This window comes from Musca autumnalis, unplaced genomic scaffold, assembly GCF_047663935.1.
Source record: "Musca autumnalis isolate F117 unplaced genomic scaffold, ASM4766393v1 scaffold_1, whole genome shotgun sequence".
NCBI lineage: Eukaryota > Metazoa > Arthropoda > Insecta > Diptera > Muscidae > Musca > Musca autumnalis.
Window position 1 is genome coordinate 214005189 of NW_027411644.1, and position 288358 is coordinate 214293546.

A 288358-nucleotide genomic window follows, 5' to 3' on the forward strand; every position below is an offset into this window, starting at 1 on the left:
GTCCAAAACTGAGCTTTGACCGTCCAGATCTGGGCTTTGACTTCAAAATTCCGATTTGTTTATAGTTAATTATCACTCTATGTATAGACTAATATGTTCTACTTACAGTTTCGCCAATATTTCGATAGCTTTTTCCATTATTTACCTAGAATTTTCCTTTTATCGATACCAATTTCTTTGCCCTTGTTTTCCATTCTTGAAATACTTTACTTTTTCAAGTTAAGGGTGCAAACGACCTCAAAGAAAGACCAGTTGTGACAATATTGATTAAAAATGGATGAAAACTGCAAAAAATTTCAAAAAAACTAACGGTATTATTGCAGCATACAAAGTGAACGCAGACTTTTTGGGGCTCTAATTTAGCAGTTGTAACACTTTTTTACCGTTATCTTCGTAATAATTATATATTTTCTGTAATTTTTCTATTTATTCTGGTAAAAAAGAGTGCCAATAACATATTTATGAAAGAAAAACTGATCTCATTTACCTATTTATTAAAGTTTTAGCATCGTTTTTGAAAAATAGTAAGGTGAACGCAGACTTTCTGGGCTATGTGTATGTCTGGATGACATATTGCGATGTGCAAAAGTTAGGCCGAATCGATTACTCTGAGATTATCTTGCGCACAATTTTAATGAAAAATTTTTAACTTTTCTGGAGAAGGAGTGAACCGATATGACCCATCTTCGAACTTAAACTAAGTTTGGACCAAATCAGTTAATTTGTTCGAGAGTTATCGACCGCTCCATGTAGCCAGACAGACAAACCGTCGGAGGAACATTCTATGGGGGCTATTTTAAGGCATGGACCTATACCGACATATTCAGAGGGGAAAGCTGAATACCCCCCACGAAGACTAAATACCAAATCGGTGGATTATTGTGGCCACAATCTTCAAAATACCGAAAATTGGGATGTACCGTTCTATGCGGGCTATATGAAGGCGTGGACCTATACCGATTAATTTCCGGGGAAAGTTATATCCCTCACCGAAGACTAAGTACAAAATTTCAGCCATTTCGGTGTGATAATGAGGCTTAAACCTTCTAAATACCGAAAATCGGGAGGTACCATTCTATGGGGACTATATCAAACCGTGGACAGATGTAGACCATTTGCAATACCAAACATCCTAGGAGTAATAGAAACTTCAGTACCAAATTACAAAGCTCTATCTTAAAAATTGCGAGCTGAATATTGATTTCAACAGACGGACGGACATGGTTACATCAACTTAGAATTTTACCTTGATCAAGAATATATATACTTTATAGGGTCTCCGATGAACACAAATGGAATGACAAATTTAATTATACCCTCCATATGGAGTGGATGGAGAGTATAAAAACAACTCAGTGGGATCGCTGAGTATACTGCCTTTGCAAAGAAGAGCATCCCTGGTCTAAAGCCACAAATATTTCTTCTCTCTTTGGTCAGTTATGACGGCTACTTTCTTCACTATGGTTAGTTCTGCGTTATCTTACATTGTTTATGGTAAGCCGAAAGGATAAAGGTGAGGGCATTCACTACAAGATGTTGTTTCTAATCGATAATGTTTATAATTGGCTTTATAACTTTGGGTTCTCAAACTTTTTATGATCCCTTATATAGCCTTAACCAGACACATAGGGACTCCAATATTCTGGGCTATACTTATCAAGATTAAAAGTAGAGTATTGAAATCTGATAGAGAGCTCTGGATTATTTCTAGAATCATTGGAATAACAAAATGGGTCATGTCACATTATAAGTATTTCTTACGTTTTAGCCATATTTTCCAACTAATTTCACAAATTTTTGATATTTTTTAATTTCAATTTAAATTGAATTCTTAGTAAAGGTAAGAACACATTAGGCAAATATTTGCTCCAGCGACCGGCAGTGTGCACTTACTGAGAGCAATTGAGCGTAAGAAATGCATTGAAATTTATGGTTACTTGCTCTCAGTAAGCGCAAATATTTGGCTAATTAGATCTTACCTTTAATAGATTATTAGAACACACCTATAAAGGTTGGCCTGAGAACGCAAAACCCTTCTGAAGTTTTGATCTACTAAGCGAATATTATTAAATCCACTTGTAATTTACCCGAAAATTGTATTTTCCTGTTCAACTACCCCCATTGCATGTTTCCCTATATTAAATAAAAATACAATTATCGTTTTCTTCTTTTACTTATTTCACGAAACAAGTATGCATTGTTTTTATTATTGTTAAGGTTGTTCTTGTTTATACATTAAAATAAAACAAACGATGGAAAAAATGAAATAATAGGAAGTTGTTGTTAATAAATATTTTGTCACTCGTATATTAGATGGTTCATAGTTATTCTGTTATTGTTGTAATGTTTCTTTTTGGATAAAAAGGGAAGAATTTTCCTGCTTTTGTTGCTATTTTACAATGATAAATGCTTATTATCTGCAGCACCTCTCTTAGGGGATTAATTTTACGAATTGAGGGAAATGTCGTTAAAAAAAAAAAACAATTTAAAATTTAAATAGAGTTTCGTTGCAACTGAAATATAATACAAAACAAAAAGAAAACCTACACTAATTATTTGTTTAATTCTACACAAAACAGATATACAAAGAGTTGAAAAAAGTTTAAAAATAAACATAATAAAAAATAGACTCTACAAAATAATAAGAATGTTTATTATTCTTTTACTAAGTTAATCACTAATTAATATGTATGCATATAGCGCTATATCATTCTGACTGACTACATCATTGTAAAAACAAGTGAAAAAACAGTTTGGTAATTTATTTTTTTGTTAATAAATTTTCTATTCTACTATTTCACTAAGTAAAATTATGTATATGAAGTTAAAATAATTTAAAAAAATATATTTGTTTTGTATGTATGTTATGTAGAAAAGTTTTGAAATACACATGTTGCTAATTCAAAGTGACCGCCGCCCCATTCGTAGCGGCCCACATTGAATTCTCCAAACAATTTTGATGAGTTTATGTCATCTTATTAAAGGCTCCTTTTAAAGTAAACAAAACTTTGGTATTTGCAACATAACCTCATACTGGCCCTTAAGGAATAAACACTGAATTATCCACTTTTTTGTAATTGTATTCCAGTTGATTGGTATTCGTTTGAATGTAATACAACATTTTGTGTGTGTTTATTTTTGCTTTTGCAAATATAAAAAACGAGTTCTAGTTTTAATCGACTTTTTTCTTTAGACCATAAGATATTGTTTGATTGATTGTGCGTGCACACTTCAATTTTAGTTTTTTTATTGTTTTTGTTTTTAAATAAAAATAAAAATAGTTATTTTTCGTAATGTCAATGAAATGGTTTTTAAAACCGTTGTTTTTGTAGCTTAAATTGAGTAATTAACTTTTTATTTGTTGTTTTTTTCTTACTGTTGTTGTTGTTTTATAATTTTTTAATAAATATTTTAGTTAGGGGGTTTTTGTTTGTAATATTACATGGATTTAACAAATTACACAGTGCTGCAAATTCAAAAGAATAAATATTACGAAAGTTTCAAACATTTGTTTATAGAAGTGAGGTTATATTACACCGAAGTTATTGACGAAACTGTCAGAAAAGAAGAAGAAAAAAGAAGAAGTAATTGAACATAACAATTTGAGGGTTCCTTATAAAGTGAGGTTAGGCTTGAATATATATTTTTCGCACATAATGAAAATAAGTGAATTTAAAACCTAAAACAAAAACCTTCACGTGAGTTATTAATAAAAACGTGAGTACTTTTAATAAACCAATATAAATATTAATTTGTGAATTTTCAAAATTCACTAAGTTATTGTTAAAAAAGGTTAGTATTTTCTATAAATCAACCCAAAAGAAATATTTGACATAATTTGAGCATTAATAAACATTAAGAGTATATCAATATTTCCAATATAACCTCTCTTCTAAAATATTATTAAGACCTATTAAAAGTACTGAAGGGTATTTATTGTTAATACTCAAATTATATTTTACTTTAAAGATGTGATTTTCTATTGAACTTTCAAGTTTGTTACAAACTGATAAGTTTTTTTTTGCAGCACTGTGTGATTTTTTTAATAAATATTTCTATTTATTTTCATTTAATACCACATGTGTAATTGCATTGTTGTGGAAAACATACATACGATAGAGATTTAACGTTTCTTGTTATTATTATTTTTGTTGTTGTTGAAGTTTCTTTTTATTTCTTGTTTGCTTTTTGTTAACACACAAAAACATTATTATGTTTTCTCTTTTGGAATGAAAAAAGAAACCAAGAAAAAACATCAGGAGGTAGTAGTAAAAAGCATTCTGTTAAACTCCTTAGATTTTATTAATAATAAATTTTAGCTTATTTTACTACAACTGGATACTGTAACATTTAAGGGATTTGTGGCTTTACCGCTTACAGCTATTGAGGATCTGTGAAATAAATGAAAGAAGAAGAAGAAAAAACTCAAAATTGGCATTCCATTTCTCACACATTTCTTGTTAACTCACCTATTATGTCTCATATGACTTTTGACTAGATCACTATTGACCAATGCGGCCATAAGACTTAATTCACCAGCCATTACAGTGGCGCAAACAATTTGTGCCAATTTCTTGGCATTTTCACCGGGTTGTGCATTATTTGCACCTCTTACACCCAACATTTCCAGGCAGGTACTTTGTCCAGGCAAACCAGTACCACCACCAACAGTACCCACCTCCAGTGACGGCATTGTACATGTCATATACAAATCATCACCATTTTCACCACAACATTCCATACCCGTCGAACAATTACTTGAGGTAACATTTTGTGCAGGATCTTGTCCGGTAGCCAAGAAGACAGCTGTTACCATATTGGCGGCATGGGCATTATTACCTGGTTGAAGAAAAAAAAAGAGAAGAACATAAATGGAGATTAGTGGTGACTAGATTTATTTAAACAAATAAAATTAACAAAAAATGAGGTTATGTTACTTCGGGCCCTACAATCAAAACTTTAAAAAAATATGGGGGTTATTCTGAGCGAATATTTCCCGTGAGTTTTGTCATTCCTCCGTTTGAAATTATGGGAGAAAATAAAAAAAACTCACGGGGAACTTTCAGAATAACCCATATCAAATTGAGAGATATTGTGTGTGTTCGTTTACTCAAAATTTGTACAAATTGTTACTGGATGTTGTTTGTTTACTCTACAGTACTATGCAAAAGATTAGTCGATTACAAGAAGTTACTGGACTTGTACAAATTTGTATAAATTGTTGAGTAAACGAACACACCTATTATTACATGAGGAATGCCTTTGAGGAAAATAAGTATTTTATTCTCTAAAAATGCCTTTTTGTTTACTGAAGACCTTAAATACGGAAATGCAGTCTAATTTCTCTTTAAGGAATTTCTTTAAAAAGTTAAAACTCTCACACAAAATAGTCTCTGTATAACGTAGAGAAGTTCGACTCTAATCCTATTATACATATAGTTCTTTGTACTACTACTAAACTTACCTCCTATGCTGCCGGCCATAGCACTGCCACCCATATTTTTCAATTTATTACATTCGACTAGCGTTTTGGCATCGGTCTTCAAGACACTGCGCAGCGTGGCAGCGGGTACAATACATTCAGCCACAACCCGTTTACCTCTACCCTTGATCCAATTGATGGCTGCCGGTTTTTTGTCACAACAGAAATTACCACTAAGCGAAATAATTTGCATATCAGGGAATTCACGTTTAATACATTTCAATGCCATTTCAGCACCCTTCGAAACCATGTTCATGCCCATAGCATCACCGGTTAAAGCTACAAAACGTATATACAATTGGGGACCATCCATGGCAATGTGGCATTCCTTCAAGCGACCAAAACGGGAAGTTGAATCAAATTCAGCTTTAATACGTTGATAATTTTTTTCTTCCGATATCCAAAGTTTTGCTTCGGCGGCACGAGTAACACTGGCAAAACGTACACAGGGGGCACGAGTCATACCAACATCTTCAACATATGAGGTGACACCACGCACGGATAAAGCTTTACAACCACGATTTGTTGATGCAACCAGAGCACCCTCTGTTGTGGCCATGGGTACAAAATATTTTGCCCCATCGAGCAGTAGGGGACCAGCATAACCAACTGGTATGGGAACATAACCTAAGACATTTTCACAGCATGCATTCATAACACGTTTATAATCAAAATGTTTATATGGAAGACATTCAAGGCGTTCGGCAGATAATTTGGCACGGGCACTAATAATTTGTCGGCGTATCTTAACACCACGCTCGGGATCATCAATAATTGTTTCGATTTTGTGTAATGGGCAATATTGACCACCGGCATTAACAATATTTATGATTTCTTCATCACTCAAATTAGCTGCACCCGATATGCCATCTTCACTGGCATTTAAAATTTCCAGACATTCTTCTATGGAACGAGGTGGACGCATTTTTGACAATTGATTGCATTCACTTAAAGGCAACAACATAGCACCATCACAATTATCCATTAGATTTTCGGTTTGTGTAGAGGCATTTGCTGTATTCTGTTCTTCAATGGTGAATAGGGGTATACGTGGTCGGGATGTGGCTACCGTCGTAGTAGTTGTTGTATTATTCTTATTCGAATGTTCTTCGCGACACACAACCAAGGAATTGCTGTGATTTTCATTGCATTCAAGTGCTGCTGTTGCTGCGACTGTGCTATTTGGCGCTTCAAGTAGTTGCGGTGGTGTCTGGGACGATTTGGCAGCAATTGTAACAGTCGATTGGCGTATTTGATCATGCAAATCTTCACGATTTTCGAAAAATATAAATTTAATTACCAATGCTATAAGTAGGATAAGTATCACAATTTGATCGGCACTCATAGTCAGCCATCTGTAAAAACAAAGAAAAGCAAATGTGGAGATTGAAGAAAATGCATTAAGGAAAGATTTTTGAATATATTTTTGGGTTTGTTCTAAAATTAATGTAAATGGTTTTTATTGATTTTTTTTTTGAAAAGTTAATTGGTTCAATATTATTTATGCATGTAGATTTGTGTGATATTCTAATTGGCGATAATGTTTTCAAAATTTATAACAAAATACAAAACATATTTTGCTCTACTTTATGGACGATATGAGCCGAAGGAAGTCTTTATAAACGGTCTGAAGGGAATCTTTATGGGCGAGCTTAAGGGAGTCTCTATAGAAGAGCTTAAGGGAATGTTTATAGAAGAACTGAAGGGAGTCTTTATAGACGAGCTTAAATGAGTATTTATAGGCGAGCTAAAGGGATTCTTGGTAGACGAGCTTAAAGGAGTATTTATAGGCGAGCTGAAGGGATTCTTGGTAGACGAGCTGAAGGGAGTCTCTCTAGATGAGCTGAAGGGAGTCTCTCTAGATGAGCTGAAGGCAGTCTTTGTAGAGGAACTGAAATGAGTCTTTCAAAATAGACGATCTTAAGGGAGTCCATATAGACGAGCTGAAGGGAGTCTTTATAGACGAGCTGAAGCGAGTCTTTATAGACGAGCTGAAGGGAATCTTTATAGACGAACTGAAGGGAGTCTTTATAGACGAGCTGAAGGGAGTCTTTATAGACGAGCTGAAGGGAGTCTTTATAGACGGTCTGAAGGAAGTCTTTATAGACGAGCTGAAGGGAATCTTTATAGACGAGCTGAAGGAAGTCTTTATAGACGAGCTGAAGGGAGTCTTTATAGACCAGCTGAAGGAAGTCTTTATAGACGAGCTGAAGGGAGTCTTTATAGACGAGCTGAAGGGAGTCTTTATAGACGAGCTGAAGGGAGTCTCTATTGACGAGCTGAAGGGAGTCTCTATAGACGAGCTGAAGGGAGTCTCTATAGACGAGCTGAAGGGAGTCTCTTTAGACGAGCTGAAGGGAGTCTTTATAGACGAGCTGAAGGGAGTCTTTATAGACGGTCTGAAGGAAGTCTTTATAGACGAGCTGAAGGGAGTCTTTATAGACGAGCTGAAGGAAGTCTTTATAGACGAGCTGAAGGGAGTCTTTATAGACCAGCTGAAGGAAGTCTTTATAGACGAGCTGAAGGGAGTCTTTATAGACGAGCTGAAGGGAGTCTTTATAGACGAGCTGAAGGGAGTCTCTATAGACGAGCTGAAGGGAGTCTCTATAGACGAGCTGAAGGGAGTCTCTTTAGACGAGCTGAAGGGAGTCTCTTTAGACGAGCTGAAGGGAGTCTCTATAGACGAGCTGAAGGGAGTCTCTATAGACGAGCTGAAGGGAGTCTCTATATACGAGCTGAAGGGAGTCTTTATATACCAGTTGAAGGGAGTCTTTATAGAAGGGGTGAAGAGATTCTTTACAGGCGAGAAGAAGGGAGTTTTTGTAGACAAGCAGATGGGAGACTTTATAGTCGAGCTGAAGGTAGACTTAATAGACGAGCTGAAGGAAGTCTTTATAGACGGCCAGAAGGGATCTTTATAGACGAGCAGGAGGTAGTATTTATAGACGAACGAATTAAAGGCGAATTAAACTGATGACTTCGGTGCAGGTACATTATAATGTGTATACAGTATTCTATGCCCCCATTTACAAAGAGGTGACAAAGCAGTTTGTTCCAATTACAGCTGCTTAGGTTATGAAATCGTATTCAGCTGCTATTGTCTATGGGCAATAAAATAATTAGACCACATAAATGCGACCCCTAAAGTTAAACTTGTTATTCTTTTTGGTCGCCATTTTCAATACTCATATAGTTTAAAGTCATTCATTTATATGCTAAATATTTAAAAAGAAAAAAAGTACATTTTTCTACTTACTTTATTATTAAATCGCTTAGCTCTCCGGATTCCGTACGATTATTGTTAACATTCATATTCAATTGCGGTGTTAAAGTTTTATCGACACTTTCATATTCACCATTGGAGAATACCATACGACTATAGATGTGAACAATCATTAGACCAGTTGTCATAATAATTTTAACACGTTGCACTACTGGATTGGCTTTTTGTTCCTCTTCATTGAGAGCTTTCAGCAGAATCGAGTCACGTGCTCTAGCTCTTACCATTGACATATCCATACCACTGCGAGATAAATCCAATATCAAGGACAAGCATGCCGGATAGAATGTCATAAAGACAACATAATTGACAATCACGGACATAACGGCAAATGTACACAGGACTTCAAGACGTTGAACACCCGACAAGGTACCAACACCAATTACTAAAGTCTCTACAATGGTATCTAATGATATGGCTGGGCCCAATAGTTCAAGGCCACGTGCTATATTATGTGTTACTTCAGCTTGATTTGTACCCGCCAAAGCTAGTTGCGCCAAGGTACCCGAATTTGAGAGATCAATCAGTAGTAAGAGGAAAAATAGGGCATCTCTGTAAGAGGAAGAATAAGGATAAATATTAAAATATTTAAAGCGATTTGGTGTGGAGGTTGTTACTTACTTTAAGTCTGTAATGTCACTGCCTAGGAACTTGATTATTGTCGTTGTAAATATAAAACTGGAAAAGACGGTAAATAAACCGGCAATACCTAAAAAAGAGAAGAGTAAATACAATAATTAATAAGATGTCTGAATTAGCAATGAGGATTTATGTATTTTTTGCAGATTTCTTTGCGAATTTCTTTAGGATGAAGTTGTACTACGAAAGATTCTTTTCGAAGCAGTCGTGACCCTCTGTCCATTATAGACGAGCTGGAAAGAAGTCCTTATAAACCAGCTAAAGGTTTATATAGACGAGCTGAAGGGAGTCCTTATAGACCGACTTAAGGGGGAGTTTTAGATGAACTGATGGAAGTCTTTATAGACGAGCTTGAAAAAGTCTTTATAGTCGAATTGAAAGGAGTCTTTATAAGCCGAGCTGATGAGCAGAACAGAGTCTTTTAGACGACTTGTAGGGAGTCTTTGTAGACGAGCTGAAGGGAGTCTTTATAGACGAGCCGAAGAGAGTTTTCATATGCGAGTCGAAGGGAGTCTTCATATAACATTCTCAAGGGAATCTTTATGGTAGTAGTTGACAAAATTAAACGTCATTGTTGTTGTGGCAACGAAAATATGTCCATTCGTGTATCGTGTTCAGTTATCCGGTTCCTCTGTGTTCAGATTCAAAAAATTGGCATTTATAAAGAATCGGGAGACAGTTGAGTTGGTTTAGCTGAGCATTTAACAGATGCATGTCGTACTGTTAATTTGGGCACAATACGAATTGCGGCGCATGGGTGCGCCAAGTTCACAAGATTGTGACAGTGATGCTCACTGCGAGCAGGTACTACCACGGCAACATATTGTTGTGCTGATGCACGGGTTAAATCCCCACACTGGTGTTTAGAGTAGGCACCCTGTCGCCGTCCTCGGGGTGGCATTATGACAGCTTTGATTATTCTTCCACTGCGTAAAGCTAACATGTTCATACTACAAAGGCGACTTAAAAAAACACACTACTATGAGAAAGCGAATGTTGTCGATCTACGTACATGTTTCAAGTGCCATAATCTGTGAATCCGCCATTAGATAACCCTAAGGGTTTTCTCCTGTAGAGAATATGACCCTTAAAGTCGTCTACTGTGGAGTAGATGGCACTTAGGGTCTTCTACTGTCGAGTAGATGGCCCTTAGGGTTGTCTATTTTAGAGTATATGGCCCTTGGGGTCTTCCATTGTAGATTAGATGGCCCTTAGGGTATTTTACTGTAGAGTAAATGGCCCTTGGGGTCGTATACTGTAGAGTATATGGCCCTTAGGGTAGTCTACTGTAGAGTAGATGGCCCTTAGGGTAGTCTACTGTAGAGTAGATGGCCCTTAGGGTCGTCTACTGTAGAGTAGATGGCCCTTGGGGTCTTCCATTGTAGGTTAGATGGCCCTTAGGGTCTTTGATTGTAGAGTAAATGGCCCTTGGGGTCGTATACTGTAGAGTAGATAGCCCTTAGGGTCGTCTACTGTAGAGTATATGGCCCTTAGGGTAGTCTACTGTAGAGTATATGGAATTTAGGGTCGTCGACTGTAGAGTATATGGCCCTTAGGGTCGTCTACTGTAGAGTAAATGGCCCTTAGGGTAGTCTACTGTAGAGTAGATGGCCCTTAGGGTCGTCTACTGTAGAGTAGATGGAATTTAGGGTCGTCTACTGTAGAGTATATGGCCCTTAGGGTAGTCTACTGTAGAGTATATGGCCCTTAGGGTAGTCTACTGTAGAGTAGATGGCCCTTAGGGTAGTCTACTGTAGAGTAGATGGCCCTTAGGGTCGTCTACTGTAAAGTAGATGGCCCTTGGGGTCTTCCATTGTAGGTTATATGGCCCTTAGGGTCTTTGATTGTAGAGTAAATGGCCCTTGGGGTCGTATACTGTAGAGTAGATAGCCCTTAGGGTCGTCTACTGTAGAGTAGATGGCCTTTAGGGTCGTCTACTGTAGAGTAGATGGAATTTAGGGTCGTCTGCTGTAGAGTATATGGCCCTTAGGGTCGTCTACTGTAGAGTAAATGGCCCTTAGGGAAGTCTACTGTAGAGTAGATGGCCCTTAGGGTCGTCTACTGTAGAGTAGATGGCCCTTAGGGTCGTCTACTGTAGAGTAGATGGCCCTTAGGGTCGTCTACTGTAGAGTAGATGGCCCTTAGGGTCGTCTACTGTAGAGTAGTTGGCCCTTAGGGTCGTCTACTGTAGAGTAGATGGCCCTTAGGGTCGTCTACTGTAGGATATATGGCCCTTAGGGTCGTCCACTGTAAAGTAGATAGCCCTTAGGGTCGTCTACTGTAGAGTAGGTGACCCTTAGGGTCGTCTACTGTAGAGTAGGTGGCCCTTAGGGCCGTCTACTGTAGAGTATATGGCCGTTAGGGTCGTCTACTGTAGAGTAGATGACCCTTAGCATCCTCTACTGTAGAGTAAATGGCCCTTAGGGTTGTTCACTGTAGAGTAGATGACCCTTAGGGTTGTTTACTGTGGAGAATAGGACCCATAGCGTCGTCTACAGTAGAGTAGACGACCCTTAGGATCGTCTACTGTAGGGTAGATGACCCTTAGAGTAGAGAAGATGACCGTTAGGGTCGTTTACTGTAGAGTAGATGGCCCTTAGGGTCGTCTACTGTAGAGTAGATGACCCTTAGGGTCGTCTACTGTAGAGTAGATGACCCTTAGGGTCGTCTACTGTAGAGTATATGGCCCTTAGGGTCTTCTATTGTAGATTATATGACCCTTAGGGTCTTTTACTGTAGAGTAAATCGCCCTTGGGGTCGTATACTATTAAGTAGTTGGCCCTTAGGATCTCCTACTGTAGAGTAGATGGCCCTTAGGGTATTCTACTGCACAGTAGATGGTCTTAGGGTCGTCTACTGTAGAGCAGATGGCCCTTACGGTCGTCTACTGTAGAGTAGAGGTCTCTTTGCGTTTCAACATAAACGGTAGAGTCGGAAAACTCAAGGAGAATTTACGTTCGTATACTATTAAGTAGTTGGCCCTTAGGATCTCCTACTGTAGAGTAGATGGCCCTTAGGGTCTTCTACTGTACAGTAGATGGCCTTAGGGTCGTCTACTGTGGAGCAGATGGCCCTTACGGTCGTCTACTGTAGAGTAGAGGTCTCTTTGCGTTTCAACATAAACGGGAGAGTCAGAAAACTCAAGGAGAATTTACGTTCAGAAGGAGGCTAAAAATAATGGTACATGGTAGGGGTTGAAAATAAATTCTTCTTTCGGCATATGGGACACCATATTATGTAAGGACGGTCTAGGTAAGTCGTTGAGGCTCTTTGTCATGGATTTTCAAAATTTTACAATATATTCCATTTTACTGTTTAACAATTTTGAAGCAGAACTAAAGTAGATGCTACGAAATGCTAGGTCGAATGAGTTACGATACAAATCATACGCCCCATGGCTAATTCAAATAAAATAATATGAAAATGAGAAAAAAATTTACTTTATTGTAACTGTCTAAAAAGTTATTTAAATCTCTAGAGGTTATCCAGCCATTTATCCCAATTATTCCCGCCATATACCAAACATAACATATTTCTTATTGGAAATCAAATTAATATAATCCATTGAGATTACATATTGCCTTGGTTCTTATCAAATATATATGGAAATACATAATTTGCAATAATCTGTCCTTCTAAACGACGACTTCATGTGTTTAGTTTAGATCGTTTTTTTTTTTTTTTTTTTTGGTTTATCGAAATATATTACAGGTATAACTCAAGCGATTAATGGTGGTTGATATGAGATTAATGCAGGAGACAACTAAAACTGCTATCAACACATTATCTTCAAGTACTTGCTGCAGGCTTATATGTATGTAATGAACCAGATGTTTGTGTGAATAAGTAAGTAAATCACACAAAAACATGACTTCTGGATTAATGACATCTAAAATGCTTGTCACCTTGACATCATTTTATCACCACTAATATGACAGATATGAACGATTTTTGAAGGTTGTTTTTTTTTACTTTTTGGCATAATAAAATTGCAGTTTTACTTAACAAATTTGCGTTAAGTCAAGGCTCAAAAACGTTGGTCTTTAAAGTACTTAGCAAGAAACTAAGTGTTCCATTTTAATGGCCATACAAAAGGGCAGAAACAAAAATAAAGTTGTTTTTATATTCAAATTCATTTTGAAAATTTGTAGAGTTAAATTATTCAATTTAAGGGGAGGATAGATACGAAAAAATGGAAGTTAGATCTAATTGTTTTCTCTCGTTTTGGTCACTAGGGAGTTATATCTAACATCAGTGAGATAACATGTGCGGACAACACATTCAGGCACAAAAACTTGTCTAAAGTTACATCATGTATATTATTTTGTTTTATGTACCCTACAATAGTGATGATTACTTTACAAAATTGTTGGCGACAATAGTAGGAGAAAAGGACGTACCCTGCAAAACTTCATTGAAATGGTTTATGGAATTGCTGAATATTTTAACGACATACGGCGTGTATCTTTGATAAAGTGACCATTTATTATCCACTGAAGGTTGGTGTCGATGCTAACGAAGTGGCTATGGCGGCAATTGCTAAATATTTTACCGACATAATTTTACAGACATTCGGCTTGTGTCTGTGATAAGGTGAGCCATTATTACCGACTAAAGATTTGTGCCTATGCTAACGAAGTGGCGGCAATTCCAAAAACTGAAAGACCTCAACTAAAAAACTCAAATGTCAACTTGTAGTTGAAAAAATAATAATCTCAAAATATCGGTCGTGAAATTGTAAATTGAGTTCCATTATTTTTTCGACATTCCTTAGTCCCGGGCCACACTAGAGTAATTTCAATGAAATTTGGACATGAAACTTGGCATTTTTTGGGAAAAATTAATAATTTCAAGAAACTAGTGTACACGGTTTCGTGTGTTATGCAATTTTGCTTTGTTGCAATATTCGTATGAAACAAACATACCGTTTTTTTTACATTTTCTTTTACTTTCATGTCAAAATTTCAGTGAAATTACTCTTAGTGTGTCCCGGGACTTATGGAGCAATATATCAACATATTCTTTGAGTACAAAAAAAGTACAAAAAATCGATTTTAATTTGAAGCCATTGAAGCAACCTAAATATGGAATTATTATTAACTAAGTTCTCGACAGGACAATGTATTCATTACAATACGTGCTCCCTTCCATCGTTCCTTCGTTCGATTGTTCTTTGGGTCATTACTGTGTCTCCTCAAATCCTTTATTAACTAGATATTTTATTTCCAATGGCAATGCAGCAACAACGATACTGGGTCATTGCAAATACTACATACATAGATAATTGTTTTCTCTTTTAGTTTATTTTTTTTGTATGAATGTCGTTCCCATTTCTTCTTTATGTAGAGAAGGAAGACATCTGAACTCGCCTAACATTTGCTATTGGCATTGTTGGTTGGTTAGTGCTATTGTATCCGTTTGTTGTTTCTTTTTGTTTTGTTAAACTTGTCTAACATTATATCATATTTCTTATTCGTTTTTTTCTTGTTATGTAGCCTACATTAGGCATGATGGTTGATCATGTTTCGTCAGTACGCGGGAAAAAAATCAATCGTATTATGAAGGATTCAGATGAAAACGGATGCTCCAGAGAGAGAGAAACAGATCAGAAGAAGCACTTTCAAGTGTTGCTCTACGTACAAAGCAGCCGGACCAAGCAATATCTTTACAGCCTAACCAAAGGGTCAAGAGTAGTCCCATTTCGGGTCTATAGAAACCCCATTTCTTTCAGAACGGGTCTATAGAAGTCCAATTTCTATAGAAGTTCCAATTTCCCTTTCATACAGAACGGGTCTACAGCACCCTTTCATACAGAACGGGTCTATAAAAGCACCCTCTCATTCAGAATGGGCCTATAGAAGCACCCTTTCATACAGAACGGGTCTATAGAAGCACCCTTTCATACAGAACGGGTCTATAGAAGCACCCTTTCTATAGAAGCACCCTTCCATACAGAACGGGTTTATAGAAGCACCCTTTCATACAGAACGGGTCTATAGAAGCACCCTTTCATACAGAACGGGTCTATAGAAGCACCCTTTCATACAGAACGGGTCTATAGAAGCACCCTTTCATACAGAACGGGTCTATAAAAGCCCCATTTCTTTCAGAAGGATTCTATAGAAGCACCTGTTCTTTCAGAAAGGCTCCCTTTCATTCAAAAAGGGGGTTATGGAAGCACCCTTTCTTTCAAAAAGGGGGTTATGGAAGCACTATTTCTTTCAGAACGGGTCTATAGAAGCCCAATTTCATTCAGAACGGGTCTATAGAAGCCCTAATTCTTTCAGAGCGGGCCTTTAGAAGCCCCATTTCTTTCAGAAGGAGTCTATAGAAGCACCTGTTCTTTCAGAAAGGGTCTATAGAAGCACCCTTTCTTTCAGAAAGGATCCATAGAAGCACCATTTCTTTCAAAAAGGGGGTTATGGAAGCAACCTTTCTTTCAGAAAGGGGGTTATGGAAGCACCCTTTCTTTCACAAAGGGGGCTATGGAAGCACCCTTTCTTTCAGAACTGGTCTATAGAAGCCCAATTTCTTTCACAAAGGGGGTTATGGAAGCACCCTTTCTTTCAGAACGGGTCTATAAAAGCCCAATTTCTTTCAGAACGGGTCTATAGAAGCCCCATTTCTTTCAGAACGGGTATACAGAAGCCCCATTTTTTTCAAAACGGGTCTATAGAAGCCCCATTTCTTTCAGAAAGAGTTTGTAGAAGCACCCTTTCTTTCAGAAAGGATCCATAGAAGCTCCCTTTCATTCAAAAAGGGTGTAAGGGAAGCACTATTTCCTTCAGAAAGGGTCTATAGAAGCCCAATTTGTCAGAAAGGGTCTATAGAAGCCAAATTTTTTCCAGAACGGGTCTATAGAAGCAGCCTTTCTTTCAGAAAGGATCCATAGAAGCACCATTTCTTTCAAAAAGGGGGTTATGGAAGCAACCTTTCTTTCAGAAAGGGGGTTATGGAAGCACCCTTTCTTACAAAAAGGATCTATAGAAGCCCCATTTATTTCAGAAGGAGTCTATAGAAGCACCCGTTCTTTCAGAAAGGAGTCTATAGAAGCAAAATTCTTTCAGAAGGAGTCTATAGAAGCACCCGTTCTTTCAGAAAGGATCCATAGAAGTACCATTTGTTTCAAAAAGGGGGTTATGGAAGCACCCGTTCTTTCAGAAAGGATCCATAGAAGTACCATTTGTTTCAAAAAGGGGGTTATGGAAACACCCTTTCTTTCAAAAAGGGGGTTATGGAAGCAACCTTTCTTTCAAGAAGGGGGTTATGGAAGCAACCTTTCTTTCAGAAAGGGGGTTATGGAAGCACCCTTTCTTTCAAAAAGGGTCTATACAAGCACCCTCCCTTTCAGAAAGGGTCTACAGAAGCAACCCTTTCTTTTAGAAAGGCTCGTCGCCTCTGCTGGTGAATTTGGTCTCACTTCGTGTGTTCGACCAGCAGGTATATGGCGAACAGCAGCAGCTGTACTGATGTCTCCGAAAGTGATCTCTGCTACCCCAACATCAGAAGGGTTAGGCAGATCTCTGAAGCGGTTGAACTCGGGAGGTCTGCTGAAGAAGACAATTATGGGGAGATGGTCTGTTTGCATGGAAACGACGGGTTTCCAGGTAATGCCATGTCATCAGACCAGATGAGACGCTAATTTTGGTAGGGACGTCCTCATTGAGCGTGCAAAACGTAACGGGCTATCAATGTGCTCAGCCAGGACTATACCCCTCTGATCATTTCCGAGGACCGAATTCCACAACCCATAATGAGCGTTAAAGTTGCCCAAGACCTGACGGTTATGACTTTCCGAAAGCTGGCTATTTAAGCAACTCTAACTCGGCAATTCCACACATGACTACTTCATACCCTCGTACATTCCATGACAATAGAAACGGTTCAAGCGAGATAGGTATGTATTGTACAGATTGGCGCAATTGGAAAGCTAATTCCCCACTTCCGATGTGATCCTTCCTCAGTATGTTGTAACCATCACAACGCCGTAAGCTGCAGTTCTTGTTGAGCTATAAATCCACTATTTCCTCGATCTTTCCTCGGAGTCCATTGCAATTAAATGGGGAAAAAAGGATGCATTTTCAGGAATTGGAGCAGCAACGGAGGATTTAAAGTGCTGTGTGTAAGGCTGCTGTTTAGAGGATTGCGGAGGAGTCTTGAGATGTACCCACTCGGGGCATCTGTTGCATCTCATCGGGTTTTTAACGCTGTGGATGCGGATGTGCCAAACTGAGCTCATCCGTATTGTTTCTGGTTTTCCTCTGCTGGCCGAAACACGGGTGTTGTGTGGTCCCGGATCAAGCCGGTATTGAAGAACCTGTCGCCGTGGGATTGCTGCTGACGTTGAATACCGGCGTTCCAGCCAATCGACATCGACAAAGTAAAAGGTATCGAGCTATAACGTTGGCTGGTTCATGTCAATAGAATGGAAAAATATGCCCTCACCAGAAAGTCATTTGAGTCATTTGACGTTGGACGGTTGAAAGAACAAGATGAAGATGATCGAATATTGACTCGTTTGGAAGTATATTCCTAGTTCGGCTTATAGCATAAAATATTCTGCTTAGAATATAAGGCCATATAAGCATGTACGATAGCTGAGTGTGTCCCCTTTCAATACTACAAAATGAGCTTACAGTTTGGATAGGGTACATTGGATTCGTTCAACGCAAACTATACCCCCTTCTTTATTTTGTTGTGCTTTTATTTCCATTTCTTTTTATTTGTTATTATTTTTCTTCTTTTGTTCGGAATTTCCTTTTGTTCATTTTTTTATTTGAATTTATCTTGTTGAACAGAAAAAAAAAACAGAGAAAAGTTTTACAGTGGCGGCAGGAAATGTTTGACCTAGGTTCACCGAGGTGCTAGCTTAATAAACAAAACAAAAACAACAACATGCTAAAAATTTAAAATCGGAGTATAAAATTAGCCAAAGTGTTTATCTTGTGTTTAGGACTTTTAAAAGTTGCATTTTTAAATTAATACTCCGTGATTTAAAACCTGCAAAATTTTCTAAATATTTATCTACTTTTGGAAGTATTTTTTTAGTTTTTGTTGTTATTTAATTATTTTCCCAAAATAATAAGGTCAATATATGCACATTGCAAGCGACAATCCAACGAACGAACCGCGCTTCGAAATCAATCATGTGCAACGACCTCTTGTTAAATGTGTGTCGTATTAGAGCTAATATTGAATTAATATTTACTTTATGAGTACCGTGCCACCACTTGTGTAATTAAATTCAAACACGGGCAACAAAAATCAATTTACATTCGGCAATGAGCCATTATGCCGGTTAAATTAATACCCCCTAAGCCAATGTAAACACATATGTATTTTGTTAATATTTTATTGTCCTCATTATTATTGTTTTTTTTTTTGCATTCTTATAACATGGTCGTCATAATTATTGAAAATAGAAAAACCAAAAATTAATTTACAAAGGTAAACACCATTCACATGGAAAACATCTGGAACTTCAAATTAAGATATGAAATATTCCCAAATCTATCTTTCTAGAATATTCTCTGTCGGTCTGGCTGGTGCGCACGATAATTCTCGAACGTATGAAGCGATCTGGTCCAAAATTTGGCCTTCGTAATATTTTGTCCAAACTTAGTTTAAGATGGAAGATGGGCCATATCGGTCGACTCCTTCAGGTGCCTCCCCCACAAAAGTTAGACAAAGTTGGGAAAATTTGTGCGCACGATAACTCTTGAAGGCAGTAACCGATTTGGTCCATACATTACACATCCTAATATATCAACCTGATATATGTAGATCAGGTTCGAATATGGACAACATTTGTCCACTTCTTCGGGTGACTACCACACAAAATTTCGGATAAGTTCACTTTAAGATCGGATCACTTTGATTTTTGTTGAAGCAACTTGCATTCGCTGTTTCAAATACGTCACCCTATATAGTGGCTGGAGAGCTTGAAAACTCTCGAACTGATCAACCGATTTGGTTCAAAATTTGACCTTAGTCATATTTTGTCCAAACTTAAATATTAAAAAAAAAAAAATATTAACTATTAAATATTAAATATTAAATATTAAATATTAAATATTAAATATTAAATATTAAATATTAAATATTAAATATTAAATATTAAATATTAAATATTAAATATTAAATATTAAATATTAAATATTAAATATTAAATATTAAATATTAAATATTAAATATTAAATATTAAATATTAAATATTAAATATTAAATATTAAATATTAAATATTAAATATTAAATATTAAATATTAAATATTAAATATTAAATATTAAATATTAAATATTAAATATTAAATATTAAATATTAAATATTAAATATTAAATATTAAATATTAAATATTAAATATTAAATATTAAATATTAAATATTAAATATTAAATATTAAATATTAAATATTAAATATTAAATATTAAATATTAAATATTAAATATTAAATATTAAATATTAAATATTAAATATTAAATATTAAATATTAAATATTAAATATTAAATATTAAATATTAAATATTAAATATTAAATATTAAATATTAAATATTAAATATTAAATATTAAATATTAAATATTAAATATTAAATATTAAATATTAAATATTAAATATTATATATTAAATATTAAATATTAAATATTAAATATTAAATATTAAATATTAAATATTAAATATTAAATATTAAATATTAAATATTAAATATTAAATATTAAATATTAAATATTAAATATTAAATATTAAATATTAAATATTAAATATTAAATATTAAATATTAAATATTAAATATTAAATATTAAATATTAAATATTAAATATTAAATATTAAATATTAAATATTAAATATTAAATATTAAATATTAAATATTAAATATTAAATATTAAATATTAAATATTAAATATTAAATATTAAATATTAAATATTAAATATTAAATATTAAATATTAAATATTAAATATTAAATATTAAATATTAAATATTAAATATTAAATATTAAATATTAAATATTAAATATTAAATATTAAATATTAAATATTAAATATTAAATATTAAATATTAAATATTAAATATTAAATATTAAATATTAAATATTAAATATTAAATATTAAATATTAAATATTAAATATTAAATATTAAATATTAAATATTAAATATTAAATATTAAATATTAAATATTAAATATTAAATATTAAATATTAAATATTAAATATTAAATATTAAATATTAAATATTAAATATTAAATATTAAATATTAAATATTAAATATTAAATATTAAATATTAAATATTAAATATTAAATATTAAATATTAAATATTAAATATTAAATATTAAATATTAAAGATTAAATATTAAATATTAAATATTAAATATTAAATATTAAATATTAAATATTAAATATTAAATATTAAATATTAAATATTATATATTAAATATTAAATATTAAAGATTAAATATTAAAGATTAAATATTAAATATTAAATATTAAATATTAAATATTAAATATTAAATATTAAATATTAAATATTAAATATTAAATATTAAATATTAAATATTAAATATTAAATATTAAATATTAAATATTAAATATTAAATATTAAATATTAAATATTAAATATTAAATATTAAATATTAAATATTAAATATTAAATATTAAATATTAAATATTAAATATTAAATATTAAATATTAAATATTAAATATTAAATATTAAATATTAAATATTAAATATTAAATATTAAATATTAAATATTAAATATTAAATATTAAATATTAAATATTAAATATTAAATATTAAATATTAAATATTAAATATTAAATATTAAATATTAAATATTAAATATTAAATATTAAATATTAAATATTAAATATTAAATATTAAATATTAAATATTAAATATTAAATATTAAATATTAAATATTAAATATTAAATATTAAATATTAAATATTAAATATTAAATATTAAATATTAAATATTAAATATTAAATATTAAATATTAAATATTAAATATTAAATATTAAATATTAAATATTAAATATTAAATATTAAATATTAAATATTAAATATTTAATAATGATATTAAATGTTAAATGAATTAAATATAAATTATTAAATGTTAAATATTAAATTAATTTCCGAGTACCTTTGACACTGTATGAACGGAGCATCTAAGAAGAACGAAGCATCTTTCTCCTTTCAAATTCCTTTTTATAATTTTTTTTTTTTCAATTTTTGTTTTACTATGCCTCAATAACATGTATTGCAGAGTGGAATGACATGTCACCCCAGAAAATTTAACAACATGACACTTCATCCTGCCACCCAACTAAATTATTATTTGAAATGGATACAAGACAATTTATGTGCATGTATGTATGTGTGTGTCCAAGTTTGTGCATCATGACACATGTGTGTGACCTACTTACCCAGAATATATTTGGAACCCAATTTGTGTAGACTGCAAAATTGATAGTAACAATAGAGGACAGCGGCACAGCGAACAATTGTCATGACAATGACATCGGCAGCATTGTATTCAGCCTCTAGGCCATCACAGGATTGTGACCAACCGTGGCATGGTCTATAACGACTTGATGTGGCCGATGATGAGGTGGGTAAACCGCTCCCACTCCCACCGCCACCACCATCAGTGGCAGCGGAACCTGTCGTTGAGGCACTTGTAAAATATTGCTGTTTATCAACTGTCAGCATACAGGCGGTCACTGTTAGCAATGCCACAATAACCTCCCACGGATGGGAGGCACAAAATTCCCCATGGGCCCGAAATAAACGTCCAATCATGATGTTGACAAATCGTTGATTCCAAAAAACCTGTGTTGTATGGTGAAAATTTTGTAGAATTTTGATTGAACGGCGTTCGTTGTCGTTACGAAAAAGAACAAGATTGCCAATATAGTTGTGGTATGTTGGGGATAATGCTGATGATGCTGGCGTTGGTAGTAAAGGGGTGTCAGTCGATGGAATTTGAAACGTAAAATGTTGAAAAAATACGTTTACTTTTAAGCCGGATGACCGATAATGACTCAATACTAGCTGTAGTTGCCTCTGATGCTGTTGTGTTTAAACTTTAAAAAATAAGCTTCTTTGTTGCTTTCGATTTTGTTTTCAATCCAATGAATAAATGGTCATTTATATATTTTGTGGTTGTTGTTGTTATTTTGATTTTTCCACTCTGTTTAATGTTCAGCAACAACAAACAAACACAATAATGAGAGCAAATATTTATTTTCTTGTCAATCAATTGTATCCGTTCGTTGTTTTGTTTCTGACGTTAGATGGCGCTGACAACTTTAACAACATTTATATCCTCTCAGCAGCAGAATGAAATAGTGTAAGTGACGACCAGGTGAAATTATCAACTGCCAATTGTGTTTTTGATAGTTTTGGGAAGTGGTTACCGTTATTCTGCTACTGTTTTATGTCACTTCAATTGCAGGTGTTGCCGCTCGCGTTGAATGACAGTTTAGGATTTTTCACGTTGCTGGTGGTGCGGTTGAGGTAAATTGAAAATTGGTTGGTTGTTTGTTTGACTGTTTGTGACAGCAGCTTGATTTCCTTGTGTCACGTTTTGTGTTTTATTAATCGCTGTTGTTGCTACTGTTTTGTGTGTGTCGGTCGACGAAACAGCGTTGCAATGTTATTGATCTGAAAGGGAAAGAGAAAACAGTGGGGGTATTTATTAAAATTGTTGTTTTAGGAAAATATAAATTTATATAAAAAATAAATTAAAAAATAAAACAAAATTAATATAAAAAATAAATAGAAATATTTAAAAAATATTGAATTTTATTATTGTTTTCCAATCACAATTGCGCTTCTTGAGGCTGAACCAAACCAAAGCAAGCATATCAATTGCTAGAATAAAAAATACAATAAATACAGCCTTCGGAGTCAGTCCATTATCTATTAAAGAAGGTCATTTTGACGGAATAATCCAACTTCGGGGAAGCATAAATGATTGCTGAAGGATGCGATCACTTATTGAGAATAGCGCAATGCCCATTTAGAATACTGGGTAGCTCCTAATCAAATAAATAGTAGTGGATAGTTTAGCGGGCATGGGGAAGAGTCTCGCAGTTATGGCCCCGGCACATACGGTCCGTTGTTCGTTGCGTCACGCGTTATAAACAACAACCACATGAAAAAAGTGTAAGTGATGCCAATTTTGTTCTTGAAGTTGTCATATGGTTGTAGTAACACGACGTTCAGCGGACCGTATGTGCCGCGGCCTTAAGAGTTCTTGTGTTTGTGACCCTTAGACAGACGAGGCGAGTGCTTGGAGCCCCCATGGTATCAAATATCACCTTAAAAACTACTAACGTCTAGGTTTTAGGTATAACTCATGCTGATAAATGCCAGGAAAATGAAGCTTAAATCCTCAAAATACCCAAAATTGAGCGGTGCAGTGTGGGGGTATTATTGTTGGAGAAGATGTTTGACCACCGAGAACCTCTAATGTCTAAATACAGCTAATTTGGTCTGTTAATGAGAATAAAATCCTTAAAATACTGAATATTGGAAGGTATCGTTATATGAGGGGCAATACCAAAACATTGACCTGTGCCCACAATTTTTGGTGGAGATTTTTTTTTGACTACTGGGAACCACAAATACTAAAAAATTTTGTGAGGGATGTACCGTAAGGTGTTGTTCGATACAGACCTCCTTGGAAATTAGTGTAGGTTTAGACAGAAATTACAAGGTGCGAAGGCCAAACTGGACACTTATCAGACATTTTTGTTGCTGCCGTAAGATGTATTTAATGGCTGTTGGCCCCTTTTCTCAGGAAGTATGAATTTGGCCCGAAAAAAAAAATATACCATTATAAGAGGCGCCGCAAGGACATCCTGCTGCTTGAGGTTTCCTATGGGCATAAAACCTCTTGAGGTCTTCTACATGCAGAAGAATCGTTAAAGCTCTTCTATAATCAAAAGACCTGGTGAGGCTTTCTATAGGCCGAAGAAGGATTTCTATCAGCACCTTTTAAGGTGAACTATAGGCAGAAGGTCTCTTTAGGCCTTCTATAAGACAAACGATATCTTGAAGTTTTCTATAGACAGAAGACTTTTTGAGGTCTTCTGGAAACAGGAGACTTCGTGAGGTCTTCCATAAACAGAAGACCAATTGACAGTAGACCTCTTTAGGCATTCTATATTCAGAAGTCCTCTTAATGTGCTCCGTAGAAAAAAGATCATGAGGTTTTCTATAGACAGTAGGCCTTAAGGTTTTCCATGAAGACCTCTTGAGATCTTCCAAAGGAGGAAGTGTTCTGGAGGTCTTGTATAGATAGAAACCTCTTTAGGTCTTCTATGGGCAGAAGAAATATTGATGTTTCCTATAGACAGAAAATTTTTTGAGGTCTTCTAGAAACAGAAGACATCTTGAAGTTTTCTATCGCCGGAAGATTTTTGAGGTCGTCTGGAGACAGGAGACGTAGTGAGCAGAGCTCCGATTCACTCGCGAGTGAAAATTTGGGGGGAGGTGGTAATTTGTTTTGGGTGCAATATTTTTGGTGGTTGTGGGGCAAGTTTATTTCGGGGTGGGATAAGTTCTTGTTTAGTGTCGGGGAGGGGCAAATTTCGCCCCTCAACTTGCTCGAATTCGAGAAGAGTTTCACTCGCAAGTGGAATTCTAGCGAGTATTCGGAGCTCTGGTAGTGAGGTCTTTCAAAGGCGGAATACTTTCGGGGTCTTCCATAGGAAGAAGACTGAGGTGTAATGTAGGCAGAAGACTTCTTGAGGACTTCTATAGGCAGAAGAGCTCATAAGGTATTCTACAAGCAGAAGAGCTCTTGAGGACCTCTATATATAGGGGACTTCTTGAGTATATCATTAGCACAAGACCTGTTGAGGTGTTCTATAGACAGAAGACCTCCTGGGAGGTCTTCTCAAGACTGAAAACCTCCTGGGGGTCTTCTATAGACAGAAGTCCCTGTGAGGTCTTCTATAAAAAGTAAATCTCGTGAGGTCTTCTGTAGACTGAAATATCTCAAAGTCATCCGCATCCGCAGCATAAGGTCATCAATAGACAGACGTCTTGAGGTTCCCTTTGGACAGGATAACACTTGAAGTCTTCTATAGACTGGGGGTTTCTTGAATACATTTTTAGATAGAAGACCTCTTGAGGTCATCTTTAGCCAGAATACAAATTGGGTATCTTATAGAAACCTCATTTGGCTCTCTATAGACAGAAGACATCTTGAGGTATTTTATAGACAGAAGATATTTTTAGGCGTTCTATAAACAAAATTCGTCTTGTGGTATTTTAAGGGCAGAATAGCTCTTGACGTTCTCTATAGGCAGAGGATCTCATTTTATACCCTCAGCATTTATGCTAACGAGGGTATATACACTTTCATACGGGCAAAATGTGCCTCACCGAAATAATGGTTTTAGACTTCAAGTATGTTTGGACGAAATTTGGAGTAGATTATGTCCAAAATTTGGCTTTCGTAATATTTTGTCCAAACTTAGTTTAAGTTCGAAGATGGGTTATATCGGTCCACTTCTTCCGGTACCTCCCCCACAAAAGTTCGTAAATGTTCGGAAATTTTGTGCGCACGATAACTCCTAAAGGAAGTAACCGATTTGGTCCATACTTTGCACATTGTGAAATTTCTACCAGACTTAGATGAGGTTTCAATATGGACTCAATCGGTGCACTCCTTCGGGTACCTCCCACACAAAATTTCGAACAAATTCAGTTTAGGACTTGCTTTCGAATCGCTTTGATTTTTGTTGTAGCAACTTTTAGTCCCTGGCCGCCATACGACGCTATAAGTTTCATCGGGGGCAAGTCCATACTTCCTGAGACAATAGCCTGAAAGTTACAAAAAATCCCTTGACACAGTGTGTAGTGGTTGGAGCGCAAGATAACTCCAGAACGGATCTTCCGATTCGGTCCAAAATTTGGCTTTCGTAATATTTCGTCCAAACTTAGTTAAAGTTCGAAGATGGATTATACCGGCCCACTCCTTCCGGTACCTCACCCACAAAAGTTCGAAAATGTTCGGAAGATTTGTGCCCACGATAACTCTTGAAGGGAGTAACCGATTTGGTCCATACTTTGCACATCATAAAACTTCTACCAGACTTAGATGAGTTTCCAATATGGACTCAATCGCTAAACTCCTTCGGGTACCTCCCACACAAAATTTCGGAAATGTTCAGTTTAGGACCTGCTCTCGAATCGCCTTGGTTTTTGTTGTAGCAACTTGTATTCACTGTCCCCCATACGAAGGTACAAGTTTCATCAGGGGCAAGTCCATACTTCCTGAGAAAATAGCCTGAAAGTTCAAAAAACCCCACACAAAATTTCGGATAAGTTCACTTTAAGACCTGCTGTCGAATCACTTTTTTTATTTTTGTTGAAGCAACTTACGTTCGCTGCCTCAATTACGATGGTAAACGTTTTTTCAGAGGGCAAGTCCATACTTCTTGAGAAAACAGCCCGAAGGTTGTAAAAACCCCCTATGGCACCCCCATGGTCTATGTAGGTCCATTCCTTTAAGTACCTCCTACGCAAAACTTTTGAACTTTAATCCTAATCAACATTTTTCTCTGTTCATACGCCTTTTTTTTTGGGAAAAAACTGTTTCAATTTACACAGGCTGAGGGTATATCTCTGTCGGCAAAGCCGACTGATACTTTTTTACTTGTTCTAAATGCAGAAAACCTCTTGAGGTCTTCCATGTACAGAAGAGCTCTGTAAGTCTTCAATACACAGAAGAGTACCTGGGGTCTTCTATAGAATTAAATACCTCAATGTCTTGAAGTCTTCTACAGACAGAAGACCTCTAAAGAAAAAAGACCTCTTGAGGTCCTCCATAGGCTGGTGATTTCTTGAGGTCTGATATAGACATATGAACTCCTAAGATTTTCTATAGATAGAAATATCCTAAGTTGTTCCATAGACGCTAAAACTCATAAGACCTTATCGGCACAATTTTTTTCCGGAGTAAGTCCATACATCCTGAGATAATGGCCCAGAATATCCAAAAACCCTGCCGACACATACTAAATGAGTAGTGTGCAAGATAACTTTAAAACTTTTTCAAAAATTTCTTCCAAACTTAGTTTAACGTAATTTAATATTTCGTGTTCTCTATGAATCAGTAGTGCGATTCTCTAACTCATTTTTGTAGTTACCGACAATTGTCGGTAAAATTAAAATGCTTATAATTTCGGTAATTACCGATGTTTTTCGGTAAGTTAGCAACGAATAAAAAGCAGTCGTAGAGTTCTACCGATAGCAAGAGTGTTGTCAATTTTTATTTGAACTGTTCATTCATAATTTTGCGTTTTAATTTTACCGATTTTTGTCGGTAACTCAAAAAATGAGTTAGAGAATCGCACTACAGAAGTTTGGTTATTAACAAGTAAAAAAGTATCAGTATGCTTTGCCGACAGATATGTATATACCCTCAGCCTGTGTAAATTGAAAAGTCCATCTATTGACAATATCGAATCTACGAATTACGGATTTTGTAGCCCTTTTTGAAATTTGTCGACAATTTAGCAAGTGGATCTTATTTTGGTATTCATTTCTTTTGATAGATTTTGTGCCCACCAGTCATTTCAGTTGGTCACCGTATAACTTAGAGGTTTTGGGCCACGATGTCAGGGAGCATGGACTTGCCCACAAAAGACAGAAAATCGCTTAAACAGGACCACAAAGAATTGCATCGGTATAATATTCCAAAGGTTCTTTGAACAGATCCTAAACTGCGCTTAAATAAAAATTTTGAACTTTTGTGGGGGAGGTATCCTAAGGAGGAGACCGCTTTCCTTGTCCCTTCAGGGATGTGGTGGTATGTTCAACATCTTTTCCAAATTTTAAAGCTCTACCTTCATCCTTTTCTCGAAAAATGATTTTTGTCACAAATTATTCATTTTGGCAACACTGTGTCAAGGGAAGGAGCTATGCACCTGTATTCAAACGTACTCTTGTATATTCTTTTTTCATGGTGGACTGGACATTGAATCTCTTCCCGTGACGCATATAGTATCAAATCAAAAATAAAAAAAATGTTATTTGTTTATTTGAAAATAATTTGTTTATGCACAAATTTGTTCATGTTCGTACATTTTTTTATTTATTCCAAGAAATAACAACTTCATTAATATGACTTTAAGTCTTCATAGGGGGTGGTGGTGGTGGGGGATACTTCAATAAAACAATAACAAATAAAACTACTCAACCTTTTTTCATTTTATGGCACTTATAGGATTTAAGTGTTCAACTTGAGGCTATCAACCAAAAATGGCCATAATGGGTTAATTCATTAGATGCACGTTTTGTTCCATTTTTTTTTGTTCGGACCTCCCTCCTTCTTTCTCCTCCTTACAAAGGCCAAGCAAAAATAGCTTTATTTATAAAAAAAACTTTGATTTCTTTATGGCCTCTGAGTGCGGGATATTTTGTTAATTAAATTTTTGTTTCGAACAGTAAAATTTTCTTATAAACATTCGAACATTTATGTTTAAAATTTTCTTGCCGATTTTGTGCATGTGTGGGTGTGTGTGTTGAGTGTTGATTTCTTGTTTAGTGGTTCAAGATCTTTATTTTTTTGTTCTTCCTCTTCCATCGCTGTCTGTTTCCTGCCATTTTGGCTTGTTTCTTTTGTTACTCCGGTGTTGTTTGTAAACAAAATTGTTGTAAGCAAATACAATATTCGTATAAACATGCTCAACAAATGCAAACATTCGGCTTAAGTGATTATTATGATACCCTAGCCCACCGATCTTCTTCAATTAGCTTCAAAGAGACTGTAAGAGAAATTCCCAAAAAAAGAAAAGTATTTCACACTTCTGATCTTGTCGCAAATATGTAGTTGTGGCTTTCTCGAACGATTTAAACATACTGTCGTACGTTACATCCAATATCTTGGGGTAGTTAGTGATCGGAATCAGTGCAGCAATACATCGAACAGAGGTTCAGAATCGTTTTTTTCTTTCTTCTTTTTTTTCGACAGATACATTTTCAGCTTTCGGACACATTCATAAATTCAAGGTCAATGTTAAAAATTTGTGTTTTTTCATATTTTGCATCAAAATATTAGCGTTTTTGAATTTTTCATATGTTCTAACTATTTGAAAAAGTTCAAACCCCAATAAACAAATCACAAAAAGTACAAAAAATTAAAAAAATGGAAACTATTTTTAATTTTTTTTTTTCAAAAAATTTAATTTTTTCCAAAATTGAAAATATTCACATTGGGTTTTCATACAACTCTTTTAACTCTTATAAAAACTCACATATTAAAAAATGTCTATTTGTGTAAAAAAGCTATTGAAGTATTAAACGGACGGAACGGGAAGGGTACAAAAGTATATATGGGTATATAAAATAACTCACTTCGTGTAAACGCTAAAGGCAACAATCCTACCTACTTAACAAAAAAAAAAATGAACCTAATATCTCTTATAGTTTCTGAGAAATAGCTACTTCTTTCTCACGAAATTTGCAAAAATTACGTAGTTTCCAAAATTGGGAAAAATGTTTCTTCTTTAGGAGCACGGCACGCCCACACCTTTCAATATTTTGATCTAATTTTTTGTTTTCCTTAGTTTCAATATGTTTACTATCGAATCCCATAAAGAAATTAACAATCGCGGACAACAAAAAATGGAGGTTTTGGCCAGGAAAATAGATTTCTGAACCACTGTGCGGCGTAATACGCTCCTCTTCGCCCTATCAATCACGGGATGCTCTTTAAACTGCAGATTAAAATAACAAGCCACCTCTACGGATCAGTTACTGACACGCCGTTGGAAGTAACGATCGTTCTATCATCCTTCTTTCCCGAATTCGAGAGTAGTCTAACCGTTGCCTTCAATTTACTAAAATCCTGTACTAATGTTGAATTGCTTCGTTCGTTGTGTTCAACTACTAGCCTGTTGACTTCAAGAATAAGTTCTCATCACGTTCATTTGCTAGTCGCATCACCTCTGCTGAGAAATTTGGCCTGATTTCGGATATTCGACCAGCAGGTGTGTAGTGAGCGGTTGCAAAGGTGATGATGTCCCGGAAAATTCTCTCAGCTGAGGGAATGGACAGCTCTCTGAAACGGTGATTGGCAAATACACTGAACCCTTGCCAATCAGTTTTTCCATGGTTCAAAAAAGTACGGTGGTTAGAGGTTATGCAGTTGGGTGGTCTTTTTACGGAGACGATGATCGGAAAATGGTCTGAGCCAAGGGAAATTACGGGTTTGCAGGGTACATTATTTATCCTCTTATCCTCGTTGCAGCGTCTTCGTTCACCGTGCAAACGTGCTCTGCCAGAACTGTAACCCTCAGGTCATTACTTAGAACGGAATACCAAAGCGAGATAAGTCTGTACTGGACTTCCTGCGATCCTTTCGCAAAACGTTATAATCATAACAACTTTGCAAGCTACAGGTGACGGCGAGCTTTGTTTCCTGGATCGCGGTGACCGTCATGTTTTCCGACTCATAAAATCCACAATTTCGTTGACATTTGATGATCGCGGTGACCATCATAAAATCCACAATTTCGTTGACATTTGATGATGCATTTCAGGGGCGGTGAACAACAATTTGTGGTGTAAGATGCTGCGTTTGTTGTTTTTTAGGGAGACTGTGGACGTGTCTCGTATTCTGACGACCAAGTTGGATACACGCTGGGAGATGTTCTGGTGCAGCAACATATCTATCGCAGTAATCCAGAGTTTGACTAAGGCCAGAGCACCCGAGCCCTACATCTGAGTGATGTTCACATGTGGTGGATGCGTATCTGGCAAATGGAAGGGATATATAGCCCGGGGTTCCTCTCTATCCCGCCACGGCCTAAAAGAGCTCGGAGCAGGCATTCCGGGTAAAGTACCCCTTTCACGGTGAAAAAATAAACGACCATAAACACATAAGTGTTGAGGTGACGGCCACTAGTCGAAGGTTTCTCCGAGTCAATCCGGAACATAGAACCGGCCGCCGTCAGAGTTTGATTGATTTAGCTGCTATTAACGTTTGTTATATAGGCAACAATCATCACAATTGATCTCTACAGGTTCTTCTGCGATTATTTGAGTTTTCCCATTTTTCAGTATGAGCGCAGCCAACATAATTTCTCTAGATTCATTCTTGAGCACCACGGTCTGAAAGCTTGGAGGACAATCGGAAGAGTGAAGCGAATAAGAATAATATATTTGTTTGCATAGCTAATCCTCCACTTGTGACTTGGTGTCCTCTGTTCCAGGCAAACGAGGCTCTGACGACCGGTCATGGGCTGGTAACCCTAATCCACTACATGGAAGAAATACCTGTATGCAGCAAACCCAAAATATGTGTAATAGGCAATCAATAAGGAATAGGGTCAACAGCTATGTGCATTGTTATGGTGGACAACGCAGTATTGATGGCAGGGTATAAGCCAATATAGGTCAACGGTGCGCTGTGTTCGAGCTTGTATGGGAAGAGGGGCCAAAAATACTTTCTGACCAGATATCAATACGAACATTTCAGTAAAGGCTAGTTTAGCAACACAAATAAAAAGAAGCAAAGAAAATCAACATAGGTCCAACATTAGGTATGATCCCCATAGAACAGTACCACCTGATTTCTGGCATTTTGGGGGTCTTAAAAACATCCTTCAATGAAATTGGCTACACTTTGGCTATTGGTATTCCCTAGTTTTAGAAAACCTTCTTGCAAAAAATTTGTGAATGGGGGTCCACGTTTTGATAGGGTCCCCATTTTCGGAATTTTGAAGGTTTTATGTAATTAATTAATTCAAAATGGCCGAAATGCCCCCCCCCCCCTTTTTATATTGTCCTCATAATTCTTTTCCGCCCAATATTATTTTCACGGTTCTAGCCGTAATAATCAATCAAATTTTACATTGAGGACCACATTTTGACGTATCCTTCATATAACTTAACCGCACAATGTCTCTTCTATATATTTAAAAAGCTGAAATGTATCACATGCACATTTGAAAAAATTATAAAAGCACCCTGAAAGGTGCCCTCAGTATTTTGGGTACCATTTCCAAAGACGCAGCTGAAAACTTGAAAATAGAGTCTTTAGACTACCACTGATCTTTAAAAAAAAATGTCGTTGGGGGGAAAGAGGGGGAACATAACTAAAACTTTACTTGAAATTTAATTATACTGAAGAAATGACATTACAAAAGTTCTTCAGCCAACGAATTCAATAAAGAATCCCAAGAACTAACAAACCCAAAACCGCATAAAAATTAAGTTAATACATTGTTTTTAAATATTTGAATTAAATTTGGTCAATATAGAGTTCGTTTAGTTTGATATTAATATTTTACTTTCACCTAACTTTTGCACTAAATTCACCTCGAAATCCAACCTTTTAACATTTTTCTTTTTTGCTGCTATTCTTAAAGAGTGCAGTAAGAAGTAATCCAAAACAAATTTATTTTAGAGAAATTTAGAATGTTAGGATTAGATATGAACACATTTGGTACCAAAAATTAGACTTTCATTTCTTTAATTTTGGCCAATGACAGCGACCACTGTGCGGTGGTTCCTACAGGCCTCCAAAAGGTTTCGCTCGTGCTTAGGCGTTCTTGGAGTGACAGGCTCTCTAGGCTCTTGTGCTCACAAGCAATGAAGAAAACCTGACGAATTTTGTCACCAAAAACATGAAAAAGAACCAAAAGAAGTTTTAATCTCCCAAGAGGTCACGTGGAGTCTGGGAAGGAGCATTTCATGTTTTGACAGTGTTTCTGAAATCTCTAGTGGCGCAAAGCTTCTCAAGAAGTTAAACGGAAAAGAAGAAGACGGCCTGAAAGCTCTCAAGGTGTTTGCCGTCTCCAGGTTGAGTACTTACCAAATACAAAAAACTCTTTTTCTACTTTTAACAGACCTTTCATTCTATATTTTCTTTTCTACTTACAAGATGAACACAATGGACCATTGGTCTCCGAGTGGAGCGACTGCATACATTGCAGTCGCGCGTCTTAAAACCTAAACCTAAATACCACCGCTTCCCAGGTAATTGCCCATAAGTTCCAAAAGCTGTGCCCAATAGATTCTAGTAAAATATAAGGATTGGGGATCTTCGAGTAGACTTTGTTGATTAGATCTGTCAGTCCGTTAGAATAATACCTCAATCACAAACGCCTGCATTTAAACACATAGGAGGTTATTGTGAACGTTGAAAAGACCGGGAATTTTCGTTCAGATCAGTATCGTTTTGAAAATTATAAAAAAATAATATTTATAAAATTAGTGGCATCTTCATAGGACAGTTAGGTCCTCTACATCTGTAATTCTTTTTTACAGTCTTGCGCTGCAGGTATATAGCTTTCAGTAAATCTAATTGTTTCTGTTTTATGTACTTGTTTATTAGCTATTTCTTCGATAAACAACTTTGATTTTGAATTTATCTCATACTGAAAGGCTGTACCAATCAATTTTTCTCAGTGCATTTCCCCCCAGTTTCCTCCTTCTCACATACTTTTTAACTATTTGAAGACATGGGAAAATTATGAACCGTTTTCGTTGTATTGTTTATTTATTTGTTATCGTTTTTGTGTTGTTGGGACAAACTTCTAAGAACAATGAATGGCTGGCTATGAAAAAAAATAAATTTTTTATTTATTTAAGACTACTAAGAATCCACTTAAATATCAAATTGATTTTTCTTCTATTTTTTATTCTAAATAAATTATTAGAAATGTTTCATTTTACTTTTCTGTTCCCTTTATAATTGAACTGCAGTCTCTCTCTCTCTACTTGCAGGGTATTTTGTTCGACAAGAAATTTTGATTGAACCACTTGAAAATGTCAAAATGCGTGTGTGTTGTACAATGTACACAACCAATTGGTCGGCTGGCTGATCAATGACTTATATTGATCACTTATCCATCTCAGCCATAAAGTATAAGGGGGGGGGGAAACAAGAAATGCTCCAGAGGAGGACACCAACCCAATATGTATGATTTATTATGGAAATTAAGTCAAGTATTTAGTTGGGTATTTTGTTTTTTTTTTTTTTTTTGGTCTTCTCTTGTTGCATTATAATGATTTATGTGGCAAATTATCTAAAGGTAGCCGAACTATGTTGGGAATTTCCATTTCTCCCAAATAGTTGCATTAAGTAAGATTCAATTGTGTGGAAGTCATTTTTATCTAAAATCTAAAAGAGCCTATTATGGATTTTAGTCACGTTTTCTTTAAATTCGTAGGGGATTTCTTTTTTTGTTTGGCGCAGATATGCATCTTAATGGAGAGGGAAACAACAGACTTTTTTATGTCGCTTCAGTCATATGGCAAAAGCGGGTATAAACACTTGGATACAATAAAAAATGTTCCTCATTGAAATAATGGATTTACATTTCACATATGATAAGACCTATCCATTAAGGACAATTTGTGGTCGATCTAGCTTTGTACGTCGGTACATCTATCTGTTTGTCGTGTGCCCGTAATAACTTTTGAAGGAATAACCGATTTCGACCAAACTTTGCCCATTGTGACGTTTTTCCCAAATTACGCCATTTTCGTTGAAGGACTTATAGTCCTGCTTTGACTATCTTCCTCACAAAAGTTCAACATGTTCTTCTTGTTTGGGGTCCTAAGCCACAATATCACTATTTTATAAATAATTTTACAAAACTAAACAAAACTCTGTCTCACACAGTAATACCCTTTCTTTTCCACTCTTTTTCTTTTCTTCTCTATCTTCACTTTGCCCAACTTCAATAATAAGGGATAATTCTGAGAAAATTCCAAAAAAAGGATGCCATCAACTATATGTTGATGATGGGATGCTAGGGACACATTAAACACAATGTGCCATGACAGTCGTGGGAGTAAACCATGGGGACCATGTCAAAGTAATAAATTTTATTTAAGTGTTGACAAATGTGTGTAACGTCGGTTAAATAAAAAAAAAAAAACAAAAGAAGGCAAATAATAATTCACCACATCTGATAAAAAGAAAAAAAGGAAAACGTCAACGATATCTTATTTGTTCAAATAGCAGCTCATAAATAAATCAATAAAGACATAACTATTAACTAATTTGGGGGAGATGGGCAGAGGACGCTTAGCAGAGCTGGCAAACGCGCAACAATCGTTCGGTACAAACATGTCATTGGTTTAATCTGTTATGAAATTTTTATAACTTCAGTTTTTAGGTATAAACAACTTAATCTGATGGTAAATGTGCCTCATCAAAATAATGGTTTTAGACCCCAAGTATGTACGAAATCAGTTTCAGACAATTTAAAGTTGATTTAGCCATGTCTGTCCGTCTGTCTTGCTGGCTGGAGCAAGATAGCAAGATAACTCTCGAACGGATCAACCGATTTGGTCCAAAGTTTGGCTTTCGTAATATGTATTTTGTCTAAACTTAGTTTAAGTTCGAAGATGGGTTATATCGGTCCACTCCTTCCGGTACCTCCCCCACAAAAGATCGAAAATGTTCGGAAAATTTGTGCGCACGATAACTTTTGAAGAGAGTAACCGATTTTGTCCATACTTTGCACATCGTGATTTTTCTACCAAACATAGATGAGGTTTCAATATGGACTCAATCGGTCCACCACTTCGGGTAGCCCCCACACAAAATTTCGGAAAAGTTCAGTTTAGGACCTGCTCTCGAATCCCTTTGATTTTTATTGTAACAACTTGTATTCACTGTCCCCCCATACGACGGCACAAGTTTCATCATGGGCAAGCCCATACTTTCTGAGAAAATACCCTGAAAAGTGCAAAAAAAAAAAACCTATGACACCGTGTGTAGTGGTTGGAGCGCAAGATAACTCTCGAACGGATCTGCCGATTCGGCATTCGTAATATTTTGTCTAAACTTATTATAAGTTCCAAGATAAGCCATATCGGCCCACTCTTCCAGGTGCCTCCCCCACAAAAGGTACAAAATGTTCGGAAAAATTGTGTACACGATAACTCTTGAAGGGAGTGACCGATTTGGTCCATACTTTACACATCCTAATATATCTACCAGATATAGATCAGGTTCGAATATAGACTATATTTGTCCACTCCTTCGGGTACCACCCACACAAAGTTTCATAAGGATAAGTTCACTTTAAGACCTACTCTCGAATCACTTTGATTTTTGTTGAAGCAACTTGCATTAGTTGCCTCAATTACGACGGTAAAAGCTTTTTTCAGGGGCAAGTCCCTACTTCTTGAGAAATCGGCCCGAAAGTTGTAAAAAACCCCTATGGTACTATATGTTGGGGCTGGAGAGCACGAGAACTCTCGAACTTATCAATTTCCATTATTTGGTCCAAAATTTAGCCTTTGTCATATTTTGTCCAAACTTAGTTTCAAGTTCGAAGATGGGCAATACCGGTCCAAAACTTCCGGTGCTTCCCCCCAATATCACTAAAATATAATATCACAAAAATGGTATGTAATCAATTTGGTCCAAACGTTGGATCTCCTAATATTTTGTCCAAAATTAGTTTAAACAAACAACATTGTTCCACAACATCCCATACGGGACAAGGGAGACTTCTCTCATATGAATGAGTGCACCCCGATTCATATTTTAGCTCAATGATATGGGACCTACTGTTTATCGCCGAGTCCGAACGGCGTGTCCTAAGACACTACTTGTGGAGAAGTTTTTCAAGGCTGAAATACTCAGGAAATGTCGCCAACATTACTGAGGGGTATTTTGCCACCATTGAAAAATGTTTGATTTTGCCTGGTCGGGGAATCGAACCCCGACCTTCTGCGTGCAAGGCGGGCGTGCATACCATTGCACCACGGTGGCACCTAAAAATTAGTTTAAATTCTAAAATTACCCACATCGGTCCTCTCCTTAGGGTACCTCCCCCACAAAAGTTCAACATTTGTGTCTAAAAGATATCTAAAAGATATGACTCCCAAAATAAGATCCACTTCCATTATTGACTATGTCGGTCATTCCTTTAAGTACCTACTCCGCAAAACTTTTGACTTTAATCTTAATCCACATATTTTTCGGCAAGTTCAAATGTCCAAAAAGGGCCACAAAATTCTGAAAAGACCCTAAATACATTTGATTTGTCTGTAGATGAAAGTTTTAATTAACATAGGCTGAGGGTATATCTCTGTCGGCAAAGCCAACTGATACCTTTTTACTTGTTGAACCCCAAATACGTCTCAGACAATTAAGCCTTGTCCGTCTGACTGGCACGATAACTATCGACCGAATCAGCCGATATGGTCCACTCACGTAAAATTTTGTCCAAACTTAAATCAAGTTCAAAGATGGGCCAAATCAGTCTTTTTCGGGTACTTCCTTTACAAAATTTCAAAATCTTCCGCTAAAATTGTGCTCATGATAACCTCTGATAGGAGTAATCATTTTTCCCAAGCGAACCTATTACAACGGTATATTTTTTTCGGGGACAAGCCCATACTTCTTGAGATAATATCCTAAAGATGTAATACACCTCAGGCCACCATTTAAAATGACTAGTGTGCAGAGTAACTCCCGATTTGTTCAAATCTTTGCACGACCCAGCAAAAAACCACTTACTAACCCACATTTCAACAAAGGCATATCGCGTCGCCAGGGATGTACGCAGGGTGTTTTTAGGGGGGCTAAGTCCCCTCCGAAATGAACATTATTCATACATTTCTTAAGACTTTTGCTTTTAAAAAGTCATATTGGGTCTTGTGGTGTTGGTGGTCTTTACTAATTTCATTATTGGCATTTTATCCTACAGACGGCCTTTCTTTGGATCAATTAAATCTGGTAAACTCACATAACGTGGTTAATTCTGTCTATAATATCGTTGTCATTCCTTCAGTTACTCCTCAATTGTACGTGACAGTGCAATATACCGTCGTATGGCATCGACGCTTGCAATGGTGAGGATCTTTCTGAAAACAATCGGATTCACCAAAAGCTTTCCCGATTACTTTTCTCATATCAATGATAATAGTTCAAACATATTTGGGACTTCTTTTTTATCGGCGAACACCTTTTCGGACGTAGTACATAAAAAGAAGTTAGGAATACAGATGCCTTACCAACATTGGAAATGTGAAGTTGTCTTGCCTGGGACCAACCAATCATTGAGTATTGCGGCCTTCTAATGGAACCATCTGAAACCCAACTAATTTTTTTACACATGGTTAAGGTTCAGTTATTTTCTGAAGGCGATGTTGGCCTTTACTAATTTAATTACTGTAATTTTACCCTATAGGTGGCGTTTCTTTGGATCATTTAAATCGAATAAATTGTTTAATTCTACCCATGATATCGTTGTCATTCTTTCCGCCATCCCCCAATTAAATATGACAGTACCAACTACCACCGTATGGCATCGACGGGGATGGTGAGGATCTTTGCTAAATTCAGTGATGTCTTTTCCCCAGTAGTTGGGATTTCAACTTCTCCTTTGGATTTTGCATTGATTGGTGGATTTCACCAAAACACCCTCGAATGAGAATAGTTCGAACTTATTTGGCATTTAATTTTGTTATCAGCGAACACATTTTCGGACATAGTACATGAAGAGAAGTAGAAAATACACTCCTTAAATGCTTAACCACAATTGAAAATGTGAAGTTGTCTTACCTGAGAGCAGTAGCGGCCTTGCTATTGGACTCACGGAAACCTTCAGTTATTCACTTCAGTTATGTTGTGAAGATGGTGTCGATCTTTACTAATTTAATTATTTTCATTTTACCCTATAGGTTCCGTTTCTTTGAATCATGCCATCTACCACCGTATGACATCGACATTTGCCATGGTGAGGATCTTTGCTAAATTGAGTGTTGTCATTTCCCCAGTAGGTGGGTTATGCACTCCACCTTTGGATTTGTTGCTTAATTTAATTATTTTCATTTTGCTCTATAGGTTCCGTTTGTTTGGATAATTTAAATCGGGTAAATTCTGTCTATGATATCGTTGCAGTGCCAACTACCACAGCATGGCATCGACACATACAATGGTGAGGGTCTTTGCTAAATTGAGTGTTGTTTGTCATTTCCCTCGTAGTGATTCATTGTGCAAGGTGGCTTTGATATTGGAACCACCAGAAAGCTAATTTATTTACACATGGTTAAGGTTCAGTTATTTTGTGAATGTGTTGTTGCTGGTCTTAACTAAGTTGATAATTGTCATTTAGTAGATGGGATTTCAATTCCTCAATGTATCGGGTTTTAATGCTGTTGGCAGCGTAACTTTAGAATGTCTGCCTGGAAGTTATTTTAGTTAGGCTTTATAATTGCTTACCCACGAACTGACACCTGCTAGCCGAAATTCTTAATACAGCAGAGCTCTTTAAATCTGTCCAGTGATGAAAAAATATACCTCCTGATATTCCGAAACGACATTAACGATGGGTGCAATTAAAAAGTTGTGGATGGGAATTACTACGGAAAGCTCAGGCATGGTAGACCCAAATTCTGGTGGGTTAAATAAATAGAAGACGATTTGAAAGTAATTTTTATAACCAAAGACCTTGGCACACCCAGGCCGACTCTTACTATTTTCCGTTTACATTATACAGTAGAATCGCGATAATTCGTACCTCGATAAATCGAAATTCTCGATAATTCGAATAAGCTGTCGGTACCTTGAAGCTATTCCTTATTCCCTATTTCCTTGGCATTTTAACGTCGCTAAATCGAAAACCTCGATAATTCTTATAAAATTACCGGTACCTTGGTACGCTTTCTGTGTGGCGAGGATTGTTGTGTTTAACATCACATTTCGACTGATAACAAACCTGATATGGTCACCTAATTTTATTTATAGCTTTTCCTCGGCTAATTTGCAATGGTGCTGGTCTTTGCTAATTTAATTGTTATCAAATTCCTCTTAGATGGGAATTCTAATTTGCGACAACTTACATCATCTTCTAAATTAAGTTTTTTTTCGCAGGAAAATGGAACAAGCTTAAAGCCTCTGCTGCATTAAGCTTAAACCAAACCAGCTAAAGGTTTTTGCATTTGAGAACAGTTTTTTTGTAAACTCGTATCCCTGTATCATACTTTGATGAACTTTTACCTAAGAATAATTATAAGGTGATTCGATAAAAAAAAATCTCACGCACAAAAAGCTTTTAAAGTTTTTATATATGAGCTTTTTTGAAATTTTTTGGAGTCACTTTAAGCACATGGACACCTCTTTAAAAAATGCATCCGAATTAATTCAAAATCACCACGAATTGTCATTAAATTTTGGGCAGACGAAATCTTGCAACACCAATAATCGTGGGACATTTTTCTTCATTAAATTCAAGTAGAAAAATTAACACCCTAACATAATTAATGCGTATGCATGCTAGACACCATAAGGAACGAGAACGCATCAGACGATTACGCATCTTGTTTTCCTCCAACTTTACCATCTGTTGGCCCAAATAGACCTTGCTATGGTAAATAATGGTGGGGCGCAACCGAAATAGAGGGGGAGGAAGATGAAGATGAAGATGAAATTGGAAATAAAAAATAATATTAATTAAATGAGTTGTTTGTGTTTATTTGCTGTTGTATTTATTATTATACATTATGACGACAGCAATGTTTGTTGTTTGTTTTATATCTTAAGGTTGCGGCTGACCAGCCAGTCATGGTATATAGTGGAAATGCCGCCGAGGATGCAATAGAATACAGACAAGCAAAACAAAATTGACTACAGCATTAAGAGATGATGATGGTGATTGTTTTTCTTATGAAGGTGCTGATGGTGATAGGCCACATTATAAACGAGCCATGAATGAAAGGAAGATGTTGGCTGGAAAGTAATGCGTGTGTGTGGGATATTCAAAAGTAATATGCAAATAAAAATTTAGTGTTTATTACTTTTGCATTGATATTGGCAATATTAATAGACTCGATTTTATTGAAATGTGGTGATATGTTCTAGGAATCGATAATTTTCAAGAAAAACAATATGAAAAGGATTAAAGTAGATGGACTTGTTAATGAATAGATTTACAAGTTGTATGAGATTTAGAATCGTGCATTTCAAAGAAGTTTTTTTTTGTAAATGGATTTTTTAAGAAAATCGTACAGGGCTGTATGGGTCATAATTGTATTATTTTTTATTTTTAATCGATGATGTTTTAAAGAAACTCTTTATGAAACACTTTTGAAAGGACCATCTGACAAATTATTTTTGCAAAAGTAGATTTGTGTAGAATATTTTGACCTTTCTTATTTATTAACCCACTCAAAGACACTGGTCGTTTAAACGCCACAAAAATAGTTCAAAAAATGATGTAAAACTCGGGTATTTTTGCATAGTTTTGTGTGGTTTTTTGTATTTTTTAATAATATTGTCTGTTATCTACCATTCCACGCTTATAAAGCTTCATTTGGTCCATGCATTTCCACGCAATTGGCCTAAAAGGCAAGCAATTCAGAAAAATCGACTTTTGATGAAAAATTTAAATATTATTAATGTTATTATTATTATTTATTAATAGATATTTTTAATATAATATATAACATAGTATTTTATAATATAAATTTCAATCTATATTTGGCTAGCATAATGCTGTGAGCCATTTTAAATTACATTGACATGTAAGAATATACATTTAAAATTACTTATTAATTAAATTCGTTTATAACACTATGCATCATTTTTGAGTCAATCGCGTGCAAACAACTTCTGTCCAAAATTTTATGAAAGTAGAGGACCAATAGGCAAAAATCATATTTGGGTTTTGTTTTCTTAGATCGGGTTCGATTTTTATGGCCTCATCTAAACATGGTTAAAGATCGAATTTTTAAAACAAATCGGGGCCGTATCTCTGAAACCAATACGAATCTTGTTTTGACATCTGCAGCAAACTTGTAGATAAGAGCAAGAAGAAAATATTTAGAGGAATAGTGAACTCGAAAAACTGTATTTATTGCCTCAAATTTTATAATATATCTAAAAATTCTATAATTTGTGTATATTTCGCAGCGTATCTTCCAAAATGTTAAATTCTTCTTAATGTTACTTTTCGGGAAAATATTCTCTATCGCCTTGTTTATAGCAAATTTTTCAACAACAATTTGCTAAATATTTCAATAATTCATCGAAATCCCCAACATGAGAATAAACAGCCTGAAGTTTTGTAAAAGGTATGTTATGAAATACCCCTTAAACATCGTGAAATAACCATTTTAGAGTTTCAGAATGTTCTGATGAATTGATGGTCACATTATTTGGAAAATTTTTAGAATTGTTACTTGTATCAACTCCCAACATTTTAGTTGTTACTGACCAGAATTTCAGAAATTATGTAAACTTTTCTATATTTTAACGATTTTGATGCGCTAGATGCAGCTTTTCCTAGTTCACTGTTTGACACATAAGTTCTACTACTTTAGGGCTACAATATTGCTGAAGACTGCAAAGCAAAATTCTTAAAAGTTTCGGAGATAAAGGTCCGATCATGTGGTAAATTATGGTCCACCACAAACATTTCAACCCCCAAACTAATAACGTTACTAAAAAAAATTTCACTGGGTTACAATGTGGAATGTATCTCCCAGTATTTTTTATTACCCTTTCAATTATACGCAATTCCTAAGGAAGTAAACAAAGTGAGTCATCCAGGTCATCCAAAACATATTTGCAATTAGCCAAGCCACACATTCCTCATGACGTAGCCCAGCGGTAAAGCGCCTGGTTACCAGTCGTAAGGTTGTGTGTTCGAATCTCGGACAGGTCGGGGAAAATTTTTTTTTGATTTTTTCGTATTTTTTGGCGCACATTTCAAGTACCGTTGGTTTTTGGGGAGACTTGATCTGGTGATCTTGGTTTGCCATAGTATTGGTGAGAGACTTAACTTATTTATTATAGTTTTCTAGCAGTTTTTACTTATTTATTTAATAACTAGTGGTGAAAAAAATAGCCAAACCAGCATTTGAGCTCTCATATTTCTGATCAAATTGATGAACATTCTTTTGTTTCTGGAAGTTGAAGAGCCCACACAGAATCTAAGGAAACTAAAACAACTTGTGTTTAATTTTTTTTGCTAACACAATAAGAGCTTGTGATATAAAAGTGCTAAAGATTTAATTAATCGGAAAATATCATAAAGATCGTTACCTTTTCAACTGAAGTTTTCATACCAAATAAGTCCGCATATCCCAAAGAACCTCGTAGAAAGGTAATATTATTTAAAATATTCGGGTTTTTTGTGAATAATTTTTAACCTAATGGGATAAACTTCTCTAAATAGATCCCGAAGGAAATTCTGTGAAACTCACTGTCTAATCTACTTTTTTACTAAACGGAAACTGTGTTTGACGATAAATAACATAATTGTATGGAGGTAAGAACCGCCATTCCCAAAGTAAAGAAAAACGGATAGAACATGTTTCATTAATTTTTCTTTTGCTTAGATCAACCCCAAATACTCATTTGCGGCATCATCGTTCTATTGCCGTAAATGAGGACCCTATTTGGAACGAGTAAAATAGCTTCCCTTCCGATATTCCGAAGAGTATTGGGTTTTCAACACCACTCCAGAACTTTCTTGGATAAAACTTCTATTACATCACCCGGAAAAATTTACGTCGCTAGTAATTGGGAGACTATATTTATGAGTGACGCTTGTATTACCTTCACACGCCATATTCAGGGTAAAAAGGCAAAATTATATTTGGTGAATTTATCCATTGTGTCAATATCGGAGACTGTGGAAAACCCCCAATGTTACAATCACAATTGCCACTGAACAGTCAGAGATATTGAGTGGGCTAAAAATAGAATACTTCCTCCGGCCAGCACTCACAACACACGTCACTCAACAGCTTGTTACTATAACTAACCACATATCACTATAAGGTAGCAGTAGCCCAGAGGGCAAGTGGGCGCTGCAGTACCAGTAGCAACCTGGGTTCAAATCCCCGCTCCGCGAAACATTTTGTAGTTATAAAAAAATTTCGGCAAAAGGGTAAACTAAGTATCGAACATTAATAAATTTGTAAATCTGAATTCATATGCAACAATTTTATAATTACTAACATATTCCTAAAAGCTTTACAGCGCCGTCATTGATCAACAATTATAAAACATCATCATTGTCATCATTGCAAAGAAAACTCTTTACAATCCATCTCATATCGTTAACACACAGACGTACATGACCAACGAGGCCTCCGAGGAATCATCATCGTCACTGTGAAATCCTTAAAAAAAAAGGATAACTGAAAGACCAGCTTAACAAAAGAGTGAGTAAAAAAAAAAGAAAACCAAAAAAATTAATTATAAAAGATATTGCATATGAACAAAGGTATAGAACGTAGAAATTTTGAAATACCCACTTACCCATCCAAGAATCGAAGGATATAGGCCAACAAGAAAAAAAAACTCCATGGGGCTCGCCCAAGGGTTAAAACTTTTATGCTAATACCAACCTTGTATCTATAAAAACCCCCTAACTGTTTGCGATATCCTGATTCTTTGGTGGTAATATTCTAAATATCAGTGTACCCAATTTAGTCTCCTGAATGTCCTTGAGGAACAGGTATACCCAACTGCCTATGATTTCTATAGAGATTACATACATGTTAGGTACAGTTGATTAATATTTTTTCCCCTTTGTCAATTCAAGTGAAATTATCTATATACTTTCTGTACGAAATCATGGAACCAATATCCATAATATAAATGTTCGGAATTTGGCATTGTCAATCGTTCAAAATAATTAGTTAAAGAGCTGAATTATCGTGAACTTATGAATGCAGGATATTACGTATTTAAGTCTTAGAATCCTAGTATCATTACATCAGAGTCTTCTAAAATTAAATATTTGATTTTACCTATACTATCTCTTACTTGAAATGTATAATAAACTGAATTATTATGCCTGAAATACACTTTTAATGACCAAAATGGCTAGCTAATTAACTCATATTCCTTAAGGTGGTGAGGTAATCTAATGGGGTAAATTCCGGATTTGGGGTCTCGACAACAGTTGAAGCCATCGAGACCATGGTAGGGCAGGGTGAAGAGGCTGGACTCCAACCAACATCAGGAGTTCCTTCAGTCTACTCTTGGATTGATCCTTCGATTTTTTTATTTCTCTTGCTATCTGAATCAATGAGGGTGCAGGCGTTGATCAGAGTACTAGTCCATCCAATTTTAGTTTCTTTTTTTTTTTTGTCTTGTAACCGGGAGTCTATAATAATTTTTTGTTTGTGTTCAGGAAGCGATATAATCGGAGACCAATGAAGACCCGAATCCCCCCCCTCACGACTGTTAGCTAGACACATCAATGGCTCCCTTTGTCTTTATTGAGTTCACAATACATATCCAACTTTCCATCGTAATATTCTTCCTGGTTCAATTTTAAAGGAGTGTATCCTTCTGGAGGACACTTAACATTAGAACAGTATATTTTTGAATTGAACATTACAGAAATAAAATGGCGCCCATCGTGGGGCATTAGGATCAAAACCTTCAGAACGAATTCCTTATTATTCTTTATATTTTAAACTTTAAACCAAAGAGTTACTGGTTTGTCAGTATTATACAACTACCTTCCTTATCGTTTCCGTTTTTGATAAGAGAAAGGTATATGATCCGTTGATAGTACGAGAAGAAATCTATTCAATAGGTAAACTTTATAAACTCGCATTGTGTACCATATTATTTTGAGCAGGACCTGGAAGTTAGAATACTTGATAGAACTCTTAAGATTTCAATTTTTCTGATTTTTTTCGGAAAGTTGACTTAGATGCTTCTAGCAATATTTTCGTCCTCCATAAATCACTGGTCAGGTAGTTTGGTATTCTAAATGCTCGGTCTCTTAATTTCTCATAAATCCATTTGGTTTTGGCTTAGTCATCATTATCCTGTTAATTTTCTGGAGTTAATTACTTTTCAGTGATCGACGCTGTATAAAGTCCGAAAATTACAGTTCTCAGATATAAATGTTAGAAGTATAATGGTTTGTAATTCCATATTGATTTCATTGATGAAGTGATATTTTCTAATATAGATTTCGTACCTTCTACTGACAAATAAGTCCTCTTGGCGAAGAAGTATACTTGGTTCACTTGCAGCATATAATTGTAAATTCTTTTGGAGTAAAATCCATGTATTGTTACCCTTGGGATTTACCATTATGTGACTGTAATGTCCGAAAGGATTTGACTGCTCCAACTATTTGTTCCTTATTCTGATTATTAAGTAAATTTCAAAACGTTGTATTTGTACTCAGGAGTATTATCGATAATGAAAACATTGGCGCAGAATACTTTTTGTAAACGATCTGGACTTTCAGTTTTCTGATGTGATCGGAATTCTGACCGATTGGACTGCAAGAATATTTTCTTCCTCAGTGAATAGTTACATAACATTTTTGATACAAATACGGTAAGAAGTTTTGGCTTATGAATTAGTATGTCTGGGTTGTACTGAGTTATCGTCAGTCTGAATTTCTTGGATTCACCTTATTGTTGCTGGGTTGCGAAATAGGGTCCAGAAATCTCAGTATATGATATAGGAAGCTTGACGGTTTGTCAACAGAACCACTTTTTCATAAGCTAACTACTTATCCCATAGACCATTTATTGTATACCCTGATCAATCCCAGAATCTAGACAAATTTATCTTCAATTTACCCTAAATTACCTCATCCACAGAAGGAAAGTCTAATATATAAATTTGAAGTAAAATATTACAACACTTTAACGTCACGAATACCCACCTTAGTAGTGTTTGGCATAACCTTTGTATATGTATGCCATTGTACATGCAATTATATTATTCTCTATAAAACATATTTTCGATTTTTTTCCGAATGAATAAATTAAAATACATTTCACAAATAACGACTTTCTTTTGGAAGCAGATTATTCTATTACGATGTCTGTAACTCATAGTCCATCCAGCAAAGCTGCTAAGAACCCTGCTAGTGCAGGAGAAGAGTTCATAAAGTGTGCTACTTGTAACGAAGACACAGACCCCCAAGTTCAAGACTGCTGTATCTTGGAAACGTGCCAACACGTATTCCACAAGTCTTGCATCGAGGAAGAATTGTCGAACTCTTCCACATGCCCTTGTTGTAAAACACATTGTGATCTCTCGAACGTGAAGAAATACCCTATTTTGAGTATAAAATCGGCAGAAATGTCAACTCAAACAGGGGCAGTTAAGAAAACACGCACAGCCTATCGTGGTAAGGGTCGTGGTTCGGTTTCGAATCGGCCAAATACCCGCAGTTTCAGTTTATTCAACGAAAATCCAAATGCCAGTATGGAACTTGAATTCCTTCCAAACAATCTTCTGGATTTAAGAGCAAACACTCCAACTCAGTCCAATAATTCCAACTCATTTTTTAACTTTCCACCGCCGGTTCACAACACTCAATCTCAAAATACCCAATTTCAGAGTAACAACCCCAATACATTCTTGAACTTCCCACCGCCTGTTCACAAAACTCAATCTCAAAATGCCGAAGTTCAGAGTAATAACCCCAGTGCATACTTGGATACTACCCTCCATAGTCAAAACCAACCGGTTCCCAATACTAATAACCAAAACCCATCCTCACAAAAACCCAATCCCCAGAATGAAATTGATTATGACAAGATTAATCAAATGATTGAAGCAAATATTGCAAAAATGCTACAAAATTTGAATTTAGGAGCACATATCAACGCTTCTCAAAACCTGCCACAATCGAGTTTGACTGGTAGTAGCGTAAACTCTTCGAATAGAACTCCAGAAATTTCGTCTAACATATTGCGACCAGATAGAGTTACGACGATAATTCAAAATTGGAACTTGCAATTTGACGGGTCAGCCAATGGACTCTCAGTTGACGAGTTTGTATATCGCATAAAAACGTTAACAAAGGTGCATTTAAATGATAACTTTGATCATATTTGCAAAAATCTCCCTTTAATTTTGAGTGGAAAGGCTAAAGCGTGGTACTGGAGGCATCACAAGACTGTGGACTCCATCCAGTGGCACGATTTCTGTGGTGCTTTACGCGCCCAATTTAAAGATCTAAGAACAGACTATGACTTAATGGAAGCCATTCGTGGAAGAAAAATGAGGGCAAACGAATCATTTGATTCATTTTATGATTCCATATGCGCCATTGCAGATAGACTACGCCATCCAATCCCAGAGGAGGAGATGGTGGAAATTCTAATCCGTAATTTACGAACGGATATAAGGCATGAATTGCTTTATGTACCTATATTCACCTTGGCACATCTTCGGAAGCTAGTGCAAATGAGGGAAAATTTGGTAAACGATGAATCGTATAAAAAGAATACGAACCAAAAACCTCAATATTCCCCAGCTTCTCATAATCGAAAGAATGTGGCAGACTTACAATATGATGAATCGAATGATTTACCCTCTGAGGTATGCGTAGATGCCATCAAAAAAGATCCAGCCTTAGTTAAATGTTGGAACTGTGACGAGGTTGGTCATTTCTGGGATGACTGCCTCCAAAATCGAACAGTTTTCTGTTACGGATGTGGAAGCAAGAACGTATATAAGCCGCAGTGCTTAAAATGCTGCAATCGCAAACCGTCCACCCAGTCAAAAAACTGCTTGCCCCAGAACTCAAACCAGCGACAACCATAGGTGAGGAAAACATTCCAAAATCCTTACCAAATTCTAAAAACATTCCAAAAATAACCATACTCAAACATCAAGTCAATTCTAATAAAAACCCCAATAAAGTTCTATATCCTATAAGACCTTATCATGAAAGGTATAAGGCTTATATGGAAAAACGGAATCAGATTTTTTCTGTGTGTGAAATAACCAATAAACCATGTAGTAAACCTAAACGGTCCACTCTTAGGCTAAGATGTTACTACCGAAATCGAAAACGAGCATCAAAATATATAATTTCTACAATTGTAAATAGTCCCACTGATAAAAGATTTTATGCTAAAGTGAAATTTTTAGATTTCACTGAATATGGCTTATTAGACACCGGGGCGAATATATCTTGCATCGGTTCTGATTTGGCCAGCAGAGATTTTTCACTATACCCCGGATTTTCTCCAGTGAAAACTGGTGTAAAGACAGCTGATGGCACATTTCAAAAGACGTTGGGGTCCTTAAGAGCGGACATACATTTCCGTGGTGAAATCCACTCAATAACCTTGCTGGTCGTTCCAACTATTACCCAGAGAGTCATTCTAGGCTTAGATTTTTGGAAATCGTTCTCTTTGGCCCCTGAAGTTTTTGATGATTCGATAATATTGAACCCTACTAATAGTCCGTCTTTAGTATCCGCTGTAGACTCGACTAGCTGGTTCGTTGAGGAAACTCTAAATCCGCCCGACGGTAGACCCAGTCCACATACCGATAGTCCAGATAAAGACCTTTTTCTATATCCATTGACCGATAGTCAAAAAAGCCAATTAAAATCTATAGTTGAACTTTTCCCCAATTTTTCTAAACAAGGTCTAGGTAGGACCTCTTTGCTGAAACACCATATTGACATCGGGGACGCGAAGCCAGTGAAGCAGCGATTCTATCCGGTATCTCCCGCGGTGGAAAACCTAATGTACCAAGAGATAGATCGCATGCTCTCACTCGGTGTTATTGAACCTTCGGTTTCAGCCTGGTCCTCCCCAATGAGACTAGTAGTTAAACCTAATAAGGTACGCCTATGTTTAGACGCCAGAAAATTAAACTTGGTGACCCGAAAAGACGCGTACCCGTTGCCAAGTATAGAAGGCATCTTTGCGAGACTACCTAAAGCTAATCTCATTACAAAGCTTGACTTAAAAGATGCCTATTGGCAAATTGGGTTGTCAGACGAGTCGAAGGCCCTCACAGCCTTTACAGTGCCCGGAAGGCCACTGTACCAGTTTGTGGTGATGCCTTTCGGGCTCTGCACAGCACCACAAACGATGTGTCGCCTAGTTGACATGATAATCCCACCAGATTTACGCTATTGTGTATTCGGGTACCTAGACGACATTGTCATTGTCTCGGAAGACTTTAACAGTCACTTGTCTGTTTTGGTACGAATCGCACAAGAACTCCGCAAAGCCAATTTGACACTCAATGTTGAAAAGAGCCAGTTTTGTGTCACTCAAACCAAGTATCTTGGTTACGTTATTGGTAATGGCGGCATCCAAACAGACCCAGAAAAAATCGACTCCATTGTCAACTGGCCAGTCCCAAAAAGTGTTCGTCAAGTTAGGGGTTTCCTAGGTCTCGCGGGTTGGTATAGGCGATTTATAGAAAACTTTTCGTCGATTACCTTCCCTATTTCCGAGACCCTATCCACCAAGCAGAAGTTTAAATGGACCGCTGAGGCTCAAAGATCCTTTGAGGCTATTAAGGTCCTACTGACCACCGCACCCGTTCTTTCAAACCCGGACTTCTCGAAAAAATTCTACCTGCACTGCGATGCCTCAGACTATGGCATAGGTGCAGTGCTAGTGCAGCTAGATGACGAAGGGAATGAAAAACCTATAGCTTTCATGTCAAAAAAATTAAATACCGCTCAAAGAAACTATAGCGTGACGGAGCGGGAGTGCCTAGCTGCTATAGAGGCCATCAGGAAGTTTAGATGTTACCTGGAGTTACAGGATTTTGAAGTCGTGACGGATCATTCGTCTCTGCTTTGGTTGATGAAACAACCTGACTTGACAGGTCGGTTGGCCCGTTGGGTCTTCAAGTTACAGCCCTTTAAATTTTCGATTAGTCACCGAAAGGGCAAGGACCATATCGTCCCGGACTCTTTATCCAGAATTCCATGTGAGGACATTTCCGCACTGGAGGAAATCGGTCCCGAGATAGACCTCAACTCAACTTGTTTCGACGACATTGATTATCAAAACTTGAAGGATAAAATCAGGAGCAATTCTTCCAAATATCCCGATATCAAAATTTGTGAAAAATATGTTTATATTCGCACAGAACACTATACTGGTGATCCAGCCCAAGAGTGTTCTGCGTGGAAACTTTGGATACCTGAGAAGTTGCGACAGTCAGTCATAATACGATTTCATGATTCCCCTGAAGCAGCCCATGGAGGCATGGGAAAAACCTTGGACCTAATTCGTAGAAATTTCTTCTGGCCAGGGATGGTAACAGATATTCGAGATTATGTACGCAATTGCGAAACATGCAAGACCACTAAGTACCCTAATGTTATCCTTAAACCGGAAATGGGTAAACCTGTTGCCATATCTAGACCGTTTCAAAGGTTATATGTGGACCTTTTAGGTCCATATCCTCGCTCCAAAACCGGTTTTATAGGCATCCTCATTGTACTAGATCACTTGACAAAATACCACTGGTTATGCCCTTTAAGAAAATTCACAACGGCTCCGATCCAAGAGTTTCTTTTAAAAAACATATTCCATGCTTTCGGGGTGCCTGAGCAAATCATAAGCGATAACGGTAGCCAGTTCCGGTCGAATGATTTCAACTCTTTCTTAACCAAATTTGGAATTAACCATATTTACACGGCGCTCTACTCGCCGCAATCGAACGCGTCGGAACGTGTTAATCGTTCCATCATTGCGGGTATAAGAGCCTATCTAAAGAACGACCAACGTCGGTGGGATGAAAATTTATCGTACATTAGTTGCGCATTACGAAACACGGTACATCAGTCTCTCAAATGCTCACCGTATTACGCTACCTTTGGTTTTAATATGGTGACACATGGCGACTCTTACGCCCTTTTGAAGAATCTCGAGATGTTAGATGAACCCGTAAGCATAATTAATAGGGAGGATCAGTTGCAGCTGATTCGGAAAGACCTAACCCGAAATATAGCAAACGCGTATAACACCAACCGAGATCAATATAATCTCCGCACTAGGCCAATCTCGTACAATGAAGGTCAGAAGGTTTACCGTCGCAATTTTGCACAAAGTAGTGCGGAAAAGCACTTTAATGCAAAACTTGCTCCAGTTTTCCTTCCGGCCAAAGTACGAAAGAAGGTTGGAAGCGTATATTATGAATTAGAAGATTTAGATGGTAAATTTCTTGGGACCTACCATGCTAAAGATTTAAAACCATAATTTAAATACCCATTCCGATTAATATCTTTATCAAAAGAGAGATATTACTCGGTTTTGTGGTAAATTATGGTCCACCACAAACATTTCAACCCCCAAACTAATAACGTTACTAAAAAAAATTTCACTGGGTTACAATGTGGAATGTATCTCCCAGTATTTTTTATTACCCTTTCAATTATACGCAATTCCTAAGGAAGTAAACAAAGTGAGTCATCCAGGTCATCCAAAACATATTTGCAATTAGCCAAGCCACACATTCCTCATGACGTAGCCCAGCGGTAAAGCGCCTGGTTACCAGTCGTAAGGTTGTGTGTTCGAATCTCGGACAGGTCGGGGAAAATTTTTTTTTGATTTTTTCGTATTTTTTGGCGCACATTTCAAGTACCGTTGGTTTTTGGGGAGACTTGATCTGGTGATCTTGGTTTGCCATAGTATTGGTGAGAGACTTAACTTATTTATTATAGTTTTCTAGCAGTTTTTACTTATTTATTTAATAACTAGTGGTGAAAAAAATAGCCAAACCAGCATTTGAGCTCTCATATTTCTGATCAAATTGATGAACATTCTTTTGTTTCTGGAAGTTGAAGAGCCCACACAGAATCTAAGGAAACTAAAACAACTTGTGTTTAATTTTTTTTGCTAACACAATAAGAGCTTGTGATATAAAAGTGCTAAAGATTTAATTAATCGGAAAATATCATAAAGATCGTTACCTTTTCAACTGAAGTTTTCATACCAAATAAGTCCGCATATCCCAAAGAACCTCGTAGAAAGGTAATATTATTTAAAATATTCGGGTTTTTTGTGAATAATTTTTAACCTAATGGGATAAACTTCTCTAAATAGATCCCGAAGGAAATTCTGTGAAACTCACTGTCTAATCTACTTTTTTACTAAACGGAAACTGTGTTTGACGATAAATAACATAATTGTATGGAGGTAAGAACCGCCATTCCCAAAGTAAAGAAAAACGGATAGAACATGTTTCATTAATTTTTCTTTTGCTTAGATCAACCCCAAATACTCATTTGCGGCATCATCGTTCTATTGCCGTAAATGAGGACCCTATTTGGAACGAGTAAAATAGCTTCCCTTCCGATATTCCGAAGAGTATTGGGTTTTCAACACCACTCCAGAACTTTCTTGGATAAAACTTCTATTACATCACCCGGAAAAATTTACGTCGCTAGTAATTGGGAGACTATATTTATGAGTGACGCTTGTATTACCTTCACACGCCATATTCAGGGTAAAAAGGCAAAATTATATTTGGTGAATTTATCCATTGTGTCAATATCGGAGACTGTGGAAAACCCCCAATGTTACAATCACAATTGCCACTGAACAGTCAGAGATATTGAGTGGGCTAAAAATAGAATACTTCCTCCGGCCAGCACTCACAACACACGTCACTCAACAGCTTGTTACTATAACTAACCACATATCACTATAAGGTAGCAGTAGCCCAGAGGGCAAGTGGGCGCTGCAGTACCAGTAGCAACCTGGGTTCAAATCCCCGCTCCGCGAAACATTTTGTAGTTATAAAAAAATTTCGGCAAAAGGGTAAACTAAGTATCGAACATTAATAAATTTGTAAATCTGAATTCATATGCAACAATTTTATAATTACTAACATATTCCTAAAAGCTTTACAGCGCCGTCATTGATCAACAATTATAAAACATCATCATTGTCATCATTGCAAAGAAAACTCTTTACAATCCATCTCATATCGTTAACACACAGACGTACATGACCAACGAGGCCTCCGAGGAATCATCATCGTCACTGTGAAATCCTTAAAAAAAAAGGATAACTGAAAGACCAGCTTAACAAAAGAGTGAGTAAAAAAAAAAGAAAACCAAAAAAATTAATTATAAAAGATATTGCATATGAACAAAGGTATAGAACGTAGAAATTTTGAAATACCCACTTACCCATCCAAGAATCGAAGGATATAGGCCAACAAGAAAAAAAAACTCCATGGGGCTCGCCCAAGGGTTAAAACTTTTATGCTAATACCAACCTTGTATCTATAAAAACCCCCTAACTGTTTGCGATATCCTGATTCTTTGGTGGTAATATTCTAAATATCAGTGTACCCAATTTAGTCTCCTGAATGTCCTTGAGGAACAGGTATACCCAACTGCCTATGATTTCTATAGAGATTACATACATGTTAGGTACAGTTGATTAATATTTTTTCCCCTTTGTCAATTCAAGTGAAATTATCTATATACTTTCTGTACGAAATCATGGAACCAATATCCATAATATAAATGTTCGGAATTTGGCATTGTCAATCGTTCAAAATAATTAGTTAAAGAGCTGAATTATCGTGAACTTATGAATGCAGGATATTACGTATTTAAGTCTTAGAATCCTAGTATCATTACATCAGAGTCTTCTAAAATTAAATATTTGATTTTACCTATACTATCTCTTACTTGAAATGTATAATAAACTGAATTATTATGCCTGAAATACACTTTTAATGACCAAAATGGCTAGCTAATTAACTCATATTCCTTAAGGTGGTGAGGTAATCTAATGGGGTAAATTCCGGATTTGGGGTCTCGACAACAGTTGAAGCCATCGAGACCATGGTAGGGCAGGGTGAAGAGGCTGGACTCCAACCAACATCAGGAGTTCCTTCAGTCTACTCTTGGATTGATCCTTCGATTTTTTTTATTTCTCTTGCTATCTGAATCAATGAGGGTGCAGGCGTTGATCAGAGTACTAGTCCATCCAATTTTAGTTTCTTTTTTTTTTTTTGTCTTGTAACCGGGAGTCTATAATAATTTTTTGTTTGTGTTCAGGAAGCGATATAATCGGAGACCAATGAAGACCCGAATCCCCCCCCTCACGACTGTTAGCTAGACACATCAATGGCTCCCTTTGTCTTTATTGAGTTCACAATACATATCCAACTTTCCATCGTAATATTCTTCCTGGTTCAATTTTAAAGGAGTGTATCCTTCTGGAGGACACTTAACATTAGAACAGTATATTTTTGAATTGAACATTACAATCACTGGAAAAAAGGCTCATTTTAGGTCGGTTTAGATGAGGCCATAAAATCTAAACCCGATCTACGAACACAAAACCCAATTAAGGTTTTTGTAGACTCAATATGTACTTTCACAAAATGCCCATTAGAAGTTGTTTGCATTTCCAGTATTGTACAGTGTAAGTAAACTTCTATATTTAATACAAGTTTCTAGAAATTTGAATAACAAATTATAATTTGAGCCATTTAGGATACCACAAACATCAGTTAAATTAAGTGTACTTTTACCAAAATAAGCAGACTTAAATTCTCTATACACTGGGAAAATGCCAATGAAATGTAAAGTATTTTCTGGTTCGTTTAAGTTGCACAGAGAGCATAAAATATTTCTATCATTTCTAAAGTTTCTAGCATTCAAATTTAGCAAGCCACACCTTGCTTTTATTATCAAACTGGTCGCTCTTGGTGATAAGTGGTCTGTGTATAATGACGATACGTTGTAACTTAGTTCACTGTACAAGTCATGATGCTGAGAGTTAGAAGCATTTCTGTGGAATTCTTCCCACTCCTTAAAAATCAGCAACTCTAAAATCTCTTTTGCATAGTAACAGATTGGATTGTTAGATGGAGGAGAATACTGTAGAGTAGAACATAGATTTGACCATTCACTTGCTCAACTAATATTTTTCTCTATAACTTCCTTCGCCAATATTCTCGGCAACCTGTGCGGACTAAGCCTTAATACTTCACAGGATCATTTCTGTAGTCAGTCTTCAATTACTTTCATTGCAAAATAAAAAAATTTAAATATGCATTAAAAATTCAATCATAAATGTTATATATAATTGTTCCACAAACATCCCAATGAGTGCACCCCGATTCATATTAGCTCAATGATAAGGGACCTACTGCTTATTGCCGAGTCCGAACGGCGTATCCTAAGACACCACTTGTGGAGAAGTTTTACATGGCTGAAATACTCAGGAAATGTCGCCAACATTACTGAGGGGTATTTTGCCACCGTTGAAATTTTTGATGTTGCCTTGCCGGGGAATCGAACCCACGACCTTTAGTGTGCAAGGCGGGTGTGCATACATTTGCACCACGGTGGCACCCAATCATAAATGTTACATTCATATAAAGTCAGGAATTTGTTAGGAATATAGTAAGAGTATTTTCTTCATTAAAAATAAATAAATAATAATAAATAAATAAAATAAATATAAAGATAATACCCTTCCAAATTTTCTGCATTTTTAAAAGAAGGCCCAATTACAGGAAATCTATACGTTTTAGCGAAAAAAAATATTTATTAAAAAATACTTAGAAAGCCCAGACAAGAATATCATTCTTGTGTGGGTTAAAGAAACTACCAAAATTTTTTTAAACTTATCTTTCAAAAAACCGCATAAGAAAAACTCCATCTAAGGCATCAAAATCTATAAAATATAGAAAATTTTACATAATTGCTGAAATTCTGATCAGTATCGGCTAAACTGTTGGGAGTTGAACCAAGAAACCTTTTGCAAAAATCTTCCAAATGAAGTTCTCAACAATTCTTTAGAACATTCCGAAACTCTAAACTGCTTACTTCATGTTGTTTCAGCGGTATTTTGCATCATATCTTTTACAACACGTATTTCAAACACAGTTCACACCAACAGTTTATTCTCGCATTTCGGATTTCACTACATTATAGACATTTTTATTAAATCGTCGTTAAAAAATGTACTGAAAACAACGGCATAGAGGCATTTTACAACAATGACATGTTCTGAAGAGTTCTGTATTACATTTCAGGGAATATTTTCCCGAAAGAAAATATTCAGAAGGAATTAACGGGTTTGGAGATACGGTGCGAAATGTATAAAAATTGTGGAATTTTTGCATATATTTTGAAATTTGAAGCAATAAATGTAGTTTTTCGAGTTCATTATTTTCCCAAATATGTTATTCTTGACCTTATCTACAAAGTTGCTTCAGAGGTCAGAAGAAGATTCGCATTGGTTTCAGAGATATAGCCACGAATTTCTTTAAAAACTCAATATTTAACCATGTTTAGATGGGGCCATAAAATCCTAGCTGGATCTGACACAACAAAACCCAACTAGGGTTTCTTGTCGTTTGGGTCTGTACTTTCAAAAAATCCTCAGTTCGAATTGTTTGCACAAGATCACCTTAAAAATGTTGCACAGTGTAATATATATTTTTTTTTTTTATTTCAATTTTTTGCATTTTTTAACTACCTTTAAATGGCTAGCTTTAAACAATAACTGCACACTAGAATGCCAAATTGAAACATTTTTCAAATGTTTGAATTTCACTCTAAATTCCTCAGGAACCATTGTCCCGATTTTGGTGGAATTTTATTTGAAGGAAAACTTGGAATGTTTTCCATCGAACAACGAATATCTCTATCCGTTCCAAAGTTATAGTATTTTGACCATGAAACACTATTCTGTCCCTTTTGTTAGACGCATCAAGATTTAGTGATAACAATTTTGACATTCCCGAATGCACAGGGAAATATCTTTCTCATATCAATGAGAACAATACGAAATTATTTGGGTAGGAAATGCAGTCCTACATGCTTAACCGCCATTGAAAATGTGATTGTTGTCCTGCCTGAGACTAGCCATTCATTGTGCGAGGCGGCCTTGCTATTTATTTGCACATGGTTAAGTTTCATTTATTTTGTGAAGGTGGTGTTGGTCTTTACTAATTCAATTATTGACATTTTATCCTATAGGTGGCGTTTCTTTGGATCATTTAAATCGGAAAAACTCATATTTGCATTAACTGCCTTAATTCAAATTAATTCGTGCATTATCAACATTCTTAATGCACAAAATCAAACTGAATATAATGTGCATTAAGGTATTTCAATATGGCAATCAGCTGTTTCGTAAATGCAGAAACTTTCGTCTGTCAGGAACAAATTAAATGCAGACCTTAATACAAATTAAAGCTGCCGTCTGTCTAGGGTATAATCTGCTTAATGTGGTCTATAATATCATTGCCATTCCTTCAGTCATTCCTCAATTATATGTGACAGTGCCATTTCCACCGTATAGCATCGACACTTGAAATGGTGATGATCTTAGCTAAATTTAGTGTTGTCATTTCCTTTTGATTTGCATTGATTGGTAAATTCTTTGAAATCGAATTTTTTCCCCAAAAACATCCCCGAATGCACAGGAAAATACTGCTCTCATATCACTTATAATAGTTCGAGCTTATTTGGGACTTCTTTTTTATCGACGAACACCTTTGCATATATAGTCATTGTCCAGTGGATGGAGCCAAGCCATTATCTGTATCCTGATTAATGTCCGTGTAGTTAGTGAATGGTATAGCCAGGTGGATAAAGGGAGAACAATGACCACCCGAACAAGTACGCGATGAGAAAATCTATAAATAGCCTAAACAGGGCAAAAAGCTTTGTGTGGAAATCCAGACTGATTTCCATGATTTTTCTAATATTAAATGACAGCACCATCTATCACCGTATGGCAACGATGTCTGTAATGGTGAGGATCTTTGTTAAATATAGTGTCATTTCCCCAATAGGTGGAGGAGGTTCAAGCTTTGATGTATTATTGGAATTGTAAAGAAAAAGAAAAAGAACCCTTTATCTAAATGGTTCTTTCATCAGCTAGTCAAAGTTTCTTCCTACAAAGCATGTGGATAAAGATATGGAAGTAGTTTTTATAACAAAATGGTAAAAAAAAGTCAGAAGCCCGAATAGCTTTACTTTTCACTTTTTTACTTAGTGAAGCAGATCCAGGGCGATCCAAACTGTTCCCAGTTTTTATACCACAATGTTATCAATCATAATATGGTGATTTCCTAAGGACCTAATTTAGTTAAGAAACTGGCCATTAAATGTCTGATTGGATATTTCTTAACGAAAGTTTTACAATCTTTTAATAGCTGACGGAAGCCTAAGTTTTTTTATAGCGCAGAGACTGGTGTGTCTTCAAAATTTATTGGATATTTTAGAGATAACCATTCTTGGAATATAATATGGCCATATTTGCATTAACGAAGAGTACAGTTAATGTGCAAACGACCGTTGCAGTGGTGAGGATCTTTGCTTAATTTAGTTTTGTTATTTCTCCAGTAGGTGGGGGTGCCAATTACTACATAATACTGGCAATTGATGCTACTGTTCCAGGGAGACTCAAGTATGACTGCCATGAAATTGTGGGATATTTTCTAAATCTATTGTCAGTTTTTTTTTTAGGAAAGGGCCATATGTCAGTGCTAATAAAGAGTAATTCCCAATTCAAGTGAGAGAAAACATAATATGGATGACAAATACAAACGGAGACATAGAAATTCGGTTCGATGGAAGTCTATATGGGGGTTGGTAAAACGAACCAAAGTCCGAAGAAGCTGGTCGAAGCTTTTTGTGCAAAGACTGGTGTATTTTCTAAATCTAGTGGGAGTTTTAAGCCATGTGAAACAAAAAACAAAATATGGATGAGAAATACTGCGAAAAGCGGAAAGGCCGTTGGTTGGACCTAGTGGATGGAGATGAAAGTGTATATGGGGTTGGTACAACGAACTGGAGAGATAATATCAAAGTCTAACGAGTTTTAAGTTTATTTATAAATCAGGCCCTCACCAGTCTACGTATAAAATTAGAATTTGCAATCTCTATGGCCTCTATACCTATCCATGTGTCTGACTGTAGACGTTTTTATGCAAAAATATTTCTTTCAAAGGTCTTCCAAGGAATTATACATTTTTAAATATTGCAATCTGTTGTGAGCTGTTATTAAAAGAATCTAAAAATAACTGAGAAAAGTGTAACAATAGAAAATATTTTCTCAAACGAAACGGATGTTATATTTGACCTTAGCCAATAGAAGAAATTCTAGTACAATGTACGTATGTGAATATAATAATGTACATACATATATATGTGAGAAATAGAACATGAACAATAGATTCGGATTGTTCCATATTATATTTGAATGCTTCATTTCACTTTTAAATATTGTTGTCGCAAAAATATGCATAAATTTGCTTCAACAACTTAAACTCATTACGAAATAAACTAGACATATGAAGGAGCGAGAAAGGAAGGGAGGATTGGTGGCTATTAAAGTGCAAACACTTTTAGGCATGTACCCTTTAACGAGTAGATAAATATATTTTGGTTTAGGTCCTTTTGCTGGTGTTTTTTCTTCAAGTTGAACTCAAAATAGTAATTGTTATTATGTACCCAAGTAAATCCGCCAGTGTGTAAACTGCATCCTATGCATTCCACCTGCAGATTCACAAAGTACTAGTACAATATCTTTAGGATACAATTTCCTTTCTTGTTTTTGTTTTTAGCAGAATTACATTTTACTCATTTTAATAATAACAGATCTTAGTTAGGTTTTGTGTTTCTCGTATTGAACTTTGTCAAGGACGTTTCTATATATAAAATGTATATCCTCATAAGCACCTCGTTCACCTCGTGTATGCTCACATACATACATGCATATAATAATGCATTACCAACCCGAACATCCACAGCAATTAGTGTCATATCGATTTCGTTCGTATTATAAATAAAAATGGATTTGGACAAGTTTTACAAGGTTGGAAAAAAGCAAAAAGTTACAACAGTGAAAAACATAACCATTGGCGTGGAGCAGGCTATATATAAAAAATTGAATTTGAGAATTTAACAATAATCGTATATTTTTTATTAATGAATATTTTTATGGTTCTTGATTTTTTAAAGAATATTTTTGCTACTCGTGGATTTTTTAAAGAATATTATTGCTACTAGTGGATTGTTTAACGAATATTGTTGCTACTCGTTGATTTTTTTAAAGAATATTTTTGCAACTCGTGGATATTTTAAAAAATATTTTTGTTACTGGTGAATACTTTACAGATTATTTTTGCTACACGCGAAATTTTCTAAAGAATATTTTTGGCACTCGTGGATTTTTCAAACAATATTTTTGCCACTCGTGGATTTTTCAAACAATATTTTTGCCACTCGTGGATTTTTCAAAAAATATTTTTGCCACTCGTGGATTTTTCAAACAATATTTTTTCCACTCGTGGATTTTTCAAACAATATTTTTGTTAATCGTGGATTTTTTAAACAGTATTTTTGTTAATCGTGGATTTTTTAAACAGTATTTTTGTTAATCGGGGGGCCACCGTGGTGCAATGGTTAGCACGTCCGCCTTGCACTCAGAAGGTCTGCGGTTCGAATCCCAGGCCAAGCAACATCAAATTTTCAACGGTGGCAAAATTCCCCCTCAGTAATGCTGGCGACATTTCCTGAGTATTTAAGCCATGAAAAACTTCTCTACAAGTGGTGTCGTAAGGCACGCCGTTCGGACTCGGCAATAAAAAGTAGGTCCCATATCATTGAGCCAATATGAATCGGCGTGCACTCATTGATATGAAAGAAGTCTCCCTTGTCCCATCTGGGATGTTTGTGGAACAATTATATATATATATATATATATATATATATATATATATATATTATATATTATATATATATATATATATATATATTTGTTAATCGTGGATTTTTTAAACAGTATTTTTGTTAATCGTGGATTTTTTAAACAGTATTTTTGCTACTCGTGAAGGTTTTGAAGAATATTTATTTTTTAAACAATATTTTTGCTGTTCGTGAATTTTTTAAGGAATATTTTTACGGCACGTGGAACACCAAAAATAAATTTTTAAAAATACACGAAGGTCAAAACTAACTTTTAAAAAAATCCAAAGAGCTCAAAAATAATTTTTAAAAAAATCCAAAGAGCTCAAAAATAATTTTTAAAAAATCCACGAAGGTCAAAACTAACTTTTAAAAAATCCAAAAAGCTCAAAAATAATTTTTAAAAAATCCACGAACGTCAAAAATAATTTTTAAAAAATCCACGAACGTCAAAAATAATTTTTAAAAAATCCACGAACGTCAAAAATAATTTTTAAAAAATCCACGAACGTCAAAAATAATTTTTAAAAAATCCACGAACGTCAAACATAATTTTTAAAAAATCCACGAACGTCAAAAATAATTTTTAAAAAATCCACGAACGTCAAAAATAATTTTTAAAAAAATCCACGAACGTCAAAAATAATTTTTAAAAAATCCACGAACGTCAAAAATAATTTTTAAAAAATCCACGAACGTCAAAAATAATTTTTAAAAAATCCACGAACGCCAAAAATAATTTTTAAAAAATCCACGAACGTCAAAAATAATTTTTAAAAAATCCACGAACGTCAAAAATAATTTTTAAAAAATCCACGAACGTCAACAATAATTTTTAAAAAATCCACGAACGTCAAAAATAATTTTTAAAAAATCCACGAACGTCAAAAATAATTTTTAAAAAATCCACGAACGTCAAAAATAATTTTTAAAAAATCCACGAACGCCAAAAATAATTTTTAAAAAATCCACGAACGTCAAAACTTATTTTTAAAAAATCCACGAACGTCAACAATAATTTTTAAAAAATCCACGAACGTCAAAAATAATTTTTAAAAAATCCACGAACGTCAAAAATAATGTTTAAAAAATCCACGAACGTCAAAAATAATGTTTAAAAAATCCACGAACGTCAAAAATAATGTTTAAAAAATCCACGAACGTCAAAAATAATTTTTAAAATATCCACGAACGTCAAAAATAATTTTTAAAAAATCCACGAACCTCAAAAAAAAATTTTTGAAAAATCCAAGAACCTAAAAAATAATTTTTAAGAAATCCACGAGCCTCAAAAGTAATAATAAATCAAAAATAATTTTAAAGAAATCCACGAACCTCAAAAATAATTTTTAAAAAATCCACGAACCTCAAAAATAGTTTTTAAAAATCCACGAACCTAAAAAAATAAGTTTTAAAAAATCCACGAACCTCAAAAATATTTGTTTTTTTTTTTAAATTCACGAACCTCAAAAATAATTTTTATAATTTTTAAAAAATCCACGAACCTCAAAAATAATTTTTATAATTTTTAAAAAATCCACGAACCTCAAAAATAATTTTTAAAAAATCCACGAACGTCAAACATAATTTTTAAAAAAATCTACGAACCTCAAAAAAAAATTTTTTTTTTTTTTTAAATTAACGAACCTTGAAAATAATTTTTAAAAAATTAATTAACCTTGAAAATAATTTTTAAAAAATCCACGAATTTAAAAAATAGTTTTTACAAAATCCACTAACCCCAAGAATAATTTTGAAAAAATCCATGAACTTCAGAAAATAATTAAAAAAACGCAAACCTCAAAAATAATTTTTAAAAAATCCACGAATCTCAAAAAAAATTTAAAAACTTCACGAAGCTCAAAAATAATTTTTAAAAAATCCACAAACCTCCAAAATAATTTAAAAATCCATGAATTCAAAAATAATTTTTAAAAATCCACGGACTTTTTTAGAATATTTTTAAGACTCGTGGATTTTTCAAAGAATAATTTTGAGGCTCGTGGATTTTGCTAAGAATATTTTTGAGGCTCGTGGATTTTTCAAAGAATATTTTTGAGGCTCGTAGATTTTTCAAAGAATAATTTTGAGGCTCGTAGATTTTTCAAAGAATATTTTTAAGGCTTGTGGATTTTTCAAAGAATATTTTTAAGGCTCGTGGATTTTTCAAAGAATATTTTTAAGGCTTGTGGATTTTTCAAAGAATATTTTTAAGGCTCATGGATTTTTCAAAGAATATTTTTAAGGCTCGTGGATTTTTCAAAGAATATTTTTGAGGCCCGTGGTTTTTTCATAGAATATATTTGAGGCTCTTCGATTTCTCAAAGAATATTTTTGAGGCCCGTGGTTTTTTCATAGAATATATTTGAGGCTCTTCGATTTCTCAAAGAATATTTTTGAGGCTCGTGGATTTTTCAAAGAATATTTTTGAGGCTCGTGGATTTTTCAAAGAATATTTTTGAGGCTCGTGGATTTTTCAAAGAATAATTTTGAGGCTCGTGGATTTTGCAAAGAATATTTTGGAGGCACGTGAATTTTTCAAAGACTATTGTTGAGGCTCGTGTATTTTCCAAAGAACAGTTTTAAGGCTCGTGGATTTTTCGAAATATATTTTTGGGGCTCGTGGATTTTTCAAAGAATATTTTTTAGGCTCGTAGATTTTTCAAAAAATATTTATGAGGCTCGTGGATTTTTCAAAGAATATTTTTGAGGCTTGTGGATTTTTCAAAGAATATTTTTGAGGCTCGTGGATTTGTCAAAGAATAATTTTGAGGCTCGTGGATTTTGCAAAAATATTTTTGAGGCTTGTGGATTTTTCAAAGAATATTTTTGAGGCTCGTGGATTTGTCAAAGAATAATTTTGAGGCTCGTGGATTTTGCAAAAATATTTTTGAGGCTTGTGGATTTTTCAAAGAATATTTTTGAGGCTCGTGGATTTTTCGAAATATATTTTTGGGGCTCGTGGATTTTTCAAAGAATATTTTTGAGGCTCGTAGATTTTTCAAGGAATATTTTTGAGGCTTGTGGATTTTTCAAAGAATATTTTTGGTTCTCTTTGATTTTTCAAAGCATATTTTTAAGGCTCGTGTACTTTTCAAAGAATATTTTTGACAAAAATTATGGATCCTTGAAGAAATAGGTTAGCTACGCCAATGCTCAATTGAATGAAATTGATTAAAACTAGTAAAAACTAGTTAAGTACAAGACGCTCATGGGGGACTTGTTTCATATTTAATCCATTGTTTTTTTAAAGACTTGTGAGAGGAGCAACTATGGAAGATTGTTTAACTGTGGGCGTGGCATTATAAATAATCAATAGTATCCATTTACACCTATTGTGTAAAATGAACATCCTGTTAAAGTCATATTTCATGCAAACAAAAAAGCCCCGCGACTGTCATATTCAATTTTTATCCTGCGCTTTATTGTCGACATTGCTGCTGCTGTCAAGTAAAAATGAATATGTGATTGTGTTTCACTTTTCATTTTCATCGTCTGTTCTTTTTTTTTGCATGCATCCTCAGACCTGAAGTGCGTGCAGCACTTAAGCAACCAACCCGACCAACATTTGTGCGGTATTCATTGTTTGAAGAACAAATAAAATTCAAGATTTTAGTAGTGTTGCCCTGCAAGCAAACAAACAAACAACTTGAGAACATGTTTCGCATTTCAAGAGCATCTTCGACTGAAAACAAAATGCAACACATGAACATATGTACATACTTATTTATTTTGCATACCCTGTGCAAAAGTCACATTTCGAATTGTTGTTCTTGAAATCCTTAGCAACGAATATCAAGTGTTAAACGAGTCAATGATTTAGATGGATTTACATTTCGATTGTTGAAATAAATTTTGAAATTTACATACATATCATAGTGAAAAATGAGGGATAAAATGGATACAAACAAAGTTTAATTTAGATTGCAACATTGTTGATTCGCAATTGTGGGATTTTTAAAGAATAATCGAATCTATAAAATAAGATTCCATAATATGAACAAACAACAATTGCAACAGTTTTAGATCCTATCAACCTAAAACATATATAAACTAAAAATACATAAATAAATAAACTTCTAATTATCCAATTAACCTCTGAAGTAATTTGACTATATCCATATTTTCTTCAGATCGCCTGGCTCTTTAATGTCTCATGATTCTCCCTGATTAGTGCGACACATGGCAATAATATAACCATTAAGTAAATACGTTCCGTATTACGTCCAAAATCGCTTCCACACATTCTTTATTATCAAGAACTGACAAAAAAAATTTCCCCAAAAGAAGAATTTATGTTAAATTCGTAGAAATGTTTCTTTTGAAAACCGTACCGATCGTCCCCAGCGATAATTAAATTCTGAGCTTACATTACAATTGTCTCTTACTCTCTCAGTAGCGCAAGTTATGGTGCGGAATATTTAATTGAATCGGTTTACTTGGAAAACAAACGACACAAACAGAAACACACAACTATGTAATTGAAATATCCATTGAATATTTTTTTCTTTATTCTCAGTAAAATAAAACGTTTTGTTGCTACAATTGCCGATAATTATGATGCGACAACAATGATAATGATAATCGTTATTATGATAATAATAATGTGACTTTCTACCACAAATCGTATAAAAAATAATTTAAAACTTATTGTACTCATTACAAAAACAATTCACGAAGACAAAACACAAAAAAAAAAGAAAAAGGAAAATGAACCAACAAAAATACTATGTAGACCTTTTAAATTATTTATGTAAAATTAAATGCACTTTTGTGTACAAATTTATATTATGATATGCTCTCCATCGGAGGCCCGACCGGCCGGCAACACACATAAGTAAATTAAGTTGCTACTGAAAGAGTGTGTCGTCACTGGTTGGGTGCGTGTATTTTTGAAAATTATTTGCCCCATGCGCCATGTGAAAAAGAATATATCACACGATGAATGAGTCATCATCCAATGTTAAAGCGATGAAGAAATGAAAGAATCAACATTACATATTGCTGAATTACGTAGAAAGGGTCTTAACTGAAAAAAAAAATTTGTCAACTATTTCTATTTTTTCTATGCATTCATTCCACTTTATCCATATCTATAAAAGAGGAAAATGTTTGTACGTTTGTTTGTAATTTATGGACTCGAAATGCACTGGACAGATCTTCCAGAAAATTTGAGAGTATATTGCAACATCTTCTGAAAGTAAAATAGGCTATATTAAATTTTGAAATTCCGCGCCGATCCGAAGATATAGCCTCAGGATCGGAGGTACCTCCAAGAAATTTAGATTTTGTATGCAGATATCTGATGAACGGTTACAGATACAGTCTCCAAATTTGGAATGTGTGACGGAATTTGGCCTAGAAAAAAATTTGCCAAACTATACTGAAATCGGTTCAGATTTGGATATAGCTCCCATATATATTTTCGGCCGATTTTATTTATTTGATGCACCGAACACGATATGTATGTCCGATTTCAATGAAATTTGTAATGTGCGACGGAATTGGGTCTAGAAATAAATTTTCCAAATTATATTGTAATCGGTTCAGATTTGGATATAGCTCCCATATACATATGTCCGAATTCAATGAAATTTGGAATGTGTGACGGAATTTGGCTTATAACTAAATGTGCCAAAATATATCGATGATGCACCAAAAACGCAATATATGTATGTACGATTTCAATGAAATTTATAATGAGTGAGGGAACTTGGCCAACAAGTAAATGCGTATTATAAAAATTGAATTGTAATGTCTTGAGATATTGATGATTTAGAGCTCATAGAGCTAATTTTTTTCTGCAAATATCGATGTAAGTCGAAAATCAATGAACTACTTAAAATAAGTTTTCTGTAAAATCAATATTTAGAGTTACGACACTCTTTAAGTAAATGAGCGATATGTTTGGAACAAGTTATATAAAGAAATGAAGCTTTTAACGCATACTTTTCAGGTTATTATGGTTATCTCCACCATTTCCATATTTAATTCGAATAATTTTAGTTGTAATTTGAGAATACCGATTGAATTTCGTTTTATTTTATTTGAAATTTGAGAATTCCATTTGAAATTCGAATTAAAATGATTTTTGCAAAAAAAAAAAAAAAAAAAAAAAAATAACTACTTGGACCATATTTTGTAAACAGCTAGCCTGATATCAGTGTTAAATTTATGTGCAAGGTCAAGCATAATTTCAAATGTTTTAGTCCTTCATAAACTCAAAAAACTGTTTTTGTTGAATTATGCCAAACTCGTAGTAAATGACCTGTAACTCGTTGAGTTTTAGAGATATCGACATGAAAAGTTGACACAAGATAAAGTAGAAGTCGCAGAAAAAATAGAAACGCAGAAAACGCATTTTTTGAGTTATGCCACTCTTTGAGTAAATGAGCGATATGTAAAATGGTGTAGATAAATATAAATACCCAGCAAACCAAATGTCTGATGTCCGACACGTCTGAACAATTTCGGAAGCAAAGTCGTTCAGATTTCGTACCGATTTCTAAACGATTTTTCGGATAGGAAATAGTTTCGATTTTGTACCGATTTCGGAACGAATGTCGGAAAGAAATTTCCTTTCCGAATTTCCTAAGGATTTTCTTCAGATTTCGTTACGAAATCGGACCGAAATCGATCCGATGTCGCTAAGACATTTCGTTCCGAAATTGTGTCAACCACTTCATACAACTTTCGTTAAGATATCGTTACGATTTCGGATCAGACATCGGACGTATCGTCCGAATTTTGTTCCGATTTCGTTACGATGTCGGTATGATTGGTTTGCTGGGTATATATGATTTTAGCTTTATTGTACTTTATAAAATCATTTATAGTATAAAGTACAAATAAAGCTAAAATCATATATACCCAGCAAACCAATCGAACCGACATCGTAACGAAATCGGAACAAATAAGAAAATATATCTTATTGAAACCAACAAAAATTTTATTTATGTGTGTATGTCCGATGATTTAAATAAATCAATGGACAGCTTAGGGTACTTTTTAACTTCGGTTTAAATTTAAAAGTTTGGAAAAGCCCAAACAAATTCCCATATATTTTCTGTGAAATTCACACGCAAACACAAAATAAATGTTTGTTTGTCACTTAAAGCGATTGGTGGGTGTCATGTTATTATTTCTTTGAATAGCAAACCTATAAAGTACCGAACTACGGAAGAACAAATATAGCATTAAGTGATGACTCTTAAAATTGAAAAAAAAAATAAATATAATAATTCGTGAAAAAAAAAAACATTTTAACACGTACATCCAAGTAGGGATAAGGGGATACATTTCCCATATCAACAGCATGCGATATTTAGATTACACTAGTAGTCAGATAAATCAGATAAATAAATCAACCCAAAGAAAGATCTTGAGTCTATAGAAGACCCGAGAAAGGTCTTGGCTCAAAGGAAACCTGTGACAGGTGTTCTGTCTATAGAAGAACGCAGCTGTCTCTGTTTACAGAAGGCCTTTGAAGTCTTCAGTTTTCCGAAGCGATTTTCTGTCTACGCCTTTTTTAGATGTAATACAAATTATTGTAATTGTAATTCCATAATTCTATTTGTAATTCGTAACATTTCATTTGTAATTCGAGAATTACATTGGTAGGGGAATTCCATTTGTAATTCAAATTATTCCATTTTTAATTCGAATTATTCTATTTGTAATTCGAAATATTCCATTTGTAATTCGAATTATTTCATTTGTAATTCGAATTATTCAATTTGAAATTCGAATTATTCTATTTGTAATTCAAATTATTCCATTTGTAATTTGAATTACTCAATTTGTAATTCGAATTATTCTATTTGTAATTCAAATTATTCCATTTGTAATTTGAATTACTCAATTTGTAATTCAAATTATTCTATTTGTAATTCAAATTATTCCATTTGTAATTCGAATTATTTCATTTTTAATTCTAAAAAACAGGAATAAATAAAATCAATTCAAAAAAATTTCGAAATTTTTTTGTTTCGAATTTCAAAAAAAAAAAAATCTTATTACAAATGGAATAGTTCGAAATACAATAGAATAATTCGAATTTCAAATGGAATAATTCTAATTACAGACGGAATAATTCGAATTACAGATGGAATAATTTGAATTACAAATGGAATAATTCGAATTACAAATGGAATTCTTGAATTACAAAGTAAATGTTACGAATTACAACTAAAATGTTCGAATTACATCTGAAAAGGGGGTAGGGGGTATAGAATTTTTGTCTTCTGAAGACCTATGAAACGTCTTCAGTCTATAGAGGGCGGAAGGTCTTCTGTCTGTAGAAGTCTTGTGAAGGAGCTTCTGTCTACAGGCGACATGCGAAAGATTTTCTGCCTATAGAATGCCTTTGAGAGGTGTTGAGTTTGCAGAACGGGTCTTCTTCCGTCTATCGACTTCCCGTGTAAGGTTTTCTATTTATTGAAGACCTGTGAAAGTCTCCTGTCTACAGAAGACCTGTGGTCTGAAGTCTGGTGGAAGACATGTGAGAGGTCTTTTGTCTATAGAAGACTTGTAAAAGGTGTTCAGACTATAGGAGGCCTTTGTAAAGTCACTTGTCTATAAAAGACCTGGGAAAGGTCATCTCCCTATAGAAGGTCTGTGAAAGATTTTTTTGCCTATATTAGACCTAGTCTTGTCTTGTGTCTATAGAACACCTGTTATAGCTGTCCAGGCTATAGAATACATGTGTGAGGTCTCCTGTCTAAAGACGACCTGTAAATGTCTTCGGTCTATAGAAGACCAGTAAAAGGTGTTCAGGTCTAAAGAAGACCTGTGAAATGTCTTCTGTCCACAGAAGGCCTGTGAAAGATTTTGTTTGTTATAGAAGACCTGTGAAAGGTCTTCTATCTTGTGAAAGATCTGTCTATAGAAGGTCTTTAAAAGATATTCTGTCTAACCAAAACCTGTGAAAGTCTTTTGGCTATAGAAGACTTGTGAAAGATCTGGAAGACTTATGAAAAGTTTTCAGTATATAGAAGACCTGTGAAAGGTCGTTTGTATAAAGGTCCTCCGTAAAAGGCCCTCTTTCTATAGAAGACCTTAAGAAAGTTTTGATCTATAGAACACCTGTGAAAGGCCTCGGTCTATAGAAGGCCGTTGATACGGGTTCTACTTTAAAATATCTTCAGTTTATAGAAGACCTGTAAAACGTTTTGATTCTATAGAAGATCAGTGAAAGATATTCTATCTAAAGAAAGCGCTCAGTCTATAGAAGACCTGTGAATGGTCTTGAAGTCTTTAGAAAACCTGTGAGAAGTTTTCTTTCTGCAGAAGGTTCAGCCGAAAGAAGACATGTCATAAGTCTTCTTTAAGGTTTTTTTTTTGTACATAGATGGCCAGTGAAGGTCTTCTGGAAAGGTTTTAAGTCTATAAAAGAAAGAACTATAGAAGATCTCTGAAAGATCTTCAGTTTCTAAAAGTTCTGTGTATGGTTTTCAGTGCATACAAGATCCCCAAGAGATATTTTGCCTGTAGAAGTCTTGTGAAATGTGTTCAGCGCAAAGAAGAACAGTAAACGGTATTTTATTTCAAAAGGTCTATGGGCCAATATGCGTTGACGGTGAGTTTTGGCATTGCTGTTGTTGTATCACCCTCTATGGAGGCTCTATATTATATAGCTTTCTGTAGAGGTCTTTTTTCTATGGAAGCTTCTTATGGAGACTTTCTCCCTCCATATAAGGGAGGTCTTCTATTCAACATAACCCTCCTACGGAGCTTTGTTATTCTACATAAGCCTTCTACGAACGCATTTAGTTCTATATAACCCTCCTATGGAGGTTTTCTATCCTATAGATGCCTTTTGACGTCTTCCAAAATTCTGCAACCTGGACTGGCTGCGTCCATAAAGAATCGAGGGACAAGTGAGTTGATTTAGCTGGGCAGCCAAGCAAGTACAGCGTGTAGCACATGTGTTGAGTTCATGCTATAAATTCGGGTTCAATGCGAATTGAGGCAACTGCATCGTCCGTAACTTAATTGGACTAAAATCTCTCGTATTTGCCTTGGCAGCTGGAGTTCTTCTGCTGCGATGGATATGTGGCGGTCTTCGAGAACCCAAACATGCCTGATAGGCTCGTTGATTTAGCTTTGTTCCTCTCTCTCTTTCTCTCTCTCTAGATCATGAACGTGCCTGGTTGGAGAAAGCCTGTCCACAAGATTACAGCATGGATGCTCACGGAGATAGCACCCAAGCTGGTTCTGCATCGACAACATCTTGTTGTGTTGATGCACCTTTAAAATCTTAGTCTTCACATGTAGGAGGTGGCACCCTCAAGGTGTGTTTGAATATTCCCCCACTGTGCTAACATTTGCATACTACACTGACGCCGTAGATGTAGCTTACCAAAGACCGGTTTATTGCTTTATAAGAGATCAATATGATTTCTTTATCAGAATCCCAAGTGGTGCCGTCCACCGATTGGGTACCTTGTTCCTATTTCTAATCTTGTTTAACTGAAAAGTTCTTGAAAAATGTATTTCTAAACGGTTCCCAATTGTATTTTTCCGTTGTTCAACAAAAAAGTCTTTAAATTATTTTAAAAAATTTTTGAAATTTCATTAAATTTTTTTTTCAAAATTCCATAAAATTGCACATTATGGTTTATGAACTGTGATAACGAAATTGTATAGCAGAAAGATACCCACAGTATGGAATGGCTCGTGTTAGTGTTTGCACGGCAGTGTTACCTCTGTAAAATATTCATTAACAACAAATTATTTTTCAATTTCGTTTTGATTTTAGCGCAGATCAAAAATTGCTTTCCAAAATATTGTTGCAAACGCCATTTGGCTGAATTTAAACAAAAATTCGGCAAGAAAAAAGTGGGAAAACATGAAAAGCATGCCGCTCCCCACAAAAGTGGAAATTACCAAAAGAGAGGTGTGGAGATTCGCAGCAATGTTTGGTTTTTTGTGTGTTTTTGTGATTCGCCAATTTGTTGTGTTAAAACAGAGGAGAGGAGAGAAACTTTGGAGGAAATGCAATGGCCGCAATTTGAAATATGGAACAAATCATTGGCAAATTAAATTCGAATTCATTGTAAAATTTATGTAAATTATTTATTGTAAATTGTTTATATTTGTAAATCAGCCAAATTGTTTTAATATTACCTCAAATGTTTTTTGCAATGGAGGTAAATGTACCATTAACATACCTAGAAAGAGAAAGAAAAAAGAAAAGTTATAAATAAATTGTGGGTTAGACGAAAGAGGTAAGTTGAGAAAATAAGATTAATAAGTAAAAATAATAAAGTTGAAAAAATAAAAAAAAAAAATTAAAATTAGTAAAAAATACAATTCTTTGCCATTCGAAGAAGCATGGCTTAGGACAATCTGGCGTATCCACTGGTTGAGGATAGAGGATTACCTAGAATATCTAGTTGGGAAATAAGTAAATAATACACATTCAGCTGATCCAGGGGCAGAGTTTCGAGTAAAATTTCAGAATGTCTATAATCCCTGAATGTGATAGAACAAGTCTTTGTGGTTTTCTTAATGAGCCAATGACACATGACAACTTTAACTGGTAAAAACGCGTTAACTCATTAATGCATGAAGTTCCCTGGCGGCTTTTATTCATACTTTTTGTTTGTTTTAGAATAGTAGTAAGATAAATAAAACATTTCAAGACCAACTTTTGTCATTTATAAATTATCGTATGTTTTACAGAGCGTCCGTTAAATCGGACGCTATGTAATTAGAACACTTCGTGTGTGATATATTTTGTTACAGTTCTTGGTTTGGCGTTGCTTGTTGTATTTTAGATAAGTTCATTTACTCTTTTGGCATCATATTTGGCTTTGATTGAAGTAAATCATGTCATATTTTATGTCGTAACGAATATTATCGAGTTAAGATATACTGAAAACAATGAATTTTAACAATTTTCTCATTTTTTGTAATAAACAAGCACCAAAAACTTGAAATTTGGTGGGATTCACTTCATAATTATAAATTGTGATATGTTTTTAATCATCCCAAACAGTTTTATTCAATGCATCAGCCTAAATAAAGAATTGGCATAAGAAATAAAAACGTCCGTTTAAACGGACGCTATGCTTTAATGGGTTAAGTTTGGCCGGACGAAACATTTTATAACACCCACCACGATTTGTCTAAAGAAGGCCTGTGAATGGTCTTTGTCTAAAGAAGGCCAGTGAAAGGTCTTTTGTCAATAAAAGACCTATTCTTCTGTCTATTAAACGCTTGTGAAAGATCTTCAGGTCTTCTGTTTTTAGAAGACCAGTATACTGTCTACAGAAACATGTGCAAGGTCTTCTCCATAGAAGACGTGTGAAAAGTTTCTGTTTGTAGTAGGCCTGTGAAACGGTCTTTTGTCTAAAGAAGACCTGTGAATGGTCTTCTGTCTATAGAGATTATTTGTATTGAAGCAACATGGAATAATCAGTTTAATTTAGTTTATGAAAATAGTAAGCCCCTTGCTACTGTGCATTAACAGTTTTCAGAGTAAGACTTTTGTATCCACCACATTTCCGTTACAAAAAAAAAACTCACGAGATACTAAAAATCGGGAAGTACCGTTCTATATCAAAACGTGCACCTGTGCCAACAAATGGTTTATAGGTGTGGCAATGACGATAAAACATGTAAAATGCCAAAAATCGGGAGGTACCGCTCTATGAGCGGAAGGAAACTAAATACGAGATTTCAGCCATTTCGGTGTGATATTGAGACTAAAACATGTAAAATATCGAAAATCGGAAGGTACCATTCTATGGGGGGCTATATTAAAACTGACAAATTTCTGGGAGAAAGTTTTGTAGCCACTAGAAAGACTAATATACCTAAAATTTAGTCGTATCGGTGTGGTAATGAGGCTAAAACCTTGAAATACCGAAAATCGGAAAGAACAGTTCTTCGGGGCTATATCAAAACGTGAACCTGAAGCAACAAATTTCTGAGGGCATGTCTAAACACGAAATTTAAGTAATTTCTGTTGGATAAAGAGGCTAGAACCTTGAAAATACGAGAATCGGGAGGAACAGTTCTATGGGGGATATATCAAAACGTGCACCGATATAGCCCATTTTCAATACCAAACATCCTAGCAGTAATCGAAAGTTGTATCTTGATATCAACAGAATACCTTTGCTCCTATACTTTTTAATGGTAAAAGTGGTAAAAGAGAAAACTGTCAATATTACTCAAAATTGCTCTCTCAGGACCAGTTTTACCAGAAAAGTAAAGGAACAAAAAATGGTAGATCTGGTAGCTATGTCAAAAAGAAACATAAAAATCCACTTTTCTTCATTTATTTCAGCGTTCGCTTTTTTTCTTCTGTTTTTGTTCATTTTTTTCTTCATTGTCAAATAATCGACAAACAAATGTCGAAAAATCTGTTCTACCATTTTTCACCCGAAGAAATTTTATCTGGTAGCCTGTGGTAGAAGAGAAAGGCATTATTGACCTCTCCTCTCCCTCTCTCTTAAAAATTGCTTCCAGTTTGACCACTTTTTGGGGTTAAGGAACGCTTTGCAGGTTAAAAATGGTAACCTGAGGCAAGTAAAGGAACACAACTAATATATATATTTACATTATAGGGTCTCCGACGAATATTTCAATGTCTTACAAACGGAATGACAAATATATTTATACTCTCCATGTTATAGTGGAGGGTATACAATTCATGGATTTTAGGCGTTGGTCGGGTTAGTAATCCACCGAACACGCTTTCATGGAAAACGATGCAAATGCAATCGTTTTACGGGCCAGAAACTGCATCATAAAGTTCGATATTATCCCCTCAAAGGAAGTAAGATGGATCGGGAAAAACCCAAAGGTGATGGACTGTGTTATGACTTCCATGAAAAAAAATGACGCCACAGATTCACTTCGGCTGGATAAAAGTCTGGCGACAATTTGGACATAAGTTACATATATCCATCCATCCTGTCTTGTCTGCGGCCATATTCCAACCGATGACAAGGGTGACTGACCAAAAATATATTTCAAATTAATTATTGAACAAGGTCAAGACAAATGTTAAAGAAGCAACTTATGGGTTTCAGCTGCTCAAGGCCAGGAGGACACACGCTCATAAAGTGAACATAACATCGGACAAGGTTAAACGTATGCTTTCGAACTAATTCCAGAATGTAATATATTCAGCCAGAATGAGGCAACGATAAAAGTAAGCCGGCTGAAGAAAAAATAAGGCTGTATAAACTATTGCTTATAGTCGAGCTGATAATAATATAATACCTGTTCCACAAACATCCTAGAAGGGACAAGGGAGAGTTCTCTCATATCAATGAGTGAACCCAGATTCGTATTAGCTCCGAGTCGAACGGCGTGTCGAAGACACCACTTGTAGAGAAGTTTTACATGGCTGTAATACTCAGGGAATGTCGCCATCATTACTGAGGGGTATTTTGCTACCGTTGAAAAATGTTTGATGTTGTCTAGCCGGGGAATCGAACCCACGACCTTCAGCGTGCAAGGTGGGTTTGCGTACCATTGCACCACGGTGGCACCCTCCAGTCCAGCTGATAGGGTGTATATATCAGCTAGTTATCAGCATCTTACAAGAGGAACGGATACCCGATAATCAGAACTTGAGAATAAATACATATGTTTATGCGCTACCAGAGTTAAACTGTTAAAGACGCTTATGTAGGGGGTTGTTCTGAATGGAAATAACCTGTGAGTTTTGTTTCTTTGCCGTTTTAAATTAACGGAGAGAGTGAAATGATTGTTTAGAATAACCCCACAGTGAATGTTAGCACCATCTGGCCAAATCAACGGTATCCAATAGTAGCGATGACAAATTAAATCCTTAACTAATGTCAGAATTTATACCGCCTCGCAAGAGTGAAGTCACGACAAAGTTAGCCCGTTGAAGTAAAATAAGATTGCAGAATCCGATGGATTACTAGCCGAGCTGTTAAAATAGCGGTGTGACCAGTGAGAAACTACCTGTCAGATTAACGCTCAGACGAAACGGCTGACCCTTATAATTTGGAATGTAGGTGCTGTTGGTGTTTAGGGGGATGGTTTTTATGGAGATGGAAGACCTTTTTAGGAGTCTTCTATGGAGTAAAGTATACCGCCCAGCCAAGATGAGGTAAAGACAGCAATAAACCGGCTGAAGAACAATAAGGCAGCAGGAGCCGATGCCTTACCAGCCGAGCTATTCAAAACCGGAGGCGACACGCTGATAAGGTGTATTCATCAGCTAGTTAGCACGACGAGTACCCGACGATTGGAACCTGAGTATCCTCTGTCCCGTCCATAAGAAAGGAGATAAGACTGTATGCTCTTACTATAGGGGCATAAGTCTATGTACTCCCGATTACCTACAAAATCGTGTCAGGGATATTGTGCGAACGACTAAAGCCTATGGTCAACGAGATCATTGGGCCATACCAATGCGGCTTTAGACCTGGCAAGTCCACCATTGACCAGATATTTACCTGCAAATCCTGGAGAAGACCCAAGAGATGCAGATCGACACCTACCACCTTTTTGTCGATTATAAAACAGCCTTCGACAGCCCACCTACGTTCAAAGGTATTCCAGGCCATGTCTGAATTTGGTATCCCCGCAAAGCTCATTCGGCTTTGTAAAATGACTTTAACTGACACGAGATCCTCAGTTAAAATAGGAAAGAACCTCTCCGAAGAATTTTGTACCAAAAGAGGTTTCAGGCAAGGAGACAGCCTCTCTTGTGATCTCTTCAACATCCTGCTGGAAAAGGTTATTCGAGAGGCAAACGTCAAAAGAAGTGGCACAATCTACACTAATAGCCACATGTTACTTGCTCATGCTGATGATATAGACATCATGGGACGAACAGTAAAAGAAGTAACCGATACCTTTATGAAGGTCGAAGGAGAATCTGCTAAAGTGGGTCTGGCGGTAAACGGCGGGAAGACTAAGTTGATGGTGTCGACGCGCAATGTCCATAGAGATCGGGCCAACTGTTGACGTTGGTTGGTGGCAAGATATTGTAAATAATAAATTAATTAGTAATAATGCAACAAAAGATTAAATAGTAAACGAAATAAATTATATAATAAATTAATAATTGTGACATCTTTATCTGGTAATACATTTTGGAGAAGCAATAGTAGAATTCGATACCTACATAGCATCTGTAGTAGGGATGATGATTATGTCACAATGAAAAATAACACTATATTTGACAGCGATACTAACCGTACCGAAACCTATGTTCTCGTGTAAACAGAAGATACAGTAATGATTAGTATATTTGCGTGAAAAATGCTTCCACAGATCTACGAACTATTCTGCGTTGACAGTAAAAATCGACATCGTCGACATTGATATAGTTATACATATCATTTCCAAACAACTGTGTTCTCTACCTCAAGTCACGAGTATGAATGAAGATGCTCCTACCAAAAAACGTACGAGAACGAGCTTCTCTGCAATATGCGCAACAAGGGAAGATCACGATTCCGATAGGATCAACAAGTTATGTATGATATCTATTATTAGTCAATCAAGTAAAGCTAATATATTTTCCTATTGATTTAAAAACTCAATTTTGAAACAAAATTAAATAGACTTTAAATATTCTCATTGGCACGTGTTATGTTACGGCGCGCGTCGTTTTTGACAAAAGTATTATGATTTTTTATTGTTGTAAATTTTTTTGATTTTTTAATACTGAACTCTGTATAAAGAACTTGAAGCCAAACATGTTTATCTTAAAAGCCTATTCCCTTATTAATATTTATATAATTCACGTCTATTTTAAAACGATATAAGAAAAATAATAACAAATATTAACATTTTTATTTGGCACGATGTGACACAACCCTGTCACACTTAGTAGATTTTCAAGTTCGCCATAACATGATCACATGTGAGGCGTAAAACTTCTTCACCATAACGAACAATGGACATTGACTTTTTTATTTTAAACAAAATATCCATAAAAATGTAACCTTCAGCCTTGCCACAATGCGGTTCTGTTAACCTATAACATTTTCGAAGCGCGCAAGCAAACAGCCTCATTTATTTTTAGGGATTTTTTGTCGTCATCTTTTCGTCGCCGTACTCGTCGTCGGCTTGTTACTCTTGTGCAGTTTTACAAACAGTTTTTTTTTCTTATTTCATTTCAGTGAAATGAAATACTGAAACGTAGAAACAAATATACAATTTCAATTGTTGTAAAATTCATTTAAAAGAAAGCAGCAACATTGTAATCTGTGTTCAATATTTGCGTCAACAAACACCAAATAATGGCATCATCCAGGAGAACGATTGCTAAAAATACATTAAACGATTTATGTTTTTTGGATAATTTTGCTTGGCGGAGGCAGGAGTAAAGGGGGACTTCAGTGTTTATTGCTTGTGAAAATAGTTATTATGGGAATTTGTTGTAAAACAATTCGCATACAACAGATATTGGAAGATATCGAATTTTTAGAAATGCAAAAAGTTTTATTAATTTCATAATGCGCAGAGAAAAAAATTATTTGGCGGTGTGATGGTGTATAATATTTATTGTATTTGTCTTATAATCTGCAAATAAATTTGCGAATTAGTCAGGGAAAATTCTTTTCTTAAATTCAGCGTACGTAAAAATACTTTAAATAACATTTCCAATCGTTTCGTTTCGTATTTTGCATAGGAACAATACATAACGAAACATAACCCACGTTGGCCGAGCTCACTGTTTCGTTTTGTTTACATTCGTGAGTGCAAACAAAACGAAAAGCGAAAAGTTCTCAACTCCATAACAACAGATAAAAAACCAAATAGTACTAAACACATGTGAATAAATCAAAAACGTTCGGTGGTTCATAAAATTCACTGTGGTATGTTGATCCTAACTTATAGGGTTGTTAAGCAATCACATGTGTGTGTGCCTGAGTGTGTCATTGCCATTACGCACAGCAAACGTTTGCCAAAAATTCTTTTTGTTTCGGTGGTGAATGAAACAACTCGGCAAAGCATAGCCCAAGTACATTTGAGCAATCGTACAGTTTTCATCTTTTTACATTGAAAAGGTTGTGGTTTTGTTTTGGTTGTGAGAATACAACAATTCAGAGAAGCTAAAAAGTTTGTGCCTTTGTGTAATTGGTACCGGAAATTTTTGTTTCTTTACGTTCATTGCTTAAATTGATCTTCTGAATATTTTGAAAACACATGAGAAAATATGTTAGAAAGCCTAAAAGGCCATACTAAACTATAATGAACTTGTTATCTCTGAGAAATCTTACTCATATTCAATAAATATACCAATGTTCTAGTCTTAAAGAAGTTCTAGTGATCTTCTATGAGAAAACCTAATGCTCTTCTATGAGGAGACCTACTTATGGATATGTATGTTCTATACACTGAAAAAAAAAACAAAACATATAGTTGGGTGCAAACAAATGTATGTTTGGACCCAAAACATATATTTGGTTGCCACAGTCCCTAACATACAAAATTTTTTTAGAGTTTCAGTATCCTTAAGTCTTAGTCTCCATTGTGCAAAAAATGTTTCTATTGTGAAACGTGTCGTACAATTATTTAAAGGACAATTTTCCTGATCCTCTAAAAGTGTTCTGAATTGTCTGCAAAGGTATTATAAATAAAAAATAAATTAAAGAATTGGGTAATATCAATGTGGCATCTACCAGGAATGTACCTTACGGTAAGTTCTGGGGAAAACGCAATAGAAGTAAATCGATACCTAGCATTTTTAGTCGTGATGTCGATTATGCCACAATCAAAAATCACACTCTACTTGACACTGATACTAACGGTGCTGATCTATGGATCCGAAGCCTGTGTTCTTGGGAAAGCAGATGGTATAAGTAGTTGGTGTATTTCGGAGAAAATTTCTTTGAAAAATCTACGGGCCAATCTGCGTTGATGGAGAAAACGGAGAAAAAACAAAACATATAGTTGGGTGCAAACAAATATATGTTTGGAGCCAAACATATATTTGCTTGCAATAGTCCCTAACATATGTTTAGATGCAAACATACATTTGTTTGCACACAAACATATATTTTGTGTGCTGCATTTTTTCTCCCTGTATATATAGAAGACCTACTACCTACGGTGCCACCGTGGTGCAATAGTATGCACACCCGTCTTGGACGTTGAAGGTGGTAGGTTCGATTCCCCGGCCAGGCGACAAACAGTGATGCTGGTGACATTTCCTGAGTATTTCAGCCATATAAAACTTCTTTCTTGAGCTAATATGAATCAGGGTGCACTCATTGATATAAGATAAGTCTCCCTTGTCCCGTATGGGCTGTTTGTGGAGCAATTATTATAATATTCTTTTATGAAAATAGAAAACCTCTTAGTGACCTTATATGAAGACAGAATACATTTAATTGGCCTTCTATAAAAATAAAACATTTATCAATAGTTTTCTATGCAAATAGAAGACATCTCATATAGAGAATCCTTTTACCGGTCTTCTATATAGACAAAAGACCTGTTAATGGTCTTCTATGGAGATAGAAGACCTGTTAATGGTCTTCTATGGAGATAGAAGACCTGTTAATGGTCTTTATGAAAATAGAAAACCTCTTAGTGGCCTTAAATTAAGATAGAAGACCTTTAAATGGTATTCTATGGAGATAAGAGACTTCTGAAAGGTGTTCTATAAAGATAAAACATTTCTCAATGGTCTTCTGTGCAAATAGAAGACCTCTTAGGGGTTTTTATGAAGATAGAAGACCTTTAAATGGATATATGTGAAGATATAAACCTTTTAACGATTTTCTATGGGAATAGAAAAACCTCTTAACGGTCTTTTATTGAGATAGAAGACCTGTTAACCTCTTAGTGGCATTATAAGAAGACAGAAGACCTCTAAACGGTCTTCTATGATAATAAAAGACTTCATAATGTTGTTCTATGAAGATAGAAGATCTCTCAATGTTCTTCTATGAAGTTAGAAGGTCTCTTAGTGATTTTCATATAGGTAGAAGACCTCTTAATGGTTTTCTGTAAAGATAGAAACCTCTTAAAGGAGTTCTATGGAGATAAAAGACCTTTTAACGATCTTCTATGGAGATAGAAGCCCTCTTAACGGTCGTCCATGGAGATAGAAAATTTCATAACATCCTCTTTGTATATGGAAACATGTCAACGGTCTTCTTTGGAGATAGAAGCGATCTATTATGAAGATAGAATACCACTTAACGGTATTCTAAAGTAAAAATATCCTAATGGTCTTCTATGGAGATACAAAACTCTGAAGCGTTTTCTACAGAGATGAAGACCCTTCTATATCTGTATCTACATTACTTTGTAAATAGCTATTTGACTTTTGTGGTTTCTAAATTTGAAACATTGTGGCGTTTTTATTGGGATAGCGTTTGCAATTTTGTTTTTTTCAAAATAGTCTGGCATAATCCCATTGTTGTTGTTTTAATATTTTAAAACAACTAGGTTATTAGTGGAAAAGAGTTGGCATTGTTCGCCAAGGGGTAAGGCAGGGAATACTATAGTTTCGATTCTCGCCACAGAATCTCATCGGTTCCCTTGTTCTATGTTTGTGGATATTCTCCACCGAAGTTATTTTTCAATAACTTCTTCAAGAAAAAACTTGTTATACCCAAACATCAATCGTCAGCTCGAAGTATAAAGGTAAGCAAAGAAAAATGTTCAATGAGAAGTTTTTCCTTGGCAACTTCACACAACTCCGACGAAAGTGTCTGCGAAAACAATTCAAACCTTTTCCACTAGTATGTGTCGTCGAATTTCAACGAATGCACACACCAAAATTTGGTTCGTCTGCTTTACAGCAAAAACAACACACGTCGTGCCAGTGTCTTCAATTAGAAACGGTGTGGCGTTTTTATTGGGATAGCGTTTGCAATTTTCTTTTTTCAAAATCTTTTCCACTAATAAACTAGTTGTTTTAAAATATTAAAACAGTTTCTAAATTTGTTAATTTTATTCTGACCTTTCTCACCTGGATTTAGGTACTTTATAGTTGACTACCCAGCAAATTGTTCAAATGCTGATGACAGATCGGATATTTCACGACTTCCTTTGCATGGCATCAAATACTAGTGAAAATATTTGATCTTTCACGACTTCCTTTGCATTGGGCCAAGCTAATGAATAGATCGGATCTTTCATGACTTCGTTTGAACCTATGCAAAAGATGCCATGAAATCACGTCATCGCATGGAACCCCTTCCTTCAAATTTTGCCGGGTAATAACACATTAAAGCTGTTCTTCGCCTAAGTTTATACCCAATGTCCATTAAAACGAAGATTACTGACGTTTAAAAACGATTTATTAAAACTTTGTACTTTGGTTTTTAATCTTCCACTTGGTTTTCACAACTAGTACTATGGCCAAAACTTATTGAAAGCTGGTTGACTAGTTGGTTTCTTAAAGGTTGGTTTCAAAGTGATTTTATTAACTTTTATTCTATTTAGGTACTCGTTTTGAGAAGCGAAAAAGTTGTTTAGTCATAGACGTGTATTTTAGTAGTAAATACAAGGTTGTAATGGAAAAGTATGATAATATAAATATGTACAGGGTTGCATAGAAACCGTTAAATTTTAAAACATAAACGTTGAATTCTAATGATAATTCATGACATATAAATAATGGTTGGATTCAACATTTCATTCCTTTTAAAAATTATTTATTTCTCTGACCTTCTGAAAGTTACAAACTCAATCAGTTCTTGCCAATTTCAGTTTTTACTTTGATCAATTTTGTGTATCAGATGTGTAGAAATAAATTATTTACGTCAAAATGAATTCACCACAAATTGATGTACATACTCGAATTTCTGTTGAATATTTTTCGCAATAGCTCTGTGCCAATCTACTTGATCATCAATACACACACATGGGATTTTGGATCCCTGACATTCATCACCTTCATTGGTATTCATATATTGTGGAAGAAATTTAGCGGTAAACTGTTCTGGGAGAGTATTGATGGTCGGTGATTGATAAACAAAATATTTTTTCCAAATTAAATGTTTACACATTCACTGTCGAGTCTGGTTAATTGCAAATCGGAATAAAATAACGAGGTTTGTGAACGTGACTGTTCACCTAGAAGTGTATGAGAACGCCAAAAAGACTTTTGTTGTTCAAACATAGACTTCAACGCCATTTATATGCTAACTTTAGTTATGTTTGTAATCTGGAGCATACTTTGGGGATGATCATTAAAAGAGCACACTTTTAGGCGGGAAATGGATTTTCGAATGGTGAAGATAACTATTTAAAAAAATTAGTAGGCCTAAGATCGCGTAACTGACACCTATTTCACTTGGAGACTTTGTGATTCATTGAATTAATTCCGAAAAGTATTGAAAATGTATAATCACACCCGTCGAGAGATACGAGGGCGACATCTAACTATCATACCTAGATGGCAGTGGCATTATTTATTTAAGTTTGATCGGTTTTTCTCAGTCGGTCACTTTCGTCGGCATAAAACAAACTTTAGAAAAATATAAAGAAAGTTAAAAAGGAAAGGTATATTTTGCCGCGTAGTGTCGTGTGGTACATTCTTCTTTCATTTCAGGCCTTTGAAAAAGATAATCTTACTTTTTGGTTCAGCCTCGCGTAGGTTGTTAGAGACTGGATTTCGGTGTTTTTTAGGCTTAAGGATTGGACAGCGGCGACATAGTATGTCCTCGATTATCTCTATTTCTTCTTCATCTCCGTAGACAGCATTTGCGTCTCCTTCCCATTTGCAAAACATAAATCAGATATTGCAGTGATTTGTAATTATTCCTAGCTGATTTAAGGTGCGACTTCAGGGAGCGCCTTCGACTTCATACTAAAAAAACTAATAATGTACCATGGCCTGAGTGTCTATCCATGTAGCTAGATTTTGTCCTGTAAAACATTACAATTGTCGTTTAACTCATATGAAAGTCTCAGGTTGATTATATCGCCGTAGAAGCCTGCGCCTGTTCCAGTTTCCATCTTACAAGTGTCGTTATAGAGTTCTTTGACGTCTAGAGCTGGGGTGTTGTGGGTCCAGGGCTTTTTGTCAGGTATGTCCATTACACCAGAGCTACAGAAGTAAGAATTGGGCGTGTAATGGTCGTAATCATCCAATGGACGACCTGTGGTCTCAGTCTTCAGCTGTTGCCAATCGGATTCTTGCAGGAATGCAGTGCAATTAGACATCTAGTGGCACGTTCCTCGCCATTCCTTTTCCATGTTAATTGGTGGTTCAGAATGATACCAATGTACTTGGCTTCTGAAGAAAGCTGACTACATCCACTATTGGTAAGGTAAGTCTTTACAGACGACTGTAAAGAAGTCCTTATATACCACTGTAAAGGAGACCTTACATACGCCTGTAAAAGTCTTTCTAGAGGGCTTTACCGAAAACTTTTCAAACGACTTTAAAGACATTTTTCCGGCGACATTAAAGATGTCTTTATAGACGTCAGAAAAGGAGTCTTCACAGACTATTGTAAAGAAGTCTGTAAAGGAGTCTTTACAGAGGACTGTAAAGGAGTCTTTACAGAAGGCTTTAACGGAGTTTTTACAGACGACTGTAAAAAAGTTTTTACCGACGTCTGTAAAGGAGCATTTACAGAGGATAGTGAAGGACCGCGAAGAACATGATATATACATACATTAATGGAGCCTTCACAGACGACTGTAAGGGAGTTTTTGCAGAAGACTGTAAATAAGTCTTTACAGACGACTGTAAATAAGTCTTTGCAGGGAAGCCTACATACTACTGTAAATGAGACTTTCCAGATTGCGTTAACGGAGACTTTACAGACGACTGCAAAGAAGTCTTTGCAGACAAATGTAAAGAAGTCTTTACAGACGACTGTGAAGGTGTCATTACAGTCGACTGTAAAGAAATCATTGCTGAAAATGTAAAGGAGTCATTACAAACGACTGTAAGGAAGTTTCTACGGACGACTGTAAGGAAGACTTTACAGACGAATGTAAAGAAGTCATTACAGACGACTTTAAAGAAGTCTTTATAGACGACAGAAAAGGAGTCTTCACAGACGATTGTAAAGAAGTCTGTAAAGGAGTCTTTAGAGAGGACTGTAAAGGAGTTTTTACAGAAGGCTTTAACGGAGTCTTTACGGACGCTTGTACAAGAGTCTTTACAAACGACTGTAAAGTCAGTAAAGTACTCACGGTTGAAAAGGAGTCCTGACAGACGGCTGTAAATGAGTCTCCACAGACGACTGTAAAGAAGACTTTACAGAGGATTGTAAAGTCTGAGGACTGTGAAGAAGTCTTTACAGACAACTGTAAAGAAGTCTTTACAGAGAACTTTGAAGGAGTTTGAGGACTGTGAAGGAGTCATTACAGACGACAGTAAAGAAGTCATTGCTGAACCTGTAAAGAAGTCTTTACAAACGAATTTAAAGAAGTCATTACCGACTACTGTTAAGGAGTTTCATCCGATAACTTTAAATGAGCCTTTACAGATCACTGTAGGAGAGTATTTTGCAAAGGACTGAGGAGTCCATGCATACGACAGTTCAGATGTCTTTACAGACGAGTGTAATATGACTTTACAGACAACTGTAAAGAAGATTTTACTAAATATTGCACAGGAGTCTGAGGACTGTGATGAAGTTTTTACAGACGACTGTAAAGAAGTTTTTACAAACCACTGTAAAGAAGCCTTTACAGACCACTGTAAAAAAGTGTTTACAGACGACTGAAATTAGTCTTTACAAACTACTGTAAAGAAGTCTTTACAGACGACTGTGAAGGTGTCATTACAGTCGACTGTAAAGAAATCATTGCTGAAAATGTAAAGGAGTCATTACAAACGACTGTAAGGAAGTTTCTACGGACGACTGTAAGGAAGACTTTACAGACGAATGTAAAGAAGTCATTACAGACGACTTTAAAGAAGTCTTTATAGACGACAGAAAAGGAGTCTTCACAGACGATTGTAAAGAACTTTGTAAAGGAGTCTTTAGAGAGGACTGTAAAGGAGTTTTTACAGAAGGCTTTAACGGAGTCTTTACGGACGCTTGTACAAGAGTCTTTACAAACGACTGTAAAGTACTCACGGTTGAAAAGGAGTCCTGACAGACGGCTGTAAATGAGTCTCCACAGACGACTGTAAAGAAGACTTTACAGAGGATTGTAAAGTCTGAGGACTGTGAAGAAGTCTTTACAGACAACTGTAAAGAAGTCTTTACAGAGAACTTTGAAGGAGTTTGAGGACTGTGAAGGAGTCATTACAGACCACAGTAAAGAAGTCATTGCTGAACCTGTAAAGAAGTCTTTACAAACGAATTTAAAGAAGTCATTACCGACTACTGTTAAGGAGTTTCATCCGATAACTTTAAATGAGCCTTTACAGATCACTGTAGGGGAGTATTTTGCAAAGGACTGAGGAGTCCATGCATACGACAGTTCAGATGTCTTTACAGACGAGTGTAATATGACTTTACAGACAACTGTAAAGAAGATTTTACTGAGGATTGCACAGGAGTCTGAGGACTGTGATGAAGTTTTTACAGACGACTGTAAAGAAGTTTTTACAAACCACTGTAAAGAAGCCTTTACAGACCACTGTAAAGAAGTGTTTACAGACGACTGAAATTAGTCTTTACAAACTACTGTAAAGAAGTCTTTACAGACGACTGTAAAATAAGCCTTTTCATATGACTGTAAAGAAGGCTTTATAGACGACAGTAAAAAAGTCTTTACAGACGACTGTAAAGAAGTCCTTACGGACGACTGTACAGAAGTCTGTACAGAGGACTGTAAAGAAGTCTATAGAGACAACTGTAAAGAGTCATTACAGACGACTGTAAAGAAGTCTTAACATGGGACTGTAAAAGAGTCTGTAAAGTAAGCTTTGCAGATAACTGTAAAGGAGACTTTACATACTTCATCTAGCATGGACATCATTACTTATTGCAGTAGGAATTGGGCCAACCACTTTAAAGGAGTCTTTACAGACGACGGTAAAGAAGTATTTACCGACGACTGTCAAGTAGACTTTGAAGACGACTATAAAGGAGTATGCACCGACGGCTGTAAAGAAGTCTTTACAGAGAACTGTAAAGAAGTCTTTACAGAGAACTGTAAAAGAGTCTGTAGAGGAGTCTTTAAGCGGGTTTTAGAGACTATTTTAAACGAGTGTTAACAGAAAGCTGATTGAGCAAAAATTGATTTGAACGTTACATTTAGATATGAGTGAAATCACCCCCAATACCTTTTCGGGCGTTCGTTTTAGGCGATGTGGCCAGCTATAATAATTTTATTTTGTTATTGTTATTTTACACCTATACAACAACAACAAACATCTTGATATACAATTCACGATTGTTTATCTGATACTATTATTTTGTGATTGTTTTGAGAAAAACCTGGAACACATCAAGTTCGCAGCATTTGCAGAATTGGCAGGTAGCGGCGAATTTTGATTTTTTTTTTTGGAGAAAAATAAATGATATTGAAAATTTATTCTTAAATCAAAAGAAGAAAAATAAGCAATGAAAGGGGTAGCAGTGCTTAGATAAAATATTGCCAAGTCAATCAAAATGAAAAAAGAGATAGAGAGAGAAAGAAGACTGAAATAATAAACAAATACAAGCAATACTTTGATATTTAAAAAATGTGTTTTTCATGCCTTAAATTTGCCTATTGTCTCCACATGGGGTTTAAAACTAAATTTGGGTTTTCTGTTTGGTTTTTTTTTTTTTTTTGTAAATATTTAAATTCAAAGTTCGGCACAAAACAAAAATATTTATTTTCTGTGTATAAAACCACTAAAATTTACTGGGAAAATTTTTGCAAAATATCTATCAACACCGTGAGAGAAAAAAAAAAACACAAACGCTCGCAAACAAACAAATGGAAAATTAAATCACCTCCAAAACAATTTAAAACAAAACAAAACAGATTTTTTTTGGGAAATCAGAACACGAAATTATTTCATTTGACCTCCCACCCACCCTTAGATTGGAAAAAAGTATTTTATTTTTGGTGTTTTGGCGGATGTAACAACCATTTCCTTACCGTAAACACCTCTCAATACCTTGCATCCTCTAAAAATAGTTTTGCAACTGGTAATTGCATGGCATCGAAGGAGGAGAACACAAAATTGGTTTCCAAAAATACAATATATTAAAATTACAATCAGCAGAGTAATACACGGGAGGTAGGTTGGTTGGTCATTGACATGACTACCAAAAATAGCACCGAAATGCTTTCCACCAATGACGGATATGCAAATGTCGGCGGTAATGTCTTACCTATATTTTATTGCATCATTGTTATTTCAGCAAGGGAAAATAAAATGGCGGCACCATGAGGAAAACACTTCCACTGAAAACTTAAACAACGAAATGTGGCTACAATTCTTTAAACACCTCTGCTCAAATTGTATCGTCAAATGAAGGCAATACGAGAACCTGGACATTCATGGATCATTAACTCAAAGGCATCCCAAATCACTTTCTCGTGAAATAAGAGGTTGCGTTGAAAGGAAGCAATTCCGAACAATTCTTCTATGTGAAAAATTGGTGAGAGCGAAGGAGTTTTCATAGAAGACTATTAAGGAATCCTCACAGAGGACATTAAGGAAGTCTTTACAGACGACGGTGAAAAAGGCAGATGACTGTACACACGACTGTGAAGAGGCCTTTACAGATGACTGTAGACGAATTTACAGGCGATTGTAAAGAAGCCGTTACGAAGACTGTAAAGAAAACTTTTACAGATGAAGTAAATGGGACCCCTAACGGGCAACTTTGAAGGAGACTTTAATACGATTGTAAAGGAGCATATGGAGACGATTTCAAAGGAACCTTTACAGGACGCCTTTTCAGACGACTGTAAAGGGACTTAACAGCCGACTGTAAAAGAGGCTTTACAGGCGACTGTATATGTGTCTTTACAGGAGTCTTTAAAAACAACAGTAAAGGAGTCTTTACAGACGACTGTACAAAAGCCTTTACAGACGACTGTAAAGGAGCCTTAACAGCTGACTGCAAAAGAACCTTTTCAGACGACTGTAAAGGAGCTTAACAGACGTAAGTAATAGAACTTAACTGACGACTGTAAAGGAGCCTTCTATGTATAGAAGACTGCTTTCGGAGGTCTTCTATCAATAAATGACTTCATTGTGAGGTTTTCTATATATAGAAGACGCCTTTGTGAGGTCTTCTATGTATAGACCCCTTTCTTTGGGAGGTCTACAATGTATAAATGACTCCTTTGAGAGGTCATCTATGTATTCATGACTTCTATGTGAGGTATTCTATGTATAGAAGACTCATTTGTGAGGTGTTGTGAGGTCATCTATGTATAGAAGACTCCTTTGTGAGGTTTTCTACGTATAGGGGACTCCTTTCGGAGGTCTTCTATGTGTAGGGGTCTCCTTTCGGAAGTCTTCTATACATAAATGACTTCTTTGTGAGGTCTTCTCTGTATAGAAGACTCATTTGTGAGGACTTCTATGTATAGATGGCTGCTTTCGGAGGTCTTCTATGTATAGAAGATCCCTTGGGAGGTCTTCTATGTATAGAAGACTCCTTTGGGAGGTCTTCTACACTCCACGTCAGTAGAATAGAACACCTACAGTTTTGTTAATGTTAGCTTATTTATCCCAAAACGAATGAATCTGCGTTTTCAATCTTGTGGGGATGTAAAGTCGATAATGTTCCATATCAAACACAGAAAAAATTATGTTTCTAGTTCTTCGCGAAATGATTTTCTGATCATTTTTTCGATAGTACTATGAAAAATAGGCATTTATTTTTGGTCATCAGGATAGAACAGTCACTTTATTTTCGCGAATTTTTGAGATATTAAAGCCAAATTTTCTTTCAGTCGATAAAGCAAGGCTTTCTAATCATTTTTCACCAAAGAAAACCTATAAATTATTCCGCGGACACCGAAATAACAGCGTTAAAGGGTTTAAATTGACAGATATTGGAAACATCTCGAAATATCAATAGGAGTCGCGCAATTATGTCATATTTCTTCACAATAAGATAGAATATGACACAGACAGCCTCGACGGATACAATCGAGTGCTTCGGATGCTGATAAGATGGAATATTTTCAAAATATTTATGAAAAAGGTCAAAATTTCTTAAAAAGCCATGATGATTTGTTCAATAAAATGATTTTTCCGCGAACATGTCTGCCATTTAATGGTTTGGAAATATGCCCCAGATTTAGAGGAAAATAATCTGATATGAAAATAACCCCTATTTAATACACTGAGGGAAATTTTAGCACATTTTTCAAATTGAACACACCCTTTGGATTCTGAATTTTATATGTATTCTTATTTCGGTGTCCGCGACTGTTCTTAACAGTGTTATGCTCCATATAAATGGACTAGTGTATGCTCTCCATACCGGATTTTACGAATTAGTAGTTTTTTTAACTGAAATCGCAAATGTAAAAGCCCCGTTTTCACGGGAAAACACAGTCATGGAAATTGAGCTTTTAGGTTTCGTATGTTGTTTTATAAGGTACTAAAATTTCCCTCAGTGTATTAAAATAACGGTTGTTTTCGTATCAGATTATCTTCCTTCAAATCTGGAGCATATTTCCAAACCTTTTAACGGCAGACTTGTTCGCGGAAAATCCATTTTATTGAACAAATCATCATGGTTTTTTAAGAAATTTTGACCTTTTTCATAAATATTTTGAAAATATTCGATCTTATCAGCATCCGAAGCACTCGATTGTATCCGTCGAGGCTGTCTGTGTCATATTCTATCTTATTGTGAAGAAATATGACATAATTGCGCGACTCCTATTGATATTCCGAGATGTTTCAAATATCTGTCAATTTAAACCCTTTAACGCTGTTATTTCGGTGTCCGCGGAATAATTTATAGGTTTTCTTTGGTGAAAAATGATTAGAAAGCCTTGCTTTATCGACTGAAAGAAAATTTGGCTTTAATATCTCAAAAATTCGCGAAAATAAAGTGACTGTTCTATCCTGATGACCAAAAATTAATGCCAATTTTTCATAGTACTATCGGAAAAATGATCAGAAAATCATTTTGCGAAGAACTAGAAACATAATTGTTTCGGTGTTTGATATGGAACATTATCGACTTTACATCCCCACAGGATTTAAAACGCAGATTCATTCGTTTTGGGATAAATAAGCTAACATTAACAAAAATGTAGGTGTTCTATTCTACTGACGTGGAGTGTATGTATAGACGACTCCTTTGGGATGTCTTCTATGTATAGAAGACTCCTTTGGGAGGTCTTCTATGTATAGAAGACTCCTTTTGGAGGTCTTCTATGTATAGAAGACTCCTTTTGGAGGTTTTCTATGTATAGAAGACTTCTTTTGGAGGTCTTCTATGTATAGAAGACTCCATTGTGAGGTCTTCTATGTATAGGGGTCTCCTTTCGGAGGTTTTCTATGTATAGGAGACTCCTTTCGGAAGTCTTCTATGTATAGAAGACTTCTTTGGGAGGTCTTCTATTTATAGAAGACTCCTTTAGGAGGTCTTCTATGTAGAAGACTCATTTGTGAGGTGTTCTTTGTATAGAAGGCTGCTTTCGGAGGTCTTCTATGTATAGAAGACTTCTTTGGGAGGTCTTCTATTTATAGAAGACTCCTTTAGGAGGTCTTCTATGTATGGAAGACTCATTTGTGCGGTCTTCTATGTATAGGGAACTCCTTTCGGAAGTCTTCTATGTATAGAAGAGTTCTTTGGGAGGTCTTCTATGTATAGAAGACTCCTTTGGTAGGTCTTCTATGTATAGAAGACTCCTTTGGGAGGTCTTCTATGTATAGAAGACTCCTTTGTGAGGTCTTCTATGTATAGGGGAATCCTTTCGGAAGTCTTCTATGTATAGAAGACTTCTTTGGGAGGTCTTCTATTTATATAAGACTCCTTTAGGAGGTCTTCTATGTATGGAAGACTCATTTGTGCGGTCTTCAATGTGTAGAAGACTCCAATGGGAGGCCTTTTATATATAGAAGACTCCTTTGGGAGGTGTTCTTTGTATAGAAGACTCCTTTGGGAGGTCTTCTATGTATAGAAGACTCCTTTGGTAGGTCTTCTATGTATAGAAGACTCCTGTGGTAGGTCTTCTATGTATAGAAGACTCCTTTGGTAGGTCTTCTATGTATAGAAGACTCCTTTGGGAGGTCTTCTATGTATAGAAGACTCCTTTGTGAGGTCTTCTATGTATAGAAGACTCCTTTGTGAGGTCTTCTATGTATAGGGAACTCCTTTCGGAAGTCTTCTATGTATAGAAGACTCCTTTGGGAGGTCTTCTATGTATAGAAGACTTCTTTGGGAGGTCTTCTATGTATAGAAGACTCCTTTGGTAGGTCTTCTATGTATAGAAGACTCCTTTGGGAGGTCTTCTATGTATAGAAGACTCCTTTGTGAGATCTTCTATGTATTGGGGACTCCTTTCGGAAGTCTTCTATGTATAGAAGACTTCTTTGGGAGGTCTTCTATTTATAGAAGACTCCTTTAGGAGGTCTTCTATGTATGGAAGACTCATTTGTGCGGTCTTCAATGTGAAGAAGACTCCAATGGGAGGTCTTCTATTTATAGAAGACTTCTTTAGGAGGTCTTCTATGTATAGGGGAATCCTTTCGGAAGTCTTCTATGTATAGAAGACTTCTTTGGGAGGTCTTCTATGTATAGAAGACTCCTGTGGTAGGTCTTCTATGTATAGAAGACTCCTTTGGTAGGTCTTCTATGTATAGAAGACTCCTTTGGGAGGTCTTCTATGTATAGAAGACTCCTTTGTGAGGTCTTCTATGTATTGGGGACTCCTTTCGGAAGTCTACTATGTAAAGAAGACTTCTTTGGGAGGTCTTCTATTTATAGAAGACTTCTTTAGGAGGTCTTCTATGTATAGAAGACTCATTTGTGAGGTCTTCTCTGTATAGAATACTCATTTGTGAGGCCTTCTCTGTATAGAACATTTATTTTTGAGGTTTTCTCTGTATAGAAGACTCCTTTGTGAGGTCTTCTATGTATAGGGGACACCTTTCGGAAGTCTTCTATGTATAGAAGACTTCTTTGGGAGGTCTTATATTTCTATGTATGGAAGACTCATTTGTGAGGTCTTCAATGTATAGAAGACTCCAATGGGAGGCCTTTTATATATAGAAGACTCCTTTGGGAGGTCTTCTATGTATAGAAGACTCCTTTGGGAGGTCTTCTATGTATAGAAGACTCCTTTTGGAGGTCTTCTATCTTTAGAAGACTCCTTTAGGAGGTCTTCTATCTTAGACTCCTTTAGGACGTCTTCTATCTATAGAAGATTCCTTTAGGAGGTCTTCAATGTACAGAATACACCTTTGGGAGGTCTTCTATGTATTAAAGACACCTTTGTGATATGTTCTTGCATTGAAGACTCCTTTGGGAGAATAGAAGATTCCTTTGTGAAGTCTTATATATGACCTATTGAGGCGATCTTCTATGTATAGAAGACTCCTGTTGGAGGTTTTCTATGTATAAAATACTCCTTTGGGAAGTCTTCGATGTATAAAAGATTCCTCTGGGATGTCTTCTATGTATAAATGACTTCTTTGTGAGGTCTTCTCTGTAAAGAAAACTCCTTTGGGAGGTCTTCCATGTATAGAAGACTTCTTTGGGAGGTTTTTTAATAGAAAAATCTTTTGGGAGTTCTTTTATGTAAACAAGACTCTTTTAGGAGGTTTTCTATGTATATACGAATCCTTTGTTCGTTTGTTAAGAAGTCCTATTAGGCAATTCCTCTGCGAATCCGAATTGTTAAATTAAATTGAATTTAAATTCCAATATTTTTTTCAAATCCACTTCCTCGATATACCACGCATAAACGATTTGCTAATTAACAGACGTGATAATTAGTTTGCATTCGACTGAAGGTAAATCGGAAGCGTAACAGCAACAAAAACAATAACAAATCGAATAACATAAATTAACAAAAGAAAATAGATTTAAACAAATTGGCCATGTTTATCAAGAAAAAAACAAATACCTTTAACAAATGAAATGAAATCATTTTGGATAAAAAGAAATTAACACACACAGAGCAGAGCAGCGCATTTTCCACGAAAATTGATTATTTTTCAACGCACTTTTTTCTTCTTTCACTGCTACAAATAATTTTGCCAAAATAATTTTACTCTTTTGTATACATTAAATTCATTGTTGTTAATGTGTTGTTGTTTACTTCAATTTGATTTGAATGTTAACAACATTTAATTGCTGCAATTACTCACACACGAGATTCGTGGTACGCCAAGGCACACACACACAAACACTCGTCCGAAAACATATAACCGCCAAAAAAGAAGCGTAGATTTTTGTGATAAATCGCAGAGAAACAGGAACACAGACAGCAGCACAACATGGATTACAACATGAAACTTGACTGTTTGACTTGTTTCTGGTTTAATTTTTTTGGCACTTTTGTTGTTATTGTTTTTTGGTCAAACCAAACGAAAAAAAGTAAAAGTTATTAATGTATGAGAAAAAATGGCACAATGGCAACAACAACATAACCGATAAGAAAAAAAATAAAACTTTCTAAAATTGTGTAAAAAACGTCGCTCGCATAATATCTGCCAAACGTCGTAACAGTGCAAAAATACCAAAATAATTGCAAGTAATTACCATGCCAAACTTTGTTGTTGTTGCTGTTGGTGTAAAATTGATTTACAAAATAAATCGTGCAAAAATAGGTTTATGAAAAAGAAAAAAAAACTATTGGTAAATACGTAATGTAAACGATTGAAGGTGATATCATGCTAACTAGGCCTTATAGGCCAATAATGGTAAGGGTATTTTTAGTAACAAGTTTTAATTTTAAAGAAAACTCCTTTAGGAGGTACAGAAGATTCCTTTAGAAGGACTTCTATGTACAGAAGACTCTTTTAAGGGGGCCTTCTATGTACAGAAGACTCTTTTAAGGGGGCCGTCTATGTACAGAAGACTTCTTTAAGGAGGTCTTCTACGTATAGAAGACTCCTTTAGGAGACCTTCTATGTACAGATGACTCCTATGTTCAGAAGACTACTTTAATGAGGTCTTCTATGTATAGAAGACTCCTTTAAGGAGGTCTTCTATGTATAGAAGACTCCTTTAGGAGGTCTTCTATGTATAGAACACTCCTTTAGGAGGTCTTCTATGTACAGAAGACCCCTTTAGGAGGTCTTCTATGTATAGTAGACTCCGTAAGGTGGTCTTCCATGTTCAGAAGACTCCTTTAGGAGGTCTTCTATGTATATAAGGCTCTTTTAGGAAGTCTTCTATGTACAGAAGACTCCTTTAGGAGATCTATGTACAGAAGACTACTTTAGGAGGTCTTCTATGTAGAGAAGACTCTTTTAGGAGGTCTTCTATGTACAGAAGACTCCTTTAAGAAGGAGGTCTTATAGGATAGAAGACCCCTTCAGTAGGTCTTCTTTGTACAGAAGACTCCTTTAGGAGGCCTTCTATGTACAGAAGACTCTTTAAGGAGGTCTCCTATGTTCAGAAGACTCCTTTAAGGAGGTCTTCTATGTATAGAAGACTCCTTTAGAAGGTCTTCTATGTAGAGAAGACTCCTTTAGGAGGTCTTCTATGTAGAGAAGACTCCTTTAGGAGGTCTTCTATGTAGAGAAGACTCCTTTAGGAGGTATTCTATGTAGAGAAGACTCCTTTAGGAGATCTTCTATGTAAATAAGGAGGTCTTCTATGTATAGAAGACTCCTTTAGGAGGTCTTCTATGTATAGAAGACTCCTTTAGGAGGTTACTATGTATAGAAGACTCCTTTAAGGAAGTCTTCTATGTATAGAAGACTCCTTTAGAAGGTCTTCTATGTATAGAAGACTCCTTTAGGAGGTCTTCTATGTATAGAAGACTCCTTTAGGAGGTCTTCTATGTATAGAACACTCCTTTAGGAGGTCTTCTATATACAGAAGACCCCTTTAGGAGGTCTTCTATGTATAGAAGACTCCGTAAGGTGGTCTTCTATGTACAGAAGACTCCTTTAGCAGGTCTTCTGTGTATATAAGGCTCTTTTAGGAAGTATTTTATGTACAGAAGACTCCTTTAGAAGATCTATGTATGGAAGACTACTTTAGGAGGTCTTCTTTGTAGAGAAGACTCCTTTAGGAGGTCTTCTATGTACAGAAGACTCCTTATAGGATAGAAGACCCCTTCAGTAGGTCTTCTTTGTACAGAAGACTCCTTTAGGAGGCCTTCTATGTACAGAAGACTCCTTTAAGGTGGTCTCCTATGTTCAGAAGACTCCTTTAAGGAGGTCTTCTATGTATAGAAGACTCCTTTAGGAGGTCTTCTATGTAGAGAAGACTCCTTTAGGAGGTCTTCTATGTAGAGAAGACTCCTTTAGGAGGTCTTCTATGTAGAGAAGACTCCTTTAGGAGGTCTTCTATGTAGAGAAGACTCCTTTAGGAGGTATTCTATGTAGAGAAGACTCCTTTAGGAGGTCTTCTATGTACAGAAGACTCCTTTAAGAAGGTCTTCTATGTACAGAAGAATCCTTTAAGGAGGTATTCTTTGTACAGAAGACTCCTTTAGGAGGCCTTCTATGTAAATAAGGAGGTCCTATGTATAGAAGACTCCTTTAGGAGGTCTTCTATATATAGAAGACACCTTTAAAGAGGTCTCCTATGTCCAGAAGACTCCTTCAAGGAGGTCTTCTATGTATAGAAGACTCCTTTAAGGAGGTCTCCTATGTCCAAAAGACTCCTTCAAGAAGGTCTTCTATGTAGAGAAGACTCCTTTAGGAGGTCTTCTATGTTGAGAAGACTCCCTTAGGAGGTCTTCTATGTAGAGAAGACTCCTTTAAGGAGGTCTCCTATGTTCAGAAGACTCCTTTAAGGAGGTTCTATGTATACAAGACCCCTTTAGGAGGTCTTCTATGTATAGAAGATTTCTTTGAAAGGTCTTCTATGTACAGAAGACTCTTTTAGGGGATCGCCTATGTACAGAAAACCTCTTTAGGAGGTCTTCTATGTATAGAAGACTCCGTAAGGTGGTCTTCTATGTACAGAAGACTCCTTTAGCAGGTCTTCTGTGTATATAAGGCTCTTTTAGGAAGTCTTCTATGTACAGAAGACTCCTTTAGAAGATCTATGTATGGAAGACTACTTTAGGAGGTCTTCTATGTACAGCAGACTTCTTTTGGATGTATTTTATATATAGAAGATTAATTTGTGAGATGTTCTACATATAGGAGACTCCTTTGTGAAGACTTCTGTGCACAGAAGACTCCTTTGTGAGGCCTTCTATGTACAGAAGACATATTTAAGAAGGCTTTCTATGTACAGAAGACACTTTAAGGAGGTCTTCTACGTATAGAAGACACTTTTAGGAGGCCTTCTACGTATAGAAGACTCCCCTGGGAGGTCTTCTATGTGTAGAAGACTTCTTTGGGGAACTTCTATGAATAGAACTCTTTTAAGAGGTCTTCTATGCAAAGAAGACTCCTTTAGGAGGTCTTCAATGTATAGACTCCTTTAGGAGGCCTTCTATGAACAGAAGACTGCTTTAAAGAGGCCTTCTGTGTTCAGAAGACTCCTTTAAGGAGGCATTCTACGTATAGAAGACTCCTTTAGGAGGTATTCTATATATAGAAGACTATATTGGGTACTATTCTATGTACAAAAGACTTATTTCGGAGGACTTTTTTATATACAGAAGTCTCCTTTAGGAGGCCTTCTATGGGAGGTCTTCTATGTACAGAAGACTCCTATAGGAGGACTTCTATGTACAGAAGACTTCTTTAGAAGGTGTTCTATCTACAGAAGACGTATTTAGGAGGTCTTCTATATATAGAAGACTCCTTTGTGAGGCATTCTACATATAGAAGACTCCTTTGTGAAGTCTTCTGTGTATAGAAGACTCCTTTGTGAGGTCTTCTGTGTATAGAAGACTCCTTTGTGAGGTCTTCCATACATAGGGGTCTTCGAGGTACAGACGACTCCTTTAGGAGGTCTTCTAGGTACAGAAGACTTCTTTAGAAGGTCTTCTAGGTACAGAAGACTTCTTTAGAAGGTCTTCTCAGTACAGAAGTCTCCCGTAGGAGGTCTCCATTGTATAAAAGTATCCTTAAGGTGGTCTTCTATGTATAGAAAAATTCTTTAGGTGATATTCAAAGGGATCTTTATAGAGGACTAGGGGTTCTTAGAACGAGTTCCATACTAGAGTAATTTTATGAAATTGCCGTATTGGGGAACTCAATCTAAGAACCCCTAGTTTCATGCACGAATACAGAGCTACTGATGTTTCTGAAGTCAGCCTGAGTTTGTATAGACCACTGTTAAGGACTCCCACAAAAAATTTCGGAAAACTGCAGTTTAAGAGCTCCTCTCGAATCGCTTTCTTTTTTGTAGTAACAACTTGTATTCGCTACCCACTTCATCACAGTATAAGTTTTTTTTAGGGGCAAGTCGCACATTCCTGAGAAAAATGGTCCGAAAGCGGTAAAAACCCCTATTGCACCATAATTATCGAACGGATCAGCCGATTTGGTTCAAAATTTGGCTTTTTGTTAAAACTTAATTTACGTTCGAAGATGGGGAATATCGATCCACTCCTTCAGGTACCTTCCCCGCAGAAGTTCAAAACTTTTCGCTAAAATGCTGTGCACGTTAACTCACGAAGGCAGTAACCGATTTGGTCCATACTCTACACGTCGTAAAAATTCTACAAGAAATAGATGGGGTCCCAATGTGGACTCTACCGGCGGCCCACTCCTTCGGGTACTTCCAACACAACATTTTGGAAAAGTGCAATTTAAGGTCTGCTCTCGAATAGCTTTAATCTTTGTTGTAAGAACTTGTATTTGCTGCCCCATTATGAAGGTACACGTTTTTTTCAAGGGCAGGTCCATACTTCCCGAGAAAATGACCCATATGGGACTTCTCCTTAGGGTACCTACACCCACAAAAGTGCACTTTAGAGTATTTTCTAGGATCCTTTGGAAATGTATAACGATGTTAATCTTGCGATATTATGTTTACAGCGATATTATGTTTTTCGTGGTCCATGCTTCCTGACATAGTGGTCCAAAACCTCTAAATTATACGGTGATCAACTTAAATTATTGGTGCGAGCAATATTTATCGAAAGAAATGATATGATCCCCTTTTAAGATGGACAATGCTGTCCAATCATTCTGGAACCTCCTCCGCAACTCTTTTGAGCTTTAATCATATACCATATTTTTATCGGCAAGGGCCACAAAACTCTGAAAATCCCATAAATACATAATTTTTGTAGAAAATTATTTTGATTGTGTAGCTGGTATTCAATCTGTCCGTAGATGAAAATTTCAATTCACATAGGCTGAGGGTATATCTCTGTCGACTGATACTTTTTTACTTGTTATTTTCTTCCATTAAGAAAGGTTCATACAAAATAGAATGTAGGTTAAATTATATTTATAGATAACAGTCGACTTCTTAGAAGTTGTTTAGGCGACTGTTAAAGAGCCGACGACTGTTAAGGATCATTTGTAGATGACTCTTAAGAAGTCTTTAAGGCGACAGTTGCCAAGTCTTAATAGACGACCAAAAATGACTCTTTATATATGGATTTTAAGGACTCATAGGTAACCGTTAAGGTATTCTTACAGGTGACTTTAAAAGACTATTCTTCACTATTCTTCTTTAAACTTACGGACAATATTTAGTAAGAAATCTGGTGACTAAATTCAAATTATTTTTTATAACTAGATTAAACTAAAACTTCCGCCCTTAATATACCACCACAAACAAGCAAACATGTATACATACATAATGTTATTGGACTGCAGCATATCTTGGCCGATGGTAGCAGTATATCCATAAAACGGTAAAATTAGCCAAAAATAAAAATGGTTTGCGTAAAAATAAATTTGAATTTCTAATTTGGCAGATTTTATTTTGGAATTTATGCAAAAAAAAAAAACACGCCAAAAAATATGATGTAAGAAATAATAAATGTTATGTTCATAAAAAAGTGACAACAGAACCGTCAGGCAGGCAGGCAGGCAGGCAGGCAATACAAACAAACAATAGAGAGAAAAAATAAAAAGCAACACAAAAATTGGCTTATGAAATTGTGTGTTTTTTTACTGCCGCTCAATTTAAAAACAATAACGTGTTCCAAGTTTGAGACAATGGCATATAGCCGCATTTAAAGTTAAACAAATGGGGTTTGTTTTCATTTTGTGACATATCTTCTCGATACAACGATTGAACGATCAATTTATATGCCAGCTTAAACCTGGAAATGTTTGACAGATTGATGGTTTTATGAGCGGCGGAATGAATGAATGCATATTTAACAACAAAACATTTATGGGTATTACTTAATAACCGTTAACCATCTTTTGGCCATACCGTATATGGGGGGTATCATCATTATAACATGACATTTTTTAAAAGTGGGTCAGTTGTGACTGACGTGTGGGAATGAGGGATATATAAAAATGTTTAAAATACTCCTTTAAAAATGTCAATAAAAAGATTTTGCATGTAAATAGAATGACCTAAAATCTTCCATTTATAGCAAATTTATAGCTAAAGAAAACCGCTGCAAAACCTGTTTCTGACTTCAGAATACCTGCGGAAATACTTTTGTCCATAAAAGACCTGTGCAACAACTTTAATATAAAGACTGCAGAAGTTCTTCTATCTATACAAGATGAGGGGATGTGTATAAATTACCTGCGGATGGTATTTTATATATATAGAAGACTTGTGGTTGTTCTTCTATATATAGAAAAGCCTTCTGAAGATCTTTTATATACAACAGACATGTGGGTGCAACACTGTTTATAGAAAAGCTACGGATATTCCATCTATAGAAGACCTGTGGAAGACCCTTTGTCTATAAAAGACCTGTGAAACACCTTCTGCCCTTAACGCCGTGGAATTCCTCATATCAATAGAAGATTCGAGCAAGAACTTCTGTTTATAGAATACTGTAAAAGAAGACATGTGGAGTCCTTCTATGTACTAAAATCTGTGGGAGATCTTTTATATGTGGAAGAGCTCTATAAGCTCCTCAGTCTATAATGAACCTGACGGTGCAATTTTCCGATCAATTTTAGAAAATCTTCTATGCATAGAAGAACTCTGCAAGATCTTCGGAAGATCTTCTGGATGGCTTTCTATCCATAGAAGACCTTTTTGTCCGTAGAAGACCTTTGAAAGGTCTTCTGTCCATAAGAGCCCACTGAAACGACTTCTGTCCATAAGAGCCCACTGAAACGACTTCTGCCTATTGAAGACCTTCTGTTCCGAGAAGTCGATTGAAAGATCCTCTGTCCATAAAAGACCTTTGGTAGGTCTTCCATCCAGAAAAGACCACTGCTTGGTCTTTTATCCATTGAAGACTTTTGCTAAGTCTTTTGTCCCGAGATAACCATTGAGTGGTCGTCTGTCCAGAGAATACCATTGGAAGGTATTTGTAAGTTTTCTGTCCAAAAGATGATATTTTGTCAAAAGAAGATCTGCGACAGTCTTCTGCCCTTTGAAAGGTCTACTGTCCATTGCAGACCTTTGGAAGGTCTTCTGTCCACGGAACACCTTTAGAAGTTCTGCGGACCATATGAAACCTTTAGAAGTCTACTGTCCATGGAAGACCTTTAGAAGGTCTACTGTCCATGGAAGACCTTTAGGAGGTCGACTGTCCATAGAAGACCGAGTGGGTGTTGAGAAGACCGAGCTAATGCTGCTGAAAGGCAGATTAGCGCACAGTCGACCTCCCCACGTTCGATTTGGTGACCACGGCATATGATATGTCAAGCAAGTCAAGTACCTTGGAAGAACTATGGCCAAGAGAATGGATTTCCTGCCGCACTTTGATCGTTTGAAGGACAAGTTAACCGCTGTTGCTGGTATGGTTAGAAGGGTTTTGCGGACCGACTGGGGTTTGAGCAGGCGTTCCGTGCGTACCATATATGGTGGAATTTTTGTTGGCTGTACAACATATGGTGCACCTGTATGGTGTGCCGCAGCAGAATCTGCTGTTGGGCGTACGAAGCTCATGTTAGCATGTCTGCCAGTGTGTCGCACTGTGTCGCACTGTGTCTACGTACGCAATGCAGGTGCTACTTGGCGCCCTGCCCTTTGACCTGGAAGCGAGATGTAGGACTGTTCTGTACAAGCTGAAGCGTGGCTTGCAACTGTCCGAGGATGATTGGCTCGGGCCTTCTGACTTGGTGGATGGGGATATTAGGCGGCTGTTAGGTGGCGGACTAGGTGGACGGACAGCGACAAGGGGAGGGTGACATACGAATTTATTCGTGACGCTACGTTCGTACTGGACCGCCCAGACTTCGGCTTTAGCATGAGTCTGGGATTCTTACTGACGGGGCATGACTCTCTAAATGCATTTTTATATGCAAGAGGCCGGTCCAGGACAGATTTATGTGGGTGTGGGATGACTGAAGACGGGCGGCATATACTGACGGAATGACGGTAATATGATGACATTAGAGATTTAGTCAATATGGGTATAACGTATGGAGGGGCGGGGTGGAATTTCAGTATGGCACTTGAGTACAGGCGTTAAGTAGTTTTGCACGTCAAGTGTTTGTTAGGGCGTGTGTTGTTGGTGGAGTTGGTGTGGTGCGGCGTCGGGTCCTGGTGTGGATGTCGTGCCGGTCATTCGTGAGGGTGACTTTGTTTATTGTTTGTGTTGTGTTGTCCGTTGCCGCGGTCCTTGTGGGCCCTTTGTGCAGTCCGTGAGGACAGCATGTTAATTGTTTGTGGTCCTGTCTTGTATGTTTTTCCGCTGTCTTAATTGGAGGAGGTCACCAGTCCGGGGATGTTTGGAGTCCAACTGGTATTGGTCACTGGCCTGACCGGAGGCTTTATTCTGGTATTGCGGGGGCCAGGTGCGCCCAGATCTTCGGATCTGGTCTGGCAGTTGGTGTTGGCCCCCTTGTGGGAGCATCGCGCTGGCTGTGGTTTAGACCCAAATGGCGGGTAGAGTTTCGGCTCGAATGTGGAGTTGCATATCAACCGGGTGCCTGACCCAAAGAAAGGCAGGAGTTTAGATAGGCTTCGCTCCTAACCAAGGAGGCGATCAAGTCCAAATACGTGTGAGCTAATTGGTACACGTAATTTCTGTGCGGGGGCGTTGGTAGACGCATTGTATTCACCCGGTGTTAAGAGCACTGTGAGGTGCGGTCTACTCACATTAAACACCACGACGTATGTCCATAGAAGACACTTGTTAGGTCTTCTTTCATGAGAAGAGCTTTGGAAGGCCTTATGTTCATAGAACTCTTTTGATATGTCTTCCGTACACAGAACACCTTTACAAGGTCTTTCGTCCATAGAAGAAGGAAGAAAGGTCTTCTGTCCACAGAAGAAGAAGTTCTATCCTTTGAAAGATCTCCTGTTCATATTAGACCTTTGGTAGGTCTTCTGTTCATAAATGACCTCATGAAGGTCTTCCATAGTAAACCTGTCTCTCAACAGAAGACCTTAAGTAGATCTTTTGTCAACAGAAGACCTTAAGTAGATCTTCTCTCAATAGAAGACCTTAAATAGGTCACCATAGAAAATCTTTGGTAGGTCTTCAGTCCATAGAAGACCTTTGGTACAGTGCTGGACATATCAATGGAAACTTTTTCAACTAAACTAAATATAATAATTTTTGACTAAATTAATTTATTCCTTAGCTAGATATACCTGAATATGTTTGCATAAAATTAAATATGCAGGTATATTTGGCTAAGGAATAAATGCACTTAGTCAAAAATTATTATATTTAGTTTTCTGAAAAAAGTTTCCATTGATATGTCCAGCACTGTATATCTTCTATTCTTAGAATACCTTTGGTAGATCTTCTATTCTTAGAATACCTTTGGTATTTGGTATATCCATAGAAGACCTTTTCTTCCAAACCTACAGAAGACCTGTGGATAGAAGTCGATTGGAAGATATTCTGTTCATAGGAGACAACTAGTATGTCTTCAGTCCACAGAAGATCATTGGACCATTCTGTCAATTGAAGTCCGTCTCCGTTTTCCGTCCACAGGATACCTCAAGAAGGTCTTCGGTTCATAGAAAACATTTAGAAAGTCTACTGTCCATGGAAGACCTTTAGAAGGTCTTCCGTCAATATAAGACCTTTGATAGGTCTTCTGTCCATAGAAGTCGTTTGGTAGATCTTCTGTCAACAAAATACCTACCAAATGTCTTCTGTTGACAGAAGATCCTCTGTCCATAGAAGACCTTTAGAAGATCCTCTGTCCAAAGAAGACCTTTGGAAGGTCTTCCTTCCAAAGAAGTCGTGTATTTTGTTCTTTGGAAAGTGTTCTGTGCCTTAATTAGGTCTTCTTTCCATAGAGACCTTAAGTATTTCTACAGAAGTTCCTTTATCTATAGATGACGAAGGGAAGTGTTTAGATTACTTGCGCATCATATTATATCTATAGAAGACTTGTGGTTGTTCTTCTATCGATAGAAGGCCTGTACAAGGTCTCCATAGAAGTCCAAAGAAGACCTTTAAAAGGTCTTTTTTCCATAGAAATCCTTCTGTCCATAGAACACCTTTAGAAGGTCTACTGTCCATAGAAGATCTTTAGAAGGTCTTCTGTCCATAGAAGACCTTTAGAAGATCCTCTGCCCAAAGAAGACCTTTAGAAGGCCTTCTGTCCATAGAAGGTCTTCTGTCCATAGAAGATCTTAGAAGGCTTCTGTCTATAGAAAACCTTTAGAAGATCCTCTGTCCATAGAACACCTTTAGAAGGTCTACTGTCCATAGAAGACCTTTAGAAGATCCTCTATCCATAGAAGACCTTTAGAAGATCCTCTATCCATAGAAGACCTTTAGAAGGTCTTCTGTTTAAGAAGACCTTTAGATGGTCTTCTATCCATAGAACACGTTTAGAAGGTCTACTGTCCATAGGAGATCTTTAGAAGATCCTCTGTCCAAAGAAAACCTTTAGAAGGTCTTCTGTCCATAGAAGGTCTTCTGTCCATTAAAGGCCTTCTGTCCATAGAAGGTCTTATGTCCATAGAAGACCTTAGAAGGTCTTCTGTCTATAGAAAACCTTTAGAAGCTCTCCTGTCCATAGAAGACCTTCAGAAGGTCTCCCGTCCATAGAAGACCCCTGATAGGTCTTCTGTCCATAGAAGTCGTTTGGTAGATCTTCTGTCAACAAAATACCTACCAAATGTCTTCTGTTGACAGAAGATCCTCTGTCCATAGAAGACCTTTAGAAGATCCTCTGTCCAAAGATGACCTTTAGAAGGTCTTCTGTCCATAGAATGTATTCTGTCCATAGAAGACCTTTAAAAGATCGTCTGTCCATAGAAGACCTTTAGAAGATACACTGTCCATAGAAGACTTTTAGAAGATCCTCTGTTCAAAGAAGACCTTAAGAAGGTCTTCTGTTCAAAGAAGACCTTTAGAAGGTATTCTGTCCATAGAAGACCCTTAGAAGATCCTCTGTCCATAAAAGACCTTTAGAAGATCCTCTGTCCAAAGAAGACCTTTAGAAGGTCTTCTGTTCAAAGAAGACCTTTAGAAGATCCTCTGTCCTTCAGTAGAAAGATCACCCGTCTACAGAAAACCTTTGGAAGGTCTAGTGTCCGTTTATAGACCTTTAGTTGGTCTTCTGTCCAAAGAAGACATTTGACCTGTACCTTAGATATCTATGGAACGTCGGGAATCCGTTGGAAGGTTTTCCGTCATTGGTAGAACACTTGAGATGGTTGCTTCCCACTCAGAATGCTGATTTTAACAATAAAAAATACATAAACTTACCTTAATAGTTCCTCATTATGAGAGCTTCATTCAAAAAAATCAAAGAAATACAACAACACCCAAACATATGTACCTGCAAAGAAAACAACAAAGAAGAGAAGAAACAAATTCACGTTAATAAAAATCACGCAATCGACGCATAACGTTATGCTGATGAAATATTTTATCGATTTTTGGTAGATATTTAAATGAAAAATTTACAGTTATTATCTCATTGGTGCTGCTACAGATAAAGATGATCCACGACCACCAACACTACCACCATTACCAAACGATTCGACCTTAACCCAATTCAATGGCAGACCGTGCTAAACTGACGTTGTCTCTTCGACAACCAAACAACCAATCATTGATGAATTTTTGAGATGAAATCAAAATTGAAACGAATCATAAAATCAATGGCAGATGCTGCTGCTGCTGTCTGCGAGCCACGCTACATGCACTGTTGCTTGCTGTCGCATCCGCCGCCTTGCATATTCATGAAATATAATTTCAAAATGTGTTGTTATGGCTGGCGGAGGGGCTCAACAACCACGGTATCATAAATTTAAAATCAATACCCAGCAGTGTACAGCTTATCTTTGTTTTTTCATGTCAATACAATTTGTTGGGTTGAATTAAAAGAAAAGGAGAATGAAGAAGAAAAAGTATTAAATGAACGGAATTGTTGTACGTGTACCCCGGGCGTAGTCGCGTACTAAACTTCTTACGAGACTTCGAACCGAAAGTCGTTAAAAACATTTTATGACATTTTAGAAAGTTTTTCTTCCGTTGCTTTGGTTTTCACTTTCAGTGTTTAGACAACCGACGACGGTGATGTTTTATAACTGAACTTGAATTTTGAAACATCATAAAATTCGTAAAGGCCTATCAACCAACTACTGAATGCGAAGAACACATACGACTTGCGGGAATGGGGTCACAGCAACACCAACAACACTTGTTCGCTTTAATTTGTAGCCATTTAGTATGAGCAAAGAAGTGATTACCATGATTTCCGAAAGATAGCTAGCTGCATGCGAAACTCATTAAAAATAGTTAACCTTGGCAAAAAAAAAACTCACACACACTAAAGAAACACGTGTGGTGTATTTTCTCTTTGAGTCTGCAAATGATTCAAGGAGTTCAGCTTCTTTATAAAGAAATGAGTTTGAATTCAAACCATGGAACCTGTTACGACAAGGGAAACTGCATTCCTTTACAGTTACCTTGGGAGTCAATGATAATACAAAACACAATCAATATTCTGCGACGGACCATCCTCAGGTACTAGCCAAGTTGTGTAAAACAGAAAATGAAACAATTAGGTCACCTTACAGTACAAAAACAAAAAACGTTTTCCCACAATAAAGTGAAACGGAAAAAAAACACACACCCGCGAATGTAAAAAGAAGACCTTTCATGGGTATTCCATAGACAGAAGACCTTTCACAGATCTTCTATAGACAGGAACCCTTTTACAGGTCTTCTATAGACAGAAGACCTATCACAGGTCTTCTATAAAAAGAAGACCTTTTAAAGGTCTTCTATAGACAGCAGACCTATCACAGGTCTTCTATAGAATGAAGACCTTTTACAGGTCTTCTATAGACAGAAGACTTATCACAGGTCTTCTATAGAAAGAAGACCTTTTACAGGTATACTATAGACAGAAGACCTTTTACAGGTCTTCTATAGACAGCAGACCTATCACAGGTCTTCTATAGAAAGAAGACCTTTTACAGGTATTCTATAGACAGAAGACCTATCACAGGTCTTCTATAGAAAGAAGACCTTTTACAGGTCTTCTATAGACAGAAGACCTATCACAGGTCTTCTATAAAAAGAAGACCTTTTAAAGGTCTTCTATAGACAGCAGACCTATCACAGGTCTTCTATAGAATGAAGACCTTTTACAGGTCTTCTATAGACAGAAGACTTATCACAGGTCTTCTATAGAAAGAAGACCTTTTACAGGTATTCCATAGACAGAAGACCTTTCACAGATCTTCTATAGACAGGAACCCTTTCACAGGTCTTCTATAGACAGAGGATGTTCCACAGGACTTCTGTACTCAAAAGACCTTTCACGGTTATTCTATAGAAAGAAGGCCTTTGGCGGTTCTTCTAGAGAAAAAAGACCTTCGGCAGGTCTTCTAAGTCAGAAAACCTTAGACAGAAGACCTGACACAGGTGTTCTATAGAAAGAAGACCTTTTACATGCCTTCTATAGACAGAAGACCTAACACAGGTCTTTTATAGAAAGAAGACCTTTTACAGGTCTTCTATAGAAAGCAGACCTATCACAGGTCTTCTACAGACAGAAGACCTTTTACAGGCCTTCTATAGACAGAAGACCTATTACAGGTCTTCTATAGAAAGAAGACTTTTTACAGGTCTTCTAAAGACAACAGACCTATCACAGGTCTTCTACAGACAGAATACCTTTTACAGGTCTTCTATAGGCAGAAGACCTAACACAGGTCTTCTATAGAAAGAAGACCTTTTACAGGTCTTCTATAGGCAGAAGACCTAACACAGGCCTTCTACAGACAGAAGACCTTTTACAGGTATTCTATAGACTGAAGACCTATCACAGGTCTTCTATAGAAAGAAGACCTTTCACAGGCCTTCTATGGACAGAAGACCTATCACAGGTCTTCTATAGACAGAAGACCTTTTACAGGTCTTCTATAGACAGCAGACCTATCACAGGTCTTCTATAGAAAGAAGACCTTTTACAGGTATTCTATAGACAGAAGACCTATCACAGGTCTTCTATAGAAAGAAGACCTTTTACAGGTATTCTATAGACAGAAGACCTATCACAGGTCTTCTATAGAAAGAAGACCTTTTACAGGTCTTCTATAGACAGAAGACCTATTACAGGTCTTCTATAAAAAGAAGACCTTTTAAAGGTCTTCTATAGACAGCAGACCTATCACAGGTATTCTAAAGACAACAGACCTATCACAGGTCTTCTACAGACAGAATACCTTTTACAGGTCTTCTATAGACAGAAGACCTAACACAGGTCTTCTATAGAAAGAAGACCTTTTACAGGTCTTCTATAGGCAGAAGACCTAACACAGGTCTTCTACAGACAGAAGACCTTTTACAGGTATTCTATAGACAGAAGACCTATCACAGGTCTTCTATAGAAAGAAGACCTTTTACAGGTCTTCTATAGACAGAAGACCTATCACAGGTCTTCTATAGACAGAAGACCTTTTACAGGTCTTCTATAGACAGCAGACCTATCACAGGTCTTCTATTGAAAGAAGACCTTTTACAGGTATTCTATAGACAGAAGACCTATCACAGGTCTTCTATAGAAAGAAGACCTTTTACAGGTCTTCTATAGACAGCAGATCTATCACAGGTCTTCTATTGAAAGAAGACCTTTTACAGGTATTCTATAGACAGAAGACCTATCACAGGTCTTCTATAGAAAGAAGACCTTTTACAGGTCTTCTATAGGCAGAAGACCTAACACAGGTCTTCTACAGACAGAAGACCTTTTACAGGTATTCTATAGACAGAAGACCTATCACAGGTCTTCTATTGAAAGAAGACCTTTTACAGGTATTCTATAGACAGAAGACCTATCACAGGTCTTCTATAGAAAGAAGACCTTTTACAGGTCTTCTATAGACAGCAGACCTATCGCAGGTCTTCTATAGAAAGAAGACCTTTTACAGGTCTTCTATAGGCAGAAGACCTAACACAGGTCTTCTACAGACAGAAGACCTTTTACAGGTATTCTATAGACAGAAGACCTATCACAGGTCTTCTATTGAAAGAAGACCTTTTACAGGTATTCTATAGACAGAAGACCTATCACAGGTCTTCTATAGAAAGAAGACCTTTTACAGGTCTTCTATAGACAGCAGACCTATCGCAGGTCTTCTATAGAAAGAAGACCTTTTACAGGTCTTCTATAGGCAGAAGACCTAACACAGGTCTTCTACAGACAGAAGACCTTTTACAGGTATTCTATAGACAGAAGACCTATCACAGGTCTTCTATAGAAAGAAGACCTTTTACAGGTCTTCTATAGACAGAAGACCTATCACAGGTCTTCTATAGAAAGAAGACCTTTTACAGGTATTCTATAGACAGAAGACCTATCACAGGTCTTCTATTGAAAGAAGACCTTTTACAGGTATTCTATAGACAGAAGACCTATCACAGGTCTTCTATAGAAAGAAGACCTTTTACAGGTCTTCTATAGACAGCAGACCTATCGCAGGTCTTCTATAGAAAGAAGACCTTTTACAGGTCTTCTATAGGCAGAAGACCTAACACAGGTCTTCTACAGACAGAAGACCTTTTACAGGTATTCTATAGACAGAAGACCTATCACAGGTCTTCTATAGAAAGAAGACCTTTTACAGGTCTTCTATAGACAGAAGACCTATCACAGGTCTTCTATAGACAGAAGACCTTTTACAGGTCTTCTATAGACAGCAGACCTATCACAGGTCTTCTATTGAAAGAAGACCTTTTACAGGTATTCTATAGACAGAAGACCTATCACAGGTCTTCTATAGAAAGAAGACCTTTTACAGGTCTTCTATAGACAGCAGACCTATCACAGGTCTTCTATTGAAAGAAGACCTTTTACAGGTATTCTATAGACAGAAGACCTATCACAGGTCTTCTATAGAAAGAAGACCTTTTACAGGTCTTCTATAGACAGCAGACCTATCACAGGTCTTCTATTGAAAGAAGACCTTTTACAGGTATTCTATAGACAGAAGACCTATCACAGGTCTTCTATAGAAAGAAGACCTTGTACAGGTCTTCTATAGACAGCAGACCTAACACAGGTCTTCTATAGAAAGAAGACCTTTTATAGGTCTTCTATAGGCAGAAGACCTAACACAGGTCTTCTACAGACAGAAGACCTTTTACAGGTATTCTATAGACAGAAGACCTATCACAGGTCTTCTATAGAAAGAAGACCTTTTACAGGTCTTCTATAGACAGAAGACCTATCACAGGTCTTCTATAGACAGAAGACCTTTTACAGGTCTTCTATAGACAGCAGACCTATCACAGGTCTTCTATTGAAAGAAGACCTTTTACAGGTATTCTATAGACAGAAGACCTATCACAGGTCTTCTATAGGAAGAAGACCTTTTACAGGTCTTCTATAGACAGCAGACCTATCACAGGTCTTCTATTGAAAGAAGACCTTTTACAGGTATTCTATAGACAGAAGACCTATCACAGGTCTTCTATAGAAAGAAGACCTTTTACAGGTCTTCTATAGACAGCAGACCTATCACAGGTCTTCTATAGAAAGAAGACCTTTTACAGGTATTCTATAGAAAGAAGACCTTTTACAGGTCTTCTATAGACAGAAGACCTATCACAGGTCTTCTATAGACAGAAGACCTATCACAGGTCTTCTATAGACAGAAGACCTTTCATAGGTCTTCTATAGATAAAAGACCTATCACAGGTCTTCTATAGACAGAAGACCTTTTACAGGTCTTCTATAGACAGAAGACCTTTCACAGGTCTTCTATAGACAGAAGACCTTTCACAGGTCTTCTATAGATAGGAGAACTTTCACAGGTCTCCTATAGACAGAAGACATTTAACAGGACTTCTATAGACAGAAGACCTTTAACAGGTCTTCTATAGACAGAAGACCTTTCACAGGTCTTCTATAGACAGAAACCCTTTCACAGGTCTTCTATAGACAGAAGACCTTTCACAGGTCTTCTCTAGACAGAAGACCTATCACAGGTCTTCTATAGACAAAAGACCTTTCACAGGTCTTCTATAAACAGAAGACCTTTTACAGGTCTTCTATAGACAGAAGACCTCTTACAGGTCTTCTATAGACAGAAGACCTTTCACAGGTCTTCTATAGACAGAAGACCTTTCACAGGTCTTCTATAGATAGAAGACCTTTCACAGGTCTTCTATAGACAGAAGTCGTTCGGCAGGTCTTCTATAGAAAGAAGGCCTTCCACAGGTCTTCTATAGACAGAAGACTTTTCATAGGTCTTCTATAGACATAAGACCCTTCACAGTTCTTCTATAGACAGAAGACCTTCGGCAGGTCTTCTATAAACAGAAGATCTTTAACAGGTCTCCTATAAACAGAAGACCCTTCAAGTCTTCTATAGACAAAAAACCTTTGACAGGTCTTTTATAGACATAAGACCTTTCACATATCTTCTATAGTTAAAATATCTTTCACAGGTCTTCCATAGATAGGAGATCTTTAACCGGTCGTATGTAGACTTTGATAGACCTATGAACACAAAATCGTTGACAGGTCATCTGTAGACAGACAACTTTTCACAGGTCTTTACAGTTAAAAGACCTTTGGTCAGAAAGCCATTCACGGGTTTCCAATAGACAGAAGATCTTTCACATGTCTTCCATAGACAGAAGAGCTTTCGTAGCTATTCTATAGTTAAAAGACCTTTCACAGGTCTTCTATAAGCAGAAGACCTTTTATAGACCTTCTATAGACAAAAGACCTTTCATAGAGGTCTTCTTCCTACAGAAGACTTTTTACATGTCTTTTATAAAAAGAAGACCTTTCACAGGTCTTCTATAAACAATAGACCTTTGACAGGTATTATATAGACCGGAAACCTTTCATGTTTATTATGTAGACATAATTTCTTTTGCAGGTCTTCTGTAAACAGAAGACCTTTGACCTTTCTCATGGGTCTACTAAAGTCAGAATATCTTTCGCAGGTCTTCTGTGGACAGAAGTTAGTTAGAATACTTTTCATATCCATATCCCGGGAAATTTTTCCATTATTTCCTCCATTATCTTTGATCACTTTTCCAAATTACCTCCGACCAAAAATCCGACCAATGTGATTTCATGGCTTTTCGTTGTTAACCGTGTATTGACTTTTTGTTGTCATTGCTAATTTTTGGATTGATGCTAAGTGATTTTACCTTCATGGTTGGTTGTTAAATGGTTGTTTAGATTGGTTATAACAAACCAAAAAACGCATGAAGAAGAAAGATATAATCACACAAGCATAAAACCCCCTTTAGAACGAAATGCCTATCGGAGATTATGATGGCTTGCCTAACAATTACCCAATGTATGTACAACATTCATGGCTAAAAGGTTTGTGGCTTCTATAGTTACTGTCATTAATCTATTGTCATATCTATGTAACAAATTATACAGGGTGGGAGCACGAAATGAGAATTTTCCAATTGGAAAATAAGTAAAATAATAAAAAAATAAATTAAAAGAAGGATAAACAAAGGAAAAATATATTTTCTAACTTATTTGGCCTACATTTGAGAACCAAAATATATCGTTTTGAATGGTAAAAAATTGTAAGTTTGAAATTACAAATGCTCCACCCTGTACAATTAATATTTACTTTGCTCGATGAAAACCCCAACATCATCAGCATTGGCATCACCATCATAATCATCGTAGTTCTCCAAATGCTGTTGAGTATTATTTAGATGCGCGGCATATTTAGTCAAGCATTAAGATTGTTTTTTTTTTTATTTCAATTCATGCATTTGGCCCCTGTCATCGGAAAGCAAAAGAAGTGCGTTTAGCCTACACCCTCTTTTCCCCGCTCCTCTCCACCATAACCTTCCATGAATGAGGATGGATGCGATGATTATTATTAAGAGCCTGACAATTTAGTTGATTGCAGTGGATTAGACAAAACAATACAAAACAACAAAAATAAATTGGGATTGGCAATGGAGACATATTTTTCTAATGGTGATGAAGACAACGACCATGAGGAGCTGGGGGTGAGGTGGACAAATAGGTGATGTGTGTGGAGTGTAAAAATCTCTTGAATATTTTTAATTTGTCTATTGACAAGGTGTGATATTTTTCTTAGGTAAACATAATTTATTTTTATCAATGGACAATAGAGAGGAATGCAGCGATTGCTTAACATTTGTCTATGTGTGTGTGTGTTATGGTAAACATACTTTATTAAAAAAACCAAAGTTATGTTTAATAAAAAAATAATTTAAATAAACCTTCATCTTATGTTTTTTATAGCCAAGGTTTTATTTGGGAATATCCCACATCTTAAATTAGGGGACAACTAGTTTGTTTTTGTTGACACGTGAGTTTGTGGTTCGCAGGCTTATCAACTTCTTGTATAACAAGGTCATATTCCCCATTTACTCAAAGAGTGTCATAACTCAAACAGAACGATTTTGCATAAAACGCATTAATATCTTAAAAACATCTTAAAACCAAAAAACTTGTTTGTCCTCTATTGCCAAACTTCACATAAATGAGCTGTAACGCACTGTAATTCCCAAGATATCGGTAAGATATTTTGACACAGTATAAAGTAAAATTTGCAAGAAAAATATAAATTGCTAATTCGAAAAACAGTTTTTTTCCTCATGACACTCTTTGAGTAAATAAAAATGTTCTTCTTATGTTCTTTCATTAATAGAATTGAAAGAAAAAAACATTCCACAGATGCAAAAGAATAAAAACAGAATTATTTTCTTCATATCTTTTCATCCGAGTTCTCAAGAAAATTTTAAGTATTCCATTTGTTTTTGTTTCTTTTGGTAAAAAACAAACAAATATTGTAGATCTTGTACTCTTGTGTATTCCCCGGAATCCACCATGCATTCAGTCCGCCAGCCAGTCAGCCATCATTCAACGTCATATTTATCTGTCACAATCACTTAAGATTACCGCTTTAGAACAACACAACAACAACAGCGACAGCAGCAGTACCAGAAGAAGTTGAGACTTAAGTTTAAAATGTAAATCTAGGTCTACCATGTCCTAGATACAAAAGATGTGGACTAGTGACAACAACAACAGCAACAACAGATACTGTTTAACATACACAAATAAATAACAACAAAATATTCCGACTAAAATAATGGTAACACTTTATTTTGAGATTATCTTTACACTCACGAAAATATGGTAGTACAACTACGAGGGTTGCACGATAAGTGTTCGGCCTAACAATGAAAACGCGAATATTTACTATCAAAAATAGTTTTATTGCTTTTATAAGTAGTCTTCAGCTTGATTTACTCACTTTTTATTGAGCTCACACCAATTGTTGAAGTCCTTTTTTCCACTCTGATTGAGACACATTTAAACATGGTTTTTGAACAGCATTTTCTGGCGACGAAAATCTTTAACTACGCCTTTTTTCTAAGTGGGTAAGACGGAACTGTTCGGCGAATGACCCATCAATTCCACGTTTTGTCCGGTCAAAAAAATGTCAAATGTCACTTGAAGATTAAAGAACAGTAGAACTAGTTATGAGATAAGTGGGGATATATGGACATATAGGTCGATATATCGTCTATACAAAGACCTTCCGATCATATCTAAGAAGATCTGTTGATCTTCTAAAAGAAGATATTTCGATCTTCTATAAGAAGGTCTTCCGATCTTGTATAAGACCTTCCGATCTTTTATAAGATCTGCTGATTTCCTATAAGAAGATTGTCCGATTTTCTATAAGAAGATTGTTGATCTTTTATAAGAAGATCTTTCGATCTTCTATAAGAATATCTTTCGAATTTTCTATAAGAAGATTTTCCGATTTTCTATATAAAGATCTACCGATCTTCTATAAGAAGATCTACTGATCTTCTATAAGAAGATCTACTGATCTTCTATAAGAAGATCTACCGATCTTCAATAAGAAGATCTACCGAGTTTCTATAAGAAGATCTACCGATCTTCTATAAGAAGAACTGCCGATATTCTATAAGAAGATCTACCGATCTTCTATATAGGAAGATCTACCGATCTTCTATATAAGAAGATCTACCGATTTTCTATAAGAACACCTACCGATCTTCAATAAGAAGATCTACCGATCTTCTATATAGGAAGATCTACCGATCTTCTATATAAGAAGATCTACCGATTTTCTATAAGAAGCCTACCGATCTTCTATAAGAAGATCTACCGATCATCTATATAAGAAGATCTTCTAACCCTATATAATAAGATCTGTTGATCTTCTATAAGAAAATATACCGATCTTCTATAAGAAGATCTACCGAACTTCTATAAGAAGATCTACCGATTTTTTATAAGAAGATCTACCGATCTTCTATAAGAAGATCTACCGAACTTCTATAAGAAGATCTACCGAACTTCTATAAGATTTTCCGATTTTTTACACTAGCGGTCATCTGAATAGGTTTGAATTTTTTTCTTTTTATATGTTAAGTTATCTTCTGATGTGTTCGTATTACAGATCCATACTATTTAGTTTTTGAGAGTCCTATCCTATGCCAACATTCCCAAGAAAAAACTTGACGGTGTTGCCGTATTTTCGGAAAATATCCCAATTATAATAATAAATGTACAAAAAAGTGCCTAATTTTTGCGATCATCAGAATAGGTTTGAATCAAATAAAATTGAAAAATTGTACTACCCAAGCAAATATTGCGCAGTTTTTTGGTTTAGTTTAGTAAAATGGAACATTCTGATAAATCCTACAAAAAACTTTACCCGCTTTATTTGGAACGTGGGTTCAATTCTCAACATGGAAAAGTTACAAAGAACTTTCAGATAAAATCAAGAAATATTCAAACAAAAACGTTGTATAAACTTGGTTTAAATGACTTTTTGATTTCGTAAGATCTCTTCTGAGCTTCGATAATTGTCTGAAAGCAAATACCAAGTGTAGCCATATAATTAGGATCGATAAAGTAGAAAGGATATTGAAAATAGTTGGTATTTTAGTTCAAGTTTCATTTTTTAACTATCCTTGCAGTACAAATTTAAGTATTATGATGGTCACAAATCCACCATAGTGGACCACGTGTATCATTAATGTTCGAAAATTGGTCTGGAAGAATGTTTCTTCGACGACAATAAAGTAGACAATTGTAATTCAAATTTGACTTAAAGGGGCATGATAGCGCCGACTTTTATAGTGCTGTATAACTTCAGTAGTCCATTCTTTTGTACTTATTCGTGTTTGTTTTATGACTTGTGAACAGAAAAAAACTTTTTGACCTGACTACATAGGTATTACAGCACTATAAAAGTCGGCGATATCATGCCCCTTTGAGTTAAATTTGAATTACAATTTTCTACTTTATTGTCGTCGAAGAAACATTCCTCCAGACCTATTTTCGAACATTAATGATACACGTGGTCCACTATGGTGGATTTATGACCATGATAATACTTAAATTTGTACTGCAAGGATAGTTAAAAAATGAAACTTGAACTAAAATACCAACTATTTTCAATATCTTTTCTACTTTATCGATCCTAATTATATGGCTACACTTGGTATTTGCTTTCAGACAATTATCGAAGCTCAGACGAGATCTTACGAAATCAAAAAGTCATTTAAACCAAGTTTATACAACGTTTTTGTTTGAATATTTCTAGATTTTATATGAAAGTTCTTTGTAACTTTTCCATGTTGAGAATTGAACCCACGTTCCAAATAAAGCGGGTAAAATTTTTTGTAGGATTTATCAGAATGTTCCATTTTACTAAACTAAACCAAAAAACTGCGCAATACTTGCTTGGGTAGTACAATTTTTCAATTTTATTTGATTCAAACTTATTCTGATGATTGCAAAAATTGGGCACTTTTTTGTACATTTATTATTATAATTGGGATATTTTCCGAAAATATGGCAACACCGTCAAGTTTTTTCTTGGGAATGTTGGCATAGGATAGGACTCTCAAAAACTAAATAGTATGGATCTGTAATACGAACACATCAGAAGATAACTTAACATATAAAAAGAAAAAAATTCAAACCTATTCAGATGACCGCTAGTGTATAAGAAGATCTACCGATTTTCTAAAGAAGATCTTCTGACCCTCAATAATAAGATCTGTTGATCTTCTATAAGAAAATCTACCGATCTTCTATAAGAAGACCTACGATTTTCTATAAGAAAATCTACCGATCTTCTATAAGAAGATCTACCGAACTTCTATAAGAAGATTTTCCGATTTTCTATAAGAAGATCTACCAATCTAGCGATCTTCTATAAGAAGATCTACCGATCTTCTATAAGAAAATCTACAGATCTTCTATAAGCAAATCTACAAATTGTCTATAGGAAGATCTACCGATTTTCTATAAGAAGATCTACCGATTTTCTATAAGAAGATCTACCGATCTTCTATAAGAAGATCTACCGAACTTCTATAAGAAGCTTTTCCGATTTTCTATAAGAAGATCTACCAATCTTCTATAAGATCTACCGATCTTCTATAAGAAGATCTGGTGATCTTCTATAAGAAGATCTGGTGATCTTCTATAAGAAGATCTACCGATCTTCTAGAAGAAGATCTACCGATCTTCTACAAGGAGATCTACCGATCTTCTATAAGAAGATCTACCGATCTTCTACAAAGAGATCTACCGATCTTCTATAAGAAGATCTACTGATCTTCTATAAGAAAATCTACCGATCTTCTATAAGAAGATCTGCTGATCTTTTATAAGAGGATCTTCTGACCCTCAATAACAAGATCCGTTGATCTTCTATAAGAAAATCTACCGATTTTCTATAAGACGATCTACTGATCTTCTATAAGGAGATGTACCGATCTTCTATGAAAAGATCTACCGATTTTCTATAAGAAGATCTACTGATCTTCTATAGGAAGATTTACCGAACTTCTATAAGAAGATCTACCAATCTTCTATAAGAAGATCTACCGATCTTCTAAAAAAATATCTACCGATCTTCCATAAAAATATCTACCGACCTTCTATAAGAAGATCTACCGATCACTGTTGATCTTCTATAAGAAGATCTTCGGAACCTCTATAATAAGATCTGTTGATATTCTGGAAGAAGATCTTCAATTTTCTATATGAAAATCTTATAATCTGTTTTAATAAAATCTTCAGATCTTCTATAAGATGACCTGCTGATCTTCTATAAGAAAATCTTCAGATCGTATACAACAAGATCATCCGATCTTCTATCAGAAGATCCTCCTGTCTTCTCTAAGAAGATCTTCCGATCCTTTATAAGACTGTCTTCCGATAGTCTATAAGTAGATCTTCTAATCGTCTATAAGAAAATCTTCAGATCTTCTATAAATAGAACTTCTGATCTATAAAAAGATCTTCTCTAAGAACTTCGTCTGATCCTTTACAAGAAGATCTGCTGATCTTCTACAAGAAAATCTCCGATCTTCTATGAGAAAATCTTATAATCTTCTAAAGAAAATCTTCAATCTTCTATATCGACGCCTCCAAACAATAGTATGCTAAGTCGACTTAGCATGTTTTCAAGTTCTTTACATTTTAATATTTAACGTCCTTTAACTTAAATTCTGTCAAATTTTGATAATGATCGGACAATCCGAACAGAAGTTATAAAAAAATATTTACTTAGCATAGTACTGAAGGTCAAAGAAATTTCCAAACTTTTAGAGCTTGTCCTGCAAAACTCGCTTTACAGAATTAGCAAACTATTATTTAAAGGTGTCGAACGTCCTTTAACTTAAATTCTGTCTAATTTTGGTAATGATCGGACAATCCGAACAGAAGTTATAAACAAATATTGACTTAGCATAGTACTGAAGCTCAAAAAAATTTCCAAACTTTGAGAGCTTTTCCTGCAAAACTCACTTTTTAGACTTAGCATACTATTATTTGGAGGTGTCGATATGAAAATCTTCTGATCTTCTATAAGAAAATCTTCAGATCTTCGATAAGAAATCTTCCAAAAGAAGGTTTTCCGATCAGTCTTCAATAAGAAGATATTCCAATCTTCGATAAAAAGTTCTTCTTATCTACAGTGACAAGATCTTCTATAAGAAGATCATCCGAAGATATTCATATCTTCTATATAGGTATTCTAATCGTATATGAGCAGATCTTCCGATCTACTACAAAAGGATCTATCGATCCTCTATAGCAAAATCTATTAACAGTCTTTAAAAAGATCTACCTATATTCTAGAGAATGTTCTACCGACACTTTGATCTTCGAAAAGAAGATCAGTAGATCTTCTAAAAGTATATATTCCGATCATCTATAAGAACAAATTTCCCCAAACTTCCGAATTTCTATAATAAGACCTTTCGATCTTGTATAGAAACATCTATCAACCTTCTTTAAAAAAATAAATTAATATTCTAAAAGATGATCTACTAATCTGACCTTTTTAAAGAAGGCAAGTAGATCTTAATTCCGCAGATCACCGATCTTTTAAAATAGGCCTTCCGATATTGTAAAAGAAGATCTTCCTATCTTCTGATTTTCCATAAAATCCTCTGATCTTCTGCAGGAAGATCTGCTGAAATTTTATAAGATCTGTTGAAATTCTATAAGAAGATCTGCTGATCTTCTATAAGAAGATCTGCCGTTATTCTATAAGAAGAATTGTTGTTCTTCTATAAGAAGATCTGATGTATAAGAAGATCAACAGATCTTCCTATAGAAGATTAGTAGATCTCAGCATCATCTTATAGAAGACCTTTGGTAGACCTTTCTACAGGATATCAATAAATCTTCTTTGGAAAACCCGTAGACCGCCATGCGGGCCGTATTTATACGCCTTTTTAGCGGGTTCATCTTCGCTGATTTTCATGACATCGCCTAACCATCATTGTGTATCTTAATAAGTTTAACTATCTGGATGTCGTTGTAGGGCCGATACAGTTCGTGATTCATACGACGTCGATATTTACCAACAACGCATATTGGCTCGTAAATCATTGCAAGAAATTTTCTCCCAAATAAACCAAGCGCTGCCTTATTTGTTTGCACAAGTGCCTAGGCTTCGGACTCATACAATAGCACGGATAGTATCAGTGTTTTGTAAAGTAAAAAAAACTATTTTCCATGAACATTCCTTAAAGGACAAGGCGAGACTTCCCTCATATGAATGATTCTATATTTTCTCAATGATATAGATCCGCTTTTTAATGATATTTATTTATTTCTCTGAAAATTTTAAAGTCTACCGAAGTTCACATATCAGGCATATTAGATGGTTTTATTTTATCCAAATTTTTTCTATATTCTGACTTGAGAATACTATTTTCCAATGTTCACACAAATACCGTGGCATGTTTAAATCAGTTTTCTAGTTACCACACCAAATTCTTCGAGTGCATTTCTGAGCACTCTTCAGCACGTATCATTTACCACTTCATCAGTTGACAATTGCAAAGTTGTTTAACGTTGCGTTTTAATGTCGCTTTGATTTCCTCGGCAAAACTAAGAACACAAACACAACGAATGCATCCGCTGCAAGCATTCTTTTCTGTTGGCAAAAATTGTGGATGGCTGGAAGATTTTTTTTTTATTTTTAAAGGAAAAGATATCTGTGGTAGCCTAAAGTGATTTCAGTGTTCATATGTTGTGCTGTCAAATTATAGAGAGACGATGCAATTTTTTTTAAAAAGACGCTTTAGGTGTTGTGGGCAAACATACGTTGGAAGAGAATATAGTCGCATGTAGCACAACGATGCAATGTGTATCGATGGATTTAACATTGACCTCTACCCATAAGGTGAATAAAAATAAATACATTTGCTTAGGTTTGGCCAGCTGATAGTAAAGATTTAGGAAATTTGAATTTGTTCTTCTTCGTGAAAGCAAATGTTTTCTCCATTTTTCATACCACCCGCCTAAGAAGTTGAGTTGCAGAAATTGCATATAATTTGTGTGCTGTGACAGTTTTAGTATTTTGAATATTTTTTTTTTTTTTGGCTTTTTAAAAGAAAACGCAGATTCTATGTAGCGATCGAAGGCAAACTCCATCAATCATTGGAATGTAGGAAGTAGCAAATAAATTATTTCAATTTATTTCTTTGATCATTACGCTCAGCATGCATGCGTGGTGACAAGAATGGAAAGTCTACGCCGTAAGTCAAGGGTAACAGATCAAACTCATACATACTTATATTTTTAGAGTCGGAAATATATATATAGGGTGACCCAAAAAATTATTTTTTTGGATTTCCTACCCCCTAAATTTTTTCCATTTGATCCAAAGATCTTATATATGGAATTTTATGGCGATCGGTTACCTAGCGATCTTTGTTTCCATAGTAATTTGTATGGGGCCAAAGGCGCATATCCGATCATATCCGAATCATAGAGGAGAAATCCCTCCAATCGTGTTTGGAATGTTGAATAATAAAGTATATGTGTGGACGACAGTCGTTTGTAGAATTCAGAAATAAGAAGTATAAGATCCGTAAAGTGAAACAGGGAGTTCGCCAATGCAGGGTAATATCTCCGAAACTGGCAAACCTCTAACTTTCCGTTATGTATGTATGGGCAGGATCTTGGCGTTTGATACCATCGTCGATGACATATGTGATAGACTAATTATCTACATGCTGATTTAGTGTCTTCATTATTCTGAGGACTATCAAAATATCCTCCGCCAAATCCACTGTCACACTGTTCACCACATGCACGGCTGAAATGGGCTCCCCTTAAACATATCGGTCGACGGTGTCCTGTTTCCAACAGCAAACTACGCCAAAATATTTGCGACAAGATTAGAAGTAGGACCAAGGTCCTCAAGTCGACACTTGGGGTGCAAACAAAGAAATGGTGCGGAAGTTATCGCTACGCAGTGGAAGAGTATTCAAACCCGACCTGAGGACTGTCCTCATGACACCATTTGACCATCTTCATGAAGAGATCAGGACAACAAGATGTGCCTATTACCGCCGTGAGCATCCCTGTCACAATCCAGTGGACAGGCTTCCCTCAGCCTGGCACGACAGAAGAGATCTTCATGATCTAGAGTGAGAGAGCGGTCCAAAGAAAGGCTTGAATAGCATTCTCACTGATGCGCTTGCAGAGGCAGAGTCACAGTACAAAGGTACAGATAGACCTCCGGGCACGTCCCTCAAAAAAGTGTAGTTTAAGGGCGGGTGACGTAGGGGATGAATGATACCATGTAACGGTTCTCACCGGCTTTAACATGGCAAAGCCAATTTCAAGTGGACCTCCCCGTGGTGCCAACTGATGAACTGCCTTTAACACCGTTTAATGGTAGTGAGCTAACATGTGCCGCAAGTTCACCCCTAAGAACGACAAAAGCTTGGGATGGGCGTTGGGCTAATAACACACCCCGTCAAAATACCGAAAAAGAAGAATACAAACCCCCTTTAAAGTTGACGACCCCCGCAAGTGTTTTAAGGACCATGATCTGCGATTTTGCACCTCGAATGTTAGTAGGGATAGGAGAAGGAAAGCAATAATCGATTTTTCGCCTTTTTGATTTTGGTCTAAAACTAAAAATGCGATTTTCCGGTCTGGCGATTATTTCGGTTCGACTTTTTTATAGCCACTGCAAATAGATTATTCGTTGATTTTCGAGTTTTCTTTTGAAACTGCAAAACCGCCAAAAGTGTAAAACAGCCAACTTGGAAAACTCGAAAATCGATCACAAGATAATGTATTATGCGATCTGCCCTCCAGACAAAAGGCTACTACGATTTTTAGACTTTTGACTGCAGAAAGTCGGTTAATCGAAAGTCGACTTACCTATCCCTAAATGTTAGGATTCTCTACACAGCAGTAGTGAGATTCTTTTTTTGCCGTTACCGACAAAAATCGGTAAAATTAAAATGAAAAGGTGAAATAAAAGCTGACAATCCGTAGGGGTTAGCGACAACTTTGCTTTCGTCGGTAACTTAACGACAAATTTCGTTAATTATCGAAATTATCGGCAAATAAAAATTTCCAGTTATCGATAATTGTCGGCAATTCTGTCGTTAACTAGTTACAGAATCGCACTACAGGTGTAGTTTGCGCACTGGCGGATGCACTTGGTAAGTACAAAGCTGATATTATCGCCTTACAGGAAGTGCGATGGAATCGGACAGACGTGAAGATCACAAACGATTAAATTATAGAAAATCGGAGGCCTCAAAATCTCGTCTCCAAATTCATTCCGGTTGATGAGAGAATTGCCACATGTCCCGACCGAAGAGAAATATGAAGAGAACAAGGATATAATCTACGAGCACCTAGATACGGCATATGGCCGCTGCCCTGGCCATGATATTAAGATTGTTCTAGGAGATTTTAATGCTACAGTTGGGAGGGAAAATATCTTTGGTCCCACGGTCGGCAAGTTTCGCCTTCATGAGGTAATATACGGCAACGGAATGAGGTTTATGGATTTTGCAGCAGAAAAAACATGATAGTAACCAGCACCAGGCTCCAACACCTCGGCATACATAAGGCCACGTGGATTTCCCCAGATGGGAAAATGTTGTGATAGGCGGAAGACACTCTTGCGATCGATTCAAGGAGTATACATCGCTGTGGACTATTTCCTTGTGGCAGCCAAGGTACGCACTCGTCTTAATGTTGCGGTAAAAGTGCAACACAGGGCGGGATGTCGAGAAGCTGCAAACGCAACAGATAGCACAATCCTTCTACGCTCAACTAACCCACATGCTGGTAGACTGTACTCCTTGTCCCGATAATGTGAAAGAACAATGATAACCCACTATCTTCAAACTGACGCAAAATGTATACTTCGGTACCAAAAACCATCACATAAGGCTACTCAAGAGATGAAGAAGACAAAAACGGGAGAAGAGTAGATATGAGAAATATATTTTCAGAAGAAAGAAGGAAGATCAAGATAAACGTGAGCCTTAAAAAATATGAAGAAGACAAAAACGGGAGAAGAGTAGAGATGAGAAACATATTTTCAGAAGAAAGAAGGAAGATCAAGATAAACGTGAGCCTTAAAAAATTGAGATTTTCCGTAGTCAGAATGAAGTCTAAACATTTAGCAGCATGTAAAACATCACATCACAAGTGCAGGCAAATTATCCTGCAAAAATGGTAACTGATATGGATAGCGTACTGAAGATATGGAAGGAGCATTACCTCATGTTTTTTGTATTGAATATGGACGGCGATGAAGAAACCCAAGAACCAATCGCAAACGATGGCACTAAGTGTTTAACACCTAGCCAATGTCATGGGTCAAGGCAGCAATTAAAACCGGGTGAAGAATAAAGCAGAAGGAGCTGATAGATAGGCTACTTTCCGAATTATTCAGGACGGAAAGATGCTTACATCTGGCAAGTTTTTGCGGATTCTGAAAATAAGAAAAAATAAAATAAATCGCCGGTAGCATTTTCAATAAATCGCGGTCAAAGTTCACATTTGTAGGGTTTTTAGGTTTTTTAGGATTTTGCTTGTAAACGGCAAGTCTTATCGAAATGGGATTAGAGAAAATGTTATAGCTTTAAAAATTATCTTCAAGATTGACCTTTATGACTTTTTCCTAGGTTTTAATATTTTTGAGATATTGAAGTTCAAATGATTTCAACTTCTGTGATTTGTGCCAACTCAAGACGCATAAGTCTCCTACCACCCATCGCATATAAAGTGCTGTCGGGCGTATTGTGTGAACGGCTAAAACCTATGGTCAATGGAAAAATCCGGTCATGCCAATGCTGGTTTAGACCTGGGAAATCAAAAGTAGACCAAATCTACACTCTATGCAAAAGCCCCAGAGAAAACCCATGAAAAACAGATTAACGTCGACTTTAAAGCCGCCTCCGAAAACCCAATAAGGTTAAAGGTGTCCCAAGCCATGTCTGAGTTTGATATATCTGCAAAATTAATACGAATATGAAGAATAACATCTACTTATACGAGATCAGCAGTTAAAATTGCTAAAAAAAACGTTCAATACCAAAAGGGGTTTCGGACGAGGTGATAATCTATCGTGTGTCATGTTTAACATGCTGCTGGAAAAAGTCATATGAAATGCTAATGTATATACAAACAAGTAAGAAAGTATCAGTCAGCTGTACCGACAGAGATATACCCTCAGCCTCGGACCTAAAGAAAAGAAGTAAACAACTTCTGACGTCTATAGGGGTTTTTTGAGTTTTTGGGATTCCCCCGAAAAAAATTTTACCATCGAAACTAGGGCCGACACATACACACAACATGTTGCCAAAAATTTTAAAACGATCCAAGACAGATCCTAATCTGCTCTCCTTCCAAAATTTGTGTGGATGGTCTCCGAAAAAGTGGTCCATGTACTCAATATTCGGACGTAATCTGAGTCTGTCAGAAATAATAATAATATACTTACAACGTTTGGACCAAATCGGTTTCTCCCATCGAGGGTCATCAAACCTACCACCCAAAGTAGTTGGTGCCGGCAGGCCTTTTTGTTGCTTACGGGCCATTATCTCAGGACCTGCCCCCGAACAAATTGCACCGCCATAATAGGGCCCACATAAATAAAAGCTTTGCTCCTTTACTTTATTAATGGTAAGAGTGGTAAAAGAGAAAAGTGTCAAAATTGCTCTCTCATGAACATTTTTACCAGAAAAGTAAAGGAACGGAAAAATTGTAGATCTGGCAGCAATGTCAAAAAGAAACATAAAAAAAATAATTTTCGTCTTTTATTTCACAGTTTTTAATTTAGTTTTGTCATCATTCGACTTTTTCTTCTGTTTTTCGTCCATTTTCTTCTTCATTGTGAAATAATCGTCAAACAAAAGTCGAAAAATCAGTTCTGCCATTTTTTACCTGCAGAAATTTTGCTGGTAGCCTGTGGTAGATGAGAAAGCCATTTTCGCTCTCTCTCCTCTCTCACTCTCTTAAAAATTGCTTCCAGTTTCAGCGTTGCCAGTATTTTTTAGCCTCTTTTCCCCAACTTGTCGAACACTTTTCCCCAAAATACCCCAGATTTCATTGAATTTCCTCAAAAAAATCCCCCAAAAAATTTTTTAACAAATAATTGCAAAAAAATCAGAAGTTTTATTTTACTATTGAAATTCATATCATTAAACTTGTAAAGTATTCTATATCACTTTCAAGTGATTCAGAATCATTCGTCTAATTGGATTTATATGTATAAATTTGTATAATGAAAGAGTTGTAACATTTCTTTAGGTGGGTCAAAATTTCTGCAACAAATGGAGTTGTTAGAAAATTGATTATTTATTCTAGTAACTGGTACTGCATTTTATTTTGAATATGGTTCAAAATAGAAGAATCTTTCTACATAAGAATTACTTGCTGGAACGGAAAGCATATTTAATACCATCTCCAATTTACGAATGATAACTTCCTCCATTGCGATTCGTAAACATCCGTGGAGATTTTCGTGTTGACAACTGGTTCTAAAAAGGTTCGTATAGAGCTATGTGTTGACCCCGTGAATTGCTGCAAAAATGGCTTGTATGTTAAAAAAAACTGCATATTTGTCCGTCGGTTTCACCATTTGTATTAACAGCGTTTAAGATATTCGGCACTGGTCATTTTAACTTTAATAATTGTTTACTCAAAAAAGGTGCAAGTCAAAATTAAAACCTAGGTCCATGGTTCCTCATGGTAAATATACCGAGTTGTTTTCGATCGATTCCACTATTTTTTCAATATTTTCCTTATTTTTTTATAAATGGTTTCAATATTCGAGTGCACAGGGAAAAATGCATATTAGCAATGTGCATCGGTTTGAAAACTTAAATTAAGGCCCGTTCTTACATATTTTCTATAAAATCCCTTTTTGTTATACCTTAATTTAAGAAAAATAAGGACTAAGTTCGCTTTACCAGAGATTTGTTATTACATCTGTCATTCCATTTCAAGGAAAACAGTCTGTATACATCAAATTTACTGAAATCGGATTGGTTGATTTGAATTTGCTCTCAAATTTTACTTGTTTTAGGGCGCACTTTAAATTTTAAAAGGAACACAAAGTTCCTTTTAATTTATCTGACACTTATTATTAAAGCAAACTTGTAGGAATAAAAAACGGGTTATCTGTCCGAAATCGGCCAACATTTAACTACAAAAAGTATTATTATAACGGGCCTAAGCATATTTATCTCTTTTATAATTGGATACATAAATGTTTAATAAAGTTTAATTTCATCATTGCCCATCAATCCAGCACTCATTTCTGTAGTTAAGTCCCCTTCAGCAGTAGAAATGATTTAAAATGTTATTTCAATTCAACCCACTGTTGTAGTAGGCTGTCAGTCGTCGAACCGCATGATAACACTTCAAATCTGTAATAAATTATTACAGCTGCGACCAGGTAGTATATGATGCATGTTAATTGTGCGCCACGCGTGCGCTACTGCTATTCACGTACTGAAATTAAAAAAGATCAGGTGATTTGAAGTAATTAGTCAAAAAAGAAATTCCCCAAAAATCCCCAAATATTTTTCAGATTTCCTCAATATTTTCCCAATTCCCCAAGTCGAAATTTTTTTCCCCATTTCAAATAAAAATTCCCCAATTTGGGGAAAAATCCCCAATACTGACAACGCTGTCCAGTTTTGCCACTTGTCGGGGTTAAGGAACGCTTTGCAGGTTAAAAATGGTAACAAAATTGTTGCAAACAATTTCAAAACGATCCGAGACGAGCTGTTAGACTGTACATTTTCCAAATTTTGTGTGGAGGTACACGAAGCAAAGTATAGCGATTTAGTCCATATTCAAAACGTAACTATGCCTCGAAGTAATATTACCATATGCAAAGTTATGGTCAATTCGGTTACTACCTTGGAGAGTTATCGAAAATTTTTAAATTTTTGTGGGGAAGGTACCTTAAAGAATGTACCGACGATATGGTCCATCGTGGAAAACTGATTTTTTATTTTTATACATTTAAAAAAAAAAAAACTCAATTCAAAATTAATGTTCTGTTTCTCTAAGACGATTCGAATAGTAATTCCTTTGAATTACTACCAAACTCCTGTTGTTAAAGAAACTTTTTGTTTGATTGAAAACAAAACTGAATCATTTTTTTAATAAACAGACGTTTGGTAGTAGTTCGAACGAATTTGTATTCGAATCGCCTTAGAGAAACAGGCCATACATTTATTTTTCGATGTGGCGCATTGGCACAACATGAAAATAATAATTTCTTGTTTAATTTGAAAATGATAACTGTGCAATAAATTTTCACCTTGTATTAACATAAATATGAAAAATTAATTGCACATTAAATAGCAACAAAAATATTGAAAATAAAAACTAAGGAACCGGTTATATGGTTTTACAAACATATCTAATGTGGAATTTGATGGCCAATGAACCGACCATATATTAATACGCATAACTTAGAATAATTTAAGTAGATTTCATTTGAGAATTAAAAAAAAAAAAAACTGTGGAAAATTTTTCAAAATCTCGTTACGAGTACTAAAGAAGACAATTCATGTGACACTCTTTACCAGTTTAGTTTAGAACAGCCATTTTGTGTCCTCAGACCAAGACTAGACAGAGGCGAACATAATAATAATGATGAGACTATGAAGTTGGCCAATCTTGATTTCCTTTTGCAATTATTATATGAGATAGCCCTCATCATCACCAGTTTCTTCTTTTTTAAATGACACATGTCATATATTATTGTATGCCGTCAACGACAGACACACCGGCAGACCAAATAAAAGTAGATGCAGATTACAAGCTAGCCGCTAGACAAGGATTCTCTTGCAGTCAAATTGCAATATTGACAGCCTAACAAATACACAGATCATAGCCTTCGGCTCAAATGATTGCTTTTTCAATTTACCAACAATTGTCCGCTATTCTGGAATGATGATGATGTTGAAAGGAGATTAGCTGTTGTTGTTATGCCTATTCCACTCTTCCTCTTCATCATCGTTTGCCTTAGGTGTTACAAGTTGGATCATTGACTGCTGTATCAGTTTAACAATTGACTATTGAATTGCATGATCATTTGTCATGAATCAAAGATGATCGTTGACGATAGCGATGACGTTCTGGATATCTACGTGCAAATTCAAAATTTGTATTCAAATCAGATCTCAACCTACAATATTGTATTATAATAAAAAACAATATTCTAAAGTGTCCGATCATGAGCATAAGAGAATTACATGATTTGTATGCATTTTCAATATTACATTTAATTTCAATAACTTATACCAGATAGTCGTAGCATTTGTATACTAACTGCCTACGACATTTATCTGCCTCAAAATAAATTAATCGAAATGATTTTATGTGGCTAGTTTTTTTTCTATACAAAAAAAAAAAAATCACCTCAGCCCCTGAGGATAGTTTTTTATGTGCAAAAATTCTCCTCAGATCCTGAGGACTGTTTTTTCTTTAAACAAAATTATCTTTAGCACCAGAGGTGACCTTTTTCTACAGAAAAAATCATACCAGCCCCTAAGGGTAGGTTTTTTCTATAGAAAAAATTCTCCTCAGATCCTGAGGATTGTTATTCTATAGAAAAAAATTCTCCTCGGATCCTGAGGATTGTTTTTCTATAGAAAATATTATCTTTATTCTATAGAAAATATTACCTTTAGCCCTAAGGATTGTTTTTTCTTAAGAAAAATTGTCTTTAGCCCGGAGCATATTTTTTCTATAGAAAAATTCTCCTCAGCCACTGTTCCTGAGGTCAGATTTTTTTCTATAGAAACTTGCTGAAAGAAAGTGTGCTTCTATAGATCATTTCAAAAGGAAAGGATGCTCCTATCGACTCTTTTAGCAAGAAAAGGTGCTTCTGTGAACCCTTTCAAAAAGAGTACTTCTGTGGACCTTTTCCAAAAGAACACTTCTATTGACCCTTTTTGAAAGAAAGGGTGCTTCTATCGACTCTCTCTCTGAAAGAAAGGGCGCTTCTATCGACTCTTTCTGAAAGAAAGTGTGCTTCTATCGACTCTTTCTGAAAGAAAGGGTGCTTCTATCGACTCTTTCTGAAAGAAATGGTGCTTTTATAAACCATTACATAGATATTTCTGAAAGAAATTATGCTTCTAGAGACCTTTCTATAGATCCTTCTGAATGAAAGTGTGCTTCTAAAGGCCCGTTCCGAAAGACCATTTCTGAATGAAAGGGTGCCTTTATAAACCCTCTCTAAATGAAACGGTGCCACTATAGACCCTTTCTGAAAGAAAAGATGCCTCTATAGACCCTTTCTGAAAGAAAGAAAGGATGCCTCTATAGACCCTTTCTGGAAGAAAGGATGCCTCTATAGACCCTTTCTGAAAGAAAAGATGCCTCTATAGACCCTTTCTGAAAGAAAGGATGCCTCTATAGACCCTTTCTGCAAGAAAAGGTGCCTCTATATACCCTTTCTGAAAGAAAGGATGCCTCTATAGACCCTTTCTGAATGAAAGGACGCCTCTATAGACCCTTTCTGAATGAAAGGATGCCTCTATAGACCCTTTCTGCAAGAAAAGGTGCCTCTATATACCCTTTCTGAAAGAAAGGATGCCTCTATAGACCCTTTCTGAATGAAAGGACGCCTCTATAGACCCTTTCTGAAAGAAAGCGTGCCTCTAAAGACCCTTTCTAAAAGAAAAGGGTGTCTCTATAGACCCTCTCTATAGACTCTTACTGAATAAAAGGATGTCTCTATAGAACCTTTGAAAGAATGGATGCCTCTATTGACCCTTTCTGAAAGAAAGGATGCCTCTATAGACCCTTTCTGAAAGAAAGGGTGTCTCTATAGAACCTTTCTAAAAGAAAGGATGCCTCTATAGACCCTTTCTGAAAGAAAGGATGCCTCTATAGACCTATTCTGAAAAAAGGATGGCTCTATAGACCCTTTCTGAAAGAAAGGGTGCCTCTATAGACCCTTTCTGAAAGAAAGAAAGGATGCCTCTATAGACCCTTTCTGCAAGAAAAGGTGTCTCTATATACCCTTTCTGAAAGAAAGGATGCCTCTATAGACCCTTTTTGAAATAAATGGTGCCTCTACAGACCCTTTCTGAAAGAAAAGGTGCCTCTATATTCCCTCTCTGAAAGAAAGGATGCCTCTATAGACCCTTTCTGAATGAAAGGACGCCTCTATAGACCCTTTCTGAATGAAAGGATGCCTCTATAGACCCTTTCTGCAAGAAAAGGTGCCTCTATATACCCTTTCTGAAAGAAAGGATGCCTCTATAGACCCTTTCTGAATGAAAGGACGCCTCTATAGACCCTTTCTGAAAGAAAGCGTGCCTCTAAAGACCCTTTCTAAAAGAAAAGGGTGTCTCTATAGACCCTCTCTATAGACTCTTACTGAATAAAAGGATGTCTCTATAGAACCTTTGAAAGAATGGATGCCTCTATTGACCCTTTCTGAAAGAAAGGATGCCTCTATAGACCCTTTCTGAAAGAAAGGGTGTCTCTATAGAACCTTTCTAAAAGAAAGGATGCCTCTATAGACCCTTTCTGAAAGAAAGGATGCCTCTATAGACCTATTCTGAAAAAAGGATGGCTCTATAGACCCTTTCTGAAAGAAAGGGTGCCTCTATAGACCCTTTCTGAAAGAAAGAAAGGATGCCTCTATAGACCCTTTCTGCAAGAAAAGGTGTCTCTATATACCCTTTCTGAAAGAAAGGATGCCTCTATAGACCCTTTTTGAAATAAATGGTGCCTCTACAGACCCTTTCTGAAAGAAAAGGTGCCTCTATATTCCCTTTCTGAAAGAAAGGATGCCTCTATAGACCCTTTCTGAAAGAAAGGACGCCTCTATAGACCCTTTCTGAAAGAAAGCGCGCCTCTAAAGACCCTTTCTAAAAGAAAAGGGTGTCTCTATAGACCCTTTCTGAAAGAAAGGATGCCTCTATAGACCCTTTCTGAAAGAAAGGATGCCTCTATAGACCCTTTCTGAAAGAAAGGGTGTCTCTATAGAACCTTTCTGAAAGAAAGGATGCCTCTATAGACCCTTTTTGAAAGAAAGGATGCCTCTATAGACCCTTTGTGAAATAAAGGGTGCCTCTACAGACCCTTTCTGAAAGAAAAGGTGCCTCTATAGACCCTTTCTGAAAGAAAGGGTGCCTCTATAGACCCTTTCTGGAAGAAAGGATGCCTCTATAGACCCTTTTCTGAGAGAAAGGGTGCCTCTATAGACCCTTTTTGAAAGAAAGGATGCCTCTATAGACCCTTTCTGAAAGAAAGGGTGCCTCTGTAGATCCTTTCTGAATGAAAGGATGCCTCTATTGACTCTTTCTTAAAGAAAGGATGCCTCTATAGACCTTTTTTGAAAGAAAGGGTGCCTCTATAGACCCTTTCTGAAAGAAAGGATGCTTCTATAGAGCCTTTCTGAAAAAAGGGTGCCTCTATAGACCCTTTCTGAATGAAGGGGTGCCTCTATAGACCCTTTTGGAAAGAAAGGATGCCTCTATAGACCCTTTTTGAAAGAAAGGGTGCCTCCATAGAACTTTTCTGAATGAAAGTGTGCCTCTATAGATCCTTTCTGAAAGAAAGAGTGACTTTATATACCCTTTTTTCTAAAAAAAAGTTCTCCTCAGCCAAAGAGAGGTTGCTTCTATAGACTGAAGATGTTTTTCCCATAAAAAAATTCTCCTCAGCCCCTGACGATAGTTTTTTCTATATAAAGAAATATAAAAAATTCTCCTCTGCCCCTGAGGATAGTTTTGTCTACAGAAAAAATTCTCCTCAGGCAATGAGAATAGTTTTCTCTAAAGAAAAAATTCTCCTCAGCCTCTGAGAATAGTTATTTCAATAGAAAAAATTCTACTCAGCCCCAGAGGAAAGTTTTTTCTATAGAAAATATTCTCCACAGACCCTGAGGATAAGTTTCTTTTTATAAAAACAATTCTCCTCAGGCCACGAGGATAGCTTTTTCTATAAAAATAAATTTTCCTCCTCAGCCCCTGAGGGTAGCTTTTTCTATAGACAAAATTCTCCTCAGCAGCTAAAGACAGTTTTTTCTAAAAAACAATTCTCCTCAAACCCTGAGTATAGTTTTTATATAGCAAAAACGTACCTTAGTCCCTGAGCATAGTGTTTCCTATAGAAAAAATTCTTCTCAGCCCTTGAGTATAGCTTTTTCTAAAGAAAAAATATTGCTCCTCAGCTCATGTTGATCGATTTTTTGCTGTAGAAAAAATTCTCCTCATCCCTGAGGAAAGTTTTTTTTTTCTATAGAAATTATTATCCTCAGCTCCAGAGGATAGCTTTTTCTATAGAAAAAAATATTGTTTTCTACATAAAAATTCTGATCAGACGCTGTCCATAGTTTTTTTTCTATAGAAAATGTCTCCACAGCCCCTGAGGATAGTTGTTTCTATCGAAAAAAATCTCCCTAGCCCCTTAGGATAGATTTTTCTATAGAACAAATTTTGTCAGACCCTGGGGATTGTTTTCTCTATAGAAAGAAATCTCGTCAGACCCTGGGAATAGTTTTTTTCTATAGAACAAATTCTCCTTATACCCTTTTCTACAAAAAATATATTCTCCACAACCTCTAAGGATAGTTTCTTTTCTACCGTATAAAAATTTTTGTTCAGTCGCTGAGGTTAGTTTTTCTATGGAAAAAATTTTCCCAGTCCCTGAGGTGAGTTTTTGTATGGAAAAAAATTTCCTCAGTCCCTGAGGTTAGTTTTTCTATAGAAATATTCTCCTCAGACCCTAAGGTTAGTTTTTCATATAGAAAAATTAGTCCTTTCTATAGAAAAACATACTCCTCAGCCCTGAGGATAGTATTTTTATACAGAAACAAATTTCGATTTTTTCTCTTCTGAGAAAATTTTGGGTAAAACGGCATATGTATCTCCATGTTCTTAAAAAAATGCTATCCTTACCTTGAAATTCAATAGACAAAATTGACAGCTTCAATCCTGAAATGCAGAAAAGCAGTTATGGAATTATTTGAAGAATATAATTTAAGGTAGAGAATGATTTCTTGGTATTCCTTTTCTATTGTAAATATCTGAGAAAGTTTTCCTTATGAACAATCATCAACCCCTCAGATCTATTCAATTTGTTTTATTTAAGAAATGGATCTCCTTTCATTTCGTTCCATTTGAAACCAGATCATCAATTTTATAGACTAACAAAACATCTTCATTAAGTTGAAAACTGCATGTCCTCATTAAACAGCAATTCAGTATCTGTCTCTCTCCCCATTTCACTTAAGCTCATTTTGGTATCACAATCTAATATCATTTTTTGGCATATTTTTTTAAACAATAAAATTTAAATTGCTGATAAATTTCAAAGAAAATTTCCCCTATTTTGAAATTAATGTCAATTTGTTTCCCCCTCCCTCCCCCACCACTCCATATTTGATGCCATTCCGAAATATGCTTTGCTTGCCACTGGCAAGACCCGCACACAACATTAGAAATGCACTTTATTTTTGAGCCATGTTAGTATGCAGTCTTGGTAATGTGTAAATAATTAACATTCAAATTCAGCACCACTTCTTGCCGCCCTCCACCTGTCTTATAAAATGGCATAGAAATGTTGCTTCTCTCTGCATTGGCAGCCTCTATTTTACGATTAAATCATTAAATAAAGCCCATACGAATTCATGACATTTATCGCGGGACTTGTGCAGGAATTCTGTCAAGTGCATTACAATCGTAACGCTGTTCGCTGCTGTGTATAGAGTGTATCGTGTAGCGTGAATATTGTTCATGGATTAATGAGCTGGACAAACATTCACCACTTGGAAGCGGGTATATTTGTTCAATACCCGCAGCAACACAATATGGCAAATGTACTCGCGTACATTGGTCACGTCGTCTAATGAACACTTTAACGCTTAGACAAAAACATAATGACACTCCTTGTGTTGTATTAACACGGCTTCGTATACATGGGCAAATAACATTGGCCGAAATTTGCAAATCGCTTTTAAGCCATTTTAAACGAATTTTGCTCAGATGTAAGTGTTTAAACCACAACGTTAATGATAGGTTAGATGGGAAAGAATATATTGCGACTACTTGTCATTTGTCTCCCCAGCCCCTGAAAATAGTAAAATAGGATGAGGATAATTTTTTTTTATAGATAAAAAATCTCCTCAGCCCCTGAGGATAGTCTGAGGCGATTTGTTATGGAAAAACCATCCTCAGGGACACGATTTCCTCAGGTCCCTATAGAAAAAAATTCCTCGGGTCCCTATAGAAAAAAATTTCCTCATGGATTTATCTATTTCCAATGGTTTTTTATAGAAAAAATTTCCTCAGGTCCCTGAGTATGGTTTTTTCTATAGAAAAAATTTCCTCAGGTCTCTGAGGGTGGTTTTTTCTATAGAAAAAATTTCCTCAGGTCTCTGAGGGTGGTTTTTTCTATAGAAAAAATTGGATGGTTTTTTCTATAGAAAAAATTTCCTCAGGTCCCTGAGGATGGTTTTTTCTATAGAAAAAATTTCCGCAGGTCCCTGAGGATGGTTTTTTCTATAGAAAAAATTTCCTCAGGTCCATGAGGATGGTTTTTTCTATAGAAAAAATTTCCTCAGGTCCCTGAGGATGGTTTTTTCTATAGAAAAAAATTCCTCAGGTCCCTGAGGATGGTTTTTTCTATAGAAAAAATTTCCTCAGGTCCCTGAGGATGGTTTTTTCTATAGAAAAAATTTCCTCAGGTCCCTGAGGATGGTTTTTTCTATAGAAAATTTTTCCTCAGGTCCCTGAGGATGGTTTTTTCTATAGAAAAATTTTCCTCAGGTCCCTGAGGATGGTTTTTTCTATAGAAAAATTTTCCTCAGGTCCCTGAGGATGGTTTTTTCTATAGAAAAAATTTCCTCAGGTCCCTGAGGATGGTTTTTTCTATAGCAAAAATTTCCTCAGATCCCTGCGGATGGTTTTTTTCTATATAAAAAATTTCCTCAGGTCCCTGAGGATGGTTTTTTCTATAGAAAAAATTTCCTCAGGTCCCTGAAGATGGTTTTTTCTATAGAAAAAATTTCCTCAGGTGCCTGAGGATGGTTTTTTCTATAGAAAAAATTTCCTCATGTCCCTGAGGATGGTTTTTTCTATAGAAAAAATTTCCTCAGGTCCCTGAGGATCGTTTTTTCTATAGAAAAAATTTCCTCAGGTCCCTGAGGATCGTTTTTTCTATAGAAAAAATTTCCTCAGGTCCCTGAGGATGTTTTTTTCTATAGAAAAAATCTCCTCAGGTCCCTGAGGATGGTTTTTTCTATAGAAAAAATCTCCTCAGGTCCCTGAGGATGGTTTTTTCTATAGAAAAAATCTCCTCAGGTCCCTGAGGATGGTTTTTTCTATAGAAAAAATCTCCTCAGGTCCCTGAGGATGTTTTTCCTATAGAAAAAATCTCCTCAGGTCCCTGAGGATGGTTTTTTTCTATAGAAAAAATTTCCTCAGGTCCCTGAGGATGGTTTTTTCTTTAGAAAAAATTTCCTCAGGTCCTTGAGGATGGTTTTTTCTATAGAAAAAATTTCCTCAGGTCCCTGAGGATGGTTTTTTCTATAGAAAAAATTTCCTCAGGTCCCTGAGGATGGTTTTTTCTATAGAAAAAATTTCCTCAGGTCCTTGAGGATGGGTTTTTCTATAGAAAAAATTTCCTCAGGTGCCTGAGGATGGTTTTTTCTATAGAAAAAATTTCCTCAGGTGCCTGAGGATGGTTTTTTCTATAGAAAAAATTTCCTCAGGTCCCTGAGGATCGTTTTTTCTATAGAAAAAATTTCCTCAGGTCCCTGAGGATGTTTTTTTCTATAGAAAAAATCTCCTCAGGTCCCTGAGGATGGTTTTTTCTATAGAAAAAATCTCCTCAGGTCCCTGAGGATGTTTTTCCTATAGAAAAAATCTCCTCAGGTCCCTGAGGATGTTTTTCCTATAGAAAAAATCTCCTCAGGTCCCTGAAGATGGTTTTTTTCTATAGAAAAAATCTCCTCAGGTCCCTGAGGATGTTTTTCCTATAGAAAAAATCTCCTCAGGTCCCTGAGGATGGTTTTTTTCTATAGAAAAAATTTCCTCAGGTCCCTGAGGATGGTTTTTTCTTTAGAAAAAATTTCCTCAGGTCCCCGAGGATGGTTTTTTCTATAGAAACATTTTCCTCAGGTCCCTGAGGATGGTTTTTTCTATAGAAAAAATGTCCTCAGGTCTCTGAGGATGGTTTTTTTTCTATAGAAAAAATTTCTTCAGGGACCTAAGGATGGTTTTTTCTATAGAAAAAATGTCCTCAGGGACCTGGGCATGGTTTTTTCTATAGAAAAAATTTCCTCAGGTCCCTGGGCATGGTTTTTTCTATAGAAAAAATTTCCTCAGGTCCCTGAGGATGGTTTTTTCTATAGAAAAAATTTCCTCAGGTCCCTGAGGATGGTTTTTTCTATAAAAGAAAATTCCATCAGGTCCCTGAGGATGGTTTTTTCTATAGAAAAAATTTCTTCAGGTCCCTGAGGATGGTTTTTTTCTGTAGAAAAAATTGTCCTCAGCCTTTGAGGATATTTTTTCTTTGAAAAAAATTCTCCTCAGGAGTTGAGTATTTTTTTAGACAAAATTCAAAGCATTGTTCACCAAAAAATGTTTCCTTTTAGCATACCATTTTACATTTGCAACAACTTGACCATGCCTTAGGATCAATTCTCTAGCCAGTATAAAATACAAAGTTATATGAACAATAATAAATCATGACTTAAATATATACTTTGAGATTTGATTAATCCTTGATACACACTGTCCAACCAATTGTTCACGAGAGGTAAAGGTACCCACAATAATTTATAACAATGATGATATGATAATAAATCTAAGATGAAAAACTTAATTTAGTGGATATGCCCCCACAATGTTAGGAAAAAAAAAACAAAATTCAAAGTCAAAATGCCTTATTTAGCGATGACGAATATCTTTCCGTCTCCTTGCCAAGCAAAGAGATGATCTTCTTGGCGACTTCGATGATATGATGTTCATATTTGCAAAATCTCCAACACTCTACATGCTCTACCATTATGATCTTCATTAGACTTCTTTCGAAATATTCTTGTGTCTTTATTGTTTGGGGAAAAACTATGTGAAAAGGAAATGTTCGTTCATGCACCAAATCCCAGCTGGTAGGCCGGCTGCATACTGGTGGATCATCATGATAAATGTGACAGCTTAAGTATTACGAAAGATTATGTTGACGGAAAAAACTGAAACTAAAACTAGGATGGGTTGGGTCTGGGTACTGACTGGTCCGACCACAATTGAAATTATTTGCTGTTCAGCAGCATCGTCATTGTGGTCTTAAACTACAACTACTACCACCACTGCATGCCATACAATGTCGTGGACTTAATGCTGTAAAATATACATTTTTTTTAATTTTCTTCATAATTTATTAGGTGTGTTCCTCTAGAAAAACTTTTTCCATTAGAAACAAAAAATGAAAAATCAATCCTCATAGGCTGACTGGTCTTAAAAATTCAGAGTCCATGACTTATCTATCTCGAGCAGCCACTGGCTTTGAATACAATTAACTAATCGCTGAAAAAAATTATGATCTACGAATCCGCCCCTGAAATGTCCGTGCTCTTTACAGAAGAGAATGGCCGATATAACCGTCTTGAGTTTGGCCGTGAGTTTTTACATTTACAAGGGCAAAAATATTTCATCTTCAAAGGCATCCCAATGAATGAAGAACTTGCTACAATCCGAACTAAAACCACATAATAATTTGACACGAGGAACAAAAATTTGTTTTTCCTAAAAAATCTTTCTTCATTTGACGGAACTCTGCTATGACAAATGTTGGTTTAGGCATTATGTTGTCTGCTGAGTTTGCTTTTGATATCACGTACGGTTGCACGCTTGACTGACTCGATGGCTGGCTGGTTGGCCGGCTGAATAACTGACGGTCTCGTTTGTGGTTTGGTGGAGTCGTTTGACAATGTGCCCTTCTCTCTCTTTCTCATCCATTCAGATGTTTGTTTAAGCTTTTATTTGTTTATTTCTTGAATATCTATCCGTACGCCTGATGTCTGCTCGGTTGTTCGGTTGCTGTTGTTGTACGTTCGAATATTTGGTTATTATTTTGATTAAGTACTTGGCGGATTTCGTAATCTTCATGCAGCAATAACAACAACATTTGCCGGTGCAACCGCTCAACAACTTCATACAAAAAAAAAACTTAAATATGCATTTTGTGGCGTTTTGAGCACATTCGTCATCCATCGATAAACTACATGCGGCCAATTTGCGTCTGTTACCCGCCAGCCAGTGCTTCTCAACATCAAGAGATACCTGATACTGTGTCATGCTGTAGTAAAGTTTCGTATTGCTTTGTTTATGACTCTGACTTTTTTCTACGTAGATTTACTACGTCAGGTGAGCGTAATTATGATTTGAAAATAAGTAAACATGAAACTTCACGCACACGCTTAGACAGCTCTAAGTGGAGAATTATAAATTACAGAACGACAGACATTCGTAGCATATACATAGTTAGCTAAAGTAAAGAATTCAAAGAGATACAAATTTTGACAAATTAATGAATTGGAAAAAAATTGATTTTGTGATTGGGCCACCAGAGAACATGAGGAAATTTTTTCTATAGAAAAAACAATCCTCAGGGGCCTGATGAGATTTTTTCTATAGAAAAAACCATCCTCAGGGACCTGATGAGATTTTTTCTATAGAAAAAACCATCCTCAGGGACCTGATGAGATTTTTTCTATAGAAAAAACCATCCTCAGGGACCTGATGAGATTTTTTTCTATAGAAAAAACCATCCTCAGGGACCTGATGAGATTTTTTCTATAGAAAAAACCATCCTCAGGGACCTGATGAGATTTTTTCTATAGAAAAAACCATCCTCAGGGACCTGATGAGATTTTTTCTATAGAAAAAACCATCCTCAGGGACCTGATGAGATTTTTTCTATAGAAAAAACCATCCTCAGGGACCTGATGAGATTTTTTCTATAGAAAAAACCATCCTCAGGGACCTGATGAGATTTTTTCTATAGAAAAAACCATCCTCAGGGACCTGATGAGATTTTTTCTATAGAAAAAACCATCCTCAGGGACCTGATGAGATTTTTTCTATAGAAAAAACCATCCTCAGGGACCTGATGAGATTTTTTCTATAGAAAAAACCATCCTCAGGGACCTGATGAGATTTTTTCTATAGAAAAAACCATCCTCAGGGACCTGATGAGATTTTTTCTATAGAAAAAACCATCCTCAGGGACCTGATGAGATTTTTTCTATAGAAAAAACCATCCTCAGGGACCTGATGAGATTTTTTCTATAGAAAAAACCATCCTCAGGGACCTGATGAGATTTTTTCTATAGAAAAAACCATCCTCAGGGACCTGATGAGATTTTTTCTATAGAAAAAACCATCCTCAGGGACCTGATGAGATTTTTTCTATAGAAAAAACCATCCTCAGGGACCTGATGAGATTTTTTCTATAGAAAAAACCATCCTCAGGGACCTGATGAGATTTTTTCTATAGAAAAAACCATCCTCAGGGACCTGATGAGATTTTTTCTATAGAAAAAACCATCCTCAGGGACCTGATGAGATTTTTTCTATAGAAAAAACCATCCTCAGGGACCTGATGAGATTTTTTCTATAGAAAAAACCATCCTCAGGGACCTGATGAGATTTTTTCTATAGAAAAAACCATCCTCAGGGACCTGATGAGATTTTTTCTATAGAAAAAACCATCCTCAGGGACCTGATGAGATTTTTTCTATAGAAAAAACCATCCTCAGGGACCTGATGAGATTTTTTCTATAGAAAAAACCATCCTCAGGGACCTGATGAGATTTTTTCTATAGAAAAAACCATCCTCAGGGACCTGATGAGATTTTTTCTATAGAAAAAACCATCCTCAGGGACCTGATGAGATTTTTTCTATAGAAAAAACCATCCTCAGGGACCTGATGAGATTTTTTCTATAGAAAAAACCATCCTCAGGGACCTGATGAGATTTCTTCTATAGAAAAAACCATCCTCAGGGACCTGATGAGATTTTTTCTATAGAAAAAACCATCCTCAGGGACCTGATGAGATTTCTTCTATAGAAAAAACCATCCTCAGGGACCTGATGAGATTTCTTCTATAGAAAAAACCATCCTCAGGGACCTGATGAGATTTTTTCTATAGAAAAAACCATCCTCAGGGACCTGATGAGATTTTTTCTATAGAAAAAACCATCCTCAGGGACCTGATGAGATTTTTTCTATAGAAAAAACCATCCTCAGGGACCTGATGAGATTTTTTCTATAGAAAAAACCATCCTCAGGGACCTGATGAGATTTTTTCTATAGAAAAAACCATCCTCAGGGACCTGATGAGATTTTTTCTATAGAAAAAACCATCCTCAGGGACCTGATGAGATTTTTTCTATAGAAAAAACCATCCTCAGGGACCTGATGAGATTTTTTCTATAGAAAAAACCATCCTCAGGGACCTGATGAGATTTTTTCTATAGAAAAAACCATCCTCAGGGACCTGATGAGATTTTTTCTATAGAAAAAACCATCCTCAGGGACCTGATGAGATTTTTTCTATAGAAAAAACCATCCTCAGGGACCTGATGAGATTTTTTCTATAGAAAAAACCATCCTCAGGGACCTGATGAGATTTTTTCTATAGAAAAAACCATCCTCAGGGACCTGATGAGATTTTTTCTATAGAAAAAACCATCCTCAGGGACCTGATGAGATTTTTTCTATAGAAAAAACCATCCTCAGGGACCTGATGAGATTTTTTCTATAGAAAAAACCATCCTCAGGGACCTGATGAGATTTTTTCTATAGAAAAAACCATCCTCAGGGACCTGATGAGATTTTTTCTATAGAAAAAACCATCCTCAGGGACCTGATGAGATTTTTTCTATAGAAAAAACCATCCTCAGGGACCTGATGAGATTTTTTCTATAGAAAAAACCATCCTCAGGGACCTGATGAGATTTTTTCTATAGAAAAAACCATCCTCAGGGACCTGATGAGATTTTTTCTATAGAAAAAACCATCCTCAGGGACCTGATGAGATTTTTTCTATAGAAAAAACCATCCTCAGGGACCTGATGAGATTTTTTCTATAAAAAAAACCATCCTCAGGGACCTGATGAGATTTTTTCTATAGAAAAAACCATCCTCAGGGACCTGATGAGATTTTTTCTATAGAAAAAACCATCCTCAGGGACCTGATGAGATTTTTTCTATAAAAAAAACCATCCTCAGGGACCTGATGAGATTTTTTCTATAGAAAAAACCATCCTCAGGGACCTGATGAGATTTTTTTCTATAGAAAAAAACCATCCTCAGGGGCCTGAGGAATTTTTTTCTATAGAAAAAAACCATCCTCAGGGGCCTGAGGAATTTTTTTTCTATAGAAAAAAACCATCCTCAGGGGCCTGAGGAATTTTTTTCTATAGAAAAAAACCATCCTCAGGGGCCTGAGGAATTTTTTTCTATAGAAAAAAACCATCCTCAGGGGCCTGAGGAATTTTTTTCTATAGAAAAAAACAATCCTCAGGGGCCTGAGGAATTTTTTTCTATAGAAAAAAACCATCCTCAGGGGCCTGAGGAATTTTTTTCTATAGAAAAAAACCATCCTCAGGGGCCTGAGGAATTTTTTTCTATAGAAAAAAACCATCCTCAGGGGCCTGAGGAATTTTTTTCTATAGAAAAAAACCATCCTTAGGGGCCTGAGGATTTTTTTTTTTTATAGAAAAAAACCATCCTCAGGGGCCTGAGGAATTTTTTTCTATAGAAAAAAACCATCCTCAGGGGCCTGAGGATTTTTTTTCTATAGAAAAAAACCATCCTCAGGGGCCTGAGGATTTTTTTTCTATAGAAAAAAAAACATCCTCAGGGGCGTGAGGAATTTTTTTCTATAGAAAAAACCATCCTCAGGGGCGTGAGGAATTTTTTCTATAGAAAAAACCATCCTCAGGGACCTGAGGAAATTTTTTCTATAGAAAAAAAACAATCCTCAAGGACCGGATTTTTTTTCTACAGAAAAAAAACCATCCACAGGGGTGTCCAATGATAGAAGGCCTACAGAGGTCTCCAATTAAAGATTGAAAGCCTCTGGATGTCTCCACTGAAAGATTCTCGGTGCCAAGAAGTTTTCAATACATAAAAGAAGAAGTGTACCCCAAAAAGTCTCCCATAGACAAAAGACTTTCAATGATCTCCCACATTGAAAGACCCGAAAAGACTCTTCTTAGATGGCAGGCCTATAAAGATTTCCTATACATAGAAGAGAATTAAAATGCAATTCCAATAAAAATGAATTGTAAATAATAATCTACAAGGAAGACAAAACACACGCACGATATAAAATGCAAGCAACAAATAAAGCAATCTGTCTCGCGTGTATATTTGTACCGACTACTGATAATGAAATCCGGGAAAGCAAACAGCAGAGCCACCCTGAAAAGAAAACATTAAAACTCACGCACACTCACACCACATATAAATAACTGCGCCAGAAAATAAATAAAGACAATGCTGTTGTTGTGTTGAAAAAAGAAGCGGGCGCGCAAGCTCCCTTTGTGCGCGTGCTTAATACGCAATATGCCGCTCCCTATACAGCCAACCAGCAGCCACATTCAAGCTGTCTGCTGCATCGTTGAGTGACGACTGAAGTGTTTGATAATAATGCCATTTACCACATAATACAGCAATATAACCTCACACTTAGTGGCCGGGCCAGCAACACTAGCACCACCATCATTGGTATTACGACAATTACTAGCCAAGTAAACAATCTGAGCCTCCAGTCAAGCCACAAAAGCCAACCAGCAGTGGTTAAACTGACAAACTGCGGCTATCCATCCATTCATTCATTCATTTCGGTATCTAGCTTTATTGTCAGCCAGCCAACCAACAAGGCAGCCAGCTAGATTACCTGCTGGCTTCTTCTGCTTCTCGTTTTTTTTTTCTTAACAGGTGGAGAAAGTTTTCATTTCGTTTTTTTGTTGTAGTTGCTGCCGTTCATTTCATTCATACAAAGTTAGCTTTGTTTTTGTTATAAATCAACTCTTTCGTTGGCAGAATGATAAAGAAAAAACAAAACAGCAAAATGAAATGGAAAATGATGATGAAACACCAATAGTAAAGAATTATGACCATCTTAAACTGATAAGATTCCTCCAGGTAACTAACTAACGAATGAATGTCAAAGACTTTGAACTATGAGTTATTGCAGCTTTTATGGACTTTATCTTCATAACATGGGTATGGATAAATAGAGGCCAGCAGAGTATGTTGATGTTGTTGTTAGTTTCTATTTTTGATGGATATGCAGCAGTTGCCAGTTGCATATCTTGGAAGACATGGCGACAAGATGTCATTGATAATGGCAGAGAGGCAGATTGTTGTTTTTGTAAGTTCATCTTTCCTATTTACTCTGGCTTTGGGTCTATCTCACTTATAGGAATGTGGCTGCTTCGACGATTTTTAACCACAAAGCTATTGGAGTTAGTTGAGAATCTTTGGCGGGACAGTAGAAAAGGTGCAGTGTATTTTGAGGACCTTCGCTATATGCTGGGTAAATGTTTTGAATAGTGTCATCGATCCTTGCCCTATAGGAACTGCTACACTATTCCGAGCTTAGTGACGTCAAAACTACGCTGGTTTATGGTGGCAGTTGCCTTTCTTCAGCGGCGATAGATGGGGGATGTTCTCCGAGGGGATGTTCTCCGAGACCTCTCTTTCTAGATCATGAATATCCCTCCTGAAGAATATCCCTCTATAGAAAAAAACCCTCATCAGGTGCCTGAGGAAATGTTTTCTATAAAAAAAAACAATCAGGCACCTGTGGATGGTTTTTCTATAGAAAAAATTTCCTAAGGAACCTGAGGATGGTTTTTCCTATAGAAAAAATTTCCTCAGGAACCTGAGGATGGTTTTTCCTATAGAAAAAATTTCCTCAGGAACCTGAGGATGGTTTTTCCTATAGAAAAAATTTCCTCAGGAACCTGAGGATGGTTTTTCCTATAGAAAAAATGTCCTCAGGAACCTGAGGATGGTTTTTTCTATAGAAAAAATTTGCTCAGGAAGCTCACCTGAGGATGTTTTTTTTTATTGAAAAAGTTTCATGAGTTAACCGAGGATCCTTTTTTCCTATACCAAAATTCCTCAGGCACCTGGGGATGGTTTTTTTTTCTATAGAAAAAATTTTCCTCAGGTTCCTGATGATGTTTTTTGTATAGAACAAAGTTCCTCGGGCGTCTGAGGAGATCTGTGGAAATATTTCATCTTTATGAGACCTTTTGAAGCAATTTATTTATAGGAGCCTTCTTGAGGCCTTCTTCCTATAGGATAATTCTTGATATTGTCTGTCTACATATAAGATCTTTTGGGGTCATCTATGTACATATAGCTTTCTATAGTGTTTTCTGTAGGTCATGGGGAGGTCGTCCCTTTATCTTCGATATGGTTAGAGGCTTGAAGTAATTAAGCGGTTTTTGCTTTAATTTTACTTCAATGAATTTTGATCGATTTATCCTGTACAACCAACATTAATAATATTTCGCACAACTTGCAGCTTAGCAGGAAATGAAGATGAAAACCGGATTAAAATTAATCTGTTGCCGTCTTTAAATAAACTGGTCAAACATATCCGTGTTCAAAGTTACTTAAACAAAAACTAGGTATTTCATATCATGCCACCACTACTCAGTGATAATGAGGATGATGGACACAATAAAGGTGAGATAACAACAACGACGAGGATGAGTGAGTACAAATGTTTTACTCACGCAATAAAAGTTCAATTAATGTTCCGTCTTTTGCGGAAACATTTTCTAATCAAACAAAAAATCGGCAAAAAGAAACCTGAATGTATAAAAATTGAAAAGCGGCATTAAAATGTAAGAAACATAAAGCAAAAGTTAAATAAATATCAGCTACCAATGGCAATAACTCTTAGCTAAGCCAGGCTACAGCTAAACACTTTTGTTGTGAAAAAAATAGGAAAAGAAGTCAGCGCGATAAGTTTTAGTATATACAAACATCATGTTTGTGTATATTTTGTAAGGTATGCGCTGTTAAATGCTGTAATTTATATGCATGACAAAACGCTGATGAGCTGCGAAAAAATTCGAAACGAAAAGGAATGAATGAATGAAATAATCGCTTAGTGACAGACGAATAAACTTGGCTGGAATAAATGTTGTAGAATATGAATTAAATAATTAACTTAGATAAGGTGTATGTGGAGACATCTACTACGAGTTGATGGCATGCTAGTCATATTTATATGTTTAGTGTTATTGTTTGGATAGGATATATAGAAGACCACAAGGTATCTGCGGTAGGTAGGCAGTTTGAAGTGGTCCCCTATATATAGAAGTTATCAAGAGATAGAATATACAGTAGAAGACCTTTTGGGGTTTTCTGTCCAAAAGAGACTTGATGATGTTTTCTGTTTATATGAGCTCTTGATGTCTTTATATATGGGGAAGCTCTATAGATCTTCTATCTATAGTAGAGTTCTTGAGGTATCAAGGCACGTAATTCTGACACTAGTAGACCTCATTCTGTTTTCTCTCTGTGAAGGAGCCCTATTGAGGTCTTCTGTCTTCGGGAGATCTCTTGGAGTCATTTAACTTTGGGCGACCGCTTAAGATCTTCTATATTTGGACTTCTATCTGTCGGAGGGCTCTTGATGTATTCTATGTAGGAGATCTTCTATTTTTAGGGATCCCTCGATGTATTTTACCTATATCGCGTATTGTACATTTAGGGGACGCCCTAGACGTCTTCTATATTTAGGTAACTTCTTGAGGTCTTAGAACTATAGCACGCTCTGCAGACCTTTTTTTCTGACATCATGAGACTCCTATCTATAGGTCTTATATATGTAGGTCTTCTTTCTATAGGAGACCACTTGAGGTCATTACCTATATCAGAACTCTTGGGTTCTGCTATCTATAGCATACTTTGGGAGCTCTTATATCTATAAGAGACCTTGAGGTCGTCTGTCTATATGGGACCTCTTGAGGTCTTCTATTTATAGGAGACGTCTTGAGATGCCTGAGGATTTTTTCTATAAAAAAAGAAACCTTCCTCAGGAGTCAGAGGAAATATTTTCTATAGAAAAACCATCCACAGGAGTCTGAAGAATTTTTTTTCTATTTTTTCTAGAATTGTTTTTTCACCCTCAGGTGCTTGACGAAATTTTTTCTTTAGAAAAAAACCATCCTCAGTTGCCTGATCAAATTTTTTCTATAGAAAAAATCATCCTCACTTGCCTGATGAAATGTTTGCTATAGAAAAAACCATCCTCAGGTGCCTCTGAAAATTTGGTGCCTCATGAATTTTTCTATAAAAAAAAAACAATCCTCACGGTTTTTTCTATAGGCCATCCTCAGACGCCTGAGGAATTTTTTTTTTCAAATAAAATTTGCGTTCTCAGATGCCCTAGGATTTTTGTCTGTAGAAAAAAACCATCCTCAGATGCCTGAGGAAATGTTTTCTGTAGAAAAAACCATCCTAAGGTGCCTGAGGATTTATTTCTATAGAAAATAGCATCTTGAAATTTTTTTTCTATAAAAAAACACCTCCGGTGCCTGATCAATTTGTTCTGTAGAAAAAAACCATCCTCAGGTGCCTCAGGAATTTTTCTATAGAAAAAGCCATCCTCAGATGCCTGAGGAAATTTTTTCAAAAACAAGGCTTCCTCAGTGCCTGAGGATTTTTGTCTCTGTAGAAAGAAAATCATCCTCAGATGCCTCAGGTGCCTCAGGAATTTTTCTATAGAAAAAACCATCCTCAGGATTTTTTTCTATAGGAGAAACCATGGCGTCTGAGGCTGAGGATTTTTTTTTCAATAAAAAAGGCGTCCTCAGATGCCCTAGGTTTTTTTCTCTGTAGAAAAACCCATCCTCAGATGCCTGAGGAAATTTTTCTATAGAAAAACCCATCCTCAGATGCCTGAGGAAATTTTTCTATAGAAAAACCCATCCTCAGATGCCTGAGGGAATTTTTCTATAGAAAAAACCATCCTCAGATGCCTGAGGGAATTTTTCTATAGAAAAAATCATCCTCAGATGCCTGAGGGAATTTTTCTATAGAAAAAAATCATCCTCAGATGCCTGATGAAATTTTTTCTATAGAAAAAACCATCCTCAGGTGCCTCAGGAATTTTTCTATAGAAAAAACCATCCTCAGTTGACTCAGGATTATTTTCTATAGAAAAAGCCATCCTCAGATGCCTGGGGAAATTTTTTCAATAAAAAAGGCATCCTCAGTGCCTGAGGATTTTTGTCTGTGTAGAAAGAAAATCATCCTCAGGTGCCTGGGGAAATTTTTCGATAGAAAAAACCATCCTCAGGTGCATCAGAAAATTTTTTTTGTTGAAAAAAAAAAAACTCCTACAGGTGTAGGACATTTTTCTATAGAAAAAAAACCATCCTCAAGTCCCTAAGAATTGTTTTCCTATTGAAAAAACCTTTCTCGGATGCCTCAGGATTTTTTCTATAAAACAACCCATCCTGAGGTGCCTGCGGAATTTTGTTCTATAGAAAAACTCTTGTATTAATAGGAGACCTCTTGAGGTATTCTAGCTATAGGCAACTTCTTGAGGTCTTCTTTTTAAAGGAGACCTCCTAAGGTCTTCGATTTATAGGCGACATTGAGCTATTCTGTTTATAGGGGACCTCTTGAGGTCTTCTATCTATAAGAGCCCTCATTGTAATCAGTGCAATCATCGTTGACCCAGCTTGGGGAAGATCACACTTGCCAAGATAGGACCCTTAAAGAGTCGATTGAACCCCACGAATCAAGTCTCTTTAACAACAATTGGTGACATAGGTCCATGTCTAGACATAGCCCACATATAAGGGTACAAACCGATCTATTTAAAATATATATTTAAAATGTTTTAGGCATCTTCTCCAACCTTGCCATTTCTTCCTAATTTACTACAATTCGGCAGATCAGTTTCCAAACATACATATTATCACCTTAGGTCTACCTTCATATTGTATATTCGACCTACCAATTCACATTAAACGGTCCATATAACTTTTTTCATTTTACGGTTGTAACATGAGGAAAATTTTCTGTCTTTCTTCCTTACTTGTAATCCTTCCCAGCACACTCATGGACTTGTACAAGAAATACCTTTATTAACAAAAAAAGGAAAATGTAAATTCGTACATAAAAAAATATGATAATCCAACATCTCCTGCTGCATACTTTGTTGACATTCTTGCGGGATTTCCCTGACAATTGTCTATCAAACGGAAGGACAGGAAATTAAAAATTACGAAACGCAATGGGAAATTTGTTATGAATGATAAAAAAGTTGTAAATTGAAATGTCTAGTCTGGTGGAAACTTTTATAGAAGGTACTGCGGTAATCGACGACAGAGAAAACAACAGAGAACATCTGATACACAACAACAAACAAACGTACGTAAGAAAATAGAAACAAATCACAAAAGTAAATAAAGCAGAAATAGGAAATAAAAACACAGAAATCCATATGACTCGTTCATGGACGTGGTTTGATTATGAATTGAGATGAATTCTCCCATTTCTTTCAGAAAGGGTATATAGGAGCACCCTTGCTTTCAAGAAGGGTCTATAGAAAAGCACATTTTCTTTCAGAAAGGGTCTATAGAAAAGCACACTTGCTTTCAGAAAAGGTCTATAGAAGCACATTTCGTTCAGAAAGGGTCCATAGAAGCACACTTTCTTACAGAAAGGATTTATAGAAGGCAACCTTTCTTTCCTTCAGAATGTTCGAAAATAATATATTTCAGTTAATCTAAATTCCCTTTACCACGTCCCTGACTAATTTCCTCATAACAAAACATAACGGTTCAATAGTATTATTGAAGTAAAAACATTGATTGAATTTCTTATATTAAACCACGTCTCAATCAAAGAAGAAACATGGAAATACTTTCAAGTGTCTGGGTATGGAAGGACCAATCAAAGGCAACTTTTTTAGTAGTAGAAGGGAAGGAGAAAAGAAAATAAAACAAGAAAATCATAGAGAATTTATAAAAAATCTTAAAAAAAAAACACTCAAAGAAAGATTATGAAAATAAAGTTATAGAGAAGAAGGAGGATATAAAAAAGTCCTTTAAGTGGAAGCAAATGCCATAAGTTGGGTCAACAGATGTTCCAGCAATTTCACTTCACAAAAATAAAAGAGATAAGGAAAAACTTTTGTTTTTGGTATTTGATGAAGGTTTATACCATCAATTTATTCTATGATTTATGTAATTTGGTAGCTTGTCCTTCTCCTAAATGGAGTGGTCATGAGGCAATCAAATGTATTTTTATTTTTTCAACATGTCTTTGTGGTAAACTTCCAGTACCACACAACAGCAGTTATGTGTAAAGAAGAAAAAGCAAACAAAAAACAAAAAACTCTTCACTTCACTTTGTTCCTAGCCGACAAATTTATGGCTAATTTATTTGAATTTTCATACTCTTGACTTCAAGCCATGTATATCCCACATAAATAACCGTTTAATATCCTCAAGGATGTGCAATGTGTAATTGTTCCTGGAATTGATTGGTGAAAGTATTCGAAATTGCATGGCTTCTTGCATTGTCCACCACAAATTGAGTGATTCGTAGCGGACACAGACAGCCACATTCACACACATGTTATTTTCTTAAAGGATCAAAGGTTAAAAAGGCAAAAGGATGTATGTTTGTGGAAAACAACAAAACTTTCCAATTTGTAACATATGCTGTGTAGTTAATTTACACCGAGTGTGTGACGAATTTTTTGTTTACTTCAGAAAATATTTGATTGATAAACTCTTTTAGGAAGGAAGGAAGGGAACAAAGTAGGAACTCTTTTATTTTCTTAACTGCTTTAAGAGGAAAAAAGATTTCAGAAAGGGTTTATATATGGGGATTTCTGAATGAGATCGGACACTTTTTCAAAATGAGGTTTTAGATGTCCTTTATTTTTTGCTATGGTGATGCCGCTCATCAGCAGAACATTTCAGCACATTTTCAGGTTTTTTGACCAACGGCTCCAGAGATATCGCGCCTTGAAAAAGTCGAATTTTGTAAAAACTATATGCAAAGAAATACTCATAAATTTGCACAGTAGGCTTGGATGCAATTTTCGCGATTTAAAATTTGAAATCAAATTTTAAAAATGATTGACCGCTTCGAAGTTCTTGAAATTTTTTTGTATTAAACTGCGATCAATTACAAACATTTTAAGTCGGGATTCGAATGATTACTATTTTTTCTAAATTTTTTAAAATTTAATAATAAAGTTTAAAAAATAATTGTTTTTTTTACGATATTTAAGATAAATTCATAAATGATACAACAAAGCAAATGTAAAAAAAATCATTTTTAAATTTTTTGGTAAAATAACAAATGTTTCACATTGGTATAAAGGAAAAATTGTATTGAAAAATTTTAAAAAAATTAAGAAAAATTAGTAGTCATTCGAATCACACTACCAAATAGGACTTACAATTTTTGTAATTGACCGCAGTTTAATACAAAAACATTTCAAAAAAATCGAAGGGGTCAATCTCTCAAATTTGATTTTAAATTTAAAATCGCGAAAATTGCATCCAAGCCCACTGTGTCTAAATGTTTTCTAGTTTTTGTTAAATAGCTGATAAAACATACAAAAAAAGATTTTTTCAAATTGGACCAATATTAAAGAAGATATGAGTATTTCTTTGCATATCGTTTTTACAGAATTCGACTAATTCAGGGCGTGATATCTCAGGAGCCGTTGGTAAAAAATTCTGAAAATATACTGAAATGTTTTGCATATGAGAAGCATCACCCCAGCAAAAATAAAGGAAATCAAAAACCTCACTTTGAAAAAGTGTCCGATTTCACTCAAAAACCCTCATATAGAGTACCTTATAAAAATTTGCAATACATACATATATATCTTAAAAACCTTCATAAAGGTATCTTATAAATAGAAGACTCTCTGTTGGTACTCTCTATACAGAATATGTTCTCTATTTCCTAAAACTCTATAAAGTCACCTTCCCAAATGTCACCTCTACATAGAGGACTTCCTAAAGATCTTTTATACATAGAAGACCTCATAAAAGCCTTCTATAAACATAGAAGACATCCTAAAGACTTTTGTAAGCATAAAAGACCTGCTAAAGGTCTTCTATACATTTAGACAGCATTTTAAAGGTCATTTAAACATATAGAAGTCTGCTAAAGGTCGTATATGCACAAAGAAGTCCTGCTAAAGGTCTTCTATACACATATGAGACTTGCTGTAGGCCTTCTCTGCATATAAAAACCCGTTAAAGGTCTTCTATACACAATAAGGACTTCCTATACACTAAAATGCTAAAGTCTTATATATAAGTAAAATACCTGCCAAAGGTCTTCTATGCGTAGATAATGTCCTAAATATGTCATCCACATAGAAGACCTCCTAATGAACTTCTTTACGCAGAAAACCTCCTTAAATTCTAGAGGGCTTCTTTTTAAAGCGAAGGTCTTAAAGGTCTTCTATAGACGTAGAAGACCCGATAATTTCTTAAAGACAAATAAACAACCTTTTAAAGAGTTTTTGTACAAATGCCCTGTTATAGGTTATCTATGTATGTATTCCCCAACAACAACAAATGCAGCATCTAACACCACATGGTGTTATTCAGTGCCCCCGAACTGCATCATTCCTGCAATTTACTTGCAGCGGTCGCCGTAGCAAATTCAGGGAAATTTTAGACTTTATGAAGCGAAAGAACATGGCGATCCAGGAAACAAAGCTTACCGCCCACCTGTAACTTGCAACGTTGCGAATATTACAAATTTTTGCGGATGGATCGAACAAGAACACCAGTCTGTTCAATACGGACCTATCACGCTCGAGCCTGACTCTAATGTCCATCTGTATACTGCGGGCGCCCACTGAGTTGTTTTGCGTTTGCCATTCTCCCTCATTCACAGTGTACGTGAGCAAAACACGACTGATAAACATCATGTGGTTGTTGTTTTTTCACCTATACATAAACACTTGCTTCAGTTTGATGGTATTCTGTTGGGCGACGCTGCTCTAATATATGGGGGGTAGCAGTCAGTTGTGAAACTTCCGATTTAGAGTTGCTGAACGTATACATCCTACCGATAAATAGCTGTACTCCAGGTTATAGACCTAACATTATCCAGGTCATAATCATCTGGTTTTGGGGACCTCGGAAACGACCAGAGGAGTATATTTCTGGCTGAGCAGATTGATAGCTCTACATTTTGTATGGGGACGCCCCTACCAGAATTAGCGGAGAGTGTCACAGTTCGCCAGATGTATGCATCGTGACACCTGGTCTGACAAATGACGTCACCTGGCAAGTTGCCAGTCGTTTCTCTTGGATGAGATCATCTCCACATAATTTTATCCGTCACAGACCACCAGATTTCATCACCTCTGAACGTGATTAGGAAATGGGCATCGTAGTAATCCCAGAGTCAGAGACCTGAGTTAACAGTTTGGTCGATGAAGAGTTGCAACATTGGAGCAGGAATAAGTGAATTGTGTACAACGGTTAAGTCACTCTCGAACCCTGGAAAGAAGGACCTCAGTCACGTTTGGCGACGTTAAGCTGACCGTCGTTTCTCTTGGCAGTCGTTTCTCTTGGATGAGATCATCTCCACATAATTTTATCCGTCACAGACCACCAGATTTCATCACCTCGGAACGTGATTAGGAAATGGGCATCTTCGTATCAACCGTAGTAATCCCAGAGTCAGAGACCTGAGTTAACAGTTTGGTCGATGAAGAGTTGCAACATTGGAGCAGGAATAAGTGAATTGTGTGCAACGGTTAAGTCACTCTCGAACCCTGGAAAGAAGGACCTCAGTCACGTTTGGCGACGTTAAGCTGACCGATCCGAAGAGATACACAATTATTTCAATCGATAGTGTACCGAGCAACCCAGGAGTTGCAGGGCGAAGAGAAGAGTGCAACGTCACATTAGATCTCTTACTGCCGAGGACGAACCACAAAAATTTAAAATGGATGATGTTGCGAATGTCGTTGGGCCCTGATGGTATCTCTATTTTAATGCTGAAACAGCTGAACGAGCCGGGAGTCGAGTATCCCACGGAACATCTTGCTAGCCACTCATGTCGTCCCCAAAGTCTGGAAATTGGACAGTGTGGTCCTGCTATTGAAGCCAGGCAAGGATGCCAACAAAGGTGAATCGTACAAACCGATTTCGCTTTTGTCGCCCGTGGTAAAGACCCTTGAGGCTTTAGTCCTCCCCACTGTCAGAAATAGCTATTCAGTTGCCGATCATGGGTATCGTTAGTAGCACTGCATGACAACAGCGATGCACGCCATCTCAACACATATTAGTCGAGGACTCTACCAGAGCAAACCGTGTGATAGAACAGTGATGGTTCCGCTTGACTTATGAAGAACCTTTGATACTGTCAAGCACTTCTCGCTGTTTGAGGACATCGAGCAGACTACGCTCCGGCCAAGCTTGAAGCGTTGTAAAATCAAGTCCAAGCCCCGTAAAGTGAAATAAGGGTATCTCCAAGGATGAGTGATATCTTCGGAGCTGTTTAACCTCTACCTCTCCAGTATTCCACCTCCTCTAGACGGCATTGAGTTCGTAATGTAAGTGGATGATTGATGATATTGGCGTAATTTGTGAAAGGTCGAACAACTATTTGACTGACCTTATCACCTTTTTCCACGCGACGAATATGCAAATATCCGCCACTAAATGTACGGCCACTCTGTTCACCACATGCACAGCAGAGGTGAGAACAGAGTTGAATGTCATGGTCGATGGTAGCAGAATTCCGACCACAAACTACCTCGAAATTCTAGGTGTAACATTCGACAGCATTTTCATGTTGTCCGCGGATGACACAGCTATCTGCTACAAGCTCACATGTAGGAATAAGGTCCTGAAGTCCCTAGTCGGCAGCACTTGGGGTGCAGATAAAGAAACCTTACTATGCTGTGCCAGAATGGTCCGCAAATATAATTGCAACGCAATGCAAAAATATTCAAACATTCAGAGTGCCGCCCCGAGAACTGCGACAAGGTGCCTGTTCATGTCTTCAGTGGACCATCTACATGAGGACACAAAGAATCTTCCTGTACAGCAACACAATGGCATGTTTTCGTTGCAGTACTTGCTCGGGTGTTACCCTGAGAGCCATCCAAATCACCCTATGGTGGATAGGAACCCCCACCCAGGCATGTAAGGAGGGATCTTCCAATGCTACACCAGAAAACCCCTAGATCAACAAGCATATCAATCAGGTTTAAATAGCATTCACACGGATGCAATCGATGATGCCATAAACAACTATAGTGTGAATGCGGTCCTCGGAGAACATCCCTCATCTATTGCAGCTAGGGAGCGTCAGCTGCCACCCAAACCAGATTAGTTATTACTCATCTACGCTCGGGATGGTGCAGCCGTCTGAATTCCTATGGGGCAAGGATCGATGACACTGTGCAAAACATTTGCCCACCATGCGGCATAGGCCCGCACGACCCTCTTCATCTACCATGCCAAACCTACTCAACTAACTCCAGTAGATCGGTGATTACATCCCATCGAAGCAGCCACTTCCTAAAACTGGAGTAGACCCAGGACCAGACTAAGCAGAAAATGAACGTACAAACATTAAATAAAAACACCATTACAACAACAACAATCCGTCATTCCATGGATTGTGAACATATTGTTGATAGCGCTTTAACAGGTGGAATCCGAAACCTTAAAATTATTTAAATCCCACAGAGCCATAAACCAATATTCTCTTGCGATTAAAGTCTATTTATGTTGTTGTTCTTGTTGTAGCAGCATATAATGCTGGGTTGGCAGCCGCTGGCCGAAACACTTTTGGTTTCGGGTCAATCCGGTAAGTAAGAACCCGCTGCCGTGGGATTTATGGCAGTTTCCCTTGACAATCGTGTTCGTTTCGGTCGAAGTAATGTTCTTAATTTTCTACAAAGATCATACTCACGGGCGCCTTCTGATGTAATAATAAAACCCTCAACGTAATGTAAGCGACATTTCGTTCTCATTTCAACCATGTTCGTACTCTTCGATAAAAAAGGAGGCGACTTATCGTTGACCTATGTATTATGAATCGGGCTGCACTCATTGCCTTGGGAATAGTCTCCCTGGTCCCTTCGAGAAGTTCGTGGGAAATATTCAATTTCTTTTGCTTTTTGTCACTTATTTTATTTCTTCATACACGAACTTTCGATACTAGGCAAACTGTTACAACAACCATGCTTTGCAATCACACAAGAAAGTTTAATTATCTTTAAATATTTGCAGATAATACTCAACCCTTTATTTGAAGTTATATGATAATGGGAAGGAATTCCCTCACACATGTATAGAGACATGCCACAATTACTTTCTATCTCACATGAAAAATAAAAACAACAACAACAAAAGAAGGCAATGCAAAACAAACACAAGGCAATAACAATTAAAAATGTAACTTGCTCTCTCGGTCTACTTTTATTGCTACTTAAATTTGTTTGTTTAAATTCATCAAGTTATTTTATGATGTCTTCCGCTTTTCATTTTCAAGAGTTACCAAGTTTTCTTTGTTGATTAAACAAATTTCATGCTAAATAACGAAAACAGCAACAAATTGTTTGGAAAAACCCATAAAAGGTAACCCATACATTGTAAAGTAGGCGCCAACATGAAATTCACACCTTCTACACACAGAATCCTTCCTTATGAAACGAGTGACTTCGTCTTATTGCTTTTCAATTATTATTTAAGGTAGCAACAACAACAGAAGCAGTACTAAAAAGGAAGCGTGAAGAGCAACATAAAAGGAAAAATAAAGAGTTGAGTGTCTAGGTAATCTACCTTTTTTGTTTGGTTATCTTCTCTTTACCCTTTAGGTTTATGACATTGTAAACACAGCAGGCGGTCATGCTGCTGTGTTAACCTCTATGGAGTTGCTTTTGTCTTCCTTAGAAGTATGTCCTATGTCTGGCTTATTGCCACCATTTCTTGAGCCCAGCATCATTTGGTGTATGCACGTAAATGTGTGTGTGTGCGAAGAAGTGACAAAAAAGTAGAACTTTAAATCTCATAAAAAAATTTATATCGAATTTCCTTTGCCTGTGCTGCTTGTTTTGAATGTAAAATCCACATCCTCCACTCAACCCTACTCATCCATACATCCATCTGCACATAAATTAAGATCTTCATAAATTTTCGCAGTATGCAAATACTAGAAGTAGGAGAAAAATGCTTTACAGCCGCTCTACATAAGGACAGTGGTTGAGGAACTTTATTTAAAACTTTTAAAAATTCAAAACTTTAACTACACTTTCCAGATGCAATGCGAAACATTTCAAATTTTAATTACGGAATTCCATTTGAAATTCGAGATACATATTTAAGTTTTAATTCAAATTTTTGAAATTCAAATTATTTAATATTTAATTAGAATTGATCCGATACGGCGGTCTTCTATTTTATAGAAGCCTCTATGGAGGTCTTCCATTCATTAACGGTGGTCCTCTATTCCATAGAAGCCTCAAAAGGTGGTCTTCTATTTCATAGAAACCCCGTAAGGTGGTCTTCTATTCCATAGAAGCCCCCTACGTTGGTCTTCTATTCCATACTAGCCCCCTACGTTGGTCTTCTATTCCATACTAGCCCCCTACGTTGGTCTTCTATTCCATACTAGCCCCCTACGTTGGTCTTCTTTTCCATAAAAGCCCCCTACGTTGGTCTTCTATTCCATAGAAGCCCCCTACGGTGGTCTTCTATTCCATAGAAGAACCCTACGTTGGTCTTCTATTCCATACTAGCCCCCTACGTTGGTCTTCTTTTCCATAGAAGCCCCCTACGTTGGTCTTCTATTCCATAGAAGCCCCCTACGTTGGTCTTCTATTCCATAGAAGCCCCCTATGGTGGTCTTCTATTCCATAGAAGCCCCCTACGGTGGTCTTCTATTCCATAATAGCCCCATACGGTGGTCTTCTATTCCATACAAGCCCCCTACGGTGGTATTCTATTCCATAAAAGCCCCCTACGTTGGTCTTCTATTCCATAGAAGCCCCATACCGTGGTCTCCTATTCCATAGAAGCCCCATACGGTAATCTCCTATTCCATAGAAGCCCCCTACAGTGGTCTTCTATTCCATAGAAGCCCCCTACGGTGGTCTTCTATTCTATAGAAGCCCCCTACGGTGGTCTTCTATTCTATAGAAGCCCCCTACGGTGGTCTTCTATTCTATAGAAGCCCCCTACGGTGGTCTTCTATTCTACAGAAGCCCCCCGTGGTCTTCTATATAATATCCTTTATCCATTTTGTTGCATGTTCCACTGTTGTTCGCCTACATTTTTACATTGTTGGCCTTTTACAAGTTTAATGGGGTCCTAGTGCATGCATCACAGCTAAACACACTATCTACCCTTCCTTTTTTCAAATATGTTGTATAGCTGCTGTGGCGGGTGGTTGACAAAGCCTTACAAAATGTCATCATAAATAAACTTAAACAAATCCAAGCTTCATAATAATGTCGCGCAGAGCCCACCAAATGAGCAATAAAATGACATTACAACTGGTCATGAGACATGCGGCAAAAGCATTATAATCTAGATGATGTGGCTGGTTGTAATTGGGAACAATGGGACATGGCATTAGTGAAACTTTTTTTCTTTTTTAAGGACAAAATTAATTCTTTAAAGTGGAGAAATGCTACTAAAGGCAGTTTGGAAGGAAACCCAATCCCAAGGCGATGGATTCTTTGATATCGAATTGAACCGGAACTACAGTACATCAACGTTCCGGCCAGCAGTTGCCACAACAGGCCCAACATCATAATAACTGTCTGGTCTTGGGGAATGTTAATGCTCACCATAAGTTGTGACATTCGGTCCTTGGCATCAATGACCCAACATCATAATAACTGTCTGGTCTTGGGGGATGTTAATGATCATCATGAGTTGTGACATTCGGTCCTCGGCATCAATGACTGAGAAGATTGTTAGCTCTACGCTTTGCACGGTCAATGAGAACGCCCCTACCAGACAGCGAACAGTATCACAGTCCGCCAGATGTAAGAATTGTGTCATCTTGTCTGAAAAATGACGTCACATGGCAACCTGATGTTTCTCTTGGGTCAAACCATCCCCCCATAAATGTCTTCATCAGCAGACCGCCAGATTTAATCACCTCTGAACGCCGCACTTCTGAGGCATCATCACTGCTGCAGCCGCTGGCTACATATTTGCTATTCGAATAATAAGTGTTACCAAATTCCCCAGCCAAACCTAGTGACCCCAGAGTTAGGGAGTTGACACTGGAAGTTTATAGGTTGGACGGGGTGATAACAAGCGGAACATGTGACTAGACTGAAGAGTTACAATGTTGAAGACAGAATTATTGAAGTTTGGACAACGGTTAAGTCGTGTTTGTACCCTTGAAAAAAGCAAAATAGGACCTCAGTCACGTTTGGCGACGTTACTGGTACGAATTTCATTTTAATTGACAATTTATCTAGCACCCTGGGAGTGATAGGGCGAAGGATAGAGTCCCACGTCGCATTAGATCTACTCGCACCGAGGAGGAACCATCACAATTTACAATGGATGATGTTGTAAATGCCTGTAGGAACACTGAATCATCCAATGCGTACAAGAACGTAGCTAGAAATGAATGTCAACACCATTTCGGTGGGTGGGTGTAGAGCTGGCAAACTATCGATAGTCCGACTATCCTTTTGATTGCTGTTGTAAAACGAAGTTTACGTCGGCTATCAAAATAAGTTTTTTTTGGTTATATGTCCCGAATTATTTAAAACATAATTGCTATTGAGCCCGATTAAAATCATAGTGATCAAAACGATAGTCCGACTATCATTAGTTTGCCAGCTCTAGTAGGGTGTGGTGTGTTTGGGTTTCCAATGAACAAAATTTGAACATTTGGGAGTAAAATATATATGACAAAACAATACCGAATGGGTCACCGGCAAGTTCTTGTGTCCTTTAAATCGTAAGACCCCGACAGTATTTCAATGGTAATGCTGAAACAGCAGTGAATCGTACGGACCCATTTCGCTTTTGTCGCCCGTAGCAAAGACACTTGAGGCTTTACTCCACCCCAGCATCAGAAACGTTGGCGATCATCAGCATGGCTTCCGTAAGCAGCACAGCACAAAAACAACGCTGCACACTGATTATATTTGATCGATCTTAAAACCTTTTTAATTTAATTTTTTTTATTTAACATTGTTACAACGCCAGGCAGGCCGTTAAAGTTACATAAAAACAAAATTGCTTAACTTATAATTAAATATAATAAATGAAGCAAATAAAAATATATCATGAAAATTAATTAAGAAAACAACCCAATATATGTACTGAAACTACTCTCAAAAACCATATAACAAAAAATTTCCAAATATTCGTCACTAATTATATGGGCTGTTCTGATTACCACATAGACGAGCACAGCGTTGAATGTCGAGAATTCCGACCATTAACTGCCCCCAATCCCATGGCAGCGGGTTCTTTCGGCCAGTGGCTGCCAACCCAGCATGAAACCTATGCTTCTACGTAGCTACAACAACTAACTGTCCCATGATTCTGGGGGTAACACACGTTGCCCGAGCATGCCGCAGCTATCTGTGACAAGCTGAGATGTAGGAAAAAGGTCCTCAGGTCCCATTTGCATGAGGACACGAAGATTCTTCCAGTGTGGCAATACAATGGCATGCTATCGTTGCAGTACTTTCTCGAGTGTTACTTAGAGTCACCTACTCACCCCAACCCAGGCATGTCATGAGGGAAGATCCCTCATGATTTATGAAAAGAAGTCCAATGTTACAAAACAGAACCCATAGATCAACATGTCTGCCAAGAGACCATACACAAGATGCAGTTGCAGATGCCATAAACAAACACTCGGGTGAATGCAGTCTTCGGAGTACATCCCCAATCAATTGCAGCTGAGGAAAGTCAGCTGCCATGACAAACCAGAATAGTTTTGGCTCAACTAGATTCGGTATGGTGCATCCGTCGAAATTCCAATAGGACAAGAACACCGTGCATAACATCTGTCTAGCATGCGGTAGAGGTCCGCACAATACTCTGCACCTTTTCAACTCCCCAATCAAACCTACTCAAATACCTCCAGTGCTTTGTGTTTACAACGCATCAAAGCAGCCACAGGAGATTAAGCCGGAGGCGGATTAAGCAGGAAAACATACAATCATATCATATGTAATTACAACAACAACCTTAAATATTTTAATTATAGGTATTCCATTTTTGGAAAAGATACCAAGACATTGTCAAGCGCATTGGGTGCTGTTTTCAACGACATACTTTCTTCCTTCAGAGGGATATTAAACCAGACATGCTCTAGGAGCATTTCTAAGTGCTATATGTTCTAAATACCAATTGAAGAATTTCAAGACGATCACGAATGTACAGCTCTTTTGATTTTGACATAATAAAATTGTTACCCGACAGTTTGTAGTTGTATACGTATGGAAAGTTTAGGCACTTTCGAGGTTTTTGTCTGGTCAGAAGTTTGAATGTGATTGCTCGTTATATTACACTTAAACGTGACCTCAGTGTTGACCTACATATATACGTACGTATAGAAAGTCTAACTTTTATGTTAAACATTAAATTTAGATTGAACTTAGGTACCTTCATATTTAACACTTAACTTAAAACAAAAAATTTCCATTGAATAAACATTTTAATACATATTAAATAAATATCACTTACCTTAGCTATTATAATATTATTTCCAAATAACAATTTAAAAAATTGGGATACTTTCGATTTCCTTTTCGGATGATGATGACGTATGTTTGTGATTGATAATAGATTTATGTTGCCTATATCAATTTCTTGTTATAAAAATATAGTTTCTTTTTACAATTATCACTTATTTGATAAATCAAAGTTATTTCATTGATGGTTGTATGGGTTTGGAAGATAAATGATTTTGATTGTTGGTCTTTCTTCTTTCACTGGATGTGTTTTTGGTTGTACGAGAGGGAGTGTGTGATTTGTTTATTAAATAACTCACGTAACTTTTTTTGTAGGGTTTTTAGGTGCTTCAGAGTAGGTTAAACTCAGACTCTTGTTGTTACCTCTGTTGTTTGTTTGGTTTTTTATGTTTTTTTTTTAACACACTTTTCCTTTTGTTGTTTTTGTTTTTGTTATTATGGGTCGTGTGTTGGACAACACAACAATATCAAAAAATAGCCAAAAACGAGAAACTAAAAAATCAAAAATTGTTGTTAATGTGATTCGTTGCCAATTGAATTATTATATAATTTTAAGCAAATCTTCCTCACAATTTGTTTCTTCTTGGGGATTTAATGATTATTTTGCTTGCTCTTGATTTGGTAATTTTTTTGTTAAAACACGTAAACACACACGTTGCGCAAAGATACCACAACAATATAAAATTTTTCTTCGGTCAGGAAAATTTATTTCTGTGGATATTTTACTTCTGTCAAGATTTCCACTCTTTGTTGTTGGATTACAAAACGACAAATGACTTTTGCCCGTTCCTTTGTTTGAAGTTTTAAAGAATATTCTTTTTTTTGCAAAACAACTATTAGAATATAATTATTAACAACTTTGTTGTTATTGAAGTTATATCCTTTTTTTCTATTTGAAATCACTTCTAACTTTTGCACGGCTGTTTTGTTATCAATTTTCTCCCGAATCTTACGTCTAACATTTACAGCTGTTCAGTTCGAACTGTCAAATAGAAAAATCGAAGCCGATTATTTGTGCTGTGCTCTGTTAACATGACAAACCGAATGTAGAGTTGTACAGTTCGAGCAAGTTCAATTGAACGATTCATTGAGAAAAGCGTATGAACTAGATCAGTCGATATATTTCACTGAACGAAAAATTAATGAACGATCAACGAAGGAACGGTATCTTTCATGGCTTAATAAGAAAGGTTAGCTAAAGCTTCCTGTCAATTTAATTTTTTTCTTTCGACTGTTCCTAAAACGTCAACACAATATACACAATCTTTGTATGTGTGTGTGCTGTTTGAATAATATGCCAAACAATTTTAAAAGCAATCGAATTTAATGGGTTTTAAAATAGTTTTTAGAACATTTGTATGGAAGAAATTTGTCAGCTTTTCATTGAAACAAAGATTTTATCATATCTACAACTCGATTATACAAATGCAAAAACAGTTGTAAAATTTTGAATGAAAATCGTCGATTTCTTTTTGTTTTCCGTTCACATATTTTGTTTTTGTTCATATTGTTTTGTTTTCAACACATTTCAATTATTATCTCACTTATTTTTACAAAAATGTCAAAAATTTGTCTTCCCTACTGTCTGCGAAAAAATTATGGACAGCTGGAAGACAAACGACAAATGTATGTATGTGTTAGTAAATCAGAGTTGTATTTGAAGACAAACTGTCTGGTGTAAACGCCTAGTTACTGATAATTGTCGGAAATTCTTTTCCTAACTATTTACAGATTCGCACTACACCTCAAACTAGAAAGTTGGTTCACTTTGGTGAATAAGGAGTTCAAAGAAGGAATAAAGCTAGGTACACATTGTCAGTTTTGAATGACAGCTTTGTTGTTGCTTGCTAGTGTGGCCGTTCATTTTTGTCATTCATCATGCAACCTCCAAATATTTTGTGGTTGCTGGACGGTTGGACAGTTATCGATAATTGCAAAAAATCGTCATTCAAAACTGAGAATGTGTACTGTACTTAAAGCTGGGTACACATTGTCAGTTTTGAATGACAGCTTTGTTGTTGCTTGCTGGTGTGGCCGTTCATTTTTGTCATTCATCATGCAACCACAATATTGGGCTGTTCCCGTACTTCATAAAGTGGTAAAAGTCGTAAAAGTTGTAAAAGTCGTAAACGATTTTCATATAAATTTTGTGTACGGGAACGCAAAATGTGTAAAAGTGGTAAAAATTGTAAAAACTTTTTAGTTCTGGAACAGAGCTTATGTTTTGTGGTTGCTGGACGGTTTGACAGTTATCGATAATTGAGAAATATCGACATTCAAAACTGACAATTGGTCTGTTCCTTTACTTCTGAAAATGGTAAAACCGGCAAAAGTAGTAAAAGTTGAAAACTGCTCCCATATGAATTGTATTGTGTCTGAAGTAAAGGAACGCTTTTAGAGTAAAAAGTTGTAAAACTTGAAGATTCTTGAACGTAAAGGAACAGGGCTAATGTGTACTGCACTTAAGACAAAAGAGATTAAACGATAAATATGAATAAACAAAACAAAAATAGAATGAGGTGTGAAGTGTAGGGTAATGGGAATTGACGGCCCACAAAATACTTCTGATGACGCCGTTGCCATATAAAGAAGCCGACGGTAATATTGTGTTAACGGCATTACTTGGACGTATTCAAGGGCGCCGAGTCATCAATTCCGTGTGATTAGCTAAAACACGTCATTTCCCGGTGACAAAATTAACGGATTACCCCTTCAAAAGAAATTGGAAGAATTGGAGTAAGAATTTCAATTTCCGGTCCACGCGAAGTCTGGAAAAATGGACTCTGTTCGACACATTTTAAATACAGTTGAAAACAAGTTTTTAGGTCCCTGCAAGCATAGACAAATGTAAGTCCAGTTCCACACTAGAGTGATTCATTGAAAAAATCATGAATTTATACGCCGCTATATCGAGTTCCATAGTCCCGGTCCTCACTAAAGCGATTTCATTGAAAATATTTTATGAAATTGGGTGTTCTCAGTAGTGCGATTCTCTAACTCATTTTTTGAGTTACCGACAATTGTCGGTAAAATTAAAATGCTTATAATTTCGTAATTACCGATGTTTTTCGGTAAGTTAGCGACGAATAAAAGCCAGTCGTAAAGTTCTACCGATAGCGAGAGTGTTGTCAACTTTTATTTCAACTTTTCATTTATAATTTTGCGTTTTAATTTTAACGATTTTTGTCGGTAACTCAAAAAATGTGTTAGGGAATCACAAAAACAGATGATTATCACACTAGTTGTCAAAACGCGATATTCTTAATAAAATCACATTCAGGAGGTAAACAAGCAATTCACAGTACTTGCTCTGTTCCAGAACCTGCAAGAAGCTACTATTTTTTACTACGATAACATTTTTTCCTTTATGTTATCGGAAAAAATAGTAAAAAATAGTAGATTCTTGCAGTACTGGAACAGACCAACTGTGTTATTATGAACAATTTTGAAGTTTGGTATGATTTGATGTAACACCTTCTTATTCCACCATGCTTCAGACATTCTCTCCGAAATCGGAACGAAATCTGAAAAATAGTATAGAAATCCATGGTAGAACAATAAAAGGTAGCTGGGTTGTAACGTTAGTGTCAAATTCCATACGACATTTTATATTGTTACGAATGTAACTGATAGGTCTAAGTTAATTTAGTTTAATTTCCGTTAATTTAAAAATTTGAATTGTAACGTAACAACAACTACCATGTAGAATTCTCTTCATCATTCTAGTTCTTACTTTACCTTTCTTTAATGTGCTTTTGTTTGTTTTGCCATAATCATGTAATTATCGTTTAGTTTGTTACTTCTTTATTTCTTGCATTTGTTTGTTGTTGTAATTACGTCATTAGTGTGCTTGTCCACTTGTATTGATCTTCGCCCATATATGTAAGTCTGGTTGTTCGCTTAGGGGGCCATCAGACCATCTGCTTTTTCACATGTATGTTGTCACTTTGAGTATACAAATATACAGAACAGCTGATGTCTTACATGTGAAAAAGCAGATGGTTTGATGGCGGCCTTATGGGTACTTTACACGATATGTATTTTACATATGGGTTGTCACTTTGCGTATACATTTTGTATATAAAATGTGACAACCCATATGTAAAATACATATCGTGTAAAGTACCCATTAGTGCGAATGTGCGTCTGTGTGTTCGCTGTACAGATTCGAGGTGTTGCCAGACGTGTTCTAGAGGATTCTTGAACGAGGGAATTTTGGGGATAAATACGGGTGGAAGCCGCAACGACGAGTTAGTTGTGTTTTAAGCGTTGAACTGAACAGAAGACTAGCCATAAATCCTCGACTTGATTTAATAAATCCAGTACAAATCTCATTGCATTTAGATATACATTTTGGAGGATTTAAATGGCAGTCAGCTGATCGAATCGAAACGTCAAAATAATTTTTTGTAAATTGAATTCGTCTCAAAAACATACGTCAAATTACAAATTTATTGTTTAATACTGTTTAATAAATAAACGAGTTATTTCGTTTAGACATCATAAGTATTAGTCTTGGTTGATTAAAATCAACTTTGTACATCAAAACAAATTTAATTTTTCCGCCCTGTTTACAAATTTTTACATTTTAAATTATTTTTAGTGTAGCAATTCACCGATGCATCTACCTTGTTTCTTGTGCCAGCTTGCAACTTTTTGTATTTTCTAGCAACATGTTGCAAAAAACAGAGTTGTATACGGCTTGTTTGCAAATTTTTACATTTTAAATTATTTTTAGTGTAGCAATTCACCGATGCATCTACCTTGTTTCTTGAGCCAGCTTGCAATCTTTTGTATTTCCTAGCAACATGTTGCAAAAAACAGAGTTGTATACGAGGATTTATGCCAGATTTAAAACAAATCCACTCAATAGGAGGATTTATTTTTGTATGGGAAATCTGGTAGATTTTGGCTGGATTTAGCAAATAAAACCTGATAATGCGCTAAATCCGGCTAATGGTGTCATATCTAAATGGCATATTAGCAAATAAAACCTGATAATGTGCTAAATCCGGCTAATGAGGTCATATCTAAATGGGCTATAATCCCGTAACAATATATTTATTTCTATTTCGATGTATATTAGAGATATATGTATTTTTTTTTTTTTTGGAAAAAATATATCATTCCGAAAAAAAAACTATTTTCCAGAAAGACTTCTTCATATCAATGATTTGTAACCTCCTCCAAGTCCGAACGACGAGCCGCACAATAAAACACCGCTTATAGAGGCGGTACAACGTTTGTGATTTGTGAGGTATTTTGTTAAATTTGAAAAAAAAAATAAAGCCCTAATGAACATGTGCTTCTTTGATTTCAAACACAAAAGATTGAACCAACTTCTTCTTTTTCAATGAATTTCCAGCGGCCCAAACATTTTTGCACAAATTCTACTTTCTGCGAGAAATCATGCATTTAATGGAATGATGTGGAAACATTCGAATTGAAAATGTAACGAATTTTTATTCATGTATTCCAAAATATTCAATCAAATGTGAAAAATTATAAGTTTTTTGAATTCAAATAATTTATAGATATTTCCTTATTTTGTTTACATATATCTTTGACAGTGACATTACAAACAAAAAGAATTTCTATGTGGTTGTTGTTGAGTTGTATTTTATTTTACCTTATATTTGTTCTACCATGATAGAAATCGGAACGAAATCTGGGGCTATGAAAATGTGAAATAAATACTTTTATAAAGGAAAAAAACTGTCAAATGAAAAATATTATAAAGCATGGTATAAGTAAATAGGTAGATTTAAATGAAAAAAATCTATAGAACCCTAGTTTTTCCTGAATTCATAAAACTTCAAAATTAGTAAACAAAAAGGCAACAAGTGATTTTGTTTACAAAATACCAATTTTGAGCATTTTATAAAAAACGCGAAAAATGTATGAAGGGCCAAGGTTTCTCCACATAATCGAGTTGTGGATATGATAAAATGTTTGTTTCAATAATAAGCTGAAGGATTTCTTCCATACAAATGCTCTGAAAACAATTTTGAAAATCATTGAATTCGATTGTTTTTAAAATTGTTGGCATATTATTCAAACATCACACACACATACAAAGATTGTGTATATTGTTCTGACGTTTTAGGAACAGTCGAAAGAAAAAAATTTAAATTGACAGGAAGCTTTAGCTAACCTTTATTATTAAACCATGTTATAAAGGAAATATTTTTCATTTCAAATTTTCATAGAACAAGAATGCAGCTCCTGTAGTGCGATTCTGTAACTTCTTAACGACAGAATTAACGACGAATGTCGGTAGTTAACGATAATTCTCGGTAAGTGCTATTCTGTAAATCAATTTTAACAATTTTTGTCGGTAAATTTTGTCGTTAATTACCGAAAATTATTGTTAAGTTAACAACCAAAAAAAAGTAATTGTTAAGACTTAACGACAGTACATTATTGCAATATTTTGCTGATTTTTTTAACAACGGCGTTTTTATATGAACATATGTTAATTCAATAAGGACGGTACAGAACCTAATTTCCGACTTATTAAGAAAAATCTTCTTAAGACATTTAGAGAAGTGTTAACTATGTAGGATAAAATAATACAGTTTCGCCACTATTGTGATTTCGCCAACGCCGACTTTATTGAAATTGCATAAAGAGAAAGATGTATATCGTGGATTAACTCATAACTTTCCCTTGGACGATCTGTATGTAGCATCAACATATGAAAGCTTATGTTTGGTTTACATTCGGCGTCTTTTCGTGATTTCGAAGGCGTTTCGTGATTTCGCGCGGAATCATGCAAAATTTATCATGATTTCGCATACAAAAATGAAATCATCTCATTTCGTGATTTCAGCGAAATCAACATCGAAATCACAGTACACATGATATACAACCCCGTTTTTGCCTAAAAAAGTACCAAAAGTTGCAACACTTTTCACGTATCACAATAAACAAGGTAGATGGTCAATTGCTGCAACAAAAAAAAATTTGTATCAAAATTTGTAAACAAGGTGAAAGAAATATTAAATTACTTTGTTACAATGCTATTTTCATTGTGTTATCGTACTTTTTTAATGGTAGTGCTAGAAAAAAAGAGAATTGTCAAAAATAGCTTCCCCATACAAATTTCTTAAAAAATACGGGAACGAAAAAATGACGGAAATTGCAATAACTGCAGCAGAAATGTCAAAATCAACGTATAGCTATCGTATCTAGGTACCAATTAACATGCTGCTAGTTTATACTAGGCCAAATTGTATTGCCAAAAATAGGAGAATAGGGTGTTATTCGGCGCTATTTTTGTTCAAAGAGAAGTGCAAATCTTGCTAGATTTCGAAGTACGGGAACACATTTTTAGCACTAAACGGGAAAACTGCTGCAAGTATTAATATTTTGCAAGTTCTGAACACAAATTTTATCTATCAAAATGTATTATTATGTCTCAACCACCGACGTAGCCAGGGGGGGGCCCGGGGGGCCCGGGCCCCCCCCCGATATGATTTTAGTTCCCATAGGATATTAGCTTATGTTACAAATTTTTTAATTTTTGAGTAAAATTTTAAGCTGTTTTAAATTGTTCAAGAAATATGTAAAGTAGTTGGAAGCATTACAGAGAATTATTTAACTACATTGGTATACTTATTGTTCAAAATATTTGAAAATATAAAAATAATTAACAAGTTAGGCTTTTTGAGCAATTTTATGCATAGTTCTTGTTAAGTTTTAAGGTGTTGTTTAAGCGTTTAATCGGAATTTTAGGGTAACAGTGTTACTGAGTTCAGAACAATACGTTTATTTGTATTTATTGAACGTTTGTTTGTAGGTCGAATACTTTGGCTTGGCAACATCCAGAAAAAAAAAATTTGCGATATTTTGCTTTTGAATTTTTTTATAAGAGCAATTCAACAATAAAATGTTTAATCTTTGTGGTTTTAATTGTTTGTATATTTTCTCTAACACCCCTGTAGGAAATGTCAGTAGTGAATCTATACTGACTTACTACTGACATTGTCAACAGTACTACTGACAAACTGTAGACAACTAATGTAATTTCCTATAGACATTTTGTATGAACGTGTCATTCGAAAGTCAGTACTGACAATGGAACTAGTATGTCAATAGTAAGTCAGTAGTTCCTGAGGAACCATGTGTTGACATTGGAGGTAGTGAGTCAGTATAGACATTGGAGGTAGTAAGTCAGTATAGACATTGGAGGTAGTGAGTCAATAGTACCAGATTTTCAATACTAATTTTTTTAGCTTATTTGGAACTTTTCATAGATAAAACAGCTATATAGAACGTTTAATAAGAAGATGAAGTAACACACTTGTTTAAATACTATATTTCATTAAAAATAAAACAAATAATATTGAAAATGCTAAAAATAAAAATGTACAAATTGCGTATTACAGTAATTTTATCTTTTTAAATGGCTAAGCCAAAGATTCCACAAAAGTAAAAATTAGTAAATAAAGACAATGTTTTCAAAGCTGCTTAAACATTTTAACATATAAATAATAAAAAACGTTTTCGTTTTATTTTCTTGGCCAAGTCGCATCAATGACTTGTCTGCTTAAAATAGTTCTTCTTCTGTTGCACTTAACGTTTTATCGGGCGATTTGCTGAATGTTGATATAACATCTAGGAATTGAAAAGAATAAACATGTATAAATAAACATAAATAAAAATATGTCCTTAAATTTGCTTGCCTATTACAGCTGTATAAAATTGGAAAAATCTCACAATCGATTTTTGCCAAATAATTTTTCAACATTGTAATTCATTATTATGTTTAGTTGCATTCAGCATTTCCAGCGAGACGGGACAATATATACACCAGGCTCCACAATCTTCTCTAAAGGTTCCACATAATGTCTAATTGTCGAAATTTCACCACAAATGTTGTTAGTCGCCTCAGAATTCGTACTTTGCTATAGAATTGTTTATTTTTCAAATGTCTTTTATATTTTCTTTTGCTCATACTTGTTATTGAAATTATATGCTTTAAGTTTTCACGATATTTTATTGATTTTTATAAAAACACTTTTTTCACCAACCGCAAAAATTATTTTACGCCAAACAATTAAGAAACTTAAAAATAAGATGCTTCGTTGGGCTATCATCTGTCAATATACACAATGCTTCTTATTATTAAGGTAAAGGTATCAATAGTTGACAACCTGGTGACAAAGTGTTGACTTTGTCACCATATTAGTAGACAAAGTGGCGACATGTCAACACATGACCCCACACTTCCTACAGGGACGTTTTTATAATGAACTATTTTGAAATTCATAACAATTACAAATTCTTTATTATGTTTGAAATTTGCAATAAAAAAACTATGTATATCAACCATTTTTTATGATATAATTTCTGTTCCACCGCAGTGTCGTAAATGTCTATTGGACAAAAGGATTTTTCTGTCGAATTTTTATGTTTTGTTCGACCTTTTGAATGTTAATAAAATCAAGATTATTGAGCTTGAGGTCAATGTTTATATTATATATATTTCATTAAAATCGGGTATATAAAGCGTGTTTGGTGCATCAAATACATTAATCGGAGGAAAATATATATGGGAGCTATATCCAAATCTGAACCGATTTCTAGACCCAATTCCGTCACACATTCCAAATTTCATTGATATGTATGTCCAATATCAATGAAATTTGGAATGTGTGACGGAATTGGGTCTAGAAATAAAATTTTCAAATTATATTGAAATCGGTTCAGATTTGCGTGGTTAATGCATAAAATACATGAAATCGGCCGAAAATATATATAGGCACTATATCCAAATCTGAACCGATTTCAATTCTAGACCATTTTAGACCGATTTATTTCTAGACCCAATTCCTGCACACATCCAAAATTGGGAGACATTATCTGTTACCGTTCTATAGATATTTGCATAAAAAATCTAAATTTTTTGGAGGTACCTCCGATTCTGATGCTATATCTCCGGATCAACGCTGAATTTCAGAAATTTTTATAGCCTACGTTACTTGCAGGCCATGTAGTGATGTACGAGTCCTCTGAAAATTTCAGGAAGATCAGTTCAGCGATTTTTGAGTCCATAAACTTCAAACAAACACACGTACAAACATTTTTCTACTTTATATATATTGTTTTATTACATATTATTTCCAATATTTCCAAATTACAATAAATTTCATCTTCAGAGATTTTTCTGTCGATTACACTTTGAATAAAACCAGAAGAAAACGTCATAGAAACCCACAGCAATTGTATTTTGGGAAGTACTTTCAATGGATGCACATTTCTAGAAATGTTAATTTTTCCTGCTTCGGTAAAGGACCTTGTGACGACAAACGAAATCTAAAAACTGATCGGATACAGGTTCTTCTTCGTCAACATCTCAACAAGTACCACTCGATTTTGCGGACAGGAATATACCCTGAGCCTGTGTGAATTGAAACTTTCATCTGTAGACAGATCGAATAGCCACTACACAGCCAAAATCCTTAAACCCAAAAACTATGCATTAGGAGCTTTTCAAAAAATTTGTAGCCATTTCGGACGTATGAACTTGCAAACAAAATAGGGATTTGTATCATTGATCACAAGTGTTGCGGAGGAGGTATGGAGAAATGGACCGGACCGACATAGTTCATTTTTGGAGTAGACCTTATTTTGGGAGTCATTCCCTTTAAAAAAGTATAGCGCCCACCAGTCATTTCAGTTCGCCACAGTATAATTTTCAACTTTTGACTCTTATGTCAGGAAATATGGACTTGCCCACGAAAAACTTAATACCGCTCTAAACTGCACTTAAACAACTATTTTGAAGGTTTGTGAGGGAGGTACCATGGCCCATTTTCGAGCAAAAACTAAGTTTGGAAAAAATATTACTAAATCCAAAGTTTGGACCAAATCTGTTGCTCCGTTCAAGAAAACTCGCGCATACCACTTTAGCTAAAATTCTTGAAATTTTGGGGGGAAAATACCAGGAGAAGTAGACCGAAAAGCAACATCTTTGAATTTTGTATATATAAGGCTTGCTGAAATATTGCGATAAACAAAGTTTGTACCAACGCAGTATCCGGTTCGAAAGTTGTCGTATGCACTAGCCACTGCACATGATTACCTTAGGTGTTCTTTACAGCTTTCGGGCCATTTCCCCTGGAAGTATAGACTTGCCTCTGAAAAACTTGTACGGTAGTAATAGGAGCCCCGAGAACACTTGTTGCAAAAAAGCAAAGCGTTTCCAGAGAGTTTATTTTATATTTACTTATAACTAATTATTAGCATAAAGGAAGTGAAGCCATGACCATTGAAGTCTTAAGGCCTGCGTACATAAGCTGCTTTGCCTGATTGCCTTGCTTTGCTGCTTCAATAAAAAATAAAAGAACAAAGAAGGCCGACCCAATTTCCAACTGATGGCAACCCAGTTCAAAATTTCGTCTTTATTCTATTATTTTTATTACGTCAGAAATGAAGCAGGAAAGCAAGGCAATCAGGCAGAGCGGCTTATGTACGCAGGCCTTTAAGCTTACACAGCTTATCCATAGAGGTCTTAAAATGCACTTCGCTGAAAATTTTTGAAATACTCAGCGGAAGTTTGCCGAAAGAGTAGATAGATCAAAATATCACGAAGGCCAAATTATGGACCGAATCGGTTGATCTGTTTGAGAATTATCATGCTCCCCAGACGAACGGACATAGCTAAGTCGACTCCAAGTTTTCTGAAACAGATTTCTTCCAAACACCTTTTGGCCCTAAATCCACATCCGATGAGGCACATTTTGGCTAAAGGCTGAGAGTATAAAAAATGTAAATTGGGAAAAATTGTGTTTATGGATTTTTGCTAAAAGAATGCATACATGTATAGACCTTGGATTGGGCGACATAATTTCATTTTAAACGAAGTTAAGACTGGATTCCAGAGATTCCCTTGTTCCTGATAAATTTATGAGAAGATCCAGAATTTCTATAAGTGAAGTCCGACGATTGGACGCCAAAATTAGTCTATTTACAGATGTACGATTTGGCGACAGAATTTGTCATTTACATAACCGCAATTAGGTGCTAGAATTTCTTGATGGATAGATTAACTATTGCTCAGCATTAGTTCTCGGCCTTCAGAAATTCTTTGCGATATGTAGACATCGGAATTTTGCATATTTTTGAAAATTGTAATGTTAAGATATTTGAAATTTAAATGTTATGATATTTCTAAGGTTTTCCATTGTATTCGCTTTCTTTTGGCCTTACCGAAGTGATATCAATGAATTTCATAACTTCACTGTAGTTGTAAATTATTTGATAAATGATCCGCCGAAAAATATATGGGATTATTAATATATTCATTGTTTTGACCATATATTAACTGTAACATATTGTCAAAAAAGTTCTAAAAGATAAAATTGGCCAAGAAGTCTTGCGCCATATGAACTGAAAAATAGTATTGAAAATTATTTCATCAGTAGAATAAGTCTAAAATAAGGTTTGCATCTTTGCAAAATATGACATTTTCGCTAACATGAACTTTCAAAATTTTGCTCAGGTGGGCCCCCCCCCGAAATGAAATCCTGGCTACGTCCCTGGTCTCAACGATAAAATCATTTTGTATTTTTTCATTTGTTAGTACTATACACAATTTATACGATATATAGATAATTGTACGATAATTTTCGAAATAAAGTTGCAAAGTTTTATATTGTGGTATATTTTTGATGACTAATTCAATTTACAACAACTTGTTTTGAAAATTCATGTTCGATCAGCTGCGCATATTCATCTACCTTGATTATTGTGATATGTTCGAAATCAACAAAAAAATAAATGTAAACACCAGGGTGTATTTCAGGATTTCGTGAAATCCAGTGGATTTTGGAGCGCAAGTATAAACTTGGCATTACTTAGTAAAGAGGAAAAACGTAAGCTAATGCTTCAAAAGGACTCAAGTGTGGTACTGTTATGTTAAGTTTATACCAATTCCCTTAACACTATCTTTTTAAGAGGCTTTCGTTGGCTTTAATGCCGCGTTGAAGCCAAAATGCTATATGTTCGGATTTCCGAACTACAAGTCATGAGGAATTCAAATGGCGGTAATGTGAATCCACGAACATTGCCGAAAGGGCTTAAGTATTTCAAACTTCACAGTTCAATTTTTACACAGCTCTTTTTATTACGCTGTTCAGAATTTTCCCACAAAGCGCAACAAACAAAAATATGACCCTATCTTTGTAATTGGAAAAAAATCAAGCATGTATTCATAGTAGCCTTTTGACCAATGATCCTTACATACAGTTTGTCAAGTAATTGTTTTCGAACCAAGAAAACTAACATTTTTCTGTATTAATTTATGAAAAATGACTGATAATTGTTATAAAAATGTCGGGTTTTTTGCAAAAAATAGTTGGTCGACTTATTTATGACAAGATAGGATGAATAAATAAAAAATTAACCCACGTTGTTCAACAAAAAGTAACGAAAACCAATAACTACATGTAATGCAAGTTGTCAAATAAATGTTTTCGAAATGTAGTGATGTTCCGAAATATCCCATATTTTTTGTAAATTCTTGAAAATCAGGACATTTTATGAATGTTATTCTTAAAAAGGGTCAACTACTAACAAGTATCAAAAATATTAGGCATAGCATGTCCCTACTAGGAGGGTTACCATATGGACCAAGGCAGTACCAGGTCATATTACATGTAAACAGGGTCCTATAGGTCTTATTCCGGGAATATCTGAAAACTAAGGCGTTTTATGAGTTTTTTAGTTCACGATGATGGACTGCCACCAAATACAATAAATATTACCTACAGCATAATTAGATCAGAAGGGTTGCCAGATCGACTAAAAAGGTACCAGGTTATATATACAGTGAACCAGGCCATCTGGGCCCCAGAACAGGGCACGGAAGTTTGTTTTTTTACTTAAAATTAATTAAGAGATAATGGCATTTCACTAAACAATCGGAAATATCGCAGTAGGAGACCAATATTGCTTAAAAATGTATGAGGTAAAAGTTTCGACAATTTTCAGAAATGCATACTCCGACCTATTAGACACATTTCGCGTACTCTGCAGTGCTACTGTAGTACATTTTTAAGGGGAAAATTATGTTGATGGGTAAATAATGCTTCAGTCTTAGCATGGAAGCAAAAAAACTTATAGAATTTCTCTGAACTGGCTATGACAATATCTTATATATGCATTTCTAAGATATTTTGGTACTTTTATGTCATATTTTGGTTTATGTTGAAGAGCTCCCTTATAGCCTAATTCAATTTGAGTTAAATAAACAAATTTTAAGCCCTGGTTTTGGATGCAAGTGGGCTCGTTTACTGTTTATATAACCTGACACCTTTTAGTTGATCTGGCAACCCCCCTGATCTAATTATTCTGGAGGTAATATTTATTGTAATTGATGGCAGTCCATCCTGGTGAACTAAAAAAACTCCTAAATCTCCTTAGTTTTCAGATATTCCCGGTATAAGACCTATAGGACCCTGTTTACATGTAATATGACCTGGTACTCCCTTGGTCCATATGGTAGCCCTCCTAGTAGGGATATTATATGCCTAATATTGTTGATACTTGTAAGTAGTTAACCCTTTTTAAGAATAACATTCCTAAAATGTCATGATTTTCTAGAATTTACCAAGAATATGGGTTATTTTGGAACCTCCATTAAATTTCGAAAACATTTATTTGACAGCTTGAATTATATGTAGTTATGGGTTTTCGTTATTTTTTGTTGGACTACGTGGGTTAATTTTTTATTTATACATCCTATCTTGTCTTTAATAAGTCTACCAACTATTTTCTGCAAAAACCTCGACATTTTTATCCCAATTATCAGTCATTTTTCATAAATTAATGTAGAAAAATGTTGGTTTTCTTGTTTCGAAAACAATTACTTGACAAACTGTATATTTATTAAATATTTTTTGCAGTGAATATGTGGTAAACATAAATCAGCTTATGTTGCTTCGCCGTCGGTCAAGATGCACACATGCATATATTGGTCTAACAGACATGTTCTTGTCCACTTCAAAATCATAAATTGATAAATTTGAGATGTTCTATATTTTGTCTCGACGAGATATCCTGGAATAAAACCACCAAAATCTATGAGAATCATGTATTGTGCCTGTACTTCCTAGAAACACTCACATACACACTAGACGTCTATAAGGTTGAAGTTACTCCTGGGTTTCGCTTTGTTAGGATACTTGCAGACACCTATTGTGGGTACCTTCCTTCCAAAAGAAGATATTTTGCTCCTTTGCACGTTTTATATTCTGCAGTTGCGAAGAAATAATATTTTTAACGTAAAAGCAAATTAATAAATACTAAAATATATTTTTTGACAATTTGTCTTTCCTTCGATATTCGTCGGTATGTGCTAACGATTTCTACAATCGTTAACATAAAGTTACAGAATAAAGGCCTGCGTACATAAGCTGCTCTGCCTGATTGCTTTGCTTTCCTGCTTCATTTTTGACATAATAAAAATAAAAGAATAAAGAAGACCGAGGAAATTTCGAACTGGGTTGCCCTTTTCTTTTTTATTCTTTTATCAGAAGTAAGCAAGGTAAGCAGGCAAGGCAGCTTATGTACGCAGGCCTTAACACATTCGTTAATTCAACCGAATATTTTTGTTAACTACCGATGTCGGTTCGTTATTAAAAAAGTTACAGAATCGCACTACTGAACGATTTTGCTTCCGAAATTGTTCCGATGTTGTCGTCGTGCATTGCGAACGACAGCATGAAAACGGAATCGTGCCAGAGTTGTCGTCGTGACAGCAAAATCAGATGGTTATATGGCAACTCTATTTTAGATATACAAAAGCTGGATGCTATGAAAGGCTACGATTTGACAATTTTGACAGGCGTCGTGAATTGTGATTTGCAAAAATTTATTCAGACCGGAGAAGTCTGATTGATAGAAGTTGAAATAAATAATTTGAGATTGTTTTATTGAGGGAATTCAAACAAAAAACTATATCTATAAAATGGCACAACCCACAGTTAATGTAGCTGGCTACTTGGCTAATCAAAAGAAAACAACAAACAAAGAACTGGCCGCGGAGTGGGCTACTTTGGAAGACTTGTACAATGAGAAGTGAGTATAGGATTTGATTTATTCCATTACAAAAAACTATAAATCGTGTCTTAATTTCTTTTACTACAGATTATGGAATGAATTAACAATTAAATTGAACAAATTTGTGCGTCATGCCTCAATGCAAGATGAAGAGGCATTGTTGCAATTGTATCAGAACTTTTTACAAACTTTTGAAATGAAGTAAGTATTATGCTCCATTAAGTGATTCGAGGAACAAATTGAATACTCTCCCAGTTTTTTGGCTTATCTTTCCTTTAGCTACCGTTCTCAGAAAAAAGATTAAACATTTACCACAGGTAGTACTTTTTGTACTTATGGCGGGATCCCGGGATGAAATTTATTCACAGGTAGATCTCGTCACCCTGATCACAAATATGTACATATACATAACATTTGTTGCGGAAGTTCATACTTCAGGAGATGTGGGGTTCTGAAGTTGCGAAAATTCCATTCTCTTGTTAAAGGCCAGCTACTTAGTGAAAAATTAACAATTTAAAAATATTTTATTCCCGTGCCACAAATTAGTAGAGTTGGTTAATCTAGTTCCGTGTACTAGTTCCAAAACGTATGAGTAACATCATGAAATATAACGTGTAATATTAAGTATACACAGTTTGTTCAAAGAAAAAATGTGAGGGAACTGCGAAATGAACTATATAGTTCCTTTGGCACAACTCTACAAATCAGCTCCTGTTAATAGGAAAAAGTCATAAATCCCCGGCCGAAGGCCTGCTATTTAAGAACATTTTACACCTTTAAAGACAATTTTGTTTCTTAAAAAAAAAAAACGATAGGGGTAGCTAAAGGAAAGAAGTTCCGAATTTTTTCACATTGTAAATGTTTTCTAAGTTAGCCGGAGATATAAGGTTTTCTCCTATGAACAGATGCAACAAACCTCGCTCACGGGAACAAAATTTTCCTTTAATTGTAAGTTTTTTCCAAGTAGCAGGCATTTACGCAAGAGAATTATCGGAACTTCGGAAGCCCATATCTCGGAAAGTATGGAACTTTACATGTTTGTTTTTCCTGGGAGAGTGTTCAATTTATTCCAATTCGATAATGAGATTCACATTTAATAATGTTGTTCTAATGTTTAAGGATCAATCCTTATGGCCTTGTTGAAATTGTTGAAGTAATCGTTGAACATATTACCGATAAAAAGGAAGCCATTGAATTTTTGAATAAAATTAAGGATAAAGTAAAGATTTGTGATGAAGCTGTTTGGTATACTCAAGTAAGTTGCGTACACAATTATTTATGTATATTGCAATAATTATTTATTTCTACATAATATTGTTATTAGGTCATCCAAGGTAACATCTATTTGTCTGAACTTAATGATTTGGATGCCTGCAAGAAGATCATTGAGGAATTACGTGATACCTTGGAAGATGTGGGTAATGTAACCCCAGTCCATGGTAAATATTATATGTTGGCTTCGGATTACTATCGCCGTGTGGGTAAACATAGCGATTATTATCGTTGTGGTTTACAATTCTTGGGTTGTTCCATTGACAATTATCCAAAAGATCAATGGGCCCAGCAGGCTTTCTGTTTGGGATTAGCTGCCCTTTTGGGTGAAGGCATTTATAATATTGGCGAATTGGTAGGCATACATAATAATAATTAACAATATAACTAACTAATGTTCTCTTTGATTTTTCAGTTAGCACACCCCATTTTAACTGCCCTAAAGGGTACCGAAAATGAATGGTTGGTGGAATTATTAAAAGCATTTAATACAGGAGACATTAAAAAGTAAGCATGTTATGGTTGATTTTGAAATATTGTCCATTTATAAATGTTGCTTTGTGTATTGCAGATTCAATGAAATGAAACCCACTTGGTCCAAAATACCTGATTTACTTGCCCATGAAATTAAATTGCGTCAAAAAATTTCTCTGCTCTGTTTAATGGAAATGACATTCAAACGTTCGGCCACCCAACGCTCCATTACATTTGAAGATATTGCCACAGAGACTCAGTTGCCATTGAAAGAAGTTGAACTGTTAATTATGAAAGCTTTGGCCTTGGATTTGGTTAAAGGTGAAATAGATCAAGTGGCCGGTGTGGTGAACATGTCTTGGGTATGTATTTTAAACTTATCTTTCAAAAAAGTGGCATCAAAACGAAGGTGCTTAGGGAATTTTAAGGTCCATATATATGGACATGTGGACTTCCACAACAAAAACATATATATCGGTGTAATCAGGACATAGGACAGGGTGCCACCGTGGTGCAATGGTATGCACACCCGACTTGCACGCAGAAGGTCGTGGGTTCGATTCCCAGGCTAGGCAACATATACATACCCTCATACATACCCTCAGTAATGTTGGCGATATTTCTTCAGTCTTTCAGCCATGTAAATCTTCTCTACAAGTGGTGTCATAGGAAACGCCGTTCGGACTCGGCGATAAAATGTAGGTCCCATATCAGTGAGCTAATATGAATCGGGGTGCACTCATTGATATGAGAGAAGTCTCCCTTGTCCCGCCTGGGATGTTTGTGGAACAATTATATATAATCAGGACACAAGGGCTATCGACTGTACACATGTCGAGAAGAAACGCTAGAGAAATTTTTATTTTGTCTCGTTACGCAGCTTCAAGGTTCATGAACGGTACCCAAAATATCTACATATAAATTAACTATTTTCGCTATTTCCTCGAGAAGGGTGATGGGGAATCTGTATCACAGGTCATCGAGGCAACAATACGTTCTTACATCGACCAATTCTAGTTGTTGAAGTTGTATTTTATTGTAGTTCGATTTTACTTTTATTTACACAAAGATACACATAAGTTGGATGTGCTGTGCAGGTGGCCAATGTATCTCTATCAGGTACTTTATTTAATACGCTTAAAATGGCACGGCTTTTTTTTTTGAATGGCTTCCGAAACTTACAAAAATGACCTTAAACTCTTCTTCTCTATATGGTTATTCTTTGTCCGAGAGAAGCTTAACCGCCATCTCTTACCTCTGGTGTATTTCTCGGAGATAAAAAGTGCCCAATTGCTGTGTTAATTCATCTCTCCTCACCATATCCTAGAAGCTCATGTTAAACATAAACAAAACGGCTATTGCTTTTCAAGGGCATTTTTGCTTACAAAAGAATGGACGGAACAGCAATTAATAGACACAATATTGTTAGTGCTACTTCAATACAGGCTCAGGTGAGTCTGTACTGAATAGGAACAGTAAAAGCAGGCCGAACACAAGTCAAGTAGTTAACCTTGGATCTTTCAATCTACATTGCACCCGAAGAAGAACATGAAAACAGAATAGGTTGGAATAGACAATTTTTTTCAAACTAGGTTAAAATTGAATCGACGTCTGTTTTTTTAATAATCCGCACATTAATGATCTTCAGCAAATCAACAAAGCTTACGAAAAATTCAATTTATTATTAATTTCCTTCTTCAATTTCCCTTTCAGGTTCTACCCCGTGTCTTGGATCGTAAACAGATTGCCAGTATGGCCACTACATTGGATAACTGGATGACAAGTATTACTTCAATGGAAAAACTGATGGAAACACGCGCCGCTGAAATTCTAACAAACTAGTATATGTAGGATTAGATTTTCTCAGGCACCGTTTGAAACAAACAAATAATGAATGTTCAATTTTAATATTTATAAATATCTGTATCATATTCTTGGCAAATCTGGTGAAGCATATTTATAAATGTTTCAATTTTGATTACAAAAACAAAACATTCATTTATTCGAAATTTGTTCAGCTATATTCATTGCATCATGTGCTACTTTCTTATCCCTAAGTGTAGTTTTCTGTAAAACCATAGAGAATTAAGATTCATTTTTTATTAAATAATTTTATTTGTAAAATAAAATTTCTAATGAATTAACCAGAGCTATAAATTCTTATGTGTCGTTTTAGGGAAAAATAAATACAAAATCCGTCCACGCAGAGTTACAAAACAAAAACTGAAACATTCTCCATACAGACGACAATGAGTACATTTTGGTGGCGAGAGAGATTCAGTTCGACATCATATCCATTTTTATATCCTCAGCCTTTAGGCTAATGAGGGTACATACACTTTGATACGACCAAAATTGTGCCTCACCGAAATAATGGTTTTAGACCAATAAACTGGGTGTTACGTAAGATAACCCCCGAAGGGAAAACCCGATTTGGTCCGAACGTCGTACATCGTATTATTTCTTACAGACTCGGGTTGTGCCCGGACCACTACATCGGACCACTCTTTCGGGTACCTCCCACATAAAGTTTGGAAAGTGTGAAGTTTAAGGACTCGTGTGGGATCGTTTTAAAATTTTTGGCAATATGTTGTGTATGCGCCCTAGTTATACGGCACAATTTTTTTCGGGGTCAAGTCCATACTTTCTGAAAAATTGGCTCAAAAACCCCTAAAGACGTCAGAAGTATGGTGATTATATCTTTTCTTTAGGTTCGAGGCTGAGGTTATATCTCTGTCGGCACAGCTGACTGATACTTTCTTACTTGTTATCTTTGCATTAAGATGAATCGCACCATATTGCACCAGCCTGTTCAATACACACATATATCGCTTGAGCCTGGCTCTAAAGACCCGTACATGTAATGTATGGGGTAGCAATCAGGTGTGGAACTGCCGAGGTAAAGTTGCTGAGTGTGCACATCCCGCCGGTAAATAGCCCCACTGGCTACGTCGAAGACTAGAGGGGTTTAGTGCCGGCTGAGCAGATTGATAGTTCTACGTTTTCAATCCATTACGCTTGCGCATGTTATTTTAATAAACAGTTTGTAGAGCAGCCCGTATTTGACAGGGAGAAGAGGAGAGTACTACCTCGCAGTAGATCTCTTTCTGTCGTTGAGGAACCATCACAACCACGGCTTTATTCCTACCCAGCATCAGAAATAGCAATCTAGTTGCCGATCATCAGCATGAGTTCCGTAAGCAGCACAGCGCGACTCAACCACAGCAAGACATGCAATACGACAGTGTTGGTGGCGCACGACTTATCAAAAGCCTTAGATACATTCCACTCTGTTTGAGGACATTGAGAAAACTACCCTCCGGCCAAGTTTGAAATGTTGGATATCAATTATATTTGTGGATGCCAGTCGTTCGTGGAATTCAGGAACAAGAAGTCCAAGTCCCGTAGAGTGAAACACTGAGTTCAACAAGGTGGGGTGATACCACCGAAACTGTTTAACCTCTACTTCTCCTGTATGCCACCTCCAGACGGCATTGAGATCGTAACGTATGCACGATCTTGGTGTCAGGTACCTTCCTTGATGTCATATGTGAACGGCTGAGGAGTTCGTTTTACACCTCAATTTTTCCACGCAAGGAATATCCGCCTCTAAAACAGAGGCCACTCTCTTCAGCACATTAACTGCAGAGATTAGCACTGGGTCCCTCCTCATGTCTTCAGTGGGTAATTTACATGAGGAGACAAAGATACTTCCAGATGCAGTCGCAGATGCCATAAATAACTATCTTGTGAATGAGGTCATCGACGAATATCCCTCTATCACAGCTGTGAACCGTCAGCTGCCACGACAAACCAGGTTAGTTATTACTCATCTAGCACCAAAGGTCGTAGAAAAAGTACTACACCGCATTAGATCTCTTCCTGCCGAGGATGAAGCACCACAATTTACAATGGATGATATTGCGAATGTCATCAGGAACGCTAAAACATACAAATTGTTGGGCTCTGATGGAATCTCCATGGTAATGCTAAAATATCTCACAAAAGTTTCCAACATATCGCTAACTACCCACATCACTCCCGAAGTTTCCAAAAGGGGCAGGGTGGTCCCGCTACTGAAACCAGGGAAGGATGCCAGCAAATTGAATCGTACATACCGATTTTGCTTTTGTCGCCCATATCAAAGCCTCTTGAGGCCAGTTGGCGATCATCAGCATGGGTTTCGTAAACAGCACTGCACTACAACGGAGCTGCACTCCACCTTCCCATACATATATCAGCCTATGGCTCAACCAGTACAAGCCGTCTGAAAGGCTCTTAGCTTATCAAAAGTCTTTGATACTGTCAAGCCCTCTACGCTGTTTGAGGACATCGACCAGACTATCTACGGCCAAGTTTGAAACGTAATATATATGCGGCGCCAGTATGGTCTCCGAATATAAGTGCAACGCAATGGAAACATATTATATAGAAAAAAAACAATCCTGCATGCAACCTCTTGCTTTGGTGTCCGTTTAGTTCAAATCTAGTAACTCATTTTTAATACAGTTGCAGTTAACTAATCGCACTGAAACTTTGCACACTTTTCAGATTTGGATGGCAATACATAAATCAGGGTGTGCCTTAACAAATTTAAATGGAAGGTGCTTACACCTCGGAAGTTTTTGCTGATTCTGAAACTACAATGCTCATAGATGAGAAATATCAAGAAACAAAAAAAGTCGCCGGAGGGATTTTAAAATAAATCGCGATTTAAGTTCACATTTTAGAGGTTCTTTAGGTTTTCACGATTTTGCTTGGAAACCGCGAGTCCTATGTAAATGCGCCTAAAGAACATTTTGTAGCTTTAAAAATTCTCCACAAGATTGACATTTATGATATTTTCGTAGGTTTTACCGTTTTTGAGATATAGAAGTTCAAATTGAGACAATGCACTGACTGTATCGCCTCCTTATAAAACAATGTCATTACTGCAATTTCCCAAATTAAACTTATATATCTTGAAAATGGTACAACCTAGGAAGAAATAAATCCAATCTTGTAGAGAATTTTCACAGCTTCATCATTTTTTTTAGTCGCATTTTGATATGACTTGCGGTTTCCAAGCAAAATCCTGAAGACTTAAGATAAAAACCTAAAAATTTGAACTGAACCTCTATATCTCAAAAATGGTAAAACCTACGAAAAAAAAACCTAAAGGTCAGTCTTGTAGAGAATTTTCACAGCTACAACATTTGCTTTAGACTCATTTTGATACGATTTGCGGCTTCCAAGAAAAATCGTGAAAACCTGAAAAAACCCCAAAATTGTGAATTTTGATCGCGATTTATTTAGAAATCCCTCCGGCGATTTTTTCTGTTTTTTATTTTTCTTATCTATGAACATTGCTGTGTAAGCGGTTTCCATTAAAAGATAGTTAAGGGCACTGTGCATAATATTGTTTTATAAGGGGACGATACAGTCAGTGTGCATTGTCCCAATTTGAACTTCTATATCTCAAAAAACGGTAAAACCTACGAAAATATCATAAAGGCCAATCTTGTGGAGAATTTTCTCTGCTAAAACATTTTCTTTAGACCCATTTACAAAGAACTCGCGGTTTCCAAGCTAAATCGTGAAAACCTAAAGAACCCCTAAAAATGTGAACTTAAATCGCGATTTATTTTAAAATCCCTCCGGCGATTTTTTTTTTGTTTCTTGACCTTTCTCATCTATGAGCATTGTAGTTTCAGATTTTTAATTTTTTTATCTGCATTTTCGGCCTAAATTAGCTATTAGTTCTGCATTTTCACGATAAACAGTTCCAAAATGCCTGAAATGTAAATTGTTAACTTTTGAAATTTAAAGCATACTTTTAGGATGTAAATAATTTTATACCTAAGACAATTTTTCATTTAAATGTGGGTAGTAAGAGTTTTTTCTAAGGAACCCGGTTCAATTCCCGGTGCAGGAAAAAAAACTTTTTCTTAAATATATATTTTTTATAAGAAGAAATATTTTTTTATGAAACTATGAATGCTATATATAAAAACACGTTCAAAAGGCGTAATCTTTCTGATATTTATTTATTTGGATATTCTTATTTTTTACATTGGTATAAAAGTTAGGGTCGCAATCTTCACTTTTTTTGTATAAATTACATTCTGTTAGAAAAAATGGTAACAAGTTTTAGACTTTCAGTAATTATAAAGTACTGAAAGTTGGGATAATGATTAGTTTCTATAATAATTTAGTATAAAATATAAAATTCAATATTTGGAACAAATATTGGATTGTTGCGTTTGGTGTTTTTACAGTGTTTTTTTTGTTACTAAGTCTAGCTTAGAATATAATAAAGCATTTTCATTCTATCATATTATATATAAAAATAAGGTTAGCATTTATTATCGTATGTATTTCATTATTAACGATTTTGTTTTGTCTTAATTTGTTAACATATTGAATTTATTTGTTTTTTAACCAAAATATATTTTAAACTATATGCAAACGAGCGCAGCACATTTGCTATCAACAACTAGGAAATATCGTAAGCATTTGAAAGTTGTAATTCATTCTCAGCCTCAGACAGAATAATACTTGGCCGAACGAAAGAAAACCCCTCCCATGCCTTGTCCAGCGATTTTCTCTAGCCGAAAATGTACAATCGTGTCTTAATATTCATTATTCTCTCCATGTCTTGTCTTCTTTGCTTTCATTAAATATTCAAGCAACGCAGCTTACGTTCCGGCACACGCGATGTAAATTCAAAACTGGGGGGTCGACGTATTTCTTCATGTGAATCACGACGTATCCGATCACGATTCCTACCCATAACCGACCACAGAGGTATATTACGTTTACGTAATTCGCTCAGAACCAACGATTCCAATTGAAATAAATGCTCATCCCATATTTCGGGTATTTCTTCATGCATAAATGTGGCTAGTCTTAGCAGATATTCAGCATTATGGCCACTTGGTCCTTCACATTCGACAATTTGTTTGGCAACATTTTCCAATTCATCTTCACCCAACCAATGTTCGCTATCCTTATTGGCTACATAGACAATCACCGGCAGAGCTTCACCACCAAATGCAGCATCATAGGAGGCAATGCGGGGATAAAATTTAGTATCGACAGTTGTATAACCACCTGAAAATAGAAGAGGAATGTAAGAAATGGAATGTCAAACAATGAAGAAGTAAAAGTAAATAAGGCTTTATGTTTGGCAAGGAAGAAACCTCCACAATGAGGTGAAACCTCCACGCAGCACTAACAACAGCCGTTGTTGTTCCAATCCCTGAAAATTCATAATTTTAGCAATTTAATTGCATTGGACTCCGAGGTAAGATCGAGGAAATTGTGGCTTTTATGTAGAGTAGAGTTGATTAACGTATATATCCCGCCCATAAATAGCTGTACTATAGGTTATAGGTCCAACATTAGGCCACTTTTGGAAGGTCATAACCGACTAGTTTGGGGGACTTTAAGGATCATCATGAGTTGTGGCATTCGGTCCTCCGAAATGACCAGAGGGTTATAGTGCTGGCTGCGCAAACTGATATCACTACGTTTTGCACATTCAATGAGAACGCCCTTATCAGAATTAGCGGAGAGTGTCAAAGATCGCCAGATATAACCATCGTGTCACCTGGTCTGACAAATGACGTCACCTGGAAACCAGTCCTTTCTCTTGGGTCAGACCATCTCCCCATAATTGTCTCCATCAGCAGACCGCCAGTTTTCATCACCTCTAATCACCGCAAGATCATCAATCATGGGAAAGCTTATTGGCATAGTTTTAGAGAATTCACTAATAACCGCTTCATAGAACTGTCCACCCCTTCTGATGTTCAGATAGCAGAGAGGCCGTTCCGGGACAGCCGATCGCTATATACCTGCTTCTCGAATAACCGAACTGAGGCCACTTTTCTCAACATAGGTGGCGAAACTAACAAATGACCGTTATAGTGGAACAGGTAGCTAAATCAGAAAGAAAGAGGTAACACAGGACTTCAATCACGTTTGGCGACGTTACGCTGACTGACTGACGAAGAGGTGCAAGTTATTTTAATCGACAGTTTGTCGAGCACCCTGGGAATAACAGGTCGTAGATAAAGAACTACGTCGCATTAGATCTCTGCCTGTCGAGGAAGAAGCACCACAATTTACAATGGATGATGTTGCGAATGTCATCAGGAACGTTAAAACGTACAAATTGTTGGGCCCTGATGAAATCACCATGGTAATGCTGAAATATCTCACAAAAGTTTCCAAAATATCTGTAACTACCCACATCGCTCCCGGAGTTTCTAAAAGGGGCAGGGTGGTCCCGCTACTGAAACCAGGGAAGGATGCCAGCAAGTTGAATCGTACATACCGATTTTGCTTTTGTCGCCCGTATCAAAGTCTCTTGAGGCCAGTTGGCGATCATCAGCATGGGTTTCGTAAACAGCACAGCACTACAACAGAGCTGCACGCCATCTTCACACATATTAGCCTAGGACTCAACCAGTACAAGCCGTGTGAAAGGCTCTTAGCTTATCAAAAGTCTTTAATACTGTCAAGCCCTTCACGCTGTTTGAGTACATCGACCAGACTATCTCCGGCCAAGTTTGAAACGTAATCTATGCGGCCCCAGTATGATCTCCGAATATAAGTGCAATGCGATGGAAACATATTCTATAGAAAAAAAACCATCCTCCGGTGCCTGAGGATTTTTTGTCTATAAAAACCCATCCTCAGATGACTGAGGAAAATTTTTATATAGAAAAAACTATCCTCATGTGCCTGAGGACATTTTTTCTATAGAAAAAACCATCCTCCGGTGCCTGAGGATTTTTTTCTATAAAAAACCATTCTCAGATGACTTGAGAAATCTTTTTATATAGAAAAACCTATCCTCAGGTGCCTGAGGACATTTTTTCTATAAAAAGAAAAAATCCTCCGGTGCCTGAGGAAATTTTTCTATAGAAAAAACCATCCTCAGGTGCCTGAGGAAATTTTTTCTATAGAAAAAACCATCCTCAGGTGCCTGAGGAAATTTTTTCTATAGAAAAAACCATCCTCAGGTGCCTGAGGAAATTTTTTCTATAGAAAAAACCATCCTCAGGTGCCTGAGGAAATTTTTTCTATAGAAAAAACCATCCTCAGGTGCCTGAGGAAATTTTTTCTATAGAAAAAACCATCCTCAGGTGCCTGAGGAAATTTTTTCTATAGAAAAAAACCATCCTCAGGTGCCTGGGGAAATTTTTTCTATAGAAAAACAATCCTCATGTGCCTGAGGAAATTTTTCTATAAAAAACCATCCTCAGGTGCATGAGGAAATGTTTTATATAGAAAAGAAACATCCTCAGGTGCCTGAGGAAATTCTTCTACAGAAAAAAAAACAACCTCAGGTGCCTGAGGAAATTTTTTCTATAGAAAAAACCATCCCCAGGCGCGTGAGAATTTTTTTCTAAAGAAAAAAACATCATCAGGTGCATGAAGAAATTTTTTCTAAAGAAAATAAAATCCTCAGATGCCCGAGGAAATTTGTTCTATAAAAAGCCATCTTCAGGTGCCTGAGGATTTTTTCTATAAAAAACCCATCCTCAGATGACTGAGGAAATTTTGTACATAAGACCATCCTCAGGTACATGAGGAAATTTTTTATATAAAAAAAAACCATCCTCAGTTGCCTGAGGAAATTTTTTCTATAGAAAATACGATTCTCAGTTGCGCAAGGAAATGGTTTCTATAAAAAACCATCCTCAGGTGCCTGAGGAAATTTTTTCTATAAAAAAAACATCTTCAGATGCCTGAGGAATTTTTTTTATAGGAAGAACCATCCTCAGGTGCCTGAGGAAATTTTTTCTGTAGAAAAAACCATCCTCAGGTGCCTGAGGATTTTTTTTCTGTAGAAAAAACCATCCTAAACTGCCTGATGAAATTTTTTCTGAGGATGTTTTTTTTTTTCTTTAAAAAAATGTCATCATATCGACGCCTCCAAATAATAGTATGCTAAGTCGACTTAGCATGTTTTCAAGTTCTTTACATTTTTATATTTAACGTCCTTTAACTTAAATTCTGTCAAATTTTGGTAATGATCGGACAATCCGAACAGAAGTTATTAACAAATATTTACTTTTAGAGCTTCTCCTGCAAAACTCACTTTTTAGACTTAGCATACTATTATTTGGAGGTGTCGATATGTCCGAGGATGGTTTTTTATATAAAAAAATTCCTCAGGACCTGAGGAGGGTTTTTTCTATAGAAAAAATTTCCTCAGGTACCTGAGTATGGTTTTTTCTATAGACAAAACTTCTCAGGCACCTGAGGATGGTGGTTGCTATATAAAATATTTCCTCAGTTATCTGAGGATGTTTTTTTCTTTATAGAAAAATTGTCCTCAGTTTTTTCTATAGAAAAATTTCCTCAGACACCTAAGGACATTTTTCCTAAAGAAAAAACCATCCTCAGGTGCCTGAAGAATTTTTTGCTATAGAAAAACCATCCCCAGGCGCATAAAGAAATTTTTTCTAAAGAAAAAAAAAAAAAAAAACATCCTCAGGCGCATGAGGAATTTTTTTCTATAGAAAAACTATCCACAGGCGCCTGAGGATTTTTTCTACAGAAAAAAACACACTCAGGCGCCTGAGGAAATTGTTTCTATAGAAAAAAACATTTGTGGAATTCAGGAACAAGAAGCAGAAGACCCGTAGGCTGAAACAGGGTGTTCCCCAAAGTGGGGCGATATCTCTGGAAGTGTTTAACTTAACCTCTACTTCTCCTGTATTCCACTCACTTCAAACGACATTGAGATCGTAACACATGCGGATGATTGTACGATTTTGGCGTCAAGTACCTTCCCTGATGTCATTTGTTAAAGGTTGAACTCCTTTTGACTGCTCTTAAGGATTTAAGTGTACTTTTGGGTGGGAGCTGTATGAACAGGATCATGTAATGAGTACTTACCTAATGTGCATTCTCGTTGCTTTAAATAATCTAAGGCTGTTTGTCCACATATTCTATAAGCACAGCCCCATGTGATACCCTGAAAATAATAAAGAAAAATAATTTTAAAAAATTTTTGAAATAAGTTATTAAAAAGTTACCAAAAATTTAAAATCCCTTAAGTTATAATTTGGCGATTTTTTAAGGAATGGAAATTAAAACAACAAAGACAAATGTTTTTTATTACATTTAATATCTTGCTGCTGCTTGGAGGTGAAAATGCTTATTTTTAGCTACGGATTTCATGATTTCCACCACCATCACCATTGTCAACACACACGAACTTATCAACAACGACAACAACAATCTATCTGTTCCTCACTAACATCCCTAAAGTATGCTATAGATTTTAAATACGTTCTTCTTTTTTGAATGTTTTCCCCTAACCACATTCAATGCTTATAATTCACATTTACATTTTCTTAATATGTTTCGTATATATACTTTGCAAAACGAGCCGTTAGGGCGGGCATTGGCTTGTTGTTTGTTCGAATATTTCATGCTTGTCACTCGGAGCCACAAACGAGTTCTTAGTAACTCTCGGCGGCAGAGAGCGTACTGTATGGTCGCCTTTGCAGTAGCGGTGCTCTGGGGAAAGTCCCCTGGTCTAGTTTAGAAAGTAAAAAGGCGTAGTTAAAGAAAATGCCGAAGAGGGGTGTTTTCTCGCCTATATTTCGCGGAAATCCGCCGATATCCAATTAAGAGTTTTTCACGAAACGAATGATATGGTTTCGGTGTCTGTGAAAATGTGCCAGTAAAGTTGAGTTATTGACAAGTTGTTGTCGTTGTGTGTCACAGCCGGCGATGATAACACTCAAAGGGGCTTACTTTGAAAAGTTTGAACTCCCAAGCCAAAAAAGGCCCATAAATCTTTTTTTGTTTTATTTAAATCATAGATAGATAGCATAGACTAACTAGGCGTTTACACCCGACAGTTTGTCTTCAAATACAACTCTGATTTACTAACACATACATGCATTTGTCGGCTGTCTTCCAGCTGTCCATCATTTTTTCACAGACAGTCGGGTTAACAAATTTTTGATATTTTTGTGAAAATGTGTGAGATAATAATTGAAATTTATTGAAAACAAAAGAACATGAACAAAAACAAAATATGTGAACGGAAAAGAAAAAGAAATCGACGATTTTCAATCATAATTTTATAACTGTTTTTCCAGTTGTCTGGACGCATACGTCACACAGGCAAGTTTTGGGTTTTTGACAATCAATACATGTGCTCTACTGTCCTGTTGTGTAAACGCAGGGTAATGAAGATATAGACGAAGAGGGATTTTAATTTTTGCGCGGTCAAATCAATCAAACTCGAAAACTAAAAAAATTTCGAAGACGATTTTTGGGGAAAATGACAATATTTTCTTGAATATTTTTTTGTCAGAACAAAATATTTGTTAAATTTTATTTTTTGGCATTTTCATGGTCATCAAACTCAATTCGAACACACTCGGTAAAAACATTCCGTCGTCTATATTTTGTTATACCCTCCACCATAGGATGGGGGTATATTAAGTTTGTCACTACGTTTTTAACTACTCGAAATAATCATTGTGGACCCCACAAACTATATATATTCTTGATCAGCATGCAATTCTACATCGATATAGCCATGTCCGTCCGTCTGTCCGTCTGTGGAAATCACTCTAGCGTCCGAACGGATTGACGTAGGTGGATGAAATTTTGGGAAAATCTATTATTTGTACGTAGGACTTTTGGTATTGAAAGCGGGCTATGTAGGTCCACGCTTTCGTATAGCCCCCATACAAAATGACGCGTGACGCGTCGTCGTTTTGAGGAATTTTTAAGATATTTGGCCCATTTTACCACCGAATTGGTTGTAATTTGGTACTTTGTGTCTTCAGAGGCTTAAAAATATTCCTACCAAAGTTGGGTTATATAGGTCCACGTTTTGGTATAGCCCCCATATAAGGCCCCATATAAAGTACGCGTCATTTAAATATATTTTGAATGTATTAGTCCCATTTGATAACAGAATCGGTTGCAACTTTGTATTTTGTGTTTCCAGAGGCTAAGAAACATTTCTACCATAAAATGTTTATATAGGTCTACGTTTTGATATAGCCCCCATAGGACGATATCTCACGATTTTCGGTATTTTGAAGGTTTTGGCCACATTATCACACCGAGATTGCTGAAATTTGGTATTTAGTCTTCGTTGGGGGTATAAAACATCCCCCCCAGGAATTTGTAGGTAAAGGTCCGTGCCATCATATAGCCCCCTATAGAACGGTAACTTCCGATTTTCGGTATTTTGAAGGTTGTGGCCACATTAATCCACCGAAATGGCTGAAATTTGTGGTGGAGGGTATAAAAAGTTCGGCCCGACCGAACTTAACGCTTTTCCCACTTGTTTTGCCTATGATCGTAGTGAAATGAATGTGTGGAGAAGGAAATACTCATTAATGTTATGTCAAAGGACAGAAGGAATAACTCGAAATATTTCGCGATTTTTGTATATTTTTTCTGATGATCTAATTTCTGGCAGAGTCCACCCCATACCGGCATAAATAGCAGCCCTGCTGAGAACGGTGAAATGTTTCACCATCAATTATCTTTATTTTTTTTTTTTGTTGAAACAGAAATAATTGAATATTTTTGTTAATTGTTTAATCAGGTGCAACTATTGGAGGATACTGAAGTGCAAAAATGGATGAAACATCGAAAGAAACTTCCAAAAATCGTTCTTTCCTAATTTCTCTTAAATGGTGTTTATTCTCTTTCGTGTGAAAAAAAACACCGTTTTGAGCAGCCATGATAAATAGTTTATAAATTTATAGTTTGAAATGAGTTACCTACTCAGCGAGATAATTCCAAAAACTTATCCAAATATTTATCTATGATTTAAATACATATTTATAAATTAAATTAAAAAAATCCCCTAAAGGCACATATACCCACACCACAAATGAAGGGTAAAGTACTTGGTATATAAGGGGTTAATTTAAGAAACATAATCGAATGCTGAGTCAATGCTAATCATGACAAATGAAAGCGAGAGCTTGCATTTCGATTCGAAAACAACAATGGAAGTACTCTTTCCTTTGGATAGGATCTTTGAAACCAACCATTCTTGTGGAAGGGGTTTATAGAAGCACCCTCTGTCTTGGAAAGGGTCTATGGAAGCAATCTTTCCGTTGGAAAGGGTATATGGAGGCACGCTTACCTTTGGAGAGGGTTTTTAGAAGCAACTTTTCCTTTGGAAAGGAACTTTAGAAGCATATTTTCCTTTGGAAAGGGTCTTTGGAGGCAACCTTTTCTTTGGAAAGTGTCTATGGAAGCACCCCTTCCTTTGGCAAAGGTAGGTGGAAGCACCCTTTCCTTTGGAAAGGGTATATGGAGGCACGCTTACCTTGGGAAAGGGTCCATGAAAGCACACTTTCCTTTGGAAAGGAACTTTAGAAGCACCCTTTCTATTGAAAGGAACTTTAGAAGTGCCCTTTCCTTTTTAGAAACACCCTTTCCGTTTCAGAAGCACCCTTTCCTTTTTAGAAGAACCCCTTCCTATGTAAAGGGCATATAGATCCTATGTCTTGGGAAGGTTCTATGGAAGAATCCTTTCTATTGGAAAGCGTCTTTGGAAGCACCCTATCTTTTGGACAGAGTTTTTGGAAGCACCCTTTCCTTTGGAAAGAGTCTTTGGCAGCACCCTTTTCTTTGGGAAGGACCTTTGGAAGCACCTATTTCTTCGGAAAGGACCTTTGGAAGCACCTTTTTCTTCGGAAAGGACCTTTGAAAGCACCCTTTCATTTGGAAAGGGGTCTTTGCAAGCAGCCTTTCCTTTGGAAAGGGTGTTTGGAAGCATCCTTTCCTTTGGAAACGGTCTTAGGAAGCAACCTTTCCTTTGGATATGGTCTATGGAAGCATCTTTTCCGTTGGAAAGAGTACTTGGAAGTACTCTTAAAGTTGGAAAGGGTCTTTAGAAGCAACTTTTCCTTTGGAAAGGAGCACCCTTTCCTGTTTAGAACACCCTTTCCTTTGGAAAGGGTCATTGGAAGAGCTCTTTCCTTTAGAAAGGGTTAATGAAAGCACCCTTTCCTTTGGAATGTGTCGTTGGAAGAATCCTTTTCTTTGGAAAGGGTCTTTTGAAGCACACTTTCCTTTGGTAAGGGTCTATGGAAAAAGTCCTTGGAAGTACCCTTTGGAAAGAGTCCTTGGAAGCACCTTATTTTTTTGGAAGCACCCTATCTTTTGGACAGAGTTTTTGGAAGCACCCTTTCCTTTGGAAAGAGTCTTTGGAAGCACCCTTTTCTTTGGAAAGGGCCTTTGGAAGCACCTTTTTCTTTGGAAAGGACCTTTGAAAGCACCCTTTCCTTTGGAAAGGGGTCTTTGCAAGCAGCCTTTCCTTTGGAAAGGGTATTTGGAAGCATCCTTTCCTTTGGAAACGGTCTTAGGAAGCAACCTTTCCTTTGGATATGGTCTATGGAAGCATCTTTTCCTTTGGAAATAGTCCTTGGAAGCACCGTTTCATTTGAAAAGAGTACTTGGAAGCACTCTTTCAGTTGGAAAGGGTCTTTAGAAGCAACTTTTCCTTTGGAAAGGAACTTTAGAATCACCCTTTCCTTTTTAGAAGCACTCTTTCCTTTGGAAAGGGTCCTTGGAAGAGGTCTTTCCTTTGGAAAGGGTTAATGGAAGCACCCTTTCCTTTGGTGCTTCCGCACACCATTTCCTTTGGAATGTGTCGTTGGAAGAATCCTTTTCTTTTTAGAAGCACCCCTTCCTATGGAAAGGGCATACAGAAGCGTCCTATGTCTTGGGAAGGTTCTATGGAAGAATCCTTTCTTTTAGAAGGCGTCCTTGGAAGCACCTTTTTTTTTGGAAGCACCCTATCTTTTGGACAGAGCACCCTTTCCTTTTGGAAAGAGTCTTTGGAAGCAACCTTTTATTTGGAAAGGACCTTTGGAAACACCTTTTTCTTTGGAAAGGACCTTTGAAAGCAGCCTTTCCTTTGGAAAGGGTGTTTGGAAGCATCCTTTCCTTTGGTGCTTCCGCACACCATTTCCTTTGGAATGTGTCGTTGGAAGAATCCTTTTCTTTTTAGAAGCACCCCTTCCTATGGAAAGGGCATACAGAAGCGTCCTATGTCTTGGGAAGGTTCTATGGAAGAATCCTTTCTTTTGGAAAGCGTCTTTGGAAGCACCTTTTTTTTTGGAAGCACCCTATCTTTTGGACAGAGCACCCTTTCCTTTGGAAAGAGTCTTTGGAAGCAACCTTTTCTTTGGAAAGGACCTTTGGAAACACCTTTTTCTTTGGAAAGGACCTTTGAAAGCAGCCTTTCCTTTGGAAAGGGTGTTTGGAAGCATCCTTTCCCTTGGAAACGGTCTTAGGAAGCAACCTTTCCTTTGTATATGGTCTATGGAAGCATCTTTTCCTTTGGAAAGAGTACTTGGAAGCACTCTTTCAGTTGGAAAGGGTCTTTAGAAGCAAATTTTCCATTAAAAGAAGCTTAGGAGCACCCTTTCCTTTGGAAAGGAACTTTCGAATCACTCTTTCCTTTGGAAAGGGACTTTAGAAGAAACTTTACCTTTGGAAAGGAACTTTAGAAGCACCCTTTCCTTTTTAGAAGCACCCTTTCTTTTGGAAAGGGTCCTTGGAAAAGCTCTTTCCTTTGGAAAGGGTTAATGAAAGCACGCTTTCCTTTGGAATGTGTCGTTGGAAGAATCCTTTTCTTTGGAAAGGGTCTTTTGAAGCACACTTTCCTTTGGTAAGGGTCTATGGAAAGAGTCCTTGGAAGCACCCTTTGGAAAGAGTCCTTGTAAGCACCTTTTTCTTTGGAAAGAGTACTTTGGAAAGGGTCCTTGGAAGAGCTCTTTGCTTTGGAAAGGGTTTATTGAAGCACGCTTCCCTTTGGTGCTCCCACACACCATTTCCTTTGGAATGTGTCGCTGGAAGCAACCTTTTCTTTTGAAAGGGTAGATACCTAGCTTTTGGAAAGGGTCTATTCTATAGAGAGTCCTTGGAAGCACCCTTTGGAAAGAGTCCTTGGAAGCACCCTTTGGAAAGGGTCTATGGAAGGACACTTTCCTTTGGACCAACGGACAAAATTTGATGTTTGGAAGTAAAATATACCAAAAAATGTCCAAATAATTACCATTTCGGTAGGGGCCCCCACGCTCCACCCTGGCTACGTCGGTGCCCCACCTTTTGAATCTTTGGCTAGAAGTGCAAATGTTTAGGTAACATTATATTGTTCATGTTGTGTATAGACTCCCCGTTTACCTCTGTTCACGCTTTTGTGTCATACATTTTACTAGCCTTTGATTCATATTTGTGCTACATGGAACTCTCATCAAATATGTTATTCAAACACAAAGCCCACAAACACCTACTGTAAATACTTCCCACCAATGAAACAAAATACTTAACAAAAAACAACCTTCAATAAAATTCAATACATTAAATAACAATTACAAAAACAAATCGTACGTACCTCTTTGTCTTCCACTAAAGTAGCAACACGTCCAGGCTGTAACGAAGAAAAAGAAACATTTAAAAAAATGAAATTAATATTAAATAACAGCGATAGTGAAAAAAAAAAAAAAAATATTTTTGCGTTTTTGAAAAACAAACAAAGAACATTATTTTGTTGTCGTTTTCTTTTGCGAAATAGGTTGGTGTTAGGACCATGTGTAAACAATAGGTTGGGATCATAAAAGAGAAGTTGTGTGATTGGAAAATTCCCTATGGAATTTCACCTTATTTTTTACATTCAATAAAGTGAACAGCGTCTTTTCTAATCGGCCGAATAATGCATAATGCATTTTTCATTCAATTGTAGTCTGAACATGAAAATTGTTCATTATTTGTATATCCACAGACAAGTATCTAAAGACCTGAATGAGATATTTTCATAGATCCTAATAAACATAATGTGAAAACCACAATAATTTATTTAATATAATATATTATACATATTATGTATATGTATATTTTGTAATTTACAGGCAAGTGCCTACAATAAATTATTTCCTCAACTACCTTCACCCACTTTTATTTTCCCGCAAGTGTGGACCACTAATGGTGGCTGCTGTAATGAATGTTAATTTTTATTATGACCGGGAATGGGAAATTAAAGACGTCAATTGTTTACTACAGTGCAATTTATAATAAAAACACGAAAATACTTTTGCCCTTAATATGTAAATATTTTATTCCGACTATAGTGGTTAACGGTAGATGTTAGTAAAACATCATTTGCTCTGTTCCAGAATCTGCCAGAATGTAAAAGTTATATAATTTTTACTACTTTTTCTTTTATAAATTTGAAAAGTTTTACAAGTTTTTTGTACGGGAACTCACATATTGTAACTCTATGGAAAGAAACAGTTTTTATTACAGTGTTTTATTTAGCTTGCTTTGGTGTCTGTTTAGTACAAATCCAGTAACTCATTTGCCACACAGTTACAGTTGACAATATGCGTCCATTTTTGTATAGCCCCCATATAACCTTACCAACCTGTTTCAGGCATTTTTTAAAACGCTTGCATTTAAATTAATAATGGTGTATGTAACTTATTTTTTTAATAATAGGTGTATCTTTTTACGTGATAATTAGTAATAATTATTACTGATGTTGCAAATGTTGACATTTGTATAAAGGAAAAGTTGCTGAAAATTTTTTTCAGCAATATTTAGTAAGTAAAAAAACACACCTTATTTATTATTATTTTTTTATTTAAATTTGATTTTTATTCACTCGAAGGTGTATTGGGCAGAATTTCCCTTATTTTGATTCCACATTATAACACTAACAAAATTCTCCAGCTATTGTTGTCAATATAAGGTAATTTCAGTGATTAGCAGAATATAGTTTCCATAAATGGTTAATAATTGTATTTTACAACATTTTGTTAATGTGTTGATATCAATTGACGACCCTGGCCTTAGTAACAGTGAAAGTTAAATAATGATTTTTTAAACAACGGGAAATTAATTCCTTTTATGACAAGCATTAAAAAAACAAATATTGCTTTCGCAGGAATTCCCATTTTGTGTTTGTAAACAAAAACATAAATAAGCGAGTCAGCTGTTGAAATGGTGGTTTTTGTCTTTTGAGAAATTCCGATAAGAGAACTTTGGAACTTAGTTACCAAGCTGATTCTTATCGGTCTTTAACAGCACTTTTATAGCTCCAACACAAAGCGTTTGTTAATGGGGTTGGTTGTACAATTTGTTTACCTTGCACAGGTGGCGAAAATTGTCGACAGATTCGTCTTCCTGTCTGCCGTTACGATTTATATGAAAAATAAGTTTAAAAAATCGAAGAAACAAACATAAAATATTTGGTAACATAGGGGAAGATAGGCACCAAGCAATGGTTGTAAGCAGTTGACACCGGCAAACGTAGTCCATGATCGGACAATCTGGACCCGCGAAAGCGGATTCTCTACAGAAAAGATGCCATCATTCATTAGGCTAATGACTTTTATTTATTAATTTATTTCAAAATTCATACATGATACAAAGCCTCAATGGCCAAATAAACGTATCTCAAGACGAAAAACCTGAGTTATAAAATAATAAATTCAATTTAATTTACTTAAATACATTAAAACTTTAATACAAAAAACTTTAACGATTTTACCGCTGAGGACATTGTTAGGAATCCACAAGACTATCTACAAGGAAGCTGCTCGGGTGAAGAATGACTTGATAAGCAAGCTTTTCTGACTAATTACAGCATGCATGGTAGCAGAATTCCGACCACAAACTACCCCTAAATTCTAGGGATCACATTCGACAACATTTTCATATCGTCCACAGTTATCTGCAACAAGCTAAGATGTAGGAACAAGGTCCTCAAGTCCCTAGTATGCAGCACTTGGAGTGTAGATAAAGAAACCTTTTTGACTATATATGTACAGAGCGATAGGTCGGTCTGTGATAAGTGAAACGCGATGGAAAAATATTTAAACCTTTCAGAATACCGTCATGAGAACTGCAACAGGGTGGCTCCTTATGTCTTCAGTGGGCCATCCACATGAGAAGACGAAGATTTCTACTCTACAGCAACATAATGACCTGCTTTCGTTGCAGTACACTGGTGTTACCGCGAGAAAGAAATATCGGTCTAAAGATCGTGGATTCTTTAAGGTTATTTTAAAAAGCAATATCAGTTCTTCGTTTTTAGATTCTATAAGAATATTTGAGAAAGAAATATCAGTCCTACGATCGTGGACTAAAATAATAGAAAGTAATATCAGTCCTACGATCGTGGATTCTTTAAAAATGTTTTAGAAAGTAATATCAGTCCAACGATAGTGAGTTCTTTAAGAATATATTTGAAAGAAATATCTGTCCGCCGATCGTGGATTATTTAAGCATGTTTCAGAAAGAAATATCAGTCCTACGATCTTTGATTCTTTAAGAATATTAACAAACAAATATCAGTCCGCCTATAGCGGATTCTGTAAGAATATTTCAGAAAAAAATATCAGTGCTACAATCGCGGATTCTTTAAGAAAGTCTTAGAAAGAAATATCAGTCCTTCGATAGTGGACTAAAAGAATATAAATATCAGTCATACGACCGTCGATTCTTTAAGAATGTTTTAGAAAGAAATATCAGTCCAACGATCGTGGATTCTTTAAGGATGTTTTAGAAGGAACTTTCAGTCCAACGATCGTGGATTCTTTAATATTGTAGAAAGAAATATTAGTTCTACGATGGTGGACTAAAAGAATGGAAAGAAATATCAGTCCTAAGACCGTGGATTCTTTAAGAATGTTTTAGAAAGAAATATCAGTCCAACGATCGTGGATTCTTTAAGAATATTTCAGAAAGAAATGTCAGTTCTACAATTGCGGATTCTCTAAGAATGTTTTAGAAAGAAATGTCAGGCCTTCGATCGTGGACCAAAAGAATATAAATAAATATCAGTCCTACGATCGTGGATTCTTTAAGAATGTTTTAGAAAGAAATATCAGTTCTACAATCGTGGACTAAAAGAATGGAAAGCAATATCAATCCTAAGACCGTGGATTCTTTAAGAATGATTTAGAAAGAAATATCAGTCCAACGATAGTGGATTCTTTAATAATATTTCAGAAAGAAATATCAATCCTACCATCGCGGATTCTTTATGAATGTTTTAGAAGAAATACCATTTCAACGATCATGGATTCTTTATGAATATTTTAGAAAGAAATATGAGTCCGCCGATCATGAATCCTTTAAGAATATTTCAGAAAGAAAGATCAGTCCACAGATTATGGATTATTTAAGAATATTTTAGAAAGAAATATCAGTCCGTCGATTGCGGATTCTTTTGAAAGAAATGTCAGTCCTTCGATCGTGGATTCTTTAAAATTATCTTAAAAAGAAATATCAGTCCGCTGATCGTAAATTCTTTAAGAATATTTTAGAAAGATATGTCAGGCCTTCGGCCGTGGACTAAAATATTAAAAATAAATATCAGTCCTACGATCGTGGATTCTTTAAGAATCGTGGCCTAAAACAATGGAATGAAATATCAGTCCTACGACCGTGGATTCTTTAAGACTATTTGAGAAAGAAATGTCAGTCCTACGACCTTGGATTCTTTAAGGATGTTTTAGAAAGAAATATTAGCCCAACAATCCTGGATTTTTTAAGAACATTTCAGAAAGAAATATCAGTCCTAAAATCGCGGATTCTTTGCGAATTTTTTAGAAAGAAATATCAGTCCTACGATCGTGGACTAAACGAATAGAAAGAAATATCAGTCCTACGATCGTGGACTAAAAGAATAGAAAGAAATATCAGTCCACTGATCGTGGACTAAACGAATAGAAAGAAATATCAGTCCGCCGATCGTGGATTCTTCAAGAATATTTTAGAAAGAAATATCAGTGTGCCGATCGTAAATTCTTTAAGAATGTTTTAGAAAGAAATTTCAGTCCACCGATCGTGGATTCTTTATGAATATTTTACAACGAAATATCAGTTTGCCGATCGTATAGTCTTTAAGAATATTTTAGAAATAAATATCAGTCCGCCGATCGTAGATTCACTAAGAATATTTGAGAAAGAAATATCAATCCTACTAACGCGGGTTCTTTAAGAATGTTTTAGAAAGAAATATCAGTCCTACGATCGTGGACTAAAAGAATAGAAATAAATATCAGATCTACGATCGATATCAGTCCTACAATCGCGGATTCTTTGAGAATGTTTTAGAAAGAAATATCAGTCCTACGATCGTGGACTAAAAGAAGAGAAAGAAATACCAGTCTCCCGATCGTAAATTCTTCAAGAATATTTTGGAAAGAAATATCTGTCCGCCGATAGGGGATTCTGTAAGAATATTTCACTGAGAAGTATCAGTCCTACAATCGTGGATTCTGTAAGAATATTTTAGAAAGAAACATCAGTCCAACGATCGTGGATTCTTAAAGAATATTTTAGAGAGAAATGTCAGTCTGCCGATCGTGGATTCTTTAAGGATGTTTTAGAAAGAAATGTCAGTCCATCGATCCTAGATTATTTAAGAATATTTCAGAAAGAAATATGAGTCCGCCGATAGTGGATTCTATAAGAATATTTCACAAAGAAGTATCAGTCCTACAATCGCGGATTCTTTTAGAATGTTTTAGAAAGAAACTTCAGTCCGCCGATCGTGGATTATTAAAGGATGTTTTAGAAAAAAAATATCAGTCCAAAGATCATGGATTCTTTAAGAATATTTTAGAAAGAAACATCAATCCAACTAACGTGGATCTTTTAAGAATATTTCAGAATGAAATATAGCTGCCAAGACAAACCAGAGTAGTTTGGGCTCAACTACGCATGTTGCTGAATAGCTAGTTATTCTATGGGCAATAGGAGTTGAAAAATTGGTTATTCGTCTCATGTGGCTTCCAAATTTTTGCTGGGTAGTATTATTGTTGCTGGTAGTATTAAGAATATCGTGCTTTTCCTATTTTTGGAACGAATATTCGACATACGATATCGATCTCTTTACAAAAACTTTCAAAAGGAATGCCAGTCATAGGATCTCGATTTACCTATGAATATTTTTGGTGGGGCCATCAAACTACCAATGAGCATTCCTATAACAACATTTGTAGAAGATATATTATACCTATGGTCCTCGTTATTTGAACATTTTTTTCAAGAGGGCACGATTGGTTCACTTGTTTGTTTTGTTAGGAATCATTAAACATATTTTCATATATAAATCTTTACACTTACCTTATCCACCGTACCGCGATGTGTTGTATTGCCTTGCCAAAAACGACGATTATAGCCTCTTATGTAACCGGTTATACATTTGTCATATTCAAAACCCGGGTACCAGCACAGCGAACCGTAACCAAATACCCAACAGGAAATATTATTTGAGCGATGGCGATTATTATTTTCTTGGACCTCATCTTCGGCAAAATCACCATTCAAAAATAGATTTTCAAAATGTTGAGGTAAATTGTTGTACAGTGCATGAGATGGTGGTGGGAGATGATACTGGTGTAAATTATTATTGCTAGCCATTGTGATGAGGATGCTAGGAAGAATTTGATTTATGTAAATCGCGGGTGTTGATATACAATTCTTCAATATGTGTAATAATAGAAAATGTTAGCTAAGTGCTGTTTTCGATTTAGATGAGATCCTAGTACTGTTGTGGTGTAGCACTCTTTGGCCTTTAAGATGTGTCAATAAACTCTCATTGGAAGACACAATTATTGAATTCACTGTCTGGAGATTCCGTCTTTTGGTTAATTTCTCAAAATATTTTGTTTCCTTTTGTTTTTGAGAGACTTTTGTGAGTCCTTGAAATCCAATGTCAGACATCGATGAGTTTTCTAAAATCCTTTAACAAGTGACAAATTCTTGAGTATTAAAATCCCGGGACACTTGATGCTGTTTTGTCAATTCTCCACATATTGCAATGAAATTTTTTCTGGCACATTTGTCATTTTTCTGTTAAGACTTCATTATTTTTTTCTCGTTTATCTGTTTTTCACTGGTAAATTTAATTCATTTTGCTTGAATATTATTTTTTTAGAATTGTATTAACATCTGTAAATAAATTAATTTTATTTTTAGTTTCTTTGTTTTTTATTATTTAATTTAATTGTTATTTCATTGAAAATTTAAGAGCACACTGTGTTATTTTTTTAATTTCATTGATTATTTTTAATTCAAAGAAAGAGAGTGTGTTTTATCGCCAACCGATCCGCTTGTAAAAAAATGTAGTTCCATTCCCGGCATCTGATCACGGGAAACTGATATGAAAATGTTTGCTCCGAATGAAATCAAAGTAAACACAAACAGAACAACATAGAACGTTTTCACACGATAAGGTTTGCCTGCTCAAAAATGCGTTGTCCGTTTTGGTTCTCATTCGTAAATTGTGTCAGTGTTGAAACAAAATGTGGAAGTAAGTTAACGAAAACGTACATAAAGTACTTTTTTGATAAATTCGTTCAAGAAATATTTTTTATTTAATTTGTATTATACAAACATTACTTCAAGAACATGTTATGATTTTTTAATTAATTTCTTTTATAGTTTTCGTAATTGAGATTATTTTAAATCTTTTGAAAGAAAAATGTTCGAACAGAATTGTTTGTATAAAAGCGGACGAAAAAATCCATCAAGAAAAATTGCCTAATGTAAATCTGATCATGGTATAAGTAATAACTATTTCCTCACATATTTTTATAAAATTAAGAAAGAATGTGTGTGTGCGAAATGTGTAAGAAAAAAAATGTAAACAAATACTCATTTTTGTGTTAAATGCTGTAAGAAGTGACAATACACACATAAACCTTTTTGGTACATTTATGTAAAACCGTACTTCTTTTTGTTCAAAAAGTACGCTTGTATAAAATGACTTCAAAAACGCAACACTAGATGTGAAAATTACGAATAAGAGTCAAAACGGAAACCACGTTTTTAAGCAGTCAAACCTTATCGTCTGAAAACGTTCATACTCGTTTCGCTGTTTTGCGTTTTTTGTGTTTTGTTTTTGTCATGCCTTCCTTCGTTGTCTGCGCCACTAATTCATCTTCTGTGTTTTCGTCGCCAGTTTCTGTATGGTTTTTTATTGTTATTTTTTATTGTCTTGTTGCGCCTCTACTACTAAATAGGCTGGGACTACTATCGCTCGCAATTTCAGCTACACTTATTAGATGGGTCGATTTGATTGATGAAATCGTTTGAGACATAGGTAATATGTATATATTAATACTTTTTCACCAAATTTCAAAGCCATAATGGTCCATTTTGCGAAGAAATATCGGAACCTATCATCGTGAACTTCTAAATTTTTTTTATCATATTTCAGAAAGAAGTATCAGTCTCACGATAGTGGATTCTAAAAAATATGAAAAGACATTTTAGTTCCAGAAATAGAATTCCTTCGATAATGGATTCTTTTAGAGTATTTTAGAAAGAAATATCAGTCCTTCGATCGTAAATTCTTTAAGAATATTTTAAGAAGAAAAATCAGTCCACTATCGTGGATTCTTTAAGAATATTTTAAAAAGAAACATAAGTTATACAATCGAGGATTCTCAAAGAATATTTAAAAAAGAAATATCAGTCTTACGATTGCGGATTCCTTTAGAATATATAAAAAATATCAGTCCTACGATCGTGGATTCCATATGAAAATTTTAAAATGATTGATAGTGGATTCACAAAGAATATTAGAAAAAGAAATATCAGTCCTACGTTCGCGGATAACTTTAGAATATATAAAAGATGTCAGTCCTACGATCGTGGAGAAAGAAATCTCAACGCTACGATCGTGGATTCCACAAGAAAATTTTAAAATGAATGATAGTGGATTCTTTAAGAATATTTTAGCATGAAATATCTGTTCTACAATCTTGAATTCCTTAAGAATATCTTAGAAAGAAATATAAGTCCTCTGATCGCGGATTCCTTTAGAATATATAAAAAATATCACTCCTACGATCGTGGATTCTTTAATAATATTTTAGAAAACTATTAGCCCCACGATAGTGGCTTCTTTAAGAATATTTTAGAATGAAATATTAGTCCAACGATCGTGGATTCCTTAAGAATATTTTAAAAAGAAATATCAGTCCTACGATCGTGGATTCTTTAAGTATAGTTTAGAAACAAATATCAGCCCACGATCGTGAATTCTTTAAGAATATTTTTGAATGAAATAATAGTCTAACGATCGTGGATTCTTTAAGAATATTTTTGAATGAAATATTAGTCCAACGATCGTGGATTCTTTAAGAATATTTTTGAATGAAATATTAGTCCAACGATCGTGGATTCTTTAATTATATTTTAGAAACAAATATCAGCCCCACGATCGTGGATTCTTTGAGAATGTATTGAAAATCAATATCAGTTTAAAAAGAAATATCCACCAAACGATCATTTATTCTTTAAGAATAATTTAGAAAGCAATATCAGTGGATTCTTTGAGAAAAATTTAAAAAGAAATAATTGCCCTGCGATCGAGGATTCTTTAAAAAGATGTATACCATCAGCCTTTAGGCTACAAATATTTTTGATTCGACCAAAAATGTGCCACATCGAAATAACGGTTTTAGACCCCAAGTATGTTTGGACGAAATTAGTTTCAGACAATTTGGAGTCGATTTAGCCATGTCCGTCCGTCTGTGTGGCTGGTGCGCACAATAACTATCGAACCGTTGTTCTTTTTTCGGGTTGATGCATGAAAGTAACATGAAATTTAGTTTTAGACGAAAGTTGTTAAAAGAAGAAATATTCTACATAAAATTTCACTATAAGTCCCAGAAGAAACTATATATCTAAGGTAAATATTTTGTTAAGAAAATGACGTTACAAAATTAGATATTATAGGTAGAAATTATTTAAAAACTTTTAGACTCTTAATTAAAATTCCATACTGAGTCAAAATCTCCTAAAATACCGCAATTTTTGGGGGTCGTGTCAGAAGAAGAAATGTTCTAAATCAAATTTCATTATGAGTGTCTGAACAAAACAAATTTGTAGCTATAATATTTAACATCTCCAGAATCTTTCGTTTTTTATATATGATTTAGAACCATATTTTACTGTTTTTATTCACTTTTTCGTTATCTGCGGTCACAAAAAATATTTTGTTGATGTTTTTCATAATTCTTTCAGAAGATTATGTGAGCTCGTTTTTTTGAATATCTATGGTGAATATATATAGGGAAAATATTGATAACCCAGATCGGACTTTGTAAAATTACGTATTTCAGTACTAGTCCGGTCAAAATAGACATTGAAATAGCAAAAATTCCCACAAAGCTGAATTTTGGTGGAGAGCTAGGGTTTGCCATTAGAAGCAACGTCCTAAAAGTCCCCATCGATCCCATGTGTGCAAAAAAAAATTATTCGGGGTCAAAGGTCAAAATTTTAGGGTTTTTAGGTTTTCGGATTTATTTTTGGAAAACGCTTGATCTAATCAAAAAGTGACTAAGGTAAATATTGTAGACAGAAAAATTATCTACAAGTTGAGATATAGCTGTTCTAAAAAACACATGATTTTTATGCACTTATAAGGGAAATATGCACATATTCAGACGAACCGGCTAAAATAAGCGAAGTAATCGGGTCTGTCCCCCAAAAATATATATATTTTCTTGAAGAGCGAAGTTATAGCTATCTTCTAAAAAAAAATCCAACAAAATCGGAGTCTGTTTAGTAGAGTTATTCAATGTTAGAGTCATTTGATGGAAAAATAGCCCATTTAACACACATGTGTAATTGTAAGCCCAACGGGAACGACCCCAACGAAAACTCTCCGATTTTTTTCAAGTTTTGTCAGAAGGTAGGGTTTGTTGCGCTGATTACGGGAATGTATAATTTTCAACGGTTGCGGATCCGGTTGGCCGGATTTTCGAACCGAAAGTCCAAATTTAAAAACCGGGTTAGACCCGGTTCTACTGAACCGATTACTGCAAAGTGGATATCGTTTGAAAGCTTACGGAAGTGTCTAACACATAGTGTCGTTACTTTAACCGGTTCGCCTCATAATGTACTTATGCGGCTAATTTTTTATTTGACCTTTAGATCGAGATATCTCGAAAATGGTAAGTCTTTTTTAAGAATCATAAGGACCAATCTTGTAGACAATTATTGAATCTACAACTTTTACTTTAGCGGGCTTTTGCTAAGTATTGCCGTTTTTGAGAAAAATTAAAAAAACTGAATAATGCCTCAAAAAATGACCTTTGACCCCGAATAACTTGTTTTGCACACATGGGATCGATGGGGACTTTTAGGACGTTGCTTCTAATGGCCAACCCTAGCTCTCCACCAAAATTCAGCTTTGTGGGAATTTTTGCTATTTCCCCCTTATACGCATGTCTATTTTGACCGGACTATACTATAAACTAATATAAAGTCATGAGGATAAGTCATAGGTTCCTGATATTGTATGTGAAAATACGGGGATAGTCTACGGCTATTGTCCAGTGAATATATATCTGACCTACGAGTCCTAACATCCATGATTTTGCTACTTCTGCTCTGATAAAATTGACTGAATTAACCCTAGAAACTGACATATATGTGTGTATAATGAACGATCATAAAAAATTTAGTTAAGATATGACTAGTTACTTCGATTTCAAGGGTTAATTCAGACAATTTTATCAGAGCAGAAGTAGCTGTCATCATTATAGTATTTAGGACCATGCCAAAATCATGGATGTTAGGACTCGTAGGTCAGATATATATTCACTGGACAATAGCCCTAGACAATCCCCGAATTTTCACATACAATATCAGGAACCTACGACTTATCCTGACGACTTTATATTAGTTTATAGTACTGAAATACGTAATTTTACAAAGTCCGATCTGAATTGTCAATATTTTCCCTATATACATGTATTCATCATAAATATTTCAAAAACATTTGGGATCGAGCACACATAATCTTCTGAAAGAATTTATTATGAAAAAACATCAATAAAATATATTTTGTGACCGCAGGTAACGAAAATGTGAATAAAAACGGTAGAATATGGTCTTAAATCATATATAAAAAGCGAAAGCTTTGTGAGATGTTAAATAGTATAGCTACAAATTTCTTTTGTTCAGAGACTCATAATGAAATTTGATTTGGAATATTTTTTCTTTTGACACAATCCCCAAAAAGTGTAGTATATTAGGACATTTTGACTCAGTATGGAATAAATTTTAATTAAGAGTCTAAAAGTTTAACAAATAATTTCTACCTATAATGTCTAATTTTGTAACGTCATTTTCTTAACAAAGTGTTTTACTTAGATATATAGTTTGTTCTGGGACTTATAGTGAAATTTTGTGTAGAATATTTCTTCTTTTGAAAACTTTCGTCTAAAACTAAATTTCGTGTTACTTTCATGCATCAAACCGAAAAAAGAACAAAACAAATTTTTTCAAAAAATATTTGGGTGTTTTGTTGGCAGCATTGATGTATATATTTTCTTGATATATATTGTAAATACATATTTCATTTAATCGGCGACTTATATTGAAATTTGATGGAGAATATTTTTGTCTTTGACGTCTTCTATCTAGAATGAAGATTAGTGGGACAAAACTTAATAAACTCAGATAAAGTACAACATTAACCCTAAAACGTGATTTTGCTTTTGGCAGAATCCTGGCGTTTAGGTACGATTTAGAGTTTTGGTGTATTCTGGGACCTATAGTAAAATTTTATGACAAATAATTTTGAAGAATATTTTGATCTGATACGATCTCATTTTAAAGGACTTTTTTAACGTTTTTGAAAAAATTGACCAAAAAGACCCCTTTATTGACTCGCATGAGGGTTAATTTTTTCCATAAAAAGATACCCCGCATTGTTGTCCGTAATATTGCCAAAGACACTTTATACCTAAAATGCAAGGATTCAAGGAATCTGATGTAGAATATTTGAAAACCTCTAGAAATGGGCGGAACTTGTCACGCCTATTTAGGTTACTTCTCGACGTAAACTTTCAAAACGTCGATACACGTGTCTCCTTTTTTTCGGTCCTCTTTCATAATCTGTGCGGGTTTTATTGTAATTTTAAAAAAGTTCAATTTTGTTGTACAGTGTAATAAAAAATAATTGTAGAGAATCGTCTACGAATGGGGAATTACTCGCGTGGGCGAATTTTATATAACAATTCGCTAAAATATCGCCGGAAAGAAGCGCGGAAGAATAATCTGATCAAATCGTCCAACAATCTTCAAAATGTTTGCAGGGTACACCACTGCTGTAAAGAATGCCTAGTTTGTGTTGTTTTACATTTTATGACGGCAATTTAATATTTATTTGGTGTTCATTGTTTGACTAGTTTTTTGCGGATTTTCTAGGATTTTGTTTTGTTCAAATAGTTTATCAATTCAGAGTGTGCGTTTGAACGTTTTCAAAGACCAAATGGGTTTGTATTTGAAAATTTGTGATAAGTGTCAGTCAGTCGTCTCATTTTCAAAGTAAGTGGTTTTAAATTAAAGGGTGGGCGGGGTAGGTAGGTTATTTACGTCGTCCATCTTGGCATGGGGTGCTATGTTGACGTTGAGAAAAACCATGAGAGATCATGCTATGAGAATTTGTTTTTGGGTATGTATGGGCATAGTTTTGCAAAATGTAAGGCAAAAAAGCCGGCATGTGATGTTCCAATAAATTAAATAATTTATGCTATAAATAATTTATATATTATTAAAAACATGCGTAATAGTACGTTTATATATAACCAGGTTTAACAAACCCACTAGGTTTCAAATGTCAATTCCATTGCTTATATTTGAAATAAATCCTCATAAAGAAGGTTAACCCTGCATAAAGCAATAATATAAACCGGCTACAAGCCTATAAGGTTTGATAATCTACACACACCCGTTACCATATTTCTGGTTTCTTTCTGCCAGGACACTATTCTTTTGAAACCATTATTTGTATTAAACTAAAATTAATTTATATGTTAGTCAAACATCGTTGACACCGCTCACTGATCGTGATATGCCTAGAGATATTAGTGTATACCACCTACCCACTGGGTATGAATACATTTTGCCTCGTTTTTGTGGTCAATATCTTTTTGCAGTGTTTGGAAGGCATTCAAATTAATTCTTTGTTTTGGTTTTTAATCAATTTTACGAGTATATAACTATCCAGTTCAGTTAATTTATGTAAAAATCTTAATTAGAAACAGGTTTAGGGTATACCGAAAACGTATTTGCAACGGAATTGTATCTTAATTTGAAAATAGATTTGTTTAATTGTATTTTAATGACATTCTCAGAGGAAGAAGAAGTGCAGTGTTTTTTTACAAATAATATGCCATTTGAATGTCTATTGTCTTGTGAATTTCTTGTTGTGGTCTTGAATTTATTGTTTTTTTATTGTAGAAAAATACTTGCGAACATCAAAATATATGTGTGTATATATTTTTATACAAAATAAAACAAACGAGAAGAAAAAAAAAACAAGAGAGATGGACAGGCCGACAATGTGATACCCTACATAGTAATATGGAAATGGTTTAAGCAGTTATCAGTGTTTTCAATGCTTCAAAACAAATCGAAAGAACCTGGAACTCTGTAGACTGAATTGTCACGATGGCACGTGTTAACATACTCCGATTGTACTCAAACTTTGGCAATCTTAAAATCTAACAAAACTAAACACTTTAGGGGGGTGCCGCATAAAAAAATTTGACATCGGTTTTTTAAAAGCAAACTACTCCCCATATAAACTCTTTTAAAATGAATATTATCTGTTAAAATATTGTGCTCCTGCAAGGAATAAGAAGAAAAGGTTAGTAATTTCATGAACGAAAGAAAACTGATTATTCCTAATTAATTCAATACAGTTCGTGGCGAAGGGTATAAAAAGTTCGGCCCGGCCGAACATTACGCCATTCTTCATTGTTGACATTCAATTTTGTGCGTAAGTTCAAGGTATCCTTATCGCGATTTTAAATGAGAATGTGAGTGCGTATGCTAGTTAGCCACGCGCGTCTGAAACATAATCATATATTTTTATTTTATGATTTCTATTTTTATATTTACAACAAAATTTCAGAGACAAAAAATACAACACAAAGATTAAGAATAAAGAACTTTGGTCGGTTTTTAAGCCTTTTTAATGCCCTACATTTAGTTTTATGTATCTTTACGGTATTGTCATTGTAATGGAAATCGTTAACAGTAGTTAAATCACATTTTGCTTCAGCAAGTATGTATGTATACATATTTGTATTTTTCATATAACTTCTACCTCTTTAGATACCATAATTAGAATAATAATCTTTTAGTGTAAACAAATTTTCTATAAGTAATTTATTTGATTTATTCTTTCCTAACTGTTATACGTAAGTGGTTTCTCAAGTGACTCTCATTTAGATAAGGCTTTAGCGTAGGTAGTGCATAGTGCGATAAACTAACCAAATGACAGAATGTAATAAATGAACAAAGCAAATACTGGAAAAAGCGGTCTAGGGTAGTGGAGCAAACAGAAGTACTCATTACCATTTGTATCGCCAAAACGTGTTTATTAGGTAAATACATACATACACACATTTTTGGAAAAGTAATGTTAGCAAATATTAGCCCGTGAAATTTTATTGAGGTGCTTGGGCAAATTTAATTAAAAACAAGTGTGGAGGAGTTATAGTCGTAACGAGACCGACTATGTTATACTCTACACCAATTTCCCTGTGTGTAAGCTTTAACGGAGAAATGGAGGCAAATACATTGCCAGATTTACTCAGCTCGTCGAGCCATTGAAGGCAGGGACCTATACCAACAAATATCAGGCGGAAAGTTCTATACCTTCAACGAAGACTAAATACCAAATTTCAGCCATATCGGTGGGATATTAAGGTCACAACCTTCAAAATACCGAAAATCGGGAGGTACCGTTCTATGGGGGCGATATATGAAAGCGTGGACCTATACCGACAAATTTCTGGTGGAAAGTTTGTACCCCAACGAAGACTAAATGCCCATTTCCAGCCATTTTAGTGGGATATTGAGGACACAACCTTCAAAAGTCCGAAAATCAGAAAATACCCGTCTATGGGGGCTATATGAAGGCGTGGACCCATACCGACAAGTTTCTGGTGTAAACTTGTGTACCTCAAACGTAGACTAAATACCAAATCTCAATTATACCGGTGGAATGTTAAGGCCACAACATTCAAAATAACGAAAGTCGGAAGGTACAACGTTATGGGGGCTATATATAAGCCAACAAATATTAGTTGGGAAAATTTATATTCTCAATGAAGACTAATTGCCAAATTTCAACCATTTTAGTGGGATATTGAGGCCACAACCTTCAAAATACCGAAAATCGGGAGGTAGCTTTCTATGGGAGCTATATGAAGACGTGGACCTATACCAACAAATATCAGGTGGAAAGTTTTACACCACCAACGAAGACAAAATACCAAATTTCATCAGTTTTAACGGTATATTGGAAAAAGTGGGCGAGGTCGGATGTTTTGCCTCCAAATAAGTACATAGGATCGGAGACCGAACGCATATTTATTTTTGTACATTTTTGCTTATTTCGTTTTTAACGCCTAATCTTTTTTGCGTCAGGCATAATCGGTAACCACGCTACTACATATTTAGCAGTCGGCTGACCATTCGTAAGAACGAATTAACAACCGAGGGTGGTTTTGTGATTAGAGTTGCCATCGCAGTAATAAAACAGGTGTCATTTAATGTCAAAATGCCTCCATCATATATTAGAACCTAAAGAATACTAATTATTATTGTTTAAAAATAAAAAGATATATATTGAACGGCTTCACCAAAATTCACATGTCCTTTGAACGAAAAAGTGGAATTAATTATATCGCGATTTTTAATGCATTACACTGGTAACCCTGATCTCAAAAACAATTGTTTGCTGAAAACCTGGCTAAGCCGTTGAAACTTTGTTGCTTTTTCTCTTTTCTGATATGTGTTTATCATGTGTGCAGCAAAATATGAGTATGCATGTCCGATGCTATTTTATTATAGCGACAATATCAAATAGCATCTGCATCGCTAGCAATATTTTTGTGAAATTTGTTGCTACATGTTGCCGTTGTTCATTGTTGTTAAACATATTTCGAAGAAATGTTAGCAGGCAAAGCTGCAAATATTCGGTGCTTTTGCTAATATGGCGTTAGCATTTTAAACCCTGATGAAAACGGTTCAGTAGTTTTGGAGATATAAAAGATTTAAAAAGTTGGCGTGGTCGGAACTTTAGGCCCCAAAGAAGTACCTAGATTCTGAGATGCAAAAATTATTATTTCGAAAATTAATTTCCAATTCGATAATATAGCGTTTAAAAAAATAGAGCACAGGAAATTCATCAAAATATATTTTCTATTTTCAGGGGACAACTTTAAACATTAGGCTTGTTCGATAACCCAAAAGTTTGTTCAAACTTTTACGAATTGCTGTCCGATAACAAACTTGTTCAATAAAAGAGCAATGATAAGTTGCTGCAAGTACTTGCAACTACTGTTTACTTGCGAAGTTATCGAACAGACCTATTGTCAACAGACATGGTGTAATCATTACAAGGTACGCCATAACAAACATCTGATTGCAGTTTTTGGTCGGCTTATTCTTTCACAACAGTATCTTTCACAACAGTATCTATCACAACAAGAATCTACTAATTTTTACTATTTTTTTCGATAACATAAGGGAACAAATTTTGTCGTAGTAAAAAGTTGTAGCTTCTTGCAGGTTCAGGAACATAGCATATGTGTATATTGTTTTGAAGAATATGACAAAATATTTTAAACATTAGGTCTGTACGATAACTTCGCAAGTGAAAAGTACTTGCAAGTACTCAGCAAGTTCTCAGTAATGTCTCTCCACCACTTTTACTCTCTCGAAGCTAAAAATTTGCAGATTGTTATCGAACACCAATTTGCACAAACTTGCAAGAAGTCAGGTGATTTGAAGAAGAAGAAGATCTAGGCGGAAAAGATTAAATAAATAAATAAGTCTGTCTGGTTACTTTCGCAGCAAGAATTGTCAAGCAAGAACTTTCTCGGAGATTAAGGGGTTTTTATTCTCTTTTGCTAGAAAATTGTAAAAAGTAAACAGACACTTTCCCAGCAAAAACCAGCAAGCAAACACCTGACTTGCCAAAACAGAACAATTTGTCCGCTAATAAAGGAACCAAACATGTTGTCTTTTATTAAAAATAAAACAGAAAATTAAACAAAAAAAGGAATTTTCCGCTTTTCAAACTTGTTCTCCAAAAAAACAATACAGTTAGGCTTGTTATTTCCACAATAAAATTGCTTTTAATTTTCACAAAAATAAACCAACAAAAAATTAACAACAGATGATTGATTGTTTTCAGGAAGAAGAAGAGTTTAAAGTTCTTGCTAGAAGAAATTTGTCCAGCAAGAATTTGCAAACTCTCAGTGAAAGAACTGTCAAAATGTCTCTCTCAAATCGCTCTCTTTTGCTGGTTTTTTGTGTTAACAGACGACTTCCAGCATCAATTGGTACAAGTTGTTACAAATTTTAGGGTAACCAGACAAACCTAATAATAAAATAAAAAAGTAGTCACCACAAACTACAAAATAAGTTATTTTATTTACATTATCGTTTTCCATAATTTATTTAATAATTTTCCCTTTTTATTTCTATTTATTTTAATACCCAAACGTTTGTTTATGTTTTTGCCAAGAAGTCCGCCACAAAACATTCGAATTTAAATCCGCTGATCAAACTTGCAAGTTCTTACAAGAACAAATTTCCTTGCAAAAACTTGTAAACAAAACTCTCCAAAAGTCTCCAAAATTCTCTCACTATTGTCTCCAAATTCGCTCTCTTTTAATTTACAAGTTTGTTATCGAACAGCATTTTGTAAAAGTTTGTGCAAATTTGTAAAAACTTTTGGGTTATCGTACAGACCTATTATAAAATTCAGTCGAAATACAAATTGTTTGGTCTGTTCCAGAAATGCAAGAATCTACTAATATTTACTATTTTTCCGATAACATAAAGGAAAAAACGTTATCGTAGTAAAAAATAGTAGCTCTTCCAGGTTCTGGAACAGAGCAGTTATTACAACATTTATTGAAACGAAAGTCATCGAAATTGTGAACCTGAATCTGTAACATGGTGGAATAAGAATGTGTTACATCAAATCATGTCAAACGTCAAATTTGCTCACAATAATGCATTACTGTGAATTGCGTGTTTACATTTTGTATGTGATTTTATTCACAACTAGCAAAGTGCCCGCTACTTCGTATGCGGAAAGGATATAAAAAACATATAAACAATATATAATATGGAAATGCCGAGCACTGAAAATTAACAGCGAGACCAACATTGCACAGCAATACTCTAAATCCAAAAAATACCGATTCCAGCACTGTCCCTACACCCAATAGTACGATTTTCCAAAACTGCCTCAATCCTTCACTGGTATAATTAATTAATTACTGGTGAAATCTTAATTCCAATAACAGGATTCGTGCCCATAAGTACGAATTTCAAAAACTACCTCCATGTCTCAATCCTATACTCCAACCGTAGTCTTACCAAATTCACCTGTACCAAATTTAGTAATTTTCGTACCCATAAGTACGAATTTCCAAAACTACCTTAATCCTATACTCCAACAGTAATCTCAATTCTAATTTCAAGGTTTCCAGATTCCAAATCCCAATTGTACCAAATTTAGTACTTTTCGTTCCCATAAGTACGAATTTCCAAAACTACCACAATCCTACACTCCAACAGAAATCTCAATAACACATTTCAGGATTCTAGGTCTATCCGTTCACCCAAATCCAAATTATACCAAATTTATTGCTTTTCGTATCCCTAAGTACGAATTTCCAAAACTAACTCCATCTTACACCCCAACAGCAAGCTTAATTTTAAATGTCATTATTCCAGCTCTGTTCGTTCACCCAAATCCAAATTTTGTACTTTTTGTACTCATAAATACGAATTTTCAAAACTACTTCCATTTTACACTCCAAATGTAGCCTACGAAGTACGAATTTCCAAATTATCTCAATCCCATACTCTAACATCAATGTTAATTCGAAATTTCAGGGCTCTATCCGTTCACCCTAAATCCAAATTTAGTTCCACTTAGTACTTTTCGTAAACTTAAGTACAAATTTTCAAAAAAACTTCCATTCTACAATCCAACAGTAGCCAGTCTTATACTCCAGCAGCAAATTTTATTCCAAATTTCAGAAATTCAGCTCTATCCGCTGACCCAAATCTTAATTGTACGAAATTTATTACTTTTCGTAACCCATAAGAACGAATTTCCAAATTGTCTCCATACTACAACATCAATCTTAATTCAAAATTTCAGGATTCCAGCTCTATCCGTTCGCCCAAATCGTAATTCTACCAAATTTAGTACCATTTAGTACCTCTCGTACCCATAAGTACGAATTTTCAAAACTACTTCCATTCTACTCTCTAACATCAGCCTTAATACAAATTTCAGGATTCCAGCTCTATCAGTTCGCCTAAATTATAATTGTACCAATTTTAGTATCATTTAGTACTTTTCGTACCCATAAGTACGAATTTTCAAAACTACTTCCGTTCTACTCTCCAGCTCCATCCGTTCACCCAAATCGTAATTGTACCAAATTTAGTATCATTTAGTACTTTTCGTACCCATAAGTACGAATTTTCAAAACTACTTCCATTCTACCCTCCAACTGCAGCCTTAATTCAAAATTTCCGGATTCCAGCTCTATCCGCTCAACCTAAATCCAAATTGTACAAAATGTAGTACCATTTAGTAAGTCCATATTTATATTAGGCAATTTTCCTTTTGGCAATTGTCAGTTTGAAGGTGAGAGAGGTGAGGCATATGGTAACCCTTTGCCTCTCAACACCCTCTCTCACCGACAAACTGACAATTGCTTCAAGGAAAATTGCCTAATGTAAATATGGACTACTTGTCATACTCATAAGTACGAATTTTCAAAACTCCTTCCATTCTACTCTCTAACAGCAGCCTTAACCCAAATTTCAGGATTCCAGCTCTATCCGTTCGCTCAAATCGTAATTATACCAAATTTAGTAGCATTTAGTACTTTTCGTACGAATAAGTACGAATTTTGAACACTACTTCCGTTCTACTCTCCAACAGTAGCCTTAGTTCAAAATTTCAGGATTCCAACTCCATCCGTTCGCCCAAATCGTAATTGTTCCAAATTTAGTACCATTTAGTACTCTTCGTACCCATAAGTATGAATTTTCAAAACAACTTGCATTCTACCCTACAACTGTAGCCTTAATTCAAAATTTTAGGATTCCAGGTCTATCCGTTCAACCTAAATACAAATTGTACAAAATTTAGTACTTGCCGTACCCATAAGTACGAATTTTCAAAACTACTTCCATTCTACTCTCTAACAGCAGCCTTAATTCAAATTTCAGGATACCAGCTCTATCCGTTCGCCCAAATCGTAATTGTACCAAATTTAGTAATCTTCGTACCCATAAGTACGAATTATCAAACTACTTCCATTCTACCCTCTAACTGTAGCCTTAATTACAAATTTCAGGATTCCAGCTCTATATGTTCAACCTAAATCCAAATTGTACCAAATTTAGTACCATTTAGTAGTTTTCGTACCCATGAGTACGATTTTTTAAAACTACATCCATTTTACTCTCCAACTGTAGCCTTAGTTCAAAATTTTAGGATTCCAGCTCTATCCGTTCGCCCAAATCATAATTGTACCAAAATCAGTACCATTTAGTACTTTTCGTACCCAGAAGTACGAATTTTCAAAACTACGTCCATTCTACTCTCCAACAGTAGCCTTAATTCAAAATTTCAGGATTCCAGCTCTATCTGTTCAACCTAAATCCAATTGTACCAAATTTAGTACTATTTAGTACTTTTCGTACCCATGAGTACGATTTTTTAAAACTACATCCATTTTACTCTCCAACAGTAGCCTTAGTTCAAAATTTCAGGATTCCAGCTCTATCCGTTCGCCCAAATCATAATTGTACCAAATTTAGTACCATTTAGTACTTTTCGTACCCAGAAGTAAGAATTTTCAAAACTACGTCCATTCTACTCTCCAACAGTAGCCTTAATTCAAAATTTCAGGATTCCAGCTCTATCTGTTCAACCTAAATCCGAATTGTACCAAATTTAGTACTATTTAGTACTTTTCGTACCCATGAGTACGATTTTTTAAAACTACATCCATTTTACTCTCCAACAGTAGCCTTAGTTCAAAAATGCAGGATTCCAGCTCTATCCGTTCGCACAAATCATTATTGTACCAAATTTAGTACCATTTAGTACTTTTCGTACACATGTGTACACTTTTCCTAAACCACCTCCTTATGTCAACTGTACCTTTTAACCTTGATTCTCACACCAAATTTCAACCTATAACCTTTATTCGTTCACAAAGTACGAATTGGCACCAAATTTAGTACACTTTAGTACTTTTCGTACACTTATAGTTCGAATTTCTAAAAACCCTTTAGTGCATCTTTCCTACACTCCATCAGTAACCTTCATTCCAAATTTCAAAGTTCTAGCTCTACCGGTTCGCCAAATACAAACGGTACCATATTTAGTACCTTTTAGTACTTTTCGTACCCTTCCGGTTCGAATTTCCAAAAACCCAGCCTTATCTGACCTCTTCGGACCAAGAGTGATCCACACCCAAAATTTCAGGATTCTAGCTTCAGCCGTTTCGTCTGGGCGTTGATGAATCAATCAGTCAATCAGTCAGTCAGTGAATCAGTCACTCTACTCTTTTATTAATATAGATAACGCATTTTGACAACTGGTATGAAGATCAGCTGTTTTTGGCGTTACACCTTATTATTCCACCATGCTCTGTAAAGAAAACTTGGCCTCCCATTAATTTCGCGTTCTTACAACCTGTTGCATATTAATTTATAGTCATTCTAACAGAATAAGCAAATACACCCAGGCCTTGTTTATCACAATTTTTCGAACCTTCTAGTTTTGGTCTGTTCCAGATCAGCAAGAATCTAAAATGTATTATTATATTTTTCGATAACATAAAGAACAAATTATTATCGTAGTAAAAATCTGTAGTTTCTTGCAGGTTCTGGAACAGGCATATTGCCCTGGTCTACACATTTCATGAGAATCCCCTCAGGGGCCAAATACATTTGGTCCGTTGAGTGTCGCGTCACACACGTCAAAAACAACAACCACATGAAATATGTGTAAGTGATGCCAACTTTGTTCTTGAAGTTTTCTTGTGGTTGTTGTAACGCGGCACTGAAAGAACTGTATGTGCCGGACTACTGTATGATGGAATCATAGTACAGTAATGTATAAGGTAGGCCACAACTAACAGCTGATTACAATTTTTTTCTTGTTATGGCTTATTCTGTCAAAAGCAGGGTTGACATTTTTTACTGTTGTTGACATTATGCAATTATAAAGGTAGATGCATCGGTGAATTGTTCCAACAAAAAACTGCTTTAACACTATTGGTCTGTTCCTTTACTTTTGCAAATGGTAAAGTAAAGAAAAGCTTTTCGAGTAAAAAGAGTTAGAATTTGAAGATTTTGGCACTTAAAGGAACAGAGCTTATATATTAAAATTGAAAACAAGGACAAAAAATTTTGATGTTGATTTTTTAATACGTAGTAAAACTTGCTAATGAACGATTTGTCAAATTTTTATATTTATTGTTCTAAAAGTGTGGGAACGAAAAAATTACAAATATTGTAAAAATTCTAGCTGAAATGTCGCCCCATCTGGAAATCGGATGCCAGCAATCACGATGTTAGATCAGCCAAACTTTTCAAGTGAAGATAAGAGAATGACATTTTTGTTTTCACTGTCTTTAGTTTTGGGTACAACTCTTGCTATTTTTAGAACACCTTTCTAGCAATAATATTTTGGAGCATGAATTTTATATTTTACTCTATGTGGTACTTTTAACATAAACAGTGAATTTCTAAATTTCATATGTTTGTGTAAAACCGACTAACTATGCAGATACATTTATTATTGCTCCATGTCATTTGACGTTTTAAGCCATGGCTACAGGGTTGAATTTTTCAGCGATTTTCATACCTGTCCTACCTCTACTATATTGTGCCATGGATGGAATAACAAAGGAAACACATAAGCCCTGTTCCTTTACGTGCAAGAATCTTCAAGTTTTACAAATTTTTACTCGAAAAGCGTTCCTTTACTTCAGACACCATACAATTCATATGGAAGTAGATTACAACTTTTGCTACTTTTGCCAGTTTTACCATTTCCAAAAGTAAAGGAACAGACCAATAGTGTGTACCCCCCCTTTACACAACGGCTTGTCAAAAACCCAATCATGTCTAATCGTATAACAATCTTGTCAAAACCACTGTAAATCGACATAAACAAACAATATAAAAATAACACATATGTACATCTATTTTGAGCGCGAAGAAGAAAATTTTTCTACGCATTAACTATAACAAAACATGCGCCCAAAATAGTCGAGCACATGCTTTGAGATACAGTTTGTCTAACAGTACTTTACACCCACTACCATTTAGAGTAAGTGCCTACAGGCATACTATTACTATGATAATGACCCTATTGATTTTTTAGTAGACTTTTTCCCATACATTTTATGTTAAATTAATTAAAAAGTCAAATATTTGCAGCTTTATTATGGCACATACTCTCGGCATCTGAATTTTATGCGTCTAAACGGCTAGCTGATAAACTGTAACATACATAAAAACTATTAAAAAATAATAATAAACAACTGCGTCATTTATTTATGCAGAAATATTTCAAGAGAAAGTAAAGGTCATTTGTGTTTGGTGTTTTTTGTTGATATGTATTTCTTTCATTTCTATAATGGCAAATTTATGAAAATTCTTTCCACTGTGGAATGATAATAAATTTTGTTTATATTTCATCAGCATCATTTATTATCAATAAGAAAACGATACCTAACACTGAAGAGTGGTAAAACATGTCAATGAACGATACATTTATCGATGTTGAAATAAAATAAATGTTTTACATTTGGGGAACACCTTCTTGGTACACAACCCAAACATGATGTTAATGATAAGATTTTTTTTTGTTGGTAGAAAATGTTGGAGAAAAACAAGAGGACCAGGATGAATGTCTGGACTGGATTCGGATCGATCTGAAATTTTTATCACAGGTAGGGCTTGCAGTGCTGATCACGCCAATGTATATATCATGGGCAGGAAGTCCATACTTCCCGAGATATAGGCTCCGAAAGTTCAAAAATCCCCTTGGTTTTGACGATAAGTTGGCCCACATCTCAGGAATTATGAACTTCCGCAATTAATGTTATGTATATTTGTGATCAGGGTAACGAGTCCTATCTGTGGAAAAAATTTGGTCCCGATCCGAGCTTAATGTTTAAACTCATCTTAAGCCGTTTAGTTTAAATCGAAATTTTTTCATATATAGCCGGCCTTCGGCCGGGGATTTAAGACTTTCTCCTATGGTCAAAAACAAATCTCGGCTAACGCGAACAAAATTTTCCTTTAAATCGAATTTTTTTTATATCATCGATCCAAATCCAGTCCGTATATTCAACTTATGCCAAACAAGAAATGTTGGAAAGTTTTCAACTTTAATATTATTTGTAAATAATTCTTTCTCTTGTGTTTTTTTTAGTTTAAAGTTTGAAGGATCCCAAATTATTATTGTCCCCTAAACTATACCAGGCCTCCCCACCAAGAGAGCACTCATTCAAAATTTCATGATTTCAGTATCAGTCGTTTAATCTGGCCGTTGATGAATTAGTAAGCCAATGACCTTTCAATTATTTCAAATACTAATATTATGTTTTTCGAATTACAGATAGTTCGGTCGAAAATGCCGAAAATGGGGAGGCACCGTTATATGGGGGCTATACCAAAACATGGACCTATGTTGACAATTTATATAGGTGGGACTGTACAAAAACATGGAGCTATTCTGACAGTTTTTGGTAAAGATGTTGTGTGACCACTGGGAACCTCAAATTTCAAATTACAGGTAGTTCGGTCAAAAATTGTAGCTAAAATCCTCAAAATACCGAAAATCGGGGGTACCGTTATATGGGGGCTATACCAGAACATGGTACTCTGTTGACAGTGTTTAGTGAAGATGTTTTATCATCACTAGGAACTTGAACTGTCAAATTACAGGTAGTTCGGTGAAAAATTTTAGCTAAAATCCTCAAAATACCAAAACATGGACCTATGTTGACAGCGTTTAGTGGAGATGTTTTGTCATCACTAGGAACTTCAATTGTCAAATTACAGGTAGCTAAAATCCTCAAAATACCAAAACTCGGGAGGTACCGTTATATGGGGGCTATACTAAAACATGGACCTATGTTGACAGTTTTAGATGGAGATGTTTAGTGATTACTAGAAACCTCTAGAACTAGAAACAAATTACAGGTAGTTCGGTAAAAAATCCTTAAAATGCCGAACCGACGGTTTTTGGTGGAGATGTTTTGTTACCACTGGGAACCTCAAATGTTCAATTGTAGGTAGTTTTGTTAAAAAGTGTAGTTAAAATCCACAAAATACCGAAAATCGGGAGGTACCGTTATATGGGGGCTATACCAAAACATGGACCTATGTTAACAGTTTTAGGTGGAGAAGTTTTGTGATAACTAAGAACCTCAACTGTAAAATTACAGGTAATATATAATATAATTGTTCCACAAACATCCCATAAGGGACAAGGGAGACTTCTCTCATATCAAGGAGTTCACCCCGATTCATATTAGCTCAATGATATGGGACCTACAGTTTATCGCCGAGTCCGAACGGCGTGTCTAAGACACCACTTTTGTAGAGAAGTTTTACATGGCTGAAATACTCAGGAAATGTCGCCAACATTACTGAGAGGTATTTTGCCACCGTTGAAAAGTACCGTTGGAGGTACCGTTATACGGGGGCTATACCAAAACATGGTCCTATGTTGACAGTTTTAGGTGGAGATGTTTTGAGATTGCTAGGGACATCAACTGTCAAATTACAGGTAGTTCGGACCTATGTTGACGGTTTTTAGTGGAGATATTTTGTGACCACTGGGAACCACAAACGTGAAATTACAGGTAGTTCGGTCAAAAATTTTAGCTAAAATCCTCAAAATGCCCAAAATCGGGAGGTACTGTTATATTGGGGCTATACCAAAACATGGACCTATGTTAACAGAGATACTTTGTTACATCTGGGAACCCCAATAGTGAAATTACAGGTAGTTCGGTAGCTAAAATCCCAAAAATCGGAGGGTACCATTATATGGGGGATATACCAAAAAATGGTCCGATATAGCCCATCTTCGAACTTGACCTGCCTATAGAAAAAAATACACTCGGGTGCAAAAATACAGCGCTCTAGCTCAATTGTTGCGAACGCTAGAGTGATTACAACAGACGGACATGGGTAGATCGTCTTAGAATTTTATCCTGTTAAAAAATATATATACAGTACAACCACGATAATTCGTAATTCAGGGGAACGTCAATATTATACGAATTATCGAGGATTTCGAATTACTGAAGCTAAAATTCGAAGAAAATGGTTCAAGGGACCGACAGCTTATACGAATTATCGAGGTACGAATTATCGCGACTCTACTATACTTTATATGGTCGCAAATGATTCGTTCGATGTGTTACAAACAGAAAAACAAAATTAATATACCCTACATCGGTCAAGATCACCCATATACGTTAACGTGACTGCAACAACAACATATGTATTTGCTCTCTATTCTCATCTGTCGTGGTTTAGCAAAGGAAAGTCTCGCTCAGAGAGATTAATGCACAAAATATTTTGAGCATCACCGCCCTACATGCTATAATGGAGGGTGTAAAAAAACGTGTCGCACAGTGTGACCATTAACATTGATCTACGTTGATGACCAGAATTTATAGCAGCCAAACAGAGTAGTCGGTTATTGGCTTCGCGTGATGCATTTTATCGTTTCACATTGAAGCGAAACGCATTTCTGAAGAAATACATATGTATGTATGTACATCTTATGCAACGATGAACACGAAGAGAGCATTTGCATTTTGAATCGTACGAAAACGTAAAGGCGAGTGAGTGCTGATCTTGTTCATCTATGATTTTATCTCATTAACAGTATTTTTCCGTACATATGTACCTACCTACCTACATATATATGAATATACATACAGTCAACCAAAAAAGCCTACATACACCCTATAAATCTCGAGTTTTAAAGGTAATTCGAATGCTGCGGAATCTATAAACTTTATAAGATTACTCATGAAATTGTACATATAACGAAACTGAGGATGATATTTTACACACAAGGACAACTGGAAAGCTCTCTGAGATCTCAAAATCTTCAGTTCCATTATGTTTTTTGTAAAGTCGAGATTTATAGGGTGTATGTAGACTTTTTTGGTTGACTGTACAGATGTATGTACATTTTTAAACAATATCGTCTGACCTTCATAGATGACACTTGTTATTGTTTTTGACACAATTTTCAACAAAATGCAAATTGAATGAAATCAAAACAAAGCAAACCGTAATCTCTGGCTATCTATGGTGCTTGGATCTTGAGTACCTGTTTTCATGTCTCCAGATGTGCTACCGTACGGAAATAATCAAAACAAACCGCAAAGAGAATTGCCGCCACAACAAGGGAGATTATCATATCATGACATCTCTCTTTGGGTGTAAAGATGCCATACCGAATAAGTTTGTAAAAGACATTTGGGATTTTCATGGAGATTTAGGGGTCGATTATGGATAGCAACTCAACTGTAGTTGCGTTGCCAGAAAAGAAAATCATACAATTAAAATAAGTGAAACGACAGAAATGTTTGAAAAATTTATTCAATATCAGTGTTTTGAACCTTCAGCAACTAATTTAATTGTAAACAAGTAAGAACAGACTATAGTCGGACGGGGCCGACCATGTGATACCCTATACCACTATCCCTGTGCACTAGCTTTCCGGGCTAGCTGTTATAAGATGTGCATTAGAAATTTTACCAATTTTCACACAAAAGTTTTGATCAATTTAACCCGCTAAATATTATCCGATCATACCGTTGACTTGCACGCTACTTCTTCATCTCAAACCAAAACTACGTTTAAAATTTCGCGCCGATCGGACTATTATTGCGACCTACAGAGCGGCTACAAAATCGAGCAAAAATTTTGTTTTTGGTCCATTTCATCCCTTTAACATTTCACGATCATCGCCAAAAACTAATCAGTTCTATTCTGGTCCAAACCCGACCTCCATACTAAATTTCGTGACAATCGGTCCATAATTGCGGCCTCTAGCTTGATTACAATTTTTAATGGACGGACAGACGGACGGACGGACGGACACACATCGCTAAATCGCTTTATCTCGTCGAGATATGAAGTTTGGTATACCACATGAGGGGTCTACGACGAATATTTCGCGGCGTTACATGAATTTTTGGGAAAACAAACTTATTATACCCTTTTCCACATTGTGGTATAGGGTATAAAAAGTAAGAATTTCAATGTAGAAATTGGATTTTTTATCATTAAATTTGCTATCGGCAACGCAACTGGTGTTGGGTTGCTATCCATAATCGACCCTTAGAAAAACTACTGGTAGACAAGTATTCAGGTCAACATGTGTAATATATCGATGTCCACTTCCTCAACCTCGTATCTTAAAAAATTAAAATTTTCGAGAGATAGGCAAAAACGATTAATTTTTCGATGCATCGGAGATTAGGTAAAAGTTTAATTGCTATTATTAGAAAATTTAGTGCTTCTAATTCAGTAATAATTGCATTACAACTTTTACCCAAGTCCCGATCTATCAGAAAAAGTATATATTTTTTTTATCTCTCGTGAAAATTTTATTACACCCCACACCATTATGTGGAGAGGGGTTTGTCCCAAAAGTTTGTAACGCATAGAAATAAATAATGGTCGTAGACCATTCATTTTGGTATATATAAGTATCCACGCTACAGGTCGCAATAATTTTCAGAGGTCGGAATGGACAAAAAGCTTCTGTGGGGACAAAATAAAGCCTTTACTCTTATGCGAATATCTCCGCTTCTATTTGGAGTGTCCTAAAATACTGAAAATGATGTAAGTTAGGTTGGTTTTGGTGGTCCATTTCTCATATAAGGGGATGTTTTGTCTTCTGTTTCCATATGTATCTTTCAGATTGCATTACGCTGCGGGGTCCTCTTTCTGATGTGTTTCCCCGCCTCTCTTGTAGTTTCCCTGTTTGCAGTCCATACATAGCAAAACACTATTCTCTCAGTCGCGGGACAGTTGATGAACATATGCCCATGCTTTCGACAATTCCAATAAATCAATGTTTAATTTTGGTTATGCTGTATAGCTGACACTGTATCTGGAACATCTGGTGTTGTCTCCTGTTCTCATATTCGTCTACTGTCCCACTACAAAGGACGATTTTGTAGGCATGAATATAATTTCCTCGACGCTAATTTTTTATTTCATCATTTATCATAGGTGGATTGGTATATGACGTCGGTCTTGTCAGGGGTGGATCATGACCCGAAGCGGTGGCCCATACCTCGGAATAGTCACTAAACGGAACAGAGGGTACTCACAAAACCTCATACTTACAGAACTTGTTAGAACAATATAAGGTAACAGCAATACCCAGCTGACTGAACTGGGCTACAATGTTAGTGTCAAATTCCATACGACATTTAAAATATTTATTTGTATTTTCGATGTACATTTGGGATATATGTATATTCTTTGAGAAAAAAATATATCATTCCGAAGAAAACTATTTGCCATAAAGACTTCTTCATATACATACATAAATGACATGTAACCTCCTCCAAGTCCGAACGATGTGCCGCACACTAAAACACAACTTATAGAGGCGGCAAAACCTTTGTTAATATGTGTGATATTTTGTTAAATTTGAAAAGAAATAAAGCCCTAATAAACATGTGCTTCTTTGGTTTCAAAAACAAAAGATTGAAACAGCTTCTACATTTTCAATGAATTTCCAGCGATCCCAAACATTTTTGCAAGAATTCTACTATCTGTGAGAAAATATGCATTTAGTGGAATAATTTGGAAACATTCAAATTGAAAATGTAACGAATTTTCAATCAATCAAATGTTAAAAAATATTAGTTTTTTAAATTCCAATACTTTATAGACATTTCCTTATTTTGTGTTCATGTACCGGTGACACTAACATTACAAACAAAAACAAATTTCTATGTGGTTGTTGTTGAGTTGTATTTGTTGTAGTATTTACTTTTCCTTATTTGTTCTACCATGCTTACAGAACTAGATATTGCACCTGACCCATACCTATCTAACCTAGCTTATCTAAAACAAATATTGCACATTTCCACAGAACCTTTATAATATAACCTAGCTGCAATACTGTCCAGGTATAGTTAGTTTTGGAATAGACCATTCGTACTATTAAAACTATTTTGCGCAGACATTTTCAGGTTAAATACAATTTATCATTTCTTTAGATTTTCCGGATAATTTTGATATATCATCCTTTCCCCTCATTTCAAATATTTTGTAAAACAAAATCATTCAAAGTACGTCTGTACGTAAATTGGTCTTCCACCACTAAGTTTCAATGTAAACATGTTATAACTATAATATACACTCCGTACGTATTTGTGGTATGATATAATAATTAATTTGATTTAACAAAAAGAAAACACATTCATTCATTCTTCATTTAAAAAGTATTACAATCTAACAGTCTGTTTCACTACTAAGCTCGTGTATGATTTTCAAATTTTGTAGTTATTACGAAGCAAAAACAAAGTCTATATTAACACGAAAAACAAAGTTTAGGTTTTTTTCGTTCGCATTCATTTTCTTTCGACATAGTGAAACAGGCCCTAAAACCATTTTTGTCCGATTATTTTCCATATCCATTCCCACAAAACCCAGTGTTATAAAATCCCTTCACCCGTTAAGTAAAATATTATGTGGCAACAACACAAAGAGAAATAAACTCAACAAGAGGCACAAAAACAAGCGAACAGGTTATGTTATTGACATTGAAAACAGTGTCTCCGTTAACAGTCATGTTAACATTGTAATCTGTAAGATGGCAAATACCGACCGAATTGCTTTCTCCTCCTCCCCATCTTCTCACACTCTTATTCCACAATTCTGTACAAGCATAAAACGTGCAGAGTGGCATTTTAACAAAGTATTTTTTGTAATAAAAACAATTGCTGGATTCTTTTTCACCTGTCAACAGAATAACAAAGTGTGCTCTATTCGGAGTAAAATGTAAAATAAACATAACCTTACCTATTTTTTTGTATGTATTTCATAAATGTGTGTCAAGTAAGTGATTTGTATTATTAGATATAGCCTTTATGTTAAACTTGTTGTAATTAAGAAGTTTCAATCACTGAGTTGGCTGTGTGTTTTCACAGTGTAACGCAACCATGATACAATAAGGAGGTAGCAGCAACTGCCGATTTTGGTAACATAAGATGTCAAAATTTGACATAAATTCAATGCAATTGACACATTATGTTACCATCAGCTGGGCTGATAATGCTACCTTTCTTATTGTATCATGAACGCAACAATAACCAAATTCGTTAACATAGAGTCGGTCACTTGTTTGTACGATTCTAGAAACACGTTAAAGTTTTTATATATTTTTTCTTTTTAAAATTTAAATTGAATCCAAATTTCTTCGATTGTAATTTTTCGCGCACAACACACCCGTCTTTCCTAGCGACTCGCAAACAACTAAAAAACATCCAGAAGAAAAAGTCGTCTTTGTATAACGCAAAGAAATGTAAAAAAGCAACAACAACCAGGGATGCCAGATAAGTTTGGTCGAAAATCGGCACTTTTCGGGTGCCAAAATCGGCAAAATCGGCAAAAAATTTTCAAAATCGGCAAAAAATCGGCAAATTAAATAACGTTTATTTCAGTTCAAATTATTGCTATATTTAATACGCATAAGTTAAAAAATAACATTTTAAGTGCAACAAAACAATTAACAATTCATAAACCAAGGCAATAATTCAAAATACATATGTATGTATGAATATAAAAGGTTTTACCATATGCATACCTAGTATATATTTATAAGTACGTGTATGTATATATGAAATCAATATATTTTCAATTCAGTCAAGCTAAACAAAACGTATACAAATATTGTCTTAAGAGGTTATTAATAAGGTGATTGTTTTTATACCCTCAGCATTTATGCTAACGAGGGTATATTAACTTTCATACGGGCAAAATGGTTTTAGACCCCAAGAATGTTTGGACGAAATGTGTTTCAGACAATTTGGAGTCGATTTAGCAATGTCCGCCCGTCTGTCTGTCTGGCTTACTGGTGCGCACGATAACTTTCGAACGGATGAGCCGATTTTTCCAAGGTTTGGCTTTCGTAATATTTTGTCCAAACTTAGTTTAAGTTCGAAGATGGGCAATATCGGTCCACTCCTTCAGGTACCTCTCCCACAAAAGTTCGAAAATATTCGGAAAATTTGTGCGTACGATGACTCTTGAAGGGAGTAACCTATTTGGTCCATACTTTGCACATCGTGTCTACCAGACTTAAATGAGGTTCCAATACGTACTCAATCGGTCCACTCCTTCGGAACCTCCCACACAAAAGACAAAAATGTTCGGAAAAATTGTACGCGCGATAACTCTTGAAAGGAGTGACTGATTTTGTCGATTTAGTACTTAACACATCCTAATATGTCTACAAGATATAGATTAGGTACGAATATGGACTATGTCTATTTCTTCGGGTACCTCCCACACTAAATTTCGTATAAGTTTTCTTTAAGACCTGAGGCCCAATTCCGTTTCTATGAAAATGTAAAATGAAAACTTTTACAAAGGAGAAAACTGTCAAATGAAAAAAATGATAAAGGAAATATTTTTCATTTTAATTTTTCATAAAACAAGAATCCAGCCCCTGCTCTCGAATCACTTCGATTTTGGTTGAAACAATTTGAATACGTTGCCTCCATTACGACGGTAAAAGCTTTTTCAGGGGCATGACCATACTTCTTGAGATTATAGCCCGAGAGGTGTAAAAAACCCTATGGCACCAAATGTAGTGACTGTAGGGCACGATAATTCTCGAACTGATCAACCGATTCCAAAAGTTATACGATGACCCACTGAAATGACTAGTGGGTGCGATATCTATCGAAAAGATATAACTCTCAAAATAAAATCCACTTCCCTAATGTCGGTCCATTCCTTTAAGTACCACCTCAACAACACTTTTGAATTTAAATTTTAATCCACATTTTTTGGCTAGTTCAAATGTCTAAATATGGCCACATAATTCTGAAAAGACCTTAAAAACATTCGATCTTTCAATTCACATAGGCTGAGGGTATACCTCTGTCAGGAAAGCCGACTGACACTTTTTTAATAGTTGTATTGGAATTTTGAAATGTAGGTTTACAATTAAATTCAATTTCTGTAATAAATATTTGAATTAAAGTTTTGTAACAAATAATTTTTAATGACAACATTATAACAGTTAGACTTATTTAATTTTAAGTGGTCTTTAGTAAAGAGAATTCCTTCCATCGAGTCCCTAACTAATCGATCTCGGCACTTGTTTTTATTTAAATTTACTTGGCTAGAAACTCTTTCCACATTTGCTGAAGAATGTGGCAAGACTAAAACATGTTTAATAAATGGTCTGTTCCAGTACTGCAAGAATCTACTAATTTGTACTATTTTTTCCGATAACATAAAGGAAAAAATTTTATCGTAGTAAAAGTAGTAGCGTCTTGCAGGTTCTGGAACAGAGCAAAATTTGGACAAAATAGGAAATAATGATTCAGAATTTGCACATATTAATTCACACATTGTTTTCCAAATTTCTAGCAACTCTACGTTTTTATCTTTAAACAAATTTTTGAAATTTAAACGTGAAAGTTCGCGTGATTCTTGCTTTTCGTTTATGTTTATAAAGCATTCGTATTCCTTAATAATGTCGAAAAATGAATCTTGTGTGCCATTTATTATAAAAATTAAACCGCTTCAAAATCTGACCACACAATTCAATGAAAAAGTTTGTGCAGTTTTTAATTATTTCCACTAACCCACTTTTCGACAATTTCGTTTTTTGAACAATTTCCTTGACGTATATACTGAAGTACACGTTATGGCAATCAAGAAAATTCAAACTGTTTTTATAAAATGTTAAAAAAATTTTATTATTAATCAAACTACTCTTGACCATATAGTTGCCTTTGTTATTGTACCAAATTAGTTCTAGCAACCACAATTTTCATACAAAATGAAAATTTTATGTGAACAAGTTGCCTTAACTAAAAATCGGCATTTTAGGGGTAAAAATCGGCAAATCGGCATTTCTATTTTTTTGGAGTAAAAATCGGCAAAATGCCGATAAATCGGCAAATCTGGCATCACTGACAACAACACAAACAGATGTGTGTAAAAGTGTGGCAAAGAGAGATGCCACAATCTGCAAAAAATATTTTACATTAAGTCTGTCTGGTTACTTTCCCAGCAAGAATAGTCCAGCAAGAACTTTCTCAGAGAGTAAGGGGTTTTTATTCTCTTTTGCTAGAAAATTGTAAAAAGTAAACAGACACCTTCCCAGCAAAAACCAGCAAGCAATCAGCTGACTTGCCAAAACAGAACAATTTGTCCGCCAACAAAGGAAGCAAACACGTTGTTTTTTATTAAAATTAAAAAAGAAAATGAAACAAAAAAGTATTTTTCCACATTACAAATTTGTTCTCCATAAAACAATACAATTAGACTATGTTATTTCCACAATAAAATTGTTTTTAATGTTCACAAACATAAATCAACAAAAAACTAAAAACGGCTGATTGATTGTTTTCAGGAAGAAGAAGAGCTTGCAAGTGCTTGCTAGAAGAAATTTGTCCAGCAAGAATTTGCAAGCTCTCAGTGAAAGAACTGTCAAAATGTCTCTCTCGAATCGCTCTCTTTTGCTGGTTTTTTGTGTTAACAGACGACTTCCAGCAACAATTGGTACAAATTGTTACAAATTTTAGGGTAACCAGACACAGCTATTATTCAATGACTGGCTGGCGCGGCCGTGTGTACTTCACATATGGAAGCTTGAATCATATTTTGTTAACTCTCTGAACCTTTCTCTCTTGTTGGCAGAGTATAAAGACGTCACGTGTTATTCACGCTTTGCTTTTTTTAGCATAGGAAAGTATGTTGCGCTGTCTGTTGAAAATGTTTACTTTTTAGTGTGATGGAAACAGTGATGCCAACTTTAGAAGATTTTAAAGGAGTATATTTTCTACAAGTATTCATAAACAAGTGCATGAGACGAATACTCAAGATATTTTGGCCATTACAATAAGCAACCAGGATCTGATGACAGCATGCAATATGATCCGGATAGATGCAGAAATTAGGCAGAGGAAATGGATTGTCAATACTGTACGTAAAGCCGACTTGAACATCGCCAAATCAAGCCTCCAATGGAATCCACAAGGCCGTCGGAAAAGAGGATGTCCGTCCATGAACAATCTGGCGGAGATCTGTGTAAGCTGAATTCCAGTCAGCAAGCAATGGTCCTGACCTTGTTTAATATGGCAAAGCCCAGGACTTGTCGTGGTCCCTCGTTCATCTCAAGTGGACACTGACCACCCTGTGGTGTCATCTGGAGAGCTGCCTTTAACACCCGTTGAATGCAAACATTTCAAGGACGACTCCCGCAAACATTTCAAGGACCATGATCTGCGAATATGCATTTGTAATTTATAGAGAAGGTCCAGTTAACGAAATGGCAGATGTACTTGCAAAGTACAAGGCCGATATTACTGACATACAGGAAATACGATGTAGGAGGAAGGCGACACAACAACACCTAATGGTGTTGCCATAAACGCACGAGTTTGGTTGCGGATTTCTAGTTGGACGAATGTTAAAACATCTATTATCCAGCTTCACCCCAGTGAATGAAAGACTTGCTGCAATTTGGATAAATGTAGGAACTCTTCTTATGAATATTGTAAAACTAATTGGCCTTCAGGCTTACTTTACAAAATGTTTCAATAAATAAATAAAAAACTAAATTTTTAAAATATCAAGGATATATTTTACGAGCGCATAGAAGGAACATATGATGACCGTTGTGCTGCCCAAAATTATTCTTGGCGATTTTAAGGCCAAAATTCGAAAGGAAAAATCTGACACAGTGAAATATCTGACAATTGAATGAGCCTCATACACTTCGCAGCGGCAAATAGCAGGGTAGTTAGTAGTACCAGATTTAAGCATCTCGATATTCATAAGGGCACCTGGCTGTCTCCAGATCAAAGAATAAGAAATCAAAATGATCAAGATGTGATAGATGGCAGACATTCATCGAGCGTGTTGGCTGTACGATCGTTCCGAGGAGCAAACATCGATTCGGATCTCTACCTTGTTGTAGCATAGGTACGTACACGCTTAACCATAGCAAATAAAGATACAGCACGGAAGTTGGACATCGGTAAGCTGCAATCACAACAGATATCCACAGCATATTCCACTTAACGGGGCCAATTGCTTAATGAAAGCTATCCTCGTTCCGATAACACATCAATACAGTGTCAAAGTAAAGTCCACTGCAAATAGCCACAAAATGCATACTTGGATATCATAGGCCTCCACCAAGGAACGCATGATATGACCAGGAGTGTCGTGATGCTACTGAAGAGAAGAATGCGACATATATGGCTACTCTACAATCAGTAGCAGCGCGTAGATATCCACAGAAAAAGAAGAGAGGAAAAACGTCTTTTCCGCAGGAAAAATAGAGAAAATGGTACAGCGGGATTGTGAAAAGATTGGGATGTACAGGAAACAGAATGAAGTCTGAAATGTTACCAAACGATGGCCGTGGTACAGTTACATCCCCCTGTAATCTGGTTACAGATAGTGTGTTCAGGATATGGAAAACGGATTTTTTCCAAATTGTTGGCATCTAATACTAGCGAAGACGAAATAGATACCACAGATCCGGTACCAGAAGATGGTATTGAGGTGAGGCAATAAACCGACTGAAAAATAATAATGCAGCAGGAGTCTATGGTTTACCAACCTAGCTGTTAAAAATCGGAGGCGACAGCTGATAAGGTGTATACATCACCTATTTAGCACCATTTGGCAGAAAGAAAGACTACCCGACCTGAGCATACTGTACCCCGTCCACAAGAAACATAAGATACGACTGTCTAACTATTGGGGCATACTTCTGCTGCCTATTGCTTATAAGATAATGTCAGGGATAATGTGCGAAAGACTAAAGGTCTCGTCACATAAGAGGATTTCTGGCTGGCTGAAGTCATCGGCTGGCATATTTGGTAAATAAACAAAAGGAAAATGGTAACTATATTATCATATTCCTTTTGTTCATTTACGAATATGCCAGCCGATGATGCTGACTTAACAAGCCATGCCGCTTATGTGACGTGTCCTTAATGTCTATGGGCAATGAAATAATTGGGCCATACCTACGCGGCTTTAGATCAAACAGTCACCTTTGGAAAAGTTAAAAAGAGTCTTCCAAAGTGGGTCTGGCAGTCAACGGCGATAAGACGAAGCTTATGGTATAAGCAGGCAAAACGGCCAGTGTGACGTCGGAAACTACAAATGTGAAGTAGTTAACGATCAACTCTCATCAAAGAAAAATTGCACTCTACCACACACTGATACTACCCGTACTAATGTATTGATCCGAAGCATGTGTACTTGCGAAACCAGATGAGGCAGAACATGGTGTGTTTGAGAGAAAAATTCTTCTAAACTCCAAACTTTACCAGCCGTCCGATAGCGATATAGTAAAACGTATCGAGCTACAACGATTGCGAAGGCTGGGCCATTTCAGCAGGATGGCATATGAATGCGATCTACTTGGTGTGTATACCGTCAAGTGGTTCGGGAAGGGAAGGCTAATACTCCAATTTGAAGCAGATATTTCAAAACATGACATCCAAAATTTGAGAAGAAAATTAGAAAATCGGTGCATTTGAAAATCTGTTCTTGGGCCGTCTTATTGAAAAACGTTCTGTTTAGTACAGAAGCCATCTAGATGTTGTTTAATATTTTCTTATTTTTGAATACACAGGAAGTATATGTTTTGTATTGTATTTGGCTAAATTGGGCTACGTTGAAGGTTGTTGCCTTAATATCTCACCAAAATGACAGAAATTTGGAACTTAGACTTCCATGGCGGTATAAAATATTCCAGAAGAGAATTATCAGTATAGGTGCGGGTCTTCATATAGGCCTCATAGAAGTGTACATCCCGATTGTTGGTATTTTGAAGTTTGAGCTCTCAATATCCCACCGAAACGGCTGAAATTTAGTATTTAGTCTTCGTAAAAGTCACAAAACTTTCCATCTGAAAATTGTTGATATAGAACGGAACCCACCGAAATGGCTGAAATTTGGTATTTAGTCTTCAATGGTGGCATTCAGTTTTTCTCCATAAATTTGTCGGTATAGGTCCAGGTTTTCATATAGCCTCCATACATTGGTACCTCACGATTTTTGGTATTTTGAAGGTTGTGGCCTTAATATCACACCGAACTGGCTCCACCTGAAATTAGTCGGTGTAGATCCACATCTTCATATAACCGCCGTAGTACCTCACGATTTTTTGTAGTTTTAATGTTGTGGCTCAATATCCCACCGAAATGAAATTTGATATTTAGTCTTCATTGGGGGTATAAAACTTTCCACCAGAAGTTTGTCGGTATAGGTTCATCTCTTCAGATTATGATTTGGTATTGTATGTTGCCGAGGATACCACCGCTCTTACTTCTTATATTTATGTCCATACTTTTGGAAAACTAAAAAAATATTTTGTTAAAGTGGGTCTGGCAGTCAAGGGTGATAAGACCCAGTTTATGATATCAACACGCAAGACGTCCAGTAGACTTGGACCAAGTGTGGACGTCCAAAAACAATAAAAATATCAGTTAAGAAATAAATAAACAGTTTAAAAGCAAAACCACCTCTCGTCAAACAAAAATGTAGAGTTTAGCTAATGGAACTAAATGCAACTATCTAGTTCACTTGGCAGTTACAATGGCCCACATTTTTCGTATGAACAAACTGCGTATACTTAATATCACACGTTACATTTTTTGATGTTACTCACACGTTTTGGAACTAGTAGAACTAGATTACATAACTCTACAAAAAACTACACTCTACCAGACACTGATACTACCCGTTCTTATGTTTGGATCCGAATCATAGGTACTTAGATGAGACACAGCTTGGTGTGTTTAAGAGAAAATTTCTTCGAAAAAGTTATATGTATACCAATATGCGTGGATGGTTAATACCGACATCGTATGAACCAGTATATGATGAATTGGGTTTTTCAGCTGATTTCGAAATAATTACTGCTGCCAAAAATGCTTAATAAATCCATTATTTCATTATGATTTATTTTTGTTGGTTGCATTAGTTGAAAAATTACGACTTTCCGAGCTTTTTTAATCGAAAACCTGCTAAATGTGCATTACTTTAAATTGTTTTGTTTTTTTTCTTTTTTGCAGACGCGCAAAAACAACCCGACATATAAATGTTAATGGAAATAACATAATGTTATTTTTTACCTCACTCCCAACAACTCGATGTTAACGAATTTTAACGTGTACAACAACAAATGGATGACGCAATTTCTACTAAGCATTTCACGAGATTCATTCATAAACAGCAGTTTTTTTAGATTTGGTCTGATGAGAGGATGGAGACGAATAGTAATTGAAATTTAAAATTTATTTTGAGGATGTATGAAGAATCTACAGCATTCGAAATTTGTAAAATTTATTGTTTTATAAATTTAAAAAAATACAATTACTTTACTTTTTTCATATTTACTTTGTTTAGGAAACAGTTAAGAACAGCACTGTTGTTCCATAGTAAAATAATTCATAGCATAACTTAAGGCGCAATATTGACAAATCTACGCCACACAAAACGGATTGTTCGTCTTTGGACAACTATGAAAAAAACAAGTAGGAACAAACAACAAACTATGAACAAAAAAGAAGTAAGACCGGTGTATTAAGTCCGTTTTGGCCGAACTTTTTATACACGAGAACTATATTGAAGCAAATGTGAACAATTAATTTCCTTTCGTTTATGAAAGTATCAACACGTTAGCTATTAAGTGGGGTTCAGACGATCAGTTTTGACTGACAGCTTTTGGTCAAATATCGATTGCTTCAGTTTTGTTGTGCTGTTCGTAGCGGTCAACAGTCAAGTTGCAAAATTACCGTGTTCAAGGAAATGGGTAAAAAAATGGATAGCCTCCCGAAAACAATATTCACATGTGAATATTTTAAAAGAAGTTCGAGATTCTGAGCCAAACGCTGTCCACTCCAGCTCCAGAAGATTCAGATTGCTTTATTTTTTTCAATTCCCTTCTGTACGATGAGCGGATTACGTTTATTTTCTTCTTGACGTCGTCAATAGAACAAGCCTTCTTGTATTTCTTCATAACATTTAGTAGTTCTCCATATGCTTTTGTTTTAATGTCGCGCATCATATATTCTGGACTGGTTATGTCCCAGAGGCATCTTTGCATTTCGTAGTAACATAAAAATTCCTTTAAAAATTCATTTTCGTTGTCCATGTTTGTCGTTTTGTTTGCAATTTTTTGCTTGGCCGATATTAAAATGAAGGAAAAGATTTTTGTCTGCTATTTTTATCTCTTATTTGCAATAATAATCAATCAAATTAATAAAAACACACGACTTTTTTAACTTTTATTTGATATTTACTCTGCTAATTTATTCCTTGACTGACGTTGTTTCGTTCACACGGTCAAACAAACAAACAACCAACAGCTGACTGTCCAACATCCACAAAAAATTTTGTGGTTGCCTGATGACTGACAAAAATGAACGACCACACTGGCAAGCAACCGATTATTTGAGCAAAGCTGTCAGTCAAAACTGATCGTCTGAACCCCACTTTAGGGATACGCAGTGAATTGCAATAATCGATTTTTCGATTATTCGCTTTTCGTGAAAAACTTAAAGAGCAGTACACATTAGGTGTGTCTGGTTACCCTAAAATTTGTAACAATTTGTACCAATTGTTGCTGGAAGTCGTCTGTTAACACAAAAAACCAGCAAAAGAGAGCGATTCGAGAGAGACATTTTGACAGTTCTTTCACTGAGAGTTTGCAAATTCTTGCTGGACAAATTTCTTCTAGCAAGAACTTTTAACTCTTCTTCTTCCTGAAAACAATCAATCAACTGTTGTAAAGTTTTCGTTGGTTTATGTTTGTGAAAATTAAAATGAATTTTATTGTGGAAATAACATAGTCAAATTGTATTGTTTTATGGAGAACAAATTTGTAAAGTGGAAAAATACTTTTTTGTTTCATTTTCTTTTTTATTTGTAATAAAATACAACGTGTTTGCTTCCTTTGTTGGCGGACAAATTGTTGTTTTGGCAATTCAGCTGATTGCTTGCTGGTTTTTGCTGGGAAGGTGTCTGTTTACTTTTTACAATTTTCTAGCAAAAGAGAATAAAAACCCCTTACTCTCTGAGAAAGTTCTTGCTGGACAATTCTTGCTGGGAAAGTAACCAGACAGACTTATTGTCAGTTTTGAATGTCGATATTTTGCAGTTATCGATAACTGTCCAACCGTCCAGCAACCACAAAACATTTTGTGGTTGCCTGATGACTGACAAAAATGAACGGCCACACTAGCAAGCACCAACAAAGCTGTCATTCAAAACTGGCAATGTGTACTCAGCTTAAAACTCGACTTTCGATTAATCGTTAACCGCCGAAAACCGATTATAATCGAATATAATCGACCATTTTCGTTGATGCGATCCGTGATGGTTATATGTATAAGATAGTCGACCACGATTAATAGCCGACTACGAATAATAATAGACTACGACTAATGGTTGACTACGAATAATAGTTGACTCTGTCTTTCCAAAGTCGACTAAGAATAATCGATTATTCGGTTTTCGCACAGTCAATAGTCGACTACGACTTTTGGAAATTTTACGGTTAATAATCGATTAACCGAAATCGATTTTACGTATCCCTATTAGCTATAGCATTCACGTGCAAAGTAACTTTTTATTCATTTACAATCGTAATAATTTTGGTGATTTCATAAATATCAATAATACCTATAAGAAATAAAAGAAGTACGAACGGCGTTAAGTTCGGCCTTGTTATACCCTCAACCACGAGTTGTATTGAAGTAAAATGCAACAATTAATTTCCTTTCGTTTATGAAGAAGACTAAATACCAAATTTCAGCAAGTTCGGTTAAAAATGTGGATAACCTTTAAAATGCCGAAATTCGAGGGTACCGTTCCATGGTGGCTGTATCAAAACGTCGATCTATACCTACAAATTTCTGGCGGAAAGTTTTTAGGCTCAAAGAAGACTAAATACCAAATTTCCGATATTTCGGTAAAAACTTCAAAATACAGAAAAGCGAGAGGTACGCTTCTATGGGGGATTTATGAATATTTTATAACTACATGGAAGACTAAATAACAAATTTCAGTCTTTGGTGGGATATTGACGTCACAACCTTCAGAATTACGAAAATCGGGAGGTATCGTTTTATGGGGGCTATATCGAAACGTGGACCTATATCGATAAATTCCTGGGAGAAAGTTTTATACCCTTCACGAAGATGAAGTACCAAATTTCAGCACTTTCGGTGTGATAATTAGGCTAAAACCTTCAAAATGCCAAACATCGGGTGTAGGGATACACAGTGAATTGCAATAATCGGTTTTTCGATTATTCGGTTTTCGTCAAAAACTTAAAACTCGATTTTCGGTTAGTCGATTATTTGAGAGTGTTCTAAAAGTTGACTTTCGATTAATCGTTAACCGCCGAAAATCGATTATAATCGAATATAATGGACCATTTTCGTTGATGCGATCCGTGATGGTTATACATATGTATAAAAAATACCGCCAATTATGCGATTTTAGCACACCCAATAGTCAACTACGACTAATAGTCGACCACGATTAATAGCCGACTACGAATTATAATAGACTACGACTAATGGTTGACTACGAATAATAGTCTTCCGAAAGTCGGCTAAGAATAATCGATTTTTCGGTTTTCGCACAATCAATAGTCGACTACGACTTTTGGAAATTTTGCGGTTAATAATCGATTAACCGAAAACGATTTTACGTATCCCTAATCGGGTGGTACCGTTCTATGGGGGATATATGAAGGCCTGAACCTATACCGAACCTATACCTACACCGACCAAATACCACATTTCAGAAATTTCTGTGGAATATTGAGGCCACAATGGGGCTATACTAAGGCATGGACCTATACCGACAAATTTCATACGGAACGTTTAATACCCCAAATGAAGACGAAATACCAAATTTCAGCCATTTCGGTGCAATATTGAGGCCACAACGAAGACTAAATGCCAAATTTCAGCCATTTCTGAGGAATATTGAGGCCACAACCTTCAAAACACCGGGGATAGGAAGGTACCGTTCTATGGGGGCTATACTAAGGCGTGGACCTATACCGACAAATTTCTGGGGAAAAGTTTTATACCCCCAGCGAAGACTAAGTACCAAATTTCAGCACTTTCGGTGTGATAATTAGGCTAAAACCATCAAAATACCGAAAATTGGGTGGTACCGTTATGTGGGGGCTATATCAAAACGTGGACCGATATAGCCCATTTGCAATACCAAAAATCCTAGGAGTAATAGAAACTTCTATACCAAATTATCTTAAAAATTGCGACCTTTATCTTGATTTTAACAGACGCCAGACAGACGGACATGGTTATATCGAGTTAGCCCCATTATTATAAGTCTTCTTTTGATATAGTTTGGAGTTACCGATCAGATTTATAGCGTTCCGGTTAACTTGAAATTAAAAGTGATGATTGAATTTCAGGGAGGAGCTTTTTGGCATTAATTTTCAATGTAATAATTATATTTTTAATGTCTCCAAATTGGTTTATTTTGCGTTTTCAAATCTATCAGAAAGTAAAAGAAGACATATAATAATGACCCTTAGAATTTTACCCTGATCAAGAATATAATGAATAAAAAAATGGAATGTACATATGTAACTAATTTCGAAAATAAGTGGGCGTCATTTCTATTTTTTTGCGTCCGTGAAACTGTTAAGTTCTTCATCCACGTTAAGCTTATTCATTGGAAAATCCCTTTTATATTGACAATTTTCTGCATGAAGATTTTCTACCCCTTGAGAAACCACACATTAAAAAAATATTTAAAAAAACCTCGCATTGAAAAATTATTTAAAAAACCGACGCCCTGAAAAATTATTTAAAAAAACCCCACGCGCTGAAAAAAATATTTAAAAAAACCCTTTGATTTTTTTTTAATCCGCGCATTGAAAATTTTTTTAAAAAAGCCACGCATTGAAAAATTATTTTAAAAAGCCCACGCAGTGAAAACTTTTTAAAAAACCGAAACTGTGAAAAAATTAGTTTAAAAAATCCACGCATTGAAAAATTATTTTAAAAAGCCCACCCTGTGAAAACTTTTTAAAAAACCGAGGCTTTAAAAAAATAAGTTTACAAAAATCCACGCATTAAAAAAATATTTTTTATGAAATCCATGCATTAAAAAAATATTTTTTATGAAATCCACGCATTGAAAAAATATTTTTTTTAAATCCACGGATTGAAAAAATATTTTTTTTTTTAAATCCACGCATTGAAAAAATATTTAAAAAACCGACGCATTGAAAAAATATTTCTACAACAAGTCACTTATTGAAAAAAATTATAAAGTCCACGCAGCGAAGAATTTTTAAAAAAAAAATCCAAGCATTGAAGAAATTTAAAAACAAAATCCAGGCATTGAGAAAAATATTTTTAAACAAATCCACGTATTGAAAAAATATCAAAAACAAGTAAGAACGGCTTTAAGTCAAGCATGGTCATATTTGGCACGGCGGTGCCGATGATTTTCGGCAATTTACACGCACACGACCCGAATGCACAGACAGAGCGTACAAAAGAGAACAAATGTTTTGATTTGTTATTGTTTTACAGCTTGCGTGAATACAAACTTACTAACACACTATTACAAGTTGCCAATATTTTGAATACATTCATATTTTCTCCGTTCTCTTTTTGTTCATGCCTGCTTTAAGTTCGGCCGGGCCGAACTTGTTATACCCACCATCACGAGTGGCAAAGACGTAGAATTGTAAAGGCTGGAAAAGGATGTGGTATCCGATGGAATTGCAATTTTCGAATTTCGAAAAAATATGAGTTGTGCTGAATTGTGCTAGGTTTGTGCCCATTTGTGCCGACAATTTTTTTTTCGAAATTCGAAAAAATGGCTGAGATATTCGACAAAACATTTTTTTCGAAAAAATGTTGCCAGAATTGCAATTTTCGAATTTCGAAAAAATTTAAGTTGTGCTGAATTGTGCTCAGTTTGTGCCGCAAAATTTTTTTCGATATCTCGTACCATTTTCGAAAAACCCGATATTTTCGAATACATCATAGAATTGCAATTTTCGAATTTCGAAAAAACAAAAGTTGTGCTGAATTGTGCTCAGTTTGTGCTCATTTGTGCCGCAAAAATTTTTTCGATATCTCCTACCATTTTCGAAAAAAACTGATATTTTCGAAAATACAATAGAATTGCAATTTTCGAATTTCGTAAAAACAAAAGTTGTGCTGAATTCTACTCAATTTGTGCCAACTTGTGCCGTTTAAATTTTTTCAATATCTCTAACCGTTTTCAAGATATGGTAATTTCGAAAAACCAGTATTTTGTATGAAAAATCACTGTAATTTCTGCAATAATGCAAATATCGAGATGATCTTTTTTGTGCTGAGTTCGACTCGCTGAGCACAATTTTTCGTCCATACATTGGAAATTTCCAACTTTACTCGTTACTCGCTCAAAATGAAAAAATCGTATCACTTCCGTTTAAATAGGATTTTTTTAATTCTGTAAATTGTGCTGAATTGTGCTCGTCTAGCACACCGAGCACAATTTTTCGTCCATACATTGGAAATTTCCAACTTTACTCGTTACTCGCTGAAAATGAAAAAACCTTACCACTTCCGTTTAAATAGGAATTTTTTAATTCTGTAAATTGTTCTGAACTGTGCTCGCCAAGCACACATTTTTCGCTTTACATTGCAAATTTCCATCTCTACTCGTTACTCGTTAAAATCGCAAATAATTTTTTTCAAAGAAAAATCACTGTAATTTTTGCAAAAATGCAAATATCGAGATGATCTTTTTTGTGCTGAGTTGGTTTCACCGAGCACAATTTTTCGTCCATACATTGGAAATTTTCAACTTTACTCGTTACTCGCTGAAACTGAAAAAAACTTATCATTTCAGCAAAAAAAAAATAATTTTTTAATTTTGTAAATTGCGCTGAATTGTGCTCGACTAGCACACATTTTCGCTTTACATTGCAAATTTACATCTCTACTCGTTACTCGTTAAAATCGCAAATAATTTTTTTCAAAGAAAAATCACTGTAATTTTTGCAAAAATGCAAATATCGAGATGATCTTTTTTGTGCTGAGTTCGACTCGCTGAGCACAATTTTTCGTCCATACATTTGAAATTTCCAACTTTACTCGTTACTCGCTGAAAATGAAAAAAACCTTATCACTTCCGTTTAGATAGGATTTTTTTAATTCTGTAAATTGTTCTGAATTGTGCTCGCCAAGCACACATTTTTTCGCTTTACATTGCAAATTTCCATCTCTACTCGTTACTCGTTAAAATCGCAAATAATTTTTTTCAAAGAAAAATCACTGTAATTTTTGCAAAAATGCAAATATCGAGATGATATTTTTTGTGCTGATTTGGTTTCACCGAGCACAATTTTTCGTCCATACATTGGAAATTTCCAACTTTACTCGTTACTCGCTGAAACTGAAAAAACTTATCATTTCAGTAAAAAAAAAAAAAAAAATATTTTTTAATTTTGTAAATTGCGCTGAATTGTGCTCGACTAGCACACATTTTCGCTTTACATTGCAAATTTACATCTCTACTCGTTACTCGTTAAACTCGCAAATAATGGTTTCAACGAAACATCATTGTAATTTTTGCAAAAATGCAAATATCGAGATGATCTTGGTTGGTTGGTTTCACCGAGCACAATTTTGGAAATTTGGAAATGGAAATTTCCAATGTATGGATGAAAAATTGTGCTCGGTGAAACCAACTCAGCACAAAAAAAATCATCTCGATATTTGCATTTTTGCAAAAATTACAGTGATTTTTCGTTGAAAACCATTATCTGCGATTTTAACGAGTAACGATTAGAGATGGAATTTTGCAATGTGAAGCGAAAATTGTGTGCTAGGCGAGCACAATTCAGCACAATTTACAAAATTAAAAAATTATTTTTTTTTTGCTGAAATGATAAGTTTTTTTCATTTTCAGCGAGTAACGAGTAAAGTTGGAAATTTCAAATGTATGGACGAAAAATTTTGCTCGGTGAAACCAACTCAGCACAAAAAAGATCATCTCGATATTTGCATTTTTGCAAAAATTACAATGATGTTTCGTTGAAACCATTATTTGCGAGTTTAACGAGTAACAGAATTAAAAAATTCCTATTTAAACGGAAGTGATAGGATTTTTTCAGTTTCAGCGAGTAACGAGTAAAGTTGGAAATTACCAATGTATGGATGAAAAATTGTGCTCGGTGAAACCAACTCAGCACAAAAAAGATCATCTCGATATTTGCATTATTGCAGAAATTACAGTGATTTTTCATACAAAATACTGGTTTTTCGAAATTACCATATCTTGAAAACGGTTAGTGATATTGAAAAAATTTAAACGGCACAAGTTGGCACAAATTGAGTAGAATTCAGCACAACTTTTGTTTTTTCGAAATTCGAAAATTGCAATTCTATCGTATTTTCGAAAATATCGTTTTTTTTTTCGAAAATGGTACGAGATGTCGAAAAAATTTTTGCGGCACAAATTGAGCACAATTCAGCACAACTTAAATTTTTTCGAAATTCTAAAATTGCAATTCTGGCAACATTTTGTCGAAAAAAAGGTTTTGTCGAATATCTCAGCCATTTTTTCCAATTTCGAAAAAAAAATTCGGCACAAATGGACACAAACCTAGCCCAATTCAGCACAACTCAACTTTTTTCGAAATTCGAAAATTGCAATTCCATCGGATACCACATTGGTAAAGGTGCATAATGCAAATATGTTTATGAAACAAAGTATATAAACTATTTTATCAACAACAGGGGTATGTTAGTAGGGATGTCTTTTTACTTACTAAATGTTGCTGAAACATTTTTCAGCAACTTTTCCTTTATACAACTGTCAAAATCTGCAATATTAGTAATAATTATTACTAATTATCACGTAAAAAGACACAGTTAATGATAAAAACCCCATTAAAGAGCAATTCGGCTTATATATGTAAATTGTAGGAAAACAAAAAGTTGGACTCAAGATTGTATTCCATAGTAGTTTCTAGTTCATTGAATATGAACTTGGCGGTTAAAAACGCCTGAAATTATTAAATACTTAACAGAATGTTTTAATGATATCGTAACAACAGAGCTTAACTCCCTATATTGACGAATGTTAACAATTGAGTTTTCCATTCTTTATGTATTTAAATCTTTGGTTAAGGCACTCAATTGTTATCATTTCCAATAGATGTTGTTAAACTCTGTTGTGACGATAACATTAGCATTCTGTTAAGTATTTAATTAATTCTCTTTCGAGTTGAGCTGTTAGGCCTTTAGAGATACAGTGAAAAATTAGGAGTCTACCGAAGTCCCACGCATCCAACCATTACACTACGTTTCACGGGTGGTAAAGCCGATCTTCAAAAAAAATTCTGTTAAGTAGTTAACCATTTCTTTCGATTTTAACCGCTAAGTTCATACTCAATGAACTGGAAACTGCTACGGAATATAATCCTGAGTCCAAATCTTTGCTTTTCTACAATTTGTATAAGCCGAATTGTCCTTTAATGGGGTTCTTAATATTAGCTGTGTCTTTTTACGTGACAATTAGTAATAATTATTACTAATGTTGCAGATTTTGACATTGGTATAAAGGAAAAGTTGCTGAAGAAAAATGTTAAAAGACACACCTATTAACATGCCCCTGTTGTTGATAAAATGTTTATATACATTGTTTCATAAACATTTTTACATTATGCATCTTTTCAATGTGGTAAAAAGTTGAGTTGTGCTGAATTGTGTTAGGTTTGTGCCGAGATTTTTTTTTCGAAATTCGAAAAAATGGCTGAGATTTTCGCCAAAACATTTTTTTCGAAAAAATGTTGCCAAAATTGCAATTTTCGAATTTCGAAAAAAATCATGTTGTGCTGAATTGTGCTCGGTTTTTGCTCATTTGTGCCGCAAAATTTTTTTCGATATCTCGTACCATTTCCGAAAAAAAAAGATATTTTCGAATACATGACAGAATTGCAAGTTTCGAATTTCGAAAGAACAAAATATGTGCTGAATAGTGCCAATTTGTGCCGCAAACATTTTTTCGATATCTCCAACAGATATTTTCGAGAATACGATAAAATTGTAATTTTCGAATTTCGAAAAAACAAAAGTTTTGCTGAATTCTACCCGATTTGTGCCAACTTGTGCCGTTTAAATTTTTTTAATATCTCTAACCGTTTTCAAGATATGGTAATTTCGAAAAACCAGTATTTTGTATGAAAAATCACTGTAATTTCTGCAATAATGCAATTATCGAGATGATCTTTTTTGTGCTGAGTTAGACTCGCTGAGCACAATTTTTCGTCCATCCATTGGAAATTTCGAACTTTACTCGTTACTTGCTGAAAATGTAAAAACCTTATCATTTCGAAAAAAATATGTTTTTAATTTTGTAAATTGCGCTGTCCTCGCCTAGAACACCATTTTCGCCTTACATTGCAAATTTCCATCTTTACTCGTTACTCGTTAAAATCGCAAATAAGGGTTTCAACGAAAAATCACTGTATTTTTTGCGAAGCTGCAAACATCGAGATGATCTTTTTTGTGCTGTGTTGGATTCATTTTCAGCGAGTAACGAGTAAAGTTGGAAATTTCCAATGTATAGAGGAAAAATTTTGCTCGGTGAATCCAACTCAGCACAAAAAAGATCATCTCGATATTTGCATTTTTGCAAAAAATACACTGATTTTTCGTTGAAAAACATTATTTGCGATTTTAACGAGTAACGAGTAGAGATGGAATTTTGCAATGTAAGGCGAAAAATGTGTGCTAATCTATCACAATTCAGCACAATAAAATATTTAAACGGAAGTGATAAGATTTTTTCATTTTGAGCGTGTAACGAGTAAAGTTGGAAATTTCCAATGGATGAACGAAAAATTGTGCTCAGCGAGTCGAACTCAGCACAAAAAATATGATCTCGATATTTGCATTATTGCAGAAATTACAGTGATTTTTCATACAAAATACTGGTTTGTCGAAATTACCATATCTTGAAAACGGTTAGAGATATTAAAAAATTTAAACGGCACAAGTTGGCACAAATTTAGTAGAATTCAGCACAACTTTTGTTTTTTCGAAATTCGAAAATTGCAATTCTATCGTATTTTCGAAAATATCGGTCTTTTTCGAAAATGGTAGGAGATATCGAAAAAATTTTTGCGGCACAAATGAGCACAATTCAGCACAACTTTTGTTTTTTCGAAATTTGAAAATTGCAATTCTGTGATGTATTCGAAAATATCGGTTTTTTCGAAAATGGTACGAGATATCGAAAAAATTTTTGCGGCACAAATGGGCACAAACTGAGCACAATTCAGCACAACTTAAATTTTTTCGAAATTCGAAAATTGCAATTCTGGCAACATTTTTTCGAAAAAATATTTTGTCGAATATCTCAGCCATTTTTTCGAATTTCGAAAAAAATTTTTCGGCACAAATCTGCACAAACCTAGCACAATTCAGCACAACTCATCTTTTTTCGAAATTCGAAAATTGCAATTCCAACAGATACCACATGAACGCTTCACCAAACATCAATGTCGAATCAATTGTAGAAATCCCGATGATTGACGTAGTGTGGGCGACGTACAATGCACATTATACGTCCTATATTGGAGAATTGCAACAGAAGGGAGGAGGGACATGTTCACTTTCTCCGGGTAAAGTACACAGCAAAACAACATTACCGGGAATTTTAATCTTACTCGTTATACATATGTACATACATGAAAACGTATATATATGTACATATGGGTGTCATATACAAGTTTCTGGAGAACTTTATCGGTAAGTAAGTAAGAAGATAAAGCACATGCCGATCGAGTATGTAAACAATGAATTAGTTCGTATAATATTGTCAACACATAAAGGCGAGTCTGTTTGACGGATATTTCGTTTGCCAAAAACAAATATAAATAACAAAGAAGGAAAGAAGACATTGATTCGAACATGTTTTGGAGAAAAAGTTCAACAAAATCTGCCTCCAACATCAAGTCGAAACTTAACATTTTGGAAACATTTCACAATACTCTGTGGCATATTCATGGACACAAAGAACTAGCACTGGGAGAGGCAGGGCTTAAAGTGGCCATATTATTCTTACAAAATAGCCCAGGAGAATGGCAACACACTGCTGAATTGCGGATATTTTTTGAAAATTTACCCGGTGTACATTTCTTAAGTGATTCCAACGAAGAAGCTCTACACTATTTGAGAAATTCCAAATTTATTGGTTATGCCAGTGTTTTTGTAGTACTTCATCATAGCACCCTTTATTCCAGGGTGTTGGAGGCCATCAGACATAATCAATATTTACGTTACAAATCTAAAATCATAATGTGCCGTTATAATTTAAAGTTATCTACAAAACTAACAAATGACCAAACTAGATTATCCCCCAGCCAAACAAAAGAGAAAATGCTTGGCTTTAAAAATATATTTTCAAATTTGGGAAATTATATAAAGTGTAATGAGGCCAATACTTTTCAAATGTATAATCAAAGTCTCAACATTGATGTGTCGGAGCCTCAAAAGGATTTGCAACTCTTTAAAGTCTCTTCAAATGTGGATAATTGCATAGTGGTACAGTGGTTTATGCAAGAGGACCTGTGTGAATACTATACCTATGCCCAAATGCTATATTTGGTCCTAATACAAATTATACAGCCCTTGGAATCGGCTTTACAGGAGTGCTTTCCATCTGCAGGTTGTGCAGTTACCTCCAGTACAGTTGCTGATTTGTATGTTTACAGCATCAATCCCGCTTTGGCCATAATTATTAATAATTATTATTTCACCGGTGAAAAGCTACGAAAAGGCAGCGAGCGGGACGTTATAGGCCTAATACGTGAACTGAAAATTGCTCGCATTCCCTATATACTCATCGAAGACGTCAATCGAAAAGACCTTCTGGAAATCGTGCACTATATTGCCCACAAAGACTTTAGACCATTAAAAAATCTCCTGATATTTCTAATGTCCCATGGCGGCAAAGATGGCATTCTCAATACCTATGATGGTCAAGTCAATATACCAGAGGATATTGTTAAGCCAATACAAAATAATAAATTTCTAAACCATACCGAAATACAGTTTGCAATTCAAAAGTGTCGTGGCCCAATAGACATTGAATGGGCCGTCTATAAAGAATTAAAAAATATAGCAACAACAGATCGGAGTTATTTGAACGAGAACACCACCGTCCTATATAGTGTACCCAATAATTTTAAGTCTTTGCGATCCGAAACTGATGGTTGTCCATTTATCCAATCATATTGCCAACATTTCCGTTATCTTACGCCCCATCACGATGTACAACAATTGGATGAACAAATAAATTCAGATCCACAGATTTTGGAATTTTTTTCCGAGTTAGAAAAATGTACTGACTTACTTGTATCCAGCATGAATCGTAGACATTATATAATACCAATATCGGATAATTTCTTTCAACTGATTCATTTACTAAACTCAATTGCCAAGGAGTTTCCATTATGCGAAAAAATTGGAAGTAATATGGGGGCTTCATCGTTCATCTGTGGTGCTGTTTCAAATATCTGTGAAGGCGAAAGGGCAACACAATACTTTAGCCCTCTGTTGGAGTTGGATAATTACAGTCTGTGTGATGGGAATACGTAATGGACATTTTTGAAGTACATATGAAGTACATATACATTTGGGAGTTAATTAAGATCACAGCCAGATATCCACAGTTTTAATAATTTCAGAAGGAAATATGAAATAAGGAAAAGTGAATTGAGTTATACCCTGTCAACAATTAGTGGCACCTGCGTAAAATCGTCAAAATAGTATTTCAAATAGTCAAAAAGTCGACAAATAAAATAACTTGTATTTCAGTTCAAATTATGACTATATAAGATAAAAAATAAAATGTTAAGTAAAGAAAGCAATTAGCAATTTATAAAACAACACAGTTTTGTGACGTGTGACCAACTACGACGAAACTCTGTTTAAAAAACGGTGTTCACTATAGATCGAGAAGGGAGATCATCATATATTTTTGTGGTCTTATACATCACCCTAACCCTTACTTGTCGCTTCTGGGATATTTGTAGAACAATTATGCTATATTATTAAGTACATAAAAAACTTTTCTTTAAAGAAGAAGAAGATATGCAATACACATTTTTAAAAACAGTGTCTCGTAGATGGCCATTTGCCACAAAACTAAGCAATATTTTTCGACAAAAAATTACCGAATGTAGATCCAAATTGGCCTTTCCTCATGAAAAATATCTATTAAAAAGGTCTAGTACTTTTCTTGTAGAAAAAATCATAAAAAATATTGGTCTGTTCCAGAGAACTGCAAGAATCTACCAATGTTTACTATTTTTTCGATAACATAAATGAAAATATGTTATCGTGTAAAAAGTAGTAGCTTCTTGCAGGTTCTGGAACAGACCATATACTTTATGAGCTGTACGACTAGGTGTGACCCTTTAAACAAAACTTATACAATACATGCTGTGTTCCAGAACCTGAAAGAACCTACTACTTTTTACTACGATAACATTTTTTCCTTTATGTTATCGGAAAAAATAGTAAAAATTAGTAGATTCTTGCAGTACTGGAACAGACCAACAATAATTAATCTTTACCATCTTTACAATTAATAGCCTGTTTATATTATAGGTTTTTTCGGGTTATGAAGATTTATTTGACGTATGCACAATGGAATTGACATTTAAAACCCAGTGGCTTCATTAAATTCGGTTATATATAAGCGTACTATAATAAGGTCTACTATTTTTTACTACGATAACAATTTTTCCTTTATGTTATCGGAAAAAAAATAGTAAAAATTAGAAGATTCTTGCAGTTCTCTGGAACAGCCCTTTATGTATAGTTGTCTTTCAGAGATCAGTGCTACCAATCACGATATTCACACAAAAATAATCTCAAATCTCATCTGGATTTCATTTGACGTTTAACCTATGGATTTGACAGTTGAAATCGAGTGGATTTCGTAAATGTAAACCAAGCATTAGCCAGGTTTTCAGCAAGCAATTGTTTTTAAGATCAGGGTTACCTGTGAAATGCACTAAAAATCACGATATAATTAATTCAACTTTTTCGTTCAAAGTTCATGTGAATTTTTGGCGAAGCCGTTCAATATATATTTTTATTTTTAAACAATAATAATTATTATTCATTAGGTTCTAATATATGATGGAGGCATTTTGACATTAAATGACACCTTTTTTATTACTGTGTTAGCAACTCTAATCACAAAAACACATTCGGTTACTAATTCGCTGCGACGAATGGTCAGCCGACAGCTAAATATGTAGCGGTGTTGTCGATTATGCCTAACGAAAAAATGATTAGGCGTAAAAAATTAATAAGCAAAAAAGTACAAAAATAAATATGCGTTCGGTTGTGTAAGTATAAGCTAATGCTAATGTTTTTAGATGCTGGCTTTTAAACCCTGGATAAAACATTTTTTTGCTATCAGTCTTCAGTGAATGGCTTTGGAATTCAAAGACATAAATACAACTAAGACTAGACAAAATGCATGCAACAAAAAATGTTTACGAAACTTTGTATAGAAACATTACCCTTAACAGGTTGCAGTTAATTCAAAATCGCAACCAAGGAGGAACATTTCATGTAATGGTATCAGAAACGAAATTTATGAATTCAAGGATCTATTCAAGAATAATTCTATGTCAATTGGATCGGTAAATTTGGTTAAATACGTAAAAATGTATAAAAGAAAAAAATGTTATATCACCATATCGTAATATAACATTATGTTAAATTCAAAAGTCATTCACTGAAGAATGATAGCAAAAAAATGTCTTATCTTGTTGTATTTATGTCTTTGTTGAATTTAACATTATGTAATTTTACGATATGGTAAAATATTTTTTTTCCTTTTATACGTTTTGTACGTATTTAACCAAATTTAACTATCCAATTGACAAGGAATAGATCCTTGAATTTATAAATTTGGTTTCTGATATGTACTATTACATGAAAGCTCTGTTCCTTTACGTGCAAGAATCTTCAAGTTTTACCACTTCTTACTCGAAAAGCGTTCCTTTACTTCGGACACGATACAATTCATATGGGAACAGTTTACTACTTTTGCCGGTTTTACCATTTTCAAAAGTAAAGGAACAGACCAGACCAGAAATGTTCCTCCTAGGTTGCGATTAATTACCTGGAACCTGCATTGTTTCTGTTAAGGGAAATGTTTCTATACATTGTTTCATAAAAATTTTTTTGCATGCATTAGGGGTGTCTTTTTACTTACTAAATGTTGCTGAAACATTTTTTTCAGCAACTTTTCCTTTATACAACTGTCAAAATCTGCAACATTAGTAATAATTATTACAAATTATCACGTAAAAAGACACACCTATAATGTCTTGACTTATTTCGTCTATAACTTTGCCCTTACTTTTGTTCATTTAAAATTTAAATTTACGAAAAACAGTTCGTATAAATACATTCTACAATTACACGGATAATATAATAATAAGCATACACATTTATTATTTTCAACAGAATCAAGTTTCGTTTATTCTCCAGTGGCTACACAAGAATTTATAATTCAAATATGATGTGTTGTTCGAGTAATGTTGGTTTGTTGGGTTGTCTTGTGTAATGGAAAAATGTGTGTATTTAAAATTTAAATTTTAAATTTTAAAATTTTCATTTCAAAAACAAAAGCTCTCTTTTTCAATTGTGTGAGTGAGCAAATTGACACACACCGACAGGGGAAGTGCGCACTTTGAACAAGTGGCCTAGTGTGTAGTGTGTTGGGCTAGAAATCAGAAGTTCATGTGTTCGATACCAGCAGGGAGCAGAATAAAAGAAAAAGATGAAATAAAGACAAAAAATAATTGCAGTGTTGAATTTGAATATAATTTCACCACAATTGTTCTAAAAATAGAACATACGCCTTTTTTGGACTACTGGTAAGTGGTTAAATATGTACTTAAAAACACATTTATGGAAGTACTTCCATCCTATGACATCCCCATGTAAAAATAATGACTTTTACGGTCAATCAGTAAGTAGTGACAACTGCAAAAATTTACTGAATTAAGTCATTATTTGGTAATGACTTTTTTTCTGGGATCCTTTAGCACTATGAAAAACTGGTTTAATGAATTTAATCGTGGCCGACACTAGCAAAAAAAGAAGGTCGCGAGTGTCGCCGAAAATCAGCCGTTGTGCCAGAAAAAAATTAAGATGTGCGTGAATGGATAATGCAAGATCGCTATAGGTTATATACCGCGAGATAGAGGCATCCTTGGGCATTTCTTCCACCAACTAACATTTAATATTGCATGAACGCCTGGCGGCAAAAAATTTATATTTCTCAACGCCAACGGATTTGAAACTAAACTTAACCTCTGTACCAAATATCGTAGATGTGCTCGAAATTTTTTTTAACTTTTTTCAAATGGTTCTGCAAACAAAAATTGGTTTTTACCACATGGGGGATATATGAAGACGTGGACCAATACCGACAAAATTATAGTGGAAAGTTTTGTATCCACAATCGAAACTAAATACCAAATTTCGAGGTAATAATGACGCCACAACCTTCAAAATACCGAAAATCGGTATATATTGTTCTATGCGATCTATATGAAGACGTCGACATACACCGAAAAATTTCAGGTGGAAAGTTTTAACACGCAACGAACACTAAATACCACATTTCAGCCATTTCGGTGGGATATTGAGGCCACAACCTTCAAAATACCGAAAATCGGGAGTTACCGTTATATGGAGGCTATATGAAAACGTGGACCTACACCAACAAATTTCAGGTGGAAAGATTTTATACGTCAACGAGGACTAAATATACAATTTCAGCCATTTTCAAAATAACGAAAATCGGGAGGTGTCGTTCTATGGGGCTATATGAAGACGTGGACCTACACCAGGGTTAATCCCCACTGGGCTCGCGAGCCGTGTCTGTGTGAACACACACAATCTCAATTGTGGTGAGTTTGAACGTTACTCTCACCACCGATCATCTTCTTTGTTTTAGCAAATGAATTAACGCACACGATGTTTATCTAGAGAGGGATAGATAATCTCGTGTGTGTGACCAACACAAACGCAGCTGTTGAATTTGTTGTTGCTGGTGAACCCTGACCTACACCAACAAATTTCAGGTGGACAATTTGTATGCTGCCAACGAAGAATAAATACCAAATTTCAGCCATTTCGGTGGGATATTAGGACACAACTGTCAAAATACTAGAAATCAGGTGGCACCGTTATATGGGGACTATATACATATGTCCATAATGTCTGGTGGAGAAGTCAAAATATAGCTAATTTGGTCTGAACATGTGGCTATAAACGTCATCTTATTTCGGGCGGTACCGTTATATGGTGGCTATACCAAAATGTAGACCTATGACCATAATTTTTGATGGAGAACTTTCTTGGTCACTAGGAACCCTAAATATTGGAACCTCATCTAAGTCTGGTAGAAATTTTACGATGTGCAAAGTATGGACCAAATTGGTTACTTCCTTCAAGAGTTATCGTGCGCACAAATTTTGCGAACTTTTGTGGGGAAGGTACCGGAAGGAGTGGACCGATATAACCCATCTTCGAACTTAAACTAAGTTTGGGCAAAATATTACGAAAGCCAAATTTTGGACCGAATCGGTTGATCCGTTCGAGAGTTATCGCGCGCTCCAGCCAGACAGACAGACGGACGGACGGACATGCCTAAATCAACTCCAAATTGTCCAAACATATTTGGGGTCTAAAATTATTATTATTTCGATAAGGCACATTTTGCTCGTATGAAAGTGTGTATACCCTCGTTAGCATAAATGCTGAGGGTATAAAAAAAATAGGGACACGACTAAAATATCTCAAAATCATAATTTAAAAAATAAAATTATATATATGAAATTTAAATAGACTTTGTTCATTCTTCTAGAATAACTCGGCGTACTTCATTTATGTAATATATTTTTGAAATATTATTGAATATCAGTGTTTTTATTTGAGTACAAAACGAATGTGGGGACACGCCACGGTAATGAGTATTTACGCCTTGCGACCAATTTTTATACACTCCACCATAATATGTAGGGTATAAATAAATTTGTCATTCCGTTTGTAATACATCGAAATATTCATGGGATACCCTGTAAAGTACATATATTCTTGATCAGGACAAAATTCAAAGTCGATATAACCATGTCCGTCTGCGTCTGTTGAAATCAAGATATAGCTCGCAATTTTTAAGATAGATCTTTATAACTTGGTATCAAAGTTTCTATTACTACTAGGATGTTTGGTATTGCAAATGGACTATATCGGTCCACGTTTTGATACAGCCCCCATAGAACGGTACCGCCAGATTTTCGGTACTTTGAAGGGTTTAGCCTCATTAACACACCGAAATAGCTGGAATTTTGGTAGTTAGTCTTCGTCGGGCGTATAAAACTATGCCAGAGAAATTTGCCGGTACAGGTTCACGCTTTAATATAGCTCCTATAGAACGGTACCTCCCGATTTTCCTTATTTTGATTATTGTGACTTTAATATTTCTCCGAAATGGCTGAAAATTTATATTTAGTCTTCGTTGGGGGTAAACAACTTTCCACCAGATATTTGTCGGTACAGGTCTACGCCTTAATATAGCCCCCATAGAACGGTACCACCCGATTTTCGGTATTTTGAAGGTTGTGGCCTCAACAATTCACCGAAATGGCTGAAATTTGGCATTTAATCTTCATTTGTGGTATGAAACATTACATAGAGAATTTGGCGGTGTAGGTCCACGCCTTAATATAGCCCCCATAGAACGGTACCTTCCGATTTTCGGTATTTTGAAGGTTGTGGCCTCAATAATATACCGAAATGACTGAAATTCGGCATTTAATCTTCATTTGTGGTATGAAACATTACATAGAGAATTTGACGCCTTAATATAGAACGGTACCTCCCGATTTTCGGTATTTTTGATAATTGTGGCTTCAATATTCCTCCGAAATGGCTGAAAATTGATATTTAGCCTTCGTTGGCAGTATAAAACTCTCCCCCAGATTTTTGTCGGTACAGAATCACGCCTTCATATAGCCCCCATAGAAGGGTACCTCCAGATTTCCGGTATTTTGAAGGTTGTGGACTCAATATTCCACCGAAATTAATGAAATTTGGTATATCGTCTTCGTTAGTCTTCTTCATAAAAAAAGGTCCATTTTACTTCAATATAACTCGTGGTGGTGGGTATACCAAGTTCGGCCCGGCCGAACTTAACGCCGTTCTTACTTGTTTTCATATAAAAATATAGAATATTTTATTTTGATTCTCGAGCCTCGTTTAAGGCTATTTTGTTTTACTTATTTCTTTTCTATGAATTTAATTTTTTCAATATTTTTAACCCTAAATGTTTGGTATTGCAAATGGACTATATCGGTCCACGTTTTGATACAGCCCCCATAGAACAGTACCTCCCGATTTTCATTATTTTGATTATTGTGGCTTTAATATTTCTCCGAAATGGCTGAAAATTTATATTTAGTCTTCGTTGGGGGTAAACAACTTTCCCCCAGATATTTGTCGGTACAGGTCCACGCCTTAATATAGCCCCCATAGAACGGTACCTCCCGATTTTCGGTATTTTGAAGGTTGTGGCCTCAATAATTCACCGAAATGGCTGAAATTCGGCATTTAATCTTCATTTGTGGTATGAAACATTACATAGAGAATTTGGCGGTAAAGGTCCACGCCTTAATATAGCCCCCATAGAACGGTACCTTCCGATTTTCGGTATTTTGAAGGTTGTGGCCTCAATAATATACCGAAATGACTGAAATTCGGCATTTAATCTTCATTTGTGGTATGAAACATTACATAGAGAATTTGGCGGTGTAGGTCCACGCCTTAATATAGAACGGTACCTCCCGATTTTCGGTATTTTTGATAATTGTGGCTTCAATATTCCTCCGAAATGGCTGAAAATTGATATTTAGCCTTCGTTGGCAGTATAAAACTCTCCCCCAGATTTTTGTCGGTACAGAATCACGCCTTCATATAGCCCCCATAGAAGGGTACCTCCAGATTTCCGGTATTTTGAAGGTTGTGGACTCAATATTCCACCGAAATTAATGAAATTTGGTATATCGTCTTCGTTAGTCTTCTTCATAAAAAAAAGGTCCATTTTACTTCAATATAACTCGTGGTGTAGGGCAGGGACGTACGCAGGATTTCATTTCGGGGGGGGCACAACTTGACCAAAAATCATGAAAAATTCAAATGTTGTGTAGCGTTACGTAAAGCTATTTTAAGGGGTTATGGCCACTTTTAAGCATGAGAAAAGCCATTTTCATGCATTTTTTATAAAAAATCTATTTAACCTTAAGTTACCTTCTTTTTTTTTTTTGAAAAATCTTACATTCAAATGCCCGCTTATAAAGCACTGTTTTTACTAAAGCTGTTTGCGGTACCCACTGTAGTTTGAAAAAGAATAGACCGATCAGCATATATTTTTGTGGGATCATTACGAACCTAATAATCTTGTCCATTATCGAAAAGGAATTAAAAAAATCAATTTTAAAAATTTTGAACAGCTAAAATCAAAATTTCGATTTTAACAAAAACAAAACACTGTACAAAATTGTACAAAGACTCTCTCGGTTAAGCACTTGATTTATGTGTACAATAGTCCCAAAAAAACATATAAAGTGCCACTTCGAGCAAAAGACTTTTTAGTTTCTATGCTACATACAAAACATAATAAATGTTTCACGTCGAAAGCTCATATCTCGGTAAATTTTTGTTCGATGGACTGGAAATTTTGGCACATATACTATTCTATATTTTATATGAAATAATGGTACAAAGTATATAAATTCAATAGAAAGAATTCATAATATTTAGTCCCAATTTACATTAGGCGAGTTTACTTGCGGCAAGTCTCAGTTTGTAGGAGAGACACGTAAGGGGTATGGAAGTGGAAAAAAATTGCTCGTACCGACAATTTTCAGGCAATTCCTTTTATATTTTTCGTTTTTGACATTATTTTCATTGTTTTGAAAACAGAATTGCCTGTATAAACGCAAGAGGCAAGTTTAAAAGAGAACGAGAAAAATTGCCGCAAGAAAAATCGTTTAATGTAAATTGGGACTAAGGATACTATTTTAAATATTTATAGAGTAGGATATTTAGAATTGAAAATAGACAATATCGGGCCACGTTCGGTAATGTCGCCATGTAAAATTTATTGCAGTATATTGAAGTTTTTAATCATACAGGTCCACGTTATGTTTTATCGCAGAATTATTCAACCACAAAGAATTGCCGTTGTCTTTGCTATAGCAAGATTTTCACTATTTCGATGATCTTAGCCTAATTTTTAAGAATATCGGCTGTCGTTGATATGTTTCCAAATGAAAACAATAGGAACAATTTAACAGTTTTTGAGATATGTTGCGAAATGTATACAAATTATGGAATTTTTAGATAAATTATAAAATTTATTTATTTTTTTTTTTCATTTCTCCAAATATTTTATTTTGGCCCTTATTACAAATTTGCTGCAAAGGTCAGAAGAAGATTTTCATTGGTTTCAGAGATATAGCCCCGAGTTGTTTAAAAAGTCGATATTTAACAATGTTTAGATGGGGCCATAAAATCCAAGCTGTATCTGACTCAACAAAACGGAACTAGGGCTTTTGTACTTTGGGTCTGTACTTTCAAAAAATCCTCACTTCAAATTATTTGCACAAGATTACCTTAAAAATGTTGCACAGTGTTATTTACCGAAAGAGATAGATTCTGATACCAGCATTATTTTAACTTTTAATATTATGTTACAAAAGAAGCGTTATAATTTGTTTTCTTAATTGTACGATTAGAAGTTTTTTGACTCGATGACAAACACTTTGATGGACTTAGTTCTATATAGTTTTGACAAATAACAATCGATCCTTATTGAACCCCACATATTTATTCACTACTAATTATTTGAGAGACATTCCTCTCGATAGTTACCGCGCCCATAAGCTTTTTAGTTGGCCACCGTAGTATTTAGAGTTTTGTCAGGAAGCATAAACTTGTCCACGAAAAGTAGGACATCGCTGTAAACAAGACTACAAAATGTCCAAAAAATCATCGAACAGTCTTTAAACTGCAGTTATGTTAGACTTGTATAAGAGACCTGAAGATGTTGTCCAAACATATTCTCTTGGACCTTGATGTACTTTTGGAAGTAATCTTGCGAACCATTTTAGACCGAATAGGTTAGTCCCTTCGACCATTTATTGAAAATTTTCGAACTTTTATGGCAGAGGTACCGATATGACTTACATTTAACTTGGACAATACATTACGAGATCCATAACTTGGACCGAGAGTTATCATGAGTTCAACCTGCCAGACAAACAGAGATACAGACGGACGGACGGGGTGGTAAGAACTTCCATCTTGGCTGAAACGAATATCGTCCAAACATATCTGAAGTCTTAAATCATTATTTTGATGAAATCTATACTATACAATCCTAGTGCATATAATCTCGTAATCTAAAGTCTGAGGTTACAATTATACTTCGGTAATGATAAGTAAAAATTAAGTGACGCACAAAAATTAATTTGTCTTCATTATTTTCTCATACTGTTTAGCAGCAAATTTGTCTAAAACAAAATAACAAAATTTTGGCGATGGCAGTAAAATAAATTTCTAATTGGCTTTCAATATGTAGTCCACGAAGGGCCGACCCTTCATACATTTTATTCAATAGATTTTTTTTATATATTTCCATTCCCATAATACTGAACTCGTTATTTTTGTTATAACCGGATGAGTTTTAAGCCTCGAGAACTCTATACAGTTCGAATAAATAATAGACATGGGGTATATTCATTAATGAATTAGCATTTGATAGTGGAATGATATGACATGAAGAAGTAATTCAGATTTTATTGGAAGTTTCTCTCAAAAACAGCTTACAAACAAAAATTTTTAAAATATTTTCTTACAAAACTTGTTAATGATGTACATTTTCTGTTCAGAAACTTAAGAAAATATAAGGTTTAATTTGAAATCTTCAAATATACAAACATTTTTATGAGAAAAAATATAATGACAAGTTACAGTAGCTTAAAAATTTTGTTCGACCAAACAATTTCGGGGGGGGGGGGCCCGGGCCCCCCGTGCCCCCCCCCCCCCCCTGCGTACGTCCCTGGTGTAGGGTATACCAAGTTCGGCCCGGCCGAACTTAACCCCGTTCTTACTTGTTTTCATATAAAAATATAGAATATTCTATTTTGATTCTCGAGCCTCGTTTAAGGCTATTTTGTTTTACTTATTTCTTTTCTATGAATTTAATTTTTTCAATATTTTTAACCCTAAATGCGGCATCGGCACACAGAAACAAGACTTTTCGCAATATTCTCCCAAATATATATATATTTTTTTTTTGCAGATTTGTATGCGTTTTATAAGTATGAATTAAATGTATACTATCTTTAAATACACAAAAATGCTTATCAGATTAAGGGTAATATTTACAATTGACAGAAATGATGAATGCTTCCGTATCTCTGCACGATTGTTAAATGTCCATGGTTTATGTAATTATTAATCTGGAACCATCTCCAAAATCATACGCTGAAAAGAAGTGATTAGAAAGAATTATTTTTAGCCCGTTGAATGAAGTGTTGCAAAAAGCAGTTTCATTTTTAAAGTGGTTCTCAAAGGAACATTATAGTATATATGTACGAGTATGTATGGATATGTATTTAAATAAAAACAAAAAAACCTATCTCTATTGGATCGATAGGATTGGTTTAAATCACCAGCGAGCTGCTAATGAGAGCAAATTATCGTAACTTTCAATCCAAAACACACGGCAATGTATGCTCAGTTGCTCTCCGTACGGGCTCGCTGGTGAACACTGGTTTAAATCAATGTCGTGCTTTGATATTGTTAAAGTTACGAAGTTTTTCGGCAATTCACACACACGACCCGAACGCAACGAAAAAGCACACAAGTGTTTTGATTTGTTTTTGTTTTGCTCCATGCGTGCATACGACGTTACTAACACACTTTCAAAAGTTGCAAATATTGAGAATTTTGTGTGCCCTCTTCTTGGTCGGCTGTGGTTTAAATGCTGATGAAAATATAGGATATTTAACGATTTCCTTTGAACCAACGCAAAATATCCTATGAAATCGCATGGCATTACATGAAACCACTTTCTTCAAAATTTTGCGTGGTTAAATATATTCTCTTACCTGTCCTCTGGTAATTGTTGATCTTCAACATTTCCTTCAATACAATTGAGTCCTTCCTCACTTAGACTAAAATTATCCCAGTCAAGTTGTGGTGCAAAATATTCCTCAACATGATGTGAAATGGCTCCGCAAATAAACGATGAAGCCGTCTCATTTGTGACAATTGATTCGCGTAATGGAAACTCTTCGGCAATAGATTTTAATAAAGAAATTACTTGCAGTACGTTTTCCGCCATCGGTATAATATTATATTTATTATCCGAGCAACTTAAAATTAATTCTGTACATTTCTTCAATTCATCGAAAAATTCCAAAATATTTGGATCGGAATTGATTTTCTGATCGAGCTGTCGTATATCTTGGTTGGGTGGGAAATGTCGTATGTTTTGACAAAAAGCGTTCACAAATGGACTACCCGTTGTCTCTGAACGTAACGATCTGAAATTTTTGGGTACACTGTAAAGTACAGTGACATTTTTATGTAGATAACTACCATCTGTTGGTTTTATGTTTCTCAAATCTCTGTAATCGGCCCATTCAATATCCGTTTTACCTCGGCAGGCATTGATGGCAAAGTGTATTTTGATATTTTGAAGAAACGCATTGTTTTGTATTGGCTTAACAATATCTTCTCGGATATTTACTTGACCATCATTAGTGTGTAAAATATCATCCTGGCCACCATGAGACATAAGGAATATCAAAAGATTCTTCAACGGCCTGAAATCTTTATTGGATATATAATTAATCAGTTTTAGCAACTCTTCCCGACTGGCATCTTCAACAAGAATGTAGGGGATGCGAGCAATTTTCAGTTCACGTATTAGCCGCACAACGTCTCGTTCACTTCCTTTGCGTACACCAAGGGAATTGGTGAAATGGTAATTGTTAATAATAATGGCCAGGGCAGGATTAATGGTGTACAAATACAAATCCACCAATGTAGTTGGGTAAGCAACTGACGACACTGTTTGAGCCAAAAGTGTCTTTAAAGTACTTTCCACGGGATCCGTGATTAGTCTCAAGGTCATAGCAATGATATGGATATAGGTAAAATATTCACACATCGAATCCAAAGTAAAACACTGTACAAATATGAAATGATTCAATTGTAAACTGCTGACAAATTTTAAATCTCCAACGGCTTGTGATAAATCTATACCATTTTTATTTTTTAATCCAAAATCGAGCGGATTGTTATATTCACAATATCTTGCCTGAGGCAATTCCTGTTCCAGCTGTCTGGTGAATACATCAAGTTGTAGATTGCCAGAGACTTTTTTTGAGTTGCTCATATTATAACGACATATTATAATTTTGGATTTGTAACGTAAATAGGGATTCTGTTCCATGGATCTTGCCACTGTGGACAAGTAAGTGTTATGATGTACCACCACAAAAATACTGGCATAACCAATAAATTTTGACTTTTTCAAATATTGCACAGTTTCTTTGTAAGATTTCGTTAGGAAACATACTAAAGGTATATTTTCGAAAAAACTTCTAAAGTTAGCTGCGTGTTGCCATTCATCTTGGGGATTTTCTATATGAACTATGGCCACTCTAAGACCCGCCTCTCTTAATGCATATTCGTGATCTTTATCGCGCAGTACACCTGTTATACTGTCCAAAAATCTTGGTTTTTCATTAAGACAAAGACCACTTGAACAACAACATACTTTGCTTTGTTTGAATAAATTCTTATTTTTTGTTGTCATAATCTCCAGCGAGGAAAGTCGTTAAAAACGCCGTGTTTATGAGCTGCCAATGAAATACTAAATACTGACCGAGTGCTTCGGAACACACAATCATTTTGCTAAAATTCAAAATACATGAGAACTTATATGGGAGAACGACGACGACTATGGCAGAATTATCAAGGTAGATATAACAGCTTAGCTGATCGAACATGCAATGTCAAAACAAGTTGTTGTAAATTTTGGTCGCAAAAAAAAAACATTCGGCAAATTAGAATTTTATTGTTTTATGTTGAAAATTATAGCAAATTAGGCAATTAATGGTAACAAATTGTATTTAAATGTTAAAATAATTTTAGTTGTAGCCATTCGGCGGTGCATATGCCTTGGTTATTGTGCCATGACGACTGACGTAGAGGCAACGTGAGAATAAGTATTTTTTTCACAACTACAACAGCAATCGGCACACAAAAATAAAAAATTGAGCAAACACTGTGTGAGTGAATGGAGAAATGCGTTAATGGAGAAAGAAGCTCACTCTTTGCTTGCTCGCGAGTAAAGGGCTACGGAATGCTGAACTACACTGATAGGTAATTAGACATCGAATTTGTGCATATTTTTGAAATTTTAACCAATTGTAACTACGTTATTATATAGAATTATATCGTTCCAATGACAGAAATTAGATGTCATATTGAAAGTAATCAATAATACGTACAAAGTTCCAGCTTCTATGGTTTAATAAACGAATTATTTGCATTATAATTTTCAAAAATATGCAAAAATCCGATGTCTACTGAAAATACACAAATAACATACACATTTTCAATTCCCAGTTGTACACGTAACTAACTATTAACTAGTGACAGTTGTAAGGTTTTTCTAGCCAAATGTTGATGGAGAATTTTTCTCAGCCACACAACTGTCTTTGTATTTTTGTAACAAGTCATCATTGTTGCGTACTGCACGCTACAGTGAGACACCAACTGTTCGCACAGTGGGGGCAATCATGATCAGGGGGTTCTTAACCCTATCACCATCAGCCCTAGGAATCGAACAATAGCTAGAGGGGAGAATACATACACAAACAGAATAAAACGACACAACACAATATACGACATCATAAGGGGAACTTGTTGTTTTGTCCCCACACATGGCCCATCCTAACTTGTCCCTTTTCCCATCACAAACTTTTTGAAAATACCCCTTGCCGAAGAGTGACTTACATCGTAATCGTCATATCCCTGACACAGAAACACTTAAAACCTTTTTAAATTAGCACATTATATGATTTCGTTTTACGAGATTTTAGAAATAAATGAAGTGTATTTACATTTGTTTTTATACCCTCAGCCTTTAGGCTAAAGAGGGTATTTACACTTTGATACGACCAAAAATGTGCCTCATCGAAATAATGGTTTTAGACCCCAAGTATGTTTGTACGATATCCGTTTCAGACAATTTTGAGTAGATCTAGCAATGTCCGTCCGTCTGTCTGTCTGGCAGGCTGGTGCGCACGATAACTCTAGAACGGATTAATCGATTCGGTTCAAATTTTGGGTATCGAAATATTTTGTCCAGATTCGATTTAAGTTCGAAGATGTTCAAAAATTGTCGCAAAACTTGTGCGCACGATAACTCTTGTAGGGAATAACCGATTTGGTCCATACTTAGCACATCGTGTAATTTCTACCAAACTTAGATGAGGTTCCAATATGGACTCGGGTACCTCCCACACAAAATTTCGGAAAAGTTCAGTTTAGGACCTGATCTCGAATCGCTTTGATTTTTGTTGTAACATCTTGTATTCACTGTCCCCTATACGAAGGTACAAGTTTCCTCAGGGGCAAGTCCATACTTCCTGAAAAAATAGCCTGAAAGTTGAAAAACAAACCCTATGACACCATGTTTATTGGTGGAAGCGCAAGATAATTCTCGAACGGAAATGCCGATTCCGGCCAAAATTCGGCCTTCGTAATATTGTTTACAAACTTAGTTTAAGTTCGTAGATAAGCCATATCGGTCCTCTCCTTCAGGTACCTACCCCACAAAAGTTCAAAAATATTCGGAAAAATTGTGCGCAAGGTAACTCTTGAAGGGAGTAACTGATTTGGTCCATACATAAGTTTTTTGTGAAAAAAGTGTTTCAATTTGCACAGGCTGAGGGTATATCTCTGTCGGCAAAGCCGACTGATACTTTTTTACATGTTTTTTGCGTCATTTGCTTACATATACAGTGCCGGTAAAAATAATAGCACCGCTACGCATATTTCCAATAATATTGTTATATTTCTCATATTATTAAAATTATTTTGTTGACACGTCGTTGAGGGTATACTCGTCGTAGTGAGGGTATACTCTTTGACTAAAATAATATTTCCTGTATATTACTACCTGATGTAATTTTATAAGATAATTAGTTCAGGTAACTCGAAAATTCTGCGGTAAAAATAATAGCACCGATCTTAGTTTCCATTAGTTAACTAGGGTTTTGAAGTGTTTATCAGTAAAACTTTTTTTTTACAAGCTTGTATTGATAAAACATTATAAAAAATTAATTTTAAACAGGAAAATAATTGACAAAAAATGTTAAGATTTGCCTAACAAACCACGGCACCTTTTAAATAAGGCATGTTTAAAAAAGGACGGTTTATGAAGTCAAATTATACACTAAATGTGAGCATATCCTTTTTTAATCCGATGAGGGATATCCTTGGCCCCAAATTCAACAAAAAGCTTTAAGCACATGTCGAAAGCCCTCAAAAAAATAAAATAATTGAAACTATTATTTGGAAAGGCGAGGGGAGATATGTTTAAGATCAGCTATCTTGCTCCAATAAGGACATGCAAATAAAGTTTTGCATGGACAATTTTAGGGAACAGTCCATAGAACATATTTGCACCCGTATGTTCCATGAAAGCGTCCAATCTTATCTTTACTGCATGGTACAACCAAAATCATAACTTTTATAAAATGTCAAGTAATCCTGCCTACGAATTAACTAAATAATATCTTCGGGAATGGGGCGTAACAATTATTTTATAGTTCAGAGTAGGTTCTCATAACGACGGCGGAAGACCCATAAATTCTGGTTATAACTTATTTCTCACTTTCAAAAAAATCCAGGCTTGGAGGATTTGGTGTATCAGTCAGATTACACACACCCATTTTGGTATGGATGTAAAACTGAAGTATAAAACGTCTTTGGATCTAACTATTGTTGTAAAATTCACACAAAATAGAAATTATAATTCAACAGGGAATAGAAAGCGTGATTTTTATTAAATTTCAGGACAATGAGACCCAGGATAATGTCGATAAATACGAGACATTGTGAGCTGCGAAATGATTCAAGGACTATTAAGTTAAGGTATGGCGTGTCCTATTCAGTTTTTATGACATAGACCAACAGAAAATGATCTGGAATTATAGATCCGATTAAAATACGATAAACAAAACAAATGGTCTAGTATTTTTCACAACATTTTTGGAGAATATCTTCAAAAAACTATGTTAGGACATGGAGTCTCGGTTTGTTCTAGATTTAATATTGTTATTGTTAATAAATTATATTACATTTAATATTTGAATGTCTAGTATCCATTTATTAACGTTTTATAAGAAATCAATCAATATTTACACCAATACATTCATCAAAGACCCTGATTTAAGAAATAGTGCTATTATTTTTACCGGCAAAAAATTTAGTATTTTAGGCATTTTGCTTATAACTTTTATAAAATTTAAGTTAATTGATTCGACATTTCTTTAAATTAAAATTACGCAGAGTGCACTTTTCCTAAATGCACTAAATAGTCCGGTCAAAATAGACATGCGTGTAAGGGGGAAATAGCAAAAATTCCCACAAAGCTGAATTTTGGTGGAGAGCTAGGGTTGGCCATTAGAAGCAACGTCATAAAAGTCCCCATCGATCCCATGTGTGCAAAACAAGTTATTCGGGGTCAAAGGTCATTTTTGGAGGCATTATTCAGTTTTTTGAATTTTTCTCAAAAACGGTAAGACTTAGCAAAAGCCGGCTAAAGTAAAAGTTGTAGATTCAATAATTGTCTACAAGAGTGGTCTTTATGATTCTTAAAAAAAGACTTACCATTTTCGAGATATCTCGATCTAAAGGTCAAATAAAAAATTAGCCGCGTAAGTACATTATGAGACGAACCGGTTAAAGTAACGACACTATGTGTTAGATACTTCCGTAAGCTTTCAAACGATATCCACTTTACAGTAATCGGTTCAGTAGAACCGGGTCTAACCCGGTTTTTAAATTTGGCCTTTCGGGTCTAATAACCGGCGAACCGGGTCCGCAACCGTTGAAAATTATACATTTCCGTAATCAGCGCAACAAACCCTACCTTCGGACAAAACTTGAAAAAAAAACGGAGAGTTTTCGTTGGGGTCGTTCCCGTTGGGCTTTCGATTATACATGTGGGTTAAATGGGCTATTTTTGCATAAAATGACTCTAACATTGAATAACTCTAATAAACACACTCCGATTTTGTTGGAATTTTTTTTAGAAGATAGCTATAGTTTCGCTCTTCAAGAAAATATATATTTTTTGTGGGACAGACCCGATTACTTCGCTTATTTTAGCCGGTTCGTCTGAATATGTGCATATTTCCCTTATAAGTGCATAAAAATCATGTGTTTTTTAGAACAGCTATATCTCAAGAATGGTTCCTTCTAAGAAAAAAATTATAAGGGTCAAACTTGTAGATAATTTTTCTGTCTACAATATTTACTTTAGTCACTTTTTGATTAGATCAACCGTTTTCAAAAAAAAAAAATCCGAAAACCTAAAAACCTTAAATTTTGACCTTTGACCCCGAATAATTTTTTTTGTCCACATGGGATCGATGGGGACTTTTAGGACGTTGCTTCTAATGGCAAACCCTAGCTCTCCACCAAAATTCAGCTTTGTGGGAATTTTTGCTATTTCAATGTCTATTTTGACCGGACATGAACCGCTTCATTCAATAAGGTAATAGTAGAGAAAATAGACTAGAAATACGAATATAGGCCACGGTGCTATTATTTTTCCCGCAGCTGTACATACGCACACAATCACAAATCACATTACCATATGTCCAATACATGCACACAAAAGTATTCAAATTCTATCGATTACGTGTAATCCTAAGCTCGCGTATACCACTGGGCGTTAGAAATAATTTTTGGAATATAAAAGGGGCGAGTCGGAGTCTCTAATCAAATTATCATCAAAGTTTGGAGATTTTCCCAAACAAAATTGCAGAAGTCATCAAAAAATTTTATCAGTCATTCAAAGTAATTTTAAGTACTTTCCGGAAAAAATATTGCCAGACTTCTCGCGCTTGGTTGATGTTCAAGCCGTAGATATCTATGTATGTGGTCAAACAACGAAGATATCGCAATAGTCGCTAATACAACACAACTTTTCATTTTTGCGATTTTAATTATAATGACGAATACCACAGCTTTGGATGGGGAACATCCAGAAGCAAAGCCTGACTATGAAAGTAGAATATCTCACCTTTACAATAATGCCAAAGAAGGTTGGCGTAGGTGGCGAAATAACGGAGATATAGCAATAGTCGATAGTCCCATTTTTAATTTTTTTTCGAAATCGCGCTACAGCTCGCAATTTTGATCGGATCGTCACGAAATTTTAGGGTTAATGGGGGTCCCACAGGGGAAGAAGCCTATTGATTTTGATGATGGTCGGATAATATTCAGGGGTCGGAATGATTAAAAACTTATTTGGAGAAATGTCAACGTTTTATTTCAAAACCAATATCTCTATTTCTTTAAGAGGTATATCAAAAGCAAAACCTGGCAAGGAAAGTAGAAGATATTACCTTTGCAACGATGAGGTCAAACAACAGAGATATCACAATAGTCGGTAATGCATCCCATTTTTCGATTTTTTTGTAATCACGCTACAGTCGCAATTTTGATCGGATGTTCACGAATTTTTTTGGGAGTTGATGCGGGTCCCTCAGAGGAAGAAGCCTATTAAGTTTGGTGATAGTCGGAAAATATTCAGGAGTCGGAATAAGCTAAAAGCTTATGTGGAGAAAAGTCAACGTTTTTTTTTCTTATGCGAATATCTCCGATTCTGGTAGGAGTGTTTCCAAAACGAAAGCCCGTTAATGCAAGAAGAAAAGATTCCCTTTATATTGATGCAAAGTATTTTGGCGTAAGTGAGACAAACAACCGAGATACATATCTAAAAAGTCAGTCATTTATCCAATTTTTCCATTTTTTGTAATCACGCTACAGTTGAAATTTTGATCGGATAGTCACGAAATGTTTGGGGTAGATGGGGCCCACAGAGGAAGAAGCCTATTGATGTTGGTGATAGTCGGATAATATTTAGGGGTCGGAATGGGGAAAAACTGATGTGGAGACAAATTCCAAGTTTTATTCTTTGTGAATATATCGGCTTCTAGTAGGGGTATTCCAACGGCAAAGCCTGCCAATGGAAGAAGAAAACATTACATTTACATTGGTGTATAGTAGGTTGTCAAACAAGGGAGATACCACAATAGTTGGTAATGCATCCATTTCTTCCATTTTTTGCAATCACGCTACAGGTCGCAATTATGATCGGATGGTCAGGAAATTTTGGTTGCTTATGGGGGTATCAGAGAGAAAGAGGCATATTATGTTTGGTGGTAGTCGGATTATATTCCATAAAAGAAATGTTTACCAGTGAAAAGCTTGTGCACAGGGGTAGTGGTGTAGGGTATAACATGGTCCGGCCCGTCCCGACTATAGCCTTTGCTCACTTGTTTATGTTCTGTATCTGTTTTTCAGATCTGTGAGTTCTACTCGTCGTGTGCTACATAAAAAAATGTTGATGAATAAAAATGAGATGACAACACATATGTACTTTTTTCGATTAGAGCGTGATCAATTCTCGTCTGTAAACATAAAGGGAACAGCTGTTTTGTTTGTTTGGCAAAGCTGTTGTTAACATTTTTAGGTTATGTCATACAAAAGAACATAAAAACATAACATATGATAGCAAAAATCATAAACTGTATGTAAAATGATAATTTTGTTGTACATACATATGAATTTATTCCATATTTACATTGGGCAATTTTTCTTGCGGCAATTGTCAGTTTATCGGTGAGAGAGGGAGTTGAGAGGCAAAGGGTTACCATATGCCTCACCTCTCTCTCCATCAAACTGACAATTGCCGCAAGGAAAATTCCCTAATATAAATATGGACTTACATGTGAATATACAAACTAAATAACATCCCAGCAAAATGTTCGATGCCAAAGATGCCATTCAAGTGACCTGGGATGTCATCTTTTTAGCATCTTCATCGATGAATTTTATATGAGCGTAGACCCCAAAAGATGCTATTCATTTTTGGATCCAAAGCATGTCATTTACACCAATGCTTTGACATGTCATCTTCACCAACGCTTTGGCATGTTATTTCCACCAATGCTTTGGCATGTCATTTTCACCAACCCTTTGCAATGACATTATCATTACGACGAGAGTTTTAACAACGTTGGTTTTCGATTCTCCGACAACATCAAACCTCTTGTAAATAATTTATCTTACATATTTAGAAAAATGTGTATAAATAAAAACACTATTGGATGGATGGAATGGGTTCAAATGCTGATGAATGGATCGGATCTTTCACGACTTCCCTTGCGTTGGTTCAAATGCTAATGAAAAGATCGGATCTTTCACGACTTCGTTTGAACCAATGCAAAAGATTCCATGAAATCACGTCATCGCATGGAACCCCTTCCTTCAAATTTTGCTGGGATACGTAAAAAAGCAGATGGTTTGATGGCATCTTCAAGAATATTACTTATTTTTTATACCCTTCATCATAGTATGGAGGGTATATTAAGTTTGTTTTAACACATCGAACTTATCATTTGCTACCACATGTAAAGTATATATTCTTAATCAGTACAAAATTCTAAGACGATCTAGCTATGTCCGTCTGTCCGTTTGTTGTAATCACTCTAGCATTCGCAATAATTGAACTAGAGCGCTATATTTTTGCACCCGAGTGACTTTTTTCCATAGGCAGGTCAAGTTCGAAGATGGGCTATATCGGACCACTTTTTGGTATAGCCCCCATTAAACGGTACCTCCCAATTTTCTGTATTTTGGGAATGTTATCTACATTTTTTGATCAAAACAAGTAAGCAAAGGCTATAGTCGGACGGGGCCGACCATGTGATACCCTACACCACAACCTGTAGGAATTAGCTATGTGCAACTTTGCACGCTGAATGTCCGAGTTCGATTCCCATCAAATTGTCAACGGTGGCATTTTGCCACTCTTAGTAATGTTGACCATATTTCCTGAGTACTACAGCCATGAAAAACGTCTCTACAAGTGGCAACTTAGGACAACTAGGTCACATATCATGATGTTTGTGAAAATTGGAAAATTCACTCCTGCTACATCTTCAAATTGTCTTTGAATATCAGGTTCCTTTTTGGAATACACCTAAAATAAATAAATATATGTATATACCATGCAATTTGGTATATTTGATAATTGGGAAAATTGCGAATTTATTGAAGATCTATAATATCAAAAATATATTTTATACCGGTAGAAATAACTAGCAATGAATAGAAATTCAAAAATTTTGCATGCAAACAAATTTATAAATCCCAAAATTATTCATATTCAATTATACAGCCAAGAAGATAGTATAAGTCAGCTGCGCTAACGGTGATATACCTTCAGCCTCTAAAAATATATTTATTTTGTAACACGAGTTTGCTTCAAAATACGTGGAATCTGTAGGTATCGTAATATGGGGATATACCAAATCAATTTTAGTAAGCTAAATTCTGAGTTTTGGAAATATTTCAGAATTATTTTTTCAGACTTGTAATTTTAGTTGGAGCCGGCAGGGGGTTTTGGAACTTCTGGGCTATTATCTCAGGAAGTATGACTTACCTCGGGAAAGGGACCAGAATAGGGACCTTAAAAATAACCTTCTTCAAAAAAAAAAAAAAGAAAATAATAATCAAATAGATCCGATACGCGTCCTCAAACTTCACTTTTCCCAAATTTTGTGTGGGAGTTACTCGCAGGACGGATCGATATAGTCCATATTCCGACCTGACTGACACATGACTGGATGAAATAATATGATGTGTAAAGTTTCGACCAATCAGAAAATCCCCTTGCGGATTTGCGGCGCAAGTACAATCTGCTGAAAAAAATTCAAAACGATTCGAGAGGACTCTTAAATTTTCCTTTTCCGAATTTTGTGTGGGACCTATATCTGGAAGGAATAATAATATGTGGAAAGTTTGGAGCAAATCGATTGCTCAATTCGCCAGTTATCGTTCACACAATTTTTCGAAAACAATTTTTAACTTTTTTGTGGGAGGTGTGGACCGACATAGCCTACATTCGAACTTAAACAAAGTTTGGGCAAAATTTTACGTAGTATAAAATTTGGTTCTAATCGGTTAATCCGTTCGATAGTTATCGTGCGCACCAGCCAGTTAGACATTAAGAGAGACAGATGAACAGACAGCGCTAAATAGACTCCAAATTGTCTGAAACGAATTTCGTCAAAATATACTTGGGGTCTAAACCCAGATAGCATTTAGAAGACTGTTTTTTCAAAAATCACATTGAGGAGTCTTTTTAGAGTCCTTTTGGTGATCAAAAATTGATTAAGTCGCTTGTGTGATCAGAAAGGGACTCGAAAGTGACTCCCTGTAATGATTAAAAAGAGTTCAATTGAAAATACAACAACAAATGTGTAGCAATCACAAATAAGTCATTGAGGTGTTTAAAATGTGACAATTTTTTGTTATTTATTGTCACATTTTGATCATCTGGAAGATTGAAAAATGCTTAATCAAAAAAGGGTCATACAGGTGTTTGAAAAGTGATTATAATTATGTATACTCTGATCATATTTTGAACAGTTAGGTGATTAAAAACTGATTGCTTTGTTTTATTTTTATTTGGTTGTAAATAAAAAAATAAAATTCTCATATACACTTTCTACAAAATTTTGATATAAATGTAACGTATAATATTAAAGGTACAGACAAACACAACACAACAGGTTTTGCCAAGTGAAATGAAGAAGCAGTATACTAACCACCAAGCAACATAAAGGATAATTAAAAGACATAACAAAGCAGAAAAGACTATAAAACAAAGGAAAAGAAACAAAGAAGAATAAAAAGAAAATTTTTTAATTTATTTCGTCTAACAAAAAGACTCATAAATGACTCCCTAAAGACTCATAAATGATTATAAACATGACTCTAAAAAGACTCGAAAAAGGGTCCGAAATTAATCAACAAAACACCAATAAATGATTGAAATACGACTCGAAAAAGACTCATTTGCGATTTGTTTAGAAGAGTCGCCTGAGGTTATGTTTTCCTACCGACAAAGGAGTCATTTATGATCAGAAAATGAGCTCATATTCTAGCTTTTTAATCGTGCAGTCGGATCAAAAAAGACTCGAATTTGATTAAAATTTTCAAAAAATGCTGACTGGGAAATTTCAATGTTTTCATTTTGCCTCTGTAGACTGTGAGAAATATTGTACAAGTTTTTTTTTATTTTATGTTTCAAAATTTAAAGTAGAAGAATTATTTTATTTTGACCAAATATGACTGTTGATGTTATAATTTGTTGCAAATCAAGTTCGTGACAAACCAAACACTCAAATTTGCCGTAATAATTTTCGGCAAATAAAAATTCGTATTCAGTATCTTCATTCATTTTTTCAGTGTACGCATATAAATTCAAAGACAAATTCGAAAACAGAACCTTCCTCACTGAATGTTCAATAGAGACTGATTTTTAATATTGAAAATATACAAAACAAAAAAAGCTCTCTTTTTAAATTGTGTATGTGAGCAAATTGACACACACCGACAGCCCAGGTGCGCACTTTGAGCAGGCCTAGTCTAAAACCAATATTTCGATGAGACACATCTTTGGTCGTATTTTGTTCGTATCTCCTTTATCCTAAATCCTAAAGTATAAAATATGTAGGTGGCGAGGCGGCCCCATGTTCCAATATTTATATAAAAATCCAATTTGACAACAGAACTGAAAATTTCTCTATCATGATAGAGATTTGATTGAGATTTGTAGCATGGGAGGAAATTGTGTTTCACTACACAAAACACATTATATATCAGGCAGTAAGTGCGTTATCTAGCAGACACATTCTTGCAATTTGCATCAGGGGAAAGGTCACTAGTAAGTATTCCCTATGTAGGCTACTTTGCCGGTATATGCCCTCCAGGAATGAAAATATGGACCAAAAATAAAATTTTTATATTTTTCATACAAAAGTAATGGTGAATGTCAACCGCTAAATAATATCAGATCATCATGCAAAGTTATAGGCATTTTCTTCAACCTAAACTCTCACCTCGTGCAAAATTTCGTGACTATTGAGCTATAATTGCGACCTCTAGCCGGTTTATGATGACACTACAAACAAAAAACTGTATATATTAGGCTGGAACTCAGTTATCTGATCACGTACATCAACATAATTGACATCAATTAAAGGGTCAAGAGATCGTCTTTCAAATATAACTCACGAGGGGGAAAGTGTCTTTCAGGAACAAAGATATAAGCTGTTTATTAAAAATTTTCACAATTTTCACACAAAAGTTGTGGTCCATTTAACTCTCGAAATATTATCTGATCGCCATTTCAAATTGCAAGCTATTTCTTTGTCATATACTCTTGCCTTATTTAAAATTTCGAGGCGATCGGACTATTATTGCGACCTACAGAGCAGCTACAAAATCTGATAAAAATTATGTTTTGGTCCATTTCACGCGCTAAATCTTTCACGATCATCACCAATTAAAATAGCGATCTATTGTGATGTGAAACCGATCTCCATACCAAATTTCGTGACGATCGGTCCATAATTGCGGCCTGGAGTTTGATTACAATTTATAATGGACAGACGGACACACGGACGGACGGACGGACGGACGGACACACATCTCAAAATCGCTTTATCTCGACGAGATATGAAGATTGGTATACCACATTGGGGGTCTCCGACGAATATTTCGCGGTGTTACATGATTTTTTCCCAAAACAAACTTATAATACCCTTTCCACATAGTGGTGTAGGGTATAACTACCTGTAATTTCACGTTTGGGGTTCCCAGTGGTCACAAAATATATCCACTAAACACCGTCAACATAGGTCCATGTTTTGGTATAGCCCCCATATAACGGTACCTCCCGATTTTCGGTATTTTGAGGATTTTAGCTAAAATGTTTGACCGAACTACCTATAATTTGACAATTGAGGTTCCTAGTAATCACAAAATATCTCCAACAAAAACTGTCAACATAGGTCCATGTTTTGGTATAACCCCCATGGAACGGTACCTCCCGATTTTAGGTATTTTGATGATTTTAGCTACAAATTTCGACCGAACTATTTGTAAGTCGACATTTGAGGTTCCCAGTGGTCACACAACATCTCCACCAAAAACTGTCAGCATGGGTCCACGCTTTGTATAGCCACCCCCTTTTTAAATTGTCAACGTAGGTCCATGTTTTGGCGTTTTCTAAGTAACTTAGTGAAATCAAATAGTTAAACGTGAATAATCTTTTTTTAAAAAAATTAACGTTTTAGTAAGTTCATTTGGAAAGCTGGACATACATATGACAGTTGTTTTGGAAGAAGGATTATATACCTTAAAATATTAGTCGCTGTGGATGTTTTGGCGTGAGAACGGAGTAGCGGACACTATCCTATTAAAGTATTCTTGATCAGGATACAATTCATGTCCGTCTGTTATAGTCACCCTAACGTCCGCAATAACTGAACTAGAACTCTACACCTTTGCACCCGAGTGTCTTCCATTGGCAGATCAAGTTTGAAAATTGGCCATCGCTCCTCATAAAGGTACCTCCAGATTTTCGATATTTTGAGGGTTTTAGCTATGTTTTTGACCGATCCACATGTAATTTAACATTTTAGGTTCCCAGTGCTCACAAAACTACTCCACCGTAAATTGCCAACATAGGTTAATGTCTCGGCATAGGCCCCATATAACGGTATTTCCAGATTTTCGGTATTTTGAGGAATTTAGATACATTTTTGGACCGAACTACCTGTTATTTTGCGTTTAAGGTTGCAAGGGGTCACAAAACATCTCCTCCTAGCCCCAAAAAAAACGGTATCTCCTTTGAAAATTTTAGCTACCTTTTTTGACGGAAGTAAAGAAAAACAAACCCCTCTAAAGTTGACGAATCCCGCAAACGTTTTAAGGACCATGATCTGCGAATCTGCACCTGGAATGTTCGCACTCTTTATAGAGAGGGTGCAGTTTACGCATTGGCAGATGCACTTGAAAGGTGTACAGGAGACAGAATGAAGTCCGAAAATTCTACCAAAGAGTGAAACATCAAACTGATGGCTTTCGAACTGGCACATCCTCCTGTAGAGACCAGCAAGGTAATCTGGTAACTGATACAGATAGTGTGCTAAGGATATGAAAAGAGCCTTTTTCCAAACTGTTGGTATCCAATAGTAGCGAAGTCGACGAAGATACCACAGATCCAATCGCAGAAGATGGTATTGAGTGTATACCACCCGGCCAAGATGAGGTAAAGACAGCAATAAACCGGCTGAAGAATAATAAGGCAGCAGGAGCTGATGGCCTACCAGCCGAGCTGTTTAAAACCGGAGGCGACACACTGATAAGGTGTATGCATCAGCTAGTTAGCTCCATCTGGCAGGAAGAACGCGTACCCGAGGATTGGTCGAGAAGCAAACGTCAAAATAAGTGGCACAATCTACACCAACATCCACATGTTACTTGCTTGTGCTGATGATATAGACATCATGGGACGATCAGCTAAAGAAGTAACTGATACCCGGTAAATGGTGAGAAGACCAAGTTGATGGTGACGACGCGCAATGCGTCCATTGAGCTCGGACCAACTGTGGAAGTTGGTTCCTATAATTTTGAGGTAGTAAAATACTTTAGCTGATGGCCTATGCTGCTAATGCTATTCTCCCAATTTATCTTATATTAAATATAAGATAAATTCTATAAATAAATAAATAAATAAATAAATAAATAAATAAATAAATAAATAAATAAATAAATAAATAAATAAATAAATAAATAAATAAATAAATAAATAAATAAATAAATAAATAAATAAATAAATAAATAAATAAATAAATAAATAAATAAATAAATAAATAAATAAATAAATAAATAAATAAATAAATAAATAAATAAATAAATAAATAAATAAATAAATAAATAAATAAATAAATAAATAAATAAATAAATAAATAAATAAATAAATAAATAAATAAATAAATAAATAAATAAATAAATAAATAAATAAATAAATAAATAAATAAATAAATAAATAAATAAATAAATAAATAAATAAATAAATAAATAAATAAATAAATAAATAAATAAATAAATAAATAAATAAATAAATAAATAAATAAATAAATAAATAAATAAATAAATAAATAAATAAATAAATAAATAAATAAATAAATAAATAAATAAATAAATAAATAAATAAATAAATAAATAAATAAATAAATAAATAAATAAATAAATAAATAAATAAATAAATAAATAAATAAATAAATAAATAAATAAATAAATAAATAAATAAATAAATAAATAAATAAATAAATAAATAAATAAATAAATAAATAAATAAATAAATAAATAAATAAATAAATAAATAAATAAATAAATAAATAAATAAATAAATAAATAAATAAATAAATAAATAAATAAATAAATAAATAAATAAATAAATAAATAAATAAATAAATAAATAAATAAATAAATAAATAAATAAATAAATAAATAAATAAATAAATAAATAAATAAATAAATAAATAAATAAATAAATAAATAAATAAATAAATAAATAAATAAATAAATAAATAAATAAATAAATAAATAAATAAATAAATAAATAAATAAATAAATAAATAAATAAATAAATAAATAAATAAATAAATAAATAAATAAATAAATAAATAAATAAATAAATAAATAAATAAATAAATAAATAAATAAATAAATAAATAAATAAATAAATAAATAAATAAATAAATAAATAAATAAATAAATAAATAAATAAATAAATAAATAAATAAATAAATAAATAAATAAATAAATAAATAAATAAATAAATAAATAAATAAATAAATAAATAAATAAATAAATAAATAAATAAATAAATAAATAAATAAATAAATAAATAAATAAATAAATAAATAAATAAATAAATAAATAAATAAATAAATAAATAAATAAATAAATAAATAAATAAATAAATAAATAAATAAATAAATAAATAAATAAATAAATAAATAAATAAATAAATAAATAAATAAATAAATAAATAAATAAATAAATAAATAAATAAATAAATAAATAAATAAATAAATAAATAAATAAATAAATAAATAAATAAATAAATAAATAAATAAATAAATAAATAAATAAATAAATAAATAAATAAATAAATAAATAAATAAATAAATAAATAAATAAATAAATAAATAAATAAATAAATAAATAAATAAATAAATAAATAAATAAATAAATAAATAAATAAATAAATAAATAAATAAATAAATAAATAAATAAATAAATAAATAAATAAATAAATAAATAAATAAATAAATAAATAAATAAATAAATAAATAAATAAATAAATAAATAAATAAATAAATAAATAAATAAATAAATAAATAAATAAATAAATAAATAAATAAATAAATAAATAAATAAATAAATAAATAAATAAATAAATAAATAAATAAATAAATAAATAAATAAATAAATAAATAAATAAATAAATAAATAAATAAATAAATAAATAAATAAATAAATAAATAAATAAATAAATAAATAAATAAATAAATAAATAAATAAATAAATAAATAAATAAATAAATAAATAAATAAATAAATAAATAAATAAATAAATAAATAAATAAATAAATAAATAAATAAATAAATAAATAAATAAATAAATAAATAAATAAATAAATAAATAAATAAATAAATAAATAAATAAATAAATAAATAAATAAATCTATATATATAAAAGAGCTTAGTGATGAGTGAGTGAGTGAGTGAGTGAGTGACTGACTGACATATCATCGCCCAGACGAAACCGCTGAAGCTAGAAAGCTGAAATTTTGACTGTGGGTTGCTGTCGGTGTGTAGGGGTGAGATAAGGATGGGTTTTTGGAAATTCGACCTAGAAGTGTACGAAAAGTACTAAAAGGTACTAAATATGGTACCCTTTGTATTAGGCAAACGGGAAGAGGTAGAATTCTGAAATTTGGAATGAGGGTAACTGATGGAGTGTTAGAAAGATGTACCAAAGGGTTTTTTGGAAATTCAACCTCTAAGTGTACGAAAAGTACTAAAATTTAGTACCGGTTGTATATTTTGAACGGATATAGCTAGAATCATAGAATTTGGTATGGAAATCAAGGTTGGGAAGTGGTGCTTCTAAAAGGAAATGGTTTGGAAAATTACCAATCATGTGTACGAAAAGTACTAAATGGTACTAAATTTAGTACAATTTAGATTTGGGTGAACGTAAAGAGCTGGAAACCTGAAATTTGGAATTAAGATTACTGTTGTAGTGTAGGATTGAGATATGAGGGTAGTTTTGGAAATTCGTGCTTATGTGTACGAAAAGTACTAAATAGTACTAAATTTGGTACAATAGGGATTTGGGTGAAGGGATAGAGCTGGAATCCTGATATTTGGAATTGAGATTACTGTTGGAGTGTAGGATTGAAGAACTTTCGGAAATTCGTACTTATGTGTATGAAAAGTACTAAATGGTACTAAATTTGATACAATGGGGATTTGGGTGAACGGATAATAGCTGGAATCTCGAAATTTGGAATTGAGATTACTGGTGGGGTGTAGGATTGAGGTAGTTTTGAAAATTCGTACTTATGGGTACGAAAAGAACTAAATGGTACTAAATTTAGTACAATTGAGGTAGTTTTGAAAATTCGTACTTATGGGTACGAAATGTACTAAATGGTACTAAATTTAGTACAATTTGGATTTGAATGAACGGATAGAGCTGGAAACCTGAAATTTGGAATTAAGATTACTGTTGAAGTGTAGGATTGAGATATGAGGGTGGTTTTGGAAATTAGTACTTATGTGTACGGAAAGTACTAAATGGAACTAAATTTTGTATAATGGGGATTTGGGTGAACGGATAGCGCTGGAATCTCGAAATTTGGAACTGAGATTACTGGTGGAGTTTAGTATTGTGGAAGTTTTGGAAATTCGTACATAGGGTACGAAAAATACTAAATAGTACTAAATTTGGTACAGTTTCGATTTGGGTGAACGGATAGAGCTTGATTCCTCAAATTTGGACTGAGAATCACTGATGAAGAGTAAGAAAGATGCACCAAAGGGTTTTTGGAAACTTGAGTGTACGAAAAGTACTAAATGGTACTAAATTTAGTACAATTTGGATTTGGGTGAACGTATGTATGTAGCTGGAAACCTGAAATTTGGAATTAAGATTACTGTGAAGTGTAGGACTGAGATATGAGGGTGGTTTTGGAAATTCGTACTTATGTGTTCGAAAAGTACTAAATTTGGTACAATAGGGATTCGAGTGAACGGACAGAGCTGGAATCCTGAAATTTTAAATTGAGATTACTGTTGGAGCATAGGATTGGGGAAATTTTGGAAATTCGTATTTATGTGTACGAAAAGTACTAAATGGTACTAAATTTATTACAATTTGGATTTGGGTGAACGGATAGAACTGGAATCCTGAATTTTAAGTATTTTAATTTTATTTATTTTAATTTAAAGTATGAATTTTAGTAAACGGAAAGAGTTAGAATTTGCAACCCGTTCGCGGTAGGCTATATAGGTAGAATTTGGATTTGGGTGACGGATAGTGTTTGAGTCCTGAAATTTGAAATTAGGATTACTATTGGAGTGTAGGACTGAGGTAGTAAGTGTACGAAAAGTACTAAGTGGTACTACCTGTGGTAAAATTTGGATTTGGGGGAACGGATAGAGCTGGAATCCTGGAATTTGGTCAGACTGCTGTTGGAGTATACGATTGATATGGAAGTAGTTTTTGAAATTCGTACTTTTGGGTACGAAATGTACCAAATGGTACAACTTTAATTTGAGTGCACGGATAGCGCTGGAATCCTGTTATTTGGAATTATGGTTACTGTTGAAGTGAAGGATTAAGGTTGTTTTGGAAAATCGAATTGTACAGAATTTGGTACAATTTGTTTTTGTGTAAAGGGGGTTTTTGGAAATTCGTCGTAGAAAGGTACGAAAAGTGCTAAAGTGTACTAAATATGGAATCCATTGTATTAGGCAAACGCGAAGAGCTAGAATTCTGAAATTTTGAACGAGTGGTCATTGATGGAAAGTTAGGAAGATGTACCAAAGGGTATTTAGAAACTCGACCTATAAGTGTACGAAAAGTACTAAAAGTTTCTAAATTTGGTACCAATTGCATATTTTTAATGGATAAAGCTAGAATCTTCGAATTTGGTATGGGAATCAAGGTTGGGAAATGGCGTTGAAATAAGGAAATGGTTTTGGAAGTTCGTATTTATGATTACGAGCAGTACTAAATTTGGATTTGGGTGAACGGATAGAGCTGGAATCCTAAAGTTTTAAATTAAGATTACTGTAGGGGTGTAGGATTGGGATAGTTTTGGAAATTCGTACCTTTGGGTACGAAAAGTACTAAATGGTACTAAATTTGGTACAATTTGGATTTGGATGAACGGATAGAGCTGGAATTCTGAAATTTGGAATTACGATTACAGTCGAAGAGTAGGATCCAGGTTGTTTTGAAAAAGCAAACTTATGGTTACGAAAAGCACTAAATGGTACTAAATTTAGTACAATTTGTATGTAGGTGAACGGATAGCGGTGGAATCCTGTAGCCCTGTTGCGTTGAGGAAGTTTTGAAAATTGGTACGAAAATTCTAAATTGTTCTAAATTTAGTACAATTTTAATTTGGTTTAACGGATAGAGTTTGAATCCTGAAATTGTGAAATAAGATTACTACTAAAGTGAAGGATTGAGGTAGTTTTGGAAAATCTTACTTATGGGTACGAAGAGTTCGACTTGATACTAAGTTTGGTACAATTTGGAATTGGACGAACGGATACAGCTGGAATCTTGAGTTTTGGAATTACTGTAATTATTATGGAATTTAGTGTAATTATTTTGTATTAATGTCCGTGTATGGCTGAGATACATATGTCGTCGAAATACGTACCATAAGTATACGAAAATGGTACTCAAGTTATTTTTGGGTGTAGGGACAGTGCTGGAATTTTTATTTTTTGGAGTTAGGGTGTGTATTGGTGTGCAACGTTGATCTCGCTGTTAATGTGTAAGGGTGAGATACGGCTGATCTTTTTGAAAATCGAACTTAAGGGGTACGTACAGTACTAAGATAAAAATAAATATTAGTGCGACCAAATTTTCAGTGTTTGTCATTTCCATATTATATATTGTTTATTTGTTTTTTTTTATATCCTTTCCGCATACGAAGTAGCGGGCATTTTGCTAGTAAATAAATAAATAAATAAATAAATAAATAAATAAATAAATAAATAAATAAATAAATAAATAAATAAATAAATAAATAAATAAATAAATAAATAAATAAATAAATAAATAAATAAATAAATAAATAAATAAATAAATAAATAAATAAATAAATAAATAAATAAATAAATAAATAAATAAATAAATAAATAAATAAATAAATAAATAAATAAATAAATAAATAAATAAATAAATAAATAAATAAATAAATAAATAAATAAATAAATAAATAAATAAATAAATAAATAAATAAATAAATAAATAAATAAATAAATAAATAAATAAATAAATAAATAAATAAATAAATAAATAAATAAATAAATAAATAAATAAATAAATAAATAAATAAATAAATAAATAAATAAATAAATAAATAAATAAATAAATAAATAAATAAATAAATAAATAAATAAATAAATAAATAAATAAATAAATAAATAAATAAATAAATAAATAAATAAATAAATAAATAAATAAATAAATAAATAAATAAATAAATAAATAAATAAATAAATAAATAAATAAATAAATAAATAAATAAATAAATAAATAAATAAATAAATAAATAAATAAATAAATAAATAAATAAATAAATAAATAAATAAATAAATAAATAAATAAATAAATAAATAAATAAATAAATAAATAAATAAATAAATAAATAAATAAATAAATAAATAAATAAATAAATAAATAAATAAATAAATAAATAAATAAATAAATAAATAAATAAATAAATAAATAAATAAATAAATAAATAAATAAATAAATAAATAAATAAATAAATAAATAAATAAATAAATAAATAAATAAATAAATAAATAAATAAATAAATAAATAAATAAATAAATAAATAAATAAATAAATAAATAAATAAATAAATAAATAAATAAATAAATAAATAAATAAATAAATAAATAAATAAATAAATAAATAAATAAATAAATAAATAAATAAATAAATAAATAAATAAATAAATAAATAAATAAATAAATAAATAAATAAATAAATAAATAAAATACTTTGTCTACCTCGGCACCGCCGTAAACACAACAAACGACATCAGTTGTGAAATAAAAAGTAGAATTGTATTGGCCAACAGATGCTACTTTGGTTTAAGTAAGCATTTAAAAACAAAGCCGCATCTCGTCAAACAAAAATAACGCTCTACAAAACACGTATGGCTCCGAAGCCTGGGTACTTGCGCAAGCAGACATGACAGTGCTTGGTGTGTTTGAGAGAAAAATTCTTCGAAAGATCTACGGACCTATCTGCGTTGACTTTGAATATAGACGTCGCATGAACCAAGAGCTGTATCTCTTATACAACGACATCAATATAGTTAAACGTATCGAGATACCTGCTAAGTAAGTATACTAAGGCGTGGACCTGCGCCGACAAATTTCATGTGGAACGTTGAATACCCCAAATTAGGACCAATTATAAATTGAGGCCACAATCTTCAAAACATCGGAAATAGGGAGGTACCGTTCTATGGGGGCTATACTAAGGCGTGGACCTATACGGACAAGTCTTTTGGGAAAAGTTGTATACCCCCAACGAAGACTAAATACCAAATTTTTGAGGAATATTGAGGCCACAACCTTCAAAACACCGAAAATCGGGAGGTACGATCTATGGGGGCTATACGAAGGCGTGGACCTAAACCGTCAAATTTCATATGGAACGTTTAATACCCCAAATTCAAAATACCGAAAATCGGGTGGTACCGTTCTATGGGGACTATATGAAGGCGTGGATAATGAGGCTAAAACCTTCAAAAGTCGAATCGGGTGGTACTGTTCTATGGGGGCTATATCAAAACGTGGACCGATATAGCCCATTTGCAATACCAAACATCTTAGGAAACTTCTATACCAAATTACAAAGCTCTATCTTAAAAAATGCGAGCTGTCTCTTGGTTTCAACACACAGACGGAAAGACGGACATGCGGAAATGGTTATATCGACTTTGAATTTTACCCTGATCAAGAATATATATACTTTATAGGGTATACAATGAATATTTCGATGTGCTATAAACGGGTATTATTAAATACCCTCCATATTACGGTGGAGGGTATAGTAAATGAAACAAAAAGTGTGGAAATATCTTGTTCAAATGTCAAAGGCTTTTGGCTAGCAACTCAGAAAATACCGATCGCCTTTTGATGAGGGAATTTTTCCGCCGCCGAAAATTTTTCTGTGTTCAAGTCGGATATGCTTGACCCGGCACTGTTGTTCTTAATTTGAAATAAACCAGTTATCTGTAAAAGAATCGCATTAAAAAAGTTTTGTGGCGAAGCGACCATAATGCATTCGTTTATTTTTGCATAGAAACCAAACTTTAATCTATAATTTTGTGGTACTATGGGTACAATATGCAGTACAATATTGATGATTGATGATTTTATAAAAATACAAAGCTCAACACAAACAAGCTATCAGTCGCATTGAGATACCCATAGAAATCGCTACTCGGTGCAGTTAATAAATTATTACAACGCTACAAATTAAAAATGCCGCTGCGGCTTTTGATTGTTATTAGTATATGCTTTATTGCCGTCGGGACTAAGCACTTTTGCAATAAAGAGATATATGAAATTAAATTTCATACGAAAAAATATAATGAAACGGCGGTAAAGATAGATGCCCTTGCAATAGGGTCTCCAAATTCTGGAACTATATTTCAATTCCCCGGTTTATGCTCTGCATCTACGGGGCTTCCTTTTCAGCGAAAATGTGAAGACACTGAGAAAAATAATACAGTTTTTTCGAAGAATCCCCAAGACATTGAGAGAGTTGAATTATTGGATTGTAAAAAAATATCCGTAATAAAACAGTGTAAAGAAGAATCATTTAAGCATTACTACATAAAGAAGAACAATGTTACTTCTAAGTCTACCAATAAATGGCCCACAACGAACATGGGAGAGTTCGCAATGCCCATAAATATCTGCTTGAATACAAGCGGGGTGGCTCTTCGTCGAAAATGCTCTTATAACAATAAAACCTACAGTGCCGAATGGGAAAAGCTGGAATCAAAAATCAAATGCTTAAAAGATATCAAAGAATCCATTGTTACCGAAGATCTCAACACTCTGTACCAGGAGGTGAAAAAAGAAAATGAAACAGCAACTGTTGATAGCGTGGATATAACCACAAGACTAACTAATATCTTAACCCGGAAAAATACCCAACGAATAGCTAGTGATCTCGATATCAGTACAAATATCTTAGAGATGTTGACATTTGGAGGTAAAACGGAAACAGTGGCATCACGTGTGGTTGGCATTACAAATCTCTTAATGCAGGCTGATGAAAGTGCTGTACTCAACTCTCAAGCTACAAATGCACCAAATAATCTATTGCGTACTGTGGAGACATATTTCGATGATATGACAAATGTTTTTACGCCCAACACTACAGATTGTTCCACTTTAATGGATGGTGTAAAATATTTTATAGAAAATTCTACAAGCGTTTTTTACATATATCCCGCCTGTAATAATGTTTCGGGCATTGGTGTATACAGTAAATCATCTGGACGCCCTGAAATGCGCTATGACAATCATACAAATACCCATTTCAAATATTTGTATTTGAATGAATCCTTAGATGATGT

At 35.2% G+C, this 288358-nt stretch overlaps 5 protein-coding genes across 20 annotated transcripts in view; 2 read left to right on the forward strand and 3 right to left on the reverse strand.

Moving 5' to 3' along the window:
• Positions 1-2160: 2160 nt before the first annotated feature.
• Positions 2161-163916, reverse strand: Hmgcr (HMG coenzyme A reductase). Of its 9 annotated transcripts, none has more exons than XM_073960087.1 (10): positions 163822-163916; positions 162861-163360; positions 135020-135055; positions 106520-106592; positions 21824-23063; positions 9384-9471; positions 8739-9314; positions 5465-6837; positions 4470-4839; positions 2161-4391 (listed from the first exon to the last, which is right to left on the reverse strand). In XM_073960087.1, the coding sequence occupies exons 5-10, from the start codon at positions 22197-22199 to the stop codon at positions 4316-4318; spliced, it is 2859 nt and encodes a 952-aa protein (XP_073816188.1). In that variant the 5' UTR covers positions 22200-23063; positions 106520-106592; positions 135020-135055; positions 162861-163360; positions 163822-163916; the 3' UTR covers positions 2161-4315. The 9 variants fall into 9 exon arrangements, with proteins under 9 accessions (XP_073816188.1, XP_073816187.1, XP_073816181.1 ...); XM_073960086.1 differs by having other exon boundaries at positions 163439-163849; XM_073960080.1 differs by lacking the exon at positions 106520-106592 and having other exon boundaries at positions 162861-163284; positions 163377-163916.
• Positions 163917-178594: 14678 nt separating this feature from the next.
• Positions 178595-182829, forward strand: Rpn9 (regulatory particle non-ATPase 9). Its single transcript, XM_073960089.1, has 7 exons — positions 178595-178954; positions 179024-179137; positions 180056-180191; positions 180261-180563; positions 180624-180715; positions 180780-181044; positions 182396-182829. The coding sequence occupies exons 1-7, from the start codon at positions 178845-178847 to the stop codon at positions 182522-182524; spliced, it is 1149 nt and encodes a 382-aa protein (XP_073816190.1). The 5' UTR covers positions 178595-178844; the 3' UTR covers positions 182525-182829.
• Positions 182830-186694: 3865 nt separating this feature from the next.
• LOC141389060 (glutathione-specific gamma-glutamylcyclotransferase 1) lies at positions 186695-230370 on the reverse strand. 8 transcript variants are annotated; one of them, XM_073960093.1, is made up of 6 exons: positions 230151-230370; positions 229892-229955; positions 203822-204649; positions 198081-198116; positions 191579-191657; positions 186695-187774 (listed from the first exon to the last, which is right to left on the reverse strand). In XM_073960093.1, the coding sequence occupies exons 3-6, from the start codon at positions 204116-204118 to the stop codon at positions 187338-187340; spliced, it is 849 nt and encodes a 282-aa protein (XP_073816194.1). In that variant the 5' UTR covers positions 204119-204649; positions 229892-229955; positions 230151-230370; the 3' UTR covers positions 186695-187337. The 8 variants fall into 8 exon arrangements, with proteins under 8 accessions (XP_073816194.1, XP_073816195.1, XP_073816193.1 ...); XM_073960094.1 differs by having other exon boundaries at positions 230183-230346; XM_073960092.1 differs by having other exon boundaries at positions 229892-229967; positions 230151-230346.
• Positions 230371-262504: 32134 nt separating this feature from the next.
• Positions 262505-265164, reverse strand: LOC141389062 (uncharacterized). Its single transcript, XM_073960098.1, has 2 exons — positions 263361-265164; positions 262505-262734 (listed from the first exon to the last, which is right to left on the reverse strand). The coding sequence occupies exons 1-2, from the start codon at positions 265076-265078 to the stop codon at positions 262728-262730; spliced, it is 1725 nt and encodes a 574-aa protein (XP_073816199.1). The 5' UTR covers positions 265079-265164; the 3' UTR covers positions 262505-262727.
• Positions 265165-287194: 22030 nt separating this feature from the next.
• Positions 287195-288358, forward strand: part of LOC141389063 (adhesion G-protein coupled receptor G2-like) — a 10733-nt gene continuing 9569 nt past the window's right edge. Inside the window, exon 1 of the mRNA XM_073960100.1 lies at positions 287195-288358. This exon is cut by the window's right edge and continues 200 nt beyond it. Coding sequence (XP_073816201.1) covers positions 287253-288358 — 1106 coding nt within the window. The 5' untranslated portion in view covers positions 287195-287252.

What these genes read in the sequence shown, in the direction of transcription:
- Hmgcr (XM_073960087.1), bottom strand. Translation starts at nt 22,199, where the DNA reads ATGATTGGACGTTTATTTCGGGCCCATGGGGAATTTTGTGCCTCCCAT. An exon ending in GGGTTCCAAATATATTCTGG is followed by an intron (nt 9,472 to 21,823) that starts GTAAGTAGGTCA and finishes TCTCTTTTTTAG; the next exon opens with GTATTGCCGGTTTATTTACC. An exon ending in AGTCATATGAGACATAATAG is followed by an intron (nt 4,392 to 4,469) that starts GTGAGTTAACAA and finishes TTTATTTCACAG; the next exon opens with ATCCTCAATAGCTGTAAGCG.
- Rpn9 (XM_073960089.1), top strand. Translation starts at nt 178,845, where the DNA reads ATGGCACAACCCACAGTTAATGTAGCTGGCTACTTGGCTAATCAAAAG. An exon ending in GAAGACTTGTACAATGAGAA is followed by an intron (nt 178,955 to 179,023) that starts GTGAGTATAGGA and finishes CTTTTACTACAG; the next exon opens with ATTATGGAATGAATTAACAA. An exon ending in GTGTGGTGAACATGTCTTGG is followed by an intron (nt 181,045 to 182,395) that starts GTATGTATTTTA and finishes TTTCCCTTTCAG; the next exon opens with GTTCTACCCCGTGTCTTGGA.
- LOC141389060 (XM_073960093.1), bottom strand. Translation starts at nt 204,118, where the DNA reads ATGGCTAGCAATAATAATTTACACCAGTATCATCTCCCACCACCATCT. An exon ending in ATCGCGGTACGGTGGATAAG is followed by an intron (nt 198,117 to 203,821) that starts GTAAGTGTAAAG and finishes TCTTCGTTACAG; the next exon opens with CCTGGACGTGTTGCTACTTT. An exon ending in GCAACGAGAATGCACATTAG is followed by an intron (nt 187,775 to 191,578) that starts GTAAGTACTCAT and finishes TTCTATTTTCAG; the next exon opens with GTGGTTATACAACTGTCGAT.
- LOC141389062 (XM_073960098.1), bottom strand. Translation starts at nt 265,078, where the DNA reads ATGACAACAAAAAATAAGAATTTATTCAAACAAAGCAAAGTATGTTGT.